Below are 223,295 nucleotides of genomic sequence, written 5' to 3' on the forward strand. Positions count from 1 at the left end.
TTTACCCTGAGTATCTGTTTATCTAGTGTGAGAAAAGAGGATTCAAAGATGCAAAGGCTGTTGGATCAAAGAGGTTTTCTGTTGATGGGGATAATGGAAAATTTGGAAATTATTGTCAAGATCTCTTGTTTGGAACACAGGGGTCAAAATGACCTGAGAGTTTGTCACATCGGGTACAGCGACTCCAACACTTGATGTACTAACACTAACACAGAGAACCAGCTTTTGAGCTCAGAGTTCCTCATCATTTTCCAAATATTCGTTCCTTCATTTTTTTTTTTTTCTACACGTCTTGGCAGAGTCGTCCAACATCTGCAGAGCACATTCAGCCTGAAGTCATTGTGTGCTCAGTGTGGAAAAAAATATCTTTCTGTATAAGATCACAGAGGTTCATCAAAACAAAGTAAAACTTATATTACAAATAGTTAAACTCTTATAAAATTAAAGTCAGAAAAGCTTAAGCTATGTTTTAAAACAATATATATTTTACTCATTAACAAATAAATTCTTTTTTTTTGTGGAAGAACACATAAAATCATATTTTGGTAATGAAGTGAAGTTATATCCTGTACAGGTTGCCACTTTATCACATGACTACAACCATATACACACTCATAATGACTAAGGGCAATATAGAGTAAATAATTAACCTAAGTCAATTTGGAAAGCACTCACAAATGCACAGGAGAATATGTTGGGACTCTTAGGACCTTGTTGCAGTACGAAAAACAGTGCTCTATTGAGTTTAACTTAGTAGAAACTTTAGCAGAACTTTAGAAGAAATTTCTCACATAGTGTTTTGTATTTTTAGCCAAACTTGTTGTTTGGCCTAGTGGTTAGAGCAGTGCGCTTGCTCTCTGAGAAAGTTGCAAGTATCCAGTTTGATCCACACAGCCTCCACTCTGGGTACCTAAGCAAAGACCCTTAACCCCACACTGCCCCCCAGGCGCTGCACATCCTCAAAGAGATGAGTTAAATGCGGAGATAAATTTCACTAGTGTGATATCAATAAAGTTCAATTATTATTACTATGGTAGTTTAGGGTAATTATATGAAGATGTTTTTCAGCACCAACAAATATGCAATTTATACCATTTAGTCAAAATGTTATTTATTTGTAGAAATCAAAAGACCCTCAACTAGCTAAAAATTGCTTATTCTGGGGACTACTCTGGAACTTCTGTAAATTATTTTACAAAGCATGTTTTTTATCAAAACAAGAACATTGCTGACAGCCCTGGGCATCCTCTTCATATAACTAGAGGGTCTTCAGTCAAATGGTTCCTCAGCTGCTGTAAGACAGACTGCTACAGGCATTAACATCTAGCAGAAAAAAAAACACGAGTTACAACAGTATTTTTTGTGATTAATGAAGAAATTATGGCTTGAACTGAACTGAAATAAATGTAACTAATTAATGATTTATTAACATTCAAAAGTTTTGAAGTAGTATGTGAAAACATCTTGCTGTTTGGACATAACATAAAACAATGAGCATAGATAAAGTAGTTGCTATAAATCAAATATCATTTGATTGAGTAAATGTAACCAAATAAAAAAAACCTGCTTTGGCAGTTTGAATCATTTTAGAGTGTTAACACAATGGAGAAGAGGAAAAAATCTGGCAAATATTAGAGAGTAGCTACTATCTGCCAATTTGAAAAAGTATCTTGGGCCATCTAGCGCTAGAGTCTGACCAGTGTTATTATTTTTGTTTATATAACAAGTATGCTGTAATGTTTGAATAAAATGGAAATGTTTGATCGCCAAATGACTTTGATGCCTTGGCGTCATTAATCAAAGTCTTCACTCATCTGTATAAACATATTAAATTCAGATGGAACCATTTGAAGGTTTATCTCATCTATCTAAACACAGAGAAAGAACAAAAAATGCTAATTAAGTCCTGATAGGTTAACATTTTGTTTCAGAAGTTTAACATCATCTACTTAGCTTAACAAGCTGAAACAATCGGAGATTTAACTTCGCTTTGTTGGGAGAGTTGAAAGCCAAACTGAAGTGGTTGACAGCTTCCATCTGCCATCCAGCTCTGAGTCACTGTAATACCATCGCTCTGTGTTTTGTCCCTGACATGTCCCCACACTTTACATCAGCACAGAGGGAAACACTGGAGCTGTTTACAACAGGAGCTGCTCTATAGCATCTGGGTTACCTGTTGTCTAGCAACCAGCCTATTTAAATCCGGCTTTGTTTTCCGTTATTCTGAGTAATAGCTACTTAAAAAAGAGATACATGAGGGTAAAAGGAAGTGGACATAGACACGTGTTGCATTTGCTCCTTAATCATTGGACTTGCTGAAAATAGACCAACATTTTGAGCTGTCTTCTAAAAAATAAGCTCCCTTATTAAAAACAAATTTTTTATAAATATTCATTTGACCTAATCAAAAGTAATCCTTTAGAATGAATCTGATTTAGTTTTGATAAATGTGGTATAACTATTGGAAATATTTGCACATGCTGCACAGATATAATACCTTTAAAGCAAGGTATCAGATCCAGGTTGAAAATAGAGCTACACTTGTGAAGCTTGATTAACCAAACATCTGAAGCTTTGAATGTTGTGAAACTAAAAAATCCCAGAATAGGAGATTTTATAGTTCATCCATCCATCCATCCATCCATCCATCCATCCATCCATCCATCCATCCATCCATCCATCCATCCATCCATCCATCCATCCATCTTCTCCCACTTAGTCCTGCCAGGGTCGTGTGGGGCCGGTGCCTATCTCCGGCAGTCTATGGGCAAGAGGCGAGGTATAACCTGGAAGGATCCCCAGGCAACACATCCATGCACACCCCCTCACACCTAAGCACAATTTTAAAGAAGCCATTTAACCTAACAATTCTGTTTTTGGGCTGTAGGAGGAAGCCAGAGTACCCAGAGAGAACCCACCCATGCATAGGGAAAACATACAAACTCCAAGTAAAAAGGACCCGGGCCGGGAACCGAACCGAGACGTTCTTGCTGCAAGGCAATAGTGCTAGATTTTAAAGTAGAGATACAAAAATACTTCATCCATATTAGCAATTAGTGTTCAAAAATCTGCACTAGTCATATTACTGTTTGCATTTCACTTTTGTTTAAAATATTTATTCATTCAAATGTGATGAGAACATTTCTCATGTCAGCAACTTCCTGCTTTATATTAATAAACACTCCAGAAAACAGGAGGAACATCACTAAAGAAAACAATTATTAAAATCTCAGCTAATAATGTTCTGGCTTAAAACATATTTAGCAGCAAGTGTCATATTTGGAAAAAAGAAATGGCATATCCTCATAAAATCTATACAGTTCTCTTGTTTCTGCCCCATCACTTGTTTTGTTACTTAAAACCGATAAATCATTTTGTGTGAAGTAACAAAACAAACTACAAACACAATCTTATTTTAATAAGAGGACTTTTCATAGAGACAAAGAAAAAAAATGGAAGGGAAAAACAATGATGACCTGAATACTACCTACAACAATTTCTACTTTGGTTGCAAAAAGCTAATTCTGATAACAAATGGAGACTTGAGCCTCTGAAACTCAATAATTCTTCATGTGCTTTTTCTTACACCGCCTGCAAAGAAGATTAAACTGTGCTTACACAGTTTGGGTTGCAGCCCATATAATTTTCTGCACTCTAAGAGGTTGCAGCCAACCTCACTTTTCAATTCCTGATACGTTTCTGCACATAAGGTCAGTAGATGTTCTTCACACAAAATAAAAAATGAAGTTTTCTGTTTAGATGCTGTTAAATGGCATTTGAAAAAAAAAAAATCTGCCCTTACAACTGATGCTTTTGCAGAAGCATTACTCTGATAAATTCCTTCAGCTGTTCATGACCTGTTAACCGCCGAAAATTATTTTGAAGTTTAACTAAATTCATTGGTTTTAGTTAACCTTTAGATAGATAGATAGATAGATAGATAGATAGATAGATAGATAGATAGATAGATAGATAGATAGATAGATAGATAGATAGATAGATAGATAGATAGATAGATAGATAGATAGATAGATAGATAGATAGATAGATAGATTTGATTGATTGATGTGCATATGTGCATTGATATATGAAGGAGACCGTTGTGAATGTTGCCATAAGGTTTCAATATATGCATGTACGTACCAAACTAGAGGAGCACAAAATGGAGAACATAACAGCAAAAAAAACAACCAAAGTAAAAAATCTAGCTTCAAGCTTCAAGAGCAGCGGGTATCCCTTAGACATCCATTTATGTCGAAGGCAAAACCTACTGTGATTACACAATATTAAGCCAGGCATACACTGTAAATTTTTTTGCCCTTTTTGGGACAATTTTTTACAGTCGTGCAAGAATATTTTCAATAGGGGTTTCAGCCACATCGTACGTCCTGTGCTGTGTAGTATACAGCGAGATTTGCCTCTCACGACCACCTCCCGATCAGGAATCGTAAGGTGGGAAGAAAATCAAACGTGTTTGAAATACAGTCAGCCGTTGTGAGGTGTTCGTGGGCAAATCCTGCTGTTGATGTAAAGCTACGAGCATCCACGAGCTGATTTACCACAACCTCGAGCACTGCACATGTGCAATGGAGTTCTTCTTCCTCAGATTAACAAGTCCAACCAGTGCATCTCTCTGCACTCAGTCCGACGGGTGGTTTTTAGACGTAAAAGTGGGAGCAGGTAGATTGCATCAGAGCATCGTGCCAAAAATGTGAGAGAACATATACCGTGAGCTGTGAAATTTTAAAACCTGAGATTTCATCCTACAGTTTGAGCTGTAGCTGCATGCAACAATTGAAAATATCGCACAGTGTATGCCCGGCTTTTATTCAGTGGTATATACACTATATTGCCAAAAGTATTTGCTCACCTGCCTTGACTCACATATGAGCTTAAGTGACATCCCGTTCCTAATCCATAGGGTTCAATATGACGTCGGTCCACCCTTTGCAGCTAGAACAGCTTCAACTCTTCTGGGAAGGCTGTCCACAAGGTTTAGGAGTGTGTTTATGGGAATTTTTGACCATTCTTCCAGAAGCGCATTTGTGAGGTCGCACACTGATGTTGGACGAGAAGGCCTGGCTCTCAGTCTCCGCTCTAATTCATCCCAAAGGTGTTCTATCGGGTTGAGGTCAGGACTCTGTGCAGGCCAGTCAAGTTCATCCACACCAGACTCTGTCATCCATGTCTTTATGGACCTTGCTTTGTGCACTGGTGCACAGTCATGTTGGAAGAGGAAGGGGCCAGCTCCAAACTGTTCCCACAAAGTTGGGAGCATGGAATTGTCCAAAATGTCTTGGTATGCTGAAGCATTCAGAGTTCCTTTCACTGGAACTAAGGGGCCAAGCCCAGCTCCTGAAAAACAACCCCACACCATAATCCCCCCTCCACCAAACTTTACACTTGGCACAATGCAGTCAGACAAGTACCGTTCTCCTGGCAACCGCCAAACCCAGACCCGTCCATCAGATTGCCAGATGGAGAAGCGCGATTCGTCACTCCAGAGAACGCGTCTCCACTGCTCTAGAGTCCAGTGGCGGCGTGCTTTACACCACCGCATCCGACGCTTTGCATTGCACTTGGTGATGTATGGCTTGGATGCAGCTGCTCGACCATGGAAACCCATTCCATGAAGCTCTCTGCGCACTGTTCTTGAGCTAATCTGAAGGCCACATGAAGTTTGGAGGTCTGTAGTGATTGACTCTGCAGAAAGTTGGCGACCTCTTCGCACTATGCGCGTCAGCATCCGCTGACCCCGCTCCGTCAGTTTACGTGGCCTACCACTTCGTGGCTGAGTTGCTGTCGTTCCCAAACACTTCCATTTTCTTATAATACAGCTGACAGTTGACTGTGGAATATTTAGGAGCGAGGAAATTTCACGACTGGATTTGTTGCACAGGTGGCATCCTATCACAGTTCCACGCTGGAATTCACTGAGCTCCTGAGAGCGACCCATTCTTTCACAAATGTTTGTAAAAACAGTCTGCATGCCTAGGTGCTTGAATTTATACACCTGTGGCCATGGAAGTGATTGGAACACCTGATTCCAATAATTTGGATGGGTGAGCAAATACTTTTGGCAATATAGTGTATCTGTAGCTTAGTATTTAGTATTGGTGGGTATCCTTGAACACCTGGAACAAAACTCCCGTACTGTGTATGCATGGGCATCCTCTTGTAAAAAAGATTTACCAGGCTTCTTCAGAAGGCCCCAGACTTGCCCCACAAGTCACTGAATAGAAAAAGAATCGACGCGGACCCCGGAGATCCAGAGGCACCCCAGATCACGGGGACACAATGAGGGCAGATATAGGGATGGCTGCACCCAGCAGAGAAGGGCAAACAAGAGAGCACTCTGAGCCTGAATCCGAGGTGCCAAACCCCAAGGGGAGCCAGTCTCTGAGGGGCCTGACCCCAGAGACCATGTGCCTGGTTCCCATGGGGCTGTGGCAGCAAGCCCATGGGCTTTTACTGGCAAACTGTCACGATCAAGGTGGACATGGATGAGAACCCTGCGGTCCGGTGGCGAACCACCCTCCCATGCTGACCCCACAGAGCTAAGAGACCCAGAGTGGCAGCCACCAGGATCGAGATAGCACCCACTGAAGTACCCAGCTATGCACCTAGAGAACCATCAGTGCGCCAGCAGACAGGCCCCTGTCACTCGCAGGGAAAGGGGAGGAGCCAGGCCCTGCTCAAATGTAGGTTGGGCTGGGGAGGCAAACACCCAGTCTGTGGGTAGACAAAAAAATAACTTCTTATTCATCCTGTCACATTGACACAATCCCGTCTTTACACCCATAATAACATACATACTGTATACAAGCTTTCAACGGAGACGCACACATGGGCAGACACTAAACATATTCTCACACTCGTCACACACACACTATCCTCCCGAGTCTGGGGGCTAATCTTCCCAGGGGGAATGGGCCAACGGACCCAGGAGATCCCCAGACCTGTAAATCCTAACTTTCTAAATGCATTCCAATAACCACAGGTGGGCATGAGCATCGGAAGCAATGCCAGAAAGCATGACACATCTCTAGTACCTCAAATACACCCCCAGGCCAACAAAGGGAGAGCCAATCCCCACAAAAAAGAGAGGCCAGGGACTGGGCGCAGAGGCAACAGAGCAAGGGACTAAGCAGGTCGCCCGCCAGACAAATCCCTCCCAATCCAGGCCTCTTGTGGAGATGCCCTTTTTCTGCTGAAACCTTTACGGAGGGTTGTTGAGGAACTATCCAATTTACTTTAAATGATTTTTTAAAGACCTAAAACTATCGTCTTGCTGCATGCAGTCCCATAACTGCTGGTATCTGGCAAAAGATCTAGCTATTAATTTCAACAATCCTGCCACATATAGAATTTGGGTGTTCTATATGTGTGATGGTGTATAATGGTGTGTTGACCCTGACAGAAAATAACCCCAAAGCAACATTTATGCACAGATTTTGACTTTAAAGGCTGATAAACTTATTTTTTCCTTTGTGTTTCAATTTTCTTCTTTCTATATTTTTGTTTTTGTATGAGGTCCATGATGAGTATATGAAAGCTTCAAATAAGAATTATACAGTACTTGAGGTAAAAAGCAGTTTGACAAGAAAATTTTGATATAATAAATCCTACAAACCATTTTGTATTTCAGAATATTGCAATGTAAAAAAAAAAGTGTTCTCTGTGTTCAAGCTGTTTATGACTTCACTACTAAAAGGTTGCTATGTTTGAGATGGCCTTATGTTTAATCAGGTGGCACATTTTAAGGCCAAAGCCAGACTATAATTCTGAGAGAAATCAATGAACCTCTGGTTTTACGTCACTTTAAACCCACCACTTGCTTTCTGAAAATGTACAAACTGGTTGGTTATGAGCTGGTTAGTTAGTAAACGTTTGCAAAATAATGAAAATTCATGCCTTTTTTGTGCGCCAAAAGAAATGGTTGTTACTTTTCTTTAAGTCAGGTATGACACACCATTTCTCCTGATAACAGTGGGAGAGGGAGGAATCAGATATTCATGATCTTTGTGGACATAGCAAAGCATTGTGGGTATTCTCGAGAAATTATACTGATTGGCAAATATTTGAGGTGCAGCCCAGCTGTTTGCCTCAGACAAAGGTTAAGAATGAAGTGGCAACTATCGAATTATTCATCACGAGGAAGGCAGAGCTAGAGGTGTCTGTCGTTTTGGTGATCTTTTTTTGAGAAGATGATAGTCAAAAACCTAAAAGAAATCCATCAAACAGATGACATTGAAATCACTCTGATGATATCATCCATTCTGCTTTATGATTCTTCATTTTTCAGATACTGTCTTTGACCTGCTTTTGGTAACAAATAAACAACAACAGTTTAAGTCATTTCAAAGCTGTATTTGCATAATCCACATCTGCAGTTTTCAGAATAAGAAACCGACTTATAAAAAAAAGAATGAACAATTGTGTGTAAAACATTAATGGACAAAGAGTAGAAATATGAAGATAACAAAGAGTAGAAAGTTTAACATTGATTTTAGGGATCTCAAAAAAATGTTAGAAAAGGAGTTCCATGAATATAGAGGATGGAGCACAGTCACACTAAACCCTCAAATCAGTATAGTTTTCTGCAATGCCAAAGTCCTTATTTGAACATAACTTTCATTGATATATCCTTGAGCTTTAGCACTTTTTTCCTGATGTTAAGATTTCTTGTTTTTAATTAGGAGACACGCGGTTATAAGGAGCACATGTACCACTCACAGAATTTTCATACCTCTTCTTTTTTTTTTCTTCTTTTTTTTTTTTTTTTACATCTTACATCCAACAACCTCAAGATACCCTATATGGGTTGCATGCTACGACCAACACAAAGTAAAGCTTTATTTATTAAAATGATGCATGGTTTCAAACAGCTCCCATCTTGGATTCATGAATATCTTGCAGGTCCAATCCAACAACCGACAGGCCCAGCAAAGACGCTGTGAATCACAGTTAATCATGGTAAACCTGGAGGAGCAGCAGAGATCAAAAACTCACTGATGAAGAGGTGCAGTTTACTACAAGCTATGTAATTCAACGCTAAGGGAAACAATCCAGGCTTTTAGGCTTGTTTGAGACGTTCCATTCAGCAGATCTCAGTAAGATCTCACTCCTCAAACAATAAGGTGTCGTTCATACCCTTGATAGCTTACCGAGAGATGTTTGATCACATCAACCGGGTGTGAATTGGTTTTAAACTAAATCTGAGGCCTCCTATTGTTTTATTTTCTTGCCTATTACAAATGGCAGTCTGCACTGTTGCCTTGCAGGAAGAAGGTCCAGGGATTTCTGATAACACATTGGATCTTGAGGTCTCAGGGTTCAACTTGGAGCACACTTCTAAGCCAATTCAGTAATTAATTTGAAAATATGTTTCACCAAATGCATAATGTGGCAGAGACACCATTTTTCACCAAAAGTCTTAGAGATAAAATTGCAGTAAAAGTTGGTCTTCATTTGATGTTGCCTCAGGTAAGCTGAATTTTTATGCATGCCCTACTTATCAACCTTCACACTTTTTGGATTTTTCTTTTTGAAAACAAGTGTAGAAAATCGTGCATCATTTCTATTCCACCTTATTCCAAGTTGGTTGCTACGTTGTGTCGACGCATCACATAAACTTCCATTAAACTACATTAAAGTGTACAGTTGTAATGTGACAACGTGAGAAATAATGCAAGCGCTTTAGGTATTTTCTTCAAGGCATTTTTCTTCTCAAACATTTCATAATTATAAAACTGGAACAGTCAAAAATGTGGTAAAAGTTCAATCTTTGTTAAAACATTATAAATATTTCATATCAAAGCAAATTTTTCCAGTATAAAGTCCACAGTGCTGCTGGTTTAGTAGTGGAAAGTCTAATAAGATACTATAAAAAGGAAAAATCTGCAGAGAAAACAGCAAAAACATTTTCAGTCCCGTAAAGTAGGCTGAAGCCTAACAGACTTAATTCATGGATCCACGACAGGAATTGTGCTGACCTTGTTGTTCCTACTGATCCGACGTTCAGGCCGCTGTTTGGGTATTTTGGTCTGGATCAGTTCCTCCGGTGTGTTACCCAGTGGAGGCAGCAGCCTCTTCTTGCTGTTCCTGGTCTCAGGAAGCCACTGAGGTGGCAACTCAAATGGTCCAAAACCAAACTGTGGGGAGTCCTCTGCTTCTGTGGGAGTAGCTGGCGCCACCTGTGAAGATGAGGTGTACGCGCATGTGTGAACGGGAGAGGCCCGAGCTGCTTTAGCCACTGCAGGAGCCTCTTTCGTGATGACCAGCCCTCCAACTGGGTCCTTTGAAGTGTTCATTTCACCCTTAAAGCTTCCCAGTCTTGACCTATCCTTCAGGTTTTCTTTAGGCTCCAAGCTTCCTCCTAATATTTGAGAAGGAATCTCATTCTCTGCATCCTCTTCCTCCTCTTCAGAAGGTCTGAAGATCTGCTGTTGGCCGATATTAAACATCTCCAAAAGCTGGCTCCCGGATCGACCAGCTGTATCTAGTCCCACAGGCTCACCAATTACCCCCTCGCCCCCTATAGAGGCTAAACCACCGGTATTGACCACGTTACGGCGGCTGTAGCGCCTGTGAATCCTGGACAACAGTTCCAGGCAGCTATGGCGTGCTGAGCGGTTCACCGTCAAAAGTAAGACAGGATTGGTAAGGAGGGAAACCTTGGGAAGCCAAAGAGCTGTGAGATAAAGTGAGACAGGCAGCTCTTTAGTGTCTGCAAAAATCGTACGATAAACCACTAATGCTCCGTAGGGGGCACTGCATGCTGAGAAAGCCAGCACAGCAGCCAACAGGGTAGCATGCAACTCTGCCTCTCTCTGTGACACGTAAGGAATGGAGATACTGTTCTGCGGAGTCCGTAGAGCTGCAATGATCACCTTCTTCTTCTGACTGGCGCTGAGCGCTCTGCGGATCAGCAGCATAAAAAGGAAGACAAGGGCCAGAGGGAAGATCACGGTAGTGAGATTGTAGATCAAAACGAAGACCACGTGACCCGGAGAGCGAGCGTGGTCATCTGAGCACGATGAGGTGACATAGACGTCAGTAACGTTAGTCACAGCAAACACAGGGAGGCTGGCCACGACGGCGTGCACCCAGATATAGATGACCAAGTCTCGAGATCTGGCATCAGAGATTTTCCTCTCTAAGGGGTACAACACCGAGTAGTACCTGCAGACACAAAAACAAAGCATTAGCTTACATGTAGGAGGAACTGGGACATAAAAGAACTAAAAGTAGTTTTGGGATTCTGGAGTTATTCAAGCTGTTTTCTTGTGTGGAAAAAACAGCCTCTACTTTGAGATTAATGTCAACTAAATGCAGTCACGCTGAAAACGGCTTATGAAAATCTCTGTAAAGAGGATTTATGTGGCAATACAGATAAACAGAATGGAATTTTAAAGATCTAGTGTCTGAAATACCCACGTCAACAGCAGTAGGTTTAAGTAACACATTCTGTTTTTGTGAAGTAAGCCAGGCGAAACAGAAATCCACACAATCTCCTATTGATGTTAAAGCTTCAAATGGTTTCACAGCAGAGCTAGAATATATATAACATTAACAAATCCATTATATCTGATGCTGGCAGAAAAAGAATGCTAAGAGGGGAATTTTTACACATTTATGCTGCTGTTATTTTAGAGGGAGTTAATATATCGCAGCTAATTTTTTAAAGAGCTAACAGGAATTTTTAAAAGACTATTCGGTTTCGTATGCTTCCTCTTTTTTACAATTCTTCTTTCAATTTTGTATCTACAATAAAACGTTCATTTTTCTTGCCTTTTAATGGTGCCTTGGCCAACCTGCCCCTCTGCTGGCCCATACCCAATCAAAATGCAGGAAAAGTTTGAAACAATGCTTGACCACAACTATAAGATGTAACTGAAACGTTAAATTTATTTTGCCTATGTGACCTCAGGAGTTCACCGCTTCTCTGCTCTTTAACAGATGTTATAGTCATCGATCATTTTGTTGGACATTTGACTGGTCTTCTTGGAGAATAGATAGACTCGATTTAAATAAAACATATTTTGGTATTTACCTAGCTTTTAATTATAAGCCATTGTGTTTTATTGTTTTAAAGTCATAACCAAACACAGATGTAATGTTAGCCGGCTTTATCAATTTCAAAACCAGTTCTTGTGTTTTTGGGACCGTTGTCCACATGCAAATGTTGAAGAAACAGCCCCATACCATGATGAGGTTACCACCATGTTTGACCCCTTGTTTGTCTTAGGTTTAGTATTCTCATATTGCTCACTCCAAGCAATCTTCCTGCCTCTGTGACCAAAATGCCTTAATATTTGGTAACAGTTGGGATAAGATGGTTAAAACTTGAATAGAAATGAGTGTACCAATAGGATGATGAAGCTGAAACACAAATAAAAACCTGGTTTTAATTCTCGACTTCTGGAACATATCCTAACATTTATTAACTATACTTGCTTAGTAGAAAACCAGACCACTAGAAGTGAATTTAACAAGCTCTACAAATTCTTCCAAAAGAGAGCAGTCGAATATCCAGAAATGTGAGGATTTCACTTAAACTTTTTACAGAAATTCAACCCCTCAAGTTCTATAGTTATACTAGCAATTTTATTTTATCACCCTTTGAACATCCAGGGATAAGACTTAGAAACTGTGGACAGTTTCAAATACCTGGGTGTTCATGTCAATAACAAACTGGACTGGACCCATAACGCTGACGTCCCGTATAAGGGCGGCCACCTCCTGTGGAGGCTCAGGTCCTTTGGAGTAAGCAGGACCCTACCGAAAACCTTCTATGACTCTGTGGTGGCATTAGCCCTCCATTACCCTGATGTCTGCTGGGCCCCAGGCACACAGAGCGGGACAGAAAGAGACTGAACAAACTGGTGAAAAAGGCCATTTCAGTCCTAGGCTGCACTCTGGACTCAGTGGAGGAAGTGGCCGAGACGAGGGTGCTGTCCAAGCTCACATCTATCATGAACAACACCTTCCACCCTCTGCACCAGAGTGTAAAGGAGCTGAGCAGCTCCTTTAGTGACAGACTTATGTTACGTTCAATCTGCACACTTCAGAAGCAGCAGAAGCAGCTAGTTTACATGAAAGTCAATGGTTGACCTGGATCAAGACCCAGAAAAAGGTATTGCAGCGCGTTTTGAGCAGCAGTAGCAGCGTAACGTGCTTCAGAAGCACCAGCTGCTGGTGTTCGAAAAATTTAACTTTTGGTGCTCGACACGCCACATCAACCAATCAGAGAAGCTGAACTGGGAGCTGGCAGGGAGACAGACACAGCACTACTGATGCAGATCGCTAAGATAATCCTCTGAAACAACTCATTAATGCCTAAATTAACGTAAAATGTTGAAACCTGCTGGCAAAATATGTTCGCTTTTATTTTTCCGCCCCCAGTTTGGATTACGTGCATGAAAAATACCTTCCAGTCTCCACGAAGAGGCGACCAGGCCAGAGGCATCTACCGGGCCAGAGGCTGCTGTTAAACTGGATTCCCAGTGACAGAGCACCGGGGGTCTGAGGGCTCCGAAAGTGAAACAATAATTGTAGGCAGGATCGTAATCTTCATAAACTAACTACACAGATGAAGTTATCAGGTGGACTTTCTTACTTAAAAACATATTAAAACTACTTTTTACCCAATTATAACAGCAACTATATTAAATCTGCTCTCTGCCACTCAATACAGGAGCCACAGAAGCATTGGATGCATCTGGACACACTTTACTAGACATCTGACCTTAATGGGGACAAGCATCAAAAATCCAGCAGCAAAAGTTTTTTTGCTGCTTCCGGTGCTTGTGGTCTGAACATAGCATTCTTCATTAAAATAAGCCAAGCGACTCTCTCCATTTCATCCGCCATTGTTACAGGCAAAGAAAGGATAACTCCACCTAATGCACATCAGACCCACTTTCTGACCGCGCAGCTAAAGCAGCAAAGATTGAGGCATCTTTGCTGCACGTCAGAACTAAACTTGTACAAGTATCAAAAATGAAGAAGCACGCATGTTTTTGTTGCTTCTGCAACGTGCGGACTGAACGTAGCATTAAACACCCCGTGTGTAAAAAGAAGTGCTACCGCAGGTCATTCATCCCTGCTGCTATCAGACTTTACACTGCCACATCTCTACAACCTGGTGTAATAACACTGCAATAACTTATACTAATTATCTATTTAACAAAGCATAAACTACACTTTAACTGCTGCCACTTTAATGTACATAAGATACTGTATATATAAGTCACCTTAAATCTCATTTAGTCTTACCATCAACTATATATTCTTCATGCACCTTTTCCTCCTTTGTGCACCTCCTGTTTGTTTATAAGAGTCAATATCACAACTGAATTTCTCCATTGTGAGATCAATTAAGTTCTATTCTATTTGTTATCCAGTAAAAAAACAACGAAAAGGTGTCTACTTTTGTTTGTGCATATTCAAATACTACGGGTAATAAAAAGGCCCCTACAGCATGACTATGTAAAATCCACCATTCTTGATGGTTGACATATAGTTATTAGGATTTTAAGGTTAAGTACAAGGTATAATCTTCACTGTAAATCTACATTTGTAAATTGTGCTGGACCAGTGACAGAATATCAATATATTAACAATCATTCTATCAATTCTGTACAGAGATAACAATTAGCCACAGTTAAGTGCTAAATGCTTATTGTTAGTTGTACAAATGTTGCAGCTTCCTAAATAACATTTATTTATATGTCAGTAGGTTTATACGTTCATATTCAGGCTTGCATTTTAATGGTGTGTGACTTTGACACAAAACTAATTTTTTTAAAATCTGTGCTTCCAATATTGATCTCCTCCTACAAAAAACATTAAAACCCAATCATGCGTAGCTCTAAAACGATAATGCGATTTATGAATATTAGTAGTGTCTTTGTTCTTAAGCCACATTTCCTGATATTGATAAATCAAATAAATGAAGATGTCCATTAATTTTATTTTTTTTAAGATTCAAGATGAGGAAAAAACCCATTAAGATTTCATTAGCTATTTTCCTGTTTCTCATCACTGTGTAAATGAGCCAGTAAGTGTTTTGCAGTCTCAGCTTCTCTGTATATCTCTAGCCTTCATTGCCCTTCTGAAGAATAAATAATTAAGCGTTTGGATATTATTCTGACTGCAGTTACCAAGGAGCCAAAAACAATCTTCAAGGCAGTAAAAAGAAGGTAGAAATAATGGTGCAACATTGTAGTAGCCGACTGCAACTCCAGAAAAAAAAGAAAATAAAAAGAGTCAAAAACAAATCACGCAAACAGGAAATTTAGGACTTTGAAATAAATACTTTTTTTAATAAATACACAATAACTTTAATTTAGTCATGATTTGTCTGGATGATTTATTGGGATAAATGATCCAGCAGACGATTGAGAAAATATCATGTGGTCTGTTCCTACACAGTCCCTTTGTAAAAAGGGGTTCTCTTCCCTAATTTGTCACACCGTTTCAGTGATAGGTGAGGAACGTGTTTATTTTGAATGATGTTTCCTCTCTTCATTAGAAATTTGCCAATGTGTAAGAGCATGATATACAGTACGCCTGTTACATGTATCTGCATGTTATTAAAGGTTTCATCTCACAGTTATACACCTAATTTAATCTTATGCATATTTTTCAACCTTGGGATGAGATTTTACCACATGTAGATACAGTAGAGCAACAAAGTGTTTAGTCAGCCACTAACTGTGTGAGTTCTTATACTTAGAAAGATGAGAGACATTTTTATCATAGGTATAAAATGAGAAACAAAAATCCAGATAATAGCATTGAAGGATTTTTCGCAAATTTATTCATACATTTTGAAGGAAAATAAGCACTTGGTCCCCCACAAAGAAGAAAAAAAAAAAAAACACAGATGTGTGTCAACTGAAACAAACAGAGAACTTTTTGGCACAAACTGTACTTGTTTTGTTTGGAGGGAGAAGAATGCTATGCTTTGTCCAAAGAACACCACACTTTCAGAAAAGCACGGAAGTGGAAATGTCATGCTATGGGGCGGTTTCTCTGCAAAGAAGACAGGATGACTGATCCGTTTTAGGTCAAATGAACAGTGTTATGTATCAGGAGATTTTAGGAAAAAAGCTTCATCCATCAGTGAGAGCATTGAAGATGGAAGGTGGCTTTGCCCTCCTGCATGACAATAATCCCAAACACAGCACTCACTTCTATCATATCTAGTACATTCTGGTTATTATGAGAGCAGAAGAGACTATAATAGATCCTTAACAGAGCATTGCATTTTCTGTTTCTGTTTTAAGACTTAAAATTTTATTCAACTGAATGTTCCTAAAGATTTAATCTAATGCAAATGAACATGTCCATTTCTCCCAGTGTATGTATTTATTGCATGCTCTTTATCATTAAAGACCTATAAAAAAATGTGTTGAAAAGGATTGTGCACACATTTAGTGGATAACATAGAGGTTAATAACAGCAGCTAAGAGCAAAGCACAGTTTTTCCTTCTAAAGCAGCTCTGTCTAACTCGCCCCTTTGTCCCTTCCTATTTTATGTTTGATCCAAGGATGACAGGATGTATTGTTTACACTGAAAAAAAAATAGAGGTTGACAGAACTTACATTTTCTAGGCAACGTGATGCATTTGGTTTTTTGAGTTTTCCTTACTTATATTCACTGTGGTTGAGTTTACAAAGATTTTTGAGTTCTGCCAACTTAGGTTTTTGGAGTGTTACATAGAAATTTTGAGTTCTACCAACTTAGGTTTTTGAGTTTCACCTTTAAGTTCTGAGTTCTATCAACTTTGTTTTATGAGTTTGACATATAGATTTTGAGTTCTACAAACTCAGATTTTGTAGTGTTATCTGCAAGTTGAGTTCTATCAACTCAGTTTTTTTAGTCCTACCAATCGTCTTCACTACCAATCATTCAACACACAAAAAATTATGTTAATACAACATTTTTATTGCTTCAAGCCAAACATTGCATCAATAGATACAGTATAAAACCATGTTCAACAACATAATCTTAACTGCACAGATCAAAGTAACCTGACACTGGACCAGAATGTTCTAGATTCGTAAGAGTGATGATGAGGGAAAAAACAGTAAGACACCATTTTAGTAAGAGGAAAACACACAGGTAATTTTTTGTGAAGTAAGTGTATTAACATATATGAAAAAATAACAGTTTTACAAATTTGGACGGCCTTCAGTTTGTTTTTTTCAATTGTAGTCTCTTTAAATTGGGTGCACCCTTTAAAAAAAAATAAAATGAAATAAAATGTCTTGTTTCCCAACGGAAATAGAAAAAGGTTTTCCCTTTTTATCTCTGAGTTTTTCTTTTTAGTCCTACCACTCCGACAGGACGATGAATGCAAGAAAAGAAAGTCCTCTTCAGTCCAAATCCTTCTCTTCAGTCCAAATCCAGATGTTCACACGGTTGGCTCGCCATCTCCATTTAAGGAGAGAATCCAGAATCCAGGGTATCCAAAAAACCCAGCCTGCATAGCACAACAGGGCTTAGTTAAATCCATCCACTTCTTGTTCTTAACTGTACAGTTTATATCTCTCCAAGTATGATAAATTTCAGTGTGTAATGTAACTTTTCTAACTCATTACGAATTAACTGCTGCATTACAGGGTTAACATATAAAATGTTAATGTCACTGTTTTTCTTGTAAAGCAAATAAAATCATGAAAGCAAAAAATCCACATGTAAATAATGTAAATAACAGTAAATACCCACATCGGATTAAGAAAGTAAAATAATGTAGTCTTGTAATATTCTGTGCCTGAGTGCAACAACACTGCACTACATAAAACAATTTAGAAATTTAATAAGTTATTACACTCAACTTAATGTCTCTTTTCATTTGTACAATGAAAATAACAGGCACACTCTTTTCTCTATGCATAAACACTCACCCGCACTTGCGCGGCATAAACACGCACGCGCACACGCGCATTATAAACGCGCACGTGCGCGGCTTTTCCTTTCATCAGAACGTGAAAAACATGTGAACTCATGCTTCAACTCGGTGGCAATACACCACAAGGGAATGCTAACTCACGGAGCTAACCGCTAACTGTCTGTACTTTGCAGCACTCACCGGGAAAACTGGTAAGGTCCCAGGGTCGTTCCTCCGTGGTTCTCCAGATGCATAAAATCACAATGTCCGCCAATCTTCTTCTTCTTATGAGATTTTATGGCGGTTGGCAAACTTGTGAAATGTGCATTACCGCCACCAACTGATATGGAGTAAAGCAAGGAAACAGGAAACGATTCACCCCCCCCAAAAAAAAAAAAAAAAAAAAAAAAAAAAAAATACAATAAAATAACCTGTGTAACTTAAACCCACATAATACTAAATTATACTAAATTACATTTGCCCGTATAATTTTAATTTACTCTAGGTCATCGTACCTCTGCCAGTTTCTGATGGTCCCATTGGTCTTTCCATCATGCTTCCAACCATCTCCCAGTTCATATCTTTAACATCCAGATATTTTTCTGCAGCCTTCACTATTATTTTGATTTTTTCTGTTTTTTTTGTCGTCTGAGCAGTACAATTAATCACTTCCACCATGAAAAGAACAAAATTTGTCTTTTTAACAATTAGTGAGTCTTCATCAATTTTTGGAGATTTCTCTAGAGGTTTGAAATTTGCCGTGTGTTGAACTGTAGGTTTGGGTTTTTCTGACTGAAATGGGATCCTTTTTGCAGCTTCAGCATAAGTTATTCCAAGCTCAAATTTCATTTTTTTTATTTCTTCAGACCTTTTGCTTGCTTCACAGCCGCGATAAGCAGCAGTATGTTCTCCACCACAATTACAGCATTTTATTTTAGCTTCTTTTCCACATTTACCATATTCATGTTCTCCTGCACACCTTCCACACCTCTGTTTCCCTTTACAAACTGCTGCAATGTGTCCGAATTTTTGACATTTGAAACATCTCAATGGTGGTGGATTGTAGATTTTGACATTGTAACTGATGTAACCGATGAATACTTTGCTTGGTAATTGCTCTTCCTCGAATTTAATTAGTACAGATAAACTGTCAGATCTTTCTCCGTTTCTTGTTGTTTTTAACCGTTTTACTTCTTTTACTTTTGCACCGCTTATGTTTTCCAGAATCTCTTTTTCAGAAATTTTCAGAGGAACTCCTCCAATGACTCCCCTGCTGATCTTTTTGTTCTCCATTAGGCTGCACTGAACTCTTATCCCGTCAATTTTGTTAATACGTATTGCTTTGCCTTGCTGGGCGCTGTCTCTGCAGTTAATTAGCAGGTCTCCACTGTACAGAATTCTGGCACCTCTGACTTCTCCAACAAGTTTATTGATGGTTTTTGTTAAGTGAACCGGATTCCAGTTTGTAAAAGAGTCTGCCTGATTAACGACTTTGAATATGACTTTGAATTCATTTTGTTGTGCTGTGGAATGTATGGATTGATCATCACTGGATTGTTCTGAACTAGATTCCCCTTTAACTGATCTCTGTTTTTTCCGCTTTTTCTCATTTTTTGATGCTGCTATCTTCCAACCTTCATTGTCACTATTTCCCTCTTCCATCCCACAAGAATCGCTTCCTGTTTCCTCACTACTCACGGCCCAGGACATTTCTCCACAAGCAGAGCAGCTTCAAAACACGCGCCATGCACCAAACGCCTCGCCGCTTCTTCTTCTTCCGTCCGCCAATCTTCTCAAACACGAGGGAAAAAGGCTGTGCCCTTGAAGAAAGGGATAGGAAACCCCGTACCGTAGTGGGCGTGTCCATGAACATAGTGCGCATGCCTATGAGTTTACAGTTGAGGGAACTCAAAAAATCTTGTATAGGCGATTTAAAACTCCTTGTTAAACCAACTTCTGAGAATTTGAGTTGGGCAAACGTGTATTTATTTGTTAGATGTCAAATTTATATTTCTGAGTCGGATTACAATACAATTGTGTGTTAGAACAACAATTGCCATTTACTTTTTTAACAGTGTACGCCTGTGGGTTTGCTCACAGCATCTTTATCTGCTTAACACAGATTTTTGTGCCACTTCTGTGATCTAAAATCTCAACTGATATTAGAGATGATGTGGAAAACTATTGCTTCCTGTATATTCACACTATTCTTACGTGTTCCCAAAAGACTTAGCAGTATACTTTAGCTTATGGCAAGGAAACAAAATGCATGGATGCCAAAATTATAACCATTCTTACATTAAATTACACTGATTTCCCAATTTTTGCCTTCCCACACCATTTACCAGATAAAGAAGGGACGAGTGCTTCCACCATCCAGCTTAATATGTGAATAAAAACAGCTTTTTGCTTTCTGATGTGGACATAACATTATATCTTTAATGTAATTGTCACTTCTGTGCAATTTGCAGTTAGACAGCCATAAAAAAATATGACTTTTAAAGTGGAAATATCAATTTAAAAAATCTCCTCAACAATTTTGTATGACAAGAAAATCTTTTTACATCTGGCATGGCCCCTTATGGACTGAACAATTTCCTCGACGTTATTATTTCCTTTATGCTTCATAATGGATGTTCTCTGTTTCCAGGAACATAAAAACTAGCTCTGACAACAAAAAGAAAAATTCTATTTCCATCATGAGAAAGATCCTTTTTTAATTTTTAAAAACAGCGTGTGTGATTTTATGTGGGTAGCAGCTGCTATCTTTGGCTACTTTTGGTTGAAGTACTTAAAGCTGCAGGGAGGCTGGGACACATGCTCCATCGATTCCAGTCATCCACCTCCTCTTATCAACACAGGATGTAGATGGAGGCTAAAAAAGACTTTTGACAGCCTGAAAAACAACTGTTATTGATTTTAGCTCTTATTTGAGGCTCCATTAAAATGCTCATCTCCTTTCCATAGTCACATGGTCTCTTTGGCAGTATCAGCAGGAGAAATGTACCGATGAACTGATCAGAGAATTGATTTCAATGATCCTTCTCTGAAGAGCCTGAACCAAATTCAGTAAAGTGAGCAGGAGGTGCTCTTCATCTTTTTTTAGCTTCCCATTGACATTTAGGTTTTTCCTCACTGGAAACAATGAAAACCACTTTCTACTCTAGTGAAAAGCTTTTGTTTTAGCTTTAAAAAACTCTATTTTGATTTCAAGAACAAAAACAATTTGCTACGAGTAGAAATGCTTTAAACGTATATTTATCGTCTTACAGATTGTTTCTGTTTTGGTTCTTTTTTTTGTCAAATTTTTAGATCATTAAATCAACTTTAACAATAAAGTAGCCCAAGTAAAAACAAAAGGCATCCAAAAACAATGTAAAATTCGGAATTAACTATGATTAACCAGACTCCATGAAAATCTCAACCCTTTTGTGAGATAACAACACAAAAAAAAACATGTTCAGGTTAAAATAAGACATTATTCACAAAGAGGGACTCCTCTTCCCTCCATAAAAGACAGTTCATCCCAGCGCTGCGTGTCCCGCACCCGTGACATTATTAATAACCCCTCACACCCCACAATGGACTGTTCTCCCTGCTGCCTTCTGGGATAGGCTTCACGGCATTTGATGCAGATCCAGCAGATTCCGAAACCACTTCTTTCTCACTGCCATCAGACAGCCGAATGTTGTTTTTTCTTCCACAATGTTTACATTTGATCACTGCTGCACTTGAAAATTGAAATGACATGAAAGCTGTACAAAATTTAATTTCGTTTTGTATACACTCAATACAAAAAATGTTGTCTAAGTCTAAATCTAAGTTATTAAAGGAATAGTACACCCAAAACATGATTAGCCTTCATTTTCTACTCACCCCCATGCTGAACAACACTCTGGAGTACTTTTTTGATATCTCAAATGCATCTGGAGATCTGGGAGGCTTCTTGCTGTCTGCTGACATTCAAATAATGGAGGTCTATGGCGCCCGAGGCAGAAAGGTCCATAAAAGTCCACAAAAAACGTGTCAATATTCCTCCATACTGCTCGTCCAATGTATTCCAAGTGTCCTGAGTGGGTAGCGTCCATAATTTACTCGAAACGAAGTCATTTAGAATGTTTTAGAGCATAAACAGTAGTGTATAGGATTTCCTAAAAGCGCGTTCACGAGTCTACGGAAACCGCGGCAGACCAAACCAGATGAAAGTGCGCATTCAGCTCGGCAAAGAACTCATGCTCTTCCTCAACACTCAAGTCCTCAGACATTTTTCTTTCGTTGTTTCTTTCTTTGCACAGGTAATCAGCACATTTCTTCTTCTACGCTTGCATTATCGGCAGAGCAGACGCTGAATGCGCACTTTCATCTGGTTTGGTCTGCCGCGGTTTCCGTAGCGTCGTGAACGCGCTTTTAGGAAATCCTATACACTACTGTTTATGCTCTAAAAACATTCTAAATGACTTCGTTTCAAGTAAATTATGGACGCTACCCACTCAGGACACTTGGAATACATTGGACGAGCAGTATGGAGGAATATTGACACGTTTTTTTGTGGACTTTTATGGACCTTTCTGCCTCGGGCGCCATAGACCTCCATTATTTGAATGTCAGCAGACAGCAAGAAGCCTCCCAGATCTCCAGATGCATTTGAGATATCAAAAAAGTACTCCAGAGTGTTGTTCAGCATGGGGGTGAGTAGAAAATGAAGGCTAATCATGTTTTGGGTGTACTATTCCTTTAATACTAAACCATTCTTGATATTTTTATATTATTTGCACCTAGTTAAATGAGCTAACATAGACATTGTTATACACCATCATTATCTGCTGGTAGTTCCCACAAACTACGAGCAAACTACACAAATTTATGAGCATTTAGCTTCTTCTTCAATGAACGATTTGGAGCAGTGTTTGCTTGGCAGCCATTTTTTTTCCTCTTTTTGCTCTTGGTTTTGGACTTTTCCTCTTTCATTTCTCATTTCTATTGGGAAATGATGACTTGCTTGACTACAGTCCGTATCATACCATCTGATTGTGTTCTTTTAAATACAGAATACTCTTAAGTTTACTAACAAATGGAGAAAAAAAAAGGGTTAACATGCAAGAAAGTGCGCCAAAATTTAATCAGAAGGGCTTTGTGTGTAACCAGAGTGAGTTAGCAGCATATAAATCATCAATCATACATGGCTAGGCTCCTATGAATAGAACCTAAAAAAAAATGTAATAATGACCCTCATCTGTTTATGTATGATGTTTCTTAGGCTTTCAGACTCAAGCGAATAACTGAGAGCAACAAATCCATTAATGGAGGAGCACCAACATTACTCTAAGTGGGCATTAATGAGTCCCAAGCACTACAGGCCCTGCTTATCTCAGATAAGCTCAGTAAGATGCATGTCCCATAACTTTGAAAGTAAACACAGCATTTCGAGGAAATCAGTCAAAGATGGTGGAAGTAGTCTGTTGTGTGTAGGTATCAGGCTGCTTTGATTCCTACAAATTCGGATAATATACCTTAATGGATGGAATCATGAGGTTTTCTCTCTTCCAGATATTCCTGGAGGATAACTGCTAACCTTTAGTTTGAAACCCAAGGCTCCAAGGCTATCAGAAATAATGGAAAATCAAAGTTTGGGTGTTGTGGCATGGCCTTAAACAGGGGGCTCATGCTCAAAAATCCTGAAAGATGTGCCTGCAAACAATTCAGCAAAGTAGTGCGCCAAAATTCCTTAATAGCGATATATATCACTGATTATCTGCTACCAGCTGCATCATTGCATACATTCAACCACATAGGGTTAGGTAGCAATACCCTTTGAAATAGCAGTATTCATACCTACTGCACCCAACAATTTTGACTGAAAATAAATAAATAAATAACATACCTATCAAGAGCGATGGCACTGAAGCTGAGCACAGTGACAGAGCAAAACAGTTTGTGCAGGAATTTCACAACCTTGCAGAGCAGCAATGTGTGAAGCCACAGACAGCAGCGGGGACTGGCTCCAAGTGCCACGTCGAAGGGGACACACACCAGGCCAGCACAGATGCCCGAACATGCCAGGTTCTTTATGAATCTGTTGGTCACTGATTTAAAGACACTCGTACAGCAGGTGCACCACAGCACGGTTGCATTACCTGTGGAAAAGACAAAGGAGATAAGAACAAAGTCAGACTTAAGAGTTCATTAAGCTGGTAAGATGCTAGCATAGAGCACAACTCAAACGATCCCATGAGTTAGTTTTCTTCAATACATTTGCAATTATTGCAGCAAATTTGCTAAATCGTTTCTAAGGTTTCTCATTGGCTATATGCTTTTAGAAATGGACATGGATTCTATTGGCTCTGACAGCTCGATGGACATGTCAATCATCCATAAATGGTTTGAACATTTTTTTTAAAATCATCTCTAAAAATAAAATCATCCCTTGTGTAAAGGGCAAATCCCCCTTAATTAACATCTAAAAAACATATTGATACACTGACGATGTGTTATGAGTACAAACAAATATATCAGATAGCAAAAATGCTTTTTGTTGTACTTTTATTTGTGTAAAATATAATAAAAATCCCTCTGTGGGGCAGAAGATAATCGGGATTAAGAATTTCTCCCTTATTCTCTAAGTTCTAGTTCAGATATTAATGCCAGTAAAACTATCAATACTTAGTTGTTTTAGAGTTTGTAGTCCTGTAAAAATATAACAACTTATTAACTTTAAAGACATTTTAAAGACATAAAAATACATTCTTAAATTTGACAAAAGTGTTTTCTAAAATTATTATTTTTGTGCAATATAAACCAATTAATTAAGCTTAGAGAAAATGTATCTATGTGTGGCTTTATTAACTAAAATATATTTGTATTAAGACGATTACTAGTTTTAAAACAAGTATATTTGGTAGATTAATTAACCATTGTTACATTCCTTTTTGAATTTTAGGGTGTACAAAAAGTAATGTCTTGAAATTCAAAACATGGCAGGTCCAAATAGCCAATTGTGGATGCAGAGTTATAGATTTATAGCTGGGTCATTCAATTTTTTTTAATCAAATTCATTAAAAAAAAAAACATTCATCAAATATGGGTTCCAGGTGTCTATCATAGAATTAGACAAGAGCATAAATGGGTCAAAAGCTAATTAATTAAAATTCCTTAATTAACCCCAAAGGGAAATTGAATCTATGGTTCAAAACATTTTAAAACTGCAACTGAATTAAAATTACATCCCTCATTAACCGAGATCGCAAGAGAGAGATCAATCATCAGAAAGCAGAAAATGAAAACTTCACTCAGAAATATGCCCTGTATTCATTTCCAGGGGGAGGCCGACAGCATGTGATGTTTTGGATTTCAATCAGTGAAACAGAGAAATGAGTAATGAATGACTTAATCAGTGATAGAAATATTCCAATAATAAAGAATAAAGATAATTTCAGAAACTATACTAACCAAGTGAAACCCATTATATAGATTTATTATGCATATTTCAGTTCATTAAAATAATTTTGAATTTAGAGCTAATAAAAACAATACCATATTTAAAGTAGAATATCAGACAATACTAATTGTAAAACATTCAATACAGAAAAAGTGAACAATGTTTAATACCCAATCAAGGCTTGTTATTTTCTAAAGATACTTTTAATCTAATAAAGGAGTCTCGTCAGACCATTTATCTTACTTTAATACCACAGTGTATGTTTGTTCCATTTTATTTCATATAAATAATTGTAGAGAGATTATAATCTGTCTAAAAAAAACTAACATAGATGCACTACAGGTAAACTACCAGGTCAGACATGTCAATAGTTTGCATTATTGCAAAGATGAATTACTAAGTACAAATTGACATTTTTATATATGTAAGGATTGATAAAAAAAAAGCTTTAGTTTATCCAACTGAGGTACATGTTAAACCCTAACCCTACCTAATTATATTTTAGTTTTGAGCAGACATTTTGCCGGTAAAGTGTGGAAAACTCAGATCTAGAGATAAATAATTTAAAAAAATTTTCAAGCTCATAATATGATATAGTATATATTCATACTAGGGCTGAAGTAATGAATCAGATGAATTTTTATTAAGCGATTGTTGAAATAATCATCATTCTTAATCGATCATTTGTTAACTTTAGTATAAAGACTCTAAAACTGGCCTTTAGCTGACAGAGCATCCCACTTTGAGCAGTAACTATAATAAAATTGTAAGAACATATATAAATATTTTGCATTTAAGATTAAAAAAAAAACACTTTTCAACTGAATAAAATGTTTCACCTGGTTTGATGTTGTAGAAAATCTTCTTCAAGGAACCTTTGGCTATCCGATTAATAATCGACTAATCAAAAAAATTGTTGAGATTAATCGATTAATCAATAAGGATAAGTGGCTGTTTATCTTAACCCTGCTTTACATCATAATCTGGCATCAACCAGCTGACATGGAGTCATATCAGACAGCAAAGCGCTGTGTGGGATCAGAGCTCTAGTGCAACATTTTGCTCTGATGCATTATCAAGAACATCCCACATGCTCTAAACAGCTGCAGGTTGCTCATATCATGCTCCCCAAACACAGACAGAACCGTGACTTGCTCATAAAATTGTATGTCATAGTCCAAAGTAACTTAACCCTCATTCGTTTGTAGCCACAGTTTGGTAACTTTACTCAAAAGTCCCCTTCAACTTAAAATACTCGCGTGGCACTTCACAAATGCCATGCTACAGCAGCCAACAGAGGTAAAGACCAAACACTAAACCTTATTTTTCTTTCAGCCTATCGCATAAATGTCCAAATAGAACGAGGAACATTATCATAAAGCACAGCTTGATTATTCTCTACATTTAGTGTTAATAAGCTGCTCTCAGATTCATCCATGTATCCAAACACAGTGGCACAAAAGATTGAGACTAAAACTTGAGTCATTATTAATGCATTTAACAGCTTTTCTTTTATTACATCCAAGTGGTGTTTAATAATTAGATTTCCCATGGCAGCAATGCTTTCTAAATGATAAGTAGCAAATGAAAATTTGAAAAAGAAGCCTTAACCACTAACAGCCAATTCCATCTATCCCCTGACCCAGAACTTGCCTGGTCTCTGCCTGGAGCGTGATAATTGTCCTTCACTATTGCTCCGTTCATTAATGATGTGATTATCTGTCAGATGAGGTGCAACATTTTATATGGGCCAAATTAAGGCTAATGGTGAAATGTTAATGAAAATTAGTCAGTAATCAATTAATAGTTAAAGAAAGTAAGAAACAGATTCACACTTGCAGTTTATGTACTTTAGACATCTTTTCTCAACAAAGGCTTATTTGCTTTAATCTTCTTTCATTTCTAATAAGGCTGTTTATTTGGAGTTCAGATTATTATAGTGTAAACAGAATATCATTATTGGAAGTTCTTTGCATACCTGTTACATCTATACATTATATGATCTAAAGTAATTGAGTAGCCTTTTATCAAACACATTTTCTATTCTTAGTTTAATATATTTTTAGATGCTTTCTTCTCAGTTCTATTTAAGAAAATCATCTGAATTATCAGGGCTGCTAAGTGGAGCAGTGGATAGAAGGTTCTGCAAGAAGCAAGAAGGTTCTGGGTTCAATTCCCAGCCCAGGGTCTTTCTGCATGGAGGTTGCATGTTCTCCCTGAGCATGCGTGGGTTCTCTCTGGGTACTTCGGCTTCCTCCCACAGTCCAAAAACATGACTGTTAGGTTAATTTGCTTCCCTAAATTGTCCTTAGGTGTCAGTGTGTGCGTGAATGGTTGTTTGTCTCTGTATTGCTTTGCGATGGACTGGCGACCTGTCCAGGGTGTACCCTGCCTCTCACCCGTTGACTGCTGGAGATCAGCACCAGCACACCTTGCGACCCCACTCGGGAGAAGCGTGTCAGATGGATAGATGGATGGATGGATCTGAAATATCAACTAACTTTGCTGAGCTGGAGGCTGGGATTTATCTGCAATCACAGTAGCAAAATAGTCCGATTGGAAAATGAGTATCTTTGGTATTAGTTTTCAACTCTTCTCTCAAATTCTCAGGAAGATTTTACTCAGTCTGGTTTAATGTATTGTAAACCCCTTTATTGTCCCATAATGGACAATAAAGGGGATTTTGACCCGTCCCCCTGGGGAGCAGTGGGTTGCCATTGTGCGGCGCCCGGGTAGCGATCATGGATTAAGGGTTTTGCTCAGGAACCCAGAGTGGAGACTGTGGGGATCGAACTACATGCAACCTTCTGAGAGCAAAAGTGCACTGCACTAACGCACTAGGCCAACACTCCCCATTATGGCTGAGCCACTTTATTACATGAACTTACTTTAATCTACACTATTTAACTGTAGGTTTACCTTCATATATTAGGGGTTTTCTCACATTTTCATGACTTAGACATTAGATAAAAACTGTTAATACTTTTTGGCCAGTTGTTTTTCCACGCATGCAGGGGCTCTCACTCAGAGAGCTGAATTCATTAGCATTACTCTTACTTTCATTAATCAAATGAAAAACCACTTTATACTTCATTTTAATATAAGAATAGTGTGGGGGACCATTAATGGGGAGCTATAGAACAAGTCAGAATAACTTAGCCCCCTTTTTCCTTTAAAACGTATCTATGAACCCCCCTTAAATATTCTATTTTGTTTTGTAATTTAGAAACACTTGTATTTCGGTTTTCATCTTAGGTGGTATAGATAAAGGCAGTTTGATAATCATAATTTTGGCAGAGAGGCAATTAAGATTAAAATAAATTCAGTTCAAACAGGCACAAAGGGCAGCCCTGGGTCCTAAGAATCGGTATTGGGAACCCGTGTAGTTAAGCAGACCATCGCAACTGGTTGTAAAGCACATCAGACTTATGTGTACCTGTTTGTATTTTCAGACAAAACGGAAATTTAAAAACACTGTTTTACAACCAATGCATGCGTCGACATCTCCATCGTTCAACAATAGCCATATAAAATAATTAACAGCTCAGAAAAGTAGATTTTTTTAAGATATAAGCTCTTTAATGCATAGATAGTGTTTATAGGAGAAGGAAAATGCTAAATATGTTAACCTTACATCTCCAAAGCTGTTGTGAGGTCCTTTAAAGTTATAACTGTCATATTTTCCAACCTCTTTATTGCTTTAATTTTTTTTTACTGTTTATGAGTGAGACCTAATGGGGAACATCAAACGACAATAAGCATTGTTTTTTTTATTGTCCTAGCTTTGATTTGGGATTTTAAAGCACACTAGAGCTTTCCCTCCTCAAACAATATCAAATCCTCAGCTACGGTCAATGAATCAAGGCTGTAGAATACGAAAAAGCAGGAACCTTTTAACCTAAACATAAAGATATCAGGAAAGTGACGTTATTTGTAAATAAAGTGATTTTTTATTTTGCATTAAGAGGATTGTCTAAACCCTCAAAAGAAAGAAATAGTAAATAAAAAGGGAACCAAATAAGGAAAACCAAAAAATGAGCTAAAAGAATAAAAGTATTATTCAACACATAATAAATCAATGTATGAATTGCAGAGAAAATAGGACCTGCTTTTAATGTCTTGGATAGAGCAGGATTAAGGCCAAACACAGTTTCCAGTTCACAGAAGCACTCAACTTTAATCACACTATATTTAACAAAAGTAAGACACTAAATTTCTCAGTCCCGCCCTTTAGGTGGCAATCAAACTCTTAGAGTGGGTTTGTCGTCACACAGAAAGATAGAGAGAGTCGCAGCTAGCGCGTAGATCCATGCATACAAGTAGAAGTGAACACTTTTTCACACAAAGGTTACAGTAAAATCTTGCAACAATGCACTCACAAATACAATATTGGTTAAAAATAATCACAATTTTGTTTTTTGGCAAAATCATTCTGCCCTATTTTATACACATGCATGGACTGAAGTTATGCCCCCTTCTATTGTCTCCACCTCAAAGGAGACTAGAACATTCAGATTAGATGGCCATACTACACACCCTAATTCCTTTCAATGAGGACGTGTCATTTTAATTGGGTCGGGATGCTTTACTTTAACAATGCATTCTTGGATGTTTCATCCAGTCACAGCAGCTGCTCATTTGGGGGTGTTTTCACAAGAGGCTCCCCAGTACAAGCTGCAGGCATGGAAGCAAACTACCAGCTTGCTGCTCTGCATACAGAGAAGAATGCATCAGAAGGGAAAAAACATGCAGGAGACACAAGGACAACAAATACATGCTGATGCAGAGACACATCTGTATGTTGATCACAGATGTCTGTAAATCACATGCATAAGCAACACTTCCTCTTTGGATAACTAGAAAGGCCAGTTTCTTATTTACAATGTTTTTAGGAGAAGAATAATGTTCTTGCTTGATCAACATCAGATTTTTTTTTATGTTTTACACCTGTTGGAAAAAATCATATATGGGAAGAAGAAAAAACTCTGATCCACTTAAAATAGACGTCTGTGGTGTGAAAGATCCCAAAGGTAGAGCCAACTCATTCCAGACAGGCACTTTATTCTAGCCCCTTTATCTGTAAGTTATTTTATTGTGCTTTTTTTTTTTGTCATTATTAAAAAATTAAGCCTCTGCTTAAAGCCCCAGTTATGGCTGCCACAGTGTTCATACTGTGATGCTGTGAACCATTATTTTACTATAGCCCCTCTCCTGGCTAAAGAATCAGAAGCTGAGCCTACAGCAGTAATATGCATTTTTGTCTGGAGGGAGCTGTAAATCCACAGGCATACCCCTAGAGTGCTCAGTAGATGAGTCAGTAACACTGCTGCATTGTATAGGAGGTTTGACTTTCAGCTCCTTTAACAAGAGGATAAAGTAGCTAATATATCCCTCTATAGCCTCTTTCTCACTGAAAATACCACTTTAAAGGAATAGTACACTCAAAACATGATTAGCCTTCATTTTCTACTCACCCCCATGCTGAGCAACACTCTGGTGTACTTTTTTGATATCTCAAATGCATCTGGAGATCTGGGAGGCTTCTTGCTGTCTGCTGACATTCAAATAATGGAGGTCTGTTGCGCCCGAGGCAGAAAGGTCCATAAAAGTCCACAAAAAACGTGTCAATATTCCTCCATACTGCTCGTCCCATGTATTCCAAGTGTCCTGAGTGGGTAGCGTCCATAATTTCCTCGAAACAAAGTCATTTAGAATGTTTTTAGAGCATAAACAGTAGTGTAAAGGATTTCCTAAAAGCGCGTTCACGAGTCTACGGAAACCGCGGCAGACCAAACCAGACGAAAGTGCGCATTCAGTGTCTGCTCTGCCGATAATGCAAGCGTAGAAGAAGAAATGTGCTGTTTACCTGTGCAAAGAAAGAAACAACGAAAGAAAAATGTCTGAGGACTTCCGTGTTGAGAAAGAGCATGAGTTCTTTGCCGAGCTGAATGCGCACTTTCGTCTGGTTTGGTCTGCCGCGGTTTCCATAGACTCGTGAACGCGCTTTTAGGAAATCCTATACACTACTGTTTATGCTGTAAAAACATTCTACATAACTTCGTTTCGAGTAAATTCTGGACGCTATCCACTCAGGACACTTAGAATACATTGGACGAGCAGTATGGATGACACGTTTTTTGTGGACTTTTATGGACCTTTCTGCCTCGGGCGCCATAGACCTCCATTATTTGAATGTCAGCAGACAGCAAGAAGCCTCCCAGTTCTCCAGATGCATTTGAGATATCAAACAAGTACTCCAGAATGTTGTTCAGCATGGGGGTGAGTAGAAAATGAAGGCTAATCATGTTTTGGGTGTACTATTCCTTTAAAGCTTTAACACTTTAATCACTTTTTCAAACATCGGTCGACCCGCTAACAATCTGCGTTTGGCTCCCTTCCCACAGCTGCGTATCTTTTGACAACATAACGCTGGGCTAGTGTTGATGATGTCACCAACGTGACAGAAATCAGGAAAGTAACTAATGGAGAGCAACATGTAAGGAAGCCAGGGCATAGAAAATGTACTTTTTTGTTTCTCTCTCGCTTGCCGAGTCGTTTGACCTGGGTAGACGCAGTGTCAGTGAGCTGTTCCCACCGCCACTAAAAGCTGATTGTTCCCAGGTTTGAATGGGTTTTTCAGCCAATGGGAAAGGAGCACATCTCTACTGTTTAAAGAAAAGATACAGAATATACCTGAATTAATTTGACAGGGTCACAGCATTTAAAGTTCTACATTTTGTTTCAGGTATGCAGACTGTAAACTATTATAGAAAAAGAAAAATGTTAACAATACATTGTTTAAGTTATTTTAAAAGTAGTTGTAGGATAAAGAAACACAGAGTTTACAGTTGATGAAAAAAAATTTGATCAAGGAGATAATGGAGTTTTTGGGATATTTTGAAAAACCTCAATCTAAATTTCTGCTCATTTTGACAAACAAAGGTTGCTTATAAAACTGGAAAAAACAGAAACTGATATAAAGTTGATTATTTTGTCCTCATAATGGTAAGAACCCAGTAACATATTTATTTACTAGAGCTTTACCAAAAATTAAATTAACATTGATTATACGAATAGGTTCCTATTTTTTCAACCTTGGTTTTTTTCCTACCATCTCTTCAGCCCTTTATTCAACTTATATAGTAAACGATAACCGCTCTGCCAATCAACCACTGACGCTCAGTGTTCCCATCTGATCTCAGTGGTGAGAGGGTTTTTAGAAAATGTGTGTTTCTGATTTCCTGGTCCTGACCTGTACTGCCTCTCAACCACTGAGCCTGCCTGTTCCTGTCTGAACAGTTTGCCTGAACTTTCTTTGGACTCCTGAACCTCTGAAACTGCCTGTTCCTGTTATGATCTGTTTGCATGACCCGGCTTTGGACTCCTGGACCTTTGAGCCTTCCTATTCTGATCTGTTTGCCTAATCTGGCTTCAGACTCCTGCTTGTTCTCTGTTCTCCAGGGCTGCAGCATCTTGTGGGCAGCCCACCGGATGTATCCTACCTCGTTCTCAGAACATTGGCTGAACTGTTAAATCAGGTTAGTGACTCATGCGTAGATATCATCATCCTGTCAGGGGCAGTCCTGATTAGATTGATGTCACTTTTATTACCTTGTCTTTTCACTTCCTGTTTTATTTTGGAATTAATTTCCTCTCTCATTTTAGGCAGCTTCACTTCCTGAGTTCCTTCCTGCAATCAGGATCTGCCACAGCCTAATGCAATTCACCTGGTGTATGTGCTCCTCTTTTGTTTGTTAGAGTATTTAGTTCCCACCCTTGCAGCTTCCCTTTGCCAGTTCGTCTTTGTCCTTTGAGCTTAGCGTTCCAGCCTTTTTGCCGGTTAGAATTAGCTTTCTAGTGTTTTGACCCCTGCTTGGATTTGGACCTGTCTTTGCCTCCGTTTTTTGATACTTCTGTTTCTACTGGATTTTTTGGTGTTCAGCCTTGGACTGAATTAAAAGAACTTTGAGTTTGTGACACATCCGGGTGATTTAAGTGGTCCCTAACCTGTGTTTCCTTTTACAGTGTTTCCTGTAATAGATGACCTAACCTCTGCTACTCATCATCCATAGTTTTAATAAATGCTTTTTGAATTATCCCAATGTCTGTCTTGCCTCGAATACTGGGTTCTCTGTACTGAGTCATGACATTTTGAGTGTAACCAAATGAGGAATAAGGTTTAAAAAAGGCATTGTGGACATAAATATTTAAAATAAATAATAAGCTGTTTTTCCCCATTCTCAATTGTAAATATATATATATATATATATATATATATATATATATATATATATATTACTGGAAAAAAGAGAAGAATAACACCAGTCAAAGCAGCACAACGAGAGTATAAAATATACATTTGTCTGAAAAACTCTTAAAAGCTCTGTCTATTACAACAGCAAAATTATTTATGTGACCATATGGGATGAATTAAACTACCAAATGTTTTGACCTCAACTAGATACTATCTATTAGTACTTTATTACAAGAAGGTACATTCATACAAAATATAAAAAATATAAAAACTAAAAGATATTTCTACAACCACAAATAATGATTCATTATTTGGAAAAAAGCAGCTGTCTGTGTAAGATCCATATGGGTGAGAAAATGAGAGGGAGCAAATTTAGTTTAAAATATGCATGGATAGTCGTGTTTTATGAGAAAAAATACATGTAAAATATGCAAGGAGTGAGAAAGCCATTGACATTCAGAAGAAATTAATGCCTGAAGAATATTTCTATTTTGGATCTGCTCATGCATTTCAGGCATAGATTATTAATTACAGCAGCTCTGTATAGCCTCACTGTTTCCTTCAGCATCTTAATTAATTCAATTACTTGTCAAACATCTGGATATTGTCGCTGTTTTGATTAATGAGCTACATAAAAAATATTTCATTTTCTCATAAGTCAATAATTTTGCATATTACGTATATGTCACAAAAGAGCTACGCATTTGACTTTAACCTTGTTTAATCACCATTGGAGCTGTCTGAATTGGAGGTAGGGAGCATCATGCTTCCTGTTCAGGCCAAATATACAGACCCATCCCTCCACATACCAAGCCAGCCTGTTGCATGTGAAAATATGTTGATTGCCCCTTATGGCCTCCATAGTCACCATATAACAGTTTCCTAGAACACCTTTCTGATGCAATGGAACAGAAGATTTGCATCATGAATAAGCAGCTGGCTAATCTGCAGTGTTTGGGTGAGACTATGATGTCAGTAGGGGCCAACATTTCTGAGAAATGTTTCTGACATAAAGAAATTCAGGCGCCTTGTACCTAGAAGGTGGACCTAACAGGGTTTTGTGGGCTGTTTCTGTGTGAATGCCTTTCAGCAGCTAAAGTTCTAATGGAATTATTTAAACAAATCAAAAGACCTTATGTTTCCTTGTTAGGAGGAATAAAAAGCGTTTCTGCAATGTAGGCAAACATAGCTTACCTTGGCGTTAGAGAAGTTACCTTGGCGCGCGCCGGCTACCATTCCTTCATCCTGTCCGCTCAACTGCTGTTAGTTTTACTCACATACCTGGAGCTACTACCACAGATGATCTCGCTCTTGAAATGGAATTGAACGATTCAGATTAGCTCCCCAAATGAATATAAGGGGTAGAGTATAGCCGCCTGTGGCCCGGGCTGCCTGTCACAACTCCAGTCCGCCGCGCGGATGACATCATAAACACTCAGCTAACATAAATATAAAAATATAACCGCGGATGTCTGGGGGACAGTGATTTGCCTACATGTTATGAATGCTGGCATACCATAAATGATAAATTATGAACAGTTTAGTTTGTGCCTTCAAGTTGTTGCCCATAGGAAGACACTACTTGGATATAACCTAACGGAATATCTTCAGAACAGCTCCAAATGACACAAAACTAATATGGGTGAGTACAACATGATGTAATAACGTAAAATCAAGGGCCCAATGTAAAAAAAAAACGGTGTTTCCCTTTAAGAGTCCAACATAAACTTTCATAAAGTTGAGGCATACAGTATATTCTATTAAAGAGTAAAAATTGGCTGAAAATGTAAACTTAATGAGAGTCATTTCATAATACCAGAGTAGCATGCTATTTATTATTAAATCAAAAGCTTTTTCACTACTGCTGCAACCAGCCTTTAAAGACGTGTTAATGCTGAAGTTGCCTGATTTAAAAAGATATTTTGAAACCCGACTTTTACATTATTTTTCTTAAAAGGGAATAAATAATGAAACCTTATATAGGATAAATAGAAGGTATTTCTGAATCTAAAATGATGAGACTTTTGAGTATTTTTACATATATATATTTTAGTAAAATTTGCATGAAGCAGATATAGGGGGAGTGGTTGTGGTTAATCATACACATCACTATACTAACATACAATATACTAATATCAAAGACGATAAATGCAGAATTCATGCTCTTTTCAGAACTAGATTTTGTCTTATGGGGTAAAGAGAAAGCGTGTCTCTGCAAGTCATCTGGGAGTCTTCAGGGAAATCATAGATAAATAACAATTTTAATAAAAATGTAAAAATTTAGATATAAGTGCTTGTAAATATCAATTTTAAGCAGAATGTTTATTGATACAAGTAGGTAAGTAATGACGATGCAAAAGATTTAAGCCCCAGATTTCAAAACTGAACTATACCTTTTATTTAGAAAGCACGGATGTTAAAATGTATGTGTCTATTTGTTAGCAAAGGCTGTAGGAAAGTATAGTCTGTCTTTATTTTGAAAATACGATATTTTGCTCATTAATTTTCCTGTGTGAACAGTGTAGATTGACCCTGAGGTTCTGGTGTCTATCCACTATCTGCCAACCCTCAGTGTACATTGGTTATTGCCTGGCCACCCTTATAAAAATGTTCTGGCTACGCCTCTGTTCCTTACCAACTTCCAGGAAACATATTTTATTTGAGATGAACACAGACATCCCAAGTCTCCCGGAAGTTCTGGGAGTCTCCCTGATATAGATAGTTGTTCACGGACGGATCAATTTTCCTGGATTGTAGACTTTGCAAAGTGGTGTTTTTTAATGCAAGCGAGAGCGATCAGGCAGTACAATAATTCATTCCCCATGTGCGGATTAGAACTACTGCGATTGCGCAGACACAACAAGAGAGCGCGGGATGAGGGGAGGAGGTTGCTGGTGAAACCTGTGCAGTGTATCTGTCCAAAGCGATGCGTTCAAGGTGACTATTTGTCAAAGAGACAATAGATGATTGGATTAGTCAGAAAAGTTTCTGGTTACTCTCTGGCAGTCACCTAGTTACCACTCAAAGCTGTGCATCCTGTCAAACGGCAGAGGTTCAATCCTCGAGTAAAAAACGAAAATATAGGACCAATTTTACAGCAGAATATACTAAAGTATATCCACGTCTAGTGAAGGTGAGGAACAGTGGCAGATCTAAACCAAATGTACCAGGGGGCCAGGAGGGGGCCAGCGTGTTTTCATGGGGGCCCAGAAAAGCATGAAATAAAAAACAAGGCAAGAGATTCAAATATATTAAGAGAGCTGCATGAAGTGAAATTTCTTTTCAATTGGGTTCAATAAAAATTCTATTTCTTATGAGGTCAATATATATTTATAATGTAGGATTTGATATTTTTTAAATTAGAAACTACCGTTTTCTATAAAATTTGAATCAGAACTCAAGAAAACTGTTAAAACCTATCTGAAAAGATTAGAGCATTTTTTTTATTTGTTGTGGGAAAAAAAACATTTAGCAGATGAAAACTGGGATCCTATCTCAATACCACTGAAGCTATCACCTTATTGTTTTTGAATAATTAGCAAAACAGAATTTGTAAACAAAAAGAATGAACTTGGGATGTGGGGGTGCGTTTTTTTGTTTGTTTTTTTTATTTTTTGGGGGGGAACTTCGTATGTCTGTGAACAGCACAAAATGATTGGAATTAAAGGCTTAAATTAAAAGATTAAGTGAAATAATATTTACTCTATAATCAGTTATTGTACTTTCTACTTTTGGGCAGTCATCAATTATTTTGACTGAGAGGGGAACTCTTGATAGGAAAAAAAAAATGCCCAAATGCGTAAGCAAGTCAAAAAAAAAAAAGGTTGGGAAACACATTCAACCGTTAAAACTGTTTGAAATGGACATTAAATGCGTTTTCCCCTCCACGTTGTTGAACCTACCGAGCAGCGACCCGATCAGGATGAGAACCTGGACGGCGGTGGTGAAGTCCCGGTAGGCTTGCTCCGTGCTGAGGCGCTCCTGCTGCTCCTCCAGCCCAGATCCCTCTGCAGGTGGACTGCTGCTGCTGCTGTCCCACCGGCCCGACGCGTTCACGACATCCAGCCAGAGGTGGGCTGCTGTGAAATTCACCGAACCGTCCCCCACCGTAGCTGCCCGGCTCCAGCCATCCATATCGATCACACAGAGAAATTATTTCCTATGCAAGACTGGAAGATTCTGCTCGCAAGAACTGAAAAACCATGATCTGGTTGTGTAGGATTGATGAAAAGAAAAAAAAAATCTATACATGGGAGGTTGAAAAAATCTAAAACGTAGAGGCAGGGAAAATAGGTGCAGTCAGTAATTAGGAGAGATTTCCAAAGCAAATCTTTAAACAAGGTAATAAATATATATATTTACTCATAGCGCAAGGTGAACCTCAGCTACCCGACCCACATTTTCCCAATAGAAATGCACGGCAGAAAATGCAGGTCAGTGCAAGCCACGCACGCTGGGGATGGCTGGATAGTGCTCCCTGACATGCAGAGCATCTAAAGCGTCACCGGGCTGCGAAATGTCCACGATCCACAGAGGAATTAAACGCGCACCGCCAAAAACACGCACCCTTCTCCCTTTCTTGCCCCAGACATTATTGTTGCAGGCTGGTTGATGCTGCGTCTGGATGGCGCGCAGAGACTGCGACCAAATACACTGTATCCCAGTTTAAGGTGAAAGAATGGAGAGCAGGGCCCCTCCTTCTGCTGTTGTACCGAGAAACTCCACTGAATCTTATGAATCACATGCAGGCACGATGACCAAGTGCATTCTAAATAAATGATCATGATGAATGGACTGTTAAACACTTCTGAAGATGAAGCCAACTGCATCATTTAATAGCTCTTTTTTTATTTCTCATACAAGGAACAAAACAGAACTTGCTGAAAAATGATTTGGGATTTTTTTTTTAAACCTAAACAGTGGCGGATCTAGACGAAATGTACCAGGGCCCAGGAGGGGGCCAGCATGTTTTTATGGGGGCTCAGAAAAGCATGAAATAAAAAGCAGGGCAAGAGATTCAAATATATTATGTCATGAACCAAGGGCAGAAGGACCCAGTATTCAAGGAGAGACAGTCAGTAGGAAAATTCAAAACATTTATTAACATTTATTGAACTGAATATAACCAGGAGGAAACTGTCATGTTTGGCTTAAGGTTCCTAACCCACATGCAGAACACACTGAAGCAGGAGAAAAGTTCAAAGGTTTATTGAAATATTTCTGTACAAGGAATAAACAGATCCAGGGGTTAATCAGATCCAGGACTGGTCACGAGTGGAGGATGTGAGTGAGCAGGACAGTACCTGTTCTGGAGTTAGAGCTTAGCGGCTGAGGGGGGGAACCTTGAGGGTCCAGAGGCTGTCGGCTGCCTGACGGCTTGGCGGAGGCAGAGCTTGGTTTGAGTGTTTGCAGATCACAAAATAGAGTTTCCCTTCCAGATTCTTCTGAGAGCGGGCAGGCAGGTCTTTGACAGGAAGGTTTCTCCAGGGTTCTTGAGAGATCAGACAGGCAGATTTACAACAGAGAAACTCTTCAGGGTTTCTGGTTTCAGGCAGGTTCAACCTGGGAAGCAGAAAGGAGACTTCAGATCAGGTTCAGGCTTTCAGGGAGTCAGAGATTCAGACAGGCAGGTTGGCTCAGGCTTGCTAACCGTAACTGGCAAACACTCTGGCACTGGAGAGACTTCCTCTGCCTCCTTAAATACTGATCTCCTGATGAGCAGACGAGCGACAGGTGGTGCAATCAGCTCCGGCTCCAGGAGATCTAGTACGCCCTCTGGTGGAGAAAGTGGACAGACCTCCAGATCCCAATAGAAACAGGTGAGAGGAATAAATTATAATTGAGGCAGGGAGGGAAAACCACAGGTGAAAGGAATGACTAATTAAGGGAGAGCAAACAGGCCAGATCATGACATATTAAGAGAGCTGCATGAAGTGAAATTTCTTTTCAATTAGGTTCAATAAAAATTCTATTTCTTATGAGGTCAATATTCATTTATGATTTAGGAATTTTACATATTTTTGACTTAATTTAAATTTAAAGTATAATTTTCTTGAAATTTTGATTTAGAACTCAAGAAAAACTGTTAAATTCGTCTGTAAAAATTAGAGAATTTTTTTTATTATTTGTTGTGGGGGAAAAAAACATTTAGCAGATGAAAACTGGGAACCTACAGTATCTCAATACCGCTGAAGCTATCACCTAATAAATAATTATTACTCTATAATCAGTTATTGTACTTTCCACTTTTGGGCAGTCATCAATTATGAATGAGAGTGGATGCCCAAAGGTGTAAACAAGTCAGAAAAAAAGGTTGGGAAACTCATTCAACCGTTAGAATTGTTTAAAATGAATATTTAATGCATTTTCTAGTGATATAGTTAATAATATAACTCACTTCTGATGATTTTGTGTTCACAAAAACAAGCTAAGTTTGATTTATAGCTGATTTAGAAATTTAATTTAGGTGCCAACTTCAAATTTGCAAGCCGGCTGTGATGCTTATATTGTGTACAACACTAGAGGGTACCCACATGTCTGGGTCTGACATAAAGCAGCAGATATTTGTTTAAGGTGTGACTAAAATACTTTAGAAACATATAGACACAAGGAATTTGGGTTTTCATTACCTGTAATGGGTAGTTATCACAATGACAAGAAATAAAGAATTGAAATATTATAGTCTATGTGTAATAAATCTAATAAATTCAAATTTTACGTATAAAAATGAAAGATAACAAATATTTCTTTTTTCCATATTTTGTTTTTTATTCCCCTGCATTGCTCTCTGTAGCCATAAAGTCAACAATGAAGGAAGGGAGAAAGAAAATTCAGAAATAGTCAGAAAAAGATCTTTAGATATTTATAATAGTAACCTCAAATTGCACCATTTTAAGGTGATTTAAGCAAAGCATTCAGATCACTCATTTGAATGTGTCAAATATACAGGTGCTGGTCATAAAATTAGAATATCATGAAAAAGTAGATTGATTTCAGTAATTCCATTTAAAAAGTGAAACTTGTATATTATATTCATACATTACATACAAACTCATATATTTCAGATGTTTATTTTGTTTAATTTTGATGATTACAAATGACAACAAATGAAAATCTCAAATTCATCATATCAGAAAATTAGAATATTGTGAAAAGGTTCAAAATTGATGGCCCCTGGTGCCACACTCTAATCAGCTAATTAACTCAAACCACCTGCAAAAGCCTTTAAATGGTCTTTCAGTCTAGTTCTATAGGCTACACAATCATGGGGAAGACTGCTGACTTGACAGTTGTCCAAAAGACGACCATCGACACCTTGCACAAGGAGGGCAAGACACAAAAGGTCATCGCTAAAGAGGCTGGCTGTTCACAGAGCTCAGTGTCCAAGCACATTAATAGAGAGGCGAAGGGAAGGAAAAGATGTGGTCGAAAAAAGTGTACAAGCAAGAGAGATAACCGCACCCTGGAGAGGATTGTGAAACAAAACCCATTCAAAAATGTGGGGGAGATTCACAAAGAGTGGACTGCAGCTGGAGTGAGTGCTTCAAGAACCACCACACACAGACGTATGAAAGACATGGGTTTCTGCTGTCGCATTCCTTGTGTCAAGCCACTCTTGAACCACAGACAGCGTCAGAAGCGTCTTGCCTGGGCTAAAGAGAAACAGGACTGGACTGCTGGTGAGTGGTCCAAAGTCATGTTCTCTGATGAAAGTAAATTTTGCATTTCCTTTGGAAATCAAGGTCCCAGAATCTGGAGGAAAAGAAGAGAGGCACTTCATCCACGTTGCTTGAAGTCCAGTGTAAAGTTTCCACAGTCAGTGATGGTTTGGGGTGCCATGTCATCTGCTGGTGTTGGTCCATTGTGTTTTCTGAGGTCCAGGGTCAACGCAGCCACATACCAGGACGTTTTAGAGCACTTCATGCTTCCTGCAGCTGACCAACTTTTTGGAGATGCAGATTTCATTTTCCAACAGGACTTGGCACCTGCACACAGTGCCAAAGCTACCAGTACCTGGTTGAAGGACCATGGTATCCCTGTTCTTAATTGGCCAGCAAACTCTCCTGACCTTAACCCCATAGAAAATCTATGGGGTATTGTGAAGAAGAAGATGCAATACACCAGACCCAACAATTCAGAAGAGCTAAAAGCCACTATTAGAGCAACCTGTGCTATCATAACACCTGAGCAGTGCCACAGACTGATCGACTCCATGCCACGCCGCATTGCTGCAGTAATACAGGCCAAAGGAGGCCCAACTAAATACTGAGTGCTGTACATGCTCATACTTTTCATGTTCATACTTTTCAGTTGGCCAACATTTCTATAAATCCTTTGTTTTTATTGGTCTTCAGTAATATTCTAATTTTCTGATATGATGAATTTGAGATTTTCATTTGTTGTCATTTGTAATCATCAAAATTAAACAAAATAAACATCTGAAATATATGAGTTTGTATGTAATGTATGAATATAATATACAAGTTTCACTTTTTAAATGGAATTACTGAAATCAATCTACTTTTTCATGATATTCTAATTTTATGACCAGCACCTGTACATAGAAACCAATCAAATGGAAAACAAATGTTCACAGATTCATACCAGTTTGAGAATCTCTCTATTGCAAGTAAAAACAGAATCTAATTAAAATCTACCATAAGTCTTTTAAACCTTTGGAGTTTTATGAAATCCTACAAGTAGAAATCACTCATTCATCTCTCAGCTGTGTTGTTCTTTTAAGCTTATATGCTAGTGGTAAACAATTAGCGTCTGAATGGACCTTCATATGAAGGCATTAACAGGATATTTAAAGACAGCTCGTTCTGTGCTTATGGAGAATGTCAAACCTTCTGAAAGGATCCTTTTGCACTCTGCAGTTGTTGCTTTTAGTTCACCCTTTTAACAGGAGCATGAAACATTCCTCTTGGGTTTGAGGAAAGTACAAGAAGAAGGGGAGGAGACATTTCTGCATTGCAGAACAGTTTACAGAACAATAGATAACAGAGTACGTCATGTGAATGTTTGTCATATTTTCAGAATTCCTCCAGGAAGGAGGTTTTTGATGTGATACAATATGAAAAGGTTCTAGGCAAGTATAATTTCAAATTGTTGATACTTAGATAATACGTTGGTTGTCTAGAATTTCAAAAATACTTGTGTTTTGGTAACAAAACTGGATAAAACCTTATGCGTATGTGCCTTGCGGGAAAAATTCCTAAAACCAACCATGACAGCTATGTTACATTAGCTAAAGAAAACCATGCCAAATCATTAAAGATGGAAAATAAAATAAAATAAAATCTCTTGTAATCATCAAAGTGTTTTGGGTTTTTTGTGGGTTTCTTGAACTGTATTGTTGTAATAGTGTAATAGTTCCTCTCGCTAACATGTGGGTGTATTAGCTCATAAATTGCGCAACAATCACACAATATTTGGGTATAACAAAAAAAAAAACTATTAGTAATAAACCAACTTACTTTTGGTTTCTAGGCCTTCAGTCCTGTTTTACTGTAAACAATAAATTATCAAGAAGACTCAGGCTTGAGCATTCAGATAACCAAACAATAAACTCAATCTTAGCAAGTTCCCATTAAGTTTCAAAGTAATGTTCACAGCTAGGTGGTTTTAATCTAAAGGTGTGTTCACACTAAATGCAAACTAAGCAGCTGGAGCAAAGGATTCCATTGTTATCTCTATGTAGAACGGCAACTCTGGAGCACAGCTGATCGAGGCAAAGTTTAGCGAGCTGAATAGCACAATCCTGGTGAATTCAGCGAAATGTAATCTCTGGCATGTATGCAAATAAATCTAAGCAAACTTAGCAGAGTTGAAAAATCAGGACACTTGTTAACATTTGCATCCCTTAATCCAGTCAGGGAGTAGATGTGGTGAACAAGGCAGCAAAAACAAGCTTTTATTCAATCAAAATTGTAGATAGAGAAAGTAACGTGGACAAAGGATGAAGTGGGACTTTTAAAAAAACTGTTTTAATTTAGCCATAGAAGGAGCTCCAGATTGCTATCTCACCTTCTCTCTGTTAAACTGGCTCATGGATAGGTGGAAGTAACTCTAAAAGTGACATAGCCACTCGAGGTGGCTACAGCAATTTGACTGTATGATCCGGTGAACTGTAAAGTGCCTTGAAATGACATGTGTTGTGAATTGGCTGTCACAATATTGGTTCTGTTATGTTTTTTTTTTTGAGTATTCAGTTTTACTTTGCTCCATGTTTTCTAGTTTTATTGGTTTAATTCTTATCTTGTTGTGTTTTCTGTTTATATTTCAGTTTTCAGGTTTTTATTTGTTGCCCTCTGCTGCCCTCTTGTGTTCTCTTTTTTCCCTAGCTCCTTTCCAGTCTGCTCTGTTCACACCTGCTCCCACTCTGCTCGTGAGTCCTCTCTTTGTTCAGTCTCCCATAAATACACTCCTTGTGCAGTTCCTCAGTGCTGGTTTCTTGTCTGACTTCTTCCAACTCTGTCTCACTGTGTTTTCCTCGTCGTGATTGTTTCCCCCTGATGTCTCCATGGTTAGTGGTTTGTTTGACTTTTTTCATATTTGATTTTTGGATTCCTGCCTCAGCTGTCTGTTTACCTTTAATTAAATCCATAAGAAACTCACCTCTGCCTCCCTGCCTCTGCATTTGGGTCCTCAAGCCACAACCAAACTCTGACATTGGCTCTATATAAATAAACTGAATTGAATTGGTATTCCCCATACTGGTTCCCTCTCTGGGAATCCAGTGAACCCAAGAAGAACAACTGTTTTGTTCGGCTTTCAAAAGTAAAAAATAACATTAAAAAAAGCACTTTCAGCTGCTCCATAAATCCATGTCTGCCATGATGACCAGCAGATTCCATAACAGGAGACTTTTGGCTAGCAGGCGAATTTGCCTACCCTCTGGAATACTTTCTCTGGCTAGGCAAATTTCAGGGGGAAGTAAAAGCAGAAAAAACTAGCAACATTTTCTCAGATTTCCCATTAGGTGTGAGTACACCTAAAAGCACCAATAAAATTCACATTATTCCAGAAAGTCAAGCCAAATGTCTTGCACGGAAATATTTCATGGTCAGATTGATGAAAAAAATGTCTCTTTTATCAGAATGTAAGGTCCTGAAACCTTAGAACAATGATCCAATCGTTATGCATGGTGGTAGTGGTAACATCATTCCGTGGGGCTAACAGTCCCTACATTGGCTTCCTGTTGCTTCCAGGATAAATTTTAAAATCCTGGTCCTTACCTTCATGGCCCTTCATGGACAGGCGCCTGGCTACATGACAGGTCTGATCCAGCCGTATACGTCGGTCCGTAGCCTAAGGTCTTCAGGTCAAAACCTGCTTATCCTCTTACACCCTAAGGGGGTATAAATAAATTTCTGCCCGACAAAAACACACAAAAGTAAATAACTTATAGCCTCAAAGCTATTAGATTTAAGAAGAAACTTTTGGTACGTCTGTAAAGGTAAGATGTCATAGAATGGTTTTCTGGTGTCAGCACCATTGTAGCTTTGACCCTGCCTGAAATATTAGGGACAAAATACAAAATATTTTGCATTTTTTTAACCTCGCCAAAATTTTCTTTGAAATAAACATTGCAAAACACTACCAAAATATTATTTATAGCACAAAAAAGTAGTACAGACTTTCAAATCTAAATGTTGTGTAAAAATATACCAAATTAGGACTCAATCAGAGGAATCATATTTATTTTAGAATGGTATTAGTGAGAAATTTCTTAGGCGGAGAGGCCATTTTGGCACATTTATCCATAAATGTCACCAAACTGTGCCAAATATGTTTTTTACATCAATACTGGGGGTTTGGTAAGATTACCAGGTCACATAGCAGCTGGACCCGCCGGTGGGTCCGTAGGGTTCAAGGGGTTGAGGTTCCTCGGACCCGTTTTAAAACCAGAGGAGACCGGTCCTTTAAAGCGTTGGCACCCCGTCTTTGGAATGAACTCCCCCTGTCCCTGCGCTCTCTGGACTCGGTGGATATCTTTAAAAAGCAGCTAAAAACACACCTGTTTTCACTAGCCTTCCAAAGCACATAGTGTATTGTTTTATTCCCTTATTTATTATAGCTTTTATTGCATTTTATCTGTTTTTACTTGTGTTGTTTTTATGTTATTATGTGAAGCACTTTGTGACTTTGTCTGTGAAAAGTGCTATACAAATAAAGTTTACTTACTTACTTACTTACAGTAGAACAGTTGCATTGGAACAATGGAGGAGGTGCATTGTAAAAATGATCAGATTTTTCCTTTGGATCTACTTTTTGCTTTTCTCTGTTAGGAGTCGCCAAAGTAAATCATCTGTCTTCTTCTTAACTTCAACTTTATCCATAAATCTCCTCTTTGGTGTTCCTTCAGGTCTCCTGTCTCGTAGTTTCAGCCTTAAAATCTGTCTCCCAATGTACTTACTCTTAATCCTCATCATCGTCATCTCAGTCTCTCATCTCAGTCTCTTCTCTCTGGCCTTATCTCAAAAACATCCCACATGACCTGTCTCTTTATCTTTGCTACTTCCTGATCTACAGTGGCCACTGCTTCCGCTCTTGCTTCTCTTGTATTTCCCTCATTCATCAAGTCTTTAAAGTACTCCTTCCAACTTCCTATCACATTTGTTGCACCTGTCAGTACATTTCTATCTTAATCTTTTATCATCCTAACTAAGCAAATATCTGTCCCTCTGCCTCATTTACCTGTATAAATCCCTTTCTTTCTCCTTACAGTCCAACCTTTCATACTAGTCATACTATACTCTTAGTTTAGCTTTGCTCATGCTACACTTGATCTCAAGGCATGGCTGCTGGATGCACTAATAAATCGGCAAATGCTTGCATGGATCAGCTGATGCCAATACAATGAAAAAAAAAACTACAGATTTAGTATCAACATATATCATCTAGGCAATGTATCTGTTTCCACCTCTTTGTCCACTGCTCTATCCATTGATCTTCCTCACCATCAGAGTCACTCTACCCTACTGCACTGTCTGGCAACATTCTCACCAACCACTGTTTTGCATTTGACAGATTTCTTCAGGTCACATTGTCTACTCAAAATGTAATCCTCCTCTGTGTTATTCTAAGCTACCATGTGTTCCTGCCCCCCTTGGAACAAAATTTTCACTACAGCCATTTCCGTTCTCATATCAAGTGCTCCACCATCTGACCTTCGGCATTCTTGTTCTAAATTACCCAGCCTGCCTATTGCTTCCTCATCACCTCTGTGTCAGCTTACAAGTGTCCACTGAAATCAGCATCACTCACTACTCTCTCACCTCTGGGTATGTCTTGCATCACTTCATCTAATTCCCTCCAGAATTTCTCATTCTGCTCAAACTCAAACCCTGTCTGTCGGAATAATCAAAATTGAAGATTTTAACTTCAATAGCATCAGACTCATAATACTATCCAACACTCTTTTCTACCTCCAGAACATTCCTGACAAACTCCTCCCTCAAGATAACTCCAATACAACTTATTTTTCAATCTACACAAGGGCAGAAAAGCGGGAATGCTGCTCAAGAGCTTCCAGCCCTTCTACTTTTCCACTTGGTTCAGTCATGTTAGCTGCTTTATTAGTTTTTCCTGGCATGTCTCAACATTCAAAGTCTCCACTCTCAATTCTAGACTCTTTCCAACCCTCTTCTCTCTCTGCCTATGGGCACGTCGTTGGCCTTTCTCTATGTGTTTGGTGCCAATAGAACAATGATCCCAAACACATGAATATGTTCCCAACAGAGCAGTCTGCTCTCAATCTTCAAGTTTACTAGTGATTCCAAGAAATTAGTTATCAGGCTCCTCTCCTGTGGAACCAACTACCAGTTTTAGTCCGTGAGGCAGACACCCTGTCTATAGGCTTAAAACTTTCATTTTTGATAAAGCTTATAATTAGAGTGGCTCAGGTCATCCCTATAGTAATGCTGTTATGGGCTCAGAATGCTGGAGGACACAGGGTCCCCTTTTCATCATTACACTTGATTCTATCTCTATCCTTCCATTCTGCAGTATTTGTTAGTTCAGTTTCTAAAGTTATGCTCTCTCTGCTTTTTATCATCATAGTAGCTTCATCTGGTCTGTTCCTGTTTTGTTGTGACACCATCCTGAAAAGAAATATCAGCTGTGTTGCTGCCATCAACACTTTTGTTTATAGATGTTGGAGCTTGGCCTGTTTTTCAGTGTAGTTCTGTTTCTTTGACTGTGAGTAACAGTATGTGCTCTCCTCATCCTCTGACACTGGGGCTGGTACGGAGCTCACCTTCATGGTTGTGTGTTTCCAGGAATGTGGAGCTGATTGACAGTTAAGGCTGGTTAGAGTGTCGCTGGTTAGGGTGTCGCTGGTTAGGGTGTCGTAGTTAATGCAAATATGGCCCCACCCCTTCCCCAGACACTCTGGTGCACCTCTCCAAAATTGTTGGTGACTGCAGACATTGCCGCAGATAGGAGGCCTCTGATTGGTCAAATCTACATCCGCTGTACACAATGCGTATTTCCTGTGTCAGTGTTTTCCTCTCCACTGTCACTACAAGCATGCTTGGTGTGAGGGATTGCTTTCGAGGCATTGAGTCGATCCAATCAGCTTGTTTTCCTTAGATCGAAAACTTTGAACCAATCTGGCTGCTTGATCTGATTGAATTGTCTCTGTTAAGTGCATTGACATGACATATGTTGCAAATTGATGCTATATGTATAAACTGAATTTAATTGAATTTAGCAGGCTTGTCAGAGGTGCATTTATATATTTGATGTTCTAATTCTAAATAAACCTCAAGTTCAAGTCTAAATAACTAGAGCTCATTAGAGTAACACCAAAGAAGACCCTTTGGGTTATTGCATGTTCCTACTAAAAAAGACTAACAACAAAATGGTCCAGCCAGAAAAGCATTAGGAAAGTTTAGAGAAACAGTTCCTAAATGTGTTTGTTTTATAACTATTTCAAATTATGTTTGTGCAACTTGAAGATCTGAAAAATCATAAAGTGAACAACACATAATCTGGAATTTATCTCTTAAACAATAAATAAAATACACTTAGAATCCTTGTAAATTTTACTCAAAGGAAATTGAAGAAAATATTTTTTTCATGAAAAAGGTGACAGAATATTTGTCCATACACTAACTTAAGTCAATCCTAAAACTGTATTTTTAGAAAATCAAAGTTTGCAATCAATTTTCAACCACTAAGATAATAAAGATGCCATCAAATGACCATTATTTTCAGCAAAATATTCTTTAGTAAATTAGTACAGAAAGCAATGCATGGACAGGATAAACTTGTTTGATGTTTGATACTAACCTCTGCTCGACTCATCAGGTATATTAGATAGAGCCTCATCAAAGTACTCCAGATCCAAGTTTTGAGGGTTATTTGGCAAATCCTTGTAACGACAGAATGCTAGTGCCAGAAATATTAAACCTTTTCCTGCCAACAGGCTGGCTCTATCCATCTTTCCAGGAAATGACCTATCTCCTAAAGGAAAAAAAGTGCAAAACATCAGTTTCATAAAAACAATGTAGCTATCTCTCTCCAATGCAGAACCACTGTGAAGCTAACCTGGTGGTACTAAGAGAACCCCTCTTGTTTTCTCCACCTCCATAGGTATTTTCTTCATCCCCTACATCAGGTATCCTCTCTCATTGTTTTCAGATGTTAGTTCATCAGTCTCTCCACTGACGGCCTCTAAAACCATCAGCATTGGACTTATAAACCAGCCTTTGGGACGTCCTTCTTCAGGAATTTACTGTGCAGAGTATCTGGCCCCATAGCCAAGAACAAACCCGTGGGCTCCATGCCTGTGTAACTTCCACCCAATGGACCTGAACTAAGGAGATCCACCTGGCCACGTTTGTCTGCTTTATGAAGGGCCGAAGCTTTGAAAGCAACCCCTCTGTCATCAAAGACCTTCAACTTTGATCTGCAACATCTAATCAAAAAGGCAGCAGAGGCAGGGGAGAATTTTGAAGCTCACTTGTGAGACTGCCATTTGGTTTGTATTAAGTCACTTATTTGAATCTCTCTTCTCTTAAATTGTGTGCAATATCTGAATCTGCAAAGCAATAAACAGGAAAGTGAATGTCATATTTGGACACATATCTGGAGACCTCCCTGATGGATGGACGAAATGTTAGACCTTTTAATTTAATAAAAAGCATATTTGGAAGTTTCACCAAGCCATTTTGATTGGAAGGGTAATTTTTTTTCCTCTTTTTTTTTTGGAATGGGGCAGTGCTTTTTGATTTTGTTTAAAAATCTATGTTGGAATTTATGAATATAGGGGGACCTCGTAAATAAAAATTCCTGCAGAATGTTATATTTGTGACAATCTACAGTGTTGCTATAACAGTGTTAAATGTGTTTTTTGGCCACCTTCTACTTTCAAGTTCCCAAAGATTCAGTCTATTCGCGTTCCATAGAAAGTACTCCTTTGTAATAAAGAGAACCTTTAAAATAGAGTCTTTTCATTTTTTCAGTGTCATGTCTTTGTTATTTTAACCATGCAAAGCGCATTGTCCATCCATTGCCCATACCCATACTGTGTCGCACACACACATGCTCAATCCTCAGGACAGTTTAGAGAGACCAGTTAACTTCACATGCATATTTTGAACTACAGGATTAAGCCACTAACCTTGCAAGCAAGATGAATTGTTGTGAGTTTTGTGAATTCACAAACTCCCATATATCTTGCCAAAAGCCAACAGATGCCTTAGCCTCGATACAGAAATTCTTCGGACCATTGCGTCAACCAAAGGCAGAACGCTGAAGCTGGGCTGGTTTTAGCTGAAATATTCTCAATTTCTTTTTATTTTAAGGAGAAAAAGACAGGATTTAAGGAGAAAAAGACAGGACAGGCCTTTGTGGATGGGAAAGATGTTTTTGTGTTCCTTCTGACCGTATTTGTTAAGAGTTTGATTTATCAGTTAACTCTGATACTTGTGAAACTAATCAAGAATGTGATAATGTTGCAGCTGTTACTGCTGCCGCGGCTCAACATGTGCACCTAAGTTGATTACCCAATCAGCGAAGGATTGTAATAAATGTTCCTTCTCCCTTTTTCGAACAACTTCCCTCAGTGCCTTACCAGATTGATACTGTGTAGAGTTCAAACTGAACTATGTAGTATCAAGCTGGCTTATTCAGGTTAGGAAGCCGGTACCCAATGAGAACCAACACATGCAGTTGGAGAACATATGAATTGCATATAAAAAATAATAATTGAACTTTATTGATTGAAGCAGTGTGGGGTTCACGGTCTTGCTCAGAGACCCAGAGTGGCATTCTGTGGGAGTGGGGCTTAAACTCAGACCCTCAGGACTGCAAGCTCTATGCCCTAACCACTAGGCTGCCACTACCCAGTAAAAGACCTCAGGACAGGAGTTAAACCCATTGATCTCTATTTATTTACTGAATTGCTGATAGGCCGTTGGTAGTACACAGTGCTGTGAAGTCACAAACCGCTTAGTTAGATCGTTTAGAATGTAAACAATTATTTTGCTACAGCATCGAAAAACTATGTTGTTCTCACTTTCAGGGGGACCTAAGACTTTCAAAATAATAAATTTATAAATAAATTATTCATAAATTAATAAACTTACTAATTTAGTAAATACATGTAATGCTTTGACACAGACTTGCTGTTTCAAAGCCTCAGTAGATTACTGTAATTTATGGTTAAAAAAAAAAGGCATATCACATTGCATATTCAGTATGAAGTCCATGAAGCCTATAAATTATGTAATATAACATATTGTACAAATCCATCTCAACAAAATAAGTGTGTTAATTGAGCATAATAATGATGTAGTCAGATAGTAAGAATATTACACACACACGCACACACATCCCCACACACACACACACACACACACACTACATGATGATGTGTCAAAAGTGCTGAATTGATTATGTATATGTAGTATACATGTTCTGATTACATAGTTATGGTAATTACATGACATTACAGACATTTATGGCGTGACTCCGTGAGAGTGGGGAGTACCAAGATGGCACCAGGTAACTTCAGTTTTTTCGGCCTATCAGCAATCCAGTGAATAAATAGGGATCAGTGGTCAAACCCAGGACACTCTTGCTGCAAAATGCACATGCTGATAACTGTGTTGCCATACAGATAGCTGGATGATTATCTCTTCAGTTGCTGTCCTTTTCTCTTTACCCCTGCTGGTTTCATTAGTTATGTACCTGCTCAGCGTGATGGATTGCAGTAAAGTCAACAAAATAACAAGAATAGTTTTGCTTTATTTTATTAATAACATTTACCAGTTAGTATTGAATTATTCTTTAAATTTCAATTTTATTTGTAATTTTGATTTAGGCCTAATTTGTTTGTTTTTGACAGGGTCTAGACCTGACTGGATAAAATGAACTAGGATATAACTGGAGCTCATTGTCATGAAATGTGCCCAGGATTAACTATGAATTGCCAAGCTATAAATAAACTAAACTTCAAAGAGTTTTTTTTTCTTTTTTTTGCCAAGAAAAGATTTTTAGAATTCCATGATATCCGTTTACATGCTCCTTTTATTGCCTTGTGAGTGAAATATATCATCATAATTTGCACAAGAATCAAAGTGTAAGACTCTCTTAGAAACTGTACTGAAACAATCATTTATGAACAAAGCATGTAAAATCACTTTAAGTATGTAAACTAAATTTACAAAAATATGAGAAAAGTTTAAATATTCACTTTCTGCTGCTGTATAATGATCTATACCTGAAAAAAAGCTAAATAAAAGATTTTTAAACACTCCCTTTGAGCCTATATTCACCTTTCACACAGGCGCCAATATGATAACAGTGAGAGATAAATTGGTTACATAGATTGTTAAAGCTATATGACATACTTCACTTAGCCTTAGTATGCCATCTACAATATAGATCTGGAGGAGCCTTTTTAGAATTTTAAGAAATTCCTCTTCATTAGAGAATAAGTTAGTCAGCATTATACATACAACATCCTAACATGACCACTAGATGTCGGCATAGACACACGCAAAACCTTTCCATTCCGCGTTTTACTAACTTCATTGGTGAATGACAGCCAACATTTCTTGCTAAGCCTGTTAGATGTGACCAAGACAGGGTAAGATATAATTCACCCAATATTGTGATCTAATCAATTATCAGTTATGTCATTATATCAAAATTAGTTCCATTTTAAGAGGCAAAGAATTCACCTTAACTCCATGTTTCACAGAGTAGAACTTCTTGTTTCATAAGAGGATGTTTATAGAACCTATCAAGTCACAGTGTGAATCTGGACTTAAATCTTCTTACTCAGTGACAACTTATTTATGGGCTATAAAACAGTACTTTGACAAAGAACAGAAATTTACAAAAATACTAAAAGGGTGATAGGGAGTGTGACAAAGCAATGCAAAATTAATAATAATGAATCAAGGAAATATATATTTAGAATCAAACATTTAAACTTACAGCCCTTACCCAAACGGGGTCCCTGTAGAGCTAGGTAACATTTATCTTTTGTATCTGTGTTTCATTTGTATGTCTGCTTCTGTCTCCTTTAACCACAGTCGGCCTCGGCAGTTGGGTGCTCAAAGTAAGCCTAGTTCTGCTGGAGGTTTCTTCCTGTTAAAAGTTAATTTTCCTCTCCACTGCCGCTGTATGCATGCCTGGTGTGAGGGATTGCTGACAAGTCAATGAAAAAATGCAAGCGAAGGTCATTGCCACAGGCTCATCCAAAAAGAGCATGTCTTGCAATTCATGACTTGATGCATTCAACTAGTTTTCCTAACCAATCTGAGAGTATTGTCTCTGTAAAGTGCCTTGATATGAAATGTGTTGGGAATTGGTGCTATATAACTAAATGAATCGAATTGAATATATCTGAGTGAATAAAAAACAATTGCTTATGCTTAATTGTGGACCCTTTATTGCACTATTGTTAAAGCTACTTTTATTTTATTCTTTATATGATATCCTACATTTTATTGCAGATAAACCTTCTGTATACATTTCTTTATACATTTCTCTTTTGGATTTTGTGGCTTAACTTTGTTTGGAGTTAATTAATCAAGTGGAGTCCTGTGGATGACAGCATGCCCTTTTGAGCTTGAAACAGCATTTAAAAAAAAAGGATTGGAAGGACATAGATCATTCACTGTGGGGTCAAAACAAAGCTGTAATTGGCTTTTACCTGATCTTTATCAGAAGGTTTTACCTATCTTTATCAGCTGTCGTAAAATGTTAGTCTCCTAAAGTATCCTAACAACAGTTGCTTGTGTTTCTTGTGTTGAGGCTTATGGGAATCTTTAGAACTGGTTCCCTGACATCTAAACAGATGTTTCTTTACCTTAGTGTTTAATTGGAATTTTTCAATAGAAAAGTTGATCTGTTTCAGCATAATGTATCCTCTTTTTAACTTCATTTGGATTTTTTTAAACCCTTTAATTTTATTCTCTTATAATTGCTTATTAAAAGGGGTACGTTTGAGTTTAAGCTTTTGATTTTATATCACGGTTCTTTCCCCCAAATAATCGTTCGTATTTAAAGAGATTAGCTGCATTTCTTTGTTTGTTCCTAATTCCATTTCGTGGAGTGTTTTGTTCCTTTGTCTCAAAATCTCACCCTTGAGCTTTTATTTTGAAGCGCCACGACGCGCTGTAGGACCGCCCACTACAGAGGTATCCATGGAGACCGCTCGAGAGCAAGGGCAGGCAGCCCTGTGGAGTTCTCACAGCCGCCAGTGTGTGTTTCCGCTCACCTAAAATAAAGAGCTGGCGAGTAGAAGAGGACAAGGAGTGACGGAGCAGGGAGACGGGACCTCGACGGCTAAAAACCTCCATTCTACCTTTATTTTTCATACTTAGTGAGCGGGAGTCGTCTTTAAAACTGCTTTTAATGTCTCGAATGTGAACTGGGGGAGAGGAGGGCTAACCGCTGTTAACCTTTACGTTGGTGAGTCTTTTTTTTTTGTCTTTTTTTTTCGCAAGCTAAGCACACACAGGCCACTAGGAGACTTAAACTAGTCTACAATTCCGTCTTTGTTTACCTGAATTAGTTCGAAACAACAAACCAGGCCAAAATATCCCAACAGTTACTCCTCTGTCAGTTAGAATATGGAGTTGTCAGGGGCTTTATTGTTGCTAAAACTAAGCTAGCCGCGTTCTTCTTTAGACGTTAAAAACGTTTCAATGAAGACATACTGCGTTTATTTTCCCGTTAACTTGTCCCTTTTACGCTTTAATCATGAGAGGGAATGTAATGTAAAAAAAACATTATTAAAGGTGGCTTGAAGGTATGATCTAACAGCTGTGAGGGTTGATTTATTGTTGGTCACATGAACAATAAAAGGTAGGAGGAAGTCTGAAGGTGCGCCGACTTTATCTATGCTGAGTTAGATCTGAACTCCTAGCTGTGGGTGTCTTGTTGATTAATTTGGGTTTGACGGATTTATTCTTAACTTAACTTGTGTGTGTTTCTGTGTTTGTTATGTTGGCAGCCCACTGCACTCTTTGTTTAAATACCTCGCTGTACAGTTACACGTGTCCAAGCGTGTGACTCTGCTTTAATCACGTTTGATGCTGCTGCGAGGGTTTGTTCCTGAGCTCTGGTGGCTCGTTTATAACTCATCCCCCAGATGTGTCCGTTCCCACTCACTGGCCTTTGTTCCAGTTTAGTTTGACCTGCTTCCTGTTGGGGTTTGTTGAGATATGGCAGTTGATAGTGCAAAGGAAGACCAGGGAAGTGCAAATGTGAGGTGTTTACTGTTTGAGCACAAAGCTGGTCAAGTGTTTCTCTAACAGTAGAAGTTTGTTGTGCTCTGTAGAGGGCTTGGGTGTGGAGGACAGTGTTGTAAAACAGATGCAAAGTTGATTTAAAGATACTGTCAAGTGTATTTGTTTTTTTTTTTACTTACACTGACAGTGAAAACATTGATGATAAAATGTTTCAAACACACAATATTTTCTAAAGATGAACTAAACTTAAAAAAAATACTTCTATTTCTGTATTTGTGTGTATAAGTTATTAATATCGCAACTTACACAGGAAGGGAGCTTATCAGCACTGGTAAACATCATGGCAGATGGGTAACACAGCAGTTTTTGTACATAGATTATAATTAATTTATTTTAAACTAAGTCCAACAGACCACAGATATGTTTGACCAATCACTTATTCTTTTTCTCTTTTTATTTCCCATTCTTTAAGCTGCTATTGCTTTTCTTCCTCCATTTATATGACAAAACAAATCACACAATTATAGCTAATGTTACACAGGTATCAAACAAAAAAAAGATTAATACACACTAGGCTTGTCCCGATCCGATCCACGTATCGGACCGGGACGCCGATATTGGCAAAAAAATGCGTATCGGCAAAGCATGTAAAATGCACATCCAGACTGCCGATCCAGTTTAAAAAAAAAAATCTGGTCCGTATTTTCCAGTTTCGCCGATTGAAACGATCCATTCCACTATTTTGCGCCAGTGTTTCCCTGTTTTGCATTTTTATTAAAACTTACAGTAATACTTGCACCTTTAACTGTTTATGGTTTAACTGTTCACTGTGCAATTTCAGATTGCTATTCATAATTTTGTCCAGTTTGTGTTTATCTCTTAATAAACAGGTAAGTTTGTTGTTACCAATCATTGTGTTTTATTCAATCTCACCTAATTTAGCTGGCTAGATGTTATCAAGAGTACTAAAACCCTTTTCAACATGAGTCTTACAACTAAGGCTAAATACTTTAACTTAAACTTAAATACATGCTCGGATAGGCTGGTATCGGCCAGTATCGGTATCGGATTGGAAGTCCAAAAACAATATCGGTATCGGATCGGAAGTGCAAAAACCTGGATCGGGACATCTCTAATACACACATAAAAACAATGGATAGCAAATGAGGGGAGTGGTAGACCTATTTTGAAGCATGCCTGATTAATGCTTATGAATTTATTAACTCATGCAGGTATTGGTCGATGCCGATACAAAAATAACATTGGCCAAAAATATCTGCCAGGTGATGTATTGATCTATCTCTATTAGCAACTTTTGACTCCTGATCTGGTCTTTTTCACAAACTTTCCTTGAGTTCTCTTTTCTTCTCTCTTCTCCAGCTTTTATTGTCATTAGATTGCTCAAACTTGAAACCTCTGGTTTCTAAGCGCAATGCCCTAACCACTAGGCCACCACTCCCCTTCTCTTTTATCAAGACTTTGTCAAAAAAAAAAAATCCTTTCTTGGTAATTTTTATTTATTTATTTTTTACATATTTGATGGAGTGCTTTAATTCAGACTGCGCACAAAGGGATAAAAGTGTGTTTGGATCTTATCTTTCATTGATGTTTTGCAACTTGAATAAACAAAACTCACCCCAACATGCATTACTATGCTTAAAGTGAGTTGCTTTAATTCTTAAAGAAAATTTTGGCTGATAGCTAGAAAAATAACGAATGATGTTGGCAGATATCTTTTAAGTGATTACAAAAAATGTTCTAAAAGATTTGAAAAAAGTTTTGAACCATGGTGAAAACAATACTTCAGGGTAATCTGCAGTCTACTTATGGTTTACAGAAGGAAATGTGGTACGGTTATCTCAATAAACATCTGCGATATTGAGGAGGGTGTATTTTGTTTGTGGGCTCATTTCAAGCTTTCTTACTGTACATAATCTTTCATATAACTCAACCAAACCAATCTCATAGAGTTTGGTTGTAAAGTAAGTTCTTAAAAAATATATAGTTTGATCAGATAAAGCATGTCACTGTGGTGTTTTACGTTAATTGAACTAATAGACTAATATTGTAATAAGTATATGAGATGATATACACTCACCGGCCACTTCATTAGTAACACCTGTCCAACTGCTCTTAACACTTAATTTCTAAGCAGCCAATCACATGGCGGCAACTCAGTGCATTTAGGCATGTAGACATGGTCAAGACAATCTCCTGCAGTTCAAACCAAGCATCAGTATGGGGAAGAAAGGTGATCTGAGTGACTTTGAACGTGGCATGATTGTTGGTGCCAGAGGGGCTGGTCTGAGTATTTCAGAAACTGCTGATCTACTGGGATTTTCACGCACAACCATCTCTAGGGTTTACAGAGAATGGTCCGAAAAAGAAAAAGCATCCAGTGAGCGGCAGTTCTGTGGGCGGAAATGCCTTGTTGATGCCAGAGGTCAGAGGAGAATGGCCAGACTGGTCCGAGCTGATAGAAGGGCAACAGTGACTCAAATAACCACCCGTTACAACCAAGGTGGGCAGAAGAGCATCTCTGAACGCACAGTACGTCGAACTTTGAGGCAGATGGGCTACAGCAGCAGAAGACCATACCGGGTGCCACTCCTTTCAGCTAAGAACAGGAAACTGAGGCTACAATTTGCACAACCTCATCGAAATTGGACAATAGAAGATTGGAAAAACGTTGCCTGGTCTGATGAGTCTCGATTTCTGCTGCGACATTCGGATGGTAGGGTCAGAATTTGGCGTCTACAAGATGAAAGCATGGATCCATCCTGCCTTGTATCAACGGTTCAGGCTGGTGGTGGTGGTGTCATGGTGTGGGGAATATTTTCTTGGCACTCTTTGGGCCCCTTGGTACCAATTGAGCATCGTTGCAACGCCACAGCCTACCTGAGTATTGTTGCTGACCATGTCCATCCCTTTATGACCACAATGTACCCAACTTCTGATGGCTACTTTCAGCAGGATAATGCGCCATGTCATAAAGCTGGAATCATCTCAGACTGGTTTCTTGAACATGACAATGAGTTCACTGTACTCAAATGGCCTCCACAGTCACCAGATCTCAATCCAATAGAGCATCTTTGGGATGTGGTGGAACGGGAGATTCGCATCATGGATGTGCAGCCGACAAATCTGCGGCAACTGTGTGATGCCATCATGTCAATATGGACCAAACTCCCTGAGGAATGCTTCCAGCACCTTGTTGAATCTATGTCACGAAGAATTGAGGCAGTTCTGAAGGCAAAAGGGGGTCCAACCCGTTACTAGCATGGGGTACCTAATAAAGTGGCCGGTGAGTGTATTTGACAAGTACTCAATAGTGAGGTAAATGTCGGTCTTCATCCAGTTCGTTTGCCACATATCTTGAGATAAGATTTTTCATAGTCTTCTTGCTAACCAACAATCGGTTTCAGGTCAAAAGATTTTTTTCTTCTTTATACTTTATTTTAGACTTATGAATGTTAATATACAGTGGGTGGCTGTGTTATCTTTCTGTCCTGGTTTGCAAGTATAAAATTGTAACGTCAGGGTATAACAATGACAAGCAAATAAAATTTCATTCACACTTGTTAGATTGATTGTGGGAAAATTTACAAAAATTTACAAATTTTAAATTTTCTCCATATTTAATATTATTTTCTGGCTTGCTGGAAGAGGTGCCCTCCATGCACCATTCAGTTTTTGATACTTTCTTATTCTTTTATTCATTTGTCTTATATTTCCTACACAATGTTTTTTTTTTGGTCCTTTTTTTATCACCTTTTTTTTTTACCTGGCTGTGTGTTTCTGTCTCTTCATAGCAGCAGTAGAGGGGATGCTGGGTAGCCCTGGGCCTTAACAGCACATAATACTTCATAACAAAGGGTCCTTTCTCTGCTGCCATGCAGAGTTCTGCCTCTGGGCCCCCTCCACAGGGCTACGCAGGCTCTACCAGCAGCAGTAGTGCTTGGGTCCTATTGGGTAGAAACCTTCTCTTGGCTGTTTCTTTGGCACAATGAGTGCTCTCTGTTCCCGGACACATGTCTGTGCTGCTGCTCTCCTTGGCTCCCTTTGCATTCCAGGAGCCTCAGGCAGCTGAAAAACTGCAGTAGCAGCCTGCTGGCTGGCTGCTTGTGTTGAAGTGGGGAGTTGCATTGCTTTTTATTTATTTGTTTATATATTTTAGGCAGCTGTCTTTTATATTTTTCAGATTTCTTAAATGCTATTAGTTTGACTATTTATTTGTTTAATTGATGTCTTAATGTTTAGTCATCACTGAAGCTCTTACATTTTTCTAGATGTACATCAGAACATTGTAGTAAAATAAAACTGGTGAGGCCAGATCTGATTAGTAGCTGCATGGCAGGTTGTGGCAGTTGGTGCCAAAGTTTCAGTGTATGTAGAAGAGATGACACATGCAACTAAACTTTGTTATATAACATTGGTGGGGCACTACTGAATACATTTAAGTCTCTCTTTCCCTCGTGTGCATGTTGCACTATTTTACATATCCACCAACCCTGGTGAGGACAAATTTAGTTATGAAACAAGGAAGTTATGTTGTTTTTTCTGTAGCAGCAACACCCATTATGCAGTGCTTTGGTTCTTCATTGTTTTTGCATGTTCAGCCATTGAAATCCCTTTTTTTTATTTCTTTTCCCTCAATGTTAAATCTTTGAAAGTCATTTGTTAAAACCACAGAAAATTGTAATCCAAAATACTCTGTGGGGGGAAAAAAAGCTTTTTTTTTATATAGCAAGACACACTTTAATGTGATGTGCCATGCTCAGCATTACTATCTGTATCTGACAGGAAACCCATACAGCTGCAGGTTAGAATTATATCAGAAACCTGAAGCAGGCAGTTGCTTTTGCTGGGAAGTTGCTTGCTGGGATATTAATTAATTTACAACGGTAACATATAGTCAGCAAACCAAAGGATCTGCAAACCCTCTTTTGAATAACTGCATTAGTCTAGAATAGGTAAGGGCTTTTCATGAAAGCAAAAGTAATTCTGCTTTAGTCAGGATTTGTCTGATGAACTGGCTGGTCAATGCTTTTTCCAAGGTCTAAATCCTGCAGTATTCTTACCGTAAGTTGATGTTTACAGTCACTAAGTTGTGGTTATGATGAACATCTTTTAAAACAGCAAAGGCTTTTTATAACTCAGACACCAGTAAGCTCTGTTGACTAATTGCAGCATGGACAAACCAGGAAATATCAATGCATCAGAGAGCTTGCTCAGGTCCCTTGTGTGTGCTCATGACCACCTGATCTCTGGCTGAATACGCTACCTAAATTGACCTGCCAAAACTGACTTGCGTCACTTTTTCCCTCTATAATGCACCACAAGCAGGTAGGCGTCCATTCTGCTTATGGGAATATCAAAGCTAAATTGCAGTAAGGATATTGGTTTAATTTGATATTTGTTTGTTTCTGTGCATGTCTGAAAGAGGTTGATTAACTTAAACATTCTGAACTTGTGTTTTCTTTCCTGGTAATTTAATATTTAATCTGTTGAACTCTTATAGAAGCTCATCCTCACAAAGTTGTGGAAGCACAGATAAAAAAGAGAGAAAAATATGAAAACAGTCCTATACATCAACTAATATTGCCTTTGTGGTATTCGCCAATGCTATTGCCATCGCCGTAGGTTATTATTGTATATAGAGATAGATTTATATTTTCTTCTGAGTGGGTCAGTCTTGATTGTTGTAAAATAACATGTTTGGTTTGAGTATGAATAACTATTAAGTAGCAAAGGCAATTATGCCCAATTTTATTTTGAGCGTTACCTGATCATCAGGAAATATCAACCAAGCAGCTCTCAGTTTCTATTATTGTTTTATGAAAACCTGGCTGTTGAGGTACATAAAACAATAGATGGATTGAATTTGCACCATGTTGTTCTCAAAAAGCATGTTGTACATGTATGTAAAATACACACAAATAACTGCTGTATAAAATATGGATTTTTCCTTGTTATTTTTATTTTATTCTTTTTATCTACCATATGTTTGGGACTATAGAGCACACCTCATTATAAGTCACATTGACAGCATTTTTAAAAAAAAATTTTTTAAAGAAAACTGGAAACGTACATGTATAAGCAGTATCGGGCTATAAGCTTCCGACATTTAATGAACTGTCCCCCACCAAACCTGTAGGTTGCGGCAGTAAAAGCTTTTTATGAAAGATGGGCCTTTGCCAGCTCTTTTTTTAGTTCTGCAGGAAGTTCTGCACATTGTTCCCACTTTCAAATTGTGTCAGTTTGGGACATTTGTTCTCTGTCATGCCTGCTGCTCGCATGTGCTTGTACTAAATTGGAATAAGTGCTTTTTTGCTTTGATTTCCAACTTTGACTCCCGCACTCTTGCGGTTGAAGAAAAATCCACAGACAAGCTGCACCTTTGCATAAACGCACGGTTCAAAGTGTAGGTAAAAAAGGGTTATAGTCCCAAAAATACAGTAAATACTCTAACTTTCTCTTAAAATGCTTTAGAAACTCAAGAAAATATGACGAGAAAATAAAACCAGGGGTGTGATTTGGCAAGACTTTGGCATTGCTATACTTGTCATGATAAAATTCATCACAATACATTAACAACAAATTTTTTGCTACTTTTCTAATAATGTAGCTTTGAAAAACCTAAGATGTTGTTGCTCTCCTGTGACTAGTGGTGAGCAGATGAATTGTAGGCTCTTGGTTCTTCTGCTGCCAACTACTGGCTGAAGGTTTAAAAGTGTATAAAAGTAAGACAATTGCATAATTGTTTCTCTACAGATAATTTTTACATTTAAGACCCAAGCAGCCAGATTTTGAATCCATACCAACATTGTTTAATGAGATCGCAATATTTGACACAAATCAAAGGAACTCTTATTGACAGCGGCTGTATTTTGGATCTAAAGTTTTCACTAAAGACTCAGGCTTTTGCTTGACCAATGAGATCAAGAGGGATGATAGTGAAAATAAATTGGTAAAAAGCTGCAGAACGTGGAGTTTATGCTGTAATACATTTATATAACCAAACTCTGCTTTGTGTTGTAGTCCGTTTAGGTTGGATCACATAATAACTTAAAGTAGTACCTGCTTGCATTAAAGGAGGCTAGTTTGTTACTTTTTACTTTATTACCATGTTCAACTTGCACAGCTGTTGGCTGCCAGCTGACTGGATCTTCCACCAGTTGTTGTTGTCATTTTTACAGCCTCCATGTGACCCATCCAAATAGGCTTCTCAGTGGAGAATCTGAGAGCTTTGATCACTCCTCCCGCCTGAAGCTCAGCAACTTGAGTGAAAAGGAGCCTTTGCACCTGGATGACTTGTTCACCTCAATGTAAAAGTGATCAGGATATGTTTGGTATCTGTTACTGCTGAATTCTTTGAAGTACAACTGACTGACAGTTCACCACTTCACACTTGCACTCCAAAGCCAGGCATTAGCAGGTGTTATGACCTATGGGAATCAGCCTACAGTAAAAACATGCCATTAATGTTGGCCTTAATACTTTAGCCTTTCAGAATGGTAATGAGCTCTCTGCCCTCTCTTGAGTGAACTTTTCCTGGAAGCATGCAGGATCTTCTGAACATGTTTTTTTGATTGTTTTTTGTATCGCAAGCAAAGTTGTTTTGTTTTTTTTCTTTTTTTAGTTGTTTTCTTTTTTCAAAATTGAAAATAATAAAGTTTAAATTGACATGATAAAGTAAGGAATACTCTTTGTAGGTTAGGTTTTCCTTTCCATGATGAATAAATAAAGCTTGGTGAAATACAGGTCCGCCATGTTTAGTTGGAACCTGCAAACTACGGATTGAAGCTCCTTCTATTTCTTGATGAGGTGAAGTGTTTTTCCCTCACTGGCAAAATATCAAGAAAGCAACAGCATGCAAATTACATGGACAATTAGCTGGAATCGCCTCTGGTGTGAACACACCATTTGGAGAGTCACAGTAACTCTTTATATATCTTTTTTTTTTCTCTTGTCATTTATTGAACTAGATTTGGAATGAGTTTCTTCCCTTTTTGTTATAGTTGGTTGGTTTTATGACCACAATTACTTTCAATTGCGGGAGAAGAGAATGTAGGGGAATCGCAGTTCCAGAAATTTCACTTCCTTCTTGACAGAAATTGTCCGTTCAGAATTTTTACAGTTGAATTTTTTTTTTTTCTCAGGTTTTTAATTTTTATATACTATGTGATTTTTAAACGAATCCAGTTCAACTTGAAAAACTTTAGAGCCTGCAGATAAGCCACAAAACAACATGGCCATGGTCTAAAGTGATCATCGAAAGAAACAAAAGTGAAACTGTTTAGACCGATACCACTGGTTTATAACGGCTGTAAAAGATTATAACAGGAATAATAAAGCAGCCAGCACTCCCTGCTGTTCTCTTAAATGTTGCTTCTATTCATTAAACTCTTCAGCACCATAAGCCTGCAGCATAGATTAAGGAGCTGACAGAGCTAAAATGTTTTAACATTACATTTAAAATCTTTTGAAAATTTAGTTTAAAGTTGAAAAGAAAAAAAAAACATAAAAGATTGTGAACTGAGTCCTCTTGGCAGGGTTACAATCAAATGTAGTCTACTGAACATTTTGTACTTTTTATTTTTCCTGTCTCTGCCAGAATATTCTTGCCAAAGTTGGGTGTAATATACATTCTAATATTGCCCGTCCCCTCGAGCTGCCTTTTGGCACCTCATTAGCTGCACTGATCTGTGTTGTTGCGTCATATACGACATAGTGTACCTAAGGGCTTATGCAGATAGATTCTGTGCCAAAGCAAAGATTAGGGATTGAGGCAAAATGAGAAGAACACTCAGTTCGATTGTGCTGTGGCTTGTGTAGTGTAATTATAAAACTCATAGGTGAGGAATGCACCTATCCTTAAAGTTATTGGGAAATAAATATCAAACTCCAGGCATGCAGTTGTCTCTGACACACACTGTTTAGCTGTCTCTCCCGATTCCCCTCTCTTTGCCTGTGTTGCTTCTTGTTACATAATCCTGGCTAAATAATGATGATAATCCACGCTCTTCCTCCCCCTCCCCCATGTCCCTTCCTGTAAATGTTGCCCGGACAGGTTAAGCCGTAGAGGACTCTCGCTGGTTGTCGGAGGAAAAGATGTGCGATGGAATGGTAGCGTTTCCGACGAGAGCCCCGTCCTCCTCTTCTGGTGCCGCCTCCTCCTCTGTAGCCCACAGACTGGCTGCCTCTGCACTTCTCCTCCTCTTCCTCCTGCTCCCTCATGGTCACGCATCAGGTATGTCAGAGCCCCAAACACACAGATGGCACGCTTTTTTTTTCTCTGTGGTCCCACATGATACACACTGCATAAAAAGTCATCTTGGACCGTCTCTCGTGAATTGATTGATGCTATTTTCACCTTGACTTTTAAGCCGGTCGGATTGAATTCTTACGTTACCCTTGGGGTCATTCAGGTTCCTTTGCCACAAAGCAGCAGCTGGGATCTCATTCTTGCACTGTGTGAATCCAGTCACTGTTCTAATGAGTCAAAACAATTTCCTTTTTTACAATTAGGTTAAATAGAGAGATAGTGTTGCCTCTGGTCATATTCCTCCGATTAAGTTGATTCAAGATTGACTTTTACAGTCTCATGAGGTTTAGAAGATATCTAACTTTAGATATCAACCTTGAAAAGTCATTAGATCATTTTCATCATTTTATGCTATAAGGGCAAATACTGTTTGTTTGTTTTATATATGAAATATTAGTTTGGAACATTTAATTCCTAAAACATTTATGTTTACTAGGCAAGGATTGTCTACCGGTGTTGTTTCTAATTTTCTCTCACAGAGAGATTTCATGTTTTTTACTAAAGACCCAGTTTACTTTACATGCTTGGTTATCGTTCCCCATCCACACAGCTTCCTGACGTGTCTTATCCAGTCATTCACGTGCACAGTCCACGCATCCCAAGCTTGTGAAATGTGCCACATGTCCTTGTCACTGATGGCCACAGTGCCTGGGAGAAAATGTGGGGGTTGGTTTTTAAAACCCTGACATATTGAATATTTATTTTTTATTGTCTTCAATTATTTTTCATTTTGGGTGAGAGAGTAAAAAAAAAAATCAACATTCAGAAATAAAGCAATCAGAGATGACTCATGGGAGGGAGCTGCTGATCCGAAACACATCTTCTCAGTCTCTTATGTAACACCCATGGTTCATGTGAAGGCCGATGGGGCTGGTACTGTGCTTTGTTGCTTTTAACGTGCCTGCTGTTTTCCTATTAGTTCAATATTGTTTTCAGTAAAAATGTGTTCAAGCAGTTTGAATGGGGATGTTTTTTTTGAAAATATATTTATGCAAAGACTGCACAGCATCGTATGTCATTATGGTGTTATTACTGCAGCTGTGACAACCGTATTGATTAGAAGAAATAACCGTGTCCCTGACTCTTTTCTTTCTTTATTATAATATAACATTCGCACCAATTTATGAGCTGAACGCTGATGTTGTGCACTCTAATTTCTGACATAATTACTTCTTTCAAAATGAGTTTCTCTGCTACAGCTAATTTTCAGGCTGTAATAATCAGAATTGTTCAGCGCAATTGAATTCCTTTTTTTAAATAAGTGCTTAAAATGAGAGCATTATATATCTAAAGATAAATGCAACACAGAAATTACAGCTGCAATCCTGAATAAGCTCCTGATGTCCTTGGGAAAGGTTTGCTGCAGTCTTTTCTTTGATTCATATGCACCATTTTTCCACAAACTGCCTCTAGGTGCACAATATTACTCACCCATGACTTAATAGATGTCAACAAAATCATAAATAGCACTATGTATGTTGTCGCAAGAGTCATAACTGCCATGAAAAAGCGGAATGTTCATGTGTATTATACATGTCAGCCAGCCGCCAGAGCTGAAAAGGTCTGCAAAGGCATGTTGTGCATAAAACAATATGCATAGTCTATGAAACAGTTTTAAATGCGGTGCATATAAAAAATAAAAAAAAATGCTGTGATTTTTTTTTTTTTCCTTTAAAAAAAAAAAACAACAAAAAAAACTGTTAGCACAAGTTGTATGGTCATGTGGTTCACTGAGGGTTCATCTGACATAACGACAGATGGTATCGCCGGAACAGGCAGCAAGAGTCGTTTAATAGAAACCACTTCATCCACATTGGGTTAAACCATTTCTCCTAGATATTAACTGGTTTATCTTCAATCATATTCATGAAATAAAATATAGATTTAAGGAAGTTTATAATGTAAAAAAGAAATGACTTTTTTTTAATGAATGTGTTAATTATTAATGAGTTCATTGACGTACAGGGAACACTGACTTTTTAATGTAAAAAAAATTGGTATTAATTACAATAATCAAAAATGAAAGGCATTTAAAATATTTACATATGCATGAACAGGAGACGTAACAGAGAGTATAGCATGGAAGTGATGTGTTTAAGCATTGATGATTTTAAAGTATGAAATTGAATTCATTATCTGACTTAACGTCACATCGCCAAGGCTTTAAAGTGATCCTGCTTAGTTTCAGTCGTTGGTCGTTTCAGTCGCTGGCCTCTTTCTCTCGCTAAGCATACATAATTTATGCAGGTAATCCCTCGACATGTTCCATGGACGCTTAATGAATATGACATTTTATCAACATTAGCTGGTCTGTTTAAAGGGATGAATAAGAAGCAGTTGGCTTTATCTGTATTGTTGTTTTTTCAGCAAGCGACTTACCGGTACATTAGACTGAAAAGTGGAATATTGTTTTTTTTTTTCTTTCAGTAATAATTATCTTGTCTAAAGCATACGTCCCTGAGCTCATTATTTTCTTTGCTAAATAAAATGTTTCCTTTTCTGGAGGATGTTGGAGCCCCTCTTCCTATTTGTTGTTCTTTTCTTGTGAAGATCCAACAGAATTTGTGTCTTTCTGGGATTCCTGCTTGTGATCAATGTTCAGGAGTAAAGTTCTGTTTATGGTCTGGACATGCTTCAGATGTAGCTGCTTTCTTATCCAAACATCATGTTCACTGAAGCAGAGCTTTAATCAACAAACATCCAAAGCACCACCTCTGGTTTTGTGGAAATTCTGCTGAATGAAATCCTACAGGATTTTCCCTATGGAGAGATATTTGTGCCATCGGTTTGAGCGCGCAGGAACCAATCCGAGCGCGCAGTGAGACAACACGCGCACGCGCAAAACCGGTCTGGCGCGCGCTCAACTCTGAAAAACCCTCTCAACACACTGTTCTCGCGCTCAGTTTCATCTCTGCGCGTGCTCGAATCCGTCTCTGCTCGCGCTTGCTCTCCTGCTCTCTCTCCGCGCTCAACACCAGCTGTGCGCTCGGCTGTTTCTCCGCTCGCTCGACTCTCTGCGCTCGCAACTTCAGCAATGTATGTAAATGAACCATACCATCAGCCAATCACACTCAGCTTCTTTTCATCCAATGAAAGCATTCCTTCCTTCTTCTTCTTTTCTATCATGGCGGTTCGCAAGCAACTTCAAGGTGCATACCGCCACCTACTGTTCATGAGTGTGTAGCAACATTGTTTTACATCTATTAAATTCTATTTTTTAATTTTGCATTCTGAAGATAACTAAATAATGCTTTCCTTAATCTATAAACATCCTTTATATTTCCTTTATTTCCCAATAATCCTTTAAGACTCCATTCTTGGCCTGTCATTTCAACTACTCTTCTCAATTTTTCCCTTTCAGGTTCATATGTTTTACAGTTCATTAATATGTAAGCATTCGTTCCAAATACTACATCCGGTTAGATGAAAAAAAAATAAATAAATAAATAAAAACACAATCAGGAAAATCAAACTACTCTTACAGTTATTTTGTCAACATTCCTAAGATAGTACTATAAAATATCTTGAATTATTTCAAATAAACTTCAGTAAAACAGTTATTAGATCATTGCCTCATCCATCTCTTTTACCTGCTATTGACATGGATTTAAATTTGCTGTTTTAAAAGAAAAATAAGGAGGATATTTCAGGTTCAAGTATGGTTCAACAGTATATAGATAATGTTTTGGATCATATTGGCCTTACTCTTAGCTTTTGTGGCGGGTGTTTCTTCTTTTTGTTGTTTTTTATGGAGGTTGGCAAACAACAATTACCGCCACCAACTGAAAAATCCTGTTTATCAAATTATTCTTTTTAATATATATAATAAAGAATAACCCTCTTATTTAGAGTCCATCTGTAAAAGGTCTTCTAAATAATAATTGTTAAATTTCAGATCAGGTCTGCTGTCTGAATAATTGCGTTTAAATTAATATAACAGTCGCTGATCTAAAATCAGAGCAAACTAAACTTCTTAATGGAACGATTTCTTCAATCCATTGTAAGGCCAATATGATCCAAAACATTTCTCCTTTGTAGGCTGAATTCCATCACTGATTCTTTTACCCGATTTAAAAATAAATTATGAAACTAAAACAAAACACCATTCCTAATATTGGAATATTTTGAAGCATCCATAAAAAATTTAACATATCCATAATATTTTTTATCTATATATTGTTGAACCATACTGGAACCTGAAATATCCTCCTTATTTTTCTTTTAAAACATCAAATTTAAATCCATGTCAATAGCAGGTAAAAGAGATGGATGAGGCAATGATCTAATAACTGTTTTACTGAAGTTTATTTGAGATAATTCAAGATATTTTATAGTACTATCTTAGGAATGTTGACAAAATAACTGTAAGAGTTGTTTGATTTTCCTGATTGTGTTTTTATTTATTTATGTATTTTTTTTCATCTAACCGGATGTAGTATTTGGAACGAATGCTTACATATTAATGAACTGTAAAACATATGAACCTGAAAGGGAAAAATTGAGAAGAGTAGTTGAAATGACAGGCCAAGAATGGAGTCTTAAAGGATTATTGGGAAATAAAGGAAATATAAAGGATGTTTATAGATTAAGGAAAGCATTATTTAGTTATCTTCAGAATGCAAAATTAAAAAATAGAATTTAATAGCTGTAAAACAATGTTGCTACACACTCATGAACAGTAGGTGGCGGTATGCACCTTAAAGTTGCTTGCGATCCGCCATGATAGAAAAGAAGAAGAAGGAAGGAATGCTTTCATTGGATGAAAAGAAGCTGGGTGTGATTGGCTGATGGTATGGTTCATTTACATACATTGCTGAAGTTGCGAGCGCAGAGAGTCGAGCGAGCGGAGAAACAGCTGAGCGCACAGCTGGTGTTGAGCGCGGAGAGAGAGCAGGTCGAGCGAGCGCGAGCAGAGACGGATTCGAGCACGCGCAGAGATGAAACTGAGCGCGAGAACAGTGTGTTGAGAGGGTTTTTCAGAGTTGAGCGCGCGCCAGACCGGTTTTGCGCGCGCGCGTGTTGTCTCACTGCGCGCTCGGATTGGTTCCTGCGCGCTCAAACCGATGGCACAAATATCTCTCCATATTTCCCAAAGTTACATGGAAGTTGCTAGTTTTTGAACGTTTTTATGAGCATTTCTGACCTCCCCGCTGAAGTTGACTGCTTGGAGCTCAGCTCCTAATATGGTGTCAGTTTCTTACAGTAAGACTTTGTGGTGTGTTGGTGAGGAAATGCGCCCAGACAGTGAGTCAGAGCTGGAGGAGCAGAGATGAGAACTCTTTGCACCAAAGGGTCTTTTCACAGGAATTGCGCAGCACGTTTTCTCCTTTAACATTGTTCGATCTGGCGAGGAGGGAAGAATTGTTTATATTCGTTCTGTTACCAGTTAAAGGGAAAAATGTTTGCTTCTAAAACCCATTGTTTTCTGAAGCTGAGCATTAAAGTGCAAGCAAAGCAACAGAAATCTCCCACAACCAAGCCTGCTGTGTTCCCTGTGTTGCTGGTGACATTAATATATGTTCATTCCTGAAAAAAGGAAGTGAAATAACAAAAGAAATCCTGGGGTAACAAAAAATAGCAGGAAGAATGAAGGAGTGAAGATGGCTTCCTGTTTGATTTCTTAGACTTATTTTAGTCTTTGGCAGTTTGAGATGTGAAAGATAAAATGCTAGTTCTCAGTCTCATCAAAGGCTGTTGGATGAATGGATTCTTCTACTCCAGCATGAATCAATGCGATGATCTATCTTTGTTTCATAAAGTGGATCTGTTTTTGTTCAAGACTGTTCTTTCTCTGTAACAGAGAAGACTTGAGGCTAACATAACGTCACTGATCTGACCACAGAGGAAAACATCCGAATGTTCCAGGCCCTTCTTCTGGGATCGCCTGTGGTATTTAAAGTATATAGTTTTCTGTACCAACAAAATGATCTGTATATACATCAAAAAGTAAGTGAACACTTTTGGCTACTGGCGCCCACAGAACGTTGTGCTGAATTTACAAATAGTTTGACTTGGGAGTGTTGGGAATAATGGTTCCAGAGCAATTATGTGTTCCAGACGTTTCCCTAAAGTCCTATTAGCCAGGCACTTTGCAGACAGACTGGAATAAAGCAACGCATTGACTCCTTTGTGAAATCTGAGAACAAACGGTGCATTTAGAGGGTATTGGAGGCCACAGCATGCTGCAGCTCCTCCAGATCAACAGTCAGCAAGTACATCTGCTAGCTCACGGTTTCTGTTTTCACAGAGCAAAGTGTAGATCATGCCAAATGTTTTCTCTGATCTTTCTGTTTTTCTCCATCTCTGAATCACCATTAACCAGGTAACACCGAGGGACATTAGGAGCAGTAGGCTAAAATCCATCAGACATTTCTCTCTTTCATTACGTGTGTGTTTATCACCTAAACCATCAATCTTTGCTCTCACCGTGTGCCAGTTAACAGGTTTCACTACCAATCAGGCCCTCAGGTCACCAAGCAAAGAAAAACAGTTGCTGCAGTGCAGAAAGGTGACACAGGGACATTTCATTCACTTTAAAGTGTTGCCTGGATTGTTCTAATTTTGGAGAAGATCACAGATGGTCAGGATTAGTGTCGGATACTCCATGCCCCCACACAGCGTGGTAGCGAAAAGCTTATCATTGGTTGTTATTTGTACTATTTTTGACTCTCGTTGATTTTTACCATTTCAAATCCTGCGTTCTATTATTCATAACCCTCATTCTGGTAATTACTGTTTGCCATTTAGCTCATTGGAAATATTAGGGTTCTTACTTATGACACCTGCAGCACTGTAAAGGTTAATGAATGTCAGAACAGGATAAAGTGACAGCAGTTAGCCTGTTGTAAAATCTGATATCATACAAATAGAGCTGAAACAAAATGTTGGAGCTTAATACCCCCATCTCTCACACACACACACCACTTTGTGAAATAATCTCTATATAAAGATATTAGAACTTATACGTGTTGCCATTAAAAGGACACATGAGTTCTTATAGTTCTCGATGTTTAAAATGTTCCTTAAACATTCTGGATTTGGCTTCAGTAATAAAAATCCTCAGTAGATCTGTACCATGTTAGGAAAACGGATTGTAGCCTAACTGCTACCTTTCACAGCTGCATCAAACACCATCCGGCCATTTTTTGACTGCTAAATATGAACAAATATTGAACTGAAAACAGTATTTTGCTGCAATATTAATGTATGAACTGATTTATAGGTGATCTGTTATGGTGCTCTTACTTTGAAGTTCATGTGGGGTGACTTCTATATTGTATATTTGTCTAATTATTAGCATGAAGAGACAATAACCCCTACTAAGAAGCTGTAGTAGCGCATGGTAAAGCTGTTTTCAGTCCCCTTTAAAATGTTATATGTACTTTCCTTAATCCAGAGCAACACTTTGGGTTTTGCTAGTAGAACTGACACTGTGTTGATATTTAGAGTTCGAGTTCTCTTTCAAATCCCCAGCTCTGATTTAAGGCCCAGTCTTCTAGCTAGGTCTATTGTTATTCTAGCCTTTGTTTTCATTAAAAACAGGACTTAGGTTTGGAGATCAGTTTGTTTTGAAGCAACAATAGTCAGGCATCAAAGAGAGATGGTTCGTAAATATATATTTTTTTTCCTAGGGAATGAATGTTGTTTTCTAAAGCAGCAGGCAGTCCTAACGATTTCCAGAGGGCCTCATCGAAGGGACTAGCCCGCTGAGTAGAGGACATCTCAAACTAATGAGCTGCTAAATATATCCCCCAGCCTCTCTTGTCTTTTGATGCTTTAACTTATCTTTTTTTTTTTTCTCTGACCAACTGACTCCTCTTTAATTTAACCTGATAATCTTCTTGTTTATTCCCTGGGTTAGATTTTGGCTTTAATCTTTTTTCATTTTTTTTTTTTTTGATTAGCATTTTTAATTTATTTAAGTATTCAGTTTCTTTTTTCTCTCAGATATTTTGTTTTTTTTCTGTCTTTGTAGCTTTTCTCTCTTGTTTTACCTCCTCTATCATTGTGTGTTTGTTTTTCAGTCTCTCTAAAAGTGTGGGTTGTTTTTGTCGTCACACAGTTAGTCAACACCAACATCCTGTTCAAACAAGCTCCCCACCTTGCACACGAGGAACAGGCATCCTACACACATGCTGACTTTGCCTGTTCGTGAGACATCCAAGCTGTTCTAGACCCTGATCAACCACGACTGAAGCTTGTGACACATTTTAGCTCCTATTATTTTTTTCTCACTATGGATGGATCTCTACAATAATATAATTTCCCTGTTGGTCTTTGACTATAGTGACAAAATAAAACTCTGTTCCCATCTGCGGAATAATGGCTGTCACGATTAAACCCGAAGTATATAATCTGTTTAGTTATTTTCTACTGCAGCACAAAGTTGATATCCATTCAGGCCTCAGCATGCCTGCCTGCCTGTGGGTAGAGGGGATATTTGGCAACAGTCTTCAGCTTCCCACTGAGTCCCTCTTGTTTTTTCAGCTTTCCTTTTGCTTCATCTTTAACTTTTTCCAAAGCTTTAAGAAAACAAATCTGTGTTTACTGTTTAAACTTCTTAAACTATAAATGAATATTGGAAAAAGACAGCAGTACGCAGTTGGTATGGCAAACTTGCTGATCCTCTCCTTAAGGGAAGGGCTGGGCTGTACATGTGCTATCCTGCTACATTTGTGCAGTCTATCTTGGGTGGAGTCTGCACACAGCTGTTTCACTTTAACCCTCCATTTTTCAGATGAAGGGATTTTTTTCCCTCTTCTGATTTTAAGAGGCGAAAAGATGAACAACGACCGCTCATGAGTCTGCCATGCTTTAGGAGTTTTCTCTTAAATGTAGCCTCAGAGCATCAGTTGTAACATGCATTACCTTTAAATGGCACTAAACAACATATTACCCCTTCATCCTTTACCTTAAGCAGTAAACGGTCTTTAAATTATAGTGTTGATATATTTTGTGGCCAATTGTCTTTTCTCTGCTCTGATGGCCTCTGTCCTTATTGCCTCATCTGTAAACAGAACCACAGCAACACTGATGGTCTTTGTATAGGCTGGCCGTGTATCCATTTGGGTTATTGTGTCAGCATTTTTATGCATGCACCAGTGTACTGAGAAATGTCAGCAACCTACAGCATTTTAAAGCTGCAGCAATTGCTGAAAGGAAAACCAGGACTGTACTTTGGTGCCGGTTGTGACACCTTATTGTAAATGTATTTTTTTTTTATGCTGGTGAAGATTCTCAATCATCCAGGTTTTTTACTTTTTTGGAATAGGTATATATTAGTGCCTTTTTATCTTGTTATTTGCTGATGCTATTGCTGCATGTTGGATTATTTAAGACGTATTTTGTTTGAAGAGGGACTTCACTACGGTACAAAAGTACCGTAGTGAAATGGTTTTGTGGAAATGTGCCATTTCTTACTCTGACTGATTTCAGAGATGTTTGGCTGTGCGAGACTCTTTCCCATGTTTTTTTTAGAAGTGATAGTTTTGAATCTTAAAAGAAAATTAGGGAATTGTTTAATTATTCCTTTTTTTCATCTGTTTTATCAGTGGTTGATCTGATTAGAAATGGAGAGGCATTTATTTTACAGTTCACTTAAAAATCTTCTTATACCAAAGAGAAATTTGATTTACCACTCAAACTACTTTTTGGCCAACTTTCTGCTTATCACAGTACATATTGCGTAACACCATAAAATTTTCATAATCGTACCGCTTTATAGGGCTGAAGTTCATTCAACTTTATGCATTAATCAGTTTTAAAAAGTATGCTATGCATTTACTGGTTTTTATCTTTTCCCTGCTTAACAGTTCACTCTTTTTGCATCCAGAGGCATTCATATTAATTTATGGTCCCCCCTTATATTTCTGTGATTTATACTTTGTTTTTCACTGGTTTGTAAGCTTTAAGAGTTTTGAGTATTTGCATAAAATAGGACAACTTGACTGGAGGTACATTGTTGCCCATGAGTGGAACCACTTATCAAAGTAATGAAGCTAAGAAAGACAACATTTCCCAGTGGATAAGTAAAAAGAAAGAGGAAACGCACAAAAAATTGGAATCCAAGAGGCATATGACGCTAGTAGGACTTGTGATACAATACAAACATTGTATCTTAATGAAGCTAAAGCTTTGAAAGCCTGCAGGTTGATGATGAGTAATTAATGTTAATCAAGCCCAGAGTAAAAGTTAATTTAGGCTTAGAAATGACTAAACAATATCAGGACAAATGTTGACATATATTTCCACCTTATTTTAACATTTATGGTTTTTAATTTCTTTGTTTTTTCAAAGGCATAGCACAGGATCTGTTCCAGCAGTTAAAGGATAACTTGATAAAGATTCAAGATTTTTCTCATTTTCAGAGGTTTGGTTGCAGTTTTGTTTTTCCTTTTAACTATATTACTTTAAGAGCTTTAAATTTGCATAAAAGACATCACAGCTGACCACATGCCTTTTCTGTCAGCAGAGCAGGCTGCTTGTGTTAAGAGGTTATACACAGAGATGCTTGTCACCATTTGTTCACCCTTGTGGAGACTGATCCGAGCAGTTGGTCCAAGAGTCCTGTTGGACTTCATACGGTGGTGATGGACAAAAGGCTATAACAGGGAGTGCATTGTTTTAAATCTGCTGCTGATCTTAAAGAACTATTTATCTTCTTTTTGAAATGATCTGTTCAGACTAGTTCTTGGTCAGATTTTTTTACTTTTTAATTGGCTTTACTTCTCTTCTATTCAACAATATCACTCAAGTTCTCGTACCTTTTCTGTCTGGAAGGCTCAAGCGACTGAAATATGATCAAGATACTGTTACTTTGGGTGTTTTTTTAGTGAGGGGAATGAGTTAAGGCTGTGCATATATGCACGTGTGTGTGTGGGAGGGGTCCCACACACTCTTTTGTTTTCCGCTGAAAGCTGAGAAGTAGGAATGTCTGCCTCCCAGCTGTCATCAACGGAGATGGTAATGGGAGAGAGAGCAGGGGCGCTCACTGTTCGCCACCTCAGAGCATCCTCCCATCTGTTGTGTCGGGGTCGAGAGTGTGTACATGTTTGCCTGTTGGGGGGTCACACAATGGCTGTAGTCCCTCCTGCCCTCACCCGCTTTGGCCTCACATGCATATTTAACCCTTCAAATGCAAAGTTGTCTGTTGTCCTTTTCAGAGGCACGCTGCTTAAATCTGTCACTGTGCCCCATCCATGCTGAGCGAGGACAATGGGCTGCACGGGCAGCACGCGTGGCTCAGTAAATGCATTGACACTGCAGGGGTGGACTGAATGGAGAAGGGGAGAATTTCCATTTATTTAGGGACATCCATCTCTGGGTTTTTTGCCTGTGTTTTGCAAGCTTGTATTGCAGCTGCAGGAATAGATGTTTTCTATAAATGCTCCTTTGAGATGTGCAGCTGCTCTGATTGACTCTGGTTTGCTAGAGGGTTACCTTTCAATTGTTAATATGAGACTTTGTTTGGTTTAATAATGTAGCAAGCTTACCTTACAGAAGGCAGGTAAACACTATGTGTCCCTAGGTGTGTTTGATGTTTACGTTTGTTTTATTAAATCATTTACATAAGAAATACAGTCAGATTTCTTAAGTAGTTATTGCACAGTCTTAATTAGCTTTAAATTGTGGTGCTTGTTTTATTAATATAAGAGCCAGGACCTCCCACAGGTTACCTTTCTTTTTTTAATCTTCCCTCTTTCAAACATCTTTCTTTATCAGCTCCCTGAATCATCTACCAAAAGCTCATTTTTGCAGAGTGACATGCTCTGAGGTTTCTGCTTTGTTTTGCATCATTTCCACCCTACAGATGTATAGTTTAAGCACCTACGTTTCTGTGGTTATTGTTCTCATTTTTCTTCGCAGCATGTTCCCTTCCCTTTTACTAAACAGCCTTTTTCTTTCAACCGTTTTTTTTTTCTTGATGTTTTCTGTGAGCCGTTACAAGCTAAAAAAAAATCAGTCGGCAGTGTTTAGAGTTTTGTAGATTTTCTTTTCATAGATGTGAAATTTGGAAGCAGTTCCAAGAAGAATATGACACCGCAAGTATCAATCACACGCTGTTCTGTCTTTCAAGTCTGCGTGAGTCTGTTGATTCATGTTACACCTCTTATTGCTTGAAACATGTTTGACTGCCTTTGCTGTTCTCAGATATTTGAGTTGAAGTCGGGTTCAAAAATGCATGAACGGGAAACCCAGACTCGTTTATCACATTAACGGCTCTACGTGGGTCTTTTGAATAATTTCTATATTTATTAAAAATTGTCAAAAAAAACACCTGACAATTCAGGTAGCTGTTTCTATAACTAAAAAAAACATAAACTCCACCGACTTTACCTCAGCATCTCTTCAGATTCATGCATCAGTTGGATGCATGCAACATGTTGGTAGATTTACAGGTGCTGGTCATAAAATTAGAATATCATGAAAAAGTAGATTGATTTCAGTAATTCCATTTAAAAAGTGAAACTTGTATATTATATTCATACATTACATACAAACTCATATATTTCAGATGTTTATTTTGTTTAATTTTGATGATTACAAATGACAACAAATGAAAATCTCAAATTCATCATATCAGAAAATTAGAATATTGTGAAAAGGTTCAAAATTGATGGCCCCTGGTGCCACACTCTAATCAGCTAATTAACTCAAACCACCTGCAAAAGCCTTTAAATGGTCTTTCAGTCTAGTTCTATAGGCTACACAATCATGGGGAAGACTGCTGACTTGACAGTTGTCCAAAAGACGACCATCGACACCTTGCACAAGGAGGGCAAGACACAAAAGGTCATCGCTAAAGAGGCTGGCTGTTCACAGAGCTCAGTGTCCAAGCACATTAATAGAGAGGCGAAGGGAAGGAAAAGATGTGGTCGAAAAAAGTGTACAAGCAAGAGAGATAACCGCACCCTGGAGAGGATTGTGAAACAAAACCCATTCAAAAATGTGGGGGAGATTCACAAAGAGTGGACTGCAGCTGGAGTGAGTGCTTCAAGAACCACCACACACAGACGTATGAAAGACATGGGTTTCTGCTGTCGCATTCCTTGTGTCAAGCCACTCTTGAACCACAGACAGCGTCAGAAGCGTCTTGCCTGGGCTAAAGAGAAACAGGACTGGACTGCTGGTGAGTGGTCCAAAGTCATGTTCTCTGATGAAAGTAAATTTTGCATTTCCTTTGGAAATCAAGGTCCCAGAGTCTGGAGGAAAAGAAGAGAGGCACTTCATCCACGTTGCTTGAAGTCCAGTGTAAAGTTTCCACAGTCAGTGATGGTTTGGGGTGCCATGTCATCTGCTGGTGTTGGTCCATTGTGTTTTCTGAGGTCCAGGGTCAACGCAGCCACATACCAGGATGTTTTAGAGCACTTCATGCTTCCTGCAGCTGACCAACTTTTTGGAGATGCAGATTTCATTTTCCAACAGGACTTGGCACCTGCACACAGTGCCAAAGCTACCAGTACCTGGTTGAAGGACCATGGTATCCCTGTTCTTAATTGGCCAGCAAACTCTCCTGACCTTAACCCCATAGAAAATCTATGGGGTATTGTGAAGAAGAAGATGCAATACACCAGACCCAACAATTCAGAAGAGCTAAAAGCCACTATTAGAGGAACCTGGGCTATCATAACACCTGAGCAGTGCCACAGACTGATCGACTCCATGCCACGCCGCATTGCTGCAGTAATACAGGCCAAAGGAGGCCCAACTAAATACTGAGTGCTGTACATGCTCATACTTTTCATGTTCATACTTTTCAGTTGGCCAACATTTCTATAAATCCTTTGTTTTTATTGGTCTTCAGTAATATTCTAATTTTCTGATATGATGAATTTGAGATTTTCATTTGTTGTCATTTGTAATCATCAAAATTAAACAAAATAAACATCTGAAATATATGAGTTTGTATGTAATGTATGAATATAATATACAAGTTTCACTTTTTAAATGGAATTACTGAAATCAATCTACTTTTTCATGATATTCTAATTTTATGACCAGCACCTGTACTTGCATATATATCTGTGAATTATATTGAAGAAATGGCAAAAAGTCTTTAGTTTTAAAGCCGATACGGATAGCATGCAGATAACGGATGCACCTCATTTTAAGATTAACCAAAAAGATTTACAGTATATTGCCTTTACTCTTTTATTGTACAAGTTTAAATTCAATTTTTCTCCATTTTATTTGCGACACCTAAAAGGTAGTCACATTTTTCTTTCTACGAGATTAGTTGAAAATAATTTGCTGTTTCAAATTTCATGTATAAAAGGAAAAGCTCTGATTTGCTACAACTTATATTTTTCACTATTTAATGTAGCTATACCAGATTATTAAGAAGTTTTTCTTTGTCATAAACAACTATTATTCATAGAGGTACAAGATAGTGTATTTGCAGAAGAGCTATTATTTTGGGGCTATTTTTATACGAAATGTAGATTATATAAGATTTAATCACAATTTTTAAGCTGTCTTTTGTATCTTTGCATTTGAATTTAACACTTGGATAAACACTAGTGTTCTACTGGGGTTAGCATTGCTAACGTAAACATAGGTTTGACTATTTTCTGTTAAGAAAAGAGACCCTTGCCCTATTAGATTTTGAATAGACTTCCAATATTGCCTAATTCAGCACGGCAATGATGAAGAGAACTGAATTTTTTAGGATTATAATGTTTTATCTTCTTCTAGTTTTTTAAGCTTCTTAACTTCACTTGAAGTCTTGCCTCCTGTTGTTAGTAGGACAGAGCACCTAACATCCTGCCAATGAAGGTAACCTTTTTTTTTCCAGATCCTTCCTGCTAACAGCTTCAATGCTTTCTCTTTGGTCTATTCCTTTTAATTCAGAAACTAATTTTCTTTTCAGCTTTAATTTTGTTTTAAAAGCTTTTATCACTACAGTCTTAATTGTAATGAAATATTTGCCACTGTACTTAATTACTGCAACTATTGTCTTTAAACTGTATCTTAAGTCAGAGGCTTAAAGAGATCCTTCCTGTCTATAGACATTGGAGAAACCCCTTTATATGAATTGCAGCATTCTATTTCCCTTTGGAATCAATAAATTGTGAATTTAATTAAACTATTTAGACATGTGAAGAAGAAAAAACAATAATTGTACTGATTAAGGGATTTCTTTTATAATTCTCTAAACAAATAAACCAAACTGATGCATACCTCAGCTTTAATCCTCTTAATATTTACAACTGAGCTTATCTATTGGTGGCAGAAATTAGTGTAAATGCTGTTATTTTTCTCACACTCTCTTCCTGTTGGCTCTGCTTCACTGTACTAGTCTCTAATAACAGCTTGGTTTAAAAATCCCATGGATTATCCGGAGAAACAAGAGAGCATTGAAAAACAAAAACATCCTTGCCCCAAAAATGATTGGAGCATCATCAGAAAAACAACAACAAAGGGATTGGGTTGAGGCTCTTTAATGTGTGGGGGAAAAAAAACAATTATCAGGAAAAGATCATAATCATCATCCTGTCTTCAATTTTTGACTTGACCCAATCCGCACACCCTTAGTGGTACATTCACACACAAATTCCCCCACTTCCACATCCACACATTAAGGAAAACACTCCCTTTTTTATAGCCTATTGTATAAAGCAGCGTAGCAGCTGGCTGGTTAAGTAATCTGTATCTGATTTGCTGTAATGTGCTCCCAGCCTGTAATGGAGAACAATTAGAAATTTAATTTGCCTGGGCAGTGATTGCTAAATCCCACATCTTTCTCCCACCCTGATTTATTTTATTTTTTTTCCTCTCATCCCTCCTCCCCTCGCTCTTAACAGACGTGTGCCATTAGCGACAGATGGGAAAAGGAGAGATATTCACAGGCAGTCCGGCACCTTAGGGCTAGGAAGGGGATTTTGATGCCCCCACCCATGTGTTGAGTGTCCTCCAGCACAGCTTTAAGGGACTAGCTGTTGGGATTAGGAATCCGATTCATGGGTGCGGTGTGCAGACAACAGTCTCCCTTCAATGTGAACTTATTCCCTGATCTTTAAGTAACTTAATCAGATTACATTTTTGTGCTCAAACGGACTCTAATAGTTTAACCTTTTTAAATGTCTACTTCGTTTGCTTCATTATAGTAAAGGTTGGAGCTTAAAAGCTGGGATTTGTATCATCTTGTTCATTTTTGGTCTTTCTTTGGCTTTCACAGAGACTCTGTTTTGGTCATTATTGTTTTTAATAGTCCTTAAAAATCAGTTCTCCTGCTAACTAAAGATAACGGCTTGTGTTTAGCTGTGACTCAGTCTCATCCTCAAAGTCACACAGCATGGTGTACTACATGCAAATTAAATTTTTGATTCAAAATTAATTTTCCATCTTCAGGTTTTAACATTTAGATCAACTTTTTGGCTAATGCAAAGTGAGAAGCACAGATTGTATGGTAACTATTAGATCATTTTGAAGAACCAGGACTGTGTTCATTCTTTTTACTGAATATCTCGGTTCTTACCACCCATAAAGGCAATGATAGAGTTCAGCATCATTTTTAAGGGTTTTATAATTTATTATAATTACTTTTCCATCCTGATTGTTTGTTGTGCAACAGGAATGTTTTATGACTGCATCTTTCTGCTTCTTTTAAATGACTCCATGGTCAATAAGCAATCTCCCTCATTGTGTAACTAGGAAGTTGCACCATTAAAAACATTTCTAAGTTTTATAATAACATCACATATAATATATTTTGAAATATATATATATATATTTTTTTTATATAGATGACCTATGATTCAGCTTCTTGCAAAAAAAAATGTTTTTCTGTGTACCTTGATGGGAGAGAGACAGTTTTATTTTTAGCTGGATTATATTTAGATCCTTTGTTGTTGTTTTTATTCTCACTCCAGGGGTGCTATCACAGGAGGTGATTAATTCTTACTAAAACAGTTTAGTTGTGCAGTTAGCATAGTGTTTACAATGTAAAAACATTACTAAATATGTTTTTAACATGAAAAACTTTTACTTTAAAATTCATTTTTTTGCCACTTTTGAAGGATACTCTGTCTGATCAGCTTTTATTTTTAAGCTCTAATTGTCTGCCTACTTCAGTATTTCTCTCCTAGTCGTACTTTTGAAGCTATTCATTTAAATTTGTTGCTGTAAAATATTTGTCGAAAACAGAAATGCTGTGCAGAAAGACATCTTAAAACAATGTTTTTTAAGGAATAAACTTGGTATTTTTTTTTATTTTTCCTTTGACTTATACCAGTCCAGATGACCATAAATTTATAGGAGAAAAATATATATTTCCAGTGAGTTGGGTTGGTTTACTGTGGAAAAGGCTTTAGTAATGGTATTTGAGGTTAAATTGCTGGTTAGTTTTTCCCTTTAAGTATTTTTTCTAAAGCAAATCATTTTAAGCCAGCATGTTTTAATAAATGTTTTTATTTGCAAATCAATTGTGCTGTAAGCCTTTCCTCTAGTTGATTTCCATCTAATCCATTGTCTATTTTTTTAGGCGTGGGTTTAGTATCGCATTGCCTAATGCAGCCTTTATATCTCTTAGTTTTTGCTTTGCAGTAGGACTTTAAGTTCTCCTTGAGACTCCATCCACCTAGCTAAATATTACATCTGCTTATGATATTAATGTTTATGACACTTGTAATATATTAGTCAACAGTTATTGCCCACCAAAGGGTCCTTTGCAGTATGGATATTGCACACAGTGGTGTGATCATGATATATTGAGCATCCTTAATTACTTTTCCTCTGTCTAGATCAGCTCTATTGACTGTAGGTCAACAGAAAGGACAAAAACAAGGGTTAAAGCTGCTGCCCTTAAATGCCCCCTAAGGCCTTTTTTGCCTCCTCCTGCCTCTCAGTCAGGGGTAATCAATTCCTCACCTTTACCACAGTCCTCTCCTTGGAGAGCCTTTAGTGTCCCTAAAGCCTTTCAGGGAACAACTGCTGTGGTCATGGTGTCAGATAGCATCCTTAAGCACAGACGGGCGTCTAAGTCAAATAGATGTATTTTTTTTCTGCAAAGTGAACTGTTCCAACATTATTGTATATGTGTTTGTACTGTTTTCTCATGTGAGGGGTAATTAGGATGATATCGGACATTGATCCATCACTGGAAATTTATTTCAAACCAGGTTCTGGTGGGGAAAAGGGTTTCTTTAACTCTTAACAAATAAGTAGAAATAAGAGTTTATAAAAGGTTACTTTGCTTTTATAACCCCCAATGCACGGGTTAGTGGAGGTACAATTATTATTTTAGATCAGCAAGCTTATAGCAGTTTAGAACAGTGTTATTGAACGTTAGAACATGATTGTTTTTTTTTTTATGTATCTCTAAAGACCTGTAGAATCTCATTTCTCAGGGAAAGACATTTTGCTTATTAATGAGTGAAGAAAACACAATTAATTTATTTAACAAGAATAAAAAAAATCTAATCTTAAAGGATGCCTTTGTTGTTGTTTTTTTGGCAACCAAATGTTCTGTTCATCTTGGAGATTCTTGTGTAAACACATCCAGTCTTTCCACAGCATAGCTCAGTAACACACCCACTGGTGTCGGTCTTGTCAGCCCTGGGCGTGCCCTTATTTATGGGTGTTGACTTTGTTTCCATTTACCCGTATGTGTGTGTTTGAGAGGGAGAGAAAGCTTTGCACATTTGAGTGTTTCCATTTAATCTTCTGGTTCCAGCTTAAAGCGTTGTTTCTCTCTGGAGATTAGAGGATGTCTGAGTTTTCATTGGGGAAATGGTCTCTTTTCGATCCCTAAATATAAACTGAATTGGGGCAGGGTGGATTTTTTGCTCTGTTTCTTTTTGTTTGCGACAGTCAAGTAGCTTTCAGTAAAGTAGGGTTAATATAATTTTTATACACTAAAATCAAGAATAATAAAAAAATATATAATTTGTTTACATATTTAACATAACTTTGAGCTTATTGTATTGTTTATGCCTATAACATATGAACTTTTTTTTATTAAGATAAAAAGGTAGTAAAGTCGCAGGGCATGTTTTACAGAATCCCCTCCATTCCTCTTGTATTGAATTTCACATCTGAAAACAGAGGAAACTCAGGAAACAGTATAAGTACTGCTGTACCTTCTCTGCCACCAGGTGGCGCCAAGCTAGATTTACTCCAACTACTTTCTGGTTCTTAGTTTCACTGAACTTGGTGTTCATTTACATCTCGGTTTACACAGGTGCTGCAATGTTGTGTCAGATGTGATGGATTTAGACGGTTTCCTCTTGCCCGATGGTAGCTTTAGATGCTGGGGGGGGGGGGGGGCGGCTACAAAGGTACACAGCACACATTTAGATGTTTTTCTCTCACTGTAACAAAACAAAGGCTCTACTAGCTGATATGACCATGCTGCCATTCTGTGGATAGAAACCTGATTGACTCCGGGCTTCTCCCTCATCCTGTGCTTCTTGGCTGGCTTAGATATCTTAAGATATCTGAATCTGCCATTATCAAAAAGTAAATGAACTTGGAGAAGGATCCCGACCTACTGCCAGATAGAACTGTTACTAGTGTGGAAAGGGGAGGGTTTAATGAGCACGAGCTGATCGAGAGGAATTGGATCTATATGATATTTTTAATCCTCAACACTGTAGCAGGGCTTCCTCCATCTAACTATTCATCTTGATCCATTTTCCTCTTCATCTGGTATGAGAAGCTGCAGAGTTTCAAGTAATGCTGAGCTTTAATTATAAACACTGTATGTCAACTTGACAAAATTTTCTTTTAAAAGCTTGTTTGACCTTATGGCAGCTGACCAGGCAGGGGTTTAAATCTGCTTAATGAAATAGCATAATGTGCCCACAGCAGAACATTAATGCAGCAGTTATTGTTACACTGACAGTCTGTGTAAATTTATTTATGCAATGTCTAAAAGTTAATACTTAGGGTTATACAACTTATAAATGGAACAAGGGCTCCAAAGGTAAACAGTTTGTTTCTCGACTCGGTGGGTACATGAAAATCTCTGCATTAATTAAAAATTAAGATACACATCCCTGACTTGAGGCAAGCAAAACTCTGTTTACTTGCATAGCATGTAATTACTTTTTATCTTGCATTATTTAATATGGATTATGAAGTCAAATTGGCTTCCAGGCTGCAGCAGGGAGTTGCTTATGTAATCCAGAAGAACGGGGATCAAAGCCCATCCTTCTCCCCTCCAGACGCAGCAGATAAATGTTCATGTCATTGTTTCCCGTGTCTTTAGGTTGTGCGCCTCCACACGGAGTGCAGCATGGAAGCCTGCTGAACCAGACCGAGTCCAACCAGGCCTCCTATCCTCCTGGCTCCCAGCTTACATACGGCTGTGATCCAGGATACACACCAGATGGACAGGCTACCATCTTTTGCACCAGCCAGGGAGCTTGGTCCAGTCCACCTCCAAACTGCATCAAAAACTATGGTGAGCAACGACCTTTATTGTTAAGAGAAATATAATTTAATGTTAATATTTAAAGAAATAATTCCTCCCATCAATAACCCACAAACATTAATACTTATTATTGCACCTTGTTATTATTATACGTTTTATTGACTTGAAGTGTTTTTTTCGTTGGATTATGCTTCTTTTATATATTTATAGAATCTATTAAAGCTCAGAACAGCTCATCTTAATGTGTTTGTCAGGTAAGTTTTGCCTTTTAAAATTGAGCTTGAGCACCTAGATAGAAATTCCTCTACACCACGGTACTTAACGTTACAATAACAATGACAGAGAGGTGTGTCCTTGAGAGCTAGCAGGGAGCACTGTGTCATTTTAGGTCAACTTTAAGCTTCGATTTCTCTCCACAGGTAGAAATAATCACCAGCAGTCTTCCTGAGCACAGTAATACCCACCACATGTCTATTTCATTTCATTCTCTCCAGTGTGTTCACCACCCCCTGAACCAGAGAACGGAGGCTACCGCTGTCACCCGACTCCCTGCCACCACCTCGTCCATAACACCGTCATCGAGTACTTTTGTGACGAGGGATACACGATGAAGGGAGACTACAAATACCTCACCTGCCTGGATGGCGAGTGGGACAGTCACATGCAGATCAGCTGCAGACTCACACAAGGTCTGTTAGCTCAGCCAATCTCCTTTCATTTTCATTAGTTTTATATTTTTTTTGTTTGTTTTTGAAAAAAAATAATATAATATACCCGCTATATAAAAGTGAAATAAATAAGTGCAGTCACTTTCTACAATTTGAATAGGTGATATGTTTACAGTCTTGACTTGACAGATATTGCCATGGATTATTTTAAATATTTTTAAAAATGTTGGTTAAAAATAAAGATATCGCTGGAAATTTGGCTGTTTTACATGAAAACGGTCTAGCACTCCATGATAATGGTACAATCTGTTTACCGTTTTTATCTTGATCTGTTCTCATGGCTCATCCAGACAAGGAGCCCAGCTTGCCTTTGGGGATGCCAGCTCTGTCCATCGTCTTGACCACAGCTAGCTCTGTGTTACTCATCCTGCTCTTAGTCGTGCTGTTTGTTCTAGTACAGCCGAAACTCAAGTCCTTCCATCACAGCAGGTAAGATTAACAAAATTCCCTTTTCCTTCATACCTTGGTGATGAATTCCTTTTTGTAAAGTTAGAGAACCTGAGACTGATTTTTATCCTGGGCATAGTTAGTAATTATTTGTTTTCTGCTGCTGATCTCAGTTTTGATTGACTCCTGTAGCTCATGTATGACTTGTTCTGCAAGCTTTCATGTCTGACATTCCTGACCCATGAATATGTAAACACTTAAATAGTTCATGTGATCACATTTGACAGCTGTGTCTGCTGGGGCTCTGTGGTTGAAAAGCCAGGATGATTTGATCTGATGCTCACTGGCACTCATGTTGATTGTGTAATAGGCCGGGGAGGGGGGTGCTTTCTGCAGCCTGCTTTAACGTGATCTACAGGCAATACTAATCGCTTTGATTTTGCTGTATGTTGCATCACATCGGACTGTAACCCAGAACTGAGTTTTGTTTTTGATCCACATTCACCACACTGATTTATTCTCTTGGTCTGTTTGGTCTTTAGGAGGGAGCAGGGCGTCTCAGGTCAGAGCAGCTCCATTATGGTGGAGGGCGTCCAGGTGTCGCTGCCCTCCTATGAAGAGGCTGTATATGGAAGCAGTGGCCCCTCTGGTGCTCCTCCTTCTCCACCTCCACCTGTAGCTCCATCAGAGTCCCGGGTCCCCATAGTACTCTCCGAGGGGCTTCCTCAGGGAGCCACAGGGGGCCAAAACTCCAGCAGGAGCTGCCAGCACAGAGAATTAGACTTCTGTTTGCCATCAACATCATCATCCTCCTACTCCTCCCACCGTCACGCAGAGACAGTGTTGGTTCATCAGGCCCCCTCGTCCTCCTCTTCATCTTCATGGGCCAGAGAGCCCCTTGTTGGTGCTTGTGCAGGCCCCCAACCTCGTAGAGACTCAGAGAGCAGCGACCAGCACAGCCTGCTTTCTGTGGCATCTGTAGATGAGTTTGCTGACGGTAAGAGGAAGTTGTCTAACTGTGCTTATTATTTACTAAATAGTGAAATATTATAAACTGAAATCTAATAAAACATCAAAATCTGTATGAATATTTTTTTAACAGAATTACCTTTTAAATTCAAACATGCTTATATACATTTAGGACTGTGAACAAACTTGATGTTCTGCATTGCAGCTGATGAATCAACTGTTATCCTGTTCTGAAATGACTCTTCTGTTCCCCTGCAGATATCCCTCTGTTGAAGGAAGCATGAAGCCTGTGGCCCGCTATCAGCAGCAGCAGCAGCTCTTTTGCCTATCTGTCGCTACTGTCTGGAACTGACTGTGGCTATCTATTTACTTCCCGAAACTCTCCTCCGTTCTCCCAGCAGCCAGCAGAGAAAAGGGCTGGAACAGTGCTCAATTTCCTAGCAATCCTCCTACTGCTATTAGCATTTCCAAGCAAAGCCAACAACCAGTACGATTACAGCAAGAAGAGCAATGTTGGACCCACATTCTGGATGAGACCGAGGAAAGGCCAGATGCATTAAGTGGAAACATATTGACGTAAATTCTGTAGATCCTGTGAATAAAAGTAATTACTGAGTCAGGATTGTTTATCATACATATTACCATGGACTTGCCTCTGGCCCAGTGTAGTTATCTGTATTCCCACTACGAGTTTTTTTTTTTTTTTTTCCCAAAAAAAGCTCATCAGCTCTGTTCAGGATTTCTGTTGATGTTTTCAAAAAAAAAAAGGAAAAAGTTTAACCGGTGAATTTTGGCTCTTAAAGCTTTGGCGCTCAGACCGTCTTCCCGCTGTACTTCAGAAGTCGTGAGTCATGCCTGACTTCCTTGTGGCCCTCTGCAAATGCTGCATGTTGTTTTTCAGTTTAATGCTGTCACGGCACACTGAACGAAGCATGAATCCTCCTCTCTCTTTCTCTTGCCGTGAGTTCATCATCGCCGTCTGGCAAACGGATTATCAGGAGTGACAACCATGTCACAAAAGCTAAAAGCGGCGCGCTGCATTTCGTCGAGCACCATATCACAACTACAAAAAGATCTGCTTCTCTATTTGTTCCCGTCCCGCTGCTGCCGTATCTAGACGCATGAGGGGGATCGATTGGTGCCTCGGCTGCGCATCTTACAGTTTTTGTACAAGGGGGGTGAAGTGAGAGAGGCCTGTTGTTGAACAAAGAGATTGAAGGGTTATCTAAACTTTAACGTTCTTATCAGTTAATTTTCTCCTCTCTGTATTTATTGTTTGTGTGTGACTGTTTGCTTTGAGTTGCTGAATCTGAGCGCGTGTATTTCTTTTTTTTTTGTTTTGTTTTGTTTTGTTTTATGTAACCAGACAGGAGAGAACAGTCCTGATATGGTAGGCCTTGATACACCCCTTTCCTGGTTTGTATGTGGGCCGATCGAGGCCGTCCTGACAACGCCCCAGTCTTTCATCATAGGAAAATATCCCTCCCAACACTTTAAAAAAAAAGTCACATGGACAATCTAGCTTCACTTCTACCATTGTTTTTTTTTTTCAACACAATGTGGGTATTATTTATCCGCTCTGAAGCTAGAAAATTTTCCCCCTCCCCCGTATGGCTGTAAATCGCCCCTATCCTTAAAGGAACTGGCTCTCATCCGTTTTCATGCTGAAATAAACACTCTCCACTGTTGTAAAATTGTGGAAAACAAACTGCAACTGGTTGCAGTAAAATAAAGAGGAAAGAAATAAAACGTTTGACAGCAATATACCCTCCATCACATCAGCTCAGTCCTCTAACACCAAGTGCAAATAAAAGATAGAAAACATGTCCTTCTGTTAGAATTCATCATCTGTTTTTATTGACACTTGAAAAGCCTTGTTGCTTGAGTCAGTCACCCTGGAAACGGCATGGCTCAGACCAACGCTGATGATTACTTTCTTTCTTAGCTTTGAAAACACACAGACTCACATGAAATCTAAAATATTTTCTTGTTTTCTTTTTTTGGGGGGTGGGGGGTGCTGTCTGTGGCTTCATAATTCATGCAAACAAAATGTTGCCTTAGATTACATTTTCTTTTCTTTTTAATATGTATAATCTTAAGCCTCCAAATTGATTGCTTTACAGTTTTAGATTTCTTTTTCTCCAATTGCCTTACTCTATTTTTTTCTATTCTATGCATAAAACAGTTTTATTTATCAATGTGTTTTATTTCTGTTGGCAAAAGTAAAAGAATATCTCTGTCTGTCCCCCCACCCCCCCGATTACCACCAACTGTGATAAAGATTATGATAATTATAACAATGAGCCTAAAAGAACCTATATTTCATTGCCTTTTGGCTTCTTTTGCCGTAAGACTTAATGTTTTTAAGACGACTGGAGGTTTAAAAAAGTTTCTAAAAAGCACTGTTGTACGGTGTTTATTCCCCCAGAGATAACAGGTTCAAATGTCCCATCTGGATTCTTGATTTCCATGCTTTAAGCTTTGTTCTTTTCTCTCTGTACATGGCAGTGGGTGTGAAGATAGTAATTTAATATTTGTATAAAGTTTAATTTAATTTTACAGTCTGTATATAACTTTCTAATTAAAGCTTTCTTTCAAATGTGGAAGGTGTGGATTTTGTTCGGTGTCCTATCATTATTGTTTGTTCTAAAATACATTGAGCCAGTTGGATAAAGGTTCCGGGAACACATAATCTCTAAAAGTATTTTACATTGGCAGTGATTTCACTTGAACTACAAAACTGAATGAAGCTGCACGGTAACTCTGTAGGAGCTGCAGAGATCATCAGCTCAAGTGGGATAAAATGTCCACAGGATACTTTTTTATCCAGCTCCTCGGAAATATGACAAAAAAATATATTAGAGAAGCCCTAAAAAATCTGATTTAAAGTTATTAATCAGCTACTGAGGGGAAAATAGCAGATACATGGTCATTAGATCAACATCGTGCTTTTTGAAAAGAAAGCTGTTCAGGGTTGATGGTGAAGAACTTTTACGCTGAATACAGGGAAATACTGGAAGAAAGATTGTTTTATATAAATACCTAGACCTGCAACAAAATGGTTTATTATAAAGGTCACCAACTCTGATACAAAATGGTCTAAAAGACCAGAATTAATTTTTTAAGCTAATAAAGGTGCCCCTTAAAAAAAATCCAACCATTCTAGTAATCGGTGGAGCTCAGTTTTCAAACCTAGGATCAACTCTGATGAACACTGCAAAGCTAAACACCTGGCACCCCTTTTTACCTGAAGTCACTATTGAATATCACCAGAGAAAGGCGGCCTTTTGTCCTGATCGGCATCTCTAAACCAGATGAGCATTTGCAATATGAGTGGTGCTGTGGTTAATATTTGTAATTAACATGGGCAATCAAAGGGTTTTTAATTATTACCATAAAAAGTCTACTTTTATATAATTAGAATATCTTAAGGACAACTCTGAGCATCATTTTTATCAGACTGTCTTACAACAGTAAAGTGTTTTAAAAACATTTCAATATATGTTACAGCTTTCAATTACAGTGTTTGTCACTGACTGACCTTCCAGGTTTTATTTAGTTTTGTGGTTTTTAAAGTAAATATTTCTAAATGCTATGTGTTATTTAGCATGTCAAAATAATTGACACAAGCATGTGTCTGCATTTGATGTTGGCATTCTTTGCAGTCTTTTTTTTTTTTTAGAAATTACATTAGATAGACAAAATTAATAAATGTATTGTAATGTTGTTGAAATCCTAGATTTCTCTATAATTTTACAAAGGTTTGTAATCAATTCAACTTTATTGATCTTACATTGGAGGAATTTACCTCTGCATATAACCCATCCCCTTGGGGATCGTAGGGCACCATTGGGGGCGATTAAGGGTCTTGCTCAAAGAGCCAGAGTGGAGGTTATGGGAGTGGGTTTCGAACTCACAACCTCAGAATTCCTATGCTGTAACCACTAGGCCGCCACTCCCCACAGTTGGAGGTTTTAGTGCAAGCCAAACCACTGCAGGAGGCCCTTCCTGCCATCAGCATCTAACTGCACTATATGAAACAACTTGGTTAATATAAGTTACATTTAATTTTTCTTTGTAATTATTAAAGTATTTTTGAATTGGATGCTAGAATGATCCAGGCCTAAATACAATTGAGAAGCTGTAGCTTGGAGATTCACATGAACTCTTTGCTTTCCTAACCTATTCTTAGTAGCTTGTACTTTTTAAAATGATTTATTTCAGTGAACTCTATCGTGCCTTTCATATTTCATTGTCTGGAAGACACTGGTAGATATTAAGTTAGTTGTATTTTAGTGCCACCCAGTGGTTAGAAATATAACTGCAGCAATTAAAATGTATTTCCGGGATTATGGCGTCACATTCGGAAGACTTCGGAAAGTCTTTCGACTTTTTCCGCGTTCTGCAGTCTCTGCTTTCGCAATAGGTCACGTGGTCTTTTTTTCCCTTTCAAAAGGCTCCGCCCTGCAAGTGCACAGGCACCATTTTGTTTTATTCATCTTTGCAGTCGACGGTTGTAGAGATAGACTTAAAACAAAATAAGTAATAGCTGTGTGATTCACTAACGGTAAGTTCTTAAAGTTAAAATAATCTATTTTTTTCTAATAACAATTCTGCGTGGATAGCGGTAGCGCTATACATCGTTTTACCGTTATTTTTATGCATTAGCTTGTAGTACAGTTAAGGCCCAGTCGTTTACTAGCATATGTGCGGCAGTTGTTAACGGAAAAAATTGAAATAATAATAATGTTCTTATTTCCAGTTGATTAAACGAAACTTTCAGCATGAGCGGATGTCGTATATTCATCGGCCGCCTGAGCCCGTCGGCCAGAGAGAAGGATGTGGAGAGGTTTTTCAAAGGATACGGCCGCATTCGGGACATTGACCTAAAGAGAGGCTTCGGCTTCGTGGTGAGTCACCGCGATGGAAACTAGGTCACGACTAAATTGGCGCGTTGTGAGCTCAAGAGTATGTAATCATGGTTGGATTGAATTATCCTTAAAATTCCTCACGCATCCTGCTACTTATGATCAGTATTTTCTTGTGGTATTGTGGGGTTTTGTGCAGCTCATAAGAGCTTCTACTTAGATTACTTAACCCCTAACACACACACTCGTTTTGCCAACTTAGTGAGGACCATGTATTTGACTCCCATTGGCTTCCATTATTTTCAATCATTTTCAACCCTTTATATGCCCTAACCATTACCAATGCATACCTCACACTAACCAATTGACACCTTAACCCCTAAACCTAACCATTAGAAAAATAGCAAGTGAGGATCAGCAAAATGTCCTCACTTTGCAACAACTGGGCCTCAATTTGATGGTGAAATTGGAAAAATTGTCCTCACTCTGAGGTCTAGAAGGGTACACACACACACACACACACACATCTGTTCTCTACATGAAGCACCACCCTGACATTTCCCATAAGTCAAAAAGAAAAATTTCCCAGTTCAGACCTCCCTAGGGAACTCAAACATTGCGTGTTGTCAGTTTTTACTTTTTTAAACCATGTTGCCACAGTTTGGGTCTCCTGACCATGGGCTGAGCTAGATTGGGGGCCAGGGGTGGCCATGGCCACCCTACCATTTTTTCCTCCCCCTCTTATATAGATGGTGGCTGCAGTAATACACTCAAGTAGAATATTAATAATCTTCATATATTCACAATTTCTTGACAACAAAAACGCTGGTTATTATGTGGTTAATGTGGTTATGCACATCAATATACTAACATTAAAGATGATAAATACAGAATTCTTGCTCTTTTCAGAACTAGATTTTGTCTTATGGGGTAAAGAAAATATGTGTTTATGCAAGTCATCTAGGAGTCTTCAGTGAAATCATAGTAGGCTATTTTAATAAAAACTTAATAAGCAATTTATGTAGATGTTAGTACTTATAAATATACATTTTATGCAGAATGATTATTGATAAAAGTATGTAGGTAGGTAATGACAATGGAAAAATGTTTTCCCCAGATCTCAAACCTGAAACAATTTGATCCATTATACCTTTTATCTAGAAAGCATGGATGTTTAAATATATGCGTCCATTTGTTTTGAAAGGCTGTAGGAAAGTGTAGTTTGTCTTTATTTAGAAAATATGGATGTTTTGCTCGTTAATTTTCCTGTTGGACCTGTAGATTGACCGTGAGGTTCTGGCACTGATCCACTATCGGCCACCCCTCAGTGTACACTGGGTATTGCCTGGCCACCCTTTTAAAAAGGTTCTGGCTACGCCTCTGCTCCTGACTATCTGATAAATGACTACATCTGATATTCTGTAGGAGTTTGACGATCCCAGAGATGCTGAAGATGCTGTTTATGAACTCGATGGAAAAGAGCTGTGCAATGAAAGGTGAGGTTTTCACACTTTTTAAATACATTTGGTGTGTTCTATTCCATGTACACCCTGTTCTTTCACAGTCACACCATGATAGATTACTACCTTTGAACACTTTAGAAAAAGACTTGTAGTCCTGAAAGGCAACACTGAATAGTGCATAAGGAAGTGAGATTAAAATCATGTCCAGTTTTGATTATTTTTTTCTTGTTACAAATTAAAATCTGAAAATTGTATCCATTTCCCCTGCTTCATGCTTTACAGTCAGCTGCCTTCAAATACGGCTGCCGCTCACATTTAATCTGAAAAAAAAGTTGCAGTTTTATACCCTTTTATCAGCTGTTTATATCTGACAATAATTATACATTAATATTCATAAGGAACACTTCAAGATGCATTGAGATATGAAACCTAAAAAATTAATGTATGTTTAGCTACAGTGTACTGTTATTCACAGACTGAGCAGATGGAAAAGAACATCAATAAGTCATTGTGTAATTCTCTAATAATGACAGTTGTGGCCAAAACAAAAAACTGTAGCCCTCTTCTTTAAACAAATACTAACGTAACATTACTGATTATGGGTAACAAAAATCAACAACGAAGGGATAACATGTAAAGTTAACAAATGAGTGACCTAAACTTAAACATAAACAGAGTTTCAGCTGGCAATAACTGATTGGAGGATCCCTAATATAAAGGGTCACAGCTAGAAATATAAAATCTAATCATAGTCCCCACTCTGCAAACCTGGTCTGTATTAGAGGAAATAAATCAATTAAAAGTCCAATTTTAACATTGCCAGCAAGTACTTGAGCCTGCAAGTGTGCAAATATTCCAAGCATGAACCAAAGGTGATGTACAGATCTAAAAGTAAGACCTTTTAGGGGGTATAAATGCAGCCTACCCTTTGCTCTGTTTCATAATTCTGTGTTTCATTTATTTCTTTAACACCTTAAGCTCTGATCAAGATTTTAGTTTAAGTTTAAGGGTTGTGTATCATTTTTATGGCCAAGCTCTTATTTGCAACTAAAACTTCAGACACACAGCTGTTTAGTTTTTGTTTCTTCTGAACCAACATTCCATTTTAATCACAGAGTCACCATTGAACATGCTCGTGTGCGCCTGCGGGGCAGCCGTGGACGAGGAGGTGGCGGTGGAGGAGGGCGCTTCTCTGACCGCTATGGAAGAGGTTCCCAGAACAGTCGGAGGTAAACAGAGGAATTGAGCAGCCTTGCGTATTTGGCTTTGGGGCATTGGGCAACATTTTTAAAGCTTTGTATCTGCTTCCAGCCGAAACCCTCCTCCAATGCGCACCGAGAACCGTCTGATTGTGGAGAACTTGTCCTCCCGTGTGAGCTGGCAGGTTGGTGTTGCCTTTTAATTTCACAGCTTTTACAAATGATACCACCTGCATTTATCTGATTCCAACAATACACATAACATTTTAGTATTGGCTGCTAAAAACATACTTTAAAATTAAATTGTAATATCAGACTTAACTGGATCAGTTGGTTTTAGTAAAACTGTGATATTTTTTTATTGAAGCCCAGTTTTATTTCAGAATGAAAATAAAAATCTGAATTTTTTATATGCAGTTAAATAAAACACAAAGAAACAAAACACCAAATTTATTGTTTTCAAATTTTAACCAATTCTCCACCCCTTTATTTGCCAGCTTTGACTGTTGTGTCATGTGGAAGAGCTCGCTTATGGTGGATTAAACCCCTTCTGGGTCCTTCTGTCTGGGTTGAGCCTGTGCTGTCAGCCAGTGTGTCCTACTCCTAGTTGATGCCTGCTGGTCATGTGAGCGCTCGCTCCACACTAGAGGCGCTGGCGGCCCTTCGCTCGCTCGCAACGCCTGCTGTGTGGTTGAGGGCGAGAGAGAGGAAACAGAGTTGGCAGAGAGAAAGCAGAGGAGAGAGCGAATCGATGGTGGTGGCGTATTGATCGATGGTTCGTTAATTTGAGGGGCTTCGATCGATCGATATCCCCCCTTCCTTCCTTCCCCCCTGTGGTGTCCCCGCACATCGTGAGAGACAGAGTGTGAATTCCTCCCAGGTGCCCGTGGATATAATCTGCTGTTATCCTGGTAATGGTGGGCTCGGAGAGCCTGCGGCCCACCTCAAAGGGTATCGCTCTCAGGTAGTAGTTTCCTCTCTTCCACCCTGTTCACTCTCTTTACCGAGGTGGGGTGCCGAGATGGGGCGGTCCCGGCGCCGAGCACCTGTGCCCTCCCTGTCGGGGGAAAAAGGGGCTCTTGGTGCCAGATGCTGCCAAGTTGATGAAGATGGTGATCATCTCTGTAGTTTAAAGGAGCGATGAGTTCAAAGACCTCAATGCTGTTGGAATAAACCGACCTTTTGCTGCAGTGATCCTTTACAGGAAGGGTTCACATTAAATTAACTGCATTGTATTTCTTATTTTCTTTTTGTACTTATAATCTTATGCTAACAGCACCGAGTCGGTAAACAGACATTCAGTGTCTTGAACTCATCCTGTTTAATTGCTGTAACCTGTGTAGTTCTGAGACTAACAATCTCTCCCTTTGAGTAAATCAGTTCATGTCTCAGCTGTGCTTGTTACTCTCCAAACCCTTCCGAAATCTTACCTGAGTTTGCATGTGTAGGACCTGAAAGATTTCATGAGACAAGCTGGAGAGGTGACATTCGCAGACGCACATCGCCCCAAACTCAATGAAGGGTAAGACCACAGCTGTCATCTAGGCCTGACGTGTCACTGCTGAAGAGTTTATACGTGAAAGGTAGTCTATTCTAAAAGCTTTTTTAAATTTCTTTACAGGGTGGTTGAGTTTGCCTCTCACAGTGATCTGAAAAATGCTATGGAAAAACTTTCTGGAAAGGAAATCAATGGAAGGAAAATCAAACTCATTGAAGCTGCCAAAAAGAGGTGAGTCTCCTGCATAAGGCACAACTAGAAGCTTTATAATGATGCTTCAGCGGCGGAAAAAAATTTCTTAAAAAAAAAATATAAATATTTTTTGGAAATTGGCCCCCCTTTAAAAAAAATAAAAATAATGAAGCTTAACATAATTATTTGATATTTTTCAGCTCTAACTTTCAATTGTTTCTAATTCCTTTTTCTTTTCTTTATTCTTTGCAGGTCAAGAAGCCGTTCCCGCTCGGACAGCTCTTCCCGCTCTCGCTCCCGTTCCCGCGGTCGCTCCCAGTCCCGTGGCCGCTCACAGTCCCGCGGCCGCTCCCAGTCACGCTCTCCCAGACGTTCCCGAAGCCCCGCCAAGGCCCACCACCATTCCCGCTCCCGTTCTCGTTCCCGCTCCCGTAGTGGCACACCTGCACGCGGCGCCTCATCGCCAAGCCCCAAATCCAAGGAGCCCAACAAGCGCTCATCCAAGACTAGCAAATCTGTAACTCCGTCCTCGCCTCCGCCGGCTCAGAGGGCCTCCAGATCCCGTTCCCGGTCGAGATCCCGTTCACGTTCCCGTTCTCGCTCCAGGTCTCCTCGTTCCCGCTCACCTCGCTCCCGCTCACCTTCTACTGACAGTCAACGCTAACTTGGTAAAAATCCGCAGTAGAAGCAACTAGGAGGGGTTGGTTGAGGCAAACTCCCGTTGCCTCCTTTGAATACGGAGAGATGAATTTTCTTCAAGCAAATTTAGTTTTTGTTTGGATTGTTCTTGTGACTGTCCTCAAGTTTTGTCTTTTTGTTTTTACCAACACATTAACAGTGATAAAGAAATTCATTTGAATTTCTTTTTTTTCTTTACAATTTTTTTGTTTTCTTTATTATCGATTGGCAGATTATTTCCAGAATGCTTTGTGTTGCCTCAGCTCTAGAAATCGATCCATTCAAGAGTTATGACTCAGCAGTTTAATTGATAAAATAGTAAAAGGAGTTCCTATAACATCCAGGTTACAGATCCTTAAAAAAAAAAAAAAAAAAAAAATTTTAAATGGCTTGAACTATCGGACCCTGACTTTTTATTCCCCTCTTTTTTTCTGCATCAGTGGGATATTCACATCCTGCCTCCTTGTGCAGGATTTTCCTCCTTTCCCATCCACCTGCAGCTGTCGAAGCTTGCACAAAACACGTGTTCATGCTTCTGTTTTAAGGCAATTAAACCTCAGATTTGTGCTTAAAGCTGAAACACGAATAGGCCTGGCATTGGCAGCTTCCGTACCATGCTCACATCTGTACAGTTGGACATTTCTCTGATTAAAACCTGTAAATTAACTTCATGTATGCTACAGTTTTAATGGGTTCACTGTTTGATAATTTTGTACAGAGGCAAAACTTTTGAGGAAGAAGCTAACCGTTCAGTTGCACTCTGTAAGTGATCATGTTGCTTCCTAGGGTGATGTTTCTTAAATCAGGAGTTTATGTACATACAACAGCCTTCTGTTAAGTGTTAAAGTATACATGTTACCGCTAGGGTACCTTGGCAGATGTTTTGTGGGTGATGAACAGGTGATCCGAGGGAAAGGTTTTGGGGTTTTTTGTACATGAGGATTTTTATTTTCAGTGAACATAGATGTTTGTATGGTGTATTGAAAATAGACTTGATGAATAAAACAATTTTATTAAACCCTGAATCATCTTTATTAGTGTACTATGACATTTACAAAACCTTACTCCACTTGTTTTACAGTTTAGAATGTGTAATGGCATCAGTGCCTCGATCAGGCCGTCTCTTCTGATAAATCCTTTAGCTTTCTTCTGTCAATGTCTGCTGGTAATTGTCTATAGATAGAGATGCAGATCTGTTAGTATGGGTATATTTTTCACTTCCTGTTTCTGTGGAAAGCAGGTTGAATTTAATGCTGCATATGAATATGCTAAATCTGAAGTAAAAAAAAAAAATGGCAGGGCGATATGCAATTAAACTTTTGTCACGATATTGGGTTATATCATTGTGATACTAATAAAGTTGACAATAAAAAAAAAAAAAACACTTCAATCTTAACTGTATGGCTGGGACCGGTCACTACAGCAAACAGCCGCCAAACTATTACTCTTGAATAATCACATTTAGCTTCTTTAGGACACCAGATATATTAAAAGATATATATCCAAGCATCTAGAAACTGCTTTTAATATTCTTCAAATTTGCTAATGCCCTAATGGAAGGAAAAAAAATATTAACAGAATTTTTAAGAGTTCAAGAGTTTTTAAATTGTCAGTGATTATAATTTATTTAAACAAATCAATAAAGAACTTCTAATCTCGATTAAAACTTCTCATGATAGGAGTGTGCAGGTGGCACAGTGGTTAGTGCACAAGACCCATATATGGAGCCCTTAGTCCTCAACGTGGGCAACCCGGGTTCGAATGTGACCTTTGGTGCTCTCCCACATGTCTCTCCCCTCTCATACTGTCAGAAAAACAAGCCACTAGTGCTGTAAAAACTCAACAACAACAAAACTTATAAACATAAATGCCCACTACTATTCTCCATGGTGTCTGTAGTCACTGTTATAACCAGTACTACATTGATATTCACAGCACAGAGACATCTTCTAAATATAAATAGCCCCTAAACAACTAATATTATCCTACATGCAAAAGAAAAGAAATGTGAGAAAGTAAAAATGTTTAACTGCTGTTGATGCAAGTTAAATGCAAAAGTCTGATACAGATTGTCACTTAATTGCATCTTTTTGGGGTATTCGAGTTGAAATGTAGGTCTTGGAAATAGAAAATCTGGACCTCCAAAGACAAATGAAATGTCGCCCTTGATGCCGGGCTATATGTATGTGTGGATTGGGCCTTTTCCAGCGAATATGGTATTGATGGTATGGAATTTATTATTAACCAAATCCTTTGTAACCTGTATGACAAAATAACCTTCAAAGGAGTACAGTAGGAGCCATTCAAAATGTCCCCACTTCCCTTGATGGCCCCATGGTTGGTCTCCTACAATTCCTTTTTAAACATCAGTCTTTGTACTAAACTATTCTTTCTCTCATGATTTGTGGACATTAAAGAGGAACACCGTTTGTTTTTTTTACATTGGGCCCTTGATTTTACGTTATTACATCATGTTCTACTCACCCATATTAGTTTTGTGTCATTTCGAGCTGTTCTGAAGATATTCCGTTATGTTATATCCAAGTAACGTCTTCCTATGGGCAACGACTTAAAGGCAAAAATAAACTGTTCATAATGTATTCTTTATGGTACATTCATAACATGTAGGCGAATCACTGTCGCCCAGACATCCGGGGTTATATTTTTTATATTTATATTTTTTTTTAAACAGAGCAGAGCGTGTATGACATCATCCGTGCGCCGGACTGGAGTTGTGACAGGCAGCCCGGGCCACAGGCGGCTACGCTCTACCCCTTCTATTCATTCGGCGAGCTAATCTGAATCAATCAATTCCATTTCGAGCGCGAGATCATCTGTGGTAGCAGCACTAGACATCTTCCAGGCATGTGAGTAAAACTAGCAGCAGTTCAGCGGACAGGATGAATGAATGATAGCCGGCGCGCGGATGATGTCATACACACTCTGCTTTGTTTTTAAAACATATAAATATAAAAAATATAACCGTGGATGTCTGGGGGACAGTGATTCGCCTACATGTTATGAATGCTGACGTACCATAAAGAATAAATTAGGAACAGTTTAGTTTTTGCCTTCAACTCGTTGCCCATAGTAAGACATTCCTTGGATATAACCTACCGGTAATAGAATATCTGCAGAATGGCTCCAAATGACACAAATCTAATATGGGTGAGTAGAACATGATGTAATAAGGTAAAATCAAGGGCCCAATATAAAAAAAACAAAACGGCGTTCCCCTTTAAGATCTAAAGAGAAGCATTATTTCCTGGTCAGACTCTAATTCAGTAAAGGGTGGAGTCAAGAGTAAAAAAAATATGCAAGAGCAAGAACATTTTGAATGGCTGCTACTGTAGATGGCCTACCAAATTTGCTCCAAGAGCCCCTTAACAACCTTTCTAGAAAATCACAAAGACTTTAGGACGCATGATCGATGAATTTATATACTTTGTTCTCTTCTCAGAGAATATTGAAGGTTTATTTTTGCCAGATCAGCAGCTCCAGTCTTCAACTTTTGTATATATAAAGATGTAAAGAAGCAGAGAACCAGGGATCAGCATACCTTCTATAGAAAGTATATCCTCTCTAATAGATTAGAGATACAAAAAAAAAAACAAGCCTACTGTAAAACAATGTCAGTCTCACCTTTTTTATTTCTTGCAAACCGTTGGTAACACCTGAACACAAGGATCAGCACTGCTGCCTCAGTCAGCTGGAAGGTTGCGTAGACCAGGGGGAACAGGTACATGGGGCCAATCACAGCTGGGGGAAAGGCTACCTTCAGTATGGTGGCACACAGTTGGATGTTCTGACAGCCAGTTTCCATAGCAACCGTCCTTCGCTCTCTGAGGGTTGGGGTAGATTTATACATAAAATATGAATGCATGTAGAGAAAGGTTCATGGTTTAATGCATAACTGATGCAGTATCAGCAATATTACCTTACAAGCACAACCTGAGGGTGTAATTTATATTTTTGCGTTTTTTTTCTGATAGACCAACAAAGAAAAGCATAAAGTGAAGTGGATAGAGAATGATAAAACACTTAAATTATTTCAGATAAACATCTAAAGAGAAGTGGTTTGAATTTTAAGTTTAGTACCTTTGTTGTCACCTTTTAGCTTCAAGTCTTTTGATGTTTTGTACATCTTAGCGCTCTAATTTTTGCTTATGTAGAGTTGCTCAGGTGGCATCTGTGAACATTAGTTTTCAACCCCTTACACCGATTCTCCGACAGAGTTTGGACTTTGCTGGGTCAGTCCAACATGTAAAGCCTACATGCTTTGATCTAAAGCTTTTCTTTTTCTGTCTGGCTTCTTGACTTAGACCTGCAGGAAATTCACCGCTGTCAAAAGACATTTGAATCCTTGAAAAGGTTTTCTCCTGGGCTTGCTCTGTGCAGCTCTAGTAAAAATCTCAGTTTTGCAGAATGCATGAAGGTTATACTTGAACAGATTCTCCCACCTGATTTCTGAATCTCTGGGGCTCCTCCAGAGTTACCATCTAGGCCTCTTAGATTTTTCTGATAGTTCTGGCCTCACATCTGCAGTGTTTTTTTATTGTTTTTGATGCTGTTTGGACACCGAGTGTATACCACTACATCAGATATCCAGTTTTATCTATAAAAGGATTTGATCCATCTAACTTCCTATTTATGTGCTGCCCTGTGTTGATACAAATTTAAAGTTTTGGGTCTGCAGCTGCAAAATGTGGAATGTTAAATATTCGTAGCCTCTTAAGGACTTACCGCTGGTTGAGTCTGAAGATAGAGGAGATGATGTAACCAAAAGAGTAGCCAATAAGAGGCATGAGGGCACCGATGGACATGAGAGGAGGCGAGAGGACATTAAGGAGGGAGCCTCCGATTTCAACGCTGGAGATGATGCCAATCACAACAATGGAAATCATTAAAACGCCCAGGCCCACCTGAAAACAGATAACAGTTTTTTTTCTTTTTAGACTTTTTTTTCAAAATTAATTTTACGGATTGTTATCGAAGTTTTCTGCAGTGTTAGTTAACACCACTGACCTTTGTGATTATCCTTGAATACTTTGGCCGGAAGTAGTTGATTAGGATGCCGAAGCCGCATGGCACCAGAATCAGGACCAAGGATATAATGATGTCCACATAGGGCACTGCTTTCTGGAGGTTGGAGAAGCCCTGGCAGTACAGGTAAAGCATCAGAGGCATCATTCCCAGAGCCATCAGCGTGGAGAAGGAGGTCATCACAATGCTGAGGGAATCAAAAATGCAATTTCAAAATATTTAAATCACTTTTTTTGTCTTTATTCAAGATTCTTTTTGCTGGATTCTAGTTGGGTAATATTTTAAAAAAAATATATTATATATCGATTGAATATGTGCAGATGATGCCCTGCACAAATCTTATCATTTTAGTTCAATTTCATAAAACTCAGATCAGATATTCATAAAGTATTACATTAAAAATGTCCACATCTGTAAGAAAAATAACATTTCTGATTTTTGCTTTAAAAATAGCCCAACAAAGCCTGGGTAGTCAAAAAAAATGAACAATAACAAATATATACATATGTATGTATGTGTGTGTGTATGAACAGTCCTTGTGAAGATTTATAGTTTGTTCTGACTGCTTAATTTTCTCCTTAGTTGTAATGACCCTGAAATCCTCTAGGAGCCGCCAGAGAGGCTTATATATATGACAGATTTTCTTTTCTCTGATTAATGAGGCAAACTTTCAGGTTGGTATTGTTCGACAGTTTATTGCCCCCTAATATTGCATAACAGCTGTAGCAGTTGTAATTTTCTATCTAGACAGTATGGCAGGTTAACCAAGAAAGACAAAATGAGGAAGTTTAATTTTGTGTCTTATCTGTAAACACAAAATATTAATGGAAAATTAACAAAAACACAATATAATCAGTAAGATTGAAATGACATTAGTGCAAAGAACTACTGCAGCCATGGCTAACATAAATACCCTAGTAAGATATATAGGATTTAAAATAAAATTATTTCTCTTTGAGCATATAAATGTTGCTCATTCAGAACGAACTGAAAAGTTTCAGGAAACTGTCTTTGCTGTAAGATATTTTCCACTTTATTCTCATTATTGTGGCCTTAAATGGATGATTTAAAGCTTCTTGTTAACAATTTATCATTTATTTGATCTAAATTTAGTACACACGTAAATATTTATTTATTACCATTTGCTTTTAAACTACTGAACCTGATACTCTTTCCACCACAAAATGACTGATTTTAAGAAAATTTAAATATCTTTAAATATTTACACTTTTTTTTGGTATAATTTTAAAAAGTTGCTAAAAACTATTGATTTATAGATAAATCTGAATAAATAATTCATAAGAAGAAAAATGAACGGTGATTCATTTTGTAAAGAAAAGTTGGAATATTTTCCAAAAAGTGAGTAAAATCTTAACCCAAAATATGTTCTTCTCACACAACATGCAGTTAAGTTCAGAAAATGCTGTATAGGAAATATATTTTGAGTAAATAAATTATATATATTTTTTTTATCACAGTTTAACATCTTATTAAATCTCAGATTCTTCAAAATATATTTATATTTTTTTTTATCTCAGGGGGATTTTACATAAAAGTTTTCTAATCCTTTTGTTTTTTTAGATTAAAGAGTTGTCAGGACTGATCAAATTTTAGATTCTAAATATTAATAAACAATAATCTTTATACTTTTGAAGCAGTCGGATTGTGCTGCACAGATAAATGTTATGTTAAGTGAAAGCCGTGAAACACGTAATCCCACAAAGAAGAAAATCATTGCATGTTCTCTTTGGTTAAATGAATGTGGCTGAGTTGAGACAGATTATTAAAGCTGCTTTCAGTGACAAACTGACATCAACCCCTAAAGCAAATGGATATGTGATCCTCTAATCTAGAATTATCTAAAATATTTCAAACACTGCTGATGTTAAATTAGTCTGTCATTTAAAAACTGTTGACTTTTCTTTTCTGAATGCTTTGCTGGTAATTAATCTAGGACATTTCCAGGTCAGATAAGATCAGCAGACATTAGATGGAGCTGGAATGTCCTGAACTACATGCCGCCATAAAATCTACGCCTGTGCCTTTCATAGAAAAGGACAAACACATGGGGGTGAAAGATGTAGCTGATGACTGTAAAGGGTTCTGTTGACATCAGATTATGATAAAATCCAGGATTTATTACCAGACTGAGGCTGCCCTGTAGGTCATTCAACTCTAATAATGTATTTTTTACAGGATGTACACTGATTATCAGCTGTAGTGCCATGAAAACAATTGTTTCAATGTGTGCTGAGGTTGTTATTTCCAATTTGAACGTCAGTTCGTAAAAAAAAAAAAAAAACAGTTTGTAAAATTGGGATTATGTCTAATAATGAATATCATTTCTGATGTGAATTCGAATCTTTCTGTACATAAAGTGTCTCTGTGAAGATGTTTTTCAAGTTCGCCAAATCGGAAAAAGAAAAAAAGAAAGAGAGGCTAAGTTCAAATGTTACATTACATTACATTTTCTCAATGTCCTATGACTGGTGAAGGATCTGGGTACCTGAGGTTCATGTCTCCCCTGAGAGCGAGTGCCAAGATGTTGGAGAGGGCTCCTCCAGGACAGCAGCCACAGATCAGAATCACCACAGCTGTGGTTTCAGGCAGCTGGAAACCCTGCAACACAACAACACAGGTTATCTGCAGAAAAATGTTAATCAGCAAAATAAGTTGCTTAATGACCAAGGAGGTGAAGTTACACAGGTCATTCAACTCAATATATATATATATATATACACTTAGCGACATAGCCTTTGGTTCATTAATCTGTCTGTGAAAGACTCATAAATAATAAAAAGGAACATGGTGATCATCAGAGAATATAAGTTGTGACAATATTAAAGTAGGACAACATACAGGGCGTTACCATTCTGGTTACAAAGCCTTGTACCAAGATTCCCCAAATAATTTTAAAGATAATGTAAAATAGCACAAGAGAAAATTTCATGATCTTGGCACTGAGGACTGCCTTAATTGCTCATTTCATTCAACTGTTTATGTCTGCACAGTTTCTCATTACCATTATCTGATCAACCTGCTTCTGCCTCTATTTAACTAGCTCTCTAACCAGTCATCAGTGCCAGATTATTCTCAAGCCAGTGGTGAGAGTGTGCCAGCGTTACCTTAGTGTTTTTGATCCTGACCTGTTCTGCTTCTCAACCACTGAGCCCGATTGTTCCTGCCTGATCTGTTTTAACCTGCCTGCTTCCAGTCGTCAGTGCCAGATCATTCAAGCCTTTGGTGAGAGTTTTCTAGCACACCTGATTGAGTTCTGATTGCCTTATCCTGACCCGTTCTGCCTTTGGACCTCTGAACCTACCTGTTCCTGTTCTGATCTGTTTACCTGACCTGTCTTCTGACTCCTACTGGATTCTGCCTTGATTACTGGGTCTTCTGTTCTGAGCCTTGACAAGAAATGTTCAAACTTTAAAAATGTATAGAAAAGACGGTCCTGCAGAGAAAACGTCCACGTTTCAAACCTCAGACGTTATCACACTAAACCCAAACACTTCTATAGAACTACTTCAAGAAGCAGCCAAACCTTTAGTATCTAAATGAACACAACAGTATTTTGTTGAACCTTTATAGATTTTTCTTTAAAGTAGATGATGGCACAGCTTTAAACACCAGACTGCTACAAGGCTTTCTATAGACTCCAAAGAAATATTGCTTCATTTTGCTAAATGCTGTTGATTATATACAAGGAATAGTTTGATTAAATTGAGTGGATTTAAAAATATTGACAACATTTTTTGTATGTGGTAAAGATGTTCCGCAGAATCCCAAGCAAAAAATCGACATCTGTATGGAGTTTGTACGAACCGGGAAGAAATGCCTTTACTAAAGTTGGGCAGAAATAACTGTAAAATTGTATCTTTGATAATATAATAAAATTTTTTCCTACAGGGGTGACCCTTTCTCTACGGAAATTGAAGGCAGAAATTAAATCATGATAATTTGTTGGATAAGGAAACACAAATAAAGAAAATCTCACCTAGTGCTGCTTATTTAGCTATCCAGGGTTACAGAAGTATAATAGTCTTATTGATATCTGGTTTATTAGGCAGATTATCTGCTTTGATAGTGCTTGTATTCCCTGATAAACAAACATGATGTGTAATTTTATTATCTTAGTTATGTTAATAGGAGTGATGGGTAATAATACCTCAGTTTCTATACCTGTGTTTTTTGTGTGTGACTAAAATTAGCTCCAAATAAATAAATGTATCTTGTTTTTTGCCTCTTTCAGCCAGCTGAACAACAGAGTGCAGAAGCAGATGTTCAAAGAAAATCTCAGTCTTACTCAGAAATTATCCCACACTGTAGTACTTTCTCTGGCCTTTCATTAGCAAGGACTTTCAAACTTAGGCATGTATGGCAGAAACTGGGTTGGATTATTTCAAAACTTACTTTAGCGAAGGCATTTGGTTTAATCTGACCTGAAAGTGCCTTTGAGGTTCTTGTGCATAGCAAAAAAAGGGAAAGATTTGACTCCTTTTTTTCTTTAAATATTTAAGGAATATATTAACATAATCAAATCTAAATCTTCATTTAATGACATAATGATATAACATAACCTGAAAATTAGTTTTTCTGTTATGATCAATTATCAGCTGATAAAAGCTCACATAAAGTCTACAAGCCTGCAAAGGATGCTACCTGGTGAATGAGAAGATTTGATTTTGTATTATTTTTCTGACTTGAACAACAGTACAAACCTTGGCCAAGCAAAAAGCTGTGAGAGGCATGATGCCGTACTGGGAAAGAACTGCAATGGCCACACCTTTAGGTTTCAGTATGTGGTCCTGGAAAGAAACAGAGTACAGAAACATGAATGCCTGTCCTGATATACAGGAGAGTTTCCTTTAAAACAGAAAGTTTTTGATGATACTAGCGTACCTTGATCTTGGTCACCTCCATGGTGCATCCCAGTGAAACCATGGTGATGAACAGCACGATGATCATTAGTATATTGATGGTTTTGTCCATCACTGGTGACAGAAGATATGGGTACAGCAAGCTGGTGTTGGCAGCTGTCAGGTTGGATGTGAAGCCATCATTTTGATTAAAGTCTGAGCCAGGAAACTGATTCTCTTTGTTGTCCATGTCAAGATCATCCTGGAAACCAATAGAGAGATTGGACTGGTGAATCAGAGGTTGAATTAGAAGTTTAATCTTATCCTGCATATATATTATCTTTGTAGTATTGATAATTCAGGATGAACTAGTAGTATGATATGCAGCAGCATTTCCCTCTAAATAAAACAAAGCATTGCTATAATCCTCAATATATTTAGACTTGTTTGAATCAAACTGACAGATTCTGCTTCAGTTCTTGCCCACTGGTATTTAGTGACACTACCGTTCAAAAGTTTGGGATCACATTATTTTTGAAGGAAAAGCACTGTACTTTTCAATGAAGATAACTTTAAACTACTCTTAAGTAAATTGGTAAATGACTATTCTAGCTGCAAATGTCTGGTTTTTGGTGCAATATCTACATAGGTGTATAGAGGCCCATTTCCAGCGACTATCACTCCAGTGTTCTAATGGTACAATGTGTTTGCTCATTGGCTCAGAAGGCTAATTGATGATTAGAAAACCCTTGTGCAATCATGTTCACACATCTGAAAACAGTTTAGCTCGTTACAGAAGCTACAAAACTGGCCTTCCTTTGAGCAGATTGAATTTCTGGAGCATCACATTTGTGGGGTCAATTCAACGCTCAAAATGGCCAGAAAAAGAGAACTTTCATCTGAAACTTCACAGTCTATTCTTGTTCTTAGAAATTAAGGCTATTCCATCCTAGAAATTGCTAAGAAATTGAAGATTTCCTATTACGGTGCGTACTCCTCCCTTCAGAGGACAGCACAAACAGGCTCTAACCAGAGTAGAAAAAGAAGTGGGAGGCCGCGTTGCACAACTGAGCAAGAAGATAAGTACTTTAGAGTCTCTAGTTTGAGAAACAGACGCCTCACAGGTCCCCAACTGGCATCTTCATTAAATAGTACCAGCAAAACACCAGTGTCAACATCTACAGTGAAGAGTTCCGTAAAAATTAAATAAATATCCACTGGACTTGGTTTCCAAGATTTGAAGACGTTCGCCACCTCTCCAGGAAGCTTTCTCAATTCAAATGTCTTGATCCGCAGTGAGTTTGAGTCTTATATAGACAAAGCCTTGTATCGCTTGGAAACATGCAAATGGTAACCAATGAATGGGTCGTTTGGTTCCATTGTTAGCCTGTAATATCTGAAACCTGTCTATGATTCTGAGGGTGGGTCGTTAAAGGGGGGGGATTGTCTTCTGTAATACCAGAAACCTGTCTATGATTGTTAAGAGTCGGTCGTTAACAATACCTCCTCAACGACCGTGTTGTGTCTATTTTTCACAGCTAGACTGGTGAAAATAACATGAGCACATCAGTCCAGTTCTAGCATCCATCCAAGGGCACCCTGTTAGATTTCAAATCCATTTTAAATGTTTTTATTTGCTTTTAAGTGCCAAAATGTGTTGGCCCCTTTCTCCTTATCTGAACCGCTCCACCCTTACATACCTGTAGAGGTTGTTAGCTCTGCAGACCAGTTGCTTTTATCTCTCCTAAAGTCTTGTTATAAATGTAGAGGAGACTGAGCTTCTGGAGTTTTTGCTACTAAGCTATGGAATGAACTGCCACTGGTGGTCACAGGCTCTTTTTAATCTGTTTTTAAAACCTGTCTAAAAACACACTATTTCTCGTTGCTTTTAACACAGACTGAGTCTTTTTTTTTCAAACTTACTTCTCTTCTTTTTCTTTTTTCTTTCTGATTTTATTATGGTGTGATTTATATATATTAATGGTTTTGTGTTCAATTTTTTTGCAGCAATTTGGTCAGCCTTTACGTCATTTTTAAAGTGCTCTAGAAAGAAGCATGATTGTCAGCCAGACAAGACAAAGACAAGTTATTTCCTTACAGCAGCAATGAAAATATTAGGTGGATTCAATATTTTTTTTCACAGCTAAGAGCATAGAATCAACATTTATGCATGGTGGTGGTGCCATAGTACTGAGGGTCTTCCAGTGAAACAGTTGGAAGACCTTTGCAAAGTTCTGCAAACTAAAATCACCAACATGTGGGGGTTAAACAGGATAATGGTACTTTTGGTATGGATAATGCAAAATAAAGCAGAGCTTCCAGAATCTGGATCTCAATGTGGAAAAAACTTCTTTGCCAAAAAAAACAACATTCTAATGACGATTATCAATTCTTCCAACAGAGTGGTAAAAAGTTCAGACACAACTATTCTAGAGCACTGCTGGTGCCATAAAATATCAATGTACAAACTGTGCAAAAAAATGTTTATGGGAGTCTATGTTTATTAATGATATAACTTCAAACATCCGCTGTTTATGCAAAATTAATTATATCTGTGCCAATGATGAATGAATGTGAGGTTATTGCCAGAGCTGGTTCATAAACTGTGCTGATAAATTTTACTGAACTTACCTGCAGTAATTTTAACAAGCTTTAAGATGCATCCTTTTCCCATTTTCTCAGCAGAGAATATTACAATTTCCTGTATTCCACATATAACAGTGCAAGGGTAATTATCAAAGTGCAGATAATCCTAAATATAAAGAGCATCGGCCAAATTAAGATGAGAAATATTCTTCTTATATGATGCTTTTTTTTTTTTAGTTTTGACTGTTTTCTTATTTGCAGCTACTTTTGTTGACTTCCAGAACAGACAGGCTGGCAGGCCTAAAGATTTCTCATTAGCTGGGATCAGTGATTAGAAAGCACTCCGTACATTAGTTCAGAGTACAACTTATTAGTTCAGAGTACATCTTTTATGGTCCTGGCGCCTTTGAACATGTATTACATGAACTCTGCAGCAACAGATTCTGAAGTTGATTCTTTCATTATTTGAAATAATACAAATCAATCATAGAATTTAACAATCAACAAACCCATTAAGGTATGAAAGTTAATTTTTTTCATTGTGCTGTTGCTGGATTTTAGGTTGAACCTTTTTAATAGTAATTTATATGAGTATGCTAAGAAATCTGAATCAGAATTAATGTTTAAGTTGCTTCACATTGGAATTAGATAAATTAAACCAAAGGTTAAAAAAAAAAATTCAAATACTTTTATTTTGACATTTTAATTTGAGTAATAAAAAAAAGCTAGATGCTACTGTTCAGTAAAAACGAAACATACTTCCTAAAAACGGAACCTTCTTAAATCAGATACATTCGAGCATCATCAACAAAGAATATGCATCATATGTTGTGTCTATTTAAATCTCACACTCCTTTGTGTTTCTGCCTCCATCTCCAGAAATGACAACCACATCCTTCCTACAGGCGCACATGTATGCTGACTGCAAACTATTGCTGTCACTGGATTTCACAGTTTTTTTTTCTCATTTATTAAATAAATATTCATACATTTATCCGTTTTACAAAACTACAGACAAAAGAATGTCCTCCGCTTACCACACTGTGCTGTAGGTGAAGACTGCCCACCTGTTTGAGGTCAGGTTGTAGGAAGGCTGTGATTTCCCAAGAACATTCACTTCTCGGGTGGCAGATGTGTTTGCAGCTTCTTTTGTACTTTGGCTACCTGTTGAGCAAGAGCCTTCCTATTGACTTCTCTCCTCCTACTTTTCCTTCCAGGACTAAATCACTGTTCTTCAGTGTTATCAGTCAAAAATCACCAACCTAAAGACAAGCTGTGCAGAAAATCTCTCTATATAGATTATAATACAAACTGGTGTCCCATCAGTTGGTGAGCTTCATACATCAGGACATTATGAAAGTCATCTGGACTCTATAGGTTCTGAACTACTTTAACTAAACTTGATTTTGCAAAAAAAACACAATTTATTTTGCAAAGAAAAAAAATGGAGCCAAAAGGGAAAATAGGAAGAATCTAATAAATATTTTGAATTGAACAAACAAAACCAGCTTCTGTTAAAACTTGATGTATCTGACTTTATGTTTTTAGACATTATAGCTCCAGCTTTTTAACATTTTGGCTCAACTTCTGACTTCTGTTACTGCAAAACAAGCCCAAATCATCAGCCCTCCACTATTGTGCTTGACAGGCATGAAGTGTAGGTGCAGATATGTGTTATGGCCAAATATTGCTTTGGTCTCAGAGGACCAAGGGGCCTAATTGCAAAACAACTGTGGTTTACTAAGATGTGACTTTCACAAATCACAGTGGTGTAGATTTGTTTTTAGAAGGAGCGACCCTTCATGTTGACAACCTTTCTAGAAAAGTATACTGTGAGAGATTTACCCCCTCACTAATTGGTGTTGCAAGCAGGCATTTTAATGTCTTTCAGAAAAAATGTGTTATTGGGGGAAGGTTTAAGTTTTTGTCTTTATTGATGTAACTTGTATATTTTTGTTTGGTTCTCACCACTCTGTTTTTCTTTGAGGTTACCTGGTCAGGTGTTGCCATGGAAGCGCGCCCATGACCAGGGCTGACAAGGATCTGGTGTTTCCAATCAGCCTCATAAGGGAAATCCATACTAACTGAGAAGGAGGGAAGATGTTTTGTGTTTTGTTTGGACTTGGAGTATTGTTTAGCTTCAATTTGTTTAAGTTAACTGTCAATGTGTGTTATTTATTTATTGTTTTTCCTCTAGAGGTTTAATTTAGTTAATTTCTGTACAAACAGAAAATGTAAATGTTAAAGTTTCCACCCCTGAGAGATGGTACAGGCGGATAATTCAGAAAGCTGGGTTGTTTAAATGTGTTCTGCTGTGATTGAAGAGAGTGGAATCCTTGCCTCTCTGCTTTGAAATGTAAGAAGTCATTTTTTTTTTTTTGCATATATATATATATATATATATATATATATATATACATATATATATATATATATATACCAAAGAAAAACAGAGCTCTACAATTTTTGGATCCAGTCTGATGTTTTTTCCTCTTTTGGTGTGTTTTCTGGGCCTCATTGGCCATCTTAAGTCCACAAGGTTTCTGCATCTGTAGTGCAAACCTTGCACATACATTTAATCTATGGATGTGAACTTTACATTTCAACATACTTTTTTTTTGTCCAGCATTTTATTGTCATATTGTCACAGGTACAGAGTAACAAAAGAACCCATCCCCTTGGGCAGCAGTGGGCTGGCATTGTAAGGTGTCCAGAGAACAGTTTGGGGTTAAGGGTCTTTGCTCAGGGAGACAGAGTGAAGGCTGTGGGAGTGGGGCTTGAACTCAAGACCTCAGGATTCCAAGCACAACACCCTAACTACTAGGCCGCCATTCCCCAAAGCAGGCATTAGTTTGAAGGGTCTTGCCTAAGTACCGACACTGGCAGCTCATTCCTCCCAGCTGGGATAATGACTGAGGACGCTGGAGTTTGACATGTTCCCACCATGTTTTGTAAATGTTCTAAAATTTGGTCGAGTTTGCTTGGACTCCTTGGGGAAAATGACAGATACTTTCTACTTTCACACGTAAATAATCCTTGCTGCTGCAGAGTGATGCACTTTAAACCATTTTATATCCTCTCAGATTGAAGTTGGACAATTGCTTCACTGGGGTCCCTGCTGATGTTTTTCATCGTTGGCTGTATCTAAATACTCACACACATGAATGCTGCAGGGAAAATTCCAATACTCCTGGTTTTAAAGATGCTTTTGCAGCTTTTGATTAAAAATCAGAGTCTGCTTTTCGTTTACTTCTGATTAAACTAAGGGTTAACTTTGTTTATGAATTTGGACCAGATTAGATTCTGTCCAGATTAGTTACCAGATAGACCGGCTTTTATTTTTAAAAGACACTGAGATGACGTTTTTGTGAATAGGGACTTTAGAAATAAACTAAATTAAAGGGATTTTGATTTGATGTTTTCCCCCTTATGACAGTAGGACAGATCACATACTTGTTGGATTCAGAGAATAATGTAGAAAATGTAAAAAGGTAATTTAGTAACAGTTTTCCTTCAAAAGATAATAGGTAATCACACAAGCCAAAACTTCACCTTTGATGTATTTGGTTTGTGTTTAGAAATATTCTACAGCAGGAGTCTTCAACATCTTCAAGGCCAAGGACCCCCAAACTGATGGAGAGATGGAGAGGGGACCCCCTAATTACATATATTGAATGAAACTGTTATATCAAACTGATCCTATAGTCACTCTGTTACAGATGGAGTAATGTAAAGAAAGTAATTTCTCCCTGGGATTAATAAAGTATTTCTGATTCAGATTCCTGGTTGATGGGACAGGTGTTGTGAATGAAAAGGTGCCCAGGATGAAAGAGCTCCTGTGTGCCGCTGATCGTGTGCATTGATGACTGAAAGACATCTTCTGCCTCCATTTATCTGTTTACTACAGTGTGTTGAATTCATGTTAATGTTGATTTAAAGACATTTCTATTAGTGGAAAAAATTGCAGGGGGCAATATAAAAACAGTCTAATCAACCAAAACTTTTGCGACCCCCATGCAGTACCTCCGTGGACCCCCTAGGGGTCGTGGACCCCCTGTTGAAGACTTCCGTTCAACAGGTTCCTTTCCTGGTGAGTGTTAAAATACTAATGCAGCTTTTAGTCATCACATTCACAGAGCAGTGAGCACAATGTGACCAGCAGCTGTGTTCTTGTGGCTGGAGCTCGTTCAAACCAATCAGGAGGATCTTAAAGAGGAATGGATTCCCTGAGGCAGATGCTGGATTGTTTTCACTCAGAGTGATCCAGGCCTCCTGTTCATTGTTGCGCTCTAACTCCTGTACTCATTATGTTCTCCTCCAGTCCACAGTCCCCCCCTGGGGTCCTCACTCCTCTACCTTCTCTTTTCCCAAATTTTGCTGGTGAATTGATCTAGGAGATTCATCTTTCCTCTGATGAATCCACTCAACACCCTCTCTTTTGCTTCCCAGTATTTACTCCCTGAACTTCACCACCTCAGCATCATTACTCACCTGCCTCCAAACGCAGCCTCTGTTGATGTACTCACCTCCTCCCTTCAACCCCAGAGACAGTAAAACTCCAGCTTCCTCTCAATCATTATCATAAATCCTTAAACGTCAAAGTATTCACCATTTTCCATTTTATCCTGTATGGAGCTTGTGTTCTATTACTTAAAGTTGTTTTTGATTATCAACTGAAGATCTGAATAAATCTACTGTTGGACAAAATAAATCTAAAGGAAACAGATGTATCTGGTTATTTTAAATCCAAGCTTTAGATGCTCGGATGTAAACAATGATGGTTCCACTTTCAGCCCCTCTTTGCTCCCATCAGACTGAACTCTTAATAGAGCTGAAGATCTTCATTACTAAACTCAAAACCAGAGGGAAATAGCACTGAGCAAGTGCCAAGAGTGAAGAAATATCTCCCTCTTAATTAAAACCTTTTGTGCAACATTATCCATTACTTTAGGGATTTTGAATACTGTGGGCCACGGTTGAAGCTGAATGGTTTATGGTTGTTTTCTGGGAAGAAACAGAGGCCTCTCTGCATCAGATTCATTATTAAAGCCCGACCTCATTATGGTTTCATATTTTAGGCCAGGCTGTCACATGCAATTTTCTTGGTAAACCTTCCTTGCGTTTCCGTCTGTGTAATTCATTCCAATGGCGATTTAGGAGCAAGAGAGCAATTTTGTAGGATGACCCGCAGCGCGTCTGAGGCCAGGAAAAAAATGATAAGATGAAGGTCAGTGCAGATCTGAAGCTGCGTATCACCAGGAAAAGGAAAGGAGAGCAGGGTGTCTTCTGAAGCTGCTGTGGCCTGTTGACCTGCTGGTAAAAGAAAGAGTCTGCTCATATCTCCTTTAGCACACATTTTCTGACCCATTGCTGCTGAGCCAAACAATCCACAATATAAGCTCCTTATCTGCACTGTATGTTGGAGAAAAGAAGTAGTAATATCCTTTATTGCCCCTTTGTGGGAGAAATGTGGGTCTATAAAGAAAGCAGATTATTTTACATCTGCAAATCCCTGACTAAGCAAATACATTAAGCCAGCCTATACTCAAAGTAACTGCAGCAAAAAACTAATAAATAAAAGCTGCATTGTCTCGAGTATGTGTTATATGTGTTACACTACCCCAAAAATACATGCAGGAGATGATTCTAACTCATACAAGACAGTCCACTAATGGATAATAAATAGACAGAGGAGGAGAAGAGGAGATGGACACAAGGACTGATTTACAGAAATGTTAGTGATGCTCCCGTCTACTTCAGTGAAGCCGAGCCAGAAGGCCCAGATGGGGTCATGATCAAAGCGACTTGGGGTAGATGAGTTGCAAAGCCCTTTAGATAAGGTGAAGAGCTCCCTTATCTAGGAGGAACTCTAAGTAGAGCTCAAGCTTCTTTGCATTAAAAGGAAGTTTTGCGGGTATTTTAAGGATCTGATCAGGATTAACTTTTGTACAAAGAGGAAGCCCTTGGTAAACACAAAACTCTATGTCATAATACAATACAAACTTTATTTGATCTGTTATTATTAAAGATTCTAGCTCACAACAGAAGTGACCCTAACCCTGAAACTGAAAAGCTAGCGTCTCTTAATGGTCCCGCTCATCATTCAATTCCATTAAAAGTAGACCTAATCACCTTTGCATTATTCACAGATAACCCTTAATTTAATTTCTTAATATACAAAGTTTGAACTCTGGAATTATAACTGCCGCTACGGTTTGACCAGATGGATTCTAGGATGCATCTGTGTAAATGTTGAGATTATTTTTTCCTTATATAGGTAAATCCATAACAGCATCACATAAAATACTTGGTATTTGTCTTGGTATAAAAAGTGCAGAAGCCTGTTAATCAGGCACTTATTTAGCTCAGGTGTGTGGCAGTGGGGAGACACCAAAGCAATGCAGAACTTGGAGAATAGGATAGAGAACCACTGGTTGTGGGTTTAAGCACAGCTGAACGATGGCTAATTTACAGGCTTTTGTGGAACTGCAATTGTTTGAATCTGATGCAGTTCAACAAAAAGCTGCTAATCAGCTATCAGTTGAAATCAAGAGTGTTGAAAGTGCAGGGCAGGCTGTAAAGTAGACTGATTAGAAAACAGCTTTGAGTTGTTTATTTTTCATTCACTTGGCAATTATGCTCTCATTTGAGATTATTCATTTTTAAATACTTTGAAAATCGAACCCATTTGACATATTTCATTTTAATCCTAATGACTTATTTAAGTCATCCTTATTTGAGGTTAACATATTAAACAATTGAAATGAGAGGATTGGAGGCTTAATATAAAAATTTATATTTTGGACAAAATTCCATGTCCATTCTTTAATATCTAAAATCAACTTTGCAGCCATGAGGTCTATAAAAACTCAGATTATTGCCCTAAGTAAAATTCTCATCCCTAATTTATTCCACGTGTCTCAGCCATGGCCTTTTTCAGCCCCTTCAACGTACAAATATGGCTTAAACTACAATTCCCATAAAGCAACACGACAAAATAGATGCTGTGACGTCGAAGCCAAACAGACGGAATTGTGGGTATGGTAGTTTCAAAAATTGCTTTTACTTTTAATATGGAACACACGGGTCCTCCAACCTTATAGTATAACACCAATGAATACAAAGCAGTTTTTTTCTCCTTTCATTTTGATAAAATTATTGAAGTCTGCGTTGTGTTCGTTGATTGATAAACTACGGTACGTTGATGGACTACAACTCCCGAATATGCTAGAAATGTCACGCATGCGTGCCGCACAGCAACAGTCGTGCGTGTGTAGAGTAGTCACGTGGAGAAAGAAAACCAAGGAGGCGATGTGGATGGTCGTTTGGTGCATGGCGCGTGTTTTGAAGCTGCTTATGGAGAAATGTCTTGGGCCGTGAGTAGTGAGGAAACAGGAAGCGATTCTTGTGGGATGGAAGAGGGAAATAGTGACAATGAAGGTTGGAAGATAGCAACATCAAAAAATGAGAAAAAGCGGAAAAAACAGAGATCAGTTCAAGGGGAATCTAGTTCAGAACAATCCAGTGATGATCATTCCATACATTCCACAGCACAACAAAATGAATTCAAAGTCATATTCAAAGTCGTTAATCAGGCAGACTCTTTTACAAATTGGAATCCGGTTCACTTAACAAAAACCATCAATAAACTTGTCGGAGAAGTCAGAGGTGCCAGAATTCTGTACAGTGGAGACCTGCTAATTATCTGCAGAGACAGCGCCCAGCAAGGCAAAGCAATACGGATCAACAAAATTGACGGGATAAGAGTTCAGTGCAGCTTAATGGAGAACAAAAAGTTCAGCAGGGGAGTCATTGGAGGAGTTCCTCTAAAAATTTCTGAAAAAGAGATTCTGGAAAACATAAGAGGTGCAAAAGTAAAAGAAGTAAAACGGTTAAAAACAACAAGAAACGGAGAAAGATCTGACAGTTTATCTGTGCTAATTAAATTCGAAGAAGAGCAATTACCAAGCAAAGTATTCATCGGTTACATAAGCTATAATGTCAAAATCTACAATCCTCCACCATTGAGATGTTTCAAATGCCAAAAATTCGGTCACATTGCAGCAGTTTGTAAAGGGAAACAGAGGTGTGGAAGGTGTGCAGGAGAACATGAGTACGGAAAATGTGGAAAAGAAGCTAAAATAAAATGCTGTAATTGTGGTGGAGAACATACTGCTGCCTATCGCGGCTGTGAAGCAAGCAAAAGGTCTGAGGAAATTAAAAAAATGAAATTTGAGCTCGGAATAACCTACGCTGAAGCTGCAAAAAGGATCCCATCTCAGTCAGAAAAACCCAAACCTACAGTTCAACACACAGCAAATTCCAAACCTCTAGAGAAATCTCTAAAAATTGATGAAGACTCACTTATTGTTAAAAAGACAAATTTTGTTCTTTTCATGGTAGAAGTTATTAATTGTACTGCACAGACAACAAAAAAAACGGAAAAAATCAAAATAATAGTGAAGGCTGCAGAAAAATATCTGGACATTAAAGATTTGAACTGGGAGATGGTTGGAAGTATGATGGGAGGACCGATGGGACCATCAGAAACTGGCAGAGTTAAGATGACCTAGAGTAAATTAAAATTATATGGGCAAATGTGATTTAGTATTATGTTGGTTTAAGTTACACAGGTTTTTTTTTTTTTTTTTTTTTTTTTTTTTTTTTTTTTTTTTTTTTTTTGGGGGGGTGAATCGTTTCCTGTTTTCTTGCTTTACTCCATATCAGTTGGTGGCGGTAATGCACAATTCACAAGTCTGCCAACCGCCATAAAATCCCATAAGAAGAAGAAGAAGAGTAGTCACGTGGAGACGGCTCTGTCCAAACAGAAGGTGAGCTGCTGCTAGCTGCTCCGCGCGGTGCTAAACTGATCCATGCTGTTTTTGTAGCCACCCGTCTATTTAACCCAGACTACTCAAGCGAAGAATGAGCGATAACGATGACATCGAAGTCGATAGTGACGTGAGTACACCGGCTTCTTCGCTTTTTAGGGTCCTCGCGCCCGGTTAGCTTGTAATTTAGCATCCAGCTAGCTCCCCCAGCTAAGTGCCTAGCTGCTCATTTCTGAGTATTTTTTTATTTTTTTAATTCAGGATTCTGTTCATTTCACGGAACCCTTTTAACCTCCCTCATTGTTAATATGCTGATTTGTGATACTTTCTAAGCTACTTCAGCGAAAAAGTTGAGATTTGCCGAGCAGTTCTGGCTACAATTGTACTTTTTGTTCTGTTTCTTTGCAGGAAGAATCACCGAGATATCACTCTGTGGTGCGTAACTGTGGGGGGGATTTGGCCACTGTCGAGAAAATGTTTCACTGATCTTATATAGTTGTCTGTTATTTTGGTAATTGAATGTTAGTACACGGATATGTCTAATAATGTTAAAATAATGTGCATTATTGGTCAATGAAGCACCTATATATCCATTATCTGTGCATGATGTGTTCATGCTTCGATCGTGGCTCGGTACTGTTGGTTGTAGGGTGTTTCCCCGGGCGGAATTTACGGTGACACGTCTATATTTAGACCAAAAGGTTTATCCCTACAAAGGCTGGGTTTGTTTCAACTTTGATATATATATATTTTTTCCGGAAAAACACAAAGCTGTCTGTTCTCCGTGGCAGCAGCATTTCTCCTCCTCCCCCCCTCCTAGCGCTTGACTTCACACCACGGGGATTCCGCTTATGTTCAGGGATTTGCAACATCTCAACATGGGATGTTTTTAGGGTGAGGATGTAAAGGAGATTGGTGGGTATAGGGGTGCTGGTGTGCTGAAGCCGCGCCTGTAACTCCGACACGGCTTCGTGTTAAGGAAGCAGTGCGGGATGTTTTTATTTTTCCCCCTGTATTTCTGCCAGAGATTAGAGCCATCTTCTCCCTACAGGCGGCTAAATGAATGACGTATAGCTGCACCTCGGAACGAGAAAAGATGCATGCAATGCAGAACTTAGATGCTGCTCGAAATTAGGCCCATTCCTCTTTGGGGAATAAATTAAACATGTTTTTTTTATATCTATAATTTGCAACAGAATAGATCTATGTTGGAGTAAATTCATATGGGAGCATTAAACCCAAATGGAAGCACATTTTCCATTTTTTAAAATCGGAATCAATCAAACTTCTTTATTGTCAACTAAAATTTACACTGCAATTGAAATTTCAGTTTCAGTACAGCCATTCATCACAATGTTTTACATACATTTGGGTGAGAGGGTGTGACGATTTAGCTGAGGCCATGCCTGCCACAGGACGAATCATTCGGCAGAACAGTGCATTCTCATGGCTTGCCAGGTTCCCACCGGTTACCTGGCTCCCCAGGTCCCAGGTGGTTACCTACAGCGCTGGCTTTCATCTCTGTAGAAAGATAGGTGCCACATTGGGGAAGAGAGGAAAAAAAACATATTTCACGCTTTATCCTTGACAGGATACAGTTTGAGATATCAAAAACTCCTCTGCACAAGAAAAGCACATGTAACACAAGACAGACATTTCAGCAGAGGCTCACATCGGAGGCTTAATCACATCCGGCCGCCTCCTCCAGGAGTCAGAACAGAAACAACAGATTAGAAGTGAAAGGGAGGACACCATATGGTGAAGTTATCAAAGTAACAAAATACTTAGGAGAAGCATGGGTTAATTGAAGAAGTAATATTTAATCCAAACGTCTTCAACGTTTTCCAGGTCAAGGACCCCCAAACTGATGGCGAGATGGAGCAGGGGACCCACTAATTATATATATTGCATAAAATTTTGTTATATCAAACTGGTCCTATAGTCATTCTATTACATATGGAGTAATGTAACGAAAGTATTTTCTTCCTGGGATTATTAAAGTATTTCTGATTCAGATTCTTCGTTAATGGGACAGGTGTTGTGAATGAAACGGTGCCTAGCTTGAAAGAGCTCCTGTGTGTCACTGAATGTGTGCGTTGATGACTGAAAGACATCTTCTGCCTCCAGTTATCTGTTTACTAAAGTGTGTTGAATTCATGTTGATATGGATTTAAAGACATGTCAGTTAATGGAAAAATTGCGGGGGGAATATAAAAAAAAGTCTAATCAACCAAAACTTTCGCGACCCCCATGCAGTACCTCTGTGGACCCCTAGGGGTCACGGACCTCCTGTTGAAGACCTCTGATTTAAAGGCATGCTATGCAACATTTTTCAGTTAATTAATGTGTTCCATAGCGTTTTGGATGATTAGATGAGTCATTTCAGGTCGAAGAAAGGTTTTCTCAGCCGCCCTGGTGGTCTGTAGGGGAAATACCGTACTTGTAATTGCAGGAACCCTCGGCCCCCACCCACAGGCTCAGAAGTCTCGTGCATTGCGAGAGTCGGTCTTGCTTTATGGCCAGAACTACTACACGCCCCCAGGCATGCTCGTTGCTAGTGCAGTGGCGATATTTGTGCAGTTATCATGGCGGAACAAGCGAGAAAACAGCGAAAGCCCATGTCAGAGCATGCAAAAAAGAGGAAAAGGGCTCTCTACCGCAGTAGACATGGTGATTCGTTGCTTTCGCCTGTCTGCTAAGCTCAAAACAACCGCGCCTGGCTTGACGGAGAAACCAGGAGAACAGCTGAGCATATTTACGACAGTGCACTTTTACTTTCGCCCTCTGGGGGGAGCCTCGCTGGAAAATCAACACTGGTTGCATAGTATACCTTTAAGCAATAAAAAATAAATTTGCACCATATTATCACAGAATTGCACCAAGTTCAGAATAAAAACAAACTGCCAATAGCATGATATGGTCGAGAACAACTAAAGCTTTCTAGTCTTAAAGAATTAGACAAAAAAGTAAATTGTAAAATGTATCTACAAATTAATTTCATTGCTGAAATAAGGGTTTAAAGTTGTTTGTTTATAAGGTTTTCTTCAAAAGAAACATAGAAGCTGCTTTGAGTGAATTTGATGAATGGTTGCTACCACAACAAAGATTTGTTTAAATACATGGAAAACCATGATCACCTTGCATTCCTGCTGACATCCATGGTAAAACCTGTTGGTCACACCATCATACTTGGTTGGATACTTTTTTTTTGTTTATTTTTGTTGCTTAGTCATAAATGAAAAGAACCCAGAGGCTCCTGAGGACCTGAGATTCATTCAGGGGCTCACCTTCAAGTAGGACCTCAACCCTAAATATTGAGCCTGAGCTACAGTGCAATGGTTCGGCTCAAAGTGGGTTCTTGTTAGAATGGCCCACAGCAAAATTATTGGAGTGCTTTTGCAAAGCTAACACTTTATATGATCCTTCTGAGTATGCGTTATTTTGCAAAGAAGGTCAAAAATGTAGATTTGTGCATAGCCAATATTAAAGAATATCAAAGGCCTGTCTCACAGTATTTTGATGAAAACTGTACCGTGAAAGGAAAAAAATATCTGTATAAATCAGACTTGGCTTCTTTTGGCTAGTTTGGGCAGATACACGCTGATAATGGAAACACAGAGTATGCTTAGAATAAAACATGGTGGTGCCAAGGATTTAAATGTTTCATTGTATTTTTGTGCTTCACTATTAAACTGGAAGCACGTTTGACAGCGAGCATATTTTAAACTAGATAGTAAAGACTGTTAACACGAGAAATCTAATGTTTAATTAATTCAAAGTAAAAAAAGAATCCAAAACTAAGGAGCCATTTCATATTGTTAGACAAATTTTTAAGGAATGTCAAAATGAACAATTTATCCCTTAAGAGCAATAAAGAAACACAGTTTGATGCCTGAGTCATGTAGGCTATAAATTAAGTTTTCTGTTAAATAACCTTTACTGGGGTTGAAGTATCAAAACAGGAACCAATGTTTTTTTCAAAAACCTCATGGACGTGTCCTGTCACGAACAAGAAGTCCTCCTGGTCTAATGCCCCTAGGCTTTATCTTTTTGTCCCATCCTACTTCCTGTTTGTGCCTTTTCATACCAATGTACTACAACAACATGTTAGTTTGTTTGTTTTGGTTACAAAACTGTGTTTTTTTTTTTTTTACACAAAAAACAAAGTGACATGGGTACATAGTAGTGAAGAGCCTGTCAAAAAAACAAATTATGGATAAGGCGTGGGCCACAAGTTGTTTAGAGGGACAAAACTTGATTCTGTCAGTTTTTTGTTACTTTTACTCATAAATGAAAATTCAAGGAATTAATGCTAAAGCTAAAATGATGTACCGCTGTCAAACTTAGTTGGATTCATATCCATGACACGATTGTCATTTTGAGTTTGACCCTGAGACTTAAGCAAACAGAGAAACACCTGCTAAATGCTGTCGTTTTCAAGAGCTTATTATGCAATTCAAACAAACCTCTTTGTTGTTCTGCTGTTTACAGACCAACACGACCATAGAGCACCGATATTAGCTGGTTGATTAAGCAGGCTAGCTGCTCTGGCAATAAAGCTGCAGCTAGGTGTTAAACAGACTCATAGTTTGCCAACTGTAATCTGAAAACTGATTACAGTTTGTAGGAGTGATAAAGAGCCAAAGTGAGGTTCTAATTCATGACATTCTCTGTTTATGCAAAGGATTAATGATGGATATACACTATATTGCCAAAAGTATTTGCTCACCCATCCAAATTATTGGAATCAGGTGTTCCAATCACTTCCATGGCCACAGGTGTATAAATTCAAGCACCTAGGCATGCAGACTGTTTTTACAAACATTTGTGAAAGAATGGGTCGCTCTCAGGAGCTCAGTGAATTCCAGCGTGGAACTGTGATAGGATGCCACCTGTGCAACTAATCCAGTCGTGAAATTTCCTCGCTCCTAAATATTCCACAGTCAACTGTCAGCTGTATTATAAGAAAATGGAAGTGTTTGGGAACGACAGCAACTCAGCCACGAAGTGGTAGGCCACGTAAACTGACGGAGCGGGGTCAGCGGATGCTGACGCGCATAGTGCGAAGAGGTCGCCAACTTTCTGCAGAGTCAATCACTACAGACCTCCAAACTTCATGTGGCCTTCAGATTAGCTCAAGAACAGTGCGCAGAGAGCTTCATGGAATGGGTTTCCATGGTCGAGCAGCTGCATCCAAGCCATACATCACCAAGTGCAATGCAAAGCGTCGGATGCGGTGGTGTAAAGCACGCCGCCACTGGACTCTAGAGCAGTGGAGACGCGTTCTCTGGAGTGACGAATCGCGCTTCTCCATCTGGCAATCTGATGGACGGGTCTGGGTTTGGCGGTTGCCAGGAGAACGGTACTTGTCTGACTGCATTGTGCCAAGTGTAAAGTTTGGTGGAGGGGGGATTATGGTGTGGGGTTGTTTTTCAGGAGCTGGGCTTGGCCCCTTAGTTCCAGTGAAAGGAACTCTGAATGCTTCAGCATACCAAGACATTTTGGACAATTCCATGCTCCCAACTTTGTGGGAACAGTTTGGAGCTGGCCCCTTCCTCTTCCAACATGACTGTGCACCAGTGCACAAAGCAAGGTCCATAAAGACATGGATGACAGAGTCTGGTGTGGATGAACTTGACTGGCCTGCACAGAGTCCTGACCTCAACCCGATAGAACACCTTTGGGATGAATTAGAGCGGAGACTGAGAGCCAGGCCTTCTCGTCCAACATCAGTGTGCGACCTCACAAATGCGCTTCTGGAAGAATGGTCAAAAATTCCCATAAACACACTCCTAAACCTTGTGGACAGCCTTCCCAGAAGAGTTGAAGCTGTTCTAGCTGCAAAGGGTGGACCGACGTCATATTGAACCCTATGGATTAGGAACGGGATGTCACTTAAGCTCATATGTGAGTCAAGGCAGGTGAGCAAATACTTTTGGCAATATAGTGTATATGTATAGCTTACTGTGCTAAAGAACTATTCTACTATAGTGTATAGAAAGGCGGATAAAGTAACCTTTTATTTAGATATTATACTTTTAACAATTTAAAGTTGCAGATAAGACAAGATATTTAAAACATGTCACATTTCATTAGTTTCGTTCTTTTTAGCCGTTTCGCATGTTAAATGAGGGTTGGAATCATATGCAAATGGTAAAGATGGAAAGCTTTGCGTGTGATGTTTCATGGTTTAGTTTGTAATGCATGATGTGAGCAGCTCAGTGTGAAGTCGTCGGAAGTAGCTAGAAAATGTTAATTTGATGAGTCGATAGTTGCTGCTTCATAATGACAGTTCTTTTTTTTTTTTAGGGTAAAGGCTTTAAATGTCTTCTGCATCTAAACTAACATGGTTTATGTTTGAAAGCAGACTTAGGGGGCATTCACAGTGAGCTGGGTTTAATAAACTAAGTGATAAAAGATAATATTTATATTTTTAGAACATTCTTCTGGCCGGACAAAACTTTATCAATGTATATATTGCAAAAAAATTTTCACCAATGTTTATACAATATGTCCGTTACATTTTCTCAATTACTGACTCTCCAGGTTTTGTGTTTTTGTTTTTAAAATGTTATACTTAAGAAGTTTTTTTTAAAATTGGCAAAGTAATTGTCAGAAGTTCACACTAGTGTTGTCTGGATAGTGACTTTTAAAACTCGAATTTGATATCCAGTAAAATTCAACACTTTTATACACGCAGATAAAAAGAAGAAAAAAACACAAATAATTTATTGAGTTAGAAAATATTTTTACTAACAAGAAAGAGTCTTTCAAAATGGAATCACAGATGAAAGATGAATAAGCGTTGAAAATAAATAGCCAGAGTATCACAAAATTTAACAATTTTTAAAGTTTTCTGATCAAATTTTTTTTATTTGGAAATAATTCAGAAATGTAAAATGAAAATTAGCAAAACTATGCAATTGCCTGTCTTTTGTATCGTTACCAGGCCAAATAGTATTGTATATGGATACAGAGTTTGAATATTGGTACTTTTCAGAGTATCAGAGTTTTTTTTGACAGTTTTAACGATTGTTAAAAGGCTTTTATTTTGTTTATATTGAAACTAAATCCTATGAACTGAAATAAAGCAGATATAGTGATAATTTCCAGCTCTAAACTGCTGTGATTTGTTGGGTAAAAGAGACGCATGTATCGGTGTGGCTGTTGGTAGTCATCCTATTTAATCATTTAAATAGGATTTATTTTTGCTAAGCTCTCAACAGTTGTAGTCTGTATCAATGAATTTGATTGTAAAAGTATACTGTAAAGTTGGACATCTTTAAATGGCTTTACTCTTTTTAAATCTGAAACATCAGGCTGGTGTGTGACGTCTGAACCAAATGTCCAGCTTTCTACGTGGCGTTTGATCTGAAAGCTCTGGAAGGAGCTACATTCCTAGATCTCAATCACCGCTTAGAGAGACATCAGCAGTCTGGTCTGGAATTGATGCACATTCAGAAGAACTCCGCTCCTGTTGTCCGACTCCATATGTGCTTCATGCTATCAGAAAATTAGCAGCTCCTTTCTGTCGCTGCGGTTAATCACGTGGTGAACTAACAGTTTGTGTCATCTTGACATTTGCCGTTTCTGCTGAAACTGTTGCTGTGCGAGCAGCTGCCAGACTTGTAAAAGCACATACCTTCAGAGGTAGTCATGTGTTTGTTTATGGCGGGATGGGTGCCAGGAGTGGACTGCGTGATGCCAGAAGGCACGTGATATTTAGCGGCAACTGCGTGGAGATGCTAGGGTTGCCAAACCAAGTAGTCACAAGATGCTGGAATGTGGTTAGTGTTAGCTGAATCGATCTGGTTTTTATAGCAGTTTCAGTTTCGTTTGAGTGACATTAAAGCTGTTTACTGGATGCATCCCTCCTCCTGCAGAATTTTTAACCCTCTTATCATTGCCATTATCTACTGTAATTCTTGAAACGTTTGCTCCTGAAACTGAACCTGTTTCAGCCTGTTTTCTCACATGTGGCCACTTTGGTTGTCATTGTGATCCAGCATAATGAGTCACGAGTCCTACCTTGCCTTTTATATCAGCTGCAGTCTGTGGCACCTCTTTTTATTGCTTTTCTGTTCTGCCTCTGGTTAAGTGTTGGGCTTAATGTTTGTGGCCGGAGAGCTTGGATTAGTTCAGACGAGTTTATTGATTGGAGGATTTGCTGGTTTGGCCTAAAAACATGGAAATGTCTGATCTCCAGCCAGCCTCTGGTCATGTAACAGTGGCAGCCATGTTGTGCCTTTACAGGCTAATTATAATGCAAATCTGTGGCCACATGCAGACTGCTGTAGATGGATATAAAAGAAGTGAGGATTTTAACATGAAGTATTATGAATTTATTAGTGAGTTTGGAAAAATCCATAAAAATGTAACATACCTGTTTAGTTGCAAAGAGATCCTCCACATATTGTGAAGTTGTGTTCTGAACCATAAAAATGGAAAATCTACAACAATCCTTTTTATATTTTCACATCTTTATTATGTGTAGTTGGTATAATCTTTGGTATTTGTTGCCCGTCTCGTGACAGATCTGAGTGACAGCTGTTACTTTGACCTGTGTTTGGACGTGCAGTGTGGGTTTTCAGGGGATGAGGGACAGATGTGTGATTGTGAGCAGGGGTCAGAGTGATGAGTGTCAGGATGATGGGCAGGTCTGTTCATTTGAAAAGAAAAAGAAAGCTTACATGTCAAAGGGAAGTCACAAAGTAAAGGCTTGCGCTATTTGAAGCATGCTTAAAAATGCTTATTGAGAGTAAAAGTATAATACTAGAGCAATGGGCTCCCTGTGAATGAAATAATGAAATAAAGAATTTATTTATGCACCTGAAACCTGCCCTTTTATGGACTTGGTAAAGCCGAAGTGGTCCAATGGGGGGGGGGGGAAATTAGTTCGGCTTAGACTTTTTTTTTCTTCACTTGATATGTTGCTCTGGTCATTTTTGTCGGCCTTGCAGAGTTATGAGAAGCTATCTTTAGGTCAGATGTGATGGCTAGAAACTAGAGGTTGAAATTCAAGGCATAATTTAAATAAGGTATAGAAAGGAATTAGATGGATATAATAGACTATATAAAGGTTCTTTTTGCAAATTATTCTAAATAAACTTTTATTTAAAAGCAAATAGCTTTGAAGTTGAATTCTTTTGTGAAACATTTTCAATGTGAGACTAATATACATTTAAGATGAGAACTTTATTTACCGTATTTTCACGACTATAAGGCGCACATAAACGTCTTTTTTTCCCCTCAAAATGTGCGGTGCGCCCTTTGGTGCGGTGCGCCCTATGTGTGTTGCAACTGCGACTTTTGAGACCACCTCATTGAGGAGATGATGAAAGAGTGGCTGAATGTAAGGAGACCAGGTGTTTTTTTTTTCCACTCATCACCACACCATCGCTGTTAATCTGACTCCATGCGTGCCCATCTCACAGCTGATGTGAAAAACATGGTGAAACAAATTAATGCTGTGCTCGCTGTGAACCGGACGCAGCAGGTGCAGCAGAAGCAGCGAGTTTACATGCAAAGTCAACGGTTGACGAGCGTATAGACGCAGCAAAAGGTCCCGCAGCGCGTTTTGAGCAGCAGGCGCAGCGAGTCGGGAGCGCGCCGCCAACGCGCTGCTGCTGCTCGAGATGGAAAAAATTTAAGTTTTGCTGCTGGACGCGCCGCATCAACCAATCAGAGAAGCTGATCTGGGAGCTGACAGCGAGACAGACACATCGCTCTGATGACATATGATTTTAAAGCAAATCAAAAAGGCTGGATGGATGAGGAGATGATGAAAGCGTGGCTGAGGGAGGTGTATGTGAGGAGACCAGGTGGTTTTTTCCACACATCACCATCGCTTTTAATATGTGACTCCATGCGTGCCCATCTCACAGCTGATGTGAAAAACATGGTGAAAAAAAATGAACGCTGTGCTCGCCGTTATCTCGGGGGTCTGACAAAGGAACTTCCACCGCTCGACATCGGTGTGAAGCGGCCGTTCAAAGTAAGGCTGCGAGCGGCGTGGGAGCGATGGATGACAGACGGAGAGCACAGTTTCACGATAAGTGGAAGGCAGCGCCTGGCAAGTTACGCCACCTTTAGCGGATGGATTGTAGATGCTTGGACTAACGTGTCTGCTGGCTCTGTTGTTCAAGCTTTCGCAAAAGCAGGCATTATTTCTAAGGAGCCGCGCTGCACGGAAAGTGACTCTGACAGCGAAGAATGGGAAACTGGCATGTCTGATTTAGCGCAGCTGTTTAATTCAGAAACAGAGGATGAGGACTTTGATGGGTTCGATTTAGGGCTGCAACAACGAATCGATAAAATCGATAAAAATCGACTTTTAAAAGCGTTGGCAACGAATTTAATCATCAATTAGTTGTGTCGCGCGATTAATGCGTCATCCGCCGCCGCCGTCATCCGGGGGAAGAAAAAAAAATATGGCGGAGCGAGTCAGAGCCGCAGTTGCAGTGTTGCCAACTCAGCGACTTTTCAGACCCCCCCAGCGACTATTTTTCAAAAAAGCGACTGGCGACAAATCTGGCGACTTTTTACGGTGTCACTGGCGGCTTTTGCCCGCCGCGGGGCGCCTCCCCCATCCCAACCCCTTTCTCCCTCTCCCACAGGAATCCCTCTCAGCGCTGCAGTCAGAGCCGCAGGATTTTAGTGAGGAGTCTACCCTCAGCGTCCAGACTGCAAATGAAGCGCGCATGCGCCGGGATTGACGGCGCAAATTGATCACAATAATTAAAATAGCCTGCGCTTTGTAAAGTGAAAAAAGTCGTAACATGCAACTTTTGTAAAAACAAATGACCATGGCACGGAAGCACCACTGTTATGACGCAGCACCTGAAAAGAAAACACGTTGGAGCCTTCAATGGCAGTGAAGAGAGCTGATCAGCAGGATGAGTAACCATGTTTGTTTCATTTTAAAGAGGGGAAACGTAACGTTAGTTTCTCAGGTAGCTCATCTGATGCTCTCCTTACCGTGTTAGTAGGTTACAGACAGTGATAAGGTTGGCTACTTATTTTACTTTTAATTTCATTTAAATTTGTTTAAGCAGCGTTTATATTTTCTTTATAAATAAATTAACTTGCAAATTATGAGGGCAAGGCTTTTAAAGTTTAAATCTTCTGGCAAAGATAAAGAAAAGAAGATCCTGCAATTTATGGAAGTAAAGCAGAACAAAATCCAGCAAGATCAGTAATATGTCAATTAATTATCTGCCACATTCCCATGTAAATATCTGTCTTTGGAGGATGTGTTTTTTTTACCACCCCTAGTTCTCTCATTTTTATTCCAAATACAATTTATAATTTGAATCACAGGGCTATTTTATCTCTATGGTTAAGTATTTTCTCAAGCAGCAACTTTAACTGCTATACTTTCCTGTCTTAAAAGGCAGAACTCTTCTAGTCTAAAAAAAACTCATTTGTTGAAATGGGGGGACCTATTGTTTGAACCCCTTAGGGGCTTTAAAAAACAAAAATGCCTGTCTCTTTTTGCGCTTTATGAAACAAAGTAGCCTATATTTTGTGGATGTACAGCTACATTTCTCATGTAAGTTTGCGTAGTTTTTACACAAACATTTATTTTTCATATTGCACCAGTACAGTTAATGAGAAACCTGTACTGGTGTGCTTGTTTGTTCTGTCTAAAATGTTTATTTTGGAATAAAGAGGTTAATATAAAAAATATTTTTGTCCGATTCATCGATTAATCGAAAAAATAATCGGCCGATTCATCGATTTTTAAAATAATCGTTAGTTGCAGCCCTAGTTCGATTAATACTTTGTAATAAATACATGAATAAAGCACAAACATACTCAGTTTTGCTCCCGAGCTATTTTTCTACCTGAAAACTTAATTCAACAGCAGCATCTGGGCAGGGTTCACCGCGGCGGCTGGCAGGTGTTTTTTCATCTAAATAATCTAAATCTTGCAGCTATATTTGCTGTGATCAGTGGGAATAAAGTAGTTTTAATATGTTTTTTAAGTGAGAAAGGCCACCTGAAAACTTAATAATTGCAGTCAGTTCATCCAGATTATCTATTTCTGTCGGAGGCGCTCAGACCCCCACATACCAGCGGTGCGCCGACAGTAGAAATCCGTTCATCAGCAGCCTCTAGGCTGGGCAGCCTCTGGGTTCATGCAGTGGCTGGCAGGTGTTTTTCATCTAAATAATTTAAACTGCAGGCACCAGGATACCGGTAATAAAAGCGAACGTATTCTGTCGGCAGGTTTCAGGATTTCAATTTAGGAGTGATCACAGCGCTGTCATCTGTGATGTGTCTGTCTCACGGCCAGCTCCCAGGTTTGATTAATACTTTGTAATAAATACATGAATAAAGCACAATCATACTCAGTTTTGCCCCCGCTGTATTTTTAAATACGCAGTAGAGCTATTTAAAGGTAGTAGAGGACATGTACCTGTATATAAAAAATGTGCCCTATAGTCCGGTGCGCCTTATGTGTGTGTTAAATACAGAAATGGGACACATAACTGAGACTGCGCCTTTTAGTACGGTGCGCCTTATGGTCGTGAAAATACGGTAATCCTATTCAACATTTTTGTTTGTGAATGCGATCATTTACGATCTGTACCTCTGCTGACGGGGTCAAAATCTAAAATCCAAATTTCTGGTCTAAATATAACATCATATTTGTGCCACCAAGTGTTAGGAGCCACAAAAAAAAAAAACCCACAACCAATGAAGCGTGGCCTACATTACCGTCACCCATTCTCCCCCCCACCCCATATTCTTCTCATCAGTAATGGATAACTTTTGTATATTTGCCCCCACCATGACTTCTGCTGTTGATGCATCCCAGTAAAGTTGTTTTGCTGAGTTAAGCTGACGCCTAAACTAAACTGCTCTGCTGGCAGTCTGGGACTATTAGATGTGTTGTGGAAAATATCCACTGCAAAATTTGTTCTGACTCATAAATTAATTGCTTTACTTTCACATTTTTTTCTCCATAAAAAAGGAAACTTCTATTTTTTATTTAGCCGTTTTACGTGGCAAACACAAATTTATGCCGATTTCTATTTTCATTACTCCCTAAATAAAATCCTGAATCCCGCCAGTTATCACCGTTATGGCTACAGAACAAATCATGGATAATGTTCTGAATGGTTAAGTAATAAACTCATGTCTTCCCTTCTACTTTTCAAACCATTTTGTGAAAAATAAAAGTATGTGGCATAGCTACAAAATAAAAACCCTGCTAAACTGGCACAGCTCATATAATCTCTTAAACCTTAGAAACACGGTAGAAGAACCATTATTTTTAGGGGATGCATTTCATTAGAAAGCCTGCTGATGCCTTCTAATACTTTCAGCAGGAAAAACATTAAATATAGAGGCAGAGTGCAACATGAATGGTCAAATCAAGCCCATTTATGTGTTTGAATGGTCTAGTCAAAGTCTGAATATAGATCCAACTATAGATGTAAACCAAGTTATGATTATTAATGTTCAAATGCTTTCTGAACTTAAGTTACCTAGAAAATAAGACAATTAGTTGCAGCTAAAGGTTGCATTACAATCTACTGACTCTGAAGCTAAATGGATTCCAATTTTTTTAATTCAGATTTCACTTGTAAAGAAAATTAAAAAGCATAATTTTTTTTTTGGCTCCACATCACAAATATGACGTGGATATGGTGTGGTTTCGATCATATCCACATATTGCAATGCCGTCTGCGGTTGTCATGCTTATGCAAGCCTCTGCACCACAGCCAGTAGTAAATAATGCGTCCATCTCTGTCACATGCCATTGTTCGGGCAGGAAAAAAAAAATTAGCTTTAAGTTGGCTTCTCCATCCCTTCTCCCCTAATACTAGTCTTTAATATCCCTAGATTATAACAATTATGTTTTTCTTTGTGGCTTTTATTGACTTTGTTTCTTAAATGTTCTGCAACTTTGGTAGGATGAGTTTAAATGACTTATTTAGGTAATATTTTGTAAAATGGCAGCTTTAGAATAAAAATCATTTCAAATTAAGAGAATTTCTGAATTTTGACTTCTATGTTAGGTTTGATGATGCTGAGGTCCTGTGTTGTTTTAAACGAAGGACAAAGCTCTCTGATGGTGAATGGAGTGAATCTTAAGCCATGTAGCAGCTGTGCTCTCACTGCATTGTGAGACTCTGCAGCAGAGCAGCTTGTGTAGGTGTGAGCGGGGCTGAACGGCCGGGCACCCGCTGTCCTCCTACCCACGCTGCTCTGCTGCCAGGCTGAAGGCCCTGTGACTTCTCATTGCAGGCAGACAAACGGGCACACCATAATGCACTGGAGCGAAAACGTAGGGACCACATCAAAGACAGCTTTCACAGCCTACGGGACTCAGTACCCTCCCTGCAGGGAGAAAAGGTTGGTAAAGCTCAGCACTCAGCACGCAAGAAACACTCAGACACTCATGTCACAGAACAGTTTCATCTCCTTTTTTTTTTTTACATTTATATGTTCAAAGATTTTGTTTTTATGTGCATCTGGGAAATTCTTTCAATGACTGGGAAAAGAGCAGATGGTGGGAGAGTGTAGATTGGCAGCTTCGAGGCAATGAGGCAGCCTGAATACTTGGACGAGTGTCAGGAAGTTATTATGAGAACATTTTGCTGCTCTCTTCCTGTTTTCACATCAGTAGTATGGAGAAGACTTGGACAGGATTCAGTTATTAGCACAACATTTGTCACATCACAAAAAGCTCATTCAGGGATCGGAGGGATAGTTTGCTAAAGAAATACATTTAACATGTTGTGCCAATTTGGCTGTTTTGTTCCCATCATAGAACAGATGAGGTCTTTTTTTTTTATTAGTTTTTCCAAATTAGGATTCAGTCGAGGCCATACGCCCTGAAAAAATGTGTGTAAAAGAAGAGCTAGCATGTAGAATGTGTTTTTACCTTATTTGGGACTTCACCATCCATGAGATGATGATTTAGTGAAGTTCACAATTGAAAGTTTTGACTCCCTCCACTGCATCCAGATCTTTCCTTCATTAAACCGTGATTCTTTCTGCACCATGTTTTATCAGGAAATGGAAATGATTTCCCTGGTTTACATAACTACACGTTTTTGAAGGAAATCTTAAAACCCTTTTTAGAACAAAGCTCTACAAACATGTTTATCAGAAACGTTCTTTCCCAGAAGTCACATAGTTTTTTTTGTGTTTAAGCATCCAACCAAATAAATATTTACTCGTTACCACTGTTTGGTCGAGCTACTCCCATTGCATGCGATCCACAAAAATACACACGTTTAGAAACTGCAACCAACACCTGCAGATAACTAGTTATGAATTCGGAAGCTGTGACAAATGTCTGAGAGCGCTGCTCTAAATGATTCAAGTTTTAAAAACAAATGACAGCTGAGCTGGAAAAAAAGATCATGCTGGATCCAGTGAAATTGAATGGCTGTAGTAGAAAGGTTTAATAATCATTGTCACGCATATTTCTTATTTGTGGGGCTGCAAGAATATTTTGTAAACCGATTCATCTGTTAATTATTTTTCGATGAAAACCTCTAAAATGCAAAATGTTTATATATTTTACAATTTTGATATAATTACTGCCCTGATTGGGTCGCTCTGTCAGTTGAAGACCTGTTTTATAGTCTCTACACTCCAGTTAACAATTAATCGATTACTAAATTTGGTTGACGAGTATTTCAATGATCGATTAATCACGATTAATCCAATTAATTGCTTTAGCCCTACTTATTTGTATTTTTTTAATCCCTTTCAGTAGTTTTGTATTTGATCAGACTCTACAGTGTGACTGCCATTAGGCCACTAGTGTGAATATTTCCATAATTGGATGCACATAGTTGAGTTCAGGATCAGGATGAACATCTCTCCTGGTTATGTCCTCAGTCGCCTGTTAAGGTGTTTCTATACACTACCCTTGAAAAACCGATCGATGCCGAGACCGGTCCGAGCTCGGATCAGTTAACCAGGCCGAGCTCGGTTCTGACGACCGTTTACACATCACGCTATCTCGGTTCCTCGCATCCTAGTGATGATCTGCGGTATTACTGCCAGTATTGAAGGAGGAAATCAAGCAGTTGGTGGTGGTAATGCCAGCCGCCATAAAACACAAGAAGAAGACGACGAAGGAGAGAATCAAGCAAATCAAAATGGCGGCGCCCGTCACATTTAGAAAGTTATGCTTGATTATTATTGCTGTACTTCGGTGTTATTGTTTAAAATGTTGCGTGGAGAAGATTTCGATGTTTATAGTTGAAGAAGTTGTTCTTCTTTTGTTTTTGGAGGGCCATTACCGCCAGCTACTGGAAGTAGCTACGATGGAGTGTGAATCGGGATGTGCAGCCAGATGACGCGTTCTGCTCATGCGCTCTTGTTATCAGAGAACCGAGCCGAGCCCACCTCTGGAATGGTCTGCAGTTATCTCAGTTCGGTTGTGTCTGTCTCGGTTCAGTTCAGTTTGCTTTCCATTTTCACACGATAAGTTATCTCAGTTACTGAGCTCGGACCGGTCTCGGCACGGTTTTTCAAGGGTAGTGTAAATGGGGGTACATGTGGACGCAGAGAAACACCTGAAACATGGAGGACAGACATGATGGCCTTCCACTGTTTGAACCTTTGCTGGGTTCTACTTGGTGAATGATGATCTCATGTAGAATGAGTATGCCATGGATACTGTTGGCTGGCCTCCACTAGAACGCATCTTTAGGTCTATCCAGCATGATCCTTTTGTCCAGTTACGATCAGATGTTTTCAAAGATTTCCTTTATAGCATTGTGCATAATCCAGAAAATCTTGTAAGCTTAAATATTCTAAGTTATTTGGCTTATCTCTGATTATAAATGTACATCCAGTGTTTAGTTTCTCTGGGTACAGTTATTAGAAACATGCAGTCCAACAAGCCCCTCTTAATTGTGTTTATATCCTAAATTACTGCAGTTTCCTGCTTACAAAACCCAACCACTAAATTCTTATTAAGACCCTTTTCTGTGCTGAAAGCACCAGTATTTTATCCACCTTTACTGGCTGCCAGTCAGATGCAGCTTTAGTACCTAAACCATCTTTCTGGGTCGTTAAATGATGCATAACTTGACTCCTCCTCCTTCCTTTAATGACCTTGTGACTCTATACCCTCCGTCTAGAGCTGGAGGTCTTCAGATCAAGATCTTCTTAATGACCGAAAACATGTGAGAATTGTTTTTTCTCTGTGCTTTAAGTCCAAACATGACAGAAAAGGCTTTTATTGTGGCATGCTTTCCAAGCAGCTGTTTGACTTTGTTAGCTCCTCATGGTTGTCAGTTCCACTCTTAGCTGTAGTCCTGACAGTCAATTATTATTTTAATTCCTTCACTATCTTCTCCAATAGACATTTGTTAAGGATAACCTTGTGTTAAATCAGCTTTTCTACGGTTGGACTATTAAAACCTCTGACTGTAGGTTAGTATGGGATAGTCTTTTTTTTTTTACTTCTCGCTCCCTAATTGAACAACCTGCTTTCTTCTCCTTACAGTTTTAATGAGTGGCATCCATACTTATTTAATTAAATCAATGGGGGATAAATGTATTGTTTTTTTTTTTTCCTGTTTTAGCTACAACTGTGAGTATTGTCTTTTAACATTTAAGTCTTAGAACATCTATCATAAATGTATAGAACTTGCTAAATGAAAATGAATAATTTTGGTTAAATTGTTGATGTAGAAAATTACACTAATGTATCAGGATTTATTTTCTTTATTTAAAGTGTTTAACTTGGATTGATAAAGTTAATGGCTGCAAATTAAAGGTTTAAATGAGGGGAATGATTCTGATTGAGGTGTTTTTTGTTCTTCTGACTATCTAAGGAGCATGCTCAGTACCAGAGTTATGCACCACTCTGTCAGACCAGGATGTGAACAGACTTTAGCAGCTAACGGGGGAAGGGCTTAGAAAACCCACCAATGTACCAGATTCCCTGCAGTTGAAGTGTGAAAAATGTGCTGAATTTTCTGTGATGTCTGTGTCATTGCTTCACTTTTTGCATGTGTCACTAACAGCAGTCTACCAAACAGGCGTCTCGAGCTCAAATCCTAGACAAAGCCACAGAGTACATCCAGTACATGAGGCGAAAAAACCACACGCACCAGCAGGACATCGACGACCTGAAGAGGCAGAACGCTCTGCTGGAGCAGCAAGGTAACCAGTGCTGGAAGTCTGGCTCTCTGTGGGTCTGAGCAGATGCAGGATTACATCGCATTTTACTGCTGAGTTTGCATGAAGTTGCTGGTTGCCTAGTGTTCCTGCAATGTAGAGAAAATACGATGGACTTGAATTACAGGAAGGAACTTGCAGTGGAAAGCAATGTTCATCATCTTAAACCTTTTTTTTTTTTTTTACATTTTGTCACATTAGAAGTTAATGAGTTTGATATGTTAGATCAACAGAAAGCAGAGCATATATTTTTTTTTGTTCAAATATCAGCATTTTATGTGCATGTGTATTTATCCCCCTTTTGCTGATTTAGTTTTTGCAGCAGCAAGTCTTTCTGGGTAACTTTTTAACCAGCTTTGCATATCTAGAAATTAGCATTGTTGGCTGTTCATGTTACAGAATTGAAGCTCCGCCTCTCTGAGCAGCAGTCTTTACATAACGACCAGGATTGTCAAACGGATTTAGGTCTGGACGTTGACTAGGCCATTCCAACTCCTGAATATGCTTTTATTTCAACTAAGGAATGTCATACCCACAATCCTAGAAGTGGTCTTTAACTGTTAGGCAGTCCTACATGCCTGAATCAAATGTTCCTGTCATCGGCTCATTATGCGAACACGCTGTAGGGAGTTTGCCTTATGAAGGAATAAATTGATTCTAACTCTGAAGCCCTCTGGAGACAGGATCTAAATGAGTGGTTTCCAAACTTTTTAGAAAAGGGAGCCAAAAATGTCCTAAAGCCTTAAAACGCTAGAATGGCAATTGTTTGTTAAAAATGTAAAAAACTGTTTTCTTTATTTTGATTTGCATGCAACATTCAAATGAAACAAGCAGAATGGTTTTTGTGATGGTATACATTAGAAATTGATCCAAAGCAAAGTCTCATGCTTTTGCAATTTTTTTTATTTAAGAAAAAAAAAAAAAACATGCATCATCGCTTTTTTGTTTGTTTATGGTAAGCATCACGAACATTAAATCGATCTAAGTAACTCTTGGTCTATGTAGGCAAGATTAGAATGATGTTGCCCCAAGATTGCTCTTTGGTTATGGATGGTTCTGCTCCTTTTTAATCTAAATTAAGAGAAAAGGGCCTAAATCTCCTATGATCTATGATTTAATTTGTCTATCTCTTTAAACACATAATCCAACCGGTTCCATTGATGCTCAGCCTGTGAAAACAGCTTTGCTATTTTTGTTTCCTTTAATCAACATGTTAGCTTGTGGCTAACCTTAAATCAGGCTTCCCATGGCTTCCTTTTTTACACAAAGTCCAGATTTGTGTCGTGCACAACTAATAGCCACATCCTAAGACATCCCACCCGAGCTGTTGATCTCTACAGTTCCTCCAGAGGTCCAAAGAGCCTCTTGGCTCCTGCAGTAATAAATGTCCCTGATCTGACTTCAGCTTAGGTGGACATTCATGTCCTGCTAGGTTTCCTATTTGTTATAATAGGTTGAATGTTAATAACTAATAACTTTAGTCGCCCTGGATTTTATTTAGGGTATCAGAGTAAAGGGGGATTTATACGTTTCCCGATATTTCTGATTTTGATTGGTTTAAAAATGTTTTTCATTAAATCATGTGCTATTTTTGATCACCATCTGCTGTTCTTGGCTCTACCAGATGACCTCAGCCACTCATGTTTTTGTTTTGTCTTCCTTCCTTCAGTCCGTGCTCTGGAGAAAGTAAAAGGCTCCACGCAGCTCCAGACCAGCTACTCTTCACCTGACAGCAGCCTTTACACAAACCCAAAAGGCAGCGCCGTGTCGGCATTCGACGGCGGCTCTGACTCCAGCTCTGAGTCGGAGGTGGAGGAGCCGCCCACCAGGAAGAAGCTGCGAGTAGAAGCCAGCTAGAGTCAATAAGCTGAAAACTGGCTAAGGACGGGGGTGGCGGGGCACAGGGGACGGGTGAGAGGAATTAAAGCCTTCGCAGCTCTCCGATAAGCCCCTCTCCCTCTTTGTGCATCAACTCACCCCCCCCTCAGCTCCCCTCGTCGCTCTCTCTCCTCCATCTCTTGTCGGGCTGGTGCTTGAGAATCTCCCACCGCCATCGTTTGTCCTTCCAGCAGTGAAGGAGCAAGAGGACGACTACTTCAGACCATCTAGAGAGCTTCAGGTTTCCCAAACTTTACCCATCCATGTTTCTTAGTTTTTTCTCCTATCATGGGTTCCCCATCCCGACCTTTTTCTCAGCAACAACAATCCAAAACCCCCCAAAAAAAGGCAGCTTGGCAACTCAAGGACTTGATGCTTTTTGTACCTGACAGAAAGCCCCTCCCCTTCTCTTCAAAATGGGGCAAGAGGGGGAGCCAGGTGTACTCCTCCAAGCACTGCTTTATTGTATTTGTTTTATTTTTATGCTTGATTATTGAAGAATGAAATTAATGTTTAAGTTACTACACACACCTAGAACTGTCCAAAAAAAGCAAAAAAATCCCCCCCTTTTGAAAATGTAAAAAGATTTCTAGCTTTTTTTTTTCACTCAAGAATGTGAAGATGCTTTGAGCAAATATTAGCAATCTCCCACCTCAGGCCCACTGAATTGCAGACGTTTTCTGCCTGTCACCTTTAACACAAATTACATATATATCTATAAAAAAAAAGTCCTTTTGTTGAAGTTGATGTTTTAAAGGAGAATATTCCTGAACTTTGTATCGTATTTTGTCCTTTTAGCTTGAAGTAGTGAATGACTTTAGGTGGCTGGATACGTTAGGCATCTCATTTATATATTATTCAAAGCATTGATTGGATGTTTTCAAAACATTTATGCATTTTCTGTAACGACACAAGTCATGGAGAAAAGCCCAATTTGTCGCACGTAGTCTTGTTAAAGGGTATAAACTAGGTTATTGAATGTCCAAGGTAGCGTCTGAGGCCAGACGGCTCCCTGTCGACGTGTTGTGCTTCACACAGTAAAAACTTAATGTTGCTTATCCCCTCCCCCCCTCTCTCTGAGGAAAAATAAATCTCTAGGAGACGTGTGTATGTATATTGTTTCCATTTTATTTCCACTTAGGAGGATGTAATTAGTGTGGTAGGTCTTTGTCTGATTCCATTCCATGGAAATTACAAGTATGTTGTACATACTGCCAACAATTGTCTTGCAAGTTGAGGCCTACCTTTACTATGAAACTATAAAATAAACTATTTTATCCTTTACAAGATTCTGTTTTTAGGTGGAAATGAATGTAATGTTTGCTGATGGTTGATAAGTCCTTGTTTATTATGGTTCAGACTAGGGATGCACGATATAATCGCCCCCCTATCGGTATCGGCCTGTATCGGCCTTAAAACTGAATATCTAACATCGGCCACCCCACCGATATTTAACCCGATATTTGATCAGCGTTTTTAAAGATCTGAGTTTTTAAAGTCTAAAAAAAAACTACTTCTTCTTCCTCAAAAACTTCTAAAGACGAGGGAAAAAATATTGATACATTAAAATATCACAATATTTTCATATGCTGATATATTGCCATTTAAAAACACCATATCAATCTCTTTTACTAATGAAATATTGCTATATGTCATCGTTATGCTACGAAATCCCCCGAAAATTCACGAAATTTTGCCACATTTCTATATGTTGATACATCGACGCGGTATCGATATATTGTACTAACAAAATCTCACAAGAATTTGCAAAATATCATGAGTTTGTAACAGAACGATGAAATTTCACGAGATTTTGAAAGTGAAATAGATCGATACCGCATTTTAAAAAATCAATTTGATATCAGCATATGAAAATATATTTGAGTACATTATTTTTCAAAGTGTCAGAAATGGATAAAACTGCTATTTTCAATGACTACTTATTTTTGTCCAGCTTTAACATCAGTATCGATATCGGTTATCGGCTACATGAGTTTTAAAATATCGGCATATCGGATATCGGCCAAAATCCCAATATTGTGCATCCCTAGTTCAGACTATTATTGGGGGATTATGGTCCTAAATCTTAATTTTTTTGGTATATTTGGATTAAAAACTCAATCCTTTGAGAGTCGATTTTAGGTAGTTAAAGCTGTGACTGCATGTCAGAGCTATTGAAGTCCCACAATTAAACTACATTTTAAAAAATACACACATTTAAAATGGGACACCACTTACCGGTACATAAAACATAATTAATATCTCTAAACATCCTGCAGTAACCATTTAATCATATTCTTCAAATTTGCCAATACTGCAATAGAGTAAAATTCAGTTACCCAGTGAGTTTTTTAATCACTAATATATCACAATCAAAGATGGGATCATTGCACACCCACAGACTGAATCTCATTTCACATGTTTGTCTGAACATATGGATTCTGGTAATGTCTGAAAAATTTAATTTCTAAATTTCCTGTTCTGATAGTTACATCCATCCTATTACTCTCCACATCTGTTCAGGATCCCTGAGCAATTTAGATTTCCTTTGCAACATTCAGTTGAACCCATGACACCTGAATTTAGAGTTTGCCTTTAAGTAGTTGCCAAATGTACTTTTTGCACTTTCCATTTATTTTAGAATTGTATAGAAATTATACATTTCAAATTTAAAAACATCAGTTGTCACGGAAACAAGAGCCTGCCAAAGGTTCCTAGGTCCACACTAAATGTATAATAACCACAGATCTGTATTCACTGAATTGCTGATAGGGCGAAAAAACTGAAGTCACCTGCCGCAATCTTGGTACTCCCCACTCTCGTGGGAATGTGCTATAAAATGCCTTTAATGTCATGCAATTAAATGTATATTACATGTACATCAGTTTATCACATTTGGCACATCAGTGTGCGAATGTAATAATATCCAAGTACAGTATTATGCCTCTTTAACACACTTTTATTGTGATGGATTTGTATAATTACATGATTTATAGACTTCATACTGAATATGCACTACGTGCCTATTTTTTTTGTCATAAATTGCAATCTAGTGATATGAATGTGTATCAAAGTAATGATTTTATCTTTATTTTAAAAGTATTAAACCCCTCTGAAAATGAGAATCATTTTTTGATGTAATGTTTACGTTACGGGCAGTCCAACTAGGGTATGCCAATATGGCGGCTGGTGACTTAGCAGCAACATGTTCTACCAACGGCCCATCAGCAATCCAGTGAATAGCGATCAGTCATAACTGGCAGTGAGGGAATGCACACGCCATCTTGGTTGTGTAGGGGTTAAATCCCCGACCTCAGATGTCTGGTATAAGAACTCAAACATGAAGGCACCATTATGAGAACTGCTGTATAAACTTTTATTAAGTCAGGTGATACTGAAATCATTTAAAGTCACAATTTCCTTTCATCGGATAAAAAAAAAAAAAAGAAAACACTGTCAGAAACATGAGTAGGAATCCCTCAGAAGTTCTCCAGATGGTCGTCCAGTCTGCTCCCTTTTTTCATCCGTACCGATCCCTGCTTGGGTCTAGTCCTGTGGTCAGAGTGAGCGGGTTGAAGCCGACGATCCACCTATGACTGACTCCCTGCAGCACCAGAGGCTGGTTCTGAAGGGTTGGAGTCAGCAGACGGTCCTGCCTGCCTGCTGGCGTGCGGGACGGGCAACTGGCGGAAGTGCTGCACAGCCTGAGCCACCTTGTCAGGACAGATGTTGTATACTGGGTGAGTGGGAGCCTATAAAGGAAAATGGAAGTCAAACAAATAAATATCTTGAGCCCATTCCCACATCTGGATTACATTTCTCGGCATATTTGTAACATTTAGGGCGTTTTCTTGTTTTTGTACCAACCATCCATCTATCGTATCCTTACAGACGCCTGTTCTGTTAAATTAATTACTGGAAACAGGAGAGCAAAAATCTTTTCTTAAACTCATGCATCTAAAGTGTGCAAACATTGGAGCCTAATGCATCAGATACTTTGCACACGTTTTTATTGTGCTTTATATTTAACAATCACCCAACCAGAGGTTTATTCACCCCCTTAAAATTAACAACTTAGTTGAAGCAGATTATTTGAATTTCACTTTAACATCTGAAAAAGGAATTTTCCTGATATCTGCATCCTTGAACCAGCTGGTTTGATGATCAAATTTAGATTTTTACCATTTATGTTCATTTGAGGCATATTTTCCTGCTTCAATTATGTTTCTATAATAAGGTCTCCATCTGTCTACATGTTCAGATTAACTAATTGGTTTTACATGTTAAAAAGAAACAAAATAGTCTTACGATTTTCAATGCAACTAAATCTTATTCTTTAAGGTGACACTAAAGGTCTGAGATCTGCAGTGGCTCTTGGCTCTTCAATGGCTTCTAATGATGGCTAAAATTATATAAAATAACTAATGTACTACAATAACATCAGCCTTTAAAGCTTAGGTGGTTTTATAAAGAATATTTCAATAGAATTTTCACAACAGATTAACGTTAAAAGAACTAGAAATGTTTTTAGAGCCCTTTTTTAATTAACTTGAAACTGATGCGTTTTCTTTTCATAATTTTTCTACATCAAATGATACTCTATAGAAGAAGATCTATGCTTCATCTTAATGAATTGTTTCATGGTTTTTTCTTAAATTTTAGTGGACTTCCTAAGGCAGCAATTTAACAAAATAAGTTGTTATATCAAAAAGTCATGTGATATTTTGCGTCTCTAAATGACTTTTACTTAGCCGAAATCTTGGCAAAATGGCTCTTTATATTGGAAAGGACGCTTGATTTAGAAGATATGAATCGTTTATGAGCAGGTTTAGACAAAGCAGCCATTAACTCAAGTCTTTAAAAAGATCCAACTCAGGAGATTTCTTATTAAACCAAAACACTTCATCTTTTGCCAGAATCCACGTTTTCTTTTAAATATACCATAAGTGTTGGATTAATCAACCTTTTTGTCACTGACTGGCTGCTGCACTCACCAGCCGGTTCTCCTCCTTGCCGAGGATCACCTCGTTGTAATGCTCCAAGTTTCCAAAGTGTTGTGCTATGGAGAGGCCGCTAAGACAGTAACACGTGTGGTAAAAGTCTCTGGACCTGGAAACATGAGGAAATCAAGGAGGACTGTGACGTACGGAATCACATGAATCCAATCTGACTGTTCACTGTGTGTGTGTGGGACAGATGGTGAGGTACTGACTTGCCAGGCTTATCCAGAAGGCCCCCTGTTGGATTCTGACAGCACAGAAGGATGTACTCCTGAAGGGCCTGCTGGTCAAACATCCAGCACTGCCGACTGAGCTCCGACTCTCCTGCAAACAAACAGAAATCACACAAATGTTTGAGATTAACTAAAGTTAAACCACCCAAAAAAAAAACAAGCAGAAAAACTCCAGACTTTTGAGCAAACAGGTATGCAGTGTTTTAATCTCAGTACGTGTCTGGTGTTTGCTTTCCTTCCAACAGATTCTACTTCCTCTGCTGTGCTCGCCTCCATCACTCTGCTCCGACCTTATTCACTATATAATTAACCATATTTACAATAACTGCATTTAAACGTATATGTTTTATACGTTTAAACCAAAAAAACTGATACTTAGCTTGTAGGCTGATGAAGATTCTCAGTCATCCAGGTCATGATCATTCCGTAAAAGTTTAAAAAACAATCCACTGGACTTGGTTTCTGAGGTTTGAAGACGTTTCGCTTCCCCTCCAGGAAGCTTTCTCAATTAAAATGTCTTGCATGTTTCCAAGCAATACAAGGCCTTGTCTCTCTAAAGACTCAATCTCACTGCGGATCCAGGCATTTGAATTGAGAAAAGCTTCCCGGAGGGGAAGCGAAACGTCTTCAAACCTCGGAAACCAAGTCCAGCGGATTGTTTTTTAAACTTTTATGAAATGATACTTAGCTTCTCTCTAACTTAAACTATTTTTTTTAAACATTATTTAATAGGGAGTGTTGGCCACAGCCTCCACTCTGGGTCCCTGAGCAAGACCCTTAAACCCACGTTGCTCCTCTGGTGCCGCACAATGGCAGCCCACTGCTCCCCAAAGAGATGGGTTAAATGCAGAGAGTGAATTACATTAGAGGGATTTACATTTTAAAACTAAAATAATTAATATATAACCCAAAAAAGCAACATTTTACTGAATTTGATTAGATAATTAAGTGCTGATGTTATTACATTATCCTTAGCTTTGTAATCTCTACCACTTATGTGAAGCATTTTGTTTTAATTAGTCTGCATCTGCTCAGAGTGTTCTGATTGAATGAAAAATACTCGTCTTTAATTAAGTCAAGGCGCGATTCATTTACATTCAGGTAATCAAGTTGGGGGTGCAGAAGTGGAGCTAATATGTAGCACAGCTAACTTAATAAACCATATTATGGACTATTTGGTTTTATTTTTTCCAACAGCTGCTCTTTTCCACTGACCCTGCTAGTTTTATGTTAAATGGATCATACTTGAATCAAATTACATTTTTCCAGACTGTTTATACGAAGGAAAATATAAAAGCTCCTAAACTCATAATAAACATGAGGATTCAAAGCAACAATTTCCCTTTTTCAGAAGCAATGAAAACCAGTTCATTATAAATCAGCACAAATGATCTAGAAGTGACTAATTTAGTCTGAGAACTGTTAGACTCATCAGTTAATCAGTTGCTTGTAAACGGATATAAAAATGTACCGTCGTTGAATAAGGCTCTGTGGAGGAGAGGCAAGAGTCCAGCTTGCCAAAAGGAGTAGCAGCCGTCCACCAGTTTGTTACAGCGACCCTGGAAGCCTCCTTCAAAGCGCATCTGCCTGCTGACCACCCAGCGCTGGGGGGAAATAACACACACTTAAATGAAGAATTAAACATTGACGTAAGTCCTAATAAAGACAATTCCTTTAAAAAACAAATGTAAGAAAATTATTTTTATTTTTAAAACAGATAAGCAAAACCTGGACTGAGACCAAATGAGAATTATAGAACTTTCTTTGATCCTATCATTTCTGATATAAGATTTACTCTTGGAAGGTCCTTACATCATGTGATCAAAACATAAAAAAATAAATACATTTGTAAATGTAAAAAAAAAAAATCTTAATTCCAACCAAAGAGGTTATATATGATCAAATCTGCACTGGGTTTTTCCTTTTCGCCTTTAAAAAAATTGAAAGCCACCCTTCAACACCACTTTTACTACTATAAATGAAATGGGAGGTAGACTGAGAACTAAAAGTTAAAAGACAAGCATTTATTTTCATTTAAAACTAAGATTTAAAAATATTAAGAGGCAGATCCAAGCTGCTCTGAAGTTAACAACTCCTCAATGAAACCTGAACATGAGAGTAAAATCAAATGCCCATGTCCACCATTGTGGTTCATGTCATCATTGCTCAGAATCTTTGCGCCTCAGTTAGCATCTCAAAGTGCGTGACTATACAATAACAAGTAGAGAATAAGTCACAGAATACTAAGACCTACTGGAACGACATCCTCCTAATTAAATTTGACCTTATGTTCTGTTTCAGTATTGTTTCTCACAGCCAATCAAAAGCAAAGCTGCAACGTACAGGATACTGCAGCATCCTGCTGCACTCAAAATGTTAACTTTAGTTTCAGTGGCAGCAACCATTTCAATATGACTAAAACAACTTTATTTGCAACACTTTGTAAAATTCATTCAAACCATATCAGCACAAATGCTTTAGAGTCTGTAAAGCAGGGTGGAGTCATGTTTTTTTTTTTTCAGCCTGAGGAGCTTTGGAGTAAACAGCATTATGAAACGGAGCAATAAATCTAAAAACAGCAGCAAGAGAAACGGCTCAAACAGAATGATTTTTAAAAAACAAAACAAGGTACTGCAGCGTTAAAGTCAAAGTTCAGATATCTGACTGTGCAGGAAACAGTGCTTCAATGAACTAAAGCAAGAGGCCAAAAGCCCCCCAAACATTGGAGAAACCACAACCAAAAATAAGTCCTTAATGTTCAGTCCTTTATTCTTATGTCTGTTTTGTCTTTGTGTTTATCTGCAGGCTTCTGTTTGTGTTTCATTAGGCTGCTTTGACACATGAATTTTCCCACTGAGGAACCATTAAGTTAAATTCTATTCTACTTTAATCTACTTTATGGTATTTTAGCTAAATTCAGGTCTAAAACTTATTGAATATGAACAATTTTTTTTAATTAAAACATATTTTTCCTGTTTCGGCTTTTATATTCTGTATTCTTTAATTAAATAAAATGATTTAAGTGGGGAATCTGTTTTAAATAAGCTGAGTTTCTGTTAGATCGTTTCACAGGATTGTAAAGACCTTATTATTCATGCTAAATCCTGAAACATTTTTCCATTAGATTCTAATACATTCATTTAAATCAACAATAGCCTCTGAACTAGTTTTCTTTCTGTAAACACAAAGATTACAACTAATTCGATTATTGCAATTGTCTGACTGATGTCAAGTGAAGATGGCATGAAATGTCTGGAGATAACCTCATTAGTTTCCTCTTTATTCCAAACCATAAAGGAAAAATATAACCTTAAAAGGAAACTCAGCTATATTTAACATTTTAAAGAACAGTGAGAGGGTTTCACCAGAGTCTGTCACCTGCAAATTTAACTTTTAACTGCTTGGCATTTGAATGGATGCTGAAGCAGACAGCAGAGGAATTGATGGCTGATATTTTAGCACACTGGGAGCACAGACAGCAGGTAGATGTTAAAAAAAAACACGCTGCTCAGAAGCCTGTCACCTGATGGTCAGCAAACATCTTTGCTGCAGAACAAATCATCAGAGCACCAACATCAGTAGAGTTCAGCAAATGTTTTCACACTTTCCTCATCTAATAAAATTATTTTGCCTCTGGATAAATAAAATAAAGCTCTATGTATGTCTAAAGCTAAGGAGAAAAGAAGAGTGATGGCTTACCAGCAAGGCCTTTAGATCCAGCATGTGTTCTTTGCCCAGTATGACGAGGGCGGCCGTACCACAGAAAGTATAACCACCGTGTGCCTCCAGGCCTGGAACGCCACTCAGACCCCCCTCCCAGTTCTGACAGCTGCATCCACAAAAACAAGAGGAGGAATCAGAATAAAAATGGGCAGAAAAAAACGTCTCCTTTGATGACGTCTTGGCTGTACCTGAGGATCCAGTTGGTCGTGTCTTCAAACAGTTTAGGAGCCATGATGTTTGTGAGCGATGCAACGGAAGCTGCACAGTAAGCACTCCTGGAAGATTAAGTTTACCGTTAGATTTTAGTTCAACTTAATCCTTAACATATTAGTTCAAAAGAATATATATATATATATTATATGAAGTAAATCTGCAGTCAAAATAATGCTTTGTGTTGTTACTTATATTCATGTATCGGAATATAAAAGCTTTTAAACCATTTTTTTAATGTTGCAATCCTTCTTCCCTGCTTAAAACAAAACACTGGATAGTATACAAACTCAGTATAAAAAATTAAAATTTGAATGCCATTAAATTATTGTGAAAAATTACAGATAAGTGTGCAGAAAGATGACACAACTGCATGAAAAGAAACAAAGGTTTTCACTCTAAAACTAGTCTTTCCCGGTTCCCCATAAAAAAAGCACAAATTTCTAATTTTGTGAGTCTAGACCTGATATATTGCCATAATTCATCAATTACAGCACTCAGAATGGCTGTGCAATAGTTTTTTTGTGCTTCACCTTTAAATCGAATAGTACTTGTTCCAATTCTAATTTCTGTTCACAACTGAAAGCTACCGCATTGGCCCGAATATAAGACAAGGGTGTTTTTTTTTGTTAAAAATCATGTGAAAATATGAGTCTTATAATTAAGGTCTAACCAATTATACGGACTGACAGTTGTCTGGGATCGCTACACGAACGCAACAGCAGAGGGCGCCGGTTTTTTGTAAAGTTAGTGACCTCACTTTGGCTGGGGTAATTTTTTTAATCACAGCAGAGAAGAAGTGACAAAGATACTACAAAAGGAGAGTCGCTGCCCATTACGGAGTAGATCAAAAGTCAGAAAAGATTGCAGACATTTGAGGCGAAATAATGACAGCAATTGTAAAATAAATGGTGGTCAACACAGAGGAGGCATCAAACAACTGTCAGGAAGCAAAGAAATGCAGAGTTACAGATTACAATGTCAGAAGACCAGAAAAATGCATACAGCGAAAGAAAAGCTTAGCAAAAAATAACAGAGCTACAGGGAACGCAGCGAGGCAGAGGACGTCTGAGTAAAAGACTCATCCAGGTTTTTGAGACGTTCTGTGAGCAAAGTTCAGATTACATTTGAGTTGAAGTGTTGCAAGATTTCAATTTAATGTGTTATTGCAGTGTTATTTTGTACTTCATATTGTTTAATTGCACAAATCTTTGAATCCAATGTTATTTCAATGAAATTGCTAACACTTCAATATAAAAGTTTCTTTAAACCAAATAAATTTGTTTTATCAGTCTTTTTAGTTTTTTTTTTTGGTTTTTGTTCCTATAAACTGGTCCTGGAAAGAGGGGGCCGTCTTATAATAAGGGTCGTCCTATATACGGGTATGGTATAATCTAAGAGCAGATGCAGGGGCAACAATGGCGTTGGATGTAGAAGTTTGCCCTGAAATCGAAGCTCGCCACCATCAGTGTGTGAGTGAATGGGTGAATGAATGTAGTGTTGGTCAAGTCTCCTAACTTGAATAAAGACGCTATATAAGTACATGCCATTTACCATTTATCTGAGCAGCTGAAAGGTCCTACTAGCCGATTTATCCTCTTCCAACACGATATAACTCCATTAAAACATTTCACTGTTCAAACCCCCAGTAAGACGCATCTTTTTTTTTTCTTTTTCCAGGGCATTTTACGTTTAATTTTTCAGATTTATAATTCTATGATAAAACTATTCATCATGCATTCTTTCAACTAAAGGAATTTAAAAAGATATGATCCTTCCTCTTAATAAGACATGAATCCTAAAAGATTCTAGTATTTTAACTAAAGCATTGCTGCCATGAAATAAAAATCCAAGATCCCTACTCCAGATTTCAATCCAAATTTTATCATTTTCCAAAAACACATAAAGTTTGCGTTTCTCTGTTCAATATGAGGTAAGAAGCAGGCTGGGAACAGAGTACATTATAGATTAGATTCTTCCATTAAGCTCATATGCAGCTCAAACAGAATAAAGACGATTACTATGCAGCAGACCTCCTGGTTATTGATGTTAAGAAAACTAAAGTTCTCACTTTAGTTCTCAGGAAACGTATGTGCCATTTTATCCCGTTAAATTGATCCTGAACAAAAGCTCTCCATATAAACACTAAAGGTATTTGTAAAAGTGACTATGCAGCATACATTTCTGGTTGGAGCTCTAATTGATTTAATTCTATTTTTCAAAACAAGAGAAACAAAGAATGAAATATAAACAAGAGAAAAGGTGGTGAAATTAGCCAATTATGGAGCCTTCTCACCTGACATCTACCTCCCCTCCGATGTGCATCACAAAGGAGCCGTCTTGCTGCTTCAATGACCAGAGGAAGTCTAGAAGCTTCTCCCTGAGGAAGGTTGAAGGGTGTGAATAATGAACAATTATTACAGAGAGTCTGTAAAGCATCAGCAGGTTAGTCACATAGAAAAGGTAGAAGAATGCCTTTAAAAAACACGTTTTTATTCATGTTTAGTGCTGCTTGAACAGGAAAAAATGCTGGTGGCATAAATCCTGTAGAAGAAAACCTATTGTACTAAAAATGGCTTTAAAGGCGTGAATGTCTTTAACCTGAGCATTTACAGAGAAATGGAGGCCCTCTCCCTGAGGCATCAGCTCCTAATGTTTGCTAGGGGGATATAAGGTTTAATTTGCCGACAATTTTCTTAAAGAAAAAAAAAAAAAAAAACGTAGAAAACTCGACATTTTAGTAGATTTAATAAAGATTTTTTTTTATCCTTTAGTGTATGAACATCCTGTGGATCCACCTTGAACCAGAGGGCTGAGGGCTACCCGACATTTCAGTGGAACATCTCTGCATCCAGGAAAAATACCAACTTATTATAATGCAAGCTTTTTTACATCTTTTACATCAGTATCTACATTATCAAACCGGACAATGTAAATACCCTTATAATGTAGATTAAAAAAAAAAAAAAAAACCTGAATGTGAAAACTATCTGGTTTTAGCTGGTTTAATCAAATCTAACCAACATATCGTAAAAAAAAAACGAGTTTGCCGACTAAACGATTCCATCATATCTAGAATCGTTTACCTTCGACTGGCTCGGTGCTGATTGGTGGGATGGAGTGGCTGTGTGTGGAGGATCCTACCTGTCTATCACGCCGTAGGCCTCCTCTGTGCCGATGATGCACAGGGCGTTGACAGCAGCGTAGGTCGGGGCGAGGTGGGCGTGCTGCCCTGGTCCTCCAGCGAACCCCCCCGTTGGGCTCTGACAGTGAGCCAGAAACTGACACACTCTAAGGGAGGCAGAGTATCACAGGTTTAAAAGCATTTTCTTTTGAAACTAAGCATTTCACCTAAAAGCAGCACTGTGAAATCAGTTTTCCATTTAGACATTTCTCTAGTTTTTTTCCCACACCTAAATATTTTAGATAATTAAGCAGATTTTAATGTCAGATTAGGATAAATAAAAACAACAGCAGCGCATTATGATTTTGTACATAAAAAGAACAAAGCATCCTGGATCCTGAGAAAAAACAACTACTACATAACCTTAACTTGCCAACAATAACCAGCTAAAGAGGAAATAAAAAAACAGACTAATTAGTTTCTAGGACACTAAATATATCAGCTTGCCTGTAAAAATCTATCTTCAACTATTGAAGATTGCCTCAAACGGTTGAGCCAATCACGTCGCAGTATAATGGTTAAAGGTGGGCTGCTGCTGAGCCCACAGCCAAACCAAAATAAACACAGCGGCACAGGAAGACGTATGTGAAGCTGCTGTTATCGCATCTGTCTCTCAGAATCCATGATTTATTCTTTTAAAGAGGAACAGAAAGAGCTTAAAATAGTGAATTGTTGCAGCTCGTCATATTTCATCCGTTACAGTGATTGGCTAAAATCAATCTTAACTCTATTAGCACAGAAGTTTCTACTGAACGTTCATTTTTACAGATTTGAGCAGAACATAGATTAACATGTTACTATGTTTGTATAAAAAGGCTTTTTAACCTAAATAAGGCATATCATATCTGAATACATTATCGGAATAAAAGAAAAAGAAGATATCCTTTTCTGAATCATTGGAATCTTTCCTTTTTATGTGCAAATATATTTTCCACTCAGTACTCCCAGATTTTATGAGATAAAATGAGCAGAGCCTGCTAGAAAAATAAAAAATAAAACCTCCTCTTATATAACTCTGTCTGGCCTTCAAAAAAATCCTTTTTACAGCTGCAAAAATAAAAACATTAAAGTTCTTCAGCTGACGTGTCACAGAAGACAGCTGAGGTTTTGCTCTTTACAGCCCTGAATTCATCCAGCAAATTCCCAAAAAAATTTCTTTCCAGCCTACGCTGCAGAGAGGAATAGCTGAACACAAAGGATCCCCGGCCAAATGAGTTGGAAGAGACGCTTTCATTAACTCTAAACCAACCAGGCCGTCTGTTGCCAGTTCTGACCTGAGCCCAGTACGGGACAGAGGAAGCAATCTGTCGCCATTGTTAGAAAGCCTCAGGAGGAGCCAGTGTGCTCCTTTGTATGAACACAAGGCTGGCGGGCGGCACGCACAGGGCCGTACCATCCGCTCCAACTGGCACTGCTATAATGAGAGTGTAGGCTTGACCTGGCATCGCTGCACTCTGAGGTTTGCAGAGCGACACATTCAAAAGGCAGTGCCTTTTTTTAAATGACAGTTTTTGTGTGGTTCTGTTTAACTCCTGACTGCATGAAAACAGCTATTTAAAAAAAAGCTAATATTCTTCATCATTAGTGAGCTGCCAGAATTAGTTTAGATTTTTTTTCAATATCTAAGCTACTTATTGCCTTACATACAGAATGGAAACCAAGCACATTGTAAAAGTTCTAAAGGCTAAAATGACTAATAAGGTTCAGATTATTATCAAGGTTCCTACAACATAAGGCAAGTTAAATTTAAGACTTTTGTCCCTTGAAACAAAACTTTAAGACCAACTTCACAATTAACACAAGAATACCTGGTTGCAACAAATTTAACCTGAAGCTTATTTTAACATAAACATTACTTTCTTGTAGTAATATTTACAGTTTTGAAAAACTTTTCATATAGGAAGAAAGCTAAAAACACACCAATAACATATTTTTAACGACTAATGAATGGAATTCCCAAACTTTGTTTTGATCCCTACTCAAAGTCCATAATAGCTGTGCTTCCATTGTAGGCGTACCGCCAAACATTATCCGGAGATTTGGTGCTGCTGGTTCTTTTTTTGATGGAGATGGCTGTAGAGGCCTTGCAGAGACAAGGGTGGAACAGAACTGAGAAATAGCTGCTGCTTCTCTGTAACTTAATTTTGGTGCTTTGTTTTTCACTCTTCAATTAAATTAAGTTTATTTATATAGCGGCCATTCACAACACATGTCATCTCAAGGCACTTTACAGTTCACTAGATCATACAGTCAAAGTTTTCTATCTACAGGGTTCCTACAGCATAAGGCAAGTTAAATTCAAGACTTTTTAAAGACTTTTTAATGCCACTTGAAATAAAAATTTAAGACCAAATTCACAAGAAACACAAGAAAAACCCGCTTGCGAAAACTTAACCCAAAAGTTTATTTTAAAATAAACCACTGCACAAATGTTTCAAATTTTGAAAAGCTTCCCAAACAGGAAGAAAGCTAAAAACACACAACTGACAGATATATTTTAATAATTATTTAACTGAATTCACAAACTGTGTTTTAGCAGGGAACAAACAAATCAGTTTTAAAGCCACAACATAACCAGTGCTAAGTCTTTTTTGCAGCTATTTTTCTTTGTACCGTTTTCTTAGTATGTTTGATTTGGTGATAAGTGGAGGCGTTGCAGAGACAAGGGTGGAACTAAACTGAGAAATACCGGCTGTTTCTCTGTAACTCCATTTTGATGCTTTGTGTTTCGTGCTTCGCATGTGCGACTCCACTGCCTTAATTCCGATTGTTTCGAGTTTGAATGACTTCCTGCACAAAACACACTGTGCCTCATGTATGTTCACCGGTACTTGTTTTAGCCATGGAGAAAACTCTTGGCTGGATAGCTAATTTTCGTTACATTTATACTTGCTCATATTTTCCAGTAAAAAAGTTAATGGCGCATCTCCCAAATGTTCCGAGGCCGACTGGGGTTCAAGGAGACAGAAGCAGAGATACAAAAAGCATCTGTAAAAGGCGGCCCCGTCCAGGAACCTTTACACCTTCACATGTCTGACTCCAAAGCTTTGATACCCAACGTGCCGAGCTTGAATGACCTTTTGCTCAAAATACGCTATTCCACACCTGGTACCATTTTTAGCCATTCAGAAAACTCTTGGCTAGATAGACAATTTTCATTGAATTTACACTTCCCCATGGTATTGGCGCATCACCCCTAAGTCTGTTTGCAACATTGTTTTTATTGTTTCTGCTGTTGGGATAGAACTAACAATGGTTACAGCTAAGCTGATAGGTAAATGTAAAAAAATTATCATAAATTATTTTAATTTTTGATATGAATTACAAAAATATAATCCTATTTATGACTTTGTGACAATTTTAAGACCTATGAAAGGCTGATTTAAGACATTTTGAATACCAATTAAGGCCTTATTTTTATATTTAGGAATTCAACGCCTTTTGCAGGAACGCCTTTTGCAGGAACCCTGATTATGGATATTGAAACTTCAAAGGAAAAGAAAAGCAGAAAAAAATGTGACTCTGCTTTATTCTAAACAACAGACCCATTATGAGGCCAAGAAAGAAACCACAAACAAAACGTTTTAAAGAAATATGAAGAAACCATGCTGCTATTCAGCATCCTCCATCATTGGACACAGAAAGCTTTCCTTTTTATTCATGCAAACAATTTGATTTATTAAAACACTCAATAAGCAGATTTCTTAAAAAAATGTTTTACAGTTTTTCTTTGTTTGTTGTTACTTTATCATAAATAGATTCTTTTGTGTCGTTGCCAAACTAAAAGTGAAATCGGTTCCTTTTAAGTTTTGACGCTGTCATGTGAATGTCTTCCCTGTTTTTATACAATAAATGTGGAACGTTTAAGATCACTATGAAAAAAAAAGGAATCTCTTTCAGGTGATGTTGTGTTAAAATGATTCCTTACTGTAAACTGCAGCTGTCTACAGTAGTTGAGGTATCCTAGTCTGTTTTTGTGAGACTCACTCAGAGGCGACAGCGGGAGGAATGGGCTCCTCCAGTAACTCCAGGCTGTGGAGGATCCAGAAGCAAAGCCACGGTCTGCTTGCATCCAGACACTACAGTTTATACAAACAAAACACACAAGATCAATTAAAGATATAAACATATACGACATTATTTAGTTCAACACAAGGTAAACTTTCTCTAATTCCAGGAAAGCTTAACTTATATCAGCTGATTTGCACGTTTTAGAAGGTTGTTCACACCAAATACATTCTGGCTGTTATCTGATTTACATGCAAAGTCTATGAGGGATGGAGATGTCTGAACTTTTGAAGCAGAGCATCAACCAATCAGAAAAACTAATCCAGGACTTTTACAGACAGAGCAGAACTCCACATTTTCTAAAAAAAGACAGAAAAATGGATTGATACATATAAGGTACAAAGAGCGATATCTGATCATTCTGCTCTGAAACTTTTTAATAAGCTACAGTGAAACAGTTTATGAATACCTAAATTAACTAAAAAATTGTAAAAATCTCCCAGCAAAAAATATTTGATTTTATAATCTTGTGCTCGCAGTTTTTTTTTTTTTTACCACATATTCACTTCCACTACGGAAGAGGATTAGGGCCACTGAAAAAAAAAAAAAGTTAACTGATTTTTAAATTTAATTTCAGTTTAGAATGGGAAAAAAAGTATGACTTTTTTCTCAGAATTCTGACTTTAATCTCAAAATTCTTTTTTTTATTGTCAGAATTCAGTCAGAATTCTGAGAAAAAAGTCATAATTCTCAGAAAAAAGTCAGAATTTTCAGAAAAAAAGTCAGAATTTTAAAAAAAAAGTCAGAATTCTCAGAAAAAAAGTCAGAATTCTCAGAAAAAAAGTCAGAATTCTCAGAAAAAAGTCAGAATTCTCAGAAAAAAGTCAGAATTCTGAGATTAAAGTCAGAATTCTGACTTTTTTTTCCATACTAAACTGAAATAAAACTTAAAAATCTGTTAACTTTGTTTTATTTTTTTTTCAGTGGCCCTAATCCTCTTCTGTACTTCCACCCACGCAGAAGAGAAACAGGAAATTCCCTGACAGCCTTCAGAGAGCTTTGGCTGGGGGTTCCCAGCGCTGCCTCCCGCCGGTATGCGGGATAATCCTGATGAACTGACTTCGCAAATTATGTTTTGAGTTAACTTTCTTGCATAAAAATGTTTTAAATCTATTTTTTCCAACCTTTTTAGCTTGAAGCTACAGAACAGAGCAGATAGACAACCAGAGCGCCGAGTATCCAGAACATCGAAGCGCCAAAGCAACTTAACCAGTTAGACCCAGCATCCAAGTTTAGGTGTTAAAGCGTTTTTGACGCCGTTCGGTGTGAACGCATGATAAAAGTTGCTCTATCATTGTTCTGTCACAGATAGTGGTGTTTTTACAAGCCCAACTGTAGATGGATCAGTTTGCATTCAGAGGGAACATATTTTGTGACACATTTATCATCAGCTCTATAAAACAATACATGATCCATAAAAACCAGAGCGCTTTGACAAATGTAAGCTTGCTGTACCTCGTAAGCATCCGATAGGTGACGTAGCCCCTTCTTGAGGTACTGGTAATGTTGTTCTCGCAACAATGTTGGCCTGAAGAAAATGACATTGGACAGAAAGATGCATGAACATCAGAAGACAAATATTTACTCTAAATCTGTATAATTTAAAGTTACATGACAAAAAAATTAATTCAATAACCAAAATAAGGTTTGATGTTTTTAGATGTCAGATTTTAAATATGGACCTTTCAAAAATAAATAAAAAAGAAAGATGTAGAAACTACTTATGAAAACAGAAACATCTCCTCAATAACATCTTTACTTCTCCAAACTGGATTGGAATCCTTATCAAGTATACATTTATATTTTTTCTGTGTAAAAGGATTCTAAACTAAATCCCTCGTCTTCTTTTACCATTTAACAGCTAAAACTCTAAACCCTGTCATTTTTCTAGAGCTTTTAAAAGTTTTCCAGCATCAAGCAGTTTCAAAAGCAGCCCGTTTAATTTCTGGAAAGCGAGTCAGTGATGCATTCAGGAGCATCAATGTTAACAACTCAACCACTTATCTTACAAGGAATAAATTTCAACAATATTCGTATTGTTAATATATTATCCAAGACATCTGACACATCTGAAAGATTTAAAAAGGAAAAGTCCAGTCATATTCAGAATTCAAACTTCAGTTAAATATAAAATTATTACATACTGTTCAACAAATGATAAGTGTTAATTTTTTTTTTATTGAGAGTAGTTTTCATTTGAATGTGCTTTAACGGAGACATCCATTTTCGGCAAAGAACACTACTGCCACCAACCGGTTTGTGACGTCACGCTGCGGTATCGGCTGTTGATCAAGTCCCAGTGCTGTGTCTTGTGTTTGTCACAATGCGCTTTTATCCATCTTGAAAACATTCTTCTTCCAAACATTGGCTACATATGACGTGTTTTTTCTTTGGCCAGAAGTTCGATGGCAAATACTCCCTCTTTAAATTGGCAATCCAACGACGAACCCGTGGTGGATCATGAATTGGAAAGGTGAAACAGGGCGACAGTGGCGTTGGATGTAGGAGTTTTGCCCTGTAATCGAAGGGTTGACGGTTAAAGCCCCGACTCCGACTTTCATTGTCGTTGTGTCCTTGGGCAAGACACTTCACCTGCATTGTCTACTGATGGTGGTCAGAAGGCCCGGTGGCGCCAGTGTACGGCAGCCTCGCTTCTGTCAGTGAGCCCCAGGGCAGCTGTGGCTACAATGTAGCTTGCCACCATCAGTGTGTGAGTGTGTGTGTGAATGGGTGAATGAATGTGGTGTAAAGCGCTTTGGTCAGGTCTCCTAACCTGAATAAAGGCGCTATATAAGTACATGCCATTTACTATTTTACCATTCAAATAACTTTTTTTTTTACGTTTCCCAATGTATTGCAACATCCAACTGCCTGCATGTAGGCATTGTCAGTTTAACTATAGCTCTCTCAAATTTTAGTGATGAAGTCCTTTTGAAATCTCAAATAATTGTTGTTGAATGCAGGCGTGTCTAGTAGTTCTTATTGAGTTTTCTTGTAGAACGGGAAGGATGGCCTTTAGCTTACTGCCCCGTGACGTCACTGCAGAAAGATGTCAGGAGTGTTACTATATTTGTGAATAAATGGCCACTCCCTGTCAGGAAAAACAACAGAACCAAGATCGTTACACTCCCAGACTTAGTGCTCATGACGAAAATTATTTTATTTTTACTAATTAACGCTAAATTTATTGAATCACAGCGACCGTATTAGTTTTAGGTATAAATAATGATCCGTAGGTTATTCCTTGCTGAAAGGACTTTTCCTTTAAGTAAAGACCTGAGGAGCATTATTAAGACCCTGGAGGGTCAACAGCCAGTGAAGCTATCATGTCCCTTACCCATCAGTCCAACATTAAACTCAGATGATTACTATAGCAAAAGAAAGACACTAATCATAAATATATGACTAATCAAAAGAGAAGGACTAAAATTGACTTAAATTATAAAATGAAAAAAAAAAATACATTTGAAAAGATACTGGCAAGAAAATGCATTTATCCACTTAATTATATAGAAGTGACTTGTGCAAATTATCCAATGAGGTTGCAACAAATTCTTACCCCTAGTCTCTATAAAGTAATAAACAAACCGAATGAACAATAGAGTAAATCCAACTGAGCCTAAAGGTCTGATTTGGATAATTTCCTGATTTTTTCCCTCCATTTGTCAGCAAACAAGCATTCAGCTCCATGTATGAATCAACTGATCCCTCTCATCCCCTTCATCCACCTCATCATGGTCTCCGCCTGCGCTTTAAACGCATTGTTTGCTGTAATTACACTCTTCCGGTTCAAGTCGCAGGCTGTTATCCGTGTTTGTTGCAGCAAATATGAAAGACAACAACAACCAACTGGCTCATCGTATCAGCTAATGATTCATCCCGCCCTTTAAAATGTTGAGGGCAGCTGCTAGCGGAGAGGACAAGATTAAAGAAATATATGTATAATTTTTGACGATGATAAGAAAACATCCAGAGAATGAACATATTCTAGATGGACAAGTTCTATGTATCCTGCTGCTCTGATGTCTGTTATCATTAAAACGTTTGACTGATTAGTCCTGAAGCATCTGAAAGATATCACAGGACCCCCTGCTGGACCATAGACATGAATATGTAGACGCCTTATTGGGCGCTGGCTTGAACATCAACATTACTTCCAAATTGAGCGTGTAGCTACAGGAAGAGGTCACTGATCAGAAAGGATGCCTCATTCCTGTGCTGCATGGAGGTGTACCAAAGATTTTATAGTACAGACCAGATCTGCTGGCATTTCACAGGCGCGAATGTAAAAATAAACAGTATTTTAAAGTGATAACATCATTTAACAAACAGAATTAGCTAAATTTGTAAAATCCCATACATCTTAATGAAAACCCTGCATGGAAAACAGTTAACAAAACACAATATTCTTTTCTACACCTTAAATTAATTCAATTGTTTATATTTTTAGGTTTCACAAAGGCATTGCTTTCAGAAAGCAAATAGAAACAGCAATGAGAAGACAAGGGGTAATCAGTTAAATCTAAACATTTGATTATTTTTTTAAATTGTGTCACATGAAGGGATGCACCGAAAAGTCAGCCTCACCTTTATCCTTTTTTGTTTTGTTTTAATAGGAGAGAAAAGTTTCATGCTTGTCCAGAATGCATGAGCACGCCTAAACATTTTTTTCTCCACAAATAAATAATAAAAAAGTAAAACAAACCACCATTTTATTAACTCCACCAAGGAGGTTGTTTTTAGGAGAGTGTGTCTGCCTGTCCCCTTTCTTTTTTATTATTTTTTCCTTTAACCAAAGGTGCACCTGGTGTATGAAACAATCCATTAAATTTTGGTTAGGATCCACATCATAAACAAGGAGTTCCCCCTTAAACCAGAGGGTGGCAGCAGTGATTATTGACAGTTTCAGCATCGGATTCTTTAAAATCCAGAAGTATTAGACTGAACACTAAAACACAGTAAAGGTGAGTCATGCCTCGCTTTAAGTCACGATCTGCTGATCAAACAAGAAAGCAGACTGAATGGAGAAGGTGAGAGCAGAACCTTTGGTAATGATCCAGATCATGTGTGAGATTTAGCTATAGGTGCAAGTCACAAAAATGGGGCAAAATGCTGCTTGGTGGAGGTCTGTGCTCTCCGAGTGCTTTTCTAGTTTGTTATATATTCCACCCTGTTATAAAAGCCCAGAACAGATGGTCTCTAACAAACCCACAACCTCTTCCGACTAATTACATTAATTTTCTCATGTACTTCCACATAGGCTGTGGTGTCAGCAATCATCGTATCCAACAGTTGTCATAGAAATGAGATGAGTCACCCACACATTTGATAGCAGCAGCAAAGTGTGTGGGCTGACCAGTGCATCGTTTCAGATAAAAGCCACCCTAAATCACAGCTATATGTTCTTGGAGGGGCGGCAGTTACTGTCAGCGTTGTGAAAATGCAGCACCTGACCTATTCATCAATGAATCTCCAAGCGTAGCTTTGCGGACTGTCTAGATCCTTCCTTTAAAATAGACAATCCTCCAGCTGGAGCTGTATTAGATCCATGTCAAAAGGTTTCACATACATGTGCTTTGTGGTAATATCAGTAAGAAAAACAAACGTTACCATGTAATCTGGAAAAACAATACATCTGCAGTGTAGTTATTGCACAGAAAGCCAAACATCTGTGAAAACACAACCTTTAGTTCAACTTGTGTAGACGGTCTGTAGGAACTTACTGTGGTAAGTTGTGCATTTGCTTGTAAACGTTAATGGCTTCTTCAATGGTCTGCTCCACTTTTTTCTAATGAAAAAAAAAAAGAGTGAACAAGAAGAGAGATAGTTATGAGAGGGAAGTCTAGCATTTAATAAAAACTACTGAAGGAAATAACAGAGGTGGGTGGTTTCAATGGCAACAAAAATAAGTTAGATACAGAGTACCTTTATATATATATATATATATATATATATATATATATATATATACATATACATACATACACACACACACACACACACATACACACAACTTTACAGATTTATTAAAAGTGTGAATAAGATTAGATTTAAGCTAATGACAGAGGAGTATAATCTCACACTGGATACATTCTTTTTCACAAATTTTTTTTTAACCTAAAAATGATTTGATTGTTGATAAGAAATTTTTAACAGGATACTTTGTTTTTGTTGTAGCCGTTTCCAGTCTCTTGGTTTTATTTAAACAAGTGGACTTTGAATCTTCAAGAAAAACCCTAAAAAAAGTGAACGTTTTCAAACAGTTCTCAAGGGCATTCAAAACAACCGGCCATCCAAGCGATGTTACCTTTAAAAACAGACGGCAAGATGCTGAAAGAAATTTCAAAACCCCTAAAATGTCCTTATGGGGCCTGCAGCATTAGCTTGTCGGTACAGTTTAGACTGAAGTTTGCCAGAGACTATATAAAAAAGCTTGGATTTATCTGAATCTGAGTCTAAGTTTTCCATGCTGTTAGAGGATAAAGTGTATGTTTACTTAGCTTAAAAAACCTAAATGCCTAAATAGATGTTCTTATGATGTTTATATGCTATAACTGAAATATCTGCTTGTTTGGTTTTCTTTCAGTTTTGAAGAATTACTAGAGAAATAGGTCTGTCTGTGTCTTGTGATCTTTAGACTCCAGGAAATCCTGGATTAGGAAAATGTTTTTGCAACGTATTAAAATAATAATAATGAAACTTTGGTTACATTTAATTTGTGCAAGTTTTTGCTTAACTATTTCGTATCTCTGTTTTTTTTTTTTCACAAGTTAAATTTGACAGAAGACTTTTAGAAATCAGACGCCGATACCTGAAGAGGAGTCTATACGCAGGCAGTACTTAGTTATTCAAGAAACATGAGTTACATCATCAATATATGAAACCTAATACATCACTGAACTAACCAAACTTTTATATTTTACTTTTATATTTTTTATTTCCTCTTTGTTGATATTTTGAACTTATTTTCAAACCAACCACCTGTAAACTTTGGAGGAAGGTTTAAAATATATTATACATAATGTATGCACATCTTTGTATTGTGTGGCTATGTGACCAGGATCCATAATTATAACCAACAGGTGGTGCCAGTTCTTCATTAAGAGGAGCACAAAGGGTTTAGTATCAAATAAAAGGAGAATACAATTTAGGTTTATTTAAAAAAAAAAAGTTATAACTAGGGGCTTCTGGTAAATCTTTTCTTGTTTTACTTGAGCTGTCTTTTTGTAATCTGCATTTATTCATCCAAACCCCATATCAATGTAAGGTTTGTTGTCCACTTCTTTTGAGTAAAACAACCTTTAAATAAGTTATTTTGAGATCTTCTACCCCATTATGAATTAGATTATTCAGACATATTTTAATCTGAAAGCATTTTTGCTTGAATATGCTGCTGTAGATTCATTTCAACCAGTGAAATAACTCAGTCTGTTAAAGTAATCAGAGGATTTGTGGATGATTTCCATAACACCCCTGAGCTTTCTTCTGTTTTTGGTCTTTCATCCCGACTCCATAGTCCAAAAACTGAATACAGGAAACTGTCACATGTAGAAATCAGCCAGTGGTTGTTGGAGCTTGGCAACATTACTGAATAGCTTTAGCCACAAGTTATGGAAAAATGCCTCTGTGGTCCGTTATATTCTCCCCATTATTGACTGATTTTACTTGGAAGCGGTGTACGCAATGAGATTTTTTTCCCAAATGATTCCTCTGCAGTGAGATCCTTTTATTTCTTTGCATGATCTGCAAACTTTAGCTTTGCTAAAGGAGGTAAATCAGCAATTGAGAAAGCTCAACATTTCTTGACGCATTCCAGCTTATGCCATACGTGGGAACCAGGTTACAGGTAAGTTATTTGCAGTGTTGGGCACTTTACTTTGAAAAAGTAATTAGTTATAGTTACTAGTTACTTCTCCAAAAAAGTAACCGAGTTAATAACTGATTTACTCCACAATGAAAGTAACTAGTTACCAGTAAAAGTAACTATTGCGTTACTTTTGCGTTTCTCGCCCCTGTAACCCTCTCCACCCTGCCCCCACCTTCTCGCCGTGTGTTTCAAAAGCCAGCTGAATAGAGCGGACGACAAAGACAAGAACCTGCAGAGAGTTTTGCATTTATTGCAACTCAACATAAATAGTTCCCCTGTGGCGCGAGCACAGGGCGGCTGTAACGCGCCTTTAGCCAGCATGCGCGTTTCCTGTCGCTTGCACTGTGAATCGTGCCGCCTGCGCTGCGCGGAGATGCAGGGAAAACCTTATCTGATGGGGAAACGCAGCTCGACGTAAAACCGGTATTTCCATGTGGAAAACTCTGTTTTACTGCTGGAGTCCTCCTCACTCTCCATCTCTCTGTGTTTGCTGTACGTTAACACCCGCCAGCGGAAACACCATCAGCCATGACAAGGCGCGCACGAGTCCTATCATGAAAGAAAGGTTCATTGTGCAACCTTTATCTATGATTTCATTGAAAACTACCTGATGACTTGCAGAGACACATAATTTTCTCTTTACCCTATATAACACAAAATTAGGGTCTTAACACTAGAACTCCCAAGGCCGTCATTTTGATGGTTCTGAGATTTTAAAGGGAAAGAACTATATTTAAAATGAATCTTATGTTGCTCACATTTACTGACTTTTTCTGTTTCTATACTTCCTTTATTTTCACGTAGTTTTTTTAAATAAAATAAAAACGTTAAAAAATAAATATGGTTAATTTACCTCGATCTCCCACAGCCGTCATTTTGACAGCTTTATTAGTTGCATTGTAAATTCGGATGATTGACGTTCGGTACCGTTGCCTAGCAACCAACATTCTACCTAGAACTCTTTGGCTAACATGGAAAAATGGCTTTTAGAAGAAATCTAACAGCGAAACAGGATTTAGAAATCCTTCAAAATATTGATGATAGTGATTCGGGCGGAGGGGGACAGACCGATGAGGAGGACTGGGTAGGAAGCGGCTCAGATTCTGACAGCGAGTCCGAGGATGATCACCCATCCCCGGGAAAATGCAGATGTATCAGTGACCCCTCAGACAATAGTAAAACTTTTATTCAAGCATTGCCCACATCTCAGCCGGTTCACTCAGCCGGAAATATCAGGTATAAATGCATTGGTTTTGTTCAGGAGGTGTTTGAATGTCACTTTTTCACGCAGAGATTTTATCCTTGAACTGGTAAAACAGTTGCGGGGAAACTGCAGGTTTCCAGCCCCTCTGCCGCTGAAGAGCAGCTTTGGCGAGGCACAGAAAACAGCGCCAGGTGCTTCAGCGCTGCACAGAAAAATGCTCATATGATGTTTGCCATAAATGTGAAAAGGTGTTCTGCTGGAAATATTCAGGGGGGAATCAATCAATTTCTGTAAATAAAATTCTAATTTCATAATTAACTTTGAACCTGTGTAGTAAAACAGTCCTACTGTACGCATTTACTTTTAATACAAATTTAGAACAGAAATAATAACGTACAATACAGCCTTTTAAAAAATAAATATCAGATTTCTTTTATGGTTTACATATGCACAATGGGTTTAGATCTCACAATAGAACAATTTCAGTTAATGACATCATCACTACTCATGCGTTCCATTGGGAAAAATGTCACCCATCAAATTGACGGCCAGTGGGAGTTCTAGCAGGATCCGAATCCTTGGAGTCCTAGTGTTTAAAGAGCATGAATTCTGTATAAATCAACTTTAATGTTAGTATTTTAATGTGCATAATTAACCACAGCATTTTAGTTGTCAAGTAACTATTATTATATATGAAAAATTAAAATGTTTAGTAAGTAAAAAATTTCTCTTGGTTGTATTACTGCTGCCATGTCTGTATTAAAGGCCAAAAAAAAAAAAATGGTAGGGGTGGCCAATGAGTGGCCATGGCCACCTCTGGCCCCCGATCTAGCTCCGCCCCTGCGCGACTGTAATTTCTGAGTTATGCATGTCCCCTTACATAAAAACAACTTTGAGGTTATTTATGTTGCAAAAACACAAACGCTGGGCTCTTATCAGGGATGTTCAAATTCTCAAAAGTCACATATTTAACAATAAAACGCAAATGTAATTTGTTGGACTAGCAGCACATTTGGCAATGAGTTTAGTTTTCGTTGCGATTTCTTTATGCAAAAGTCTCACTAGCCTTAAGAAAAAGTTCTAACAAGCAGAAAGACGATTCCTTTGTTTTTAAAATGTTGACAGATTGTAGACAAAGCCCGAAAGGAAGTACCGAGCATAAATAAGGTAATCGCATTATGATTAGATTGTCAGCTATGCAGAAGCTTGTTTGCGAACTAAAGAAGAATAAAATAAACCGAAAAAGTAATTGAACACATCTCCTGAACTGCATAAAATTAAGACGAGTTAAGAAAATAAATGTATGCGAATTCTTTTTGCCTTTTACCATCAGCAGAGCAGAGCAGAGCAACGTTAGCTCCAATGTAGCTAATCTGTTGTTAGCTCACCTGCTCCACTGAAGTAACCGTTTCCACTCCGTCATCCACAAACATTTCTCCCGTGTGCTGCTCGCTGAAGCACCGCAGAGGAGCGGGAACACCGTCCATGATGGAGGGAAAGACACGCTGCAAACAACAATTCAGTAACGATGCTTTGAGGTCCACACTCGGAGTGTTTGGAGAGTTTTCTGATTTATCGCTGAAGTGGGCGTAAAAAAACTGAGCGAGCAGCCAGCTACGGCGTGTCAGATGGGACAAAACATTTCCATTCCGCTTCATTCACCAAAACAAACAAAAAAACACGAACACCTGAGTTATTGTGAATTTTTTTTAATTCAGTGCATTCAGAGCTATTTATTTCTATCATTTTAATGCCACTTCATTATACTTCATTGCATAAATTGACAAATAATCTCATAGAAGGGAGGATAATAAAAGACCCGCATTAGTTTATTTTTAAACCCAAATTTAAAGGAAATTATATAGGTTACCTTTCAAAACAAACTAACAATATATATATATATATATATATATATATATATATATATATATATATATATATATATATATATATATATATATATATATATATATATATATATATATATATATATATATATATATATATATATATATATATATATATATATATATATATATATATATATATATATATAATAAGTTAAAGAATCCATCTTTTGCCAAGGAGGTTATGTATTTCAGCAAGATTGTCTGTCTGTCATCCATCTGTGTACAGGATAACTTGGAAAGTTACAAACGGAACGGTGCACCTCAGTTGAAGGAACAATTTATTAAATTTGGTGATTATCCACATCCTAATACAGATTCAGGATTTTTTTTCCCCTGCCCTAAAACCAGAGAGTGGCAGCAGTGACTGTTGATAGCGTCAGCATCTGACTCAAAAAAGTTCAGAAGTATTATACTGAAGACAAAAACACAGAAAAGGTGAGCCATGCTTTGCTTCAAGTCTCGATCTGCAGATCAAAGAAAGCAGAGTTCAGAGTGAATGAAGGAGGCGGGAGCAGAACAAACACCAGAGGCTGCAGACACACGCTGAGCCTTATTCATACACTTATGAAAGGATTGTAAGGAAATTGTTATCAAAGGTGTACTTTATGCCCAGCAACAATTGATTAAAATTTGGGAATGAGCTAGATAATGTGCAGTTTTTAGCTATAGGTGTAAGTCACAATATGAGGCATAATGTCCTGCTTGGTGGAGGTCTGCACTCTCCGAATTTAATTCTAGTTTACTTCTATTGATTGATTGATTGATTGATTGATTGATTGAATGACTTTATTGATCACATAGTGGAGAAATTTAGTCGTAACATCAGCTCAAATAGTCAAAGGAGAAGAAAAAGGTGCCAAAGGAAGAAAAATATATATACAGTATATATAGTGCGTCCACAGATGACATTTCTTTTCTTTTTTTATAGTAGAATTATTATACAGGGTTATTGCACAGGGTATTTATATGGGTATTTATATAGATGGACATAGATGGATATTTATATATATAGTTATTTACCCTTACTGACCATAGAGTGAATTTGCTGCATTTATTATTTATGTTTTACTCATATTCCTACACAATATAGTTCTAATGCATGAAACCACGCAAAATTGAAGGGATTGTTCCCCTTTTTTTTTCTCCCTGGAGTTTTTCCGCAGTTGTGAGGCGAATTCTTGCGTATATATTTTATTTTGAAAAGCCTTAACGGAAGTGCGTTTTCCACACAGCCAGTAACTTGACAGTGGTCCACCGCACCCACTGGAAGCTGGAGGTTGCATGGGAAGCTGAGGCATCCCAGTGTTTTTGATTTTTCTGTCAGCGTTGAACAAAAACAAGCAGAGCTGCAGCCTGAGGAGGCTTTGCTTGAACAGTCATGCCATCCAGGCGGAGACAGAGAGGCCGTTCATCGCTGAGTTAGCTGACTCTGCTCTCAATTAGAGCTTTTATTTATTTATTTTATATTCATGACCCAATGAAACAACACCATGGCTAAGCAGTACGATGTGCTCTTCCGACTCCTGCTCCTCGGGGACTCGGGGGTTGGGAAAACATGTTTGTTATGCAGATTCACGGACAACGAATTTCACCCATCTCACATCTCCACCATCGGTAAGAACCCTTTAACTTCCCATGGTCGCTACTGCCTTTACTGTTTATTCGATATAGAATAATATTTTTTATATTGAATATGCAGCCCCATTTTTTATCATATTTAATTAGAAATCATTATAATTTGCCTGTAAATTAATCCTAAAAGGGGTATTTTACGGAAGAGGATTAGGGATACTGAATAATATTTTTTATATTGAATATGCAGCCCCATTTTTTATCATATTTAATTAGAAATCATTATAATTTGCCTGTAAATTAATCCTAAAAGGGGTATTTTACGGAAGAGGATTAGGGATACTGAATAATATTTTTTATATTGAATATGCAGCCCCATTTTTTATCATATTTAATTAGAAATCATTATAATTTGCCTGTAAATTAATCCTAAAAGGGGTATTTTACGGAAGAGGATTAGGGATACTGAAAAAAATAAAGTGAACTGAGTTTTAAATATTATTTCAGTTTAATATGGGAAAAAAGTCAGAATTCTGACCTTTTTCTCAGAATTCTGAATTTAATCTCAGAATTCTTACTTTAATCTCAGAATTCTGACGTTAATCTCAGATTTTTTTTACTTTTTTCTCAGAATTCTGACTGTTTTCTCAGAATTCTGACTTTAATCTCAGAATTCTGAATTTTTTCTCAGAATTTTTACTTTTTTTCTCAGAATTCTGACTTTAATCTCAGATGTTTACTTATTTCACAGAATTCTAACTGTAATCTCAGAATTCTGTCTGTTTTCTCAGAATTCTGACTTTTTTTTTCTCAGAATTCTTACTTTTTTCCCCTCAAAATTCTAACTTTTTTTCTCAGAATTCTGACTTTAATCTCAGAATTCTGACTTGTTCTCAGAATTCTGACTTTAATCTCAGAATTCTGACTTTAATCTCCGAATTTTGATTTTTTTCCCCCCCCCAGAATTCTGACTTTAATCTCAGAATTTTGGATCTTAATGTAGATGGGCACCATGAAGGAAGAGATGTGGGAGCACTCAGCTTCACTAAAAAAGATGTGAGTTGTTTGAGAGGGCCAGTGACACACTGGCATTATAAGAGAAAAGTCAGAATTCTGAGATTAAAATCAGAATTCTTAGAAAAAAGTCAGAATTCCGAGATTAAATTCAGAATTCTGAGATTAAAGTCAGACTTTTTTTTTTTACATTATACTGAAATAAAATTTAAAAATCAGTTGACTTTTCTAATTTTTTCAGTAGCCCTAACCCTCTTCTGTAATATTTTTATCAAGGTGCTAAGAAAATTAAATGAAACACTTAGTGTGAATGAACTGATCATAGGCGTTTAAAAGGATGGAGAACAGGGATGAAAATTAGTTTACAAACTAGAAACACTTTAACAACTGTGTTATACTTTGCAAAAACCACGTGTGGAATAATTTCCAATACACTAAACAATGCAGACCAATGACAATAAAATGTTCAACATCTTCTCTTTATTGCTTCATTCTTACTTTATAATATCAGAATGTAATGACTAAATAATACTATCGTTACTGAAGCATGAATAGATACTTCTAAACTCCATTACGGTTTTCAGTGTTTGCATTTACTCAATATTTGTATGCAATAAAATAACTGTCCACAACTTTTTTAGCTTCTTTTGTGTTTGCAGAAATGATTTCCAAATGGTACATTTACCACAAACCTTTTCCCCCCATTTCCCCCTCTATTTAGTGTAATTTAAGAACATTTTTGTTCAGACCATCCCTATTACTCTATTTTGACACCCCCATCTTGCCGAGTCTCTTATCTTTGTCTTCCAGAGGCAGTCTTTTCTGTTTGCATGCATATTCAGGTAATGGGTTGAATTCCTGCCCTGCTAAGCTTCTTTTTGTTAGACTCTGCAGATGCTTCTTTTTGGCATTATTAGCAGTAATTGGGAACAACATGAAGGAGGGGAAATCCAGTCAGCTCAGTATATGGAAGGCGAAAACTAGTCAAGTCTTTATTTTTTGGACCTTTTTAATTTGCCCTTACTGGCTTCATATTTTTCCGCTTTCTTGTGTATATATATATATAAATCCTGAACATTTCTATTCCTTAAAAAAAACTAAGCAGACCAGCTTTAGATGGTTTTTAACTGTAAGCTTTTAGGACAAACATTAACTGACAGACAGCATGTTTCAGTTTTATAGAATAACCCTACGTTTGTTCTTTGTTTTAGAAGAAATTAAATGGAAGCTCACTCAACTACGCTGACATTTAGATAAAATATGCGCACCGTCTTGCAAAACTGTCAATTACCCAAGAATTTTTCCCCATTGTGTAAACAGAAACAGGAATTGAGCAGGTTTGTATTCTATCCCCAGGTCAACTATTAGTGTAACCAGCTGTTGTTGCAATTACTGCTGCGGGTATTTTAACGTATGTCTCACTTTGCACATCCTTGTAGTGATATGTTTGCTGTCATAAGGTAAGCCTCTGTCTTAGTTTTAGTCTTAGGTTCTGTGGAACCTCTAACAGGTTATCTTTGACTGTCACCATGTGTCCAGATTCACAGTGACTCTAAAAAGCTTCAGTAACCAGCCCCATAGCATGATACTGCCACCACCATGTGTTATTTGGAAAATGATATGGGAATGGCAGCATGATGAGGGTTTAAGTTTTCCACCTAAGGTAGTGGGTTGCATTGTTACATGTGTCAAACTTGAGGAACGTGGGCCGAACGCAGCCCATCATGGCAATTTATCGGGCCCTCAGGAGCTCAGTTGGTTTAGTATACAAAGTGGTTAAAACTACAAAGTAAATTGGAGTAATGCTATAAACTAGAGCATTGTGGTATTTGTAAATTAAATGATGAAATCAAAAGCTGCACCGGGTGATATAAAAGATTTGATGATAGAAGGTCGCCCTATATAAAAAATATTTTTACACCCCTGGATTATGGGCTAAAAATAAAGTTTTGGTCTCATGAGATTACAGTGTTGTCTTTCACAGATTAGGTAGGCCAAAAAAAAATGCATTGCATGTATCAGTTTCCTGTCACTTTATAAGCATGAGCTCTACTATCCTGATCTATAGTAATATCCTAATAAATCATCAGAGTTTGTGGTTCTAACTCTTTCTTGGTGTTAAAGGCTTAAAAGTTAGGGTCTTTGTTGTAGCCTCCAAAATGCTCCGCATATTATCCAGTTGGTTTCTGTCCAGGAAGTCACATCTAAGAATGAATTTTTCATGATGGATTCCAACGCGCCATCCGCAGGTTTGCTCTTATGACTCTGTGGTCAGCTGAAGCTTTAGTTGGTGAAGCTTTGAGTGTTGTGTATCTCTTAGTTTAATAGCACCTGAAAAAGAAGTTTCTTTAAGAATTCGTCTGGTGTTTTTGATCAGTTTGTCTTTGGACAGAAGAAATCTGATAAGAGATTTATGATGTTTATTTTTTTTTTTTTCATTTTTTAAATGATCATTTTACATTCAGCGCCCCACCCAATTTCTTTATATTATGGAGTTTTCTGCATATTTGATAACCTTCTGATCAGAGGATCCAACTTCCTGATCCAGCCGTTGGCGAGGGCTGCAGCGTGCTATTTTAAGTCATCATCCTATAGTGCTCTATAGGAAGCATCCCCCCTGAAAAGCGATTCTTATTCTCAACATTTACAGACGTATTTGTTCCTATTGTCATCGTGTTTTGCAGAACATAAATCATATAAACTCAGATGGTGCAGAAGGGGATAAATCTAAGCAGACACTCTGGAGTGATGCATTTAAGGCAGATCAGGCAGGTGGTTTTATTGTTTGCCTGAAATGATTAAAACCTCAGTTCCTTCCAAAAAAACCACAATTGATAATGTCCTGCAGAGGATCAATCCTCACACCGTCAGAGAGATAAATTTCCTTCCATGTGGATCCCCTTCTTTCATCATCTCTGATCCCTCTCGTTTGGGTCTTATCATTTCAGAATCTGCCAGGATATCTCACCTGTCTTTTTCTTCTCCTATGCCCTTTAATAATTCTAAAACATAGAGCCAGGAAGGATTGTTATCAGCCAGTGAGACATGTTTTGTTGTTTACTCCTCTATACGCTCCTGTTTTTCCTTTTCAGAAATATCCCTGTGTTACATGGATGACTGAACACCATGCTACTATTTATTTGTAATGGTTGTTGTTTTGCATATGAAAAAGCAAGCTCTTATTTTTTTTGCATTGGATGCATAAGACAATAGGAGCAAAATTACCTTATAACACATTAAGAAGTTAAACCATGGCTGCAGTGATCAGTTGCTTTGGTAATTCCTCAATCTGTTGATAAATATTTTTGATTAGTCGATTAATGTTAAAAATTTTAGTTTTTGGAAAGTTAACTTATTGTGCATTTAAATGAAATTTAAATGACAAAGGTCATCAGCCTCGAATTTACACATGAATTTACTAAAAATATATATATAATATATACAATGGGCTGCAACTAACGATTACTTTGCAAATCGATTACACTGTCGATCGTTTTTTCCATTAATCGATCAATAATCGGGTAGCCAAAGGTTCCTTAAAGACCTTTTCAAACTTAAACCAGGTGAAACTAAAGCTTTTCTGGATAGAGCATATTGACAGGTAACAAAGTTTTTTTTAACTTAGATGCAAAACATTTATATATTTTTTACAATTTTGATGTAATAACTGCTCTAAGTGGTTCACTCTGTCACCTAAAGGCATCTTTTAGAGTCTCTATACTCCAGTTAAGGATTAATCAATTACCAAATTAGTTGATGATAATTTTAATAATCGGATTAATCATGATTAATCCGAATAATTTGTTCAGCCCTAATATAAATTTTAATTTGTATATAATATAAAAACAGAATAAATTGTCTGGCATGACAACAACATATCTAAATATAAGTGCGTGTGTGAGTTTTTTTTTTATAGGATAAATCATTACTGGTGTCCTATTGTGATAGAATTATTATGATAATAAAAGAGACAGTTTTTCCAAATCTTGATGCTGATTAAAAGGAAATTTAAAAGTGGAGACATTTGTAGTTTTCCTGTCAAAAAATGAAGGGGATGAGAAGTAAAAAAAAAAATACTGTGTGAGCTGAGGAAGGAAGAGCGATGGAGAGACCAGGTGAAAGAGGCCACTGAGAGTTCAACAGCTGAAGAAATTACTAAAGATGAACAAAATAATGTCAGCATAAATGAGATCTTGAAGAGAGATAAAGGAGAAAGTGTAACAGAAACTGATGGAGAGGTAATTATTTCCCATAATTCCTATTGAAAAATTCACAAAATTACCCAGCTCCTCTTATCATAGAGAGCATTTTCAGTCTCTTTGCTAACCTTTTTCCAGACCACTTTAGGCAAGGCGAGATCATTGTAATACACAATGTTTACACTGGTTATTTTAAATTGTTTTACACGAAAACAAAGGAAGAGCGATAAAAAAACAAACAAAAAAACGGATTAATGAAAAAAAAATCCCCTTTTTCTTTCAGACAAAATCCCTCCCTTTGGGGTTCTTTAATGCACGTTGTCACCAGCAGGTGCATAAAGATACCAATATTGAAGCTTTGAGTATTGACCATACAGATATTGACCTGATATGACAGCAGTATCAGTCATACTTACTTAGATTACTTTATTTATAGTGGGGAAAGATAGAAATGGTTTGATCAACTATGGCAATATCTGACCCTTTTCTTATTCACTAAAGGGTTTCGAGTCTCAGACATGAGGACACAGAATTCGAAGCACACAGATCAGTGTTATTCACAAAAATGTTTATTGACATACATCACATCTGCAACTCAGCAACAAAGGTGTCAAAGGTCGGAATCTCTGTAGAGGGAAAACTCAGGTTAGTGACCACGAAAATCTGACGGAGGAAGATTGCGAGTGTGTGAGTCACTAACCTGGTTTTAGAGTTCAGTCTGTGCCTAGAAGAAAACTGAACTGGCTGACGAGCAGATCCAAGCAGACAAAGGAAAGCAGGAGTTTTTAGAAGACAAAGCCCAAGCCGGTGTCAAGACCAGCCAAGAGATACTGAGGGGAAAATCCAAGTCGAAGTAAGGAGACTTATCCAGGTTCAGTCCACAGGCAGAAACCAGCAGGAGTCCAAAGACAGATCAAGCAAACAAATCTTAAACAGGAACAGGGAGGCTCAAAACTCCAAGGGCAGAACTGGTCAGGATCAGGCAGAACAACAGGTAGAGAATTCTCAGCAAAGGCTCAGATAATCTGGCACTGATGACTGGGAGCAAGCAGCTTAAATGGAGGAAGGAGCAAGTAAATGAGACGAACAGCAACAAGAAATTGGGAGGAGCTGGGCAAGTAAATGGAATGAACCATTAAGCCAGTCATCAGTGCCAAGATCATTAAAAAAAGATTTAAGTAAACTTTAAACAAAAGTGGATGGAAGCAAAGTGTTTTTAGGAGTTTTCTAATATGTGAGATTTTAGGCTGCTTTATTCCAATATACATTTTCTGGCTGATTTCAGATATAAATATTAGATCCGGACATCCCGAAAGAATAAAACCGTTATGAAATGTTGATGCTTCCAGATTTATTCAGTCTACATGTTGCTACATCTTTGAGCTTACTGCACTAACTTTGTCTCATCTAATCACACAAACAAGTTTCATCAATCTGCAGTCATTAAATATTATTCTGGGTTGTTTTTAAACCCCTTGACAGACAAAAACTTTTGTATTTTTACATTGCCTGTGGATCTTTAAGTGATGAATGCCTCACACTTTACCAAGAAAAAAACTGGCCCTTGATGAAGGAACTTTAAATAGGACAAATTCCTCTTTCATTCTTCTCTTCTGGGAGATTATCTGCAGGATTTCTGTAGCCAGGTTGATGGGATTTGCCTTTGTTAAAAGGCTTGCTGTCTCAGAGGTGTCAGCTTATCTTTCCATGCTCTACTCAGACGGTCCTGGGGAATATAGCTTGTATAAGATAAGAATAAAAAAAACAAAAACAAAAGAAATGTTCCCTGACCGATTAAAGTGTCAATATTTATTTTCCCAAAGCAGTCTGCTCTGGTCTTCAGAGTGAACATCTTTATAGCAATGAGCTGCTCTTGTGTTGATTTACTGTAAGTATTCAGTCACACTGCTTGGTTTAATCTTCCTCACCTTCATCCCGGTGCTCCAATCCCTAGATTCCCTCTGGAGCGTCTGGCCGTAAAAAAATCAGCTATAAAACATCACCTCAACCTGCCGCTACATCATATCTGTCTCAGTGGTGTGGTTTTAGTCACGGCCTTGTAATACACACTCTGATGCCTGCTGCTCATCACTCTGAGGGTTAGGGCACGGATCACGGCCACCGCAGATGGTTCTCAGTTGTAAAGAAAGACACAACAAATAATATTTTGCTGCCATCGGCCAGCTTATGACAGACTTATGAGAAACACAGAAGGTTTGAGCTTCATATATTTTTGTGATGAAAGGCTTAGATGTTGTCCTTCCTGTTTTTTTTCCATCAGAGAATATTTCCAGCGCTACAAAGAATGTATGTCTCCTGGGAAGGAATATTGTGTAAAATGTACAGACTAAAATAGTAATTAAAGGAAAATTCCGGTTTTTAACACTTTTAGCCCATTTTCTGTAGTGTCCAGGATGAAATCGAATGATCGACACCAAAATTTTGACAATTGGTCCTGTCTCTGCTATTTGGCTCATGCAGAATCCCCCCCCTGGCTGCTTCAGAATGCCTTCCATAGTGCATGTCCGATAATGTCCTTAAAACAACCTTAAACATTCTTTTTTTAAAATATGCTACTCACCGGGTCGTCAGCGCTGTTCAATGACGTTCCAAAAAAAGTTTCGTAAAGAAAAAACGTTCCTGTAGTGTTTTATTTAGCATTTTGTAAATCCCATTGAGTTCTGTTGGAATAGTCAATATCCCTCCGCCACCAGAAACGGAAATGGGGCCTGTTTACACAGTTGTAGTCTTTTCGCAAGGCCCAAGTGTTTCTGCTTCACTCTGTGTACTCCGACGTCGAGGTGCTAACGTCTCTGTTAAACACTTTAAAAAACTCTGAAAATGGAATACGAAAGGTGGATTCTTGAGGAGGACATATTGGACTTTGAGTTTGACGGTAGAGGATACCGTTTTGAACCGGAATATACTGAGGAGGAGTATATAGAGACATTGTCGCCAACTAGTGGTCTGGAGTGTGCAACGCTTCAGATTCGAACGGGAAGCGGAAGTTTATAAGCGGTTGTGATGTATCGGAAAAAATAGTTCTGGGATTTACAAAATGCTAAATAAAACAAGACAGGAACGGTTTTTCTTCACAAAACTTTTTTTGGAACGTCATTGAACAGCGCTGACGACACGGTGAGTAGCATATTTTAAAAAAAGAACGTTTAAGGTTGTTTTAAGGACATTATCGGACATGCACTATGGAAGCCATTCTGAAGCAGCCAGGGGGGGATTCTGCATGAGCCAAATAGCAGAGACAGGACCAATTGTCAAAATTTTGGTGTCGATCATTCGAATGCATCCTGGACACTACAGAAAATGGGCTAAAAGTGTTAAAAACCGGAATTCTCCTTTAAACACCGTAAACCTGGACGAAAAATACTGAAAGAAAGCCATAGAGGAAGATGATGCTATTGTCAGATCAGACTAAGACAGATTAGACTAAGCTTAACCCTTTATAGGGCCACTTAGAAATAGAGCCCCCCACTTTGTTATTTTTCTAAATACATTGTTGGCATTTCTTGTTATTACATTGACATTCATTTTTGCCATAAAAATATCCATATTTTTTGAATGTTACAAAGGTAATGATCTAAAAATAAGTTAAAATGTTTATTATTTACCCTTAATTTGAGTAGGTAAATAAGAAAATCTCCCAGTGGAAGGAGCATTTTTATCCATAAAACCAGATTATTTGATATCATGCACTTGAAATAGGAGACTGATTTTTTTTAAACTTATTTTAATAGTATATTTTCTTATTCCATTTGCAGTGTGTCTCACTTACCTGCTCAATTTAAGAAAAAATGCACTTATTTTAAGAAAAAATTACATATTGGGATTTCATTTTTTCAGTGCTTTAAAGTTAGAAATGTAAAGTCTTTCATTGAGTGCCCTATAAAGGGTTAAACATCATTTTTTGCAGATGCTTTCTTCAGCAGGGGAGCTGGTGAGAGCTAACATGAAGCCAGATTGATCGAAATACAAAGTAATCCTGAAAAAGAATTAGACTTTTTAGATTTAGACAAATTTTATTGTTATTTACAAAATTTCGTTTTGTACAGCTTTCATAAGATTTCCATCCCTTAAAGTGCAGCAGTGATCAAATTTAAACTGTGTGAGAGAAAAAAAAAAAACATGGTGCAAAAAAATGCATTGATATGGAAGTCCAGAGCATTAAATATATATGGAGCAAATATGCAGAGTTTGTGACATGATGAAGAGTTTTCACAATGGTTCAGCTGTCTGATGGCAGTGGGGAAGAAGTTGTTTCCGAATCTGCTGGACCTGCATTGAATGCTGCGGAGCCTCTTCCCAGAGGGCAGCAGGGAAAACAGTCCATAGTGGGGGTGTGAGGGGTCACTGATGGTGTTACAGGCTCGGTACACGCAACGCTGGGATGAAATGTCTTTAATGGAGGGAAGAGGAGCCCTGATGATCCTCTCTGTTGTTCTCACTACTCTTCTCACTTTCTTCCAGTCTGAGGCGCTGCAGCCTCCTCACCAAACAGCGAGACAGCTGGTCAGAACGCTCTCTATGGTGCTTCTGTAGAAGGTGGTGATGATGGGTGGGGTCAGATGGGCTCTCCTCATCCTCTGCAAGAAGTACATGCGTTTTTGTGCCCTTTTGACCAGTGAGGTGGTGTTTACATTCCAGGTGAGGGTGTCTGTGATGTTCACCCCCAGGAATTTGGTGCTGTTGACCACCTCTACAGCTGAGCTGTTGATGACCAGTGAAGCGTGGTTAGGCTGGTTCTTCCTGAAGTCCAAGATGATCTCCTTCGTCTTTTCCATGTTCAGTATCAGGCTATTATCTTTGCACCATCCTACTACCACCGTAGTTTCACCTGCAAGTTTCAAGATGTGATTTGTGGTGAACCTGGGGAAAAAATAGTAAACTTAAGATATAAGAGTCTAGTTTCAACTTCCTAACTCTTAACATTCAGTCAGAGGTAATAGACTGGGACTGGGCAATATGAGTAAAACATCTCTTAAATTTTATTTAACAAAAATACAGATGAATTTCCCTTTGGGGATTAATAAAGTATAATAAAATAGAATTGAATATTGCTTTATAAAACAAACTCCGACTCATCGCTTTCGGATGTTACCTTCTTTTAAATAATAATAATTTAATGGTTTAAAAAAAAAAAAAAAATCATGTTTCACAACAATCATGAAAACACAACAGACTAATTGTTTGCTGCTGGTGCTATCACAGTTAGCAGTTACAAGTACATATTTAAGAATAAAAAGTAAAAAACTGAAGTCACTCTGAGCTATGGAAACCCAAAGTCTGGATTGGTGAAAATAAAATTGAGATTTTCCAAATAATGGATCTTAATAAAATAAAGATTTGTTAAATCAATTAAATGTCCACCTTTACAATGGTCTAATTTAGATTAATTTTGTTCAAACTGAGATACCATAGCGCTGTTGGTACCTGGGATTCCATTAGTTATCCTCAGTAGAAACGTTGGTATTAGTAAAGTCAAACCGCCTCTTGATGCTTATCAATGTCCTTCTCTGATGCCAGAACTTGAATGTGTGAATTATCAAATAACCCCAACTCACTCTTAGTATTGGTAAATTAATTAGTTTTTTCCAGCCATGCTTATATAACAAAAAAATTAAGACAAATTAAAATTCTTCAGCTTTTTAAATTTTTTTACCAAAACATGTCCTCTTAAAGATGTTGATAGGTAGATGTATTGCAAATAAACTGATTTTACCACCTGCAAGGCAGCCATGTTGGATTTGGAGATTAATTAGAACCTTCAACTTTCTCACTCAAGTTAGGGTCCAGAGTCAGATCCAGTAGAGCGGTGGTCTGGAACACGTCAGATATGTGGATATGAGTTGGAGATAAGTTCTTGATAAGTTACGCATAAGTTATGTACAAGTTATCCATAGGTTTTGGATAAGCTATACGCCACGTCTTATGAGTAACTTACACATAATGTACATCAACAATCAGATACCTGCAACTTATGGCTCACATATGGCAAACGCTGGCATACATTAGGACCTATGTTGACGTATGCCAGCGTGCTTCAGCTTACTTCAGCGTGCTCATAACCTTTACAAAACTGACCCATAACTAATCCAATGTTTGCCAGTATTTTTTGCCAGATTTTTCATACGTCAGGCAAGCGCTGGTCTAAATCGTTAAGGTGTGACAGGGGCATACAGAAACCCCACATTCATATTTTCAGGTAACACAGAGTACATGTCAGACTTAATAATATTACTTTAGCGATAGTTTCAAGGTGTTGCGTTATTGTATATCTCGTACCATGTCTTTCGGTTGTGCTGTTTTTTTTCCATCTCGTTACAGGTGATGAAGCAGACTGAAAATGTTTTGTCATTATCTCCTTTCTATCTCTTCTTTCTTTCATCTTTTCTCTTTTTTTCTTTTTTCCTTTTTCTTCTTCTGTTTTTCAGCTGTATTTACATTGCAGTGTCCATATAAACTGTAAAACTCCCTGCATAATTATAATAAAGCAATTTATATGCATGAAACAAGTGGAGCAATATGGCAATTGCCGTACTGCTACACTCTGTGAAAGTAAAATCTGTTGGGCTCTTTTTGGCATCAGGACAATTATTCTTATTGCCACGTTGCCAGACAGGACACTGTTAAAAAAACAAAACAAAAAAAAAAAACAAAAAAAGGTGTGACAGGGGCTTTATCTCCTTCCCCTATCAGATAATTAGTCATCCCATTGTTTCTGTCTCCCATATTTACACCTCCTGTTAAGCTACTCTTTGCTGGTTTCTTATTGTTTTCAGCTCCCCATGTGTGTTTTGATGTCTCCTGGTTTTTGGGTTCCGGTATTTTTTTTCTTAGATTTTGTTTCTGTTGTCTTTTTGATTTCATTAAAGCTGCAACAACTCTATCTCTTCATTTGGGTCCTCAACCAACCTCCACACCCTTGTTGACAATAGGAATGGAAAAAAAGGAGATCGAAATAAAACATTAAATGCTTTGAACAATAAACACAAGTGTTTTGCAAATCTTTATACGTTTCTAAGTACAAAATTGTTAGTGAACATAATTAAGAAACAAATGTGAGACAATTATGATATCATACATTTGCATAAGATGTTTGGTGACTTGATGAGTAGACATGGTTGGAAATGATTTATTTTAGTCAGGTTTCTAAGAAATAAATAAATGCACTCTTAAAATGGGGGTATGGACACTTTGCATTGCATTTCTATGTATGAATCCAGAATGCAGTGATGTACTGCTTGTCACCTCCCTATTTGCCGACCCTAAGAAGATGGTCTGTGTTTGTGCCGAGAACAATGCTTATACATTTTTCCCCCCCATTTTTTTTGCATTCAGTGGTTTCTGGTGCAGCGTTGCCTCATTTCTTCATCCTAGTTTAGTCTAAAGCATCTTTACATCATACTTCTTATATTTTGGTCTTTATCATTTTGATTTCATTTTAAATAAAAATGTTTTATTGCTGCATTTATCTCAGGCTTTCATCCTCGCATGGTTTGTTTCAGTGACAGTTTCTTCTCTGTCATGTTGTCAAGGTTGCTGTTTAGATCTGAACCTGAAGGTTTTAAGTTATTATGTTTTTATGATTCATTGCTATGATTTTCATGTTTTATATCAGAGCTGGTATTTCTCAGTCGGTGTTGCTTTGCTCTTTACACCAGGTGCTGCTTTGCAGATAACACCCATCTTTGTTTTTTCATTACCTCTTCAAGCATGAAAACATTGTAGTCTGAAGGTTTTACACCATCACCCATTTCCATATTTTTACTTCCAGGGTGACATAATTTATATTTATAATATTCAAAAGGGGTTTTAGGCAAAAGTTCCTCAGGTGTTATAAATGGCGGCTTCGGAACTATGTGGCTTTCCTTCTATTTCTGTTATGTATTTCCTCTTTTAAGCATTTCTAAAACAATGGAGGAAGGTGTAGGCCTCTCAGTGAATTAGATAATCATTGTCTTTTATTTATTAAAGTAAAAAATATTTTTATATTATAGTTTTTTCAAACACAGACTAAGTGTAAAAAATATGACATAAGATGAACAACAATATTATTCTTTTGCTACGGTAATGTTTTGTGATTGCTTATAATTGTGAGTAATACTGTTGACTTCTCAGCTGTCCCACAGGCAGTCACTAACAGACTGAAAGTAAGCACTGTTAATTAGCAATTAATGATCTACTGTGTAAATTCGTAAAACTTTCTGGAAAAATGTGTATTTTCCCTTCATTTCTGTCAATAGAATGAGTACTTTGACCCCTAAAATCAAATAATTATACATACTGCACTTGGAATAAAATAATGTAGATGGTGATTTTCTTATTAAAAAAGTTTATTCTATTGGCAGATCGTTATATTTACTCAAATCAAGTGCAAAAACACAAAAAAATCGGACTTTTACTTCACATTTTGCAGTGACAATAATGCAAAAGCATATTGGAATGTCATTAATGAATATCATTGGAAAGTCAAGTGGAAGGAAAAAAGTTCTGGTAAATTAAAGGATTGGAAGGAAAAAGGACAAACAAAAGAAGACTGTAGTGGTCCTCCATTGAAGTAAAACGGTACGGTGTAGGTTATTAGTTTGCACCTCTCAGCAAAGTGTGGAAATGAGGAGGAACATTCAAATATCCAAAGGAAAAGATAGGCAAAAAAGAAAAAAATAATTCTGTGAGGGATCGAAGTGGAACAGCACTTGGGATACACTATGAATATTGGTGTTCTCTGAAGCAGGAGCTAAAGCTAACAAAGTATTCAGATGGATGCAGAGTTGATTGATGTGAGTAAACAGTTTAATTAATACTGATATTATTAATTCTAATGTCATTGTTCCATAACAGATTCATTGATTTATTGGTTCTGACCTTGATGTGTGTTTCTTCCTGTTGTGAGGGATTCCCTTTGAGTCAATAAGTCGATGCAATCCACTGGTTACCCTTCGATTGAAAACTTTGAACCAGTTTGACTGTATGATCTGGTTGAATTGTCTCTGTAAAGGGCCTTGAGATGACATGTTGTGAATTGACACTATAAATGTTGTATATAAATGTTTATCTGGTTAATATCCTTATTCTTCAACCACGCCTAGCTGTTGCTTCACAGTGAGGCATTGCAGGACGTTTGGCCTCTATTAAGCAGGTGCTTTAATTGTCTCCATCTGACTTTCTGATAGTTCTGCAGTACTGTCAGCAAATGGCGCTACATCTGTTTTTGTTTGCTCAATGCACCCGGTGCTGGAATTCTATTTAGGCAAAAAAAAAATGAAAAATCAAAACACTTACCAGGATGGCTGCTTGGTGTATATAACCTTATCTGATCAATATCAAATATTTTTTTGTATAGGCAGGGTCAGCTGCTAATGTTGATCCAGTGTGCGTATCGAGTCCACCTATCCAGGAATTTTAAGATACTTCATGCTTCTTTGTGCTGACAGATGTTTTGGATTTCATTTTCTAGCGGGATTTGGTATCTGTCCAAACTGCTGAAAGATCCTCAACCTGTAAAGACCATGGAGCTAATATTGGCAGGCAGACTCGCCGGACCTAAAAACGTCTAGACACAGAAAATAAAGACCATAGCGAATAATGCAGCAAGCTCATGCGCTTTTAGAGCAAACTCAGCAGAATCACAGGTTGATTGCCTCCATGCTACAGTAGTTCATGTAAAAGGAGCCTCAGACAGCTCACTGTGCAGAGACATGCCATTCAGCAGGCCAACAGTTTCAAATCACATGTTATAAAAGTCCAGTTTGGGTTTTTATTAGTTGTAAGCTTTTATCACCCAAATGATCCAATACTAATGGTCAGATTGCCTCACTCTTTGTGTGATGAATGTGTTTTAGTATAAGTTTAACATCATTTTTATTAAAAACTAAGTAAATATTGGTGATACTAATATTTGTTCTACCTCAGTTTTTAAATTGCAAGCAGAGACAGACAATATATATTTCAACATTAGTCTGTGCATTAATGCAACCACTATAGGTTGCTTGGATACCATATATAGTAGAGTATTATTTTTCATTGTAATGGATTCACAGCCTACATATCAATAATGCATTTACCAACCTGCAGGACTCTAACGGTTTCAGTCCCAGAAGTGCAGCGAAATTAGAGATTTAGGGAAATGTGGTTAATTGCAATCAATCAAAATGACATTAGTATATTAAGCTAATTAATCATAGTTCAAAGATTTCCTGATATAGTGCAGCCCTAATTTAGATTTTAACAGAGCATCTCTGTCGGTCTTTGGTTCTGCCTTTCATTTTTAAGGCTAAGTTAATGGGCTTTCTCTCTCATCAGCAGCTTTGCTTTTATTTAGTAAAACACATTCATAGAAAAATGAAGCTGCTTCCACAGGCCTAGCTTTAGTTGCACTTTCTTCACCAAAAAAAAAACCCAGCCCTGCATTTCAGCCGCCATTTAAGCTGCATCATTTAAATCATGCTTGACTTTTCTCTTCCCCTCGCGGCCCAACCAGGAGAGAGGCAGCACTCTCCATCTTTCAAGGTCCAGCCGAATACGTTCAAATAAGGGGGTGAAATTGGCCCTATACATTTTGTCAAATGAGGGGGTAATTCTTATTCCCAGGTATGAAAATCCCTCTGGGGACCAAGTGAAAGGAAATGGAGCAGGTATAGATGGTTGATGTTTTAATGTGCCTAGTGGCATGACCTCTGATTTGTTAAAATTGATTTTATAGCCCGAAAAATCCCCAAACTTGTTAATGGTCTCTATGAGATGTGGGATAGAATCCTCAGGCTGAGATAGAAATATGAGCACGTCGTCAGCGTATAAAGTAATCTTGTGCTGCCTCTCCCCAATGGTCAGACCACATATCCCCCCATGGGTCCGCACCGCCTCCGCCAGAGGCTCCATAACCAGAGCAAAAAGCAGGGGCGATAGAGGGCAGCCCTGGCGTGTTCCCCTTTGCACCCGGAAATTTGGCGATCTTAAACCATTGGTAATAACAGCTGAGCAAGGCTCGCTGTAAAGTATTCTGATCCAATTAACAAAATTTTCCCCCAGGCCAAATTTTCTCATGGTGTAGAACAAATATGGCCACTCAACGCGATCAAATGCCTTTTCGGCATCTAGGGAAACAACTAGACCAGGCATTGCTCTTAGATTAAAGAGCTGGATCACGTTGAGCAACCTACGCATGTTATTGAAGGAGCTACGTCCCCTAATGAAGCCAGTTTGATCCTCATTAATAAGTGTTGGGAGTAGGATCTCCAAACGTTTGGCTAATATTTTTGAAAGGATCTTTAAGTCCACATTTAATAAGGAAATTGGCCTGTATGAGGCACAATCTTCAGGTGGTTTATTTTTTTTAAGTATAAGAGATATGTTGGCTTCCCTCAATGACATGGGCAGGTGACCTTTTCGAAAAGAGTCGTTAAACATCTGCAGCAGCGGTTCGACTAGTAGGGTGGTAAACTCCTTGTAAAATTCTACAATAAGAAAGTCGGGCCCTGCTGTTTTTCCAGACTGCAGACCTTTAATAGCTTCTGTGACTTCCTTAATGGTTATAGGACTGTCTAATGTTGATTTTTGGATTTCTGTCAGACAAGGAAGGTTAAGGTTGGAAAAAAAGGTGTTCATTAGATCTGTAGTGTCAATAGAGATCTGAGATTTGTAGAGATTCTCATAAAATTCTTTGAAGGTGTTGTTAATATCATTTGAGTCTAAGAGTTGTTTGCCATTCCTGTCGTTAATGAATGCTATATTTTGAGAATCTGATTTCTTTTTGATCAGGTATGACAGATATTTCCCAGGCCTGTCACCGTGTTCATATAGTTTTTGTTTTGCAAATCTTATTTTCTTCTCTGCTTCGTTTGTTAGCAGGCAATTTAGCGCTGAGCGGAGAGTCTGGATTTCTTTGAGTTTCTCCGTGGAGGGTCTAACTTGATAGCCCTGCTCAGCCTTCTTCAATTTGGCTTCCAAAATTAATCTTTGTTCTGCTTGCCTGCGTCTTTTACCATTTGTAAAAGTAGTAATGAGGCCCCTGCAATAAGCTTTGGAAGTCTCCCACAGTAATGATGGATCGTCGGTGGATGCTGCATTAACTGAGAGAAAATGTTTGATTCCTCTGCAAAATAAGTTTTAAATTTTCCATCATATAAAATAGAGGAGTCAAAGTGCCACCGTCCTGATCGACTGGCCACAGTTCCCATGTTACATTGAATGTATACAGGTGCGTGGTCAGATATTATTATGTTGCCGATTGAGCTAGAAATGACTGAAGGTAGGAACTGCCTGGGGACAAAAAAATAATAAATTCTTGTATAACAGGAATGTACTTTGGAAAAAAATGTGAATTCTTTATCTGTTAAATGTTGCGTTCTCCACACATCAACATATGCCAACTCCTCACACAAAGTCAAAACCAATTGGGCCTGAGATGAAATACGACATTTGCCAGTTGGGGATTTATCAACCAAGGGGGAGAGATGACAGTTAAAATCTCCACCCACAATTGTATTCTTGATGTTCAATTCCACCAGTTTTGTAAAGGCAGATATTAGAAATTTGCCTGGTTGACCAGGGGGAAAATAGACGTTCATAAAGGCTATCTCTTCCCCAAACAGAATACCCTTCACAATAATATATCTCCCACCGGTATCTTTTATGCAATCTACAGGTTTAAATGGGACATTTTTCCGGATCAGAATGATAACACCTCTGCTTCTAGATGTAAAGGAGGAAAAGAAGGCCTGATTAAAAACACCCTGTTGCAATTTTGCATGTTCTTTCGCATCCAAATGGGTTTCCTGTAAAAAAGCTACTTGAACCTGTGCCCTCTCAAGATATGTTAAGACCTTTCTCCGTTTGAGAGGTGTGTGAATGCCATTAACATTCCATGTACAAATATTAAGTTTTGACATAATAACTTTTAGCTATAAAAACAAGGCGCGAGGACTCCAACATAGTTTCTTTGGTATAATGAGGTCGAACATTTTTCTCTCCTCCCTCCCCCTCCATACTTCAAAAAGAGCTGGAATAACATGTAACAAACAGAAAAACTAACTAACTGCCAACAAACATTGCCTAACATTGGCATAACAGATACACTATTTCTCCTCCAAACGGTGAAGAGCGAGTGTGTAGGTCTTCTGACAACAAACAGTCACCTGTTTAGCTAATTCAAGAGCAACAATTCAAAAAAAAAGAAAAAGAAAAGGGGGGTCGGCGCTTGGATAATAAGAACGAATATTTACCCATTTTACAAAAAGTAATATATAACGACAGGCGTAATGTCTCTGCATAAGAATACTATTCATCACAATAATATGAGTTCACATAGGTGTATAAAACAGTAAAATGAGGTACCTATATGTCCCATGGCGCTGACAGCGGGGCTTATTTAAGCGTATCCAGGAATCGTTCAACTTCAGCTGGGTTCTGGTACACCCTTGTAGAACCACGGTGAGTGACTTTAAGCTTGGCGGGGTAGATGAGCCTGTAGCTGGCATCCACGGCTTTCAGACGTTTCTTAACGCCATCAAAGCTTTTACGCTTCTGTGCAACAGCCGCTGAGAAGTCCTGAAAGATCATCACAGAGGCACCGTTGTGCTCCAGGGGCTGCCCATTCTTGCCCTTTTCCACAGACGCGCGCATGATCCTCTCCTTGTCGCGGTAGTTGTGCAGCCTGACCAGGACTGGACGCGGTCTTTGGCCAACGGCGGGGACCGGACCCCCGGTGCGATGGGCTCTGTCCACTTTTAACTTCCCGGTTTCCGTTTGGATATTCAGCACTTTTGGGAGCCACTTCTCAAAGAATAAAGCGGGATCATTCCCTTCCACGAATTCCGTAGACTCTGGGAGCCCAATTATGCGTAAGTTTCGTCTCCTGCCTCTATTTTCCATGTCATCAATGTGATCCGTGAGCTCTTTCACCCGCCCCTCCAGTGACTTCAGCTTACTAGCGACAGGGGCTGTTTCGTCTTCCAAGGTGGAGATGCGGGATTCTGTCTCCGTGATGCGCTTCTCGTGTTCCTGAAGCTGCTCCCGGTAATCATGCATAAATCTCGATATCGGATCAAGTTGGTCCCTTAATTTGTCTTCGAATACCTTCGTAAGGTTTTCAGTCACCGCACGAATCACCTCCTGAAGAGCTGGGTCCATCCTCTCAGAGTCGCAAACTTTTTTGCTAGCCAAACCGCCAGTAGCTTCATTAGCTTCTCCGCTAGCCAAACCGCCAGTAGCCTCATTAGCTTCTCCGCTAGCCAAACTGCCAGTAGCTTTATTAGCTTCTCCGCTCGATTCCCCTGTCATCTCCGTCACAACGTTTTTCCTTCGTGGCATGTTCTCAGACAGTCTTAAGAAGTAATCACTAATACTCATTGCAAGTTTAGCCGACGAAGAGAGACTGCCTTGTCGTTTTTTGCAGGGTATAAACTGAAGAAATAAGTAAAAAAAAGCACCAGCGCCCCTCGTCCCGACTGTCCCTTAAGCCGCCATCTTGAAGACCCGTCCTGCAACCTTTTAACCACAGGATCTTAACAATATATATTTTTAAGTTTTAATCATTTTTATTGTCAATTTTCTGTATTTTATTTCTACCTTTATTTCATGATCTTTTTATATATGTCAACAAATCTTAAATATGACTTCCCTGTGAAGGCTTTTTTCAATAAATCAGTAATCCTCAATTAAATCCACAGTCTTAATAATGATACACACTGTTTAGCAAAGAAAGCAAAGCAAATTCATAGTGTATGTACAGAAAAATACCAATATTATTACTAGTAAAAGCTTTAATTCAGTCTTGCTCTTTCCTTCCACATTTCAGCTGTAGATTCTGGAGCCGAGTTTTTTCATTTAGGGAAGAAAAACAGAAAAATGTTGGTGCTCAGCCTTCAGCTGACTCGCTGAGGATCAGATGAGGACGTGTGTTGCTTTACGTAACTTCATTTGAAGGTCTTATGATTTTTTCAACCCTTAGCAGATGAGTTGCCAAACACAAAGACTTTTAGGTGTATATTTTATTCGATGAACTCTAGTCGGGGGCCAAAAGGGACCTGGTCCCTGTTAGGGCCACTGTACTGAAGACAAAATCTAATGTTTTTAATCAGCTAGATGTTATTTTGAACCAAATGACCCTCTAATTTCTAAAAGCTGAAGCTATCAATTATACTTTGATTCCAAATCTGATTAAAACTGATATTTATTTAAAATAAGTAAAGCATATGATATATTCCTGAATGATGTAATCTGAATTCATATTACAAATAAAAGCTTTATTTTCTCTTCTTTTAGATATTTATTGAGCAACTTATTACACTTGCTTTTTTCCCATTGTAAAGCAGATTTTTAATTTTAGGCAAATTAAATTAACATTTTTGAACCAAACCTAAAAATATTCAATTGAAACAGCCAAAATAATTAAATTAATTCAAATGATGTGGAAATTTCACTTCATTATGTTTAGAGCTGCAAGTAACTCTGGTTCTGCGTCTCTTTCTATATTGCTGATGAAGGTTCTCAGTCATCCAGGTCATAGTCATTCCGTAAAAATTCCAAAAATATCCACTGGACTTGGTTTTCAAGATTTGAAGACGTTTCGCCACCTCTCCAGGAAGCTTTCTCAATTCAAATGTCTGGATCCGCAGTGAGTTTGAGTCTTATATAGACAACGCCTTGTATCGCTTGGAAACATGCAATGGTAACCGATGAATGGGTCGTTAGTTCCATCGTTAGCCTGTAATATCTGAACCTGTCTATGATTCTAGGGGTCGGTCGTTAAAGGGGGGATTGCCATTAAGGGGGGGGATTGTCTCCTGTAATACCTGAAACCTGTCTATGATTGTTAAGGGTTGGTCGTTTCTATATTGTAAATGATAAACTCCTGCCCTGCTTTTTATTTTATGCTTTCCTAGTTAATAATGTCTAGAAGCGCCACTGAGTGCAGATACACACTAATAATCCAGATTAACTCGTCCATCATTGTTGAGGGGATCCTTAGGTTACTTTATAGGTTTTCTGTAGGACTAAGATCTTGAAGCTTTGAAGGGAGAAGGCTAATTTTTTTATTCCTATGCTGAAGTATTTAGTGATGAGGATCATTTAGTACCAGTCAAATTTCTATCTAAAACCTCATTCAAAGAGTGGATGGATCTGCGCACCCTAAAGGTCGCACAACCTTCAGAAGTGAGACAGACCCACAGCATGATAGATCCTTTAATGTAGCCAACAGTATTCATCCCATTTTTCTCACAAACTCACCTGTAGAAGGTACCTAGTTCTAGTCTAAATCTAAAGCCCTATTTACACTAGCCTTTTGAAACTGTGCTGAGATTGGTCCGAGCACGATAACCGAGATACGCAGCTGAACTGGACCTTGCTAGACACAACCGAACCATGGTGGATCTAGTACTAGTTTAAAAGCAGGTTTGGCCACGGTTCAGTTGTGGCTCGGTTCTCTGATAAAGAGCGCATGAGCAGACTGCGTCTTCCCCTATTTATAGTCAGCTGTTCACAACACAAACTTCTTCTCAGCTTATTAACAATAAATGGCATCAACAGAGTGAGGCGTAACCTTGGATGCAGAGACGGAGGTTCTCATTTAAATTTTGGCATAGGACACTATTCAGGCACATACGTTCTTGAATGTTATGGGTGCTGCCATTTTTGTTTGAGTAATTCCCACCTTAGGAGCTTAAGTATCATGGACCACCGATAGGAGGCGAGGAACAGTGCTAGCATGATGTGTAAATGGTTGTAAGAAGCAAGGCACAGTTAACTGATCCAAGTTTTTGTCCGAACTCGGCTTGAGACAAAAGACGCATTTAGCTTAATCCACTGATTTCACTGGCATCACCCACAGTCAGCTAGGAGTGGAGATTGCATTCATTCATTCATTCCTTCCTTCCTTCCTTCCTTCCTTCCTTCCTTCCTTCCTTCCTTCCTTCCTTCCTTCCTTCCTTCCTTCCTTCCTTCCTTCCCTCCTTCCTTCCTTCCTTCCTTCCTTCCTTCCTTCCTTCCTTCCAACAGTTAGGAGAAAAAGCCTTTTGTGTCATCTCATAATCTCCAGGTCAAGAAATAGTAAAGACCCTCTACACTCAGATTATTTTTTTGCATATGGTTTCACTTAATCCCATTTGCCTTATAAATCTATACATTTTTAAGGTTAAAATTTCCCACATTTATTTTCAATGTCAGATTGGATTAAATGGTGAATTTATTGAAAAGGGTTTTTACACAGAAAGCGTGAAGAATACAAAGCTTAGCTGTCCAGGGCAGAGCAATGACAGTCGAGTAAAAAAATAAATCAATGAAAGGATCTGGCCCTCTATTTCCAGGACCCTCACGGCTACGGGGGGCATGACAGCTGTTGTTTATCGTCTGCTGTTATGACAGTCATGGATGATGAAACCTGTCCTCCACTGAATAAATGTCATCCAGCCATTCATCCATCCATTACTGGCACCATCAGCAGCACTGACTTGTGTTACTGCCCCATCCGTCTTATATTATAAAACACAGTCAATTAGTCCAGTTGGTGTATATGTGTCTACACATCCATTCTGACAGGGTTCCCAGACTGTCAACTTGAAATAACTGCCGTCTCTTACATGTTTCCATTTTTCTCTTTTGTTATTAAAATGTAATGGATTGTTGGATTAGTACGGATTAAATGAATTGCAATCCTTCAGAAATGCAAATGAATGGTTTTGTTACTGCAGCTATGGATTCTATTAGACTAAGACTTAGACAGGTTTATTTATTTAAATATTTTTTGTATTAATGCACAAAATGGCCATAATTGCTTTTAAGGTTCTAATTGAACCTTCTGCCTTTGAACTAATTTTTTTCTGACCAAATGCAACATTTCTTATTGCAAAAATGTGAAATTAGCAGCATCCTCTGCTAAGTTAGGATATTTGGAAAAGTCTCTTTTATGAATTATGAATAGACATGTTTATATTTAAAAAAGTCAAATCTAATGAATTATGTATCAAGATACGTTTACAAGTAGTGAAATCATTAAAAACAGTTTTATTTTGCTGTCTAGGTTTAAAAGATTGGATTTTATGTCTGCAGATATTTAATAATGGATTCGTATGTGGGTATTATGTTTTAAAAAATCCCTTAAAGGGGAAATGAATATACCATGCAGAGATGCATAGCATATGAAATCTTAGGGCTGCAACTAATGATTATTTTGTTCATTGATCAATCTGTTGATTAGTTTATTGATTGATCAATAATCAGATACAAAAGGTTCCCTAAAGAAGATTTGTTACAGAATTAAACCAAGTAAATCTCAAACTAACCCACTAAAGAGTTTTGGATAGTTTTTTTAGATTGAAAGAAAGAATTGTCGATCATTCTGGTGATATGTTTACGTAGGGCCGTCCTACATGCTCGTCCCCTTACTTATCTTTTTCTGCGCAGGTGCACTTTCATGCGTTTATGTTTGGTAAGCTATGGTTTCAGGCAGTCATTGAAGCTCACCTTTCTCACCGCAGTTCTTTGTAAATTAATACATTTTCACTCAACGGTCGTGAGTCTCACCTTGTGGAAAAATTGCAAATCTTTTGGAAAGTAAGCTTGTATGAGCGATGCTAATAGCAACTTTTAAACAGAGCATGCACGAGGAGAAATGGGCTTGAGTACGCTCTCATTTAAAAGGGGTTCCCTCTTGGGAGCGGGTACAGGGTTGTGTATGTGCATTTTTTTTTTAAAGTGTAGATGTCGGGTCTTTTCAAAAATTAGGAAAAATCCTCTGCTATACCTTTAAATTTTGTGTTGTATTTTACAGTTTCTATACTCCATTTAACGATTAAATTATTACTATATTAGTTGATGATTATTTCAGTAATTGTTTAATCACAATTAATTTGATTAATTGTTTCAGCCCTAATGAAACCTCAGTCTCCATCCTAATGTCAGTATGTGAAATATCAAAATAATGTCTGTTTGGCTTAACTCTTTGCATTACCTTCATAAAGATTTCACTAATTCCAGCACTTGATAAAGGGTTTGATGCCTGGGTTGCAAATGTACCTTGTAAAACCAGAAACATAAATTCCTTAATGAGTTTATTTAATTAAAAGATTCTTAGTCTACCTTCAAACTAATAGAACCGATGCATTATTCAGGAGTCTCCTTCTTCAATAGTCTCCCCTGCTGCCCTCGGCAAGTCTGTGATTGTAGTGCTGACCTTTTAGTTGGTCTGAGTGCTCTGTCTCTTAAAGTTAACGCCGTCTCTCGTCTTCAATTAGGTGTCATGGTGTCAATTCAGTGGACTTCAGCCTCTGTGGAGCCCTGGCTTGACTCCAGCGTGCTGTAAGCAAATATGCAGTTTAAGAAAATCAGGCAGCTGTTTGGTTGTTTTCTTAGTTTCTCAAGTTGTCCAGAACAAACAAGCAGCAGATTTGCTGCTCTAGCCTGTTCATTTCCCTCTGCCAGCTGTGACACAGAGGTGAAACTGACTATCAGCTTAATTGGGTTGAGTTGCTAATTGATTTCTGTGGGATTAAAGTGCTCTAGAAGCTTGGGGGTTTGTCACCAGTTAGAGGAAATCTGTGGAGGAAGAAAAAATAAAAGAAATTCATTTTTAAAATGTTAATTCTTTATATATTGAATCATTTCATAAAGGCTCAGATTATTGTCTATTATTTAATAGTAGTGTTAAACTCTCATGGTAGCTTCCTCTCTTTTGTAGTACAAAACGTAACACCAATTAGTCTGTTTATTCTGATAAATAAAATAGATTTGGTGGGTCAGTGAAACAAATATCAACACAAAATCGTATTCAGTAAATTTATAACTTGTACTCCAATGAGACTCATTGGTTAAATTAAAATACCTTTTGAATATAACAGAATGAGAATCAAGGTGTGTTTATTACCTTTTGTCAGGTATTAAATATACTTTTAGATTATTTCCCGGTCATTTATGATCTCCAGATTACCAGTCATATGACCTCTGATTGAATTTAAGCAATTGGGAAGCGCTAATATACAATGGCTTGCAAACGTATTCAGTCCCCTGTTTTAAAAAGGGGGTTTAGGGAAATTTAGTCCATCATCTGTGATTTATTTTTTTCATATTCATTTTCCTGTAATTGCAGTGTGATCAGTGTAAATTGACCCTAAATTGATTCTCTCGCCTGAATGTTTTCACCATCCCCCTAAGTGCAGATGGGTCCCTCCCTAGCCACCTCTGTAGAACTCGTCTAGCTATGCCACTGCTTTCAGGCTCTAAATGCAATTTCAGCTGGATGCATTCAGGTCTAGAAAAAAAATAGATTTCAGTAAATTAAAAATGCTGCAAGCAAATGAGAATGCATTATGTGTCATGATTTTATCTAGAGCTCGGACCCAAATGCAGATAAACCAATCCAGAGAGACAAGGGGAAAAGTTTAACAGGTTTATTGAGAAGTTTTGTGGTGTTTCCAGTGTTGCTCCGAACACTGCTCAACCAGAACTGAAAGGTGAGGGAAAGACACTGCGGTTAGTTCAGGTTCAGTGGGAGAATTGATTCTCGAACTTGAAGAGGAGAAAGGTTGGCAGACTCACATTTCCAGACATTAGGTTGACACTTAGACTCCAGTAGGTGAGGAATGTGTTCCGGTGTTTGTCTTATACGGTAGAGGGTGGACAGGGTTACCCAGAATACGGTTGCTTGTAGATGAACGGAGAAGACTGACTGCCACTCAGATTTCCTACGGTACTTGAATGGACTCTTGTGCAGATGAATCCCTTGCTCAGTGTGAAGCTCAAACATTTCCTCGGGGAAAAGTGGATCCAAACCTCCGGTTTGTATCCCCAGCTCAGTTTGAAGCTAAGTTGATCCTTCCAGGGAGAGAAGGTCCGAAAAATTCAGTTTGCAGGATGACTTCCTACCGAGAGGCAAAAACAAAATAACAACGTTAAGACTCAGGTTGACAAAAACTCAGTTTGACTCAGCAAAACTCAGCTTGGCTAGACTACCCCAAACTGGCAAACATTCTGGCGTCGAGGTAGTGGCAGTCAGCAGCTTAAGAGCACTCCGTTAACGAGGTAACCCCTTGCAGGTGTGTGAGGAGGAGAATCAGAACCAGGCGCCGCCTGGTGGAGGAAGGAAGACAAACACCTGAGCTTTCCTACAGCAGCTCCATGTGAAACATGAAAAGGTGCTCTGAAGTGGGATTCGGAGAACAACAACAAGGACATTTTAAACACCACATTAGAGTCACTGCTCCTGGATGTCGCATAGATTTTACAAGCCCTAAAGAAATATTTGCACTCAGGGTGCTTTATTTTGAAATATTCCAAGATTTTTGTGCTAAAATGGAACAGAGGAGCGATATTTTTCTCAGTTTGCCAAAATGCAAATTCCAAATCTATTTTTAAACTGAATAAGGATGTGAGATTTTGTAATTTTTGGCCAAATTGCTAACATTTAACAAATTAACTGGTTTATAGCCATCACCAATATTTACTACTCATATAAGCAATGTAGTTTTCCCCCTCGGTTCTATGCAGACACATACATCATTTGGATACACGTGATCCGATGGTGCTGCAATCCTCACTTATGTGTCCCAAAAACAACACCTGATTGGTGAATTATATCCATGGCTGATATCCAGTCCGAAGCTAATATGTGCCTATAAAATGCAGACCCCTTAATCTCCAGTTCTTTGAAAGAGCATTTTTATCAAATTAATTATTACATATTTTATGCAATGAAATGTTTTTTTTCACATTTTGTTTTGGTTCATTGCATTCGTCTAATTTTTTAAATGGGCTTTATCTATTTTAAGCATTTCTTGATAGCTTTTGTTTCCAATAATTTAAAAGTTTCTGTACAGATCGATAGCCTGTAAGAATTGTGTTCACTTTAACATATATTTTTTAATCATTAAAGAGAATTTAACTCATTGGTCCAGTTGCTCATTGCCTTGATCTCCTAACAGAATTGCTGTCTGTGATGTAGCAGAAAAATTGCGATCCTAATATCTGTAGGTAATATCTAAGAACATCAAATAAGTTCAAAACTCTCCTGTAAATGTAATATTGTATTTGTATTTAACTATATTGTGTTTTCTAATCATATTTTCTCTCCTGTAGGAGTGGACTTCAAAATGAAGACGCTAGTAATAGATGGTATCAAAGTTCGAATACAGATATGGTAAGATGTTGGAAGGAGGCATGAAGTCAGATGGTTTGGTGCCTGATAGATGGAGTGAATGCTGGGATTTGACTGACAGGATATGACTTTGTTTTCAAACATGTTTGCAATATTCTGCAGTGTTTGTTGCTCATATTGAGGCTGAAAGCAGTCAGTTAGCTCCGGGGTTTTATTGCTCTGGGAAGTTAGGATATTTGGAGAAGTCTCTTTTATGAATTATGAATCGATATGTTTATATTGAAATGAGTAAAATCTGATGAATTATGTATCAAGATTTGTTTGCAAGTGGTGAAATCATAAAAAACTGTTTTATTTTGCTGTCTAGGTTTAAAAGATTGGATTTTATGTCTGCAGATATTTAATGAAATAATAGAGTTTTATGAGGGTATCATGTTTAAAAAAAATCCCTTAAAGGGAAAATTTATATAAAAATAAAATAAATAAAAAAAAGATAGACAAATTTGAAATTAGAAAAAAAAGGATTTATTCTATTAAAGAAACAGACACAATTGCAGGAGAATGGTAAAAATTATGGAATAAACTAGCAAAAGACTTAATATAGGATATTTAAAATAAAAACTCTTGGAAATCCTCTAATGATAAAAAGATAGAATTTGGAAAAATTAACTGTATTTTTTAGTTTTATATTACTTTTAAGTTTTAAAATTGCTTATTGAAAATGCAAATACCAAATGCTTTTATTCCTTCGCCTTGTTATTTAATGTCTAATCACAGACATACTTTAGTTTTGTTTTGCTTTTTCTAGATACATTGTGGGAAGGAAATGCTAACTTTTCCATATTTTTCACATTGAAAATAAATAAATAAATAAATAAAGCAACAGGAAAAAAATAACTACATATGAAAAGGGATTTAATGCACCCTGAACCAGTTTAATTCTCAGAACATCAACCTGATGTTAGAGCTCCTGGCATTTGGTTCAGAAAGTTTTATCACAGAGGGGACATCTGGGAATCTTTGCAGGACAGGAAGCAGCTGGCTTTCTCCATCCATTTCCATTTCTAAGTGCTCCTCAGCTGCTTCTTATGAAAAACAGACTATTTGTTGCAATGAATTAGTGCTCATCATATTCATTTAAAGTATTGAACTTCCATGCTTTCTGACCCTAAACAACCCCCCCACCAACTATTTTTTTACTTGCCTGTGTTAATTCTCAGTCATCCAGGTCATGGTGTGGATAATTTTGAACCTATGAGAGTTCACGACCCATGTACAAAGGCCTTAGTCCTCGATGCGGCAGACCCAAGTTCGAATCCGACCTGTGGTCCTTTGCCCCATGTCTCTCCCCCTCTCTCATACCCCCTTTCCTGTCAGAAAAACAAGCCACTAGTGCCGTAAAACTAAAAAAAAGAATCTTGTAAAAAAGAAAAGGAGGATTCTACTAAAGCCTGATTAGACCCAGACATGATTTGAGTACTTCTATAATATTAAGGGGAAAATAATCCCCCAAAGAGGATATGGAATTTAAAAAATCAGTTGTTCGGGATGTGTAAGCTGATGCAATTGAGCTGTTGCATCCATTACTAGTCTCATTATGCCTTACTATTTTCCAATCATTTTAAATGCACACTAGATGTCACATAAATGAATGGAGGTGCAGCGGTTAGCACTGCTGGTTAGACTCTCTGCATGAACCTTTTCTTTAATGAAGCTCTACTTTAACTTCCTCTCATCGTCCAAAAACAGATCTGATCATGGATGGATGGATGGATGGATGGATGGATGGATGGATGGATGGATGGATGGATGGATGGATGGATGGATGGATGGATGGATGGATGGATGGATGGATGTCATTGTTAAAGGAGTGAAATATATTGAAATGAGTAACTAATTTCTTATATTAAAGAAACAGGCATGATATTATATAGTTGATCTTTTGGGAAAAACAAACATGTTACAATCCTAAAATGCTGAATGCTCTGTCTGTTTGTTTCTGTGCAGGGACACAGCAGGCCAGGAAAGGTACCAGACTATTACCAAGCAGTACTACAGACGAGCACAGGTACGTTTAACTATTGCATTCTGAAATATCCCATTTCTAACACACAGCTTTAAATAATGTCCTCTTAATATTCTCGGATTGTCTTTTAAAATAAGAGTTATCTACACAGGGACACACACATCTATACAGGCAGAACCATAAAACCATTTGCAGCTGTTAGCCCTGGGCTGTTACAAGGTTAGAAGGGACCAAACTAAATTGTCCTTTTACCAGAAACTGGTAATGAGATTTAAGTAAAATCGTCTTGTTCCTGTTTAATGATAAAGCAGTTCAATGGATTATTCACAAACCAGATGGCTTTTGACTTCTCCAAAAGCGTCCATTGTCCTGGAGGGACAAAAATCTAAACTAATTACTTTAGTTTAGCTTTACTTAAACACATTAAAGAGGTAATCACAGATACAATCTTTCAAATTGTACTGGTTAAATTAATTTGGGTTCAAGAAAAAGCAACACAGAGAGATAAAGTTTACCATCTCTGTTCATTCTTCAGGGAATCTTCTTGGTGTATGATATCACGAGCGAGCGGTCTTTCCAGCACATCATGAAGTGGGCCAGTGATGTGGACGAGGTGAGTCATGCTCTGCGCCTCTAAGAGCTCGATAAATCAGACACATTAAATAATCAGAAAGCATGCTTTCCACATTTTAGACAGACACTTTAACTGAGTGTGCAGGGAGCCATTTCTGACAGAGAATATGCTGGGATGGAAATGGTGTTGTGAGAGATGGCATCTTTAATTTCCAGTGTCTGACCCCTTTTTTATTGTGTTTCAAAGGAAATAACATTTATTTCCACATTTCTTTGTTTTACAAGCTCTCCACCATACCCTACTTCCCCTATCATTTCCCTCATTTTTTATTTTTCTATTAACTGAGTCATTATGGGACTAATTTCCTCCTTAGATCTGTCTGAATATAGTCCCTGTTGATCGTGCCATGCTTCTCAACTTGTAATCATGCTCTCATTTCCTGCATGCTGTTACTCCTTTTCCCCCCTCCTGTCAGCTTCTCTTGACTTTTAAAATGACTCTTTTTATTGTAGTTTTAAATCTAATTTAATGTCCCCATGTCAAACATGTGCAGTACGCTCCAGACAAGGTCCAGAAGATTCTTGTTGGGAACAAATCAGATGATGTGGAGAAGAGACAGGTGGCCACAGAGCAAGGCGTTAAGGTGAGTCAGCTACAGTCTGTCTTGTATGAATGGTGACAGAATGAATTTTAAATCTGACTTTAAAAGAGGCTGTTGTGCTAAAACCTACTTTATCTGTAATATAAGATGATATAATGCAGTTTTTTTTTCAACATATTTTAATAATGCAAAGCTGGAGTTAGGGGGAAATTGTCACAATTAGCAAATGCAGTTTGAAAAGTTTCCACAAGAGGGAGCTATTTGCAGGGTTTTAATTAAACTCTGGCATTAGATGTGTAGAGAAGACATCCTCTTGTTAGAAAAAGAAAGGAACAACAAAGGGAAAAATGTGTTATTATTGTTTGTGTCTAAGTTTCTAAAAAAAAAAAAAAAAAAAATCTTCAAAATTTAACTTATTGAAAGTCCTCCTTAACAAAGGCATGGGTTTATAGTCTTGGAATATAATTTTTGCACTCCGGTTAAACAAAATTTACTCTGAGGGTGCAACGTGTCACATATTTCAATTAAAGATCATTCTCAAAAGTGCTATCGCAGATTTCTCCTTATCACAAGCGACTATTTCATTTATATATGATGTGAGGCAACTGTAGAAAGTAGATTTCTATGGTCCATGGACAGAAATATGAAGTAGAGTTCAAGTAATTTGTTCTTCACTTTGTAGTCTTTCATATACCTAAGAAAAGTGTTTCAAAGATTGAAAAGTTTGTATGTTTATGCTTTAGGAATAAGCCTTCCTGTAGATATGCAGTCTGTTTTGATTGCCTGGACCTTCATGTTAATTCCAGTCCATCACAAATATTTCCATTTTTACTTCATTGTCGATGAGTTTTAAGGATTAAAGTCCCTTGCTCCGTTTTTTATTTTTTTTTTGAAACACTAAAGATAATGTTTCTGTAAACTCAAATAAATGGCTCCACCTCCCTCCTTCCCTACTGTAATATTATGAATGCTTTTAGTAATTTCCTCATCACACATAACAGCTATTTAAGAATTTTATGTATTTTTTAACTTTTAAATGCAGAAATAAAAAAACTAAAATTCTGAATATATAATGATGTTGATAGAACTTCAAAGGGAGGAAAACTTTCTTTAAACAGAGTTAAAATCCTATGGTGTTGTATTAACTGATTGGTGAATTAGACTCATTCTCAATGTAAGTATTGCTGGAAACCAATCAGGTTTTGGTCCTCTATGCACTCTAGCATAGAGGAAGTTGTGCTGGAAGTTTTTTTTAAGTTTCCAGTTTGTCATCATTTGTGCCTTGATGTTTCCTGTTTTCCTGAAGATCCTGACCAATTTCATTTGATCTTAGGAGAACAGCTTGAACTTCGCATTGCAACAATATTGGCAAAGCTGAATAACTTCAAAAATGGTCCAAAAAAGTTCATTTAGCATTACAGATCCTCTCTATTCACTGCAGATCATTGGAAATGTTCACTGTTCTGTGTTTAAATAACCTTTCAATGGCTTTTTGTTAAACAGCGTACCATTAAACTGAAGTTATTTATGATCATTTAAAGGGGAATGCCATTTTTTTTTACATTGGGCCCTTGATTTTACGTTATTACATCATGTTCTACTCACCCATATTAGTTTTGTGTTATTTGCAGCTGTTCTGAAGATATTCTGTTACATCTTCCTATGGGCAACGAGTTAAAGGCACAAACTAAACTGTTCATAATTTATCTTTTATGGTACGCCAGCATTCATGACATGTAGGCGAATCATTCGCCAGCAGAACGGAATATCTTAATGTACTGAAAGTAACGGCGTTTCCCTTTAAAGCCTTTAGCACAAGTATTAGTTTAAGTAGCTTTATGTTTAGAGAAATAGCTTTAAAATTAATTTTTCTTCTTCCTGAATTTGATGTTCTGCAATCAATTGCCATAATCAACAGGCACATTTTATTTGCCCAATTGGATTTTCACATATTAGTCAGATGATATGTTTAAACAGTTTGTCAGTTCTTCAGTAGCCTATCTCCAAAATAGTTTGTTTAATCAAGTAATCTTTAGATGATGACTTTTTACTTCTACATGAGTAAATATGATTATGTCAATAACTAATTCTAATTTTATTTGAGTGCTGGTTTTGGTAACTCGACCTGAAAGAAACCTCACCACAGAGTCATGTGCTCTAATTGTTCATATTCATTTTCATCAAAATATATTGTGCACTAATTAGTAACATTAGAAAACTTAAATCTAAATGTCATCTGCCTTCCAGCTGGCCAAGGCCTATGGAATGGACTTCTTTGAGACAAGTGCCTTCACCAACCACAACATAACAGAGGTGAGATAATCTGAATGTTAAGTTGGAGTTTTTTATGATCAAGATCTAGTCGTTTTATTTATCAGTGTTTTTGTCTTTTAATTTGTGTTTCAAAGACTTTTACACGACTGGCTGAGCAGGTGCTGGCAGCCAACAAAAAGGACTTGGATCTGCTTCGGATATCCCTCAATGACGAGCTGAATCTCACTGCTCTGGAGGAAGAGGAGGGACTCAGTGACGGTGCAAGTGGCGAACAGAACAAATCCTGCTGGTGTTAAGTTGATCTTCTCCAGAAAAAAAAAAAAAAGAACTCTTGAAAAGATCTGCTTGGATTGGAGCTTTGAGTCCAAAATAAAAGAAATCAACACATCAGATTTGCTGACTGACCAACGAATATCTATCTTTCAAGGATATATATGGAAACATTTTGCCTTAATACACAAGGTGTATTTATAACCAAGAGTTTTCTGAGTCACTTCAATCCCCATCCACTAATTTGACACAAAGCCTTTAATACAGGAGTAAAGCAGATTTGATAATAGTTTGTTTTTTATTGTTTTGATGTTTATTTCCAAAGGGTATTAGTTTTTACATTCATTTAAAAGTGCTGTCTCTATTGGTAAGCAGGAGCAGGCTGATACCCAAATGGATCAGCTGCATCCATGGTTGTTAGATTGTTGTGTGAAAAATGACCACAAGAGAGTGCTAGATGAGCAGGAAACATTAGAAACAATATGTTCAGATTATAAATAATCAAGGGCTTATCTTCATAAGTCCCTGCATTACATTTAATTTAGCTACAGTTTCAAAAGCTACCTAAAAATAATATATGCAGTCATTTATTAATCCCCTAGCCTTTTCTTTTCTTGTTACAAAACCTGTAGATGTGTTTTTAGGTCAGATCAAACTTCCCGAGTTTGATGAAAGTTGCTTTGAGAACAAAATTCCAGAACTCCTGTTTCCCTGTAGCAGAACACAATCTATTTTTTAATGTTTTCTGTCTGTTTAAGCATGAAATATGTTGGAGCTTGAAACCCCCTTTGCATTGTACATAACAGACGTTTTGAAAACATAACTGATGTTATGCTATTCATTAACTTTACCACAATACTGCTAGAAATTCGTACAAAAAAGAAAACTTCATGGTTTTTTGTGTCTTTGTAGGTACAGATTTCTCTTTTCAGAGGGGAAAAGGTGAAAAGTGTTGCATGTGAGTCAGTTTTTTCCCCGTTTACTGCAACTTCAGTGAAGTTAATCATCGGTTCAGCATTACATAGGCAAAGCATTTGACCAGAGTTGCCTCTTCGAAGGTCACACAGAGTATTTATCTCAAATAAAGTTTGACTGACTGCATTTTTGCAACTTAGATACTAATTGCTACTCAAAAAACGGTTTATGTGCCATGTGTGATATGATAGTATATGGTACTGAGTAGTATAGGATGTAGATACACAAGGTATTATTGTTTTTTTTCAGGAACTTTATTTTTCATGTAAATTACAGTATGATATTGGTAATTGTGGAACTATATCAAATGCAAAAAAAAAGAAAGAAAAAAAAGCCTAATGTGTTATGATTAAATATTTGAATATGTGTGGGTGTATTTAAGGGTGTCGTTCTTGGTAAAGTTAAGAGTTAAGGTTGTTTTTTATTTGAAACAGTAGTTGCAGAAGCACAGTGCTCAGTGAGTTCCTATGATTGTGGCTTTGCAGAAAAAAAACCCCACCACGTCCAGCAACAATAGAACATGTGAAAATCTGCTCGGATTTTGGATAACAGATTGAATCAAATACAGAAAAAAAAAATGCATATGGGTTTGGATAAGATCGGCTAATTTAATCCTGATTCTGATCCAGATTAAACATTGAGTTTGGGTTTATACAGAATTTTGTAGTAGGACTGGAAAAACTTTGATCCAAGAAAGGTGGATTAAACTGAACACATATGAAGGGTGGATTCAGTTTTATTTTTAGGTCCAAAATGTAATCAAACCTTCACATTTGATTAAAACACTTTAGTTGGATCATGTAGTTCAGCCTAGATTAAAACCTATGTATCTGTAAGATTTTATTTTTATTCTTCAACAATGAAGACGGGATAAGGTAGGCTATACTGCCTGTTAAGCATTTGAATATAGATCTGCCACAAAGTATACATTTGCATCATAGAATATTTCCCTATTTCAGGCAGACATAATTCCACCACAAAGCTGAATGAAGAACAGAAGCTTAACACTGACATCTACTGGTAGAAGTGTAACACAGCAGCGCTCCTGTTGCAGATAGTCTGGATATGGTGATCTCCCGAACTCTGTGATATTAATTCAATCCGACAATGCTTTAAAAAATCTGCATGATGTTTTGATGGATTACATGATCCTGCAAATCCGTATTGATTTCATGAGGATTAAATCTTTATACCCAGATCTTTGAGGATCCATTGAAATGCCAGATGTATTTATTGCAGACGGTGATTCTAAAGCTGACTGTTACTGATCAGGTGTGAGAAAGCAGACTAGTTGCTTCATACCTGCAGTGTTGTTTGTTTAGGAATGTCCTGCAAAAGCCCAAGAATTTATCTAAACAAATGAGCATAACATCTCATTTGCAGAATCTCAGTGGGATTATGTTTTATAGGGAGGCCAAGAAAATCAACCACATTTGCTCATAATACTTTTTAGATTTTGTATTATACCTCAGTGATCATTTTACAGGTAACTTTTTTGTAATACTTAGATTACATTATTAATCAAGCAGGTTATTTTCTTGAATGTTTTAAGCTACTTTCTCAAAGGTAAAGGGGACTTTATCGAACTTGCTGGTTGCTTCTGGGGAATCACCCATTACTTCCCAGATTATTTTCCTAAATTAACAAATTATTATCGGTTTCTTTCGGCACTTTCCATTACTGACTTGAATTTTTAGTTCACTGCAATAAATTTACAAGCTACTTTCTTGAATTTAAATGCAACTTTCCAGAACTTTCTGATGGCATCACCTTTGCAAAGCAACCCGTGCATGGTCTATGTTTTAACAGGGGCTTTAATGACAATATACCCATAATTTCATCAGTAAGAAAACATGTCTACCAAAATTAAACAGATGCTTTTATATTTAGATGGAATGTATCTCTCTGTAAGTGGGCCTTTTATCACTTTAAGTCAAATTTAAATTGCATGATCAAAAAATAAACTGTTTTATCCCCCCAAAAAAGGCTACTTTATATATATATATATATATATATATATATATATATATATATATATATATATATATATATATATATATATACACATGTACATATATACATATATATATACATATATGTATATATATATGTGTATATATATATATATATGTATATATATGTATATATATATGTGTATATATATATATATATATATATATATATATATATATATATATATATATATATATATATATATATATATATATATATATATATATATATATATATATATATAATTTTATTATAAATACACATTAATTTACCATTCACTATGAAAATTCACTATGAAAATCACAATACAGCAGTTTCCCGTATTGAACATAAAGTCATTATTACTGTAAAATCCTTAATAATATTAAAAAAAAAGTAATAATATACCATACAAATTATAGTTATACAGTATAATATTGTTTATTTATATAAAACTGTATTTATCATTTAAATATTTAATCACTAAATATATAACTGCATGTACTTTTTCATTCAGTTTGAGTTCAGTTTAAATAGTTTTTAATCTGAATACATATCAGTAATCAAACTGAAAGCTAATTTTAAATTAGTTTTGGTCTTTTAAGGGGTTGTGATATGTGAAAGATTATGTGATATTATTTTTTACCAGTCTTACATTTGATCAAAATGAGATCAGAGGCAACTCCTATTCATTCTGACAGCAGCTGTGTTAACCATGATCTGACCCAAGATGGCTGCTCTATTGGCATGACGGCCTTGCTGCCTGCAGCCTCCAATGCGGCGTGTAAGTATCTATGGGATGCCCCAGCAACAGCTAGAGCAATGATAGTAACCAATCAGGGAAGTTAGAGACATGCAGTCAACTGTGCAAGACAACAAAAGAGGGAAACAGCATCATAAAAAACTGCAAGGAAAGAGCTCGTGTACTGCAGATGAATGGCAAGATTACATTGGCTAAGAACCACAATGAACCACAAATATATTACATCTACGTATTTTTGACACAAATGGAACTCCATAAAATATAATGTTACATAAACCTTACTATGCAGTGGCAAGATTTGCATAGGTATGAGAGGATAAAGCTGCTATGCATTTATTCATCACCTCTTCTGAGCTGTTAATGCTGTGAACTCATTACGGTTTTTTGGGGATGAATTCACCATACCAATGAATATTCAAAGGGAACTGTTGTCTGGTCGAAAAGATGTGACAGCAAAGTATCTCTCACAACAGTCAGTGACACAGAGACACACGTACAAAATGACACGTCGCCGTGCACGCTGACACGTCGCGCCCACGCGCACACAGTGACTGCCCATCGAGGCAAGCCGAAAGGGAAATCATTGTTGCTTTTGCAAACAAATATAATTATCAGCCTCAACGTTTTCTGCAACACGATCCCAAGCATATTCTTCCAGGTCTTGCAGCTGTCTGACATTCAACCATATGGTGTGTGTCTATGTGTGTGTGAGGGAATGAGACAGAGAGAATACATGAAAGGAAATGGAAAGGAAAGGAAACCCCTCAATCCTGGTTCACTATAGCCTCAATTCACACTGATGCTTTAGTAGGAAAAGGTTGGCGTTAAATGATAACCTTACCCTGATCCATTACTTTCAGATGGTACTTGTTTTTAACACAGTGACCTCTGATGTGTTAAGAGTGAAATATACATAGAGGTTATCTTTAATTTGAACTAAAATACATTCAAAAGAATTTCAGACAGCATTAAATAGATGTTTCCCAATTTATGCCTATCTTGTCTGGCTAATAATGTCTATCGCTTATCCGATATGTACTGGGATTTTGATTTACATTCCAAACCAAATAAGACCCTTAAACAGAGACTAGTACAACCTAAAGACAAAACCACTAGACTTAATATAAACAGAGTGGTGTGTGCAGTTCAATGCAGTGAGGAATGCTCTGATCTTTATATTGGAGAAACAAAACAACCACTCCACAGACGCATGGCCCAACACAGAAGAGCGACCTCCTTAGGACAAGACCCTGTGGTACATCTACACCTCATGGACAAAGGACATTCTTTGGAGGACCAGAATGTTCACATTTTGGATAAATAAGACAGGTGGTTTGAGAGGGGTGTAAAGGAAGCCATCTATTTTAAGAGAGAAAAAACAACCTTAATCAGAGAGGGAGCAAGCAATTATCTCAACTCCCACCCCCATGCACGGGACCAAAACATCTTTCCTGGTCAGTCAGGCCAACAATTCCCTCTAACAACCCCCATGTCAGAGGCATAGACCAGTATCAGGTATTACAGGCTAACAAATAACCCAAAACGTCTCCAAATTCCTAAGGGGCGGACCCGTTCTTCTGGTTCAACAAGGCTTTTTTTTGGTCCACTCTATAAATCCTCGAACTCAATGCTATTTCCGACTTTTTGAATTGAAAAAACTTCCTGGATGGGAAGCGAAACGTCTTCAAACTTGCAAACAAAGTCCAGTGGATTGTTTTTTTTTACTTTTTTTAAATGACTATGACTTGGATGACTGAGAATCTTCACCAGCTCATAATAATAACATATTTTGCCTTTTAAGATTATTTATAACAATCTGAATGTGATATTTTATTCACTCCCTAGCATGACATAATTACAGTGTATTTAAAAGATGTCTTACTTGTAAATATGGCTAGTCAATAAAGTGACAGGAGGCGTAATGAAGAAATGAACCACATAAAATGGATTCCATGGAGACGAACACATTTCGAAACACATTCAGAGACAATCAAGCTCTCGCAGTCAGTATTATTAGCGATGATGACTTCATGCAAAGGCCAACAGAGACCCTCTCAATACACCCACTGCTAATCCAGAAATACCTGCTCAGCAGCTTTATTTAACTACCTCAGGATCAGGCCAGACTAGCCCAGGACCCCTTGAACACTCAGCCATCCTCATCATTTTCTCCCCTCCAAACAGAGCGCTAGCTTCATGGTCACCAGAATATGTGAGGAGAAAATAGAATCTAAATCACACATTCAGATAGAGCGGTGTAGGCGGATGCTGTTTTGTGCAGCCAGATCTTACACTGAACCAATTTGTCCTCCATTTTCTGATCCCAACTGTACTTGCCTAGTGCTTTTTAGAGTGACTCCTGTTATTGAAAAGCAACTCCATTTAGCTTTCTGTACAGTGTAAAAAAAAAAAAAAGCTGCGAAAGTGTCACTGTTGTGGCCCAGCTTTGATGACACAAAAAAGTGGAAATCCACAAAGGCCACAGATGCACCATGGACTTATTTTATGCAGGCAATATAAAAAATGTTCCAGGTAAACTCCTTTAGTTTTCTGAGTTTATTTTTTCCTCAGGCAAGCAAACAAAAAAAAGACAAACATTTTCCTCCATGTTTCTCTTGCGCTGGTAAAAAACCATACGCCCACCCAGATGCATGCTGGTCCTACCATTGACTGCCTATGTATAAAAAATAATTAACCTAAATTGATCATAACTAACCAAAAATAAAGGAACATGACTAAATAACCAAAAAACATAATCTCATAACAGATATCAAACAATAAAGTAAAATAAACTTAGCTAGATTATGCACACACACAAAAAAAGCATTTTTAATTTTCAACAAAAAATAATTGGCTCCTACAGTCACAACTGGTGAGTAGGTTGAAGGCCTCAAATGCAGGTGTAAAGACAAATGACAGATGCATGCAGAAATCAAATATACCCAGAGGATGGTGGAAATGTCAGAAAGAGTAATCCTGAAATACTCATGAAACATAAACTCAACCTGACTTGCATTAACAAAAGCATACATTCTGGCAGACAGACAGGGATAAGCTGGATAAAAAAAAACTTAATGGGTAAAGGATAAGGAAGATAATTCTAACACCACATGTATACTGTTTATGCCAAATCATGTTACTTCCTGCTACCTCCACTTCCCCTTTTCATCTTACTAATTAAATGAGAACAAATAATTATAAGTCTAAATAAATAAAATAAAAATAATGAAAATGTCAAAACTATTTAATCCTTGATCAGAAGCCTCAGCAAAACCATGACACTTCAACAGATTTGAGAAAAAAACCTTTTTCTATTGCAGAAACAATAGAAAATTCAGCTGTTAAATTTGCCAAAGGTGGCTACTTTGATAATTCAAATGTTTAGAATACATTTTTTGTCTTTAAATTAATAATGTTTTTTTTTTTTTATTCCTTATTTCTTTTTAGTCAAATAGCACATGTGTATTATGCTACGGTTCAGAGTGCAATGAGACATCAAAATGAATTGTTTTTAATCAAAAGCAGGAAAAAAAAGGTTGTTGTAAAGCTGTGATCATAACTGTGTGTGTGTGTGTGTGTACTAGAAAAACTTAAAGGAGGCACTATGGTCTGATAACAAGGTTTTTGCACTTAACAAGAAACACAAAGATGTAAACAGTTCCATCCAGTAAGTGGGCGGGTTATAAATATCTATTTTCTGATACTCAGGCATAAAAATGTTACGTAATAGTGCTTTAGTGGAGCAGTTATTTAAATCAGCAGATATCAATCTTATTTTAAATGCACAGCAATACCACAATTGCACACTACAACATAGAAATCTCAAGAAATCTCAAGATTATAGGATTCAGAGTAGTTTAAGCCCTACAATAAACCAATTGCTTTTTTATTAGACAGTTTATAGTTGAATCAGTAGCCCTTTTTGCCACTGTGCATGAACTTTCAGAATAGATTGCCACACAATTGACCCCAAACAGAATCAATCCACTTTTTTGAGACTAAAAGAACAGCACTGATCCTGTGTTGTTAACTTGACTGGCTTTTTATTGCAGGGTCTTGATCTAAAAAAGAAAGAAAGTGAAGCTGCAGTGAGCAGAAGTTGAAAAGGAAAACATATATATTTAACTGAAGAGAATGTGAAGCTGAAGTATACCAACCTCATTGAAGCTAAAAAAAAAAAGGCAACCAACAAAAGAAGAAAACCCAACAAAGACCAAAAGTATGTAAAAAAAAAATAAAAAAAACTTTTGACAAATAAAATTAGAATAATTTTGTTGTAAGAAAAAAATGTCTACGAAGTGTATGAGAAGAAAAGAAAGGCCTCAGAAGAGGAAGATATATCCTCGAATGCTTTGCCCAGAAAGCTCTCCTCACAAAGCATTATGGGATTTGCGGTCACAGCGGCCCGCTGTCACTATAGGCGATCACTAGTGGGCAGCGGCGACTAATAACTAAGATGGCGATGGATGAGTTGCATGACAAACTGGGAGAAAAAAGCAATGATCATTTGTCCAAATAGTAAGTTAACTGAGTGTGCTATGAAGTCCACTATACAGTCCCCTCTCTATATAGTGATTGAGGGATTTAGGGGTTAGGATGGATATTCGGGCACAGCAAGCTTGAATGAGCTATGAGAACAGCAACTTTTAAACATAGCGCGCACATAGCGAGAAATGGGCTTGTGCATGTTCTCACACATTTAATAGGCGTTCCCTCTCAGGAGCCGATACAGGGTTGTGCATGTACATTTTCTTTTATTTCATTTTTTGTGGAGAGGGCGGGTATTTAAAAATAGATAATGCAATTTTGAAAAAGATTTGAAAATCAAAGATGAAGAAGAAATCCGAAATAGAATACAGTATTATCTATTTAAAGGTGTGATTAGGAAATGTATTTATAATCAGATTTATGAATTTAGTTTTTAAAATCTTCAGTTAGATATAGGATTTGAAAATATGAATTCCAGTATACATTAATTGATTAACAAATTCAATTCATAATTCCTCTTTAATAATTCAATTTAAAATGTTTAATTAAAAAAAGGGTTTTCAAACATGATTTCAATTTGCATGTTTTGAATGTAGAATTTGAAATGAATGTTTTTCTTTTTCAGTGACCCTCTAGATCCTCCATAAGTATTATTAGTTACATTTGGCTTCTAACCTTACCTCACGTGTTTAACAAGCAGCCCTAACCGGCTCCCTTAAGAGGTTGGCAGACAAAGTTCTCTTGTTTGCTGTGTTGCTTTTCCGCAAATTGTGTTCGTTAGAAGGAACAGATGGGACACCAAAAAACATATCATGGTTAAATAGAAAAAGCATAATAATTTATGCAATAAAAGAAAAGACAAAAATTTGTAGAACAGTATAAACAGATTTTTTGGGGTTTTTTTTTTGCAATCAATTAATACAAATTGTAAATTAAAGAGACCATGTTAATTCATGACATGAGGTACTTAAGTCTATCAAACTGTTAAGACTACATTTTCATCAAAATTTGAAGTGTTTTGGGGATAATATTTGCCAATGTCTCAGATTTAAGAATGTTGCATTGGGGTTTCAGCCCCCTAGTTTCTGAGGTTCTCATCTGCCCATCTCATGGGGGTCCTGGCATACCTGTGTCTACTCTCTGTGTCTCTTTACTCTGTGGTGCCTTCTATATCTGGTGCTCCAGTCTCCCCAGTGTGAAGCCTGGGCTCTTTGGGGCGTGTCTGGGGCCACTCACACCTGCTATTGAGCATATCTTCCTGCAGGAGGAGCCTTGTAAACTGTATATAACAAGCACACTTATGCATATACACCACAGATGTTAGGATCCAGGTGTTCACAGATACACAGTTATGATTAATGGTAAGCTGTAGCTTCAACTATATATAGATCTGAATAACATTGTTCATTCGTTTTGCTTTTGATATTTGTACACATGTTTTTACTGCGTGTCCAGGGTATACTCCCTCTTTTGTAGTAGTTTGTGTGTTTTTTTTTCTAGTCTTCCCTCTGATTTCTTGCAGGTGTAGAAGAAGACCACTAGGAGTTATTATGTATTTTTTTCTCCTTTATTCTCTCACTTCCTCTCCATCCCCCCTTCTCCTTTTCTCTCTCTTGCTCTGCCCTTCTCTCCCTTTCTCACCTCCCTTTCCATCTCTGGGTGCATTGCATTTTTTTTTCCCAAAGCCAATTCTGATAAAGTTTCATACACAATTATCAGGTGAAAACTTATGGCAACAGCCATGATAGTCGACTTGTGAAGGCAAATCTGTTGGGCTATTAGCCAACACCAGGATATCACATCTCATTGCTACTTTGGCAAACATGACATACGTATATATATAAAATAAAAAGAAATACTAATAATTTTAGCCTGCCTCTAAGGTTTCATTAAAGTTTAATGCATAGAGTCCTAGATTTTTAGTTTATCATTTTGGCTCAAAAAGATCTAATCCTCACTTCAACAGTTTGTATATGTATTTTTATCACCCTTGGTAAAGATTAGTTTCATTTCCCTTTTAAATGTTGTAAAAATATAAACTTAAGCCATAACTTTATGATGCAGTTTATGTACTGTAATGATGAACAATAAAGCTAATATTATATCAATAATTCAGTATCTATTGAAGAAAGACTGTATTTTTGAATTTATTTATATTTAGCTCAGAAGAAATATTCCTAAATAATATACAAAATATCCTGTTAAAAGCTGTTGTTTCATTTATGATTCAGGTTGCAATCTTTTTAAATACGTTTTTTCATTGTGGCAGCAATGCAGTGTTTTTTAAAAGGCACACGTGGAATACTGAGTTTTATTTTTTTTAGCTTTAATTTTTTATATAAAACTGAGAAATGAACTAAAATGGAAATGACAAATATCAAGATGTATTTCACAAGAAGAGTAAAACAACCAACATCTACGTATGTGGGCATGACTAAAACATTAGATGTTTCAGTCTGTGTAACTATTTTCAATCACAGCCGATGAAGACACAAAGCTTGTAGGAAATGCTTTGATGAATCACTGCATCAGCAACTTGTCACAGATCAAGCTTTAATCCTAAATTCTTCTTTTTAATCGCATTTGAAGCACAGAGAAAGGGAGGGCTCCTGCATTTTACTTCTGTATTGCTTTTAAACAAGTAATTATGTGTCATTATAATAAAAACTGAAGCTGACCTATGCTGCTGGAGCTTAGCAAACTGAATCCAGGTAAACAACACATGTGTGGTACTCTGAGGAAATCAGGGCTGCATGGTACCTTTTTCCCTTTTAAATATCTATTTTTCTCCAACCTCAGCCCCCAAATCCCATCAGAGCACATCCGCATCCTGGCCAACCACCAGCCTGCTTCTGCCCACGTTGCACCCATGTTAAGCTAGAAATCAAAAATGTCTCCTCAGGACAATCAGTGTTATTTCTGGTGAGGAAATGTTCTGTTTGTGTGTGCTGTGCATGCACACGCAGCGGGGGTGGCTAGTGTGATTGAGAGGCTCCAAAAGAGAACTGTGTGTACTTATACATGTATAGGCAACTGTGTTTGTGAGTTCCCCTACGTGCGTGCAGAAAAAGGGTCCAACTCTAAGGTACTTGTTCTTCTGCAGGGTTTTGTGATGTCATCCTCCCACCTATGCTATGTGTTTTCACACCAATGTGAGTCAACCTGCTCCTGCACTCTTTGTGAGGCAAAGTATGTGTGCAAACAGCGCCAACTGGGGGGTATTTTGAACTTCAGACGGTGCCTTTGGTTTTCAAACATATGTTGAAAGAGCTTTCTGACGGTTTTTGCATCATACAAAGGAAAGGTGGGATTGCAAGGATCACAGTGTTCGACGACTTTTGACAAGGAGCTTGTATGGTAATCCCCAGTCCCTTTGTTGCATGCAGACAACAGAGAGTGGATATGAAAATGTATTCTTCAGAGGCAACACATTTTTCAGATTACCAAACTTAGTCTCACATGCATAAAAAAATTAAGTTAAAAAAAATGCCATAGAACGTGACTTTCTGAAGGTTGCTTTAGCTATAAAAACAAGAAACACTAAAATCAAATAAACTACAAAAGAATCCTTAAGGAGTAAATCATGACTGCCACCAACATTCTGGTCCCAAAGAAGCCTCAGATCGCCTCATTTAATGACTACCTTCCTGTCGCACCGACTCCAATCATGATGAAGTGCTTCCAACAGCTGGTTAAAGAACACATCATCTCCAGTCTCCCCCCAACATTTGACCCGTTCCAGTTCACCTACCGGTCCACTGAAGATGCCATCTCCACTGCTCTACTGCTCTTCACCTGAGCATAACACACCTGGGGGAGAAGAACACCTGTGTGCTGTTCCTCAACTTCAGCTCAGCTTTCAACACCCTCATCCCACAGCATCTGATAGGCAAACTGGAACAGCTGGGCTTCAATACACCCCTCAGCGATCTAAAATATATCTTCCTGACAAACAGACCTCAGTCAGTCCGGGTTGGACAGAACACCTCTGATGTCATCACCCTAAGCATAGGCTTCCCTCAGGGCTGCGTCCTGAGCTCCCTGCTGTTCACTCTTATGACACAAGACTGCACCAATCCCATCGTGAAGTTTGCAGACGAGAGAGCAGGTGGAGCAGCTGGTGGGCTGGTGCAAAGATAACAGCCTGATCCTTAACGTGAAGGGGACTAAGGGCATCATTGTTAACTTCAGGAAGAACCTGCCTAACCATGCACCACTGTTCATCAACAGCTCAGCTGTAGAGGTGGTCAGCGGCACCAAATTCCTGGCGGTGCACATCACAGACTACTTCACCTGGACTGTAAACACCAACTCACTGGTCAACAGGGCCCAGAACCGCATTTACTTTTTGCGGTATGTATGTACTTTTGTACTTTTTCCTCTTCCCTCCATTAAAGATATTTCATCCCAGCACTGTGTGTCACGAGCCCATAACATCATCAATGACGCCTCATACCCCCACCATGGACTGTTCTCCCTGCTGCCCTCTGGGAAGAGACTCAGCAGCATTCCATGCAGGTCCCAAAGATTCTGCAACAGTTTCTTCCCCACCGCCATCAGACTACTGAACTGTTAAAAAAAAAATCTAAATCATGTCACAGACTCTGCATAACACCAAACCAAAAATACTGCATATTTGCACCATATGTATTGATGCTCTGAACTTCCATATCAATGCTTATTTTGCACCATGTTTACATTTGATCACTGCTGCACTTTGAAGAATGGAAATGTTAATTTACTGTATGGAAAACTGTACGGGTTTAGACTACTTTGATCCATTTGAACTTTTAGGATTAACAAAACTATTATTTTCATCTAAGCCTTCAACTTGTATTCTAGATCCAGCTCCTACCAAGTCATTTAAGGAGGTATTCCCTCTGATTTCCACCTCCATTTTAGATGTGATTAATTTATCTGTGTTACAGGGATATGTTCCTCAGACTTTTAACGTAGCTGTAAATAAACCTTTACTTAAGAAATGGGCTCTTGACCCAGATTGCTTGTTCAATTATAGACCTATATCCAATCTTCCTTTACTATCTAAAATTCTTGAAAAAGTAGTTGCCAAACAAATGTGTGTCCATTTACACCATAATGAACTTTTTGAAGAGCTTCTATCTGGTTTTAGAGCTCATGATAGCACTGAAGCAGCCCTGGTGAAAGTCAGTAATGATATTCTCATGGCCTCAGATAATTGCTTTTTGTCATTACATTGTCACTAGTTCAGAGCAAGGACATTCACTCTCTGCATTTAACCCATCCCTTTAGGGAGCAGTGGGCTGCCATTGTGTGGCGCCCGGGAAACAGTTCTGAATTTGACACAGTTGATCATAATATTCTCTAAGAAAGACTTGATCACTTTGTAGTAATTAAGGGAGCAGCACTAGGGTAGTTTAAATCGTATTTATTTGAAAGATTTCTGTTTGTTCATGCTAATGATACATTTTTATCCTGCTCCAGAGTTACCTGTGGAGTATCACAGGGATCAGTGCAAGGGCCAATTTTCTTTACTATATATATGCTCCCAACTGGTACAATCACGCAGCATGGGATTTATTGCCACTGTTATGCTGATGATACTCAGCTATATCTGTCTATAAATCCAAATAAAACATATCTAATACATAGACTACAGGTATGTCTTGAAGACCTAAAAGACTGGATGACTCTTAACTTTCTGCTTTTGAATGCAGACAAAACAGAAATTATAGTCTTTGAAAGTAAGTTGATTAGTCAGTCACTTCATTTGTATTGGACTAATTTGATCTCAAGTAATAAAGTAAAACATCTTGGTGTTATTTTTTATCTCGACTTGTCATTCAAATACCATATCAAACAGGTTTCTAGAATTTCCATCTTTCATCTGCGGAATATTGTAAAGATTAGAAATCTCCTTTCCAGGGGTGATGCTGAGAAACTAGTCCATGCATTTGTTACTTCAAGACTCGACTATTGTAATTCTTTACTATCAGGAAGTCCACAAACTGTAGTTAAAAGCCTTCAGCTGATCCAAAATGCTGCAGCCAGAGTTCTGATGAAAATTAAAAAGATAGATCATATCTCTCCTATCCTAGCTTCTCTACATTGGCTTCCTGTTAAATCCAGAATAGAATTTGAAATCCTCCTTCTCACCTATAAAGTCTTAAATGCCCAAGTTCCATTTCATATCAGAGATCCAACACACTCTCAGTCTGTAGGTTTACTAGTGGTTCCTAAAATTTCTAAAAATAGAATGGGAGGCAGATCTTTTAGTTATCAGGCTCCTCTCCTGTGGAACCAACTACCAGTTTTAGTCCGTGAGGCAGACACCCTGTCTACTTTTAAGGGTTGGCTTAAAACTTTCCTTTTTGATAAAGCTTATAGTTGGAGTGGCTCAGGTTATCCTGAACTATCCCTATAGTTATGCTGCTATAGGTTTAAACTGCTGGAGGACATAGGGACCACTTTTCATAATTCCGTTTCATTCTATCTCTATTCTACCATTCTCCAGTAATTGTATATGTTAAAGCTTGGCCTGTTTTTCAGTGTAGTCCTGTTTCTGTTATTGTGATGAACTGTATGTGCTCTCTTTCATCCTCTAATATGGGAGTTGGTGTCTTTCTGTTATCCCACCAAATCTACACCACAGCTTTATTGTAATGTATCTAATTTATTAAACCAATATGTTTTGCTTATTTCTTATCTGTCTGCCTTTTTTTGCAGAAATGCACATACTAGGAGATTAAGCAGCCCTTGCATAAGTCATATACAAGAGGAGAATACTGCTAAGAAAACTATCATCTGATCTACACTCGTGCTTGTTTACAATATGACATGCTTAAGCACAGCATTATCCTTAAGTTTATTATCAAGCGTTAAAGCTCAGAGCAATTGCATTGAGGGACAAACATTGAACTCATGTTTTGTTTTGATATTTACTGTCTACTTCTTATTGTGTCTTGAAAACATTCAGGCTAGATACAAAATATCACTTTCAGGATATTCAAGGAAAAGGAAGAGATTAGAACCTGGAATAAGAAGCAAAACTAGAACATAAGTAAAGCTCCAGGTAAACGAGATAAAAAGAGGACAACAGTAGCAGCTACAGAAGCACCAAAGGGCTGGAGGGTAGTAATAAACACCAATCATTTCAGAATTAATTTAGAAGTTGAATGAATTTTAAAGAGAGATTGAATAATCTCATTTTACCTGGGAATGTTCAGCCTCAAAATTAAATGTATTACCAGGTGCTCTTCTCATTTATATCTCTTACACGGTAGAATCAGATACCTCCCTCTCCAGAGTATCTGTTTGTGCCTGAGCAAAATTTGATGTGGGCATGAAATAAGAAACTTATATGACAAATCATATTAATGTTTAATCATAAAATGCACCTTCTACTATCATTTCATATGGCAATAATCTGTTCATGAATTTACCATAGAACAGCTTTTCCAATTTAACTTTTATCTATGATGTCCAAAATATTGAGAACCTCAATGTGATTATAGACATTCAAAATCTTACTTTCACCTTTTGAGAATTTCCGTCTAGGTGTTTGGAGTGTCCTGGTGAAATTAGTTTGTGAATATTAAATGCTTTGTAAACATGAATGAGAAGTACTACAATAATCAATGCCCAAAAGGATTATTATGTGACATTCTTTTTTTTTTTTAAGTAGGATTACAGATTTATTTGTAATTATCTAGTTTATCTACCAACTGGTAAAACAGCTTGCCAATTCCCTACACTGCAAAAAAAGGAAATCTAAATAAGTCAATCCATCTTAAAATATGTGCAGTTTATCTCGAATTGAGTAAGTGAGGCCCTTTGTCTACAGAATGAGAAAATTTATATTTATAATTTAATAAAAAACTACTGCAGTCCCCCGAAATATCTTACTTAAAGGGGAAAAATATTAATTCCATTGGCAGATCATCATATTTACCTACATAAATTAAGTAAATACACTTATTTTTATGTTTAGATTTTTAGAAATGCAGTGTAATAAATTATGAATTTTCTTGTAAGAATTATGACTTTCTAAAAGTAATATTCAAACAATAATTTCTTTGAGTGTTTGTTTACCAACTTGCTTTGCTTAGGATCCCTGGAGTCATATTATATTATCTAAAGACTTCTGCAGAGTCGTCTTAGCCTCAAATTAAACACTGAGACCTGTAGCATGACAAAACGTATGTTTATAAAGAGTACAACAACTAAAATGGAAATTTGCTGTGTAATTTTTTGTAACAGCTCAGAAGTACAGCATGAACTGAATAAACATGCTTCACTCATCCAATACCAACAGTTTACTCCCACAATGACAATTGCAACAAAGCACTAATTGCTCACACACTCCAATCGAGATGCAATGGTCCCCACTCAGGAAAAACAAGCGCATCAAATTTTGTCTGTTTTCAGAGCGCACCGTCTGCATTTACGCCCCTTTGAAACGAGGACAAAAGGACCAGTGTGTGTGAACACAACTTGTCGCCTTTCGTTGTGTCAATCTCCATTAGTGCAGGAGCGCTGTTTGAGTGCAACTTTGTGAATAGGGCTCATTCTTTTCAGTCATCTGCTTCCAGGGGGAACAGAAGCAGGAATTTCACTCCTCTCCCTCTCTGGCTTACCACAGCTATGTGTAGGTGCATCGACTGTGACTAACATTACCAGCTGACATCTCAGTGGAACTATGACATGGGAAATGTCACAATTTGATTTGAACGGTCTGGGCTTTAAGAGTTTAGCATCAAAAACTGAGCTGCAAATCAAAAGACTGCACTCTTCTTGAAGCAATAAGGTTGAAAAAAAAACCTAAACAAAGCACAACAACAAAATGTATATCATAGGAAAAAGTATGAAACAAGAATTTAACAAAACACATTATTGAGGAAAACAAGTCAGCAAAAGCATATATTAAATACAACCTTAGAAAACAAAATAAATAGGAAAAACAAAAGTAGTTTTAGGAGCTCTGAGTCAGAACATCCCTTTGCTTTTTCGTACCTCCATTTTGTTCCCATGCACTTAAACCACGACTGATAAATGTGCTGTGGTTAAGCATTTCCATAACTTATGGAAATAAACATAATCATCATTATTTACAATGTCATAATAATCATAAAAAATATATGTTCTTATTTACTTGGTTTTATTTTAAAACTTGAAGTCTTTGTTTACATTCTGTTTATTCATTTAGCTTTCTATCCACATCTAGACCAGTTGGGTTATAACCTCTTATCAGACCAAAATCTTTTTTTGGCTGTGGAGTCTAAGTAGAACATTTACTTTAGATTAATGGATGTCAATTAAGGAATTAAATTTCTCAAATGCAATAAAATTAAAGGGAAAAACATAAGGACCCAATGGTAGCGTTCTAATTTTTCCCATGACATTTAGGAAGCCATGTGACAAATCAAATTATATCTATTTGACATGCTAAAAAAGAAAAAAAAACATATTCCATGCAATCATAGACATATTTCCTGGTCCATCTCAATCTCTGAAAAATATTTTTTGACTATTAAATAAGTAAAACTTAATAGTAACCTTAATAGGATTTGCAAATCAAATAATAAAGTGATACATTAAAATGGAAAGGATCCCAAATCCTGGAAAAATAGCATCTGATCCCTTGAAGTACAGTATTTTTTAAACAATACTAAGCTTTCATTGCGCTCAAATTGATATGCCATATACATACCAGATGACAAGAAAACAAGCAAATGCTCAAGCATTTTATCATAATGTCCTATAATGTTACAAACAAATGGATATTCCATGCATCATAAAGTCTCTTTATCACATTTTACTGCCATGTGATAGATATAACACACAAACAGAAAATCAGATTTCCTTTAAGCATGTGTCCTCTACATGAACTCAATAAAACTATGAGAGCAGAACATCACTGCAGTAGTGTTACTGAAACGTATGCAGATTCCAGTGATTAAAAAGTTGTTCCTGAATTTTTTTTAACACATAAATTATTGTGCACACAAAAATGTCACCATAAATGAGTGTTTTACTGTGAGACTCAAAAGAAAGGTGAAATATTCAGCTTAAACAAGTGAAAATTCAGTATGAAGAGCTTTTGAGTTGTCTTTTGCACTTTATATGTGTGTAATTTCATTTTTATGGCACAAAAAAAAGAAAAACACACACAAACCTCTCTCTTTCGTAGATGAAAGATAAAAAGAAACCGACAAATAAATCCTAATGCTAAAAACCTCCAAAACATTTGCAGGATTGTGCTCAAGTTCTAGAAGTTGAATTACATGCCATTCATTCTTTGCCTCTACAGGACAACAGATAGCATCTTTGCACAACGGAAATTAAGCAGTTTAAGTTCATTATAGTTGAGATTTTGTGTAAACGAAAGCTTTAAATGTTCAATTTTCTTTAATTTCAATGGAAAACATTTTTTGTTTCAGGATAACTAATTAAGGAAACCGGTTGTGCAGAAAACTGAGGCTTAATATTTACTATAAAATTACATAGTCTATTTTTCTTTAGATTAAAACAGAATTAAAACTCTTGAGTTTCATAAAGCTACTTTAAAATAGGTTGAAGTTCAGCAATTTAAATTCACTCTTTCCAAACCATCTTCCTATAGTTTTACATATACTTATGAAATATCATATCTTTTTCAGATTACTGGAATAAGCAAGAGTGAAATCTTCTCTTCAGTAGTTACTGATAATATGTCTCTATAATTCTTTAATCTAAACTGAATTACATTATGTGGCTAACCCAATTAGACTCCTAAAGCTAATCCTCTGTGGGTGGGTGGGGGGGATCTCCAGAGAACAATACAAACCTCCCACACAAATATCTGCCACATGACAGACTGGGGTAGCGTCAGGACTCATATAGCTACAGGACTGGTTTTAATGACAGTAATCTAGTTTTTTTTGTCGTGTTTATTAGATTGTTATGCAATTCCAGATGACATTTTAGAATAATGGAGGCTTGATGGCGAGTGGAAATCAGAGACTGTTGATGTGAATGAAGAAAATATGAAGTATTGTCTCTGGAAACAAAATATCATGCTGTAACTGGAGAAAGCAAACAGTAGAAATCAAAGTTTCAACTGTTTAGTCAATGTATGAGGGAGAAAACAAGATGGATACCCATGACTCTCATATTTGCCCACTATTCACGTAGGTACCTGCTGAGCAGCTTTAATTAGCCCAATGTTCTTTTGCTTATCTAATTAAAAATGCACATTTCTATTATTAATGTATGTGAGGAAAGCAAGCAGGTGGGAGCTGAAAAGGGCATGCACAGTGTAATGACACAAACAATCCAATTGGTTGCATTTATGGAATTCTTTTTGTGAGAACAATAGTATACAATATAACATGCCATAACATAGCATAACAAATTTATTTAAAAAGCACTTTTTACACTCAGCAGGACCAAAGTGATACACACAATCATAACATTCAAATAATAAATCATAAAAACAATAAATAAAGTGGTGTATAAAAGAAGTAATAAAACACCTGTAGTTTGTCTATTTTCCATCTGTGCTCAGCTCTGCAACATTCTCTACTGGCAACTCGAGCGTCATCATTTAACCAGGTGTTCATGCCTGGTTTTAGAGTGTCTAATTTTTAATGGCACCACTGAATTTTATTTCCTGCCATCTTCTGATTAAAAGCTGATGAAAAGTGACCAGCAGTAGAAGGGTTAAGAACACAACAGAGCCAAGCTGCAGGACGAGGTTTAGCTTTGGTAAAGGACAACTCTATTCTGAATAAAACAAGCCTGTGATCTGAAAATAATGGGTCACTCATCACCAAGTTAGAAACTTGGTAGAACATATGAAAAAAACCAGACCAAGAGGATGTGTAACAGTGTGTACTTTTGTATCTAGTATAGAATTTAATCTATGTTAATGAGATTTTGCATAACTTATACCTCAAAGTAAGATAAGGTATTGGTATAGCATTTCTGTTGCAAGACAATTCACTGTGTCATACATGAATGATAATGTATAAGATAACACATTCACTTTCATCTAAAATATGTTTTGGTTTCAGAATTTTTGCAGTCTTCGGGCAGTTCATTCCACATTAGTGGAACATAAGAACTGATTGCTACTGCTCCATGTTTGGCTCTGGTTCTGTCGATGCAGAGAAAACCTGAAGCAGAAGACCTGAGTGTTCTGGAAGGTTCATATGAGGACAACCAGTTTCTGTCAGATAAGAAATAAGCGCACAATGTAGCCCAAACCCAGAAGATTAATTTCTGTCTCTATGTTTTGCTAAATGATTAAAGCTGTAATTTAGATGTTGTAAAAAAAGAAATGTATTTACTTTATTTACTACAAGGCAAACTTAAACAAGACCTCAAATAAACTGCTTCCTTTTGTGACAGTTTAAATCTAAAGAAAAACGACAGGATTGCATTAAGAGTGATATTCACCTTATATGTGATCGGTTCATCTGATTTCCTTTAGTTAAGTTCAAACAGCATGGGTACGTTGGCCGTCACAATACCCAGGGAGGAGAAAATGCTAATTAAAGTTGATAGAGAGTAAGATTACTCCCAATGAAATGTGTTATGTATGGCCAAAGGCAGAAATTCCATCAGAGAGGAAGAACTCAATGCTTAATATGCATCATACAAATAGCCGGATAACAGCTTTAAAACCCCCAAAGGAAGAAAAATATGCATCATAATACTGATGCAATTGAATTTGATGTTTGTCTTTAATGGCCCTTTTTACATCTGTAGGGATGAGGGGGATGCCTACAATTCGAAGAAAGCCATCCCAACTGTTATGTGTGTCTGTGTTTGGTTGCAGGAGGGACTGAGACATCAAAAATACTGCAGATGCCATCTTTGGGAAAGAAAATCCCATTTTAAGACGTCAAATAGAAACTTAAGGCTTGAGAAGAAACTGATAGGTAAAATATGCAATAACTCTACTCATTGAATTGAAAAAGCTTCCTGGATGGGAAGCAAAATGTTTTCAAGTCCAGTGGATTGTTTTTTTTTTTTATTTCTTTGGAAGAACCCTACTCACGTTGGAAAATTGATTGTTAGAAAACCACTTTTTGCTCACTGCAAAAAAAAATAAAAGAATGAGCTTCCTGTTTCCTCAGCACAGCCCCAGAATGCTTCATTGAGCAAGTAAAAAGCAAAAAGACCTGCAGGAGTAATGAACTATTCCCTGCAAACTATTATGATAAAGTTATAGAGGGGTTACCAATAAATGTTTTAACAGAGTAGGTCAGTTCAAAAGCTATTTTACCAGATTCCAAAGAAATGTATAGGAAATTATTTAAAAAAAAATCTCTAGTAAAATTTCTGCAGTTATTTTGGCTATTAACAAACAGAAATAAGAGTAAATAAGCCATAATAACCCCAACTGACCTTACACAGGAAGTGTAATTTCTGATTTCATCGTAGACAGTGATAAAGTATACTTAGAATGAATGTAAGCTTCTGGGTTCAACTGTATTAACAGATGCAAGGAATATTTAGTTCTAATAAATATCTTAGTATTTCAATAACTGTTACTAGCTGGATTAATCCTGCTTAGTCTTTAATTACCAAGGAAAAGAAAAACTTCAATGTCTTATTTTTAGTTTTATACTTTTCGCATGTATGCTTGAGTACAGGTCTGTGTACTGCCCATATTTTGTGCAGCATTCATCCTTTTCTTAATGACAAAGGGGCTTAATTGTTCCTTTTGTTCAGAGAGCTCTTGTTGAGAAACATAGAATTTGTCAGGAATATTATTAAAACTTGTTCAACAGGAGATTCTACCTCACTGTTAAACAACAGTCTTTTTAACAGTGAATAAAGAACAGATCTTCCTTTTTATGTCACTATGTCATGCAAAGTCTAGTCTTTAGGAATATATCAGTTTTCACCAGACTTAATTGGAACTGGACTGAAGCTGTGAAGGAGACTACTTCTTAAGGAAGTGTAGGTTCTTCTGTAGTTGCATCTAGTCTGTTTTGGAGAGAACAATCTCCCCTGCCAGCATCTGCTGGGCTAAGAGTATCAGAGGAAAGTGCTTAAAGAATCTCAACAAGCTGAAAATAACCAGTGACTGCTGATAAAGAAGGCTACCTCTCTTCTAGAAACTCCTTTTCAGCCTCTGGAGATGATTTCACAAAAAAAAATAAATAAATAAAATAAAATAAATAAAAAACTTCATAAAATAAAGAATATTATGGACAACCCTAAGTGCCCCCTTTAGAAAACTGTAATACAAAAACAGCAGTGTCTTCCTTCAAAGGCTTCTCCACATCATGTGTAGAGGGGACATACAACTACAGAGCTTTCCTGCCTATAGGAATATAAAAGAACAATGCAATTAACCGGCCGAAACAATGCAAAAAAATAAAAATATTATTGAAATAAAAGAAAAAAAAACGAGTTCCTACAACATTTAATTTCCCTTTGGGTATTGGGTAAAAGTATTTTTGAATTAAATTAACTGTATTTTGGAGAACATAATTTGAAAATATAAACCCTATGAGATAAGTTATAAATAAGATTCAAAACAGGCTGCTTTCAGCAATTATCTCTTGTAATTGCTCATTTACCATTATAGTGTTTAAATTTAAATATAAAACAATGTATAGAAATATTAGTTTTTTTTTTATATTTGTCTTTTAATAGATTTTGCCTCCCTCTCTCCAGTTTTTTTCACGTCTATTGGGGTGTACAAATTGCTTTC

At 37.8% G+C, this 223,295-nt stretch overlaps 7 protein-coding genes and 1 pseudogene across 13 annotated transcripts; 4 read left to right on the forward strand and 4 right to left on the reverse strand.

The window, feature by feature from the left end:
• Positions 1-8,355: 8,355 nt before the first annotated feature.
• Positions 8,356-38,277, reverse strand: gpr176 (G protein-coupled receptor 176). The gene is made up of 3 exons (XM_038288362.1): positions 37,495-38,277; positions 23,785-24,037; positions 8,356-11,184 (listed from the first exon to the last, which is right to left on the reverse strand). The coding sequence occupies exons 1-3, from the start codon at positions 37,724-37,726 to the stop codon at positions 9,966-9,968; spliced, it is 1,704 nt and encodes a 567-aa protein (XP_038144290.1). The 5' UTR covers positions 37,727-38,277; the 3' UTR covers positions 8,356-9,965.
• A 583-nt stretch (positions 38,278-38,860) lies between these two features.
• On the reverse strand, positions 38,861-49,580 carry LOC119785631 (annotated as a pseudogene).
• A 4,709-nt stretch (positions 49,581-54,289) lies between these two features.
• susd6 (sushi domain containing 6) lies at positions 54,290-89,703 on the forward strand. The gene is made up of 7 exons (XM_038288378.1): positions 54,290-54,532; positions 64,388-64,567; positions 84,852-85,046; positions 85,511-85,705; positions 86,035-86,173; positions 86,674-87,128; positions 87,359-89,703. The coding sequence occupies exons 2-7, from the start codon at positions 64,429-64,431 to the stop codon at positions 87,382-87,384; spliced, it is 1,149 nt and encodes a 382-aa protein (XP_038144306.1). The 5' UTR covers positions 54,290-54,532; positions 64,388-64,428; the 3' UTR covers positions 87,385-89,703.
• A 1,808-nt stretch (positions 89,704-91,511) lies between these two features.
• Positions 91,512-98,023, forward strand: srsf5b (serine and arginine rich splicing factor 5b). Its single transcript, XM_038288365.1, has 8 exons — positions 91,512-91,667; positions 91,863-92,010; positions 93,394-93,464; positions 94,547-94,660; positions 94,743-94,815; positions 96,079-96,152; positions 96,252-96,359; positions 96,573-98,023. The coding sequence occupies exons 2-8, from the start codon at positions 91,885-91,887 to the stop codon at positions 96,982-96,984; spliced, it is 978 nt and encodes a 325-aa protein (XP_038144293.1). The 5' UTR covers positions 91,512-91,667; positions 91,863-91,884; the 3' UTR covers positions 96,985-98,023.
• slc10a1 (solute carrier family 10 member 1) lies at positions 97,995-107,164 on the reverse strand. Its single transcript, XM_038288366.1, is given in 8 exon segments — positions 97,995-98,145; positions 98,148-98,171; positions 100,641-100,840; positions 101,742-101,920; positions 102,024-102,228; positions 104,548-104,660; positions 106,763-106,849; positions 106,944-107,164. Coding segments are annotated over 8 exon segments (1,050 nt in total). The 5' UTR covers positions 107,151-107,164; the 3' UTR covers positions 97,995-98,110.
• Positions 107,165-118,285: 11,121 nt separating this feature from the next.
• On the forward strand, positions 118,286-138,769 carry max (myc associated factor X). 7 transcript variants are annotated; one of them, XM_038288367.1, is made up of 6 exons: positions 118,286-118,447; positions 118,726-118,752; positions 132,577-132,684; positions 135,438-135,482; positions 136,329-136,467; positions 138,152-138,769. In XM_038288367.1, exons 1-6 carry the CDS (start codon positions 118,412-118,414, stop codon positions 138,337-138,339), a joined length of 543 nt encoding a protein of 180 aa, XP_038144295.1. In that variant the 5' UTR covers positions 118,286-118,411; the 3' UTR covers positions 138,340-138,769. The 7 variants fall into 7 exon arrangements, with proteins under 7 accessions (XP_038144295.1, XP_038144296.1, XP_038144299.1 ...); XM_038288368.1 differs by having other exon boundaries at positions 136,344-136,467; XM_038288371.1 differs by lacking the exon at positions 135,438-135,482.
• A 2,943-nt stretch (positions 138,770-141,712) lies between these two features.
• On the reverse strand, positions 141,713-165,469 carry fntb (farnesyltransferase, CAAX box, beta). The gene is made up of 12 exons (XM_038288388.1): positions 165,238-165,469; positions 160,502-160,566; positions 156,234-156,306; positions 154,698-154,789; positions 150,671-150,817; positions 149,823-149,906; positions 147,505-147,591; positions 147,293-147,422; positions 145,065-145,197; positions 143,573-143,684; positions 143,355-143,469; positions 141,713-142,112 (listed from the first exon to the last, which is right to left on the reverse strand). The coding sequence occupies exons 1-12, from the start codon at positions 165,334-165,336 to the stop codon at positions 141,951-141,953; spliced, it is 1,299 nt and encodes a 432-aa protein (XP_038144316.1). The 5' UTR covers positions 165,337-165,469; the 3' UTR covers positions 141,713-141,950.
• Positions 165,470-166,994: 1,525 nt separating this feature from the next.
• On the forward strand, positions 166,995-200,473 carry rab15 (RAB15, member RAS oncogene family). Its single transcript, XM_038288361.1, has 7 exons — positions 166,995-167,373; positions 194,625-194,685; positions 196,651-196,711; positions 197,205-197,282; positions 197,797-197,886; positions 200,092-200,157; positions 200,253-200,473. Exons 1-7 carry the CDS (start codon positions 167,250-167,252, stop codon positions 200,412-200,414), a joined length of 642 nt encoding a protein of 213 aa, XP_038144289.1. The 5' UTR covers positions 166,995-167,249; the 3' UTR covers positions 200,415-200,473.
• Positions 200,474-223,295: the final 22,822 nt, after the last annotated feature.

This window comes from Cyprinodon tularosa, unplaced genomic scaffold (genome assembly GCF_016077235.1).
Source record: "Cyprinodon tularosa strain WSP-4 unplaced genomic scaffold, ASM1607723v1 ctg253, whole genome shotgun sequence".
NCBI lineage: Eukaryota > Metazoa > Chordata > Actinopteri > Cyprinodontiformes > Cyprinodontidae > Cyprinodon > Cyprinodon tularosa.

Excerpts from the sequence above, each read along its gene's own strand:
- gpr176 (XM_038288362.1), bottom strand. The coding sequence starts at position 37,726 with ATGGATGGCTGGAGCCGGGCAGCTACGGTGGGGGACGGTTCGGTGAAT. Across the intron at positions 24,038-37,494 it reads CCTGATCGGGTCGCTGCTCG|GTAATGCAACCGTGCTGTGG; the intron begins GTAGGTTCAACA and ends TCTTTTCCACAG. Across the intron at positions 11,185-23,784 it reads AGTGCCATCGCTCTTGATAG|GTACTACTCGGTGTTGTACC; the intron begins GTATGTTATTTA and ends TTGTGTCTGCAG.
- susd6 (XM_038288378.1), top strand. The coding sequence starts at position 64,429 with ATGTGCGATGGAATGGTAGCGTTTCCGACGAGAGCCCCGTCCTCCTCT. Across the intron at positions 64,568-84,851 it reads CCCTCATGGTCACGCATCAG|GTTGTGCGCCTCCACACGGA; the intron begins GTATGTCAGAGC and ends CCGTGTCTTTAG. Across the intron at positions 85,706-86,034 it reads CAGCTGCAGACTCACACAAG|ACAAGGAGCCCAGCTTGCCT; the intron begins GTCTGTTAGCTC and ends TGGCTCATCCAG.
- srsf5b (XM_038288365.1), top strand. The coding sequence starts at position 91,885 with ATGAGCGGATGTCGTATATTCATCGGCCGCCTGAGCCCGTCGGCCAGA. Across the intron at positions 94,816-96,078 it reads CCTCCCGTGTGAGCTGGCAG|GACCTGAAAGATTTCATGAG; the intron begins GTTGGTGTTGCC and ends TTGCATGTGTAG. Across the intron at positions 96,360-96,572 it reads ATTGAAGCTGCCAAAAAGAG|GTCAAGAAGCCGTTCCCGCT; the intron begins GTGAGTCTCCTG and ends TATTCTTTGCAG.
- max (XM_038288367.1), top strand. The coding sequence starts at position 118,412 with ATGAGCGATAACGATGACATCGAAGTCGATAGTGAC. Across the intron at positions 118,448-118,725 it reads ACATCGAAGTCGATAGTGAC|GAAGAATCACCGAGATATCA; the intron begins GTGAGTACACCG and ends GTTTCTTTGCAG. Across the intron at positions 135,483-136,328 it reads TTCTTAATGACCGAAAACAT|CAGTCTACCAAACAGGCGTC; the intron begins GTGAGAATTGTT and ends TGTCACTAACAG.
- fntb (XM_038288388.1), bottom strand. The coding sequence starts at position 165,336 with ATGGACGGTGTTCCCGCTCCTCTGCGGTGCTTCAGCGAGCAGCACACG. Across the intron at positions 150,818-154,697 it reads CCTCCCGCTGTCGCCTCTGA|AGTGTGTCAGTTTCTGGCTC; the intron begins GTGAGTCTCACA and ends TGCCTCCCTTAG. Across the intron at positions 147,423-147,504 it reads ACGACCAACTGGATCCTCAG|CTGTCAGAACTGGGAGGGGG; the intron begins GTACAGCCAAGA and ends TTGTGGATGCAG.
- rab15 (XM_038288361.1), top strand. The coding sequence starts at position 167,250 with ATGGCTAAGCAGTACGATGTGCTCTTCCGACTCCTGCTCCTCGGGGAC. Across the intron at positions 194,686-196,650 it reads AAAGTTCGAATACAGATATG|GGACACAGCAGGCCAGGAAA; the intron begins GTAAGATGTTGG and ends GTTTCTGTGCAG. Across the intron at positions 196,712-197,204 it reads AGTACTACAGACGAGCACAG|GGAATCTTCTTGGTGTATGA; the intron begins GTACGTTTAACT and ends TTCATTCTTCAG.